Source organism: Rana temporaria, chromosome 13, assembly GCF_905171775.1.
Source record: "Rana temporaria chromosome 13, aRanTem1.1, whole genome shotgun sequence".
NCBI classification, from domain to species: domain Eukaryota; kingdom Metazoa; phylum Chordata; class Amphibia; order Anura; family Ranidae; genus Rana; species Rana temporaria.
The window spans coordinates 47,650,957-47,918,537 of NC_053501.1; the positions used below are offsets into that span (position 1 = coordinate 47,650,957).

General features: G+C 43.3%; 3 protein-coding genes across 5 annotated transcripts; all 3 read right to left on the bottom strand.

The window, feature by feature from the left end:
• Window positions 1-30,402: 30,402 nt before the first annotated feature.
• On the bottom strand, window positions 30,403-145,555 carry LOC120921199 (deubiquitinase DESI2-like). Of its 2 annotated transcripts, none has more exons than XM_040333920.1 (5): window positions 144,671-145,555; window positions 64,544-64,616; window positions 50,420-50,513; window positions 40,936-41,077; window positions 30,403-30,701 (listed from the first exon to the last, which is right to left on the bottom strand). In XM_040333920.1, exons 1-5 carry the CDS (start codon window positions 144,707-144,709, stop codon window positions 30,516-30,518), a joined length of 534 nt encoding a protein of 177 aa, XP_040189854.1. In that variant the 5' UTR covers window positions 144,710-145,555; the 3' UTR covers window positions 30,403-30,515. The 2 variants fall into 2 exon arrangements, with proteins under 2 accessions (XP_040189854.1, XP_040189853.1); XM_040333919.1 differs by having other exon boundaries at window positions 30,403-30,776; window positions 144,671-145,552.
• Window positions 145,556-182,606: 37,051 nt separating this feature from the next.
• On the bottom strand, window positions 182,607-212,897 carry LOC120921200 (synaptojanin 2 binding protein). The gene is made up of 4 exons (XM_040333921.1): window positions 212,706-212,897; window positions 197,025-197,164; window positions 195,104-195,199; window positions 182,607-183,223 (listed from the first exon to the last, which is right to left on the bottom strand). The coding sequence occupies exons 1-4, from the start codon at window positions 212,770-212,772 to the stop codon at window positions 183,080-183,082; spliced, it is 447 nt and encodes a 148-aa protein (XP_040189855.1). The 5' UTR covers window positions 212,773-212,897; the 3' UTR covers window positions 182,607-183,079.
• A 7,738-nt stretch (window positions 212,898-220,635) lies between these two features.
• On the bottom strand, window positions 220,636-234,910 carry MED6 (mediator complex subunit 6). 2 transcript variants are annotated; one of them, XM_040332294.1, is made up of 8 exons: window positions 234,801-234,910; window positions 234,419-234,578; window positions 232,273-232,364; window positions 230,725-230,807; window positions 229,708-229,816; window positions 227,386-227,501; window positions 225,236-225,263; window positions 220,636-221,185 (listed from the first exon to the last, which is right to left on the bottom strand). In XM_040332294.1, exons 1-8 carry the CDS (start codon window positions 234,820-234,822, stop codon window positions 221,055-221,057), a joined length of 741 nt encoding a protein of 246 aa, XP_040188228.1. In that variant the 5' UTR covers window positions 234,823-234,910; the 3' UTR covers window positions 220,636-221,054. The 2 variants fall into 2 exon arrangements, with proteins under 2 accessions (XP_040188228.1, XP_040188227.1); XM_040332293.1 differs by lacking the exon at window positions 234,801-234,910 and adding an exon at window positions 234,643-234,685.
• Between the last annotated feature and the right edge of the window lie 32,671 nt (window positions 234,911-267,581).

Here is a 267,581-nt window from a genome sequence, read left to right on the forward strand (position 1 = left end):
CGGCGATTCCAGACCTCCCTCTCCGTCCTTCCTCATCCCTCCCTTTCCTCCTCCCCTCCCCTCCTTGCCCTGTCTTTCTTTCCCTTCCCTTTTCCCGCCCCCCGGTGACCTCAGACCCGCCCCCGTGATGTCGGCGACTCCTCTCCAGGAGCTGTCACTCACGTGGCATGGGCATGGTGCGGGTCTCCGCCCCCACCATCCTCACACCAACGTACGACACAACGTGCGTTTGCACGTTCACGCCATACCCTGGCCTTACGTTAGTGACGCTGCAGCACGGCGTCCGCATGCCTGCACCAGCGCCACTGTACCTCCGGACACTTTAAAAAGGACCCTGTATTTCCCGGTGACCACCTTCGCCGGACCCCGGGACTGCTGTGGCTCTACCCAGCCAAGTGTAAGTTCTTTGTGTGCCTATGCACTACATTCCATCCTCAGCCAGCCTTAGCCATTGTGTTTCCCCCTTCCCCCCCCCCCCCCTCCTCATTTTATAACCTAGTTTTACATGCATTTTATCCCTTTGCAGGCATTGCTTGTCTCGCAGCATCATTACCCTGATGCTTCGCCTGGACCATGTCTGGTCCCTTCTAACACATACACCTACTAACCTGGCACAGTTGTACCCCAATATGTGCCACTATGGGGCTCCTGTCTCCGGGATCCCCCTATCCACCGTTACCTCGCTTGTCCCAAAGGTATTCACACACTGGACTTATTTTATGTGTTATTTAATTTTCACCCATCCACTCTGTTCACTCCTCATACCTCTCCCCTATCACTTCCTTTCTTGTCCCCTCTTTCCCCCCCCCCACCTTCCTCGTTGCCCTGTCCTCCTCTCCTGTACTCCCCTTCCCAGTCCAGCTTTCCCACCTCAAAACCTCCCCTCTTTTTACCCCCCTCTCCTCTCCCCCCCCCTCCCTCCTTTTGTAGCCCCCCTCTTTCCCTCCCCCCCCCCCTTCCCTGTTTCTCTTCCCATGTCCCCCTGTTCCCCAGGTCCCCCTATTTCCTATCCCACACTCACTCTTTACCTCCCACCTAACATGTTTTTGCAGTGTTCACGCTTGGCACCTATCCTCCACTCCACACCGCGGTCCCCTTTACACACCCCCCCTCCCCCTCTCTTCGGCTGTAGGCTTAGCGTCGTTGATGATCATTTATCCATCTATACCCGATCAACAGGTCCCCCCACATATGTGCCCTTGCTGGCCACCGTGGGGGTTTTTGTTGTCTGGTCCCGCTCGTTGTACCCCTCTGGCAGACCGTCGTAGGTGAGCAATGTAACCTCTTTTTTTCCCCTTGTCTATTTATGTTGTTGTTTTTTAAATCACTGATGTATTGTTGAATCACTTTTAGATCCTCTCCTGATGAAGCGGTTTTTAGTCCGCAAAACTAGTTGAGAACTGTTGCAACCCCCTACCCATCGTTATGTCTTCCCACTTTGGGGACCTCAACTTTGGCGCTGCTGGATGGTTGTTTAATTTTTTATCCTGTAACTGTCTGTATGTCTTTCAATAAAAATTATGAATTTTTTAATTTTTTTCTTATTTCCTTGTGTAATTGTTTATTGGTACCGCTAATAGTCCTATTGGCCCCCTATTCCCTTCTTGACTCTTTGGTTCGGGGACCTTAGACTCAAGTCCTTCATATATTGATCTTAAGGATGAAGGTACCCCTCATTATAATATTAATAAAATCTACCCTTGAGGCTTCTTTTCATAGATGAACTATAAACTGAAGGACTTATGAATAAATGGGTGTGGAACAAATCATTTGAGTTTCCATTATTTCTTATGGGGAATATTGCTTTGCATTACAAGCATGTTTCTGGAACGAATTATGCTTGCAATCCAAGGTTTTACGTTTTTGTGTGTGTGTGTATATATATAATTTTTTTTTTTTTCAAAAGATATGTAGTCTTTTATAATTTCCTAGTGGGCACACTAATCATGACAGCAGCCTCTTCCGTGGAAGTCCAGGTGCAAAGATTGTCTTCCATGGTCCAAGACTTTGATCTCTAGCCTGTTGGCATTTAAATTCCTCCTATCACATAAACCACATTGGGCCAGATCCTCAAACGAATTACGCCGGCGTATGTAGGGATCCACAAAACAAGATACGACGGAATCTGGGCTCGATCCGACAGGCGTACGTCTTAGTACGCCATCGGATCGTAGGTGCATATTTACGCTGCCTGCTAGGTGGCGTTTCCGTCGAATTCCGCGTCGCTAGATACGGCGATCCACGAACGTACGTCCGGCCGGCGCATTTTTATACGTTGTTTGCGTTCGGCTTTTTCCGGTGTATAGTTACCCCTGCTATATGAGGCGTATCCTATGTTAAGTATGGCCGTCGTTCCCGCGTCGAATTTTGAAAATGTTACGTCGTTTGCGAATAGGTATTTGCGTAGAATGACATCACCGTCGTAAGCATTGGCTTGTTCCGTTTTAATCTCGAGCATGCGCACTGGGATACCCCCACGGACGGCGCATGCGCTGTTCAAAACAAACGTAATTTACGTCGGGTCACGCCGTATTAACATAAAACACGCCCCCATCACATAGATTTGAATTGCGCGCCCTTACGCCGGGAGAATTGAGCTACGCCGCCGTAACTTTAGAGGGAAATGCTTTGTGAATACAGCATTTGCCTCTCAAAGTTGCGGCGGCGTAGTGTTACTAGGATACGCTACGCCTGCATAAAAATACGATCCGCTACGTGGATCTGGCCCATACTCTGTAAAATCATCCTGATGTAAAAGAATGATTCACCATTTAAACAGCAGAGGGACCCATCGTCTTATTTCTTTATGGCCTCCTGATAAATTGGCTGAAGCAGTTTGCTAATGAAAATGAATCATTGCATTTTACAAAGGCACTTTGCACTCTTATGGCAGCAGAACCTGGTTCATAATATCAACAATGTTGCTATTTAAACTGTAGTCTATTCTAATTAAATATTTAAATACATTTGGTATATATTTCTATCCTTTGTGAACTCTTTTATGGGTCCTTGCATATATTGGAAATACTGGAAAATGTCTTTGCCGCTGAACCTCAGATAATTAAGTTATTTAGTTAATTAGTATTATAGATCCTCAGCGCTTTTTAAGTTTACCACATTGAGCACAATAAAAATAAAATATTTCCCCAGCAAACAATTGTTGAAAATTCTTACCCTAGTACAGACAGAGCCAAGCAATCTGGATTAGTAGCAAACAGGCCATAGCTAAAAGACCAATGATCTGGCATCATAACACACTCTACATATTGACCACAGAGCAGGCCTCTGGATGTATAGGCATGGGGCCGGATTCAGATACCTGTGCGTATCTCTCCGGCCGACTTAACGTATCCTAGATACGTTACGCCGCTGTAACTTTGGGCGCAAGTTCCGTATTCAGAAAGAACTTGCGCCCTAAGTTACGGCGGCGTAACGTATGTGGGCCGGCGTAAGCCCGCCTAATTAAAATGGGGATGTGGGGGGCGTGTTTTATTAAAATGTTGATTGACCCCGCGTATTTGAGGTTTTTTTTTGTACGGCGCATGCGCCGTTCGTGAAAACATCCCAGTGCGCATGCTCGAAAATCCGCCGCAAAACATCATTGCTTTCGACGTGAACGTAAATTACGTCCAGCCGTATTCGCGAACGACTTACGCAAACAACGTTAAAAATTTAAAACTCGGCGCAGGAACGACGGTCACATAGGATACGCCGCACATACCCCTCATATAACAGGGGTAACTTTACGCCGGAAAAAGCCGAACGCAAACGACGTAAAAAAAAAGCGCCGGGCGGTCGTTTGTTTCTGAATCAACGTAAATAGTAATTTGCATATTCCTCGCGTAAACAAACGGAAGCGCCACCTAGCGGCCAGTGTAAATATGCAGCCTAACATCCGATGGTGTAAGACACTTACACCTGTCGGATCTTAGGGATATCTATGCGTAACTGATTCTATGAATCAGTCGCATAGATACGACCTAGCGCACTCAGAGATATGACGGCGTATCAGGAGATACGCCGTCGTATCTTTCTGAATCCGGCCCAGTGACACTAGAGGTACTCTAACACCTGGGTCATAGTTGCCAACTTTCTCCAAAAATGTATAGGGCCACTTTTTTGTCTGTAGGCAGAGTCTTATTATAATTAGTGGGCAGGGCATTCATTTGTAGGTGTGGTGAGCGGGGGGATGTGATAGAAAAAGAGGCGTGGTCTAAACTAAATATGGGCGTGGTTTAAAGGGGGTGTAGTTAGAGTCTGAGATAAAAGAGGGAGGGAGTAAGAAGCAAAAAAAAAAAGAGAGAGATAGGGAGGGAAGAAGGAGAGAGAAGGAAAGAAAGAAGGTAGAAAAAGCAGATAAAGATGCTTCTATAATCACGGCACCATGGTTGTTATGGTGTCAGAATGATTGAAGAGCATTTTTTCTTAGTAGGGATGAGCCGAACACACCCCCCCCCCCCCCTGAATCGGTTCACAGCAGAACTTGCGAACAGGCAAAAAATTCATTCGAACACGCGAACACCATTAAAGTCTATGGGACACGAACATGAAAAATCAAAAGTGCTCATTTTAAAGGTTAATATGCAAGTTATTAACCTAGTTTGCCTAGTGGTAGCACTGGCCCTGACCACAGATACAGTGCACTTGTCACCACAGATACAGCACATCACTTGTCAACACAGATACAGTGCACTTGTCACCTCACAATTCGAATCGCGTTCTGCGATCCACCGACCAAAATCTGGTCAGGGTACCAAAAACCAAATACAAATCCAAAGGAGAAAAAAGGTTTGCTTTTCAGGGTCCTAGACTATGGAACGCTTTACCAACCAGCATTCGGTTGGAGGAAAACCACCTGACTTTCAGAAGACAGATCAAAACTCTGCTCTTTTGATGTCATGAGACACGAACAACTAGCGCCCAGAAGCGATTCAGTTCGCATGCGCCGCGCTTTATAAGTTTTTCATTCATTCATTCACTACAGATACAGCCTGTCACCACAAATACAGTGGACTTACCACCACAGATACAGTGCACTTCCCGCCACAGATACAGTGCACTTCCCGCCACAGATACAGTGCACTTCCCGCCACAGATACAGTGCACTTCCTGCCACAGATACAGTGGACTTACCACCACAGATACAGTGCACTTCCCGCCACAGATACAGTGCACTTCCCACCACAGATACAGTGCACTTCCCACCACAGATACAGTGCACTTCCCGCCACAGATACAGTGCACTTCCTGCCACAGATACAGTGGACTTACCACCACAGATACAGTGCACTTCCCGCCACAGATACAGTGCACTTCCCGCCACAGATACAGTTCACTTCTCACCACAGATACAGTGCACTTCCCACCACAGATACAGTGCCCTTCCCACCACAGATACAGTGCCCTTCCCACCACAGATACAGTGCCCTTCCCACCACAGATACAGTGCCCTTCCCACCACAGATACAGTGCAGTTCTCACCACAGATACAGTGCCCTTCCCACCACAGATACAGTGCACTTCTCACCACAGATACAGTGCCCTTCTCACCACAAATACAGTGCACTTTTCACCACAGATACAGTGCCCTTCTCACCACAAATACAGTGCACTTTTCACCACAAATACAGTGCACTTCTCACCACAGATACAGCGCACTTGTCACCACAGATACAGCACGTCACTTCTCACCACAGATACAGCTTGTCACCACAGATACAACTCAACTGTAACCAACCAGACCAGCAAGATGAGGACAGACCTTGCTGGTCTGGCTGGTGACAGTCGAGTTGTACTCCAGAATCGAGGATCCTGGATCCTTTTTGATCTTCTGTGGTAATCCATATCCATCCACCTTATAATCAGCTTTCTATATACCTCCTTCCTTACCACCAAGATTTTTCATTGTTCCATGCTCCATCTTCCACCCATTCGAGAAGATTGGCTATCATTACCATTGGAGATTATTTATATGGACCCTCCCTTGTGAACTGTTTCCTTGATTTATGTCAGCATTTATGTTTTGAGTTTTTCCTTGATTCATCAGATATGCACTGATTGGTCACACAGTCAAATATGTCACACATTTATTCACGTTATTCTTGTTACTCATTTTTTGACTATCACTATATCCTGGTCATTTAGGTTATCATTCATTAGCGCAGCACACCTTAACCTTTTCATATCCATCCACCTACAAGTGGGCTTTGGAGGCCATTCTAGGTGGAGTCGCTGCTTGCCAGTCTAGGAGACAAAGGCCCTGGCTGGATATTAGCCACAAGAAATCCAGCTTGTGTTAGCTGGTAACCGTGCACTCTATGTGGTGGCGGATTCACTTTGCATGTTGGTGTGAATTTGTCATCAGCAAGAGGAGGACTCCAAACACTTGGGGGCAGATCCTCAAAGAAATTACGCCGGCGTATCTCTTGATACGCCGCGTAATTTCAAATTTGGCGTGTTGTATCTTTGTTTTGGTATCCACAAAACAAGATACAACGGCATCTGTGTTAGATCCGACAGGCGTACGTACGTCTTCGTACGCCGTCGGATCTTAGATGCAATTTTTCGGCTTCCGCTAGGTGGCGATCCCGTCGTAATCCGCGTCGAGTATGCAAATTAGCTATTTCCAAAGATCCTTGAACGTACGGCCATCGCATTTTTTTACGTCGTTTCCGTTCGGCTTTTTCCGGCGTATAGTTAAAGCTGCTATATATGGCGTACTCAATGTTAAGTATGGCCGTCGTTCCCGCGTCTAATTTTGAAATTTTACGCCGTTTGCGTAAGTCGTCCATGAATGGGGCTGGACGCCATTTTTGTTCACGTTGAAAACAATGACGTCCTTGCGATGTCATTTGGAGCAATGCACCCTGGGAGTTTTTACGGACGGCGCATGCGCAGTTTGTTCGGCGCGGGGACGTGCTTCATTTTAATGAAACACGCCCCCTACCCGCCCAATTTGAATTCCGCCGCGAGAGATACACTACGCTGCCGTAACTTACGGCGCAAATTCGTTGAGGATTCAAACCAACTCAAAGTAAGTTACAGCGGCGTAGCGTATTTGACATCTGCGCCTAGCGCAGCGTATGTATGTGGATCTGTCCCTTGGTCTTTTTCTACTGCCTATTAGCAGGACATTTTTGTTCATGTTGCTGATTTATTTTTTGGGACTCAGCCCTTAGTGTTGACTCATATTGCCACATTTATCACTATTTTTACAATTTGTCACTTATTTGTTTAGTTTCTAGAGTGCAACTCTCATATTTTATTGCCTATTCGTGTCTCACTTAGAGCTGCTGCAATTCTGATGCCGCGTTCACACGACCGTTTTTAATGTCATGGAAAAAAACTAAGTTTTTCTCGACGTGATACTTGTCAAGCCTGCCTTGCATACACAAAAAAATGCTTGAGCAAAGCGCGGTAAAGTACAACACGTACGACGGCACTATAAAGGGGAAGTTCCATTCAGATGGCGCCACCCTTTGGGCTGCTTTTGCTGATATCTTTTTAGTAAAAGTTTGGTGAGAGACCATTCGCGCTTTTCAGTCTTCGTGCTTTTCAGTCTGTTACAGCGTGACGAATGTGCTATCTCCATTACAAACACTAGTTTTACCAGAATGACTGCTCCCATCTCATACCTTGCTTCTGAGCATGCGCGTTTTTTTTCCCCGTCATTAAAGCTTACACACAACCGTTTTTGTCCATTGTCAAGGACCCTTGTTGTGATCTGCAATCTTGGTTGTCCTACATGAATGACATCTCACTCAACTTAAAATTCACAGGCACATTCAATGTCAAAACTAGAGAATTTTTAGATGTGAGACTCTCAAGTGAGGGAAACATCATCACTTCTAATCTCTACAGAAAACCCAGTGCTGGTAACACCCTTCTTAGAGCAGACTCTAGTCATCCTAAGCATACTGTTGACAATATACCAGCAGGTCAGTTTCTCAGACTTAGGAGACTTTGCAGAAAGGATTCCGATTTCACACAAGAAGCAGCAGCTATGTCCATTAAATTTCAGGAGAGTGGTTACCCTAAACCTGTCATTGATAGAGGCTTATGCGTAGCTTCGGGTTCTTCACGTGATATGCTTTTGATGAAGAAATCCAATAACAAAAATAAAAGTAAACGCAGATGGGGTTTTGGTGGCAATACTAATAAACAACACAGAAATAAAGACGAGGGTAATGGGGTTATCAATCCTCTTCCCACTGCATACAGCAAGGAATTTCAGAAAATAAAACGTATTGTCACCAAACATATTGCCATCCTATCTCATGATCCAACGTATGCCGAAATCCTCAAAAGAGGCATACGTACTGTGTCTAGAAGAGCATCATCTCTGGGTGCACTTTTGTCACCCAGTTTCTTTTCAAGTAAGGACACCAATGGCAATTGGTTATCTTTCAAGGGCACCTTTTAATGTGGGGGACGCAACTGCGCTTATTGCCCCTTTATTCAAAGAGGAGACACCATTGTCTCTATGTCCACGAAAAAGACACACAAGCTGCATTCTTTTATCAATTGTAACACACGTTACGTTGTATATGCCATTACATGCAGGTTTTGTTCAGTACAGTATGTAGGTAGAACTACAAGATGTCTTAAAGATCGTCTATATGATCATCTTTATGACATCGAAAAGGATCATATGACTAACGTGGCACGGCATTGGAATGAGATCCATCACAAGGACACATCCAGTTTGGTTATTCAGGGACTATAAAAAATTGTAAAACCACAGAGAGGTGGTGATAAGTTCAATATATCGTGTAAGCAAGAGGCTCAGTGGATATTTTTCTTAAATACTAGATGCCCCTCAGGATTAAATTTTGAGTGGGATGTATCACATTTTTATTAGTAATTTCCACCATTCTCATTCATATATTGATTGTATATTGTTTACACTATACTTTTCTTTGAATGCACACAGGTTTTCTTGTTCCAGGATTAGTTTCAGGACATACATTTGGTTTATATATACTCCCTTGACCGCGTGACTTCCTCAGGGACCAGTGACGCAACGCGTCGGGTGGAGCCTTGTGACATCAGTTCCGGTGGCGTTTTAACAGAAGTACAGTGAGGGGGCCTGTGTGTCACTACTCCCATTGCTTTTTACTGCGGTTTTTATCCTTACTTGATGTAAGCAGTTTTTTTTACTAAATAAATGTACTTTTCATTTGGCAATATTGCACTATGGCTGTTCTTTGTTTCCTTTGAGCGCCATTTATACAAAAAGTGCCATTCCTTGGAGCGAGCTGTTTCCTCTATATGTGGAATTACCCAAGATGTTTTGATGCCAGGTTTTGGACGTAGTTCTTTGTCTTCACCTGGAACCTGGATGCCTTTACAGATCCATCAGCAGGATTCCTTATCTGACTATCTGATGAGCCTTGTTTGACCCTTGGGTCATTTTTGGAGGTGAGCGGCCAATTCATAAATTTAACAGTCGATGCTTGAATAAATGTTTTATCTGTTTTTTTCTTCTATCAAGTTATCTCTATGAGATTTTTGCCTTTATATGAACTAACTCCTACCATTGGACTTTATTCACATTTATTTATTTATTTGTATGCTTGGATACTCAGTATATTTTTTCTTTGAATAAACTACTTTATGGCACATTATTGAATAAGCGCACCATTCTCATTTTTTTCTTTTACATCAATTATGCAGTGTCTTTCGAGTACACTACTAAGTGGTTGCAGCTAATTCACAGTCACTATACAAGTACTATATATAAATTTTTGCTGCATTTATCTTCACTATATTCACTGGAGGTTGATGGTTTATGTTTACCTAAAAAATTTGAACATAGTAGCGTGCAAGTTTTCTCTTATAACACAAATCTAGAGCATGAGTTTCCAGTGACAAAGAGGTAATCAGAGTCTTGTCAATAAAATTCTCAGAGGCTCCAGAATCTACAAAGGCCAGCAGTTCATGAGCCCCTGTCCAAAGTGAATAACAGCGGGTAAAAGTATATGATTGTGTAAAAGATATGAGTCACGGGCGCCAAAAAAAAACAATATTAAAAGATGAAGAAATCATTAGGTTTGCTGCAGTCAAAAAGAATGTCCCATCCAAATTTTTTATAAAAGTATACGCTTGTCCTCCTGGGAAGATGAAAGCAGACCTAAGGTGTCTTTCCCACAATCACCTAGGTCCTGGAGTTTAGAGTAAGAATGAAGCATATGACCCTTGAGGCCACAATATAAGCAGAGTCCCATTTTACGGCAGCGTGTGTGTTCCTGGACAGATAAACGGTGAAGCCTAACTGCATAGGTTCTTCTCAGATCTGGCACTTGAGGTGGAATAATAAAGTGACATGGGAGGTATAAAATCTGCCACAGCGGTAGGGAGTTCTCGCCTCCTCTCCTGCTGGCGGCGGTCAATTCTAATAGCTAGACACATAGCCTCCTCCAGTGACGCTGGGTAGGAAAAGTTGACCAGAACATCCCTAATTGCATCTAAAAAGCCTATCTTAAACTGGCTGTGGAGAGCTGCATCATTCCAGCGATATTCCGGGGCCCACCTGTGAAACTCTGAGCAATACATTTCAACAGTGTTGGTTCCTTACTGTAAGTTACGCAGGGTTGAATCTAGCAGTAGCAGCCCAATCTGGATCATCATATAGCAACCCAAGGGCTTCAAAGAGAAGGCATCTACTGTTAGCAGGGCCGGATGGTTTGGTTCCAGGTTAAAGGCCCAATCCTGACATAATAATCTGAACCCTCTGAGTTTCAGAGCCGGATGAGAATAGCTTTAACTTGAAATATACTTTGCAGCTGTTTTTAAGGTTGCAAAACCCGTTACGGTCACCAGAAAACCAGTCAGGCAAGGGAATTTTCTGTTCAGATGATGGAGTTTTTGTAGCACTGATAGTAGAAGGAGATTGCACCTTGGTGAGCTCTGTGGCCATTTCCTGGACTTGATGGGACAAACAGCGAAGTTCCTGTGCAAACAACTAAGCCTGCTCAGGATCCATGATAGTGTTCCCTTTTTATGTATGGCTTGTGATAATGTCAGGCTAGGAGCAGATAGCAGGTAAAAGTTCAGGTGTGCTGATTATACAAAGAGTTGAAGGAACAAGAGCACATACCATGAGCAGGTCTAAGCAGAGTAGATCAGCTGGGACTTGTAGTTCACCGCTGCAGATGAAGGTAGATGTTGGCTGAAGCTTGTTGTTCAAAATTAGCCGGGTCATACACAAAATATACAGACCAGATATCATCTGGGTCAAGCAGTAGCTCACAAAGGTAACAGTGATGCCTCCAGCCTCAAACTGATCACAGATGCTTGGCCTCAGGTCTTCCCTATCTGTTTTTTTTTCTATTCCCTATCTATGCTGTTTCATGCTAAACTTCAAGGTAAGTGTGATGCTTATTTTAATAAAGTATTATTTTATTTGATACTGACCTCAGCACCCTTCTGTGGGAGCTACAAAGGTTCCAGTCTCGGTCCCTGCTCCTGATCAGTCATCCATCCATTGATTACTCTCTCATCCATCCATCCAGTTGCCTCATCCCTGCCTCTACCCTTGTGATAGTCTACAGATACAGATGAGGGTTCCAATGGACTAAATGACTCTACACTTCTAGGAGCATTGTATGTACTGTGTACTTGTAAACTTTTTCGATATGCAATAATGAATCAGACCTTCCGATTCAGAATGAGTATGTAATCAGCCTGCAGTGCTGATCGAGCAGGGAAAATCAGACAGGACCTTTGTACAGAAGTCAGTCAGTACACTAAACAACCTCCCAGCCCATACATGGATAAAAATTCATCTGGTTCCTGCTGAACTGGACCAATTTTCGATCCATGTATGTCCGGCTTAAATGATTACAAAGATATTGGCCAAGAATTAGCATGTGTTCCCCAACAACCCTGGAGCTGATTTTTCACAAGCAAAAACCACCATCATTGGTCAGGGTAATAGGGATGATCTAAAGTTTTTTTTTCTTTCTTTTAATAATTACATAAATAAGAATATTAAAGATTGTGATTATTATTTTATCATTTTGATCTATTTGCATTGCTCCAGTTTGCTTACATTTGGAAGGAATCCAAACCAATCATATACTGTATATCATGGAACACTCTGTACTGCCATATCCATTGGTACAGTTTCCATCTATAGATCTCTGTGGGTCAAAGTTTAGTGTTTTTCCCTTCCAGTTTTCTGAAAATTCATATTTTACATTCCAGCATGCAAAACACAAACAAAATAGAAGCAAAACTCACACAAATGAGAGGCAAATTGCATACAATTCAGAATTACACACACAATGCATGCGGTTTTTCTTTTTAAATACAGCATTGGACAGAGAGCTTCTGTAGTGGTTTGGCATATGTAGTCAGGAAAAATATGGATGTGACAATGCAAGTTTTAACTTTTCCAGACAACTCAGTTTTACATTCTTTTAAATCAAAATACCGGAGGAAAATCTTTGCTTTGTCGCTCACTGATTTATTTATTTTTTTATAGTGAATGTGGCTGTTTATTTATAACTGTCCATAGTCTGGTATTCCAGTGCTTTTATTGCTGCATCCATTCATTTCATCACAATCAGAATAAACAAGCAGGTCTTTGCATTCATTGTTGGTTGTTGGCAGAAGCCTATTTCTCATTGCCCTGAGGCAGAGCTACAATCTTCTACAGTAGAATATAGTAGAACAGTTGCTGGGTCAAACTCTGTTTAAATAGATCACCATCTGTCTTCAGGAGCCACACTATGTTGTACTAATGGTTCAATTGTCTTCCATATAATAGCACATCTGCATGTCACAGTGGAGGATCAGATTTATATCCACCGCAGCTGCACAATGAAAATACTTAAAGATGAAGTAACAAAAAAAAAAAAACCTGCAAGGCAAAGGCATAATGAGCTAGTATGACTAGCATACTAGTTCATTATGAATTACTTACCTTAGATCGAAGCCCCCGAAGCCATCCTCGTCCCCCCCTCCGGCCGCAGACATCTCTCCCGGAGGTTATTTCCTGGTATCGCGGCTCCAGCGCTGTGATTGGCCGGAGCCACGATGAGGTCACTCCGCGAATGCGCACGGTAACGGCACGCGCTAGGGAAGAAACAGCACCGAAGTTTTGTTTCTTCCCAGCGCATGCGCCGTTTGTATTATTAGGTGAACTACAAGTGAAATATCTCTTAAATGGCGCACGTTTAGGAGATACAGTATTTCCACTACCTATAGGTAAGCCTTATTTTGACTAATGACACCACAAAGCAACGTATTCACTCCTTGATTATTTCCCATCTTGACTACTGCAACTCTCTCCTTAATGGCCTACCCTTACGCAGGCTTTCCCCTCTTCAGTCTACTATGAATTCTGCTGCTAGACTAATACACCTCACTAACCGATTTGTAACTGCTGCTCCTCTCTGCCAATCCCTTCACTGGCTTCCCCTACCCCACCGTGTAAAATTCAAAATGCTAACCACAACATTCACAACATCGCCCCCATCTACATCACCAAACTCATCTGCAGATATCACCCAAATCCTTCCCTCCGTTCCTCCCAAGACCTCCTGCTCTCTAGCTTTAGCTCCCTTGTTACCTCCTCCCATGCTCGTCTTCAAGACTTCTCCAGAGCCTGTCCCATCCTCTAGAACTCCATGCCCTGGTATGTCCAATCAGCCCCTACCCTGTCCACCCTGAAAACTCATTTATTCAGGGAAGCCTATCCCACACCCACCTAACAACTGTCCCCGAGCCAAGCTCTATGAGCAGGGCCCTCCTGTACCTTCTGTATTGAACTGTACTGTAATTGTGCCTCCTTCTAGAGGCCAATAGAAGGAGCAGTAGCTCCGAGCATGTAGCCAGCCTATCCAACCCTTCTCACTTCATGGAGTCCTCACTATGAAGTGTTCCCGGAAGTGATCCCGTGACCCCAAGCCGGCCCCAGCTTCTTCCTGGTGGCCACAGGATCTGCTCCAGGCCGAGCAGCAACAACAACTGCAGCTTCCCATCTCTGCATAGAAAAACGGATCCGGATCTGATGCTTCCATACGGACCACTGACACACAGATGAGCCTTGTAGTTCCTGTTTCCTGTAAGTGTGACTTTATCTGTGCCATTAAAGCTGTCCTAAATACTACACTCAGGTGGCGCTTCCTTCTCTACCTTCTTCTTGCCTATCACAGATCCAGCTCTCTGAGGACAGCAGCTGACATTGATCTGCCATGATTAACCCTTGAACTACTTATGGACTAAGGGGCAAATCCACAAAGCAGATGCGCCGACTTAACTCGAGATTTCTAATTTTACTCCGCGCGTATCTTTGCGCCCGATCCTCAAAACGAAAAATCCGGTTTTTACGTCCTACTTAAAATAATTACTCTGGCGCATCCTCTGACGCAAATTACGCTAGTCACGCCGCTTTATTTGATAGGCAAAGATGCAAATGAGGGAGATAGGGCGATCCTCAAAATTAAGTGTGTGCGCCGTAGATTACGCCCTGTGCGCCGTAGATAACGCCCTGTGCGCACCTGTTAGTTTTCTGGAGCAAAATTAGACTTTATAAAAGCAGCCCTAATTTTCCACCAGCCCTGTAAAGGTCTGCTGAAGCAACACTATTTAGGAAGAGCTGCCAACACTTCATTGTGACTGCCAAAATGCCTGGGCCATCAATGATAATAACGGCACTCGCCACTTTACAGGCGCAGAGAAGGAGGAGGGCACAGAGGAGGAGGAGGAGGGCACAGGAGAGGATCTACCGGCCACGCCAAGATCTCTTTGGCATGACTGCGTCTGAGGTCATTGGCCACTTCAGATTAAACCAGGAAGCCATCCTGGACTTAACCAGGATCCTGCAGGATGATCTGAACACCCCAACCCAACGATCCCATGCCCTGCCAGCTCATATTAAAGTTATGGCCACCCTGCATTTTCTGGCCACTGGGTCTTTTCAGAGAACATGTGGAGGTCTGGCTGGGATGGTACAGTCCTCGATGAGCAGGTGTGTGCACCAGGTTGTCCCTGCAATACTGAGACGCATGGGCAGTCAATTTGAAAAGCCCACCCAGGAGGACCAGCGAATAAAGAGCATGGCTGATTTCTATCAGATTGCACGATTCCCACGGACCATCGGGGCCATTGACTGTACCCATGTGGCACTACAGCCCCCCCATGATACAGAGCACCTGTTCAGGAATCGAAAAAACTGGCATTCCATCAATGTCCAGGTAATCGTGGATGCCCATGGCCTCATCTGGCATGTGTGTGCCAAATTTCCAGGTTCGTGCCATGACATCTACATCTTTAGGCAGACCAACATAGCACGTGAATTGGAGCAGAACGTGTATGGAGACAGCTGGCTGGTTGGTGAGTGACATGTGTGTCAGGTATGTCCCCCCCATGATGTAGACATCACATGGGGCACATGCATGACTAATATCCTCCTGTCTTTTGCCTTCCAGGTGACTCTGGATATGCCCTGGGCCCTCACATGATGACCCCATTCCGGAACCCCCAAACCCCAGGAGAGCAACGCTACAACGAGGCTCATATTCGCACCCGGGCAGTAGTGGAGCGTACTTTTGGCCTGCTGAAGTCCCGCTTCAGATGCCTGGACAAGACTGGGGGTACACTGCTGTATTCCCCAGACTTTGTGTGCCAAATAATAGGGGCTTGTTGCATTCTTCATAACTTTGCAACGAGAAGGGGACTGGAGATTAACTTACGTGCTGACCTGACCCCCCACCCAGGCAATCCCCCCCTAGCCCACTCTACCCGGTCTACTGAGGGCACAGTAGCCAGGAGACGCCTGGCAGAAGGCATATTTTCTCAGTAAATGGCCAGAAAAAATGTCACAATGTTTTTTTTTTTTTCCGATGCAAACGCACATGAATTATGTGACAATGTTATTATTTGTTTTCACTGCAAACGCACATGAATTATGTGACAATGAGAATGTTGCTTTGCACAGTAAACGCACATGTTTAATGACACATTGAGAATGTTTTTGTCTCTGGAAACGCACTTGATTTATGTCACAATGAGAATGCATGAATGCACACCACTGTGGTCCCTAGCACAAACACATCACATGCACATCGAATTGGATTAGATCCAAGTACCCCCCCCCCCCCTTTGGTACTTGGGAGCAGTAACGCCCCGCCACGGCTCCAATTATGTCACTGTGCATTCATACACCATTCAGGAACCTAGGATGACTTTTCCCTGGTCCTGGGGATCCCTTCTCCACCAAAACTGAGGGGGACACCCTTATTTTGTCAGGAATGCCACCCCCCCACATTCACACATCATTCACACACATAAACCAAATCATAAGTACAGTATAATAACCAAAAGTTTTAAATCAAAAAAAAAAAAAAAAAAGTACCCCTGGTATTTAAGTCCGGCGGCGAGTGCTCCGTCTAGGCTGCCCACGGGCAGGGGCACGGGCACGGGCACGGCCACGGGCACGGCCACCTGGAGGATCTTCACGGGGGGGGGAGCAGGGGAGGGAGTATCTTCATTGGGGGGGGAGCAGGGGAGGGAGTATCTTCATTGGGGGGGGGAGCAGGGGAGGGAGTATCTTCATTGGGGGGGTGAGCAGGGGAGGGAGGAGCCTCCCCTGGTGTCTGACCTCCGGCTGGCCTGCCCTCCAAGGCCACTGCTATCCTGGTCAGGCAGGCAGTGATGGCAGCCGTATTGGCCTGGCCAGCCCGGGTGTTCTCCTGCACAGCCCGGGTGTTGTCCTGCACAGCCCGGGTGAGGGCAGTCACCTCCTGGCCCACGCCTGTTGTGGCGGTATGCAGGGACCACAAACAGGTGATGACACCCAATGAATTGGTGGCCACATCACTGAGTGACTCCCTCATTACATCCAGGCTGTGCTCCATCTTGGCCATAGTTTTTTTGATGTCACCCAGACTGCGGGTCTGCTTGGCATTGTCCCTCAGCAGACTGGCCGGCATATGCTCAGACCCCACCCTGGTGTCCTGGGTCGCCATCCTGCCTGCCCCTGAGGCTTGTGGCCAGGTAGGAGGGGATAGAGTGACCCTTGTGGGTTGCGGCATGTTGTGGGAGGAGTGGGAGGGGCTACCCCTGATGGTGGCCTGACTGGTGCCAGCCTCTGGGGGATCCTCTGGGGTAGCCTCAAGGGGATCCTCTGGGGTAGCCTCAAGGGGAGCCTCTGGGGTAGCCTCAAGGGGAGCCTCAAGGCTAGCCTCAAGGGTATCATCAAAGGTCATCAGATCTGTGGCAATAATGATTTCCCGGCCAATCTGGAGATCTTCTTCCTCCTCCCCCTCATCCTCCTCCCCCTCATCCTCCTCCCCCTCAGCCTCCTCATGAGGGGAGGTTTGGCCACTCCCCTCCCCTGGGGACTCCTCAGCAGGCTCCTGTCTTTGGGGTGGTGCAGCAGCCTGGCCTGATGGCCCAGCAATCTCCTGGTCATCTGTGGAAGACACCAAACAATCACAGGTTTGAGGATCCACACACTTGCCACATGTTCCCTTCCCCCACCCACACATGCTAATCACCAAAAAAAACAAAAAAAAAAACTTACCTGGCCTCACAGGAACATCAGACTGATAACCAGGCAGGCCCACCACCTGCTCTGGCTCGAAACACCGGGCCACTGCCCATTCCTCCTCAGTCAGCCGGATGGGGCATGGTCCCCCTCCTCCAGTGCCCCTCCTATGCGCAGTGAGCTTGGCCACCTTATTGCGGACCACGCTCCTCAGATCATTGATCTTTTTCTTAATGCCAGCGGGGGTCCTCGTCTCCCCTCCCCCCGCCGCATTTATGTGAAAATTCAGCTTCCTGCGTTTGGGGGCCATCACAGACACCACCCAGCAACAAGAAGCCAAACAGGACAAACACACAAAAATACACACACAAGCAGACAGCTACTACAAAGTCAAATACAAACACACAAAAATACACACCAAACAAATACACAAAAATACACACAGACAGCTACTACAAAGTCAAATACAAACACACAAAAACCAAACACAAAATCCAAGCAGAAAAAAAACAAACAAAAAAATTACCAAAAACAATCAAACAAAAATTACACTTATCACAAACAAACAACAACTACTATCTACTACTCCTCCAACACTTCTCTATCAAACACAACTTACCAACAAACACTGACAAACTAAGAGCAGAAGCAAATTGCTCATGGAAGGGAACACAGGGAAATACTTTTGCAAATGAAGTGTGTTTGACTGGAGCTAGTTAAGCACAGTGCGATCCTCAAACTAAGTACACTTGGCCTTTTACCTATCTCACTGATTGCGCCAAGCAAAGTTCTGCACATGCGCAGTGAGCAGCAGATTCGTGCGCGCATGCGCAGTACGGCCGGACCTTCATTTGCATGGGGTCACGGCTCATTACAATGAAGCACGCCCACTTCCTTCCCACTTGCCATAACCCCGCCTTACGCCTCCGTATTTACGTTACGGCAGGCGCACTTTTGGGCGCAAATGCGCTGTGGATACGGCAATTACGACACCAACTTAGGGCGCCGTAACTTAAATGACATAAGTTAGGAAAAACTTATTTTGCGCCGCTGGCTGTGGATTTGGCCCTAATTGCTTATTTAGCATAATATTTCAGCCAGTGTGTGCACTTACGTATTTGTGCTTACAGCTACTACCACTTTGAGAAAACTATCCTTGCATGCTCTAAATCATACAACAAGAATTGCTACACAAATGAGGGGAGGAGAGTAAAAAAGTCATCAGGAAGATCTTGGTAAACCAGTTAGGTCTTCAATAAGGCCACGGAGGAACATATGGGCATTAACAGACATAAACAAAGAAAATAAGCTTTGGGTTATGAACATAGTACATCACGAAGACATTATTAACCCTGAGAGGTAGCTGTCAGGACTGTTGCCCTGTATATCAGAATACGAATCAATAAGGGCAGGAAGATCCTGAGGTTGAGACCCTACTCAAATGTAATTACTTTGATTATTCAAAAATAATGAAGAGGGTTCCAGTCCAGTGACCACATTTCTCTAAATACAGTATATTCCCCCGTTTCACCTGTAGGGGGCTCCAATCCCTCAACTATAACAAAAAAAAACTTGGAGTAGGAAGAGAGAAAGGGAAGAAGAAAAAAGGAAACAAAAAGGGGGGCGAAGGAAAGGAAAGAGTAGTTAGAACATAATTTCTAGATCTATTGGAATCAAAGGAACAACAGAAATTATAAAAAGAGAGAAAGAGGAAAGAAGAAGTGAGTTCGTCTGGGGATCCTCCAGTCATTATCGGCTTCATTCTCCTGGGACCTGCAAATAATCCAGCCAAGGAGACCAAATTTTATCAAAGGTTGGTTGCTCATCTTGTAAGATACTCACTACCTTTTCATTCAACATGATCCACGTAAGTTTCCGTTTCATTAAGGCCATATCTATGACAGAGCTTTTCTATGCTGTTTCTATAGTGATTTTAGCAGGTAAGAACATAAAATCAATTAAGGTCTGGGTATGCAGAGGGATATTTTCAACAGGCTTATTAAATAAGGCTATACTCGCATCTTTATGGATATTGACCATCGTGACTGAGAAGATAAGTTGGTGAACCCTTATCCAAAAATGGGAAACGTTAGGGCACACCCACCACACATGTAATGGTGTGCCTTTTTGACCACAACCCCTAAAGCATGTGGCTGAGGTGCCTAGATACATTTTTGATAAATTCTCCGGCACCAAGTACCATCTGGCGTGGACTTTATAGCCTGCTTCTAACAAGGCTACATTCAGAATACCTATATTAATCTGCATGCTCCATTTACGCCAGTTTTCTTCCTCAGGGGTTATGGACAGATCCCTTTCCCACGCCAACTGGTAGGATAATCTATCATTAGTGTTGATAAACAGTTCATATAATAGCGAGATGCTCCCCTGCAGAGCAGTGTCCTGCATGCACCTGTCTTCAAACACAGTACAGACTGCCATGTCAGAGCTGCCCTTCTGTAGGGATTGAAGAAAGTGATACATTTGTTTCCAGTTAAAGCTCTAGGTGGGGGGGGGGGGGCATCTCCAGACTTCCTGTGAAATAAGAGTAGGACTGTATGCCTCTGTGATTAAAATAGTCACCTATAGGGTACATTTCCTTTATTGAGTCACCAACCATACCTGTCAGGTTGCATACCTGGTGGGAACAGGGGGTTGTAGAAAAGAGTAGCTACTGGGGTGTGTGTTGAACGCAGAGGCCATCTCCTGCAGCTTGTGTCCCAAACCTGAAGTGAGTGGGAGAGCGTTGGGCTCAGTTTGTTGTTAAATCTGGAGGTTAGGAGATCCACCTCCAGTGACACAGGTTCTGGAACACCTTCAGATGTAGGGACCTTCCCCCCTGGCCCAGAAACTACCAGCTGAGGTAGTCTACCTGCCAAATGGCTACACCTGGAATGTGAATAGTAAATAAAGCTGGAATGTGATGTTCTGCACAAATACTCTCGTTATGAAAAGATTTCGGATTTTCCCTAGTCGTAGATATATGCCACTGCCTTGGCATTATCCAACTGAATCCTGATCAGAATACTTCCCATTTGGGACGTTGAACTTTTCTAATACATAAAAGAATGGCAAGTGAAAATAGTTAAACTTTTCATATTAGAGAAAAGATGTCCATCTTTCAAGGCTTTCCTAACAAACAACTGAAGCATACTAGGGGTGGGAGGGATTATCAGGCTGGTCACTGTTTGTTTGCCAGTGTCCAAATCCTCCTGTAGGTGGCAGTACAATCCAATTGTCTCTGAATCCTGTGTTTCTTAAAGGGGTTGTAAAGGTTTGTCTTTTATTTTCTAAATAGGTTCCTTTAAGCTAGTGCATTGTTGGTTCACTTACCTTTTCCTTCGATTTCCCTTCTAAATGTTTTTTTTTTCTTTGTTTGAATTTCTCACTTCCTGTTTCTCCTCAGTAAGCTTTCCACCATCATCTGAGTGGTGGAGAGTCATTTAGAACAGCTTACTGAACACCTTACTGAGGAAGAACAGGAAGTGAGAAATTCAGACAAAGAAAAAAAACATTTAGAAGGGAAATAGAAGGAAAAGGTAAGTGAACCAACAAGGCACTAGCTTAAAGTAACCTATTTAGAAAATAGAAAACAAACCTTTACAACTCTTTTAATGAACGAGAAAGAATTTTATTTTAATGATCTTAATAAATGAAGTAAAATCATGTATAAGGAAAATTTAAAAAAAAAAATGCAATTTTTAGCTTGCACAGGAATAAATGATTAAGATCATTACAACTTTACTTAATTGTAAAGACAAAATTTACTAGCCTTCATTTTTTTTAACTAATCAATTTCTACATCAGTACTAACTTTTAGTAGATGGGAGGCACTAATTTCTGTACACCCAAGTCCATGTGCTGATCATCTAAAAAAACTCTCCTAACGTGTGCAAGAACCTTAGGCCTCGTACACGCGGCCGTGTTCCTCCACGAAATCCATCGAGAAAAATGCTGGCAGAGCTTTTTCGCAGAGGAAAACGGTCGTGTGTATGTTTTTCGTCGCGAAAACTGTAGTGAATCTGGACGAGAAAAAAAGAGAACATGTTCTCTTTTTTCTCATCGGGAGTCTCAATTTCCTCGTCGTGTTTCTCGTCGGGCTGGTTTACGACGAGAAACACGTTCGTGTGTATGCTTAGAAACCCGCGCATGCTCAGAATAAAGTATGAGACGGGAGCGCACCTTCGGTAAAAGTAGCGTTCGTAATGGAGATAGCACATTCGTCACGCTGTAACAGACTGAAAAGCGTGAATCGTCTCTCACCAAACTTTTACTTAACACGCAGTAACATGTGTACGCAAAGAAAGCTTGACAAGATTCTCGACGACAAGCCTGGCAAGAAACTCGTCGAGGAAAACGATGTTTCTTTTACGACAAGATTCTCGGTCGTGTGTCTACGAGGCCTCACACTTTCAATATTTTATATGAGACCGAACTTTGGAGAGGCTTACATTTGCACACAGGTTAGACACACAAGTTAAAGGTCAATGTAAACCCATAATCATAATTGCAAAAGATCTTTTTATTATTGAATGATATCAAAAGACATACATTTAGAGCGCTTATATTTCCTTTGTAGACTCACAAATATAAAAATGCTTAAAATTCCTCAGCCGAATATGAGACTAGCACCCAAAGAAACAAACAATAAATTAGGCACAAAAATCAAAAGACATAAAGGAATTCCATAATAATTTCTGTATTTCATGGAATTAGATATCCTGAATCAAAACCCCAGATTCAATCTGCATCTTGAACAACAGATATGTTATGTAATGACTCTTCCTCCCTGAAACCAATCATCAGACCTTTTGTCCTTTGTGTACAAAACCTCAATAAGGGTGTAAGAGTGTCAATGATAGAATGGGTATGAGTATATCCATAGGGCATACAGTGACCCAATTGGATGTATCTTTAAGAGAAATATTTTAAACATATAGTAATCCAGTCCGATAGGTACAGAACCTTCCAAAGACCATCAACAGTCAATAACTGAAACACAAGTTTACAGAATATAAACACTAGACAACTTGGGTGCATACAAGCATAGATTTTGAATATTTTAAGGTGGTCACCCCAATGTCGCAAAAATTCTAAGTACATACTGTACATGAATGGTATAGGGAATGACCTGCAACTCAGTCCAGAGAGTAATGTGTATATGTATATATATATATATATATATATATATATATATATATATATATATATATATGTGTGTATATATATATATATATATATATATATATATATATTCCAGTATAGTTTAAAAAAACTTCCTACTTTCACCCAAATATGTGTTAAGTAATAAATAGTTTAACCTTGTGGTCTGGTTCACCACTTCTAGATTATAGAGGAAGAATTATAGCTAGAAAGAGTAAAACATTGATATTCATGTGTACATTACACGGGTGATACATGCAAGACAGGGAGCACATTCATCCACTTGTAGTTTTTGAATATATGCAAAGAAGGATTTAATAGTGGAATCCCAAGACTAATCAATAGTGGAATCCCAAGGTGATCGAAAAGTTCCAAAGCTAAAAATAATAAAAATTGCTAACGGAACAGGAAGGAACAAAAATAAAGTAAAAAATGTACTTGTACAGCTAGGCGTGTCAACACTTTAGGCTGCAAGGCATTGTATCAGCACTCATGGTGACTTTTGGTGAGCACTAATGGTGACTTCAAGCAATGTTGTAAGGAATAGAGCCTTTACACAGGATATATAAGCGCAAAATGGTGCCAAGGGGGTGAGGATGCCGAATTTGTTACATCCGGGACCGTAACTACGTCACTGGAACCAGAAGTGACATAGGCAGAACAGGAAGTGCATCTATAACAATAATACAACAACACCAGGACCAGATATGGTGTACCCCACCAACCAAGTCTTGTAGTTCTCAGTCTGCTGGAGAAATATGATAGCTGGCACATTAGCATCTTCTACCTCGGGGTATTTTAAGTGTTTTGTCTACTGGTGCTTCATCGATTACTGCTTCATCAACCCAAGATGTCAGACAGATCATTTTTCACCTTGCTCAGCTAGTTGCTGAATCTATATACAACCCTACAAAAGTCAGTATACAAACTCCAGTTCTGATTGCCCTAAAAAAAAAAAAACACTTTGTCATGTGGTTGTTGTTTTTTTGTTTCCTTTTTCACTCCATTTTCATTAGGTACAGAATACTTCTAGTACATCAAAGATACTACACATTTCTCAAAGAATTATTTGTTTCCTCTTATTCTACTCTTTTATTGTTACTGTTTCATTTATTCAACTTTATACAAATCAATTGTCTAAAAGCAATAAACATAGAGAAATAAATGACTGATTTAACTGCATATAAGAATGGATGGTTTTCAGCACCTCTTTACAGAAAACATCTTTCCCAGTCCTTATAAAATTGTTTGGTGTTCATGTGTGGTCAGCACTAAAGAGAATCTGTAAATCAAATCAATGTTATGACATCATCAGAAGTCTTTTAAAAAACGTGAAGTTCAATAACCAATCTGAACAGTCTAGGCTGATGTACACAATTTAAACAGTTAAACATCTGCCTTTTTACCTATACTGTAGATGTCTTGGTGATTTATTATTTTAACATTATGTAGTTATGTTTATGAAAATTAGAATGAATACATAGTTACACATTTGCTCCTGTTAAGCAGATTCTACACTTTTCCTCTGTGTGAGGCCTCGTACACACGACCGAGAAACTCGATGGGCGAAACACATCGTTTTCCTCGTTGAGTTCCTTGTTAGGCTGTCGAGGAACTCGACAAGCCAATTTTCTCCATTCCCGTCAAGGAAATAGAGAACATGCTCTCTTTTTGGCTCGTCGAGTTTCTCAACAGTTTCCCCAACGAAAATGTACACACGACCGGTTTCCTCGGCAAAAAAATATCCCCCAGCAAATTTCTTGCTGGTTTTTGCCGAGAAACTCGGTCGTGTGTACGAGGCCTTAAAGTTTCAAGGAATAAATATCAATCTTTGCCGCTCTCTCTCACTTTGTAGAAGGTGATTGGTCTTGTATTCGCTCCTCGGTCTTGTCCACCAATAGCTCTGCTCTCTGCACAGGCTGTGTGCAACACAGTGTAGATGGAAGTCATTCCTTTAGGCTAAAACCCCGTACACACAATAATTATTTTTTCGTTCAATCCAGCAGGGCTGAAACAAAACAAAAATTCACAGCTTAGAGGAGCCACTGTACCAGCCATGTGATGTTAGTACAGCGATCTCCCATACTGTGTTATTGTGTTGTAATAAGGTGCCAGTACCCTTTCGATCAGTGCTCTCAGCCATTGTCTGAGAACGGTGATCAGATTCCGATCTGCAGACTTTTTACGGTCATGCCCCAATCGACAGAAGCCAGCCAAACGTCCAGCTCCTGTCTGACTGGCTGTAGTACACACAGGCCGAATCTCAGCTGGTTTCTTTAGAGATGGCCGATGCCGCCCAACATTCGGCCCGTGTGTACTAGCACACTTGCATTGAAAGCAGGCATTTGGGGGTGTTTTTTATCGCTCCTCAAATGCCTATGCAAATTTTACTATGGACAGCACACAGTGCTGTTCACATTATCAAAATATGAAGAGTTAGCATTACGTCGCTTTTCTTCAAAATTGAAGCCTCGTGTCTAGAGGAGATTGAAGCCTTTCAACGCCTCCTATTTAGTTCTATAGTAATGCTCTGTAAACACACTGGCAGGCGTTTGTGGCATGGTTGCAGCAGGTTAAAATTAGTTTTAAAAAAATAACGCTGGGGGAATTTAATGTCTCACAATGCCCTGCGGTCACTTTCTTCTATGCACTTCCTGTCTGTGCTGCTTAAAGATGACTGACATCAACTTCTGAAGGTAGGTGTGTATATCATGATGCAGAGCATAAAAGTGCACTTTCTAATATCTCTGAGAGACAATTGGATGTACCCAATACCGCCTGGATGCCCCTCTCCTCTTACTCTGCTAAGCCAATTGCTCATACATCAGCATCATCTGCAGGAGGCCAAACTTGGAATAAAGCAAAGTAAAGGAATCCATGCTGCTGCCTGCCCTGCTGATGGAGTATGAAGAGGAAACATTCGCCATGACAAACCACATTTCAAATTGTTTATTTTCACTTACCTTTAAAAAACAAATTGGCGTTTTGTGAAGCGGTTTTAACGCGTCATTAATGTATATACCGCTCCTCCACCACTCCTGCCCATTGAAATTAATAGGCACCACTGCCGAAGCATCTGCAAAGCAACAGCGGCACTACACACATTTAACCCCTTCATCGGCCATTAGCGGGGTTAAAAGCGCCCTGCTTGCAGTCGAATAGCTTCGCTAAAGTGACAGTAAATCACCGCTAAAACTAGAGGCATTTTATCATCAACGACCACCCTCTCCAGTGTGAAAGCAGCCTAAAGCCCAACATTAACATGCGTTAATGCTATAGGAGCATTTGTTAAGAGTTAGAAATGTATTCAAGTGTGAACAAGCCCTTACACAATAGTATCTGGGTTTGTAAATGCAGTTGGTGCACATTTATGTGTTTTGTGGCTATTTAAGTATTTATTTCAGTTAAAATGTTTGTGCTTAGAGTTCAGCCTAATACTTACCTTTGCTGTCTGATGCAAAGCTAAGCTGGCTAAAAAAATTTACGCACTTCCAATTGTGTTGGATATTTTTTGCCCTTTGTGTTCTCTATGTGGTTCCATCTGCCACATGCTACAGCATATCTGTGTCTTTTAGTGGCATATTATCTGGAAGGAACCACAGTGCAGAGCAAACACGAGGCACCTGGCACTCTCAAATCTGTCAGGTCCAGAATTTTTTTTATACTGCATTCTGCAATAGATTGAATATCAGTGCCTAAGGCAGTGGGGCAGGTAAGAGTTAATTATTTTGTAACTGCAACAGAGTTTATAATGTCCTAATTAAGCCCCGGTTCACACTGCCGCGACTTGTCATGCGACTTGAGAGTTCAAACTTGCCTGACAAGTTGTGACCTCTTAACTGCAATAGAACCGTTCCATCGGTGCGACTCAAGTTGCATCGACTTAAAAAAAGGTTCCTGCACTACTTTTGGTGTGACTTTAAAATGACTTACATCGACTTCTGTTAGAAAAAGTTGTATGCAAGCCATGAAGAAGCCGTGCAGGATGTTGGATTGGAAGTCGCGGCAGTGTGAACCCAGGCTTACCGTTTATGCAAGAATACTTCACGTTCATAAGGATCTAACTACTATTCCAATATATTGTGGGTATTTTTCATGTTTTTTTTAAGAACAGTTGTTATTCGGCATCAGACCTGTCCTAAAAATATTAATTGGTTTGGTGTGGGAAAATAAACAGTTCTTGGTAAGAACACATTCATACATACACATTCATACATAAGTCCCTGTATGTTTCAGTTTCCACACTTGTCTTTGAAACGTCACTTTAGTCTTTATGTATAATCTAAGGCCTCGTACACACGATAGGTTAACCAGAGGACAACGGTCTGATGGACCGTTTTCATCGGTCAAAACCGATCATGTGTGGGCCCCATAGGTTATTTAATCATCGGTTAAAAAAAAGCCAACTTGTTTTAAATTTAACCAATGGATTCCTAACTGATGGGAAAAAAAGGATCATTAGTAGGCACAACCATCGGTTAAAAATCCACACATGCTCAGAATCAAGTCGACGCATGCTTGGAAGCATTGAACTTCATTTTTTCCAGCACGTCGTTGTGTTTTACGTCACCGCGTTGGACTCGAACGGTTATTTAACCGATGGTGTGTAGGCGCGACGGACCATCAGTCAGCTTCATCGGTTAACCGACGTCAACTGTCCATCAGACCGTTCTCATCGGATGGACTGATCGTGTGTACGAGGCTTTAAAGGTCTTAACAGACAGTATATGCCGGCTTTAAATAGTAGCACTTGGTGTATTTTCCTGAGCTCTCAGTGCACCTGGAAATAGTACATTAAACTGAATGGCTTGGTACACTTGAATGCTTGGTGTAAGTTTGACTTTGCGTTGTAGCACGTCAAAATCTGTGTTATTCAGCTCATTCCTCTGTTATCATGTCTCAGTTGTAAATATTCTTTGCTTGAGAAGAGAAAGAAGCCCCTGAAGTCATATGGCCAATATGGGAGAATATACCAAGTAGGAGAATAAACAGTTTATATAAAGACTACGATGATATCTCAGACAGTTGCCCTTTATTTTGTTAGAGACCCAAACTCCCTTCTTATTAACCTAAAATTGAAGTTGCCATTCTTCGACTCACAGGCCAATTTCTAGTTCACTGAAAATGCATGTCCTCTGTCCCTTTGCTAATCTAGGACAAAGTGACAATCTCTTGAAAGTCAACCCAAACCCACTTACACACCTCCCTGCCACTCCACTGAAGCCCTCGTAAATACAAAGTGCCTCTGGGTATAGGGGAGAATGTGACCTCTCCCCAGGATGTAGTACTTGGGCCTTATGTGAGGATAAGGGCAACTCAATCCTTTTCTAAAGATCTGACACTATTCATTATGTTTCCATTAGAGTTTCAGAGACAAACACTTGCTGCTTACTTACCATCAGACTCCAACACCAAGACCCTTAAAAGATTGTGTCCTCCTTACCCACAGCCATTCCTATTGTGTGGCGAAGATGGAGTGGGTACTCTCACTTTAACTACTGCAACCTGAAGTCTCCCTTTATATACAAAATCCAAGGGGTAAACCTGACAATGTGGGTTACTGCATATGAACTCTCTGATTTATCACTGAGCTGGTATCCCAGAGCAAAGGAAGGAACATATTTCAGAAATATTTCAATAACATGATATTACCTTTTAAAAGGTTGGCTTTCTTTAAGTATATATACGTAGCAGTTGCATTTAAAGCAAAAAACACCCAAAAATGAAACCTTCATAAACCTAGCCACTCTGGTACCAGTAACAAGTAAATAGACTTTTGTAGAGCACCATGCAATGAATGGTAAGTTTTGGGGGTTACATAACGTGATGGGGGTACTTTAAAGTGAGACTTCTGCCAAAATGTTTTTATTTGCTTTGGATAGAGCAGGGAAGGATAAGAACCTCTGTTGGGTTATCTTTCTGTATCAGGCCTCATTAGTGATATTTCCCTTTACTTCTCGTCCTGGTAGCTACATGGTCATCCAGTATGGGAAACCTCCAGTGGGAACACAGACAACTATAAAAATCTGTTAGGAGCTTCAGCCCTCCCCTACTTTACAAAAAAAATATGGGCTGGATTCAGCAAAGAATTACGCCGGCGTATCCATAGATACGCTGCGTAAATTCAAAGCTGCACCGGCGTATCTACTTTCTGTATTCAGAAAGCTAGATACGCCGACATTAGCCTAAGATCCGACTGGCGTAATTCTCTTACGCCGTCGTATCTTAGGGTGCATTCTCACGCTGACCGCTAGGTGGCGTTTTCATAGTTTTCGGGGTAGAGTATGCAAATTACTTAGTTACATTGATTCATAAACGTACGTGCGCTCGGCGGTAGTTTTTTCCGTCGTTTGCGTAAGGCTTTTTCGGCGTAACGTTGCTCCTGCTATTAGGTGGCGCAGCCAATGTCAAGTATTGACGTCGTTCCCGCTTCGAAATTTGAATTTTTTACGTTGTTCGCAAATAGGGCTGGACGTAATTTACGGTCACGTCGAAACCAATACGACGTTGCGGCGTACTTGGGAGCAATGCACACTGGTATATGTACACGGACGGCGCATGCGCCGTTCGTAAAAAACACCCCCCCTTCCACATTTGAATTACGCGCGCTTACGCCGGCCCCATTTACGCTACGCCGCCGCAACTTACGGAGCAAGTGCTTTGTGAATACTGCACTTGCTCCTGTAAGTTGCGTCAGCGTAGCGTAAATACGATACGCTGCGCCGCGGTAACTATGCGCACCTGAATCTAGCCCCTGTTTAATGATGTCTGTGTGCCTTTTTTAGATTTCCTCTCACTTGCTATTCTGATGACTCAATGAGAACAATAAATACCTTATCCACTCTATCCAAATCTAAAAAAAAAAATAACATTTTGGCTTAAAGCGGTAGTTCACCCTCAGTGTCAACATTGTACCATAAAATCAGGCATTGTAGCGCGAGCTACAGTATGCCTGTCTCAAATTTTTTTTCCCCGTACTCACAGTGTACTGGTACATTATAGATTCCGACTCCCGCGGGGAATGGGCGTGCCTATGGAGAGGGAGGATGATTGACGGCCGGCTCTGGCACGTCACGCTCCCCGAAGACAGCCGGAGTAGGTCTCAGCTCTTCACGGCGCCTGCGCACAGGCTATGCGCAGGCGCCGTGAAGAGCCAAGCCTATTTCAGCTATTTCCGGAGAAGCGTGACGCGCCAGAGCCGGCCGTCAATCACCTTCCGTCTGGATTGGAACGCCCATTCCCCGTGGGCAGTCGGAATCGTCTATGTACGATTACACAGTGAGTACGGGGATAAAAAATTTGAGACAGGCATACTGTAGCTCGCGCTACAATGCCTGATTTTATGCTAGAAGAATTTTTTTTTTTTTTCTTGTTTATAGGGTGAACCCCCGCTTTAAGAAATGTTTTAAATATCAAATGGAAAAAAACAACACTAAAATTGCAATTCTATTCCTCCACCAATGATTCAACCGAAATTTTGTCAAAATAAGCCCCTTGTACAAATCATTTTTGCAATATACTTATTCTGTCCAAACAGGTTATGCTGTTTAGGCATTGTCCTTTTTTGATGAAGCTCTATCAATTATGGTGTCCGGGAATGAAGATAGTTCAACCAAAGTCAAAAGATACCAATAAAATGTGTTACATTCCTTGGAAATTCAAAGAAATGAAAGAAAATGTAATTTTTGTTTGCATAATTATGATCCAAAGAATCACAATGAAAAGAAAAAACAATAAAAGGATTAAAAAAAAATAATAATTTAATGAGAATGTTGTTGTTTTCTTGAGTTGAAATTTAAGTTATACTCTCCTTTGGAGAATGAAAACTATTAGTCTGTGAAGGTCACAATGTAATTTAAACTCTTGTGTGTCTACAGGTTCGTGAAGCCCCAGTGGAGGCAGTCGATGTTGCTGTTGCGGCAACACCTGATGTGGAAGGAGAGTCTTCATCTGTGATTTCTCCCTGCTCCTCTCTTTGAAGACCAAGGGTGATATGACTCTGTAGGGCTGCTGGTGTTAGCCATTCTTTTGGAAGGCAGCTCTGAAGAAAAGGGATACAGGAGCTAAAATAAGCAAGGCGATTCACCCACCGGGGAATTTCTTTTCCGCACAACATCTAGAATATACAAGAACAACAGTGTTAAAATTGATGAAGGAAACTTAATTGTACTGAGTCAAGCATTTGTATAATGTGCAATGATGTTGATTTACTAAAGGCAAATAGACTTACGAACTTTTGCAAGTTGCTCCAGAGCCTAGTAAATGAGGTAGAGTTCTGCTGACTTACATCATCCAATCACGTGCATGCAAAAAATGATTTTTATATATTTTTTCCTTGCATGTTATTGGGTGTTCTGTGTAAAGTGAAGCTTTACCTAATTTATTACGCCCTGGAGCAACTGCACTTGCAAGGTGCAATTTTACTTTCAAAAGTACATAGGGGTTTATTTTCTAAAGCTGGAGAGTGCAAATCAGGCTCACTTCTGCATAGAAACCAATTAGCTTCCAGGTTTTATTGCCAAAGCTACCGTGCACAGTTGTACCAGATTCTGTGTGCACACGTTTTATTAAATCTGCCCCATAGTCTATTTGCCTATAGTAAATGAACTCCAATGTCTTAGCAGGCCCTATAATTTGGTTCTGGTACAGAAGTATTTTTCTGTAGAGGATTAAAGATGAACTCCAGGCTAAGCAAATATAATTTTATTTTTATATTGTCAAAATACAAGAGACATTTGTGTTGTTTCTTAAATCTTGGTGTGCTTTGTGTATTTTTTTCCAGATTATTGCAGTAAACTGTTTTAAATACTTAGGTGCAGTTCCCTTAAAAAAATAATTAATAGTTCATCATTAACCATAAAGTGCCAGTGCATATGTAAACAATAATATATTCAAGCAATACAAATCAATAAAAACCGTGAACATGCACGTTCATAGTAACAAAAAAATTATATAAGTGCAAATTCCATGCAATTTTCTTCCAGCAGGTGCAAGGAACAAACAGCAGAGTAAGGCCCCTTTCACACAGGGAAGATCAGTAATGATCCGCCCCATGAACCTCCGCTTGCTCAGCAGGGATCGCTCCGTTGATCCCCGCTGAGCCGGCGGACGACAGGGCGGTCCCCGCACACTGTGCAGGGACCGCCCTGTCTTTTCTCCGCTCTTCCCTATGGGGGGATCGGATGAACATGGACCGTCTGTCCGTGTTCACCCGATCCGATCCGCCAGACGGATGGAAAAGTAGGTTTTTCCTCCGTCACACTTTGGCAGATCGGAGCGGGTCGGATGTCAGCGGGCATGTCACCGCTGACATCCGCGGCTCCTATTATGGAGCACGGAGCGCCCATTCAGGTCCGCCTAAAAAACTGGCAGGCGGACCTGAACGGGCCGCCCGTGTGAAAGAGCCCTAAGTGTTTCTCCATGGGACTACTCCAACAAGAAACAATCAGCCTCTTACCAGATGTTATTGATCCCCTATGGCAAGGGAGATCAGTATGCGCTCAATATAGATAAGCTTCTTTAAACTGTCTGCTTCAGCCAGCACACTTCCCCAGATCTCCAAACCAGACTTAAAGAGTTAACAGCACGGCATGTAAAGTAAATATATCCTCATCTATAGAAGCTTACTTTTCCATTACGCAGTAGCTTCCTGTAATCAAGACCAATCACTGCTACTCTCTCTTCTTGTGTATATGCAACCTGTAGTTGGTGTACCTGTTGGGTTTCTCCCACTTCTCTGCCCTCTGTACAGGCTATGTACAGCACGGTGAAGATGCCACTTCCACTTTACAAGGTTATATCTGGGTTTGCAAAGCCATTTGGGACACACAAAGTTGATTTATAACCCTTGTGGATTTAAAGGAAAATATTTCATTACAAATACAACCCTCCCAATCTTTTTTTCAATTGTGGCGAGAAATAGATACGTTGTACCTTTTTTCCTTCATTTAAAGCGGAGGTCCGACTTAAAAATAAACTGTAGCTGCTGATTTTTAATAAGGACACTTACCTGTCCAGGGTGCCAGCGATGCCGAAGCCGAGCAATCGCTCGGGTCTCAGCAGGCCCGCCGCCATCCTTGGTGAGGGAATCGGGCAGTGAAGCCTTGTGGCTTCACTGCCTGATTCCCTACTGTGCATGTGCGATCCGCAGTAGCTTCCTGTAATCAAGACCAATCACTGCTACTCTCTCTTCTTGTGTATGCAACCTGTAGTTGGTGGACCCTAACACTGACCTGCCTCTCAGCCAATCGGGTCTGGTTACCCTCTCACCTGATTGGCCGAAGCGACAGGCGCTGTGATTGGATGCCTATCAGAGGACGGGAGAGACATGAGGACTCGGAGCGTGGAGGACAGTGCCGAGACAGGTAAGTGCCAAACGGGGGGTACACTTGCAGCATTTGATGGGGCACAGTAGCGGCAATTGTTGGGGCACACTGGCAGCAATTGATGGGGCACGCTGGCGGCAATTGATGGGGCACACTGGCGACAATTGATGGGGCACACTGGTGGCAATTTATGGGTCACAGTGGCAGCAATTGATGGGCACAGTGGCAGCAATTGATGGGTACAGTAGCTGCATTTGATGACACAGTGGCAGCAATTTATGGGTACAGTGGCTGCGCTTGATGGGCACAGTGCCTGCGCTTGATGTTTTTTCTTTTTCAGTTTGTTTCCGCCCCCCCCCAAAAATGTTGAGCACCAGTCGCCACTGGTACATATACAGTCCTAACCTAGTGTAGTGCACTAATTGTGCTTCATTGATCCTAATCCGAGCTAATGGATCCTACTGCTAAAGACACTTCTCAAGTTTTCATAAAATATACAGACATGATGAAAGTAAATCATCCAAAAAATCTAATAGCAAGGATGTGAAATGTGAAATTCACAATCAAAATTTATTTTAGGTAACTGTCAAAATAATAAAAGTATCCCTCTTTGAAAGCACACTAAAGATTCTGATAGATTTTGGCTTTTCCTCAGATGTCAGGTGCCCTTTTTTGTCAGCTTGAACTTCAGGCCTTGTATTTTAGCTATAGATGCCTCTCATTAGAAAAATACAAAGTGCATTTACTAAGGCTGTAATGGAATTTTCCTGACAGCATGGTAAGAGGAGGCAGCAATCAGAGAACAACATGTAAAATTGACTTTCCTATTTTTTTCCCATGTTTTGACAGCTGTGGGTGGATCCAGCAAATTGGCCTAACTGAGCAGGCTGGGGGGTGCAGGGACTGCTTAGGGCTCCTGAGCTAGAATGCAGCTGATGGTGTGTGGTACAGTGACATTAGTGCCAATGTGCTGATCCTGGGGCATTATTACTGTTTCCCTTTTTAAGCAAACCTTACATTCTAGTGGCCACAGTGAGATACGAGGTGGTGGATTTCGTTGAAGAAAAGCACTGCATGCCATATTTCTTTCAGCAACCACTGCCACAATGGGGTGGTGTAAATTAGCCCGATAGGAGACAAGGCATTTTTCCTTAGTGTCAGGACTCTATCCACAAAAAATGGTTCACATGCATTGAAACAAAGACCTGGCATTTCTGCCAGTATTCTACATGGTCGCATTAGATTGTGCAAGAATGTACATTGTGGATGCATTGGGAATGCACCAGACCACGGATGTGCACTGGCAATCGGCCATACCCACCCTCACCCAGGATTGGTGCCGAATGGCCTTTATAAGGGTGTTAGCTGCCTTCAGAGATTGCTGGTTGTTCTTAGGCTCTCCAGTCTGCTGCCTAGGGTTTCCGGACACTGGAAAAAAAGAAAACTCCCCCGGGGGGAAATAGGGAAGACACTGCCCCCGGATAAAGAAGCCACGGGCGGACCAAAATTTTACAAAACTGGTGTTCCTACTCTCTGCAGCAAGCAACTAAGTCTCAGCATCAGCAGGCAGCCGCCGCTCTGTTCACTCATAATGTCAGAGATTCAGTGGCGGTGGAGGATTGTGTCTGTGTCTCGACTCCCGAATGAATGGAAGCAAGCAAACATTCATTGATCGGCACTGGTAGGCTGCATTGATGGGCGCTGGTGAGGCTGCATTTGATAGGCACCGGTGAGGCTGCATTTGATGAGCGCTGGTGAGGTTGCATTTGATGGGCGCCAGTAGACTGCATTGATGGACCCTGGTGAGGCTGAATTTGATGGGCACTGGTGAGGCTGAATTTGATAGGCACTGGTGAGGCTGTATTTGATGGGGGCTTCATTAAAAAGGTGGGGCATATATGGGCAGGGCAAATGGGGTGGAGTCAAAATTAGGTTTCGCCTAAGGTGTCAAAAATCCTTACACCAGTCCTGCCTGTATCTGTGGATTCTCTGTTACCAACCTGGCTTGCTCTTGGACCCATATTCTGCCTGCCTCCTGGCTTGAGCCTGGCTTGCTTAACAGACTTGCTTTTTCTACTCACCTGTGTATTACTCTGGCTTACCCTCCTGACCATGCTTTGTCCCAACGTCCTCATCTAGTACTTGACCTTGGCTTTGAACAGTCTACGCTTCTGGCTTCTACTCTACTTGTGACCTGTTTCTTACCATGCCATGTGCCTCCAGTCATTGCATCAATCTTACTTGATCTGCTCCAGTATCTTGGCTGACCAGGGCTTTTTTTCTCACACAATAGTTGCAGGAACTCCCCGCCCTTTCCGAGTCACCCCCTTTCTCCGGCCCCTACCCACCTCCGAGCACTGTCCCTTGGTTCCATCCCCCTACCCATCTCCCAGTACCGCCCCTTTTAGACAATACAGAACCAAGTATCATTTGTATGGAATTTGGTAATGATATCAAGAAAAGTCGGATCCCCTGCAGCCAGCAACAATAGACCCTGCTAACAGCAAAGGATCAACTCACAATAAAATCTCCCCCCCCAGCAACAATACACTGCCGGCAGCATCAACAGATCTCTGCACAGCCAGCATTAACAAAATCTCCGGCAGCCATCAGCCAACAATAGACCCCTCCCCCCAACAGTAGATCTCGTTCAGCAACAACTGACCCCCCCCAGCAACTTAAGATCTCCCACCAGCAACAATAGACCGCCCCCTGCAAAAATAGATGCCTTCCAGCTAGAATAGATGCCCCAGCAGTGATCATCAATACCCTGCAGCACACCACAGCACCCCTTGTCATTACATACAGTCAGTCCAGGAGGTGCCGAAACTGCGTTCCCCCGCGTTCCCGCTGAAAAAAAGCCCTGTGGCTGACTACCTAGATGCCTGATTGACTATTGATAGCAACAGTTTTTATGGCTGCATCTTGAATTGATTGAATGACTTTTAAATTGAGCTTCAGTTGGACCTTAACCACTTCCAGTCTGGGCCAATTCTGACATTACCCTCCTCATGTAAAATTCTGCATTTTTTTGCTAGAAAATTACAAACTACTTAGAACCCCCAAACATTATATATTTTTACGCAGAGGCCCTAGAGAATAAAATGGTGAGTGTTGCATATTTTCATGTCACATTATATTTGTGCAACGTTTTTTCAAATGCAAGATTCTTGGGAAAAAATACATTTGGATGAAATGTAATGCACAAAAAATATATAATACACAATTGTTTGTTAAAATATAAAATATGATGATAAGCTGAGTAAATAGGTACCAAATATGTCACTTTTTAAAATTATGTACGTACGTGAAACCTGTAAAAGGTTACCAGTTTACAGTTACCCTGGCACTAGAATTATTGCTCTTGTTCTGACGTTCACAGCAATACCTCACATGTGTGGTCCTATCGCCATTTACATATACAATGTGTGCATTCACCTTTGCGTGTGAGCATGAGGGGACCAAGGCACTTTAAAAAGAATACATATTTTTTTATTATTTATTTTATTTTAAAAAAGAATAACACTGTACCTTAATTTTTTTAATCAACTTTATTGCTACCACAAGGGATGAACAACATCCCTTGTAATAGCATGGGCTGTGACAGGTCCTCTTTATGGAGAGATCTGGGGTCTATAAGACTCCATATCTTTCCTCTAACCTCAAAAGCATCAGATCAAATGGAGATCGGTTTGATCTGATGCTTTCCCAAGCCAGTAATAGCTGATGCCATCAGTCGCATTCTTACCGGGTTCCGATTGAAAGGGAGAGTCCAGTAAAGGCAGCGGCACAAGGGTGAACCCCCTTCCACCGCCTGTAAAAGTAATCCAGTGGCTGTTTAGCTGCTCGGATTACTTTTAATAAAAAGAGAATCAGCTGCAGAAAACATGATACCGGGATCTCAACTGTAGCTGCAGCCATGATCCTGGTATAACCACTATCCTAGTTTTAGTCCGTAGGGTTTTAATATTGAATTGGCCCACACTTTGCAGCTATAACAGCTTCAACACTTCTTGGAAGGCTGTCCACAAGGTTTAGGAGTGTGTCTATGGAAATGTGTGACCTTTCTTCCATTTGTGAGGTCAGGCACTGATGTAGGACAAGAAGGCCTGGCTCGCAGTATAATTCATTCTCAACCTTTGGGATGAATTAGAGCGGAGACTGCGAGCCAGGCCTTCTTATCCAACATCAGTGTCTGACATCACAAATGCACTTTTGGAACAATGGTCAAACATTCCCATAGACAAACTTCTAAACCTCGTGGATAGCCTTCCCAGAAGAGTTGAAGCTGTTGTAGCTACAAAGGTTGGGCCAACTCAATATTGAACCCTACAAACTAATACTGGGATGCCATTAAAGTTCATATGCGTAGATGAGGGGCGTTCTGCTGGAATGCAAAGAAGAAGGGGATTTGGATTCATTGGGCTCATTGTTTGTATGTGATGGGGGGGGGGGATGTGGGTTCTCCTGTGGGACTAGTGCCTCTGGAATAGTAGCATAAGACACAGATTTGTGAAGGAGACTGTTGTACTGAGCTGTGAATTTGCTGTGATTTTCTTTTCTGTATTGTTTTTTTGTTTTTGTTGTGTTTTTTCTCAGTAAACATCTTTGATTTAAAAAAAAAAAAAGTTCATATGCGTGTAAAGGCAGGCGCCCCAATACTTTGGACAATATAAATATATCAATAAAAATATATTTTTCTGAAATTGTATGCAATTCATTCATGTAATGATATTATATACAATATTCATTCCTGACAGTTCCTGATAGTTTTTCCCAAAAAAGCATCCAAGAGGCACTGGGACTAGGTTAGGTTAGGTTAGGCTGCTCACAAGAGACAGGGCTACCCTTCTCGGGGACCCAGCAGGTTACCAGAAATAAATATGCACCAATGGAAGGAGTGTTAGACCAAATGATACAAGATTTAAAATTAATTTATTGGTTTATACTCAAAAACCTTTCACGTGTTTCAGGGTCTCTTTTACGTACCAGCTATGATTAAGCACTGAAGCTACAGTGCGAAACGTTAGCTTTTGTTCCAATTTTTTTGCTGTGGCATGTTTATTTTGTGATCGATTTTAATTAAAAGAACATTTTTGGAGTGCAGCTATCCAAGTTTCCTTCGTATTTTTGCAGGGTCTCTTTCACATTGACTAAACCCCTGATGAATGGGAAATTTCTTTTGGCCAAGAAAACACGCTATGATATTTTTTAGTGTAAACTGATTAATTAATTTGGACCCTCATCATTTGGTCTGGCACTCCTTCTATTGGTATATACATAGTTAAAACATACCCTTAGGGCCCTTTCACGCGGGGCGGATCAGTAATGATCCGCCTCCGTGTGTCCGTAAGCTGACAGGCGGCTGACAGGGCGGTCCCCGCACACTATGCATGGAGCACCCTGTCTTTTCTCCGCCCTCCCCTATGGGGGATCGGATGAACACGGACCGTGTGTCCGTGTTCATCCGATCCGCAGACAGAAGAAAAAATAGGGTTTTCTTCCGTCCGCAAAATCGGATCTTTGCGGAGGCGGAGGCGGGTGATTACGGGTGACACCCGCAATCACATAGGGACCAATGTATGTCCCGTTTTTATCCGCAAACGGATGGATGAAAATGCGGACATACGGTCCGCACATGTGAAAGGGTCCTTAGGGTACTGACTCCAATGATCCATCTTCACTCTAACAAAATATGCGACTCCTTCCATTGGTGCATGTTTTGTTTGTTTGTTTTTATCTTTATAGTTTGTTCAGTGGTCTCTATGGGGTTGATTTACTAAAACTGGAAAGTGTAAAATCTGATGCAGCTCTGCATAAAAACTAATTCAGGTTTCCACTTCCAGGTTTTTTTTTCAAAGCTTAATTGAACAAGATGAAGTTAGAAGCTGATTGGCTACCATGCATACAGTGCCTTGAAAAAGTATTCATACCAGACTTGGTATTCATATTCATATCAGACATCCATTTAAAGACCTGAGACTGGGGTAGAGGTTCACCTTCCAGTAGGACACCGACCCTAAACATACAGCCAGAGCTACAATAAAATGGTTTAGATCAAAGCATATTCATGTGTGAGGCCCCGTACACACGACCGAGTTTCTCGGCAGAATTCAGCTAGAAACTCAGTTCAGAGCTGAATTCTGCCGAGAAACCCGGCCGTGTGTACACTTTCGGCCGAGGAAGCCGACGAGGACCTCGGCGAGGAAATAGAGAACATGTTCTCTATTTCCTCGTTGTTCAATGGCAAAAGTCGCCCCGCCGAGTTCCTCGGCGGCTTCCACACTGAACTCGACGAGGAACTCGATGTGTTTGGCACGTCGAGTTCCTCGGTCGTGTGTACGGGGCCTAAGAATGGCCCAATCAAAGTCCAGACCTAAATCCAATTGACAATCTGTGACAAGACATGAAAATTGCTGTTCACAAACGCTCTCCACCCAATCTGACAGAGCTTGAGCTATTTTGCTAACAATAGCAAATAGCAATAGTTTTGTTAACTCTCTAGATGTGAAAAACTGGTAGAGACATCCCCAAAAAGACTTGCAGCTGTAATTGCAGAGAAAGGTGGTTCTACAAAGTATTGACTCGGGGGGCTGAATACAAAATGCACCCCACACTTTTCACATATTTATTTATAAAAATTTTGGAAACCATTCATAATTTTTCTTTCACTTCACAATTATGTGCCACTTTGTGTCACATAAAATACCATTAAAATACATTTACGTTTTTTGGTTGTAACATGACAAAATGTGGAAAATTTCAAGGGGTATGAATACTTTTTTAAGGCGCTGTAGCTGCACCAGATTTTGCACTCTTCAGTTCTAATAAATTAACCCCTTTCTGTCACTTACCTTGAACAGCTTGATCTATATGTTGTATACAGTATACCGTATTTATCGGCGTATACTGCGCACTATTTTGCCCTGAAAATCAGGGCAAAATCGTGGGTGCGCGGTATACGCCGATACCCGCTTTCCCGCCACGAGTTTGAACTTGAACTTGAACTTGAACTTGAACACTTGTGTATCTTCGGGCAGTCTCGGCACCTCTCGCACTGACGTCCTGAGCGTACAGGACGTCAGCGCGAGAGCTGCCGAGCCTGCCCGACGATACACGAGTGTACTGCGCTCGGTATATGTCGGCGCAGTATTCAAACTCGGCGCGGGAAACGAGCGGGGAGGACGCGAGGACGCCGCAGAAGGACGCCGGACCCGACGAAGAGGACACCCGAAGCCGCAGACGGACGCCGGACCCGACGAGGCTGCCGATGGACGCCGCGCAAGACACCAAAACTGTAAGTACAAAACATCTTTTTTCCACAGGAATTCGGGCAACTTTAGGGGTGCGCGCTATACGCGGGAGCGCGCTATACCCCGATAAATACGGTATATAATTGTCGATAATATATATATATAACTGCATAGGATGCAAGAAAACCTTTGATATACGAAATTCTACTATTACCAGTATTAATCACATGCGGTTACTGGAATACAATTTTTTTCCAATAGTGGTTCTTTAGTTTGCTATAAATTAAAACAAAACAAACCCTATTTAGATTTCCATTTACAGTTGGTTTAGAAACTAAAAGCAAATAAACATGTGTTTTATGAAGTAGGTAATCATTTCTTTGTTTAATTGTTCCATATTTTCTTGACCAACATCAGCAAGAAGTCAATGTGAATATTCAGAAAATTGGCGCTTGCTGTGTTCAAGTCTTTCCCTTCCCTTCTATCTTTTTTTTACATCAGCAGCTGTCTTTTTATTTGAGATGCTATAATGTAATCATACTCCTCCAGATTTATTAAAATGAGAGAGCAAGCAGGGACATGGCTGCTGTGTAAAACGAGAGAGCAAACAGGGACATGGCTGCTGTATAACAGCACATAAGGGGCATGAATGCAAATCAGCGTGGTACGAGGCAGGTGGGATCACGGTGTCACAGACCTCAGCCAGAGCTGCAGAGAAGTGATTGCAGTTTTTGTGCATTAAATGGTAGGCGTTGCCCTTATACTCCTTCCCTAGCTCCTCCATGATGTTATCAATGTCTTCCTCTGTGAAGTCTGTTGTACCAAGGGCAATGGCTTCCCTGTAGAAGACACAAATGACAGAAATGACAAGGAGACCCTGTGACCACCATTAAAACCAGAACTCTGCAGCACACATATGTCAGCTAGATTAGGTAGAAGTGTCTAATTAAAGGTTCTATGGAAAGAATTGTTATAAAGTTTAGACATTTAATGTTTCTTAAAGTTTAGCAGTGACATTTCAGCATATTATTTCATCAGAAGGATTGGCAAATTACAACTTTAATGTTGTCTAAATATTTCCACCTGAGAATCATGCAATTCAGAAGACTTTACATTTGTGATTAATAAATTGTATGATGCTCTGCGAACTGGACCTGTCTGCAATTATACACTGCTGAAAAAAATTAAAGGAACACTTTTAAAATCAGAACTCCTGGTATATTGATCTGGTCAGTTAAGTAGCAGAGGGGGAGGGGTGTATACAGAGGGGGTTGTTAATCAGTTTCAGCTGCTTTGCTGTTAATTGAAATTAACAACAGGTGCACTAGATGGGCAACAATGAGACAACCTTCAAAACAGGAATGTTTTTTCAGGTGGAGGTGTCTGACATTTTTTTTCCTACTCATCTTTTCTGACTGTTTTTTACTAGTTTTGCATTTGGCTAGGATCAGTGTCACTACTGGTGGCACGAGGTGATATTTGGACCCTATAAAGGTTGCACATGCAGTCCAACTCCTCCAGGATAGCACATCAATACGTGTCATTGCCAGAAGGTTTGCCGTGTCTCCCAGCACAGTCTCAAGAGCATGGAGGAGATTCCAGGAGACAGGCAGTTACTCTAGGAGAGCTGGACAGAGCCGTAGAAGGTCCTTGACCCATCAGCAGGACCGGTATCTGCTCCTTTGTGCAAGGAGGAACAGGATGAGCACTGCCAGAGCCCTACAAAATGGCCTCCAGCAGGCCACTGGTGTGAATGTCTCTGACCAAACAATCAGAAACAGACTTCATGGAGGTGGCCTGAGGGCCCAACGTCCTCTAGTGTTCTCTGTGCTCACTGCTGGACACTGTGGAGCTCGATTGGCATCTTCCATTGAACATCAGAATTGGCAGGTCCGCCACTGGTGCTCCATGCTTTTCACAGATGAGAGCAGGTTCACCCTTAGGATATGTGACAGACATGAAAGGGTCTGGAGAAGCTGCAGAGAACTTTATGCAGCCTGTCAAAAAGAGAAAAGCATCCTCACATGTAGTGCGCATGTGGATGCACAATAGTAATACGTATGCCACGTCCTAAACAGATTTTGTAAAACGAAAGTAGACTATGGGCTAGTCATGGACTTTACAGGCATTGTATGTTGGTAAAGATACAGGTCAACACCAAAAAAGGAATTTATATAAAAATATTATTTATTACAAAAATATATTTTTTAGAGAAATTAAAAAATATATACATTCTCCAAGAGATATGCGACAGATCATAGAACAGCACAGCGTATGACAGGGATTATAGAGGCTAGAGCATAGAAGGTTTACATCGGGTTATAATATAATAACTTTAAACTTAAAGAGACATAGAAAATAAAGAATGATAATCAAAATCAAAACATGTGGTGCGAACACCCGCTTTGAACCATTAGTGTGTAATTTATCTCCTAGAGAGAGCCTGCAAAGTAATCCACTGAAGATCTTAGATGCTGACGCTGGACTGGTAGTGGTCCGACATGTTTCGCGCTTAACAGAAATGCGCTTCTTCAAGGGACCTGTTTAGATCAATGTGCTATAATAATGGAGAAGAGGACATAAATAAATTGTATAATTTGACAAGCATTGGTATATAAACGAATGTGTGAATTTTAGTTGAGTAGTTGAGATCACTGGGAAACATTGGTGCAGGTATAGAGGGACCCGAACACAAGAGATCACCAAAGTGTGCCATAGATGGAAATATGGAGCCCATTAAACCACAGAAAGACTGGTCACCCAAGAACCCGAAAGTCCCACTACAATGGAGACAAAGGGAACGATAGAAAAATATATATAGATAGATATAGCCAGGGGATATTCATATAGAGGCTTACCTGCAAGTTATAGAAGAGTACCAAAGAATATATATATATACTCTTTTGTACTGTGGATCCAGAGCTAGGTAATTAGTATCGTAGGCTATAAGGTAGCTAATAGAAGGGGCCAGCAAAGAGTGACCAATTAGATGGCCTCAGAAGGATGGTCTGGTAGGTCCAAAAAATAACTGCAAAAGATATATATATAAAAAATATATAAATGAGCCAATACCCAGAATAAGGCATTTAAGAATATTGTGAATGATTATTAGAAATAGATGGCTTACCACATTTGTAAACCAGCTGATTGAATCTCAGTGAATATTGAGAGTTATAAGAAAATATTCCCAGAGAGAGATCAAGTAGTTGTGGAGGTAACATCAAAGTGTTAATAGTATATAATCCCAATTTGGGAGAGGACCAGGGATACCAGGGTAATCCAACTGCTAAGACAATATAATATAAAATCAGAGTGAAGTTAGAGAAGGTCTGTCAGGTTAAACAGCTAAGAGATGCAAATAAATAGTAAGTTTACCTGGGACAAGGACTCTGGACGTGCCCGGATAGTACCTAAGCCTCCCGGGAGGCTAGGTTAGTAGGACGTAGGGCCGAACGGCCTATAAATAGTCCCCGAGTCCCGTATCGAATGAGCAATCAACTCGGCGCTGCCGAGTGACGTCATCGAGACTGGCCGCGGTTGATTCCAGAGTACGCGCGCGGCGTGTCAAGAGCGCGCGCGGTATCGGAAAACAGTGTACCACGTAACGATAGCGAAGGTCGCCATCTAGTGGGCACTAAGAGATACAGCCCGGATGGAATAGGCTTTATCTCACGCGGCCACATTGTGTGGAAAGGGGATCAAATAGGGCAGCACAGAGGTTACCGTGGATAATGGGAAAGAGTTGGGGGTCTCCAGGTCTGGTCCAACAGCTAATGCAGCAACTGTTCCCAGTGATCAACCATTATGTACATAAAAGGAAACAATTTTTACTATAACAAATAAATGTAAAATAAAAGTTTGGGTAATAAATCTCTAATAACGAAAAAACGGCAAAAATGGAAGTAAGGAAATACAATAATAATAGAGAAGTAAGGAACATATATTTTTAGAACAGCAAAATATATTAATAGCGTAACATGATTATTATCAAAACCAAAAAATATATGTAAAGGTATTGACTAGCAAATAGAAGGGGGGGCAAAAACCCCCATACTAACTCTAGAGTTGGAAGGGAAAAAGGGCATGAAAGAAGAATGGAAAGGGGAAGGAACTAAAAGGTTAAAAACGGGGGAAAAAAGGGGGGGGGGAAATTTGTATAATTTGATACCAATAAAAAGAAAAGAAAATGACAGATAGTGGCAAATGCCACAGAGTAACTATAAAAAGGACTTATATGATTGTGATTCATTAATACCTGGAGGTTGGAGAGCATTCAGGCGTTCAATCCAGTATGCCTCCTTTTGAAGTACCTGTTTGTCCCAGTCGCCTCCGCGACAATCTTGTGGGACAATGACCAGGACTATAAAGGAGACCACTGAAGTATTGAACTTATGATACAAGTCAAGGTGACGGCTGACTGATGTTATCATTTTCCCTTGGGAAGAATAGTATATATGATCCCGGATTCTATGTTTGAGATGTCTAATTGTCTTCCCCACATAGAACGCTTGACATCTACATGTCATAAGGTAGACAATGCCTTGTGTGTTACAATCCGCATAGAAGTTAGGGATGAAGGTTTCACCATTGGGTAGAGGAAAAGTTTTACCTTCTGAAACCCAGGGGCAGAAGGTACATCTGCCACATCTCATAATACCGTTGCCAAGCCGAGGTTGGCTGGAGTTGGTGCTGTAGTGACTTGAAGTTAGTTTATCTCTCAAAGAACGTGATCTTTTATATGTGATGTCTGGTCTTTGTCCGATGTAGTTACTGAGTATCGAGTCATTAGTAAGGAGTGACCAATGTTTGGTCAGAATGTTTCGTACCTCATTATGATGACCGGAGTATTGTGTGATAAACCTAACCGGTTGAGACCCCGGAGTAGGTTTTTGTTTAAATAGTAGACTAGTGCGGGATTGTGGTGCGGCCTTATTAAAGGCTTTACGTAGTTAAGACTTACTGTAACCCCTGGCTGTCAACCGTTGCTTAAGCAGATTGGCCTGTAGTATAAAATCTTTGGTCATGGTGCAGTTTCTACGTAAGCGGAGGTACTGGGCGTAAGGTAAACTTTTGAGTAGATTGGTTGGGTGTGCACTGGTTGCGTGCAACAGTGTGTTACCGGAGGTTTCTTTCCTGTAAAGGGAAGATCTTATTTTACCTTCAGAGTCTTTGGATATAGTCAGGTCCAGAAACGTGACCTGATCTGTAGAACTAGTGAAAGTGAATTTAAAATTTCGATGGTTCACATTAAGAACATCTATGAATTGGTGAAGTAGGTTACTAGAACCTGACCATATAATGAAAATGTCGTCGATGTATCTTAGCCAATTGATGACATGGCCAGTATACATCGACAACTTCTCATCCGAGAAAATTTCTCGTTCCCACCCCCCCAGGTACAGATTGGCGTAGCCAGGGGCACAACAGGTGCCCATGGCTACGCCCTGCACCTGGAGGAAGTGGGATTCTTTGAAAACAAAATGGTTGCGCATCAATATGAACCGTAAGAGCTCGATCACGAACTCAATGAAGTTCCATTGATAATGGTGTTTCTCACGGAGGAAGGTACGTGTTGTCGAGATGCCCAACTCGTGAGGGATGCTAGAGTATAGCGCCTCAACATCCAGTGTCACGAGGAGGGCATCTCGAGGCACGACCATATCCTCAATCTGTTTGAGAAGGTCCAGGGTATCACGGGTGTATGAAGGTAGGGAAAGTACATGGGGCATAAGTATCGAGTCAACAAACCGACTGGCATTCTCAGTAAGGGAAGCCTGTAACATCGTTCAGCATGACCGGTTTGGTGGTGATGGTCTGGGGAGGCATATCCATGGAGGGACGCACAGACATCTACAGGCTACACAATGGCACCCTGACTGCCATTAGGTATCAGGATGAAATCCTTGGACCCATTGTCAGACCCTACGCTGGTGCAGTGGGTCTTGGGTTCCTCCTGGTGCACCACAATCCCCGTCCTCATGTGACGAGAGCATGCAGCAAGTTCCTGGAGGATGAAGAAATTGATACCATTGAATGGCCCCCACGCCCACCTGACCTAAATCCAAAAGAACACCTCTGGGATATTATGTTTCGGTCCATCTGGTGCCGCCAGGTTGCACCTCAATCTGTTCAGGAGCTCAGTGATGCTCTGGTCCAGATCTGGGAGGAAATACCCCAGGACACCATCCGTCATCTCATTAGGAGCATGTCCTGATGTTGTCAGGCATGCATACAAGCACTTGAGGGCCATACAAACTACTGAGGACCATTTTGAGTTGAATGAAATTTCAGCAAAATGGACTAGCTTGCTGCATAATTTTTTCACTTTGATTTTCGGGGTGTCTTTGAATTCAGCCCTCTGTAGGTGGATAATTTTAATTTCCATCAAATGATGTGCCAACCTTTCATGTGTTAACATTACCCAGTCCATATCAGTATAGATATCCAGCATGACATTTTTGCCCGTTGAAATCTGATATGTTTTCAAAGTGTTCCTTTAATTTTTTTGAGCAGTATATATTTATGCAAATTGAAAAGAAATCATGATTTGCCTAATTTGAAAAGTGACACCTGTTAGGATATACAGGTTGCAATTACAGCAATGGAAGTAAGACATATACTAGGAATCGTTGTTAATATTTTTTTTTTTACCTGCAACTGACTTTATCCAAAAATTAGGATTCTGTTAATATTGAGATTGGCTCCATCCCTCCTCTCCAAGCTTACTTAATAGTGAAGATTTGCATATAACTTCAGCACCAATGTCTCTGGATGTGCACAGCATTTTATTAGGTGTATTTCAAGTAAATTCTAATGATGTTTTTTTTTTTTTTTTTTTATCATGTTTGGTTTGCCAGGTTTAGGAAAGGTTTACTTTAAGCCCATATCTTTTATAGACTATATGCATACTTCTATGACAGTTCTGTTGAAATAAAGTTTGGGGAGAGCTGGATATCAGTTAAAAATATATATCAGATTGAGTTGCTAAAAAAAGAGGCGTACCAATTGCCAAAAGGAAGCAGATCCTGACACACCAAGTGTTTCCTGGAGCTCGTCGTATGTAAATTGCATGGATTTGAATGGCGCAATGCATACATGTGCTGAAGAAAATGTCTTCTTATTCGGTACTGCGTCTGTTTTAGTGTGTAGACTTCTATGTCAGTCTTTTCTGAAAATGTACTCCCAATTATGTTTTCCTACCCTGAGTAGACCCTTTACTTACAAGAGCATCAGTGCTTCAGTGATTTTTTACAGTGATTTTTTTGTCTTGGATACTCCAACAGAAAGATTTCCCTTGAAGCTCAGTTTTTGTATTGTTTTTAATGATCTTGCCCATTTTGGGGGGGTGGGGGGTTCAGCTCCTCATGTTGCATTGACCACATTATAAAAAAAAGTAAGTATAACAATAGGGCGGTCCTTTTACAAGGCCACCCAGGCATCCAAGCCCAGTGATCTCACAGAAATATATACAAATCTGTCAAGCTCTCCAGCATTTGCCAAAAACTGATATATCAAAATGGACTGGACCTTTAATTATGACACTACGGAATCACAATGAAATCCTAATCAATATCAATCGGCCTACAGCAAATGTTTACAATGAGGCCGCGTACACATGATCAGTCCATCCGATGACAACGGTCCGAAGGACCGTTGTCATCGGTTAACCGATGAAGCTGACTGATGGTCTGATGTGCCTACACACCATCAGTTAAAAAACGATCGAGTCCAATGCGGTGACGTAAAACACAACGACCTGCTGAGAAAAATGAAATTCAATGCTTCCAAGCATGCGTCGACTTGATTCTGAGGATGCACAGGTTTTTAACCAATGCTTTTGCATACTAACCGTCGGTTTTGACCTATCGGTTAGGCATCCATCGGTTCAATTTTAAAGCAAGTTCTAAAATTTTTGACCGAAGGATAACTGACCGATGGGGCCCACACATCGGTTTGGACCGATGAAACGGTCCTTCAGTCCGTTTCCATCAGTTTTGACCGACCGTGTGTACGTGCCCTTACAGGTTTGCTTTAAGTCTTGGCATCAAGGCCTTGTGCAATTGTCTCTTTTAAAAACCAGAAAGCTGAACAGGACTGGCCTCTCATATTTATAGAATAGCACAGCTGATACACGGGCAGAACATTACTCAGTAGCAATAAATGTTCCAGTAATTACAATTCACCTTTTGGTATTTATCATTGAATACTAAAAGCAGCTGTACTAACGTCTTCTAGCACAAACTATTTTAATACAATGCATGCCCTGTAAAATAACTGTTGATTAAAGCTGAACTACAGGCAGAGAAAGATCACTATTTAATCCATTTATGAATTCAATAAAAAAAAAAAAATTCATAGATGTTGATGTACCGCTCTATGTGAGTAGGTTTGTCTCTTTAATTGTGTATTTTTATAACTTTTGTTCTATTTCTCCCCCTTTTTTTCATCTTTGGAAGCCGGGAAAGATGACCTATCTACCTTCTACATTTTGGGAACCCAAACTATATGCTTTGGATGGGTGGCTCCCTTTCATTCAGAGGGAGGTAAGCAGCAGCCTAGCAGCCCCACGCCTCCATTCTTTAGTACACCATGGCCTTTCCTATACCCCCAATTTTGAGACTACTTTCCCATGGGCCTTAATTCCCAGATGAAACGGTGTAATGCCTTTCAATATTATCACTCTCAACAGGCAGACATTGTCTTTTTGCAGGAGACCCATTTTACTGCTTCTTTTAAGCCATCTTTTCTTCATAAACACTTTCCTAATTTGTTTACTGCAAATGCAGAAAACAAAACAAAGGGAGTGGCTATTCTCTTTTCCAAGAATCTTCCCTTTACCCTGACTCAAGAAATGAAAGACCCTGATGGTGGCTACCTTTTGCTAAAAGGACCCCTGTTGTATACTCTTCTCTTCTATTATGCCCTATAATACAGTTCAGGTTGCCTTTTTCTCTAGCATGTTTCTCACCCTATCTCTACATTTTGAGGGCTTGGTGGTGTGTGGTGGTGATTTTAATCTAGCTCTGGACGTAATCCTCAATAAATCCAAACCAGTAGGGTCTCAGTTGCGCCGCCCGACATTGTTTGAAACTACTAAGATGTTCAATGTTCATTCTATTTCTCACAATGGAGAGATGCCCATTATTCCCATTATTCATTGTATTTGCAGAGTCTGTACCAGAGTCCTGGCTTTTGTTAGGCGTACAGTTTCTTTGTCTGATCTTTTAAGTTTTCAATAAAAAATATTGAAAGTCAATTTTTTTTTATTGTCAATAAAAGTGTAAGTATCTGAATCTGAAACAGTTGTCAGCAATAGAGCTTATCTGGCTTAGGGCTAGTGTACATGGACATATATGGTCCATGATAATGATCTTAGATATTTTCTCCCTATTTCTGCTAAGCAGGGGACCATACAGTTGGGATTTGATTCTGCCTACTGTGAGTACAGATCTGTGTCTCTGGGGGCCTGTCAAGTGAGGGCCACCCCTTCAGCTAGACGAGTCAGTGGAAGGGTGTCAGTAAAGGGGATGCTAGAGAGTATCCTGAAGATAATGTAGTGCATCAAGTCTGCTGCTAGTGAGAGCAAGAATTAATTTCTCCATACATGTGACAGTATGGTTAAAGCAGTGTTACTGCTTCCATAAATAATACAGTGAGACCAAGCAAGAGTTGTCCTCATCCTCTGTGAATAGTTCCAGATAGAATATCAAACTAATCCCTTCTTCCATCCAAGTTCCAAAATAAAATACAAAAACCCAAATTCCTTGGACTGGTCATTGAGTGGAGAGCAAGCGGGAGTAAGAGTGGGACAACTGGAAACCCCTAGCAACTAAAGTGGAAACCCCTTAGTAACCAGCTTCAGGTAACCAGATAGAGGACTTTTAAGTCAACACACAGCAAGCCCTACAGGGACAGTGCTACACGTGTAAATATTCTCTAGTACTAAACATGAAACTAAAATGCTTATGTTGATGATCATTTTTCAGCATCTACAATATCTTTCATGGACTTTCTGGCCTCTAAATAAAAAAAGATGTGGAGTTTCCATACACTGGTTGAGCTTCACAAATTTCATCAAGATTACTGGCTTAGCATTACCACAATGCTAATTAGGCACATGGTTATATGACATGCTTTGTATCAAGTGCATTAAGTGCATAAATGGTGTAAATTACAATTACTTGAATTTAAATGTTTCTCCAAGTTCCACTGCGCTGCCGGGTGTAATTTCGAAAATGCCACTGAACGGGTAGGGATGTCCTCCATAGGCAAATTCTGTAAATAAACAATTACAGATACTTAAAAAATGTTAACCAATAACCACTGAACAATAAAGGGGTATTTAAAAAGAGGTGTGAATATATATTGACATAGAATGTACTAAGTCACTGTTTCTTTGAAATAACTTTATTCAACTTCTTTGAAATCCAAGTAGATGTGACTGCCTAAAGCATATTTAAACCCAAGAAGTAAAATGTAATATATTGCAGGCAAAAATAAAATGTAAACCCAGACCAATTGTCTTAGGCCCTGTACACACGATCGAACATGTCTGCTGAAACTGGTCCGCAGACCAGTTTCAGCGGACAGATCCGACCGTGTGTACAGCCTAGCAGACAGGTTTCCAGCAGACAAAAGTTTTAAAGCATGCTTAAAACTTATCTGCTGGAAACCCGTCCGTCCGACATGTCCGCTGGTTAGTACGCGTAACCAACGGACCGAAATTTCCCGCATGAGCCGAATGGATTCGACGCATGCGTGGAAGCATTTTACTTCCTGGTTTGCGGACGTGGCGGCGTCAACGTCACCGCCACGTCACCGCGCTGTCTGTCCGCGGGGATTTTGGTTTGATGGTGTGTACAACCATCAGACCAAAATCTCCTAGCAGACATGTCTGATGAAAACGGTCCGTGGAGCATTTTCATCGGACATGTTCGAGCGGGTGTACAGGGCCTTAAAAGTAAATTATACAGGTCAGTCAAACTGTGTCTGCAAACGTTTACTCCCAAAACAGGCAAAAGGTAATGTTTCTACATCGACCTTCTAAAACGTAGTAAATATAAGAACTGACAACCAAGTGGCTACTTACATACCTTAGAAATTACAAACCAAAAACTTAAATGTATTATATTGGGATTTTATGTGATAGACCAACACAAAATGGCACATAATTGTGAAGTGAAAGAAAAATGATAAATGGTTTTCAACATTTTTTACAAATAAATATTTGAAAAGTGTGGCATGCATTTGTATTCAGCCCTCCTGTGTTAATACTTTGTGGGACCACCTTTCGTTGCAATTACAGCTGCAAGTCTTTTTGGGATTTCTTTACCAGCTTTCCCCACCTAGAGAGTAGCATTCTTGCCAATTCTTCTTTGCACAATAGCTCAAGCTCTGCCAGATTGGATGGAGAGTGTCTGTGAACACCAATTTTCAAGTCTTGCCACAGATTCTCAATTGGATTTAGGTCTGGACTTTGACTGGGCCATTCTAAACACATGAATATGCTTTGATCTGAACCATTCCATTGTAGGTCTGGCTGTATGTTTAGGGTCGTTTTCCTGCTGGAAGGTGAACCTCCGCCCCAGTCTCAAGTCTTTTGCAGACTCTAAAAGGTTTTCTTCTAAGATTGCCCTGTGTTTGGCTTCATTCATCTTCCCATCAACTCTGGCCAGCTTCCCTGTCCCTGCTGAAGAAAAGCATCCCCACAACATGATGCTGTCACCACCATGTTTCACGGTGGGGATGGTGTGTTCAGGGTGATGTGCAGTGTCTGTTTTCCCCAACACATAGCGTTTTGTTTTTAAGCCAAAAAGTTACATTTTGGTCTCATCTGACCAGAGCACCTTCTTCCACAAATTTGCAGTGTCCCCCACATAGCTTCTGACAAACTGCAAATGGGACTTCTTATGGCTTTTTTTCATCAATGGTTTTTGTCTTGCCACTCTTCCAAAAAAAACTAATTTGTGGAGTACACGACTAATAGTTGTCCTGTGAGCTGTGGATCTCTTCAATTCCTCCAGAGTTACCATGGGCCTCTTGGCTGCTTCTCTGATGAATGCTCTCCTTGCCCGGCCTGTCAGGTTAGGTGGTCGACCCTGTCTTGGTAGGTTTGCAGTTGTGCCATACTCCATTTTCGGATGACGGATTGAACAGTGCTCTGTGAGATGTTCAAAGCTTGAGAAATATATTTATAACCTAACCCTACTTTAAACTTCTCCACAACATTATCCCTGACCTGTCTGGTGTGTTCCCCCGGGCCTTTGTGATACTGTTTGTTCACTAAGGCTCTCTAACAAACCTCTGAGGGCTTCACAGAACAGCTGTATTTATATTGTAATTAAATTACACACAGGAGAAACCTAATTTACAAATTAGGTGACTTCTGAAGGCAATTGGTTCCACTAGATTTTAGATAGGGGTGTTGGAGTAAAGGGGGCTGAATACAAATGCACATCACACTTTTCACATATTTATTTGTAAAAAAATGTTAAACCATTTATCATTTCCCTTCCACTTCACAATTATGTGCCACTTTGTGTTGGTCTATCACATAAAATCCCAATAAAATACATTTACGTTTTTGGTTGTAACATGACAATATGTGGAAAATTTTAAGGGGTGCGAATACTTTTTCAAGGCACTGTAGGTTGCACTGTAACCAAAATTATGTCCTAGGATTTCCAAACATGATTTTCAAAATACACTTCAGTCGTCCAGACTGCATCCAAAGAATTTAAGGCAAATTCCTTTGGATGGACCGGTATAGGACAAAGAAACAAAAGTGCAATGTTTTTATTCATGTGAAAAGCTGATACCACCTTACCCAGAAAAGAAAGTCTTGTACACAGGTCAACCTTGTAGGCAAGACAACTTTACCATTTCGGAGGCTCTACATGCTGAACTACCTGATTCTTTGTCCAACCCAAGATGTGAGACTTTTCCAGTGCTGCTTGTGGTTCCCCCAATAAATTATATGGACCACCTCTGTGGCATTGTGTGACTGCAACTTTCCTCTATTAGATAAATCCAGCAAATTGGACCCCATCACTTGAAGAAGAAGTTCTACTACATTGGTGGGAAGCAGGGACTCCTCCGGGCTCCAGGAGTGGACTGGAGACCTAGTACTCCCAACTCATTTTTGTCTGACAGAAGTAACAACTTGGCCTGGTTGGTATTCAATACCAGCACAAGATATTGCAGGAGACAGAATAAGCAAAGTTTTCTTGAAATTTAAATTCCACCTGAATTTCTCCAAAGTCCTAAAGATGATAGAAGGGTTGGACTCCAGGTCTGAGTAAGAATCCACACAGAATAGAAGATCGTCCAGGTACCCCACTATGGTTATCTCTGGCAACAACATCTTGGCAAGGTTGCAAACTAATAAAGCTTCTTCTCTACTGCAAAATACCAAAACCTCTGGTGCTCCTGGTAAATGTGTACATGAAGGCATGCTTCCTTGATATCTGTGGCTGCCAGACAATCCCCTGATGCTGGAATGCTATTACCAAACAGGTCAACTCCATTGTGAACTTGTAAATTTTGACAAAAAATCTAATGCTTTAAGACAGGTCATACTCCACCCCTCTTGGTCATCGTGAGGAGGTTTGTGTAAAAATCATGGAATCTTCCTGTAGTTGGAAGTGGACATACCACCCCCTGGTAAAAGAGTCTCTTGATGGTTAGACATAAATTTGATAGCTGGTAAGGATAAAGGCACAGTTTGGAGGTGAAATCCTTTGTTGGGGGGGGGTGTCTGAAACTCTTTTTTTTTAGCCCGAGGCTACCAATTTGCTAACTTATTTGTCTAACATATGCACTAGCCAATAGTACACAAACTTACGCTTAACATGTGGGGGCCAAACCTCATGCACAAGAGGAATGTTTCTTTGACATTGGTAGTTTGGGATGGCCAGAGATGCTTACCCACTGTGAAGGTAGAGGGCATAGAAGACTTAGTCCCCTTGTCTGAATTGCTTGTGAATGAAAGAAAACGCCGCTTCAGTGTAAATATGCGCTGTCGTATCTGTGCCCACAGAACTAAGATACGCCTTAAAACAGGTTTCAGTCCACCGGCGTAACTTGCCTACGCCGGCGTAGAGTGGGCGCATATTTACGCTGGACGCATTTGGCGCTCTCATTCTATTCAAATATGTAAATGAGGGAGATACGGCGATTCACAAACGTACTTGCGCCCGGCGCATAATATACGCGGTTTGCGTAAGTCGTACGTCCATCGTAAAGTTATTCCCCATCTATGAGGCGCAACCCATGCAAAGGTATGGACCAGGGAACACAAGCCATCATATTTTACATCGTTTACATAGTACGTGAATAGGGCTGGGCGTAGGTTACATTCACACCGTAGGCAGTGATTCGAGGTATCCTAGCCAGTTGTTTCGACGTGATTTTGCGCATGCGCACTGGGATACGTCCACGGGATGGTGCATGCGCCGTTTGTTTTAAGTACTTGTCTGGCACTCGGCCCAGCATTTGCATGGGGTCACGCCTCATTAGCATGGCTCACGCCCACTTCCACCTACGCCGGCTTACGCCGAGGAAACCCAGCGCAGTTTGGGAGGCAAGTGATTTGTGAATTCTGTGCTTGCCTCTCTGCGCTGCATCGGCGTAGCGTATATTAGATACGCTACGGCGGCATAAATATGCGCCGATGTATGTGAATCCGGACCATTGTCAGGAAACTACTGGTCTAAGCCAAGGTGCTATGGTTCTGTAAAAGGGATACTGTGACTGACCATTTGGTTTGCTTTTCATATCTGCCTCTTCCAGGGAAAAACCCAACAGGCTGCCCACAGGGAAACTGGGCTGACACATTATTATCATATGACACGAGGCAGACTAAACAATAAAACAAAACAAAAACTCACAAATAATAATGATATATTGATATTGAGATAAATATAGATATATAAACTGTATACCAAAAAAAACACTTATAAACTCATAAATGAAACATATAAAACCTTTCTTTAGGTCTTGCACTTGCAGTGATTCATAGATATTGCTATGTATCACTTGGGAGGTTTTGTTTTGTTGTTGGGTCATGTGATAGTAATAATCAAAGCTACATGACTTGGGTGGTACCAAGCCCATCATAGCAGTGGGAATAGCAAAGGATTATCATGCTATCCTTAGTTAAATATACAATGTCAAGCCATAAGGGTCTAAATTATTTGGCTCTGAGGAAGAGGACACACCTCGATGTGGATGTGGAGAAAGTATTGGAGTCTGACTACCACACTCGTGCGCAGGAGGCGATTTACTGTACAAAGCAAACAGCTTTATGAACATGTCCAAACGTAATATTCCCATCCACATGTTCCTGAAAATAGCTGTAGTAAAGCTGGGTGCTGTAATGACCATTGGCTGGAAACCGTAGGAAATCCAAAGGGTAGAAATTTCATCCGCACACCAAGGATTCCTCAGAAGGATCCAAAGCTTTATTTACATGGTCACACAGTACACATACGGCAAAACAATATGGCTGTTTGTGTACTGTGTGACCTTGTAAATAAAGCTTTGGATCCTTTTGAAGAATCCTTGGTGCGCTGATGACATTTCTACCCTTTAGCTTTATAAACATGTCAAATAAAAGCTTCAGCAGAACCCTGTTCTCACAAATGGCACTAGCTAACTATATAAATGAATCTATATTTAACAAAATGGCAAGCTGTCTGTTTTATACTTTAGGAAAACATACATATTGTTTTATTTGCCAAACGAACTGTTACATTAGTAGTGACATTTTGCTGGAAATAACATGCTTTTGAAATGTATATCACTTAAAAAAAATCTATGCCAAAACAGATGCCAGACTCAAGTTGGCAGGGTATCTTGATACTTATTCAAAGACATTTCTTCCAATGAACCTGTTATTTTCATAAATTGAAAATATAAAAATATCACAGTATTCAAGATAAACCACCCACATCTCAAAAACAAAATGTGTGTCTTTCTTTTCCTCAGATCTTTAAAAAAAAGGAGAAGCATAACTGGAAAGTGATACTAAAATCCAAATGATGTTGTTGTCCTTAACGCGTATCTGTCAAATATTTTAAACAATTTTAATTTAAAGAGAAGTATAGGAATGAAAAAACAAATGTTGCAGCTGCTGTCCCATATCAGTTCTAAGGCCTCGTACACTTGATAGGTTAACCAGAGGACAACGGTCTAAAGGACCGTTGACCTAGTTTAACCTATGAAGCTGACTGATGGTCCGTCGTGCGTACACACCATCAGTTAAAAAAACGATCGTGTCAGAACACGGTGACGTAAAACACAACGATGTGCTAAAAAAAATGAAGTTCAATGCTTTCAAGCATGCGTTGACTTGATTCTGAGCATGCATGGATTTTTAACCGATGGTTGAGCGTACTAACGATCGGTTTTGACCTATCGGTTAGTAATCCATCGGTTAAATTTTAAAGCAAGTTGCCATTTTTTTAACCTAAGGTTAAATAACCTATGGGGCCTACACACGATCGGTTTGGACCGATGAAAATGGTCCTTTAGACCGTTGTCCCCTGGTTAACCTATTGTGTGTATGAGGCCTAAGTCTGCTGAACGCTCAGCTCTTGGCTTTTTCTGAGCAGAGAGAAGTGACTGTTAGTTAACACATTCTGTTCTCAATAGAGATCTATGAAGGGGAGGGGGGCGGGTGCAGCTGACTTTGGTTCTCAGCCATGCGCTGAAAGGTGGAGCCAGTTGTCAGTCATGCAGCTGGGCGGATCCTGATAATATAGTTGGGATCCTTCCAGATCCTGGAGCGGCTCTGTGATGTCAGCTGACAGCAGGCGATTGCTCGCTATAAGCTGACTCTGGGTCACAGTAGTGCAAAAGTAAGTCCTGTGACACAGAAAAGAAGTATGATCAAAAAAGCTTTGGCTATACTTAACCATAACAAGCTGACCTCCACCCCCACCCCCTTGAACTAGTCGCATGATTTCACAATGAAAATAACTACATTACCTACATACCCCAATCAAATCATGTGGGGTCAGCTGTATACAACTGGATACAAACATAAAAAAGGAGAAGAAACTGAGTATTTCAACAGAAAATAACAAATAATCAAAATAATGAGAGATATTTGTAAATGGTTTATCTTGCTATCCGATGTCTTTACGAATCCTATCTTATAATGTTAAGGTTTTACATTCTGTCAGGAGGAGGTGGCTGGCCTTAAAGAATTTCGACAGTGATATCATTTTAATACAGGAAACCCAATTTTGTAAGGGTAGTTCCTTTAAATTTCCATGCAAATACTTCCCTCCTATACACATTGCTTCAGATCCCACTGGGAAAGCTGGAGTGGCAGTGTTAATTTAACGGGCCTGCCCCATTTAGGTCCAATCCCCTAAGTTAGATCCATATGGCCGATTCATTCTCCTTAACTGTCTATATGGGGTACGCCCCTTACAATTATTTCCATATATACCCCAAATGCAGGTCAACTTGGTTTCCTTAACCAAATAATTTCACCTCTGCTGCAATCCTCTCATCCCTATACAGTTATGGGGTGGGGAAGGGCTTTAACTTACTCATGTCCCCCACCAGAGATTGGATATCAGTGCCATTCCGCCAATGGATGAGAGAACATACTGTAGGTTATTTGACTCTTGGCATGTGAAACATCACACTCATAAACAGTACTCTATTTTTTCCCCCTGCTCACTGTGTTTATTCTAGATTAGACTACTTTTTTGTCTCTACCCCGCTTCTAAGGTTATAGTGTCTTCAGACATTGACCTGCGTACCGGGTTGATCTATTCCTCTCTTGTCCTGGATTTTGAACTGGCTCTAGCCAAACCCAGAACCTGCCATTGGCGCTTGAATGACTCTTAACTTCACAATGAGGAAATTACAGCCACTCTTTCCCAGGCACTGGAGGAATTCTTTCTATCAGAAGCTTCTGTTTTATGAGAGGCTCATGAGGCCTTTATTAGAGGGCAATGTATTGCTGCAGCCTAAATTGTAAATGATAGGATCATGTTGTTCCTCACCAGTGGTTTCAACCCTGAAAAGATTGAATTACCATTCTGCAACCGTGTGCATTGCACACGGTTGCAGGGCAGATGCAGTGTGGCTATATACAGTTGAGCGTGTTGCGTTTTGGAACTGTACGTCAAATGCGACATGCCCTTCTTTAGATGGGTGGTCTGGGGAGCAGTAACATTGTGGCTCAACTTTTACTTTTTACCCTACTTTTACTGCTGACCTGGTAGTAGGGGTGGTATCAATTGTAGGTGTTTTTTTTTGGCCAGAGATACTAGAAGGTGCCTACTACTAGTTTATTTGAAAGAAGAACCTATTATGTGTGCCTCCCTGATTTAATTTTGTTACTATGAGCCTAGGTTTACTGATTTCTGTGCTAAATCTTGTCCAATTGCAATTCCCGTCTCCATTACAAGCATTAAAAATAAGTAAGGTAATACCTACCCATTGGTTAACCCCCAACCCCCCTACACAATCCCAATCGATCTTGGCTATAGCACAGATACATAGAATGGAACATATGACAGTGGTGATTCACGACTCTCTGCCTCAATTCTCAAAGATATGGGATCCTTGGGACAACTCCTCCTTCAATCCTGAATCGCTATCCTGAACTACTATCAAAGGTCCCTTAGGCAACTAATCCCTGCATGTTCGAATGATTAGCCTGAATACTATTATTACTATATATACTATTACTACATATATGTTGCGTCAAGATCCATGGTGTACCCTCCCCCCTTGATTTTCTTTTTTCCTTTTTCTTCTGATTATGATATCAGCAGTCTCAGTCTTAGAGCCCATGAGGGATAGCTCGAGCATCACACCAATGCTTCAGGATAGAGGTGAGTATGTAGGTTTATTTTTTTATCAATCCCATACTTCTGTTTTAAAGTGGTTTTTAAGGGGGTGATAGTTGATACCCTTACATATTTCATGTGCTATACCTGGATATTCCCCGTGGTGTTTCAGGGGATGCAATGCTGATAGCACATCTAGACATATTTGGTACAGCTGCCCAAAGAGCCATCATTTTTGGTCCTGCACTTAAAAGTAATTTATACTTTTCTAGATTGACCCTAATGACATGGCAGAGGCCCTCCTAATTAAGAAAACACTTAATTGTGCTAAATAATAATTCCATTAGCTTACTCATAATTTAACGACCACAAAACAGACCATTGCCAGCAATTGGAGAAAACCAAATTTCCTTTTGAGAAGCGTAATGCCGCGTACACACGACGTACACACGACGTACACACGATCGGTTCGTCTGATGAAAATGGTCTGATGGACCGTTTTCATCAGACGAACCGATTGTGTGTGGGCCCCATCGGTTTTTTATCCATCAGTGAAAAAACTAGGAACTTGTTTTAAAATTATCTGATGGTTAAAAAAACGATAGAAAAAAATGACCGTCTGTGGGCAAGTCCATTGGTTAAAAATCCATGCATGCTCAGAAGAAAGTCGACGCATGCTCGGAAGCATTGAACTTCATTTTTCTCAGCACGTAGTTGTGTTTTACGTCACCGCGTTCTGACAAGATCGTTTTTTTAACTGATGGTGTGTAGGCAAGACTGATGAAATTCAGTTTCATTGGATATCTGAGGAAAAAATCCATCAGACCGTTTTCATCGGATAAACCAATCGTGTGTACAGGGCATAAATCTCACATTAATTTGTGCATGGTCTATGAGAAATTGGCGGCCATACTTAATGATAGGCTAGCTAAATTTCATAAAATTTGGTAGACCTGAATTACACACTACTTACCATCAGACTTTGACCATACCTTTCTTATGATCTAAATCTTTTCGTTTCTTGTTTGCCTGCCCACAGAGTTATCTTGCTCCCTAATTAATTTTGTCTCTAATTTAAGTCCAGAGATTACAGAGTTTACTACAGGACTCTGATACTTTGGTTAAACAATATAGGAAGTTGATCCTTTGTCATCTCCTAAATGCAGCAAAAGCATGTATCCCAGTAATGTGGAAGCAGACCCAGCCTCCGTCAGTAGGGATGTGGCTTAAATGAGTAGAACATTTGAATATGATGGAGGATTTGATCTGGACCTCACGGCAGAAACGGGGGGTTACTTGGAGACATGGTCGGCATGGAATCTCTTTAAATATTCTGGGGAGGGAAGAGCCCTTATAGGTGTAGACTGAGCGGATGCTGTTGGGGGACCTGGGGGGTGCGGGGGAGAGAGCAGGTTTCTCTGGGGGGGGCGGGGAAATGGGACAAGTTGAAACAAAGGGAGCTGTAATGAGATAGAAAGAATAGAATGGGGACAGAAAGCCCCCCTCCAGCTTGAGGGCAAGATGTGGGGCCTAGAGGGGAGGAGGATCGGATGCCCAATTGTGTACACATGAAAAATTAAAGGTTCTTGAACTACAGTTACATGAGTAATGTTTGGGGGATAGGTGGGTATTAAGAATATGTAGATTTATGGATATTGTACATTATGGTATATCACATATAGCAGACAAAGGATACTGTGTGATGTAAGAAGTAGATATAATGTACATTGTGTTGCTTGTTTTTGCTGTCTGTTTCAAAGAAAAATTTTAAATACTAAATGTGAAAAAAAAGAAAAAATATCTCTGGAAATGCTCTTTGTATTGCACATTCTGGATGCTGTGACAGATTAATAACTATTGTATTTTCCTAAATGATAGTTTTATGTGGCTTTCTATTTATAATGTTTTTTTTTATATGCAACATAATGACCACATACTATTCTGTTCTACTTTTTCCTTACCTGTAAATTGTTATAAATTCAAGAATAACTGCTGAAAGAGAAAGTGCTTATTGAGGGTATTTCTTATAAATAGGGTGCAGACAAGTAGATGGAGATTAACCAAATGTCACGGAGGTCAAGCTTCTTGAAAGAAATAGCTATAAAGTAAATTTTATTCAGGATTGAAGATTTCAACTTGAAAGTCAACTATTAATATTAAGCTGTAACTGGAAAAAGTATTAAAACTTTTGAATTTTTTTTTAGAAATACATCACCGTGAACATGGGTATCTGAAAGGTTTCTTACAGCTAAAATTTAAAGGACATGACAGGCGGAATTTCCTGCACAGACAATACATTACAGATGGTTTTTTTTTTTGCTTTAGAAAGTTCCATTTCAAATCAAAAGCATACACAAAAAAATATATTTATTTTCATTTATTTCTTACTGAATTTTGTTTGCCTGGAATTCTCCTTTAAGCCACTCATTGGACTTCCAACTGAGATTAGATGGCGTTGTTCAAAATTCATGTTGCATTCATGTACACAACCCTGTGCGACCTTTCACAGCTCTGTGTACAATAAAGAAAGTGAAAGGCACAAACAAATAGCTTTGGATTTAGGACAGTGCAGACAAATTGAGCACAATTTGTTTGTCAGGAACATTGAATACATGACTGGAGAGAGGTGCAATTATTTTACAATGTCACGGACTGACATTTGGAAAGCCGCAGAGAAGGTGAATATAGATTAGTAGAGGGGTAGAGAGACAGTAGACAGCGGAGCCGCTTGATAAAACAAAGCTATCAGTTTAATTTATTTCTCACTTAAAAATAATTAAACTATTACGACGACTAGCATCAGATCTCATGACTAAAATGTGTTTTGATTCGTCTGTGGCTTTTTAGGTCTTTAGATGAAAATTTCAATGCAAGAATTTTGTAATTACATATGTTCCAAATTTCTGAGAACTAGGAGCACCTTGCAGTGTAAAGTATGTAGGCCAAGGACACATTCCTGCGATGCACCAGTTACATGGACAATGAAGAATTGACATGCAAAATATAATTGGTTTAACCCACAAGTGGGTTTTTTTCACCACTACTTTTCCTTTATATTGGCTATTAAAATGAACACATTCAATCATTTAGTGGTCAGTTGTATAGTGTACGGAAATATAACACTTTGAAATAGTACATTTCTCTAGAGAGGTCTTTATAGAGGTTTATACATAAGACTAAAAAGAGGGACAAATGAGGAGGAAAGAGGGACAGGGGAATTTGGTTCCAAAAGAGGGACATTTCCTCAGTTAATAAATGGCTAGTATAAGTATAGGGCAGTGGTCCCATGTGCTAATCTTGTTTTTACAAATAAAGTTTTGTCAAATCTTTTATATTATTTTTATTTTATATCTATGTATATCTTTGCTTATGTTGTCCGTCATGCCAGTCTAGCTAATCCAAGCACATCTATCAGCCAAAAAGGTTGCACTTACCCCCAAATTTATAAAGTAAAAAAATGCTGCAATCAAAAAGTTGTTTAAATTGTGAGGAAAGAGTATGTATGTACAGTATATCGACAAGATGCTAGATATATAGAGAGACAAGAATACTAAACAAAAAGAGAGAGACCGTTAGGAGTGGCAAAATCCTAAATACTAGGACTTTGGAAGCATTGAAAGGTACGTTGCTTTGAAATTTGTGCCATGTGGGCACGAGCTCCGTGCCCACGGGTCCCATGGACTTTATGTCTGCCGGTGTCCCGTGATCGTGACACATCTCCCTGTTTTGCCTAGTGACAGGACATTAATAAATATTTTCTCTTTTGTGACTATTACACTGCTGTGTGGTTCCCTTTGGAGTTAATCTCTCTTGGTATATTTTTATAGCCAAGCCTTCCCCTCCCTTTCAGGTACGACTTCCGCTCAAATTTTGGGCTGAATTCGGACCTGGAACCGACCAAAAGACACACAGGGCTCCTGTGCAATTCGCACCAGAGCCACTGCAGAGATGTGTGAGCCGGCTCTATACAGAGCCGGTCACAATCTCCTGCTAGGCGAATTGGATGCGGGGAAGGCCGCATCCAAATTGCATAAGTGTGAATCCAGCCAAACTCTATAATCTGTGTCTGACAAGCTTGTGTGGCCTTTAGGGTGCAGACTCTACTGGGGTGGATACTTTCTATAGAGCTATGGAATATATGGACATTTGTAAGCATTATATAAATGCATAAAATCATTAAGTTTAGAATGTCTATACTTTTCCCCTCTGGAGCCCCAGGAATAAGAATGAGGTTAGATTTGAACATGAATTTGACCTGAACCCAGTCCATTTGCTGTTTGGTGAACAAATGCATAAACTGGTCATATTTGGCCAGTTCGCCTTCCAAAACACCAGCTGATAATTTAAATCAGATATCCAGATCAACTGGGAAGACCCTATTTGGTCATTGATCTCACCCAGCAAACCCGGCTGTTTTGTTTCCATACAGCAGCTGCCAGAATTCTGGCATTTTGTGGTGGTGGTGTGACAGGTGAACATCATCAGGCAATGGGACATTGTGTCAGTTGGCCAAGATCGTTAGGCAGCAGGTCATCTTGATTCCCAAGGATGATTTTTTCACTGTGTGGTTTTTTTTCTTTTTTTGGGGAATGAGTAACAAGAGTCACTATGTAAAGTTCTAAGTAAAAAATGACATGCCAAATGTGGCAAAGAAAGGGGGAAGGAGGACATAAAGAGGACTTCCCCTTTTGGGTGAAGTTCCGTTTTAACTATTTATCTGCATTGTAGTGAACAGTTATGTGGTAGAAAGGAGCACTTTGCCAGTTCACTGGCCAATGAGCAGCAACTTACCTACCTCTATTACACAATTCTTCTTCCTAATTCCCTGAAGTCCTTCTTTGGCAATGGTTGTGCAGCATCAGCATCACAACCATTGGTTTTGCAGCATCAGCATCACAACAGCCTGGTTTGTAGAGAGGACACCACTTGTCCTTATGTTCTATTATCTGATAAAATTTGAATTGGCTCAATTCACACAGATAAGTTCACCCGGCTCTTAAAAATCATGTTGAAATGCTTACATTTCATGGAGATCAATATAATAAGTAATGTAATCAAACAGACAATGAGGAAGCATAGGGTTTGCCCTGCTGCAGGCATTGGGGTGTAACCTATATCTTCTGAGATATGCTAGAAGCATATTTTCCAGATGACAGCTTCAATTGTGACAGTATTAAGCCTTGCAGCGGTATTAACAACGGAATTATCTATCTAGAATACAGGTCTTTGACCAACACAACAATTGTAATTGTTCAATTAAACGTATTTGTACTCCTCTTAACTTTTAAGTCAAGTGATGAACAAAGACCTAGTGGAAAGGTCGGGTGGACATCACTGGCATAGAATAATTTGTCTTTCAATATCAAAATCAGAACATTTTAAGTCCACCTCTGATCTGCCGACCCCTGTTGAACATATGTGCATATTTGATAACAAAATACAAACATTATAGTTGAGAATAAAAGTCCAGAACACATGATGAAAACTTACCTCTGCCATAGATTTCTATCCCTGAATGAAATACTCCTATGCCCAAGGTTGACGTATATTCGTTTATCCAATACTGAAAGAGAAAAAAATGGATTGTCATTGGATGACAAAGGGAAATATTTCCATTTTGAAACTGGAATAGTCTATTGCATTTTATGGACATTTTATTTGATTACATATAAATTAGTACAACCAATTCTATTTAAATATTTACAATGTTACCCTTCCTATTCAGGGAAAAGTGACAGTGGTTCTGTACAGATCCTTTGCCCCCAACCCACTGATACTTACCTTGGAAGGACTCTCTTTTTTTGTTCAAGAAGTTTTTATTAGAAGGTATTAAGCATTTTACAAGAAAAGAACATTGGAAGAGGTACATCTTCCCCATACGCAGTATACAATGTCCTCAAGGAACTTCGGTATTAAAAGCCGGTCATTACATCAGATCGACTCAAAGTCTATGAACCAGAGATGGAGTCACCATGTGCTCTATGTGTGTCCCCTGGGGCAACATACCTCAACAGTAAAGAACCTTTAAGTAACATACAGTAATTATACTTCTAAGGCCTTGTACACACGACCGGATCTATCCGCTGGGATTTATCCGCAGATCAGTTCCAGCGGATAGATCCGGTCGTGTGTACCTCCGAGCGGACATTAATCAGCGGAAAAAATCCAGCCGACGGATTTCAAGCGGATAAAAATTTCTTAGCATGCTAAGAAATCTATCCGCTTGAATCCTGTCCAGCGGATTGATCCGGTGGTCTGTACAGACTCACCGGATCAATCCGTCCGCTCCCCTCCCTCACATGCGTCGTAATGATTCGACGCATGCGTGGAAGTCTTTACCTTCCAGTGTCGCGCACGTCGCTGCGTCATCGTCGCGGCGACGGCGCGACACGTCACCGCGGATGGATTCCGCGTGGATTTCGATCTGATGGTGAGTACAGCCATCAGATCCAAATCCGCCAGAGGATTTATCCGCTGGAAACGGTCCGGCGGGCCGTTTCCAGCGGATATCCTCTGGTGTGTACGGGGCCTAAGAGAAAAAAGAGGAGAAAAGGTAATGGGGGAGGAAAAGGAAAAGAGCAGAAGGGGGAGGGAAAGGGAAGTTAACCAGCCCTTGCGGGGTGCCATCATAGGAACCTAACCACATTTCCCAACTATCCCTGTTGGGCCATGATTTCTGCATATGCTGCTGAAAACTTAAAGGCGAACCAACAGGACCATATCTTGTTTGCTAGGTCAGATTTATTTCTCAATGTGAGCGTACTTTTTTTAATGTAGTAAATGTGGTCAACCTCCACTAGCCATTGGCGTAACGTGGGGGTTGTCCTTTGTTTCCAGAGTTTTGGGATAAGCGCCTTAGCTGCATGGAAGGACTCTCTTGATACTCCTTCCTTTGTCATAGCCTGCACCAGAATACCCTAATGTTGGCTGGAGAGTATTGGTGGATCAGAGTACGTGTCAATTTTTATTTTTCCGTAAATCACATCAAATTGCAGTGCAAATTATACCAATGTGAGCAGCAACAAAAATGTGCTGTATGTACACAAAGCAATACAGCGTATCCCAAAAGTATTCACAGCACTTGACTTTTTCCACATTTTGTTATGTTACAGCCTTTTTCCAAAATGGATTAAATTCATTATTTTCTTCCAAATTCTACAAACAATACCCCATAGTGACAATGTGAAAGAAGTTTGAAAGTTTCTTTGCAAATTTATAAAAAAAAAATCACATGTACATAAGTATTTACGAACTTTGCTCAACACTTAGTTGAAGCACCTTTGACACCAATTACAGGCTCAAGTCTTTTTGAGTATGATGCTACAAGCTTTGTACATCTATTTTTGGACAATTTCTCGCATTTACCTTTGCAGGGCCTCTCAAGCTCCATCAGTTTGGATGGGGAGAGTCTGTGCACAGCCATTTTCAGATCTCTCAAGAGATGTTCAATCGGGTTCATGTCTGGGCTCTGGCTGGACCACTAAAGAACATTCACAGAGTTGTTCCGTAGCCACTCCTTTGTTATCTTGGCTGTGTGTTTAGGGTTGTTTTCCTGTTGGAAGATGAACCTTCGCTCCAGTCTGAGTTACAGAGCGCTCTGGAGCAGGTATTCATCAAGGATGTCTCTGTACATTGCTGCATTCATCTTTCCCTTGATTCTGACTAGTCTCCCAGTTCCTTCCCGCTGGAAAACCATCCCCACAGCAGGATGCTGCCACCACCATGCTTCACTGTAGGGATGGTATTGGCCAGGCGATGAGAGGTGCCTGGTTTCCTCCAGACACAACACTTGTCATTCAGGCCAAGAGTTCAATATTTGTTTTATCACACCAGAGAATTTTCAGGTACCTTTTGGCAAACTCCAGGGGGGCTGTCATGTGCCTTTTACTGAGGAGTAGCTTCTGTCTGGCCACTCCACCATACATGCCTGATTGGTGAAGTGCTGCAGAGATGGTTGTTCTTCTGGAAGGTTCTCCTCTCTCCAAAGAGAAACACTGGAGCTCTGTCAGAATGACCATTGAGTTATTTTGGTTCTTTTGCATGGGCCCACTCCTGACCTCTCAATATGGGGTCTCCTGCAGTGTCATCTTAAGAGCATTATAGGCCCCCGGGCAATACAGTGCACAGGGGCCCTGTCTACACAATCACGCATGAGAATTTACTGGCAAAAATCATACAATTTACTGGCAGAACCACATTTTTTCAGTGCCGAACAATGCAAATGTCAGTATTTAAACTATAAACATATACAGTAGCTAGTGCTATTAGCAATGTGTTTAAGTTAAACAAAAGTAAACAAAATGTCTTCATTGACATGAAGGTCAGGTTACTATAACCCAGCCAGCACAGAGTTTTCTCTTACATCAGAGTCTGCAGAATTCCCCCTTACAGTGAAAGGGAACTCTTATGTAAAGGGGAACGCTGCAGATCATGATCTAAGGAGGGAACTCTGATGTGGAGGGGGGCTCTGGTGACCAGAGACCACCTTATATCAGAGTCCACTGCTTTCTCTTTCCCACTTACATCAGGGTCCGCAGACTGAGTTCCCCCTTGCATTGTAAGGGGGAATCCTGCAGACTCTGATGTAAAGGGGAACTCTGATGTGGGGGGCACTCTGGTGAGTAAATACACTAAGGTAAGGGGGGTCACTAATATAGGAGGGGGAACCTTTATATCAGTGCCCCCTTACATTTTTTTACATCAGCAACCCCCCGCACTCGTGGAGGACCGGATCTTCTCTGTGATTTCCGCAAACTGGGCATGGGCAGTTCTAACCCGTCACTCTCCACAATTTTTTACTGGAGTTGCTGGGCAGCCGGTGGGGCCCCCCAGGCAAGCGGGGCCCCCGGGCAACTGCCCAGCGTGCCCAATGGAAAATATGGCCCTGGTCTCCTGGCACCCTGGGCTCTCACTACCCTGAGACTTACAGACTCTCTCTATCTCCTGGACCCACAGAGTTACCTCAGCAATCCCAGTCTCCCAGACTCATTCAGTTGTCCAAACTTTCCCAGAATTTCTCCAACATGGAGTGCAGTCTCTCAATATTGTCACCTCTCTTAAAGGGAGCACAACTGGCTGGAGCACACAGCTTTCTCCTGACAGGGACTTTGAGCTATAGCCAGGCCTCACCTATAATGAGTGTGTACACCTTGACACACACACACAAGCAACCTGCAGGTCTCCAGGAAGACCTGGACACAGGATTGAAGGGTTTGTCCAACCCAAGACACTTTGAAGCCTTCAAGACCCTGGTCCGGGATTATAAATGCTAGGGAACACTGACAAGCCAGTCTTCCCTGCTCAGACACAATACTCCGCATTAGTGAAAATCCTTTGAGTATTTTTCCTAAACTCACACAATGGCAGTGCCTAGCACTTTCACAATATATAATTACGTTTGATGAGACTTGGCTTTTTCCATCAAAGGAAGCTTAGAGGACTGTGGAGTTGATTTAATAAAACTGGAGAATACATATTTTGGTGCAGTTCTGCATATAAACAGCTTCCATTTTATTATTTTTTTTGTAAAAGCTTAATTGAACAAGCAGAACGTTAGAAGCTGAATGGTTTTCATGCACTGCTACTCCAGATTTTGCTCTCTCCAGTTTTAATAAATCAACTAGACATGTGCGTTCCAGTTCGTAACGAATGGATTTTCGCACAAATTTGTTAGTATTCGTACATTCGGACCAATTTGAACATCCGAATAGCTGAAAGTACTAAAATATGAAAATTACGGAATTACGAATAAGCAAAATCATGAACAAGCGAAAATACGAACGTACGATTGGACAAACTTACTAAAATACGAAACACCGAAACACCAAAATAACAAAAATTACATTTAAAACAAACAATTTGTATTCCGTGTTTTAAATCCTTTGTTCGTAATTTCGTATATTCATATTTTCATTTGTGTGTTTTGTAAATCAGTTTCTTTGTCTGTTCGTAAATTTGTGTACTCGTATCGTTCTTTCGAATGAGCACTGGGCAGTGTAGTTAGTGAGTGATGTACCTTACTTTATATCTTAGCCAATCAGCTCATCTCTTTTGTGCTGAGTCACATTGGACAATGTAAAGCCTCGTACACACGATCGGGCTTCAAACAAACTTTTCCGTGGATTTTTGTCAGAAGGGAGTTGGCTGGACTTTTGTCCGTTTGCAGAGCGAACTTTTGTCCGATGAAAACCGAAAAAGTTTGTCCGATGGAGCATACACACGCTCTAATTTTTTTTGAAAACGTACTCATTTTGAAGTTTGTTGGCAAAAAGTCAGACCGTGTGTATGGGGCTTTAATATGGATTAGCCGCGTGTTGAAAATTAAACTAAAATACGAGATTGCGAATGACCGCGCCGCGATGTAGTTAGGAAAGTACAAAATTACGAATCCATTAAACGAAAATCATTTTCTAACAAAATTACGAATTTCGAATCAACGAAAATAAATTAGACAGAATTACGAATCATTCAGTATAAACGAAAATAAAACTGTTACGAAAATACGAATGGGTACGAATAGGAAAACTTGCGTCTTACGAAAGACGAAAACGAAACAAAAAAAACTGATAGCTGGATTCAGGTATGCTGGCTTAATTTTGAGGAGGCGTAGCGCATCGCATATACGCTATGCCGCCGTAAGTCAGAGAGGCAAGTACTGTATTCACAAAGCACTTGCCTCCTAAGTTACGGCGGCGTAGCATAAATGGGCCGGCGTAAGCGCGCCTAATTCAAATGATGAACAGGGGGCGTGTTTTATGTTAATGACTAGTGACCCAACGTGATTGACGTTTTTAACGAATGGCGCATGCGTCGTTCGTGGACATATCCCAGTGTGCATTGCTCCAAAGTACGCCGCAAGGACGTATTGGTTTCGACGTGAACGTAAATTACGTCCAGCCCTATTCACGGACAACTTACGCAAACGACGTAAACATTGGCTAGGCCAGCTATTTGTTCGACTAACTTTACGCCGGAAAAAGCCTTACGTAAACAATGTTTAAAAATGCACCGAGCGCACGTACGTTTCTGAATCGGCGTATCTAGCTCATTTGCATATTCTACGCCGAACTCAATGGAAGCGCCACCTAGCGGCCAGCGTTAATATGCACCCTAAGATACGACGGCGTAGGAGACTTACGCCGCTCGTATCTTAGCCTAATTTAAGCGTATCTGGTTTCCAGAATACGCTTAAATTTACGACGGCGTAGATTCAGAGTTACGACGGTAACTGGTAACTGTCTCTGAATCTACCTATACGTTTTTTGTTGTGCACAATCAACCCCTGTATTTCCCAGGGAAATAAATTAAATAATGAGGAACACCGCACCAGCTCCTGCATGTGGGTGTTTTTAACATACCAGGGAAATGTTGTATTTGCATTCAGCAAGCACAAGTGGCAAGACAGGGCTCTGTTGAACACTGCGAAAGACATACTCAAACCCTATGGAGCCTTTGATAGGAGATGTCAACAAAAGCAAACACAGCATGTACTATATTCCTCTTCTAGTTTAAGCTTACACAAGGTTCATTTGAACCCTATCTTTGTACTACAACTGCAGCACCAATCATAGCTCACTCTTTCTCAATAAAAATGTCCCATGACTAATATTCCTTTAAAAGAAACCTGCACTGAGAGATAAATGAGGGCTGCCAACACTGACCTCCTTCTGCAAATACTAATTTTCTGTCTGCCTCTGATATTAAAACTCAGATATGCAAATCCAGGAAAAAAGGAGGCAACAAGTAATTTCTGGACACTGGACAACAGAGTGTTTCAACCTCCGTAACCGAATTGTGCTCCTTATTACCTGTTTTGCCCATTACACAGGTGGACTTCCGCTGTACCTTGTTGCAGTGCATCTAATTTCTAGATTTGTATTTGTAATATCTGACATATTTTAGTTTTCTTCTACGTCAGACTTCATTCTAGACAGGGTGTGTGTGCTAACTAAGACAGTCAAGTCAATCACAGTAAAGTACGAATTACAAAATTTCGACGAGTAGTGTGTCGAATAAACGTAAAATGTATTCTAACAGAATTACGAATGCAATAAAATCTACAAAAGTAAGTTTTTACAATGAAAGGAAATTAGACACAAAAATACGAATGATCATAAAGCAACGAAGATATTTTTCTTACGAAAATACGAATGCGGCATGATGGAAAATATAATGTAAATGCGAATAGCAAAACAACGAAAATTAAACCAACGTAAAAACGAAGGAACTAATAAAATCATTTTAAAAATACGAGCGCGGCAGAATACAAAATCCTAATCTCGATTCAAGGAAAAATAAACTAACAGAAAAAAACGGAAACGGAAAAAAAAGTGTTACAAAAAATACTAAAGAGTACGAATAAGATAACTAACGTCTTACGAAATTACGACTCTTTACGAATCACGATAAACGAATAGAAACTAAACAGAAATAAACGGAAATTTTTGCTGTGCACATGTCTAATCATCAAACAATAAAAAATAAAAAACTTTTTTCAATGAAGAGATAGAAAATATGAAGGACCCTTTGCCAACTTCAGTGTGTATGGAAAAGCACACCACACCCAAGTGAATCCAATCTGCTTACCAGAAGGTAATGATAAATGAGAATGTAATCATTAATCACAGGAAATCGGGGTGTCACGCTCCAAATACTGCAGATAAACCGTAAGAGATCCAATCATCGAATAACATATAGCCACCAATTCATCGAACTCCAAAACCAGAGTGGATATGATATCCGTTCACCAAATTAGTATTACCCAAAATGGAAAGAAATGAGGCAACAATAGTGAAGCCCGTAAGGTAAAAAACAAAAGATAAGCCTCTGATGATATCCTGTCGGTTGAAACATGTCAGGCTGGCCGATGCAAGCAAGCTGAGAGCCGCGGATTTTACCACTGTAGCGGATGGTTGCTACTAGTTACTAACATCCACCATATCACTCTGCTGCCAGACCTCCATCTATCACTCTCAGAGAAAATGAACAGTCATTTGCATTGTTTAGTTTTTTTGTTTATCGGGGGATATAACTTGGTTGGGGAAAGGGAATATGGGATGCCCATAGAACGGTTTACTTTGCCATCATATTAAAGAAATTGGTAGAATAGGTTGAGCCTTGAAGAACTGATGGACTCTATCATTTACAATAATTTCCCCTTCATAACCCATGCAGACTATTGCTCCTCCTCAGCATCAACAGACTGTTGCTCCCAGGACTTCTCTCTTCCTGCACAAAACTTCCATTTCCGCCTGTCCCATCATCTTCACTCGATGGCCTAGTTTAGCAGCTTGTATTAGTTGGTGGACTACTGATCCCAGCTTGACCGACTTGTAGATCCTGCGCCCACTAGACATGCGTTCCTATAGCTATTTCAGTCCCTCTGTTCCAGGACACCTCCTCCATGACCGTGTAGGGATGAGGCTCCCTCCCAGCTCTCCCGGGCTCCTCCACTGAGCCGCGCACCCCCCAGATGGGGATGGGCCCCTGCTGCTATCTAGCACTCCATTCTCCACATCTCCCAGCCGAAAAACTCCCCTCCAGTTGGATGGACCTGAGCTTATATGGGAGGCCTGCCCCCTGCTAATTCCAGTTGGGGATTGGTCAGGGCTCCTCACATGAGCTCCCTGTCACTCCAGTCCTGTGCCCTGACCCTCTTCCAGAACATTCTCCCTGGAAGCAGGAGAGGCGCCCCAGAACTAAAGCACTGGTGGTTACACCCACTGCTACACTAACCACTCCCTGCCCCCAGATCAAAATAAATAGGCCTAGCATGCAGCATAGGCCTGCCTAAATTTACCTGCCTGGCAGCTTCCGCACAAAAAATCCTCACTCTAGCACCTACCTATGGTAGATGGTGCTACACCACACATCATTGTAGTCTACAATTACCTATAAGTGGATTACAATAAATTATCGTTTTTCACTTTACGGGTTTCACTATTGCTGCCTCATTTCTTTCCATTTTGGGTGATACTAATTTGGTGAACGGATATCATATCCACTCTGGTTCTGGATCTCTTGCGGTTTATCTGCAGTATTTGGAGCGTGACCCCCCCCCCGATTTCCTGTGATTAATGATTACATTCTCATTTATCATTACCTTCTGGTAAGCAGATTGGATTCACTTGGGTGTGGTGTGCCTTTCCATACACACTGAAGCTGATGAAGGGTCCTTTATATTTTCTATCTCTTCATTGAAAGAAGTTTCATGTGAATTCAAGCGCTGCATTTTGGACTTTTAAATATATATGATTGTTATTTTCGATTCTATTCTGTTACAGCCAGCCATTGTTCATAAATCCCAGAGCTAGACTGTCGGGTCACATCTATTTATCACAACAGTTTGGAATGTGACATCGTACACAGCCTTCTGTTACTAATGTACATCTCCATTTGTCTTTGTGTGATGTGACCTTATAAACAATGGGAGAACTAAGATACATTACAGAGATCGGCTCCTGAAGGGATGGCAAAAAAAACAAAAAAAAACAGCCTAAAATAAATATCCCCAAACTGAGATAGAAGGTGTAAAGTCATTTATCAAAGTTTCTCAAGTGCAAACGGGAGCTGTGAATCTATACACGTGGGTGAGAATGAGCTCGTAATGGTTTCCATGGCAATATATTTTCTTATCACATGATCCACTGCTATTGGACCATTTTACATGCTTCTGATTTATTTCAGGATATGGATTGTGTTATTATTGGCATCCTTCCTATCCTCGCTGTTCACAGTTGTCTTTTTTTTAAATCTCTGTTTTTCTTACTAACTGAGCATGCATGTAAAAGATACACACAAAGGTTTATTTTAAGGGTCAGGCTACCCAAAAATGGCATTTAACATATATCTAAATCCATGATTAAACATGTAATATATTAAATCATACAAGTCCTTTCTAGAGTCCCTGTTAGAAGTCTTGTGATAAGTCCTGTGTACTAAACTAAAATCTCATACACTTTCAGGTTTCCTAGCTATCTTTTGTGAACTACAAAACAACTCCCCTCTATGTAAGAGAGATGAGAAGGCAAATATGTTTGTAGCCCATATAGGGAGAACAGCTTGGGGTGACAACAAGTGTTGGGTGAACAGTTCAAGCCAAGCAAAAGTTAGGACCCACGTTCACCCATTCAGGGAACACCTGAATTTGTGGGGCACTCGGTGGGATTTTCGCCCCGCAATGCATAGTGCATAGCTGTTTTTAAGGAGCGAGCCGGGAAGCCGGCTGCTGTGTCCTTAACAACAGATGAGTCATCAGCTGTCAACAGGCTTCCCCGCTGACAGCTGAATGAAAAGGTAAACATTGCTGGCAATAGCAGAAAGTGAATTAAAACAGTGTGGGGGTCCCCCCAATCCATTCCAGGCCCTTTGGGTCTTATATGGATTTTAAGGGGGACCCCACGCCATAAACTTGGAGTAGGGTCCCCCCCAGAACCCAGAATCCATACCAGGCCCTTATCCGAGCATGCAGCCCGGCAGATCAGGAAAAGGCGAGCACCCCCCCTTTCCTGACCCATACCAGGCTCCATGCTCCCAACACCCCAAAACACACTGTCCCCATATTGATGGGAACAAAGGCCTCTTCCAGACAACCCTGAGCGGTGGTTCTGGGGGTCTACGGGCAGAAAGCTTATTGGAATCTGGAAGCCTCTTTTAACAAGGGGGCCCCCAGATCCTGCCCCCCAATGTGAATGACTATGGGGTACATTGTAGCCCTACTCCTTCCCCCCAAAAAGTGTCAAAATAAAGACAGGAGGCAGTCTTTGACAATTCCTTTATTAAAAAAAAAAAAAAAAACAATTAGCCGGATTCACGTAGAGCGGCGCATCTTTTGGCCGGCGTAGCGCATCTCATATGCGCTACGCTGACGTAACTCTGAGAGGCAAGAGCAGTATTCACAAGGCACTCGCTTCCTACGTTGCGCCACCGTAGCGTAAATTCGTCGGCGTAAGGCCGCCAAATTCAAAGTAGGTTGAAGGTGGGCGTGATCTATTAAAATGAAGCGTGACCCCATGTAAATAAACGGCCGACCGAACGGCGCATGTGCGCGCATGCTTAGAATCACGTCGCATGTACTCCCTAAGATACGACGGCTCAATGCCTACGACGTGAACGTAACCTATGCCCAGCCCCATTCACGTACGACTTACGTAAACAACGTAAAATACGACGGCTGTTCCCTGGTCCATACCCTAACATGACTTACACCTGCTTTAGGTGGAATAACTTTACACCGGACATACGCCTTATGTAAACGGCGTAGATTACAGCGACGGGCGCAAGTACGTTCGTGAATCGGCGTATCTCGGTCATTTGCATATTCGACGTGTAAATCAATGGAAGCGCCCCTTGCGGCCAGCGTAAATATGCGCCCAAGATACGACGGTGTAGGAGACTTACGTCGGTAGGATGGAGCCAAAATTAAGGCGTATCTTATTTCAAGCATCAGGGGAATAGATACGACGGCGCATCAGTGCACTTACGCTGCGTATCAGAAGATACGTCGGCGTAAGTGCTTTCTGAATCCGGCTAAATGTGCCTAGATGTAGATCCATCGTTAATCACTACTCTTGCTGCACCTCCATACCCGGAAAAAAAATGCTCCGCCTGCAACGAAGGCTAACCGCCAAATGCCTGCTCCGCTGTTTGACAGTTCTTAAAGTGGTGGCTCACCCTTTAAATTTTTTTTAACACTGCATCCAGCACCGTGCTGCATATAAAATGTCACTGACCTTTATTTTTTTTCCCCCGTAGATATCGTTTAGCCGTGGAATTCACCGCGGCTTCCGGGTAGGGAATCCCGCGGGAGTGGGCGTTCCTATTGACATGCCAATCAATTGGCATGCTAAACGACGGCGCACACAGCGCGTCACGACTTCCCGAAAGAAGCTCGGGTTGGCTCAGCTCTATTCGGCGCTGGTGCGCAGGCTTCCGCGCAATTGTCAGTTAAAGCGACGCAGTGCCAAATCGCAAAAAGTGCTCTGGTCTTTGACCAGCAATATGGTCCGGGGGTTAAGTGGTTAAATAACTATTTCAGCCACCACAATTGAGGATTGGTTAGTTGCAATGTAAAACCTAAATAGATAGGCTCTGAATTCAAGTAACACTCGGAATAGCATTCAGCTCCATCCACACTGTTCCATTGCTGAATTTAGCTTGAAATGTGTCAGTAGATGCAGTTAGCTAGCCTGCCACTAGATGGCTCTGTTCCTAATATGGTCTGGTACTGTATACGAAAAGTGGTAATTGGGTTTTAGGCCCCTTTTACAGAAAACCTGCCTCTAGTGATGCTGCTGCCAAGGAGAGAGGAGGTACAGGGGGGAGATGGCTTACAGACTTTGGTGTTCCGTACTTAAATGACAACTACAGAATATCTGCTCCTGTGTATGGCGTTCCGCATCGGAGAATGCTGTCACTTAATCAATGTGATGTCATGGCCATCTTTGAGAAGTTCTAGTAAAATGCAGAAAATCTATTTCATGTGTGGACATTCCTTTATTCAAGAATATTAAGGCCTATGGGCAGGGATGTCGTGAGCAGGCCTAGAGCCAGAAGTTTGACACAACATGGCAGAGGACTACAACTACCAGCAGGTGGGTAGCTGTCCTATCAAAGAAGATTTAGCATGGAGGCTTGCACTGTTTGGTCCATTACCCAGCCAATTCTATTCCCCGTTACAAAGGTCCAATAGTGGACAGAAGGGAAAAAGAAAACAGCACAATTTGCACATTTTAAATTGATCTCTGTTTTGCCCATGCAGAGGGCACTTTCATCCCCTTCATGCCCAGGCCATTTTTCAGCTTTCATCACTGTCACACTGTGAATGACAATTGCGTGGTCGTGTAACACTGTACTTTTTAATCATTTTCTTCACACAATTAGAGATTTCTTTTGTTGGTATTTACTCACTGCTGGGATTTTTATTTTTTACACACAAAAAAAGGCCGAAAATTTTGAAAGATAACGTTTTTCTTACTTTCTGTCAGTAGATTTTGTAAATAAGTAATTTTTCTCCTTCACTGATGGGCGCTGATGGGCACTGATAGGCTGCACTGAAAGGCTGCACTGATGGGCACTGATGAGAAGACACTAATATTCCGCACTGATAGGCGGGACTGTTAGGTGGCATTGATAGGTGTCACTGATGAGCACTGATAGGCAGCACTAATGAATGAATGAATGACTTGTATAGCGCTACACATGCGAACTGAATCGCCTCTGGGCGCTTTTTCCAGCCAGTGTCTGCTTGGCTGGTGCGGTCATTTTACCCAGTAGGATCACGACGCGCTTCGGATACGCAATCATACACAGATATACATATATATACTGGGCCAATTTGGACAAAATCCAATTTACCTACCAGCATGTCTTTGGAGTGTGGGAGGAAACCGGAGTACCCGGAGGAACCCACGCAGGCACAGGGAGAAGCACAGGGAGAACATGCAAACTCCAGGCAGATGGTGTTGTGGTCGGGATTCGAACCAGCAACCCTTTTGCTGCTAGGCGAAAGTGCTACTCACTACACCACTGTGCTGCCCTGCTAATGGGAGGCACTGATGGGCATTGATGGGCAGCACTGATGAGCAAGCACTGATGGGGACTGAAAGGCAGCAGTGACTGGCATCACTAATGGGCACTGATTGGTGTAACTGATGGGCACTGATGAGCACTGATTGGTGGCACTGGGGGGCTTTACTTTAATCAGGGCACTAATGATCAGTTTCCTGATTATCTGTCCGGGTCTCCCCTGCGGCGATGAGAGCCCATCACCGTCACTTCCACATATACATGTGACTGGCTGTGATTGGACACAGCCAATCACAAGGTTAAAGAAACGCGCGATGTGCTCTTTACAGATATCGCAGGGGCGCGAGAGAGGTCGTTCGACGTCCACCCAGAGCAGCACTGTCCCTCCGTCATTTGACTGTGGGCTGGCGAGAAGTGGTTTGAAGAGTATGTAACCCAGTATGTAACATTTCATATTCCTTATACATGCCTGTTGTACCATGTACTTGTATGAACAACATTCTGTTCTCTTTGTAGTGCTTCTTTTGTGTCAAATCCCTACTGTTTCTGCCAGTCCCTCTACTATCCTGGTAAAAATGTACCACACTAGACATGAGAACACAGCATGGTCAGGTTTCTAGCTGGGCTGGGAACTCTGGGTGCTCACATGCCTGCCCCTACCACCTTCATGGCCATTCACTGGGAATTTCAGTGTGCTGCTGTTTCTCCTCCCCCAGCTCTCTGTTCTGAGCTGCATAAGGAGCTTAGAGGGTATGTGATCATTTAAAAAAATTGGAAAATAAGGTATTTATAATGTTTTTTACATCCATACTGAAATGTTTTGCCTTTAATTTCTGTTTTAAACCGAATGGGTTGTTTTACAAGGAAGGGGTTTACAGTACATATACTTTAATGCAGTTAATAATATTTTTACTCTCCTGCTGCTCAGAGTGTAAGAAAAGTCCTGTCTAGGATACAAGTAGCTGGAGTCATAACATACAGGGAGTTATGGATTTGCCCATGTGGCATTGCTGCTTGACCCAGGAGTGCTACGTGGCCAACAAAATCAGATTTGTCTTTTACCGACTTGCAGATCTTGTCCCTCCTCCAGCCTGTGACTGGAAGGTAAGAGGAAAAGCAGAAGACTGATGAGCTCATCTCTCTGTTACCCTTTACTTTCCTCCTATCAGCATGTTCCTTGTTAGCACTTAAAGAGGAGTTCCAGTTTGTAAAAATAAATACATTTAAAGTCAGCAGCTACAAATGCTGTGGCTGCTGACATTTAATATAAAGGCACTTACCTGTCCAGGGATCCCACGAGGTCGGTACCCCTTTCCTGATTCGTCAATCAGCTTTGGGTGCAGACGCTGGCATCTGTAGTAAGGTAGGGAGACCAGACATCCCCAGTTTCAGGGGACAGTCCCCTGATTGAGGGCACTGTCCCCGGACCAAGTCTGTCCCCAGATTTTGTCCCTGGATTGGATTTGAACAGGGGCTGGGGCAATTTCAAAGACCGTGGGGCAGATTCATCAAGAGATACGATGGCGGATCTCCTGATCCGCCGTCGTATCTGTGAGAGCCGCCGGTCGGATCTATGAGGCTGATTCATAGAATCAGATTCCTCATAGATCTCCCTTAGATCCGACTGGTGTAAGTGACTTACACCAGTCGAATCTTAGGCTGCAATCTACCGCCGGCCGCTAGGTGTCGTCGCTTTTTTTTACGCGTTGGATATGCAAATGAGTAGAACCGCCGATTCAAGTCCGTACGCCCGCCCGTCGCTTTTTTTTAACGTCGTTTGCGTTCGGCTTTTTCCGGCGGATAGCTACCCCTGCTATATGAGGGGTAGCTAATGTTAAGTATGGCCGTCGTTCCCGCGCGAGATTCAAATTTTTACGTCGTTTGCGTAAGTCGATCCGGAATACGGATGGCCGCAATTGACATACCCGCCGCTAGCAATGACGTCCTAGCGATGTCATTTGGCGCATGCGCACTGGGAAATTTCGCCGGCGGCGCATGCGCAGTTAAATCGGCGCAGGAACACGCCTGATTTAAATTGTACACTCCCCCTAGCCGCGGAATTTGCCTTCCCGCCGGGGGAGTTACGATCCGACGATGCAATTTTCGAGGTAAGTGCTTGATGAATACTGCACTAGCCTCGCTAAATTGCACCGGCGGATCGTAAAACACGTAGATCGAGCGGATCTAAAGATCCACTGATCTACATGAATCTGGCCCCGTCAGTGCAGGATTAAAATAAAAAAATTTGAATTACACCCCCCGCTCCGCCGTGCCTACTAGCTTGGGGGGTGTATTTTTCCCTTTATCTGTGCCCCTTTCTGATGATCATGTGCTGGTCGGAGTGGAGGGAATATTTCTTCAGTTTCGGGTGCCCATCCATCTCCGCTCGCATGTTCTTCTGCCTTGGCTCAAATCCTGGCCGGCCACCTGCCTATCTCCTTGCCTTCCCTGGTGGAGTGATGTTCCTCCGCTCCCCACCCAGTAGTAGCCGGGGCCCGAAGAGTAAGACTTGAGAGGCTGTGAGACAGGTGGCGACGGGCAAAGAGTGCTGATTGCTGCTATTACTAGTAAACAAAAAATATGTCCCCGGATTTAATTTAAAAAATCTGGTCACCTTATAGTAAGGGAAACAGTAAGTGAAGCCTTTGCGACTCCTATTGCGCTACGCTTTCTGAATGGTCTTGCCATCTTCTGGGACCTGTGTGTCTCCCAGAAGGCAGCAGGGGGAAGGAGGAGGGGACGGAAATGTCGTAGATCGCTGTTCGGCAATCTTACCACAAAGTGGGAGCGGTACCCACTCCCCCCTCCTCCCCGAAAAAGTAGCAGTGGAGGGTGCGAACAGGCACAGCTGAATGTCTCCTAGTGCTGTTTCCCCTTCTCCCTGTTCAAGCTCTACTGCATAGGGAGTGCAAGAAGGTGATAGCAGATCAAAATCAGGTACTTATTCCTGCATTTACAAAGAGGCATTTTATTATATATTAATGAATACAGAGCTGCATTATTTTATGTTTTTTTATCTGCTTGGAGTTTGGATTGAAATATGAAAGAGCTGATCAATACAAAATGGTAGAAAAGGTAAAAGGTAGACAAGACCTATAGTAACTAGTGTTGAGCAGAATATGCCATATTCGATTTCGCGATATATCTCGAATATATATTCGAATATTCGAGATATATTCGCTAAATTCGAATATTCGTGATATTTTATCGAAATTAAATGATTGCGATTTTTCGCTATTGCGAATGCGAAAATAATTGCGATTTTTTGATAACTGCGGTAGGAGCACTCTGATTGGCTCAGAATATTCGTGATATTTTATCGAAATATCGCAACATGCGAATGCGATATTTATTGCGCAATTTCGAGAAATGCTGGAGGAGCGCTCTGATTGGCTCAGAATATTCGTGATATTTTATCGAAATATCGCAACATGCGAATGCGATATTTACTGCGCAATTTCGACAAATGCTGTAGGAGCACTCTGATTGGCTCAGAATATTCGTGATATTTTATCGAAATATCGCAACATGCGAATGCGATATTTACTGCGCAATTTCGACAAATGCTGTAGGAGCACTCTGATTGGCTCAGAATATTCGTGATATTTTACAATACAAAATAATTGCGAATATTCGGCAAATGCGGAAGGAGCACTCTGATTGGCTCAGAATATTCTTGATATTTTACAATACAAAATAATTGCGAATATTCGGCAAATGCGGAAGGAGCACTCTGATTGGCTCAGAATATTCTTGATATTTTACAATACAAAATAATTGCGAATATTCGGCAAATGCGGAAGGAGCACTCTGATTGGCTCAGAATATTCTTGATATTTTACAATACAAAATAATTGCGAATATTCGGCAAATGCAGAAGGAGCACTCTGATTGGCTCAGAATATTCTTGATATTTTACAATAGAAAATAAAAAGTGTTTTGCATTGGTGGTGATTCTTTACTCTATCCATCTGTCACAGCCGTTTGTCAATCAAACACCTTGAAGATTGAACACGTTCATGCTGCATGCTTTGGACTTTTTTTCACTTCACATATCAAAGACATTTTTATGAAAGATTATTTTTCTATTATTGGGACTATATTTCTTTATATATTTGTTTCACTGTGTATTTCACAAGTTATTTGCGCTTGCTTATTTTATAATTTGCCCACATGTCTTGTCACTAGACATATTTTTTATTCTTGTAGAGCGACTCCATTTTCTGTCTTGTATTAAATTATGTTGTATAACATTTTTGAGTTGCTGCTGTATTCTCCCCTTTTTTAAGGTATGCGCAATTTTTTCCTTCTTACAAAAAATAATAATATCAAACATACAAATATTCATAACAGAAACATACACAAAGCCCCCCCCTTTTGCATCAGAGACAATCAGAGTTCTCCTACCACAGTTATCGAAAATTCGCAATAATTTTCGCATTCGCAATAGCGAAAAATCGCAATGGTTTTTTTTTCAATTTGGCAACATAAAAGGATCGCCTCAGCTTAGCTACTCGGCCCAGGGTCTCTAATCATACCAGCAATGCTTTTAGACGTCGATAGGATGTGATCTGTTTTAAAAATCAAATTGAAAAATGCGAATATTCGGAATTGTGAATATTCACCGCGAAATTCGAAATATAGCGCGATTTCTCGAATATGCTATATTCGAGTCGAATATTCGCAATGCGAATATTCGTGAGCAACACTAATAGTAACCAATGACATTTACTGGCTTCAGTACTTTTATAGTAACCTGGACCAATTGTTTAATTTAGAAACTTAGGCCCAGATTCTCTAAAAAACGCCTATCTTTAGGCGGGCGTAGCGTATTTCAGATACACTACGCCGCCGTAGCTTAGAGCGGCAGGTCACGTATTCAGAAACATCTTCCGCTCTAAGTTACGGCAGCGTAGTGTATCTGATACGGCGTAAGCCCGCCTAATTCAAACTAGGCTGGTAGGGGGCGTGTTGCATGTAAATGTTATGTGACCCCACGTAAATAACGCTTTTATCGAACGGCGCATTGCGCACGCATGCTCAGTATCACGTCGAATTTTCAAATTAAATTGCGCCCGCTCAATGCCTAGTCGACGTGAACGTAACTTACGTCCAGCCCCATTCACGGACGACTTACGCAAACGACGTAAAATGTGAAAAATTTTACGCTGTTCCAACGTCCATACCTAACATTGGTACGCCTCATAGAACAGGGGTAACTTTATGCCCAAAAAAGCCTTACGTAAACAACGTAAAAAAATGCGCCGGGCGCACGTACGTTTGAGAATCGCCGTATCTAGCTCATTACCATATTCGACGCGTAAATCGACGGAAGCGCCACCTAGCGGCCACCGTAAATATGCAACTTAGATATGACGGCGTAAGACTTACGCCGGTCAGATCTAAGACAAATCTATACGTAACTGATTCTAAGAATCAGGCGCATAGATACGACTCCAGGTTTGTATGCTTGTTCCAGGTCAATGACCAGGGATGGACTGGCCATCTGGACTACAGGGAGTTTCCTGGTGGGCCGATGGCTCAGTGGGCCGGCTTCAGTGACAGCGGACCGCCGCCCCTCCGCTCCTCTGTCTCCCCCTCTCCACATCTTTCACCTCCTCTCCCTCCCCGCAGCGTTCACCTCCTCTCCCCCCTGCAGGGTTCACCTCCTCTACCTCCCTGCAGGGTTCACCTCCTCTCCCTCCCCGCAGCGTTCACCTCCTCTCCCTCCCCGCAGCGTTCACCTCCTCTCCCTCCCCGCAGCGTTCACCATCTCTCCCTCCCCGCAGTGTTCACCTTCTCTCCCTCCCCGCAGCGCTCACCTCCTCTCCCTCCCGCCGGTTCACCTTCTCTCCCTCCCCGCAGGGTTCACCTCCTCTCCCTCCCCGCAGGGTTCACCATCTCTCCCTCCCCGCAGGGTTCACCTCCTCTCCCTCCCCGCAGGGTTCACCATCTCTCCCTCCCCTTGGCGTTCACCTCCTCTCCCTCCCCGCAGCGTTCACCTCCTCTCCCTCCCCGCAGCATCATGTAATAAGGTAGAATGGCTAATGGCTAGTGAAGGGGGAGGGGGGCTTGGGGGGCCATCAGGGTTGGCCAACCAGGGGGGGGGGGCGGGTTTGTCTGGCTGCCCACATTAGAGAAACCTGTCAGTGGGCCGGACTGGATGAAGTCCAGGGCCAAATTTTTGTCCCAGTCCAGCCCTGTCAATGACTCAGAAAGCGCTGAAGCCGTCACCATGAAAGCCAGGCGAGTAGCATTTACAAAAAAAGAGGTCAATAAGGTCCACTTTCTCCTGTAAACTCCTTTATGTAAATCAGAGATAAAATGAGTTGTAAATAAAAACAGAACACTTGTGCTGATACCTCCTAACCCCCTAAACTCTGTTTGCCCCAGGTCATCATAGATCTTCCGTGCTGCTCAGCTGTCTTTTATATAATGTAATGTCAGACGGTATTGATTGTACAGTGTGTGCTACAGCCATTGCATTAAATAGTTTGCAGCAGAAAATGTCTTGCCAACGCATGGATCGGCCTCGTCTGAAAAGGTCAATACAGTTAGCATTACTGTTAGCAATTTGCTGAAAAAGAAACTCCTTCATGTGTGTCTGGTCTTAGTCAGCACTCTCCATGGATTGGCAAAAACAGGCCGTGTTTACAGCTCTATTCTCCTGGCTCTGGAAGGTGTTTTCATGTAGCCTGCCTTTTCCGCTGTTATTATCAAATGCCATGCGGGTTGTGTTTTTTAGTGCACTGCAGAACACAGTCAGGCTTTTTTAACCATCATTTTTCAGATAACCATGTAAGAAAGATCAGCTTGTTAAAAAATAGTGTAGGACCCCGATGTTTAGGCAGGTTTGCCCTTAAATTTATCTGCCAAGTGATAGTTATTGCCTTGGAAAATTGCTAGGAGGTCAATTGATTTCCCTCTTTGATGAATTGACCATTATCACATTATAAATTATTTTATTTGATGTATTAGTCTTAGCAATTAACATAACGGGCCGGATTCAGATACAATGGCGTATCTGTCCGGCCCGCGTAACGTATCTCCGATACGTTACGCCGCTCTAGCTTTGGGCGCGAGTTCTTTGTTCAGAAAGAACTTGCGCCCTTAGTTACGGCAGCGTAACGCATGTGTTGCGGCGTAAGGCCGTGCAATTCAAATGTGGAAGGGGGGGGCGTGTTTTATGTTAATGTGTGATGACCTGATGTGATTGACGTTTTTTACGAACGGCGCATGCGCCGTCTGTGTACATATCCCAGTGTGCATTGCTCTAAATGACGTCGCAAGGACGTCATTGGTTTCGACGTGAATGTAAATTACGTCCAGCCGTATTCGCGAACGACTTACGCAAACGACGTAAAATTTCAAAACTCGGTGCGGGAACGACGGCCATACTTAACGTTAGCTACCCCTCATATAGCAGGGGTAACTATACGCCGAAAAAAGCCGAACGTAAATCCTCATTTGCATATTCCTCGCGTAAAAATACGGAAGCGCCACCTAGCGGCCAGCCTGGAATTGCAGCCTAAGATCCGACGGTGTAAAACACTTACACCTGGCGGATCTTAGGGATATCTATGCGTAACTGATTCTCTGAATCAGTCGCATTGATACGACCGTCGGAACTCAGAGATACGACGGCGTATCAGGAGATACGCCGTCATATCTCTTTCTGAATCCGGCCTAACGTATCTGGGCCTGATTAAATCCAGACCCTTTTTTACATAAGTTCAGTGCAAGGTTGTTTTCATACCTCTGTGCATAGGTTTGTGTGAATTACACTGAGCTGCGCATTCAGGATCAAGACAGTCCTTAAAGGGTTACTAAAGAAAAAAAAAAATTCTTTAAAATAACAAACATGTTATACTTACCTCCACTCTGCAGTTTGTTTTGCACAGAGTGGCCCCGATCCACGTCTTCTGGGGTCCCTCAGCGGCTGTCTCTGCTCCTCCCCGCAAGAACTCACCACATTCATGCGAGAGAGCTCGCATGGTGATGAGTCCTTGCGGGCGCGCTCCTGTGCTACAGCGAGCGGCCATAGCCGCTCACTGTATCACTCGGCCCCGCCCCTCGGCGTGCTGTGTCACTGGATGTGATTGACAATCCATCCGCTCTAGGCAATCAGCGGCCAGGCTGAGCGGCGAAGAGGATCTCGGGACCGAGCGCGGGACTTTCGAGGGGTCATGTAAGTAACGGGGGCTCGGGGGGGGCCGGCATCATCAGATGTTTTTTCACCTTAATGCATAGATTGCATTAAGGTGAAAAAGATTTTTGCTTTACAACTCCTTTAAAGCGAAGTTCCACCCATTTAAAAGTCAGCAGCTACAAAAAGACTTTAAATAATTGGACACTCACCCCTGACGGGAATCACGACGGGAAAAAAGAGAGCTGGTTCTAATTTTTTTGCGGGCAGTTTTCTCGTCGGGAAAACTGCTATGGAGCATACACACGGCCGGTTTTCCCGCTAAAAAGCAAACCTTCGAGAAAACCGGTCGTGTGTACGAGGCACAAGCCTTTTTCTGAAACTTGTTGCTTACAAGTTAAAATCAGTATTTTTTGCTAGAAAATTACTTAGGACCCGCAAACATTATATATATTTTTTAAGCAGAGACCCTAAAGAATAAAATGGTGGTCGTTGCAATATTTTATGTCACACTATATTTGCGCAACGGTCTTTCAAGCACAATTTTTGGGGAAAAAATACACTGTAATGAATTGCAAAAGAAAATAAACAGTAATTAGCCCAATTTTTTTGTATAATGTAAAAGATGATGTTACCCAGAGAATCGTGATCTTTGTTCTAAGCAAATAAAAAAAAATCATGATTCTCATTTTTATAAATTCTTTATTTAGGAAGGAAGAACATACAGAAATACAGAGACACCTCTGAATAATTTTACAGTGAGTTTAGCATTCCCCCAACTATCATACATGTATGAAACTTCTTATAATAGAAACATGCTAGCCGAGGGAGCTCACAGCGCTTTTCCAAGGAGCGGGAGTCTTCTGCACTCCGCATGGCCAATTTTGTGGCTTCTGCCCTTTTTTTTAAAGAAAAAAAGAGAAATGGAATTTGAGCCCGGTGACAAACCGGCTCTAAAATACTGACATAGTAACGAGAAGGGAGATAAGAGTGGGAAACAAAAAGGTAGAGGGAGAAAAGAGAAAGGGAGAGAGGAGAAGAAAGTAAAAAAAAAAAAGGGGGGGTAGAGGGTAATACCACCATCCAGTCGCAATCACCCCAGCTGGGGAGCATTTAGAGTCCACCCCTTTCAGGGGGACCGGGCCATCAACTGTCCGTATTCCTCTGAATAAATAAATTTGTGCCAGTGGAACCATGTTTTTGAAAAATTTTCATTCAGGCCTTTTTCCGTGGCCACCATGTCCTCCGCTACTCTTCTCAACCAACCGGCCACCGATGGAGGCTGGGTCTGCTTCCAGTTCAGGGGAATGCAGCCTTTTGCTGCTGTGAGCAGGTGCGGCAGTATGGATCCTCTATAGGCCTTACCCTGGATCTCGTGGTGATGCAGAAGGAAGAACTCAGGGGATAAAAGTAGCACCCGATCTGTGAACTTCTGCGTGATCCGATGAACCTCTGTCCAGAAGGACTGTAGGAGGCGACACGACCAGAAGACATGAAGGAGCGTTCCAACCTCCTCCCCGCACCTCCAACATAAGTCTCTGCTCTGGGGGAACATCCTGTGTATCTTTTCCGGCGTATAATACCATCGGGACAGGACCTTATACCCTGTCTCTTGGAGCCTTGCACAAATAGAGGTCTTATGAGTGAAAAGGATGATCCGATCAACTTGTTTTTCCATAAGTTGTAGGCCCAACTCGCGCTCCCACCTGGAGATATAAGAAGGTCTATGTTCCGGGGGCGGAGACACCAGTAATTGGTAAGTTAGGGAGATCGCATGTCTCAGCGGGGATCGGTCTAAACATAGTAGTTCAAAGGAGGTTAATTGTCTCCCGAAGGCCTCTGAAGGGGGCAGCGAGCTAATGTAGTGGGAAAGCTATACCTTTTTCAAAAAAGATAGCCCCGCCAGGGCTAGATCTTCCAATATTTGCTGCCTGCTTTTCCACTGGCCATTGGAAAGGAACTGTTGTGCCTGGGATTTCTCAGCACGTTTCAAGTCTAGGAATCTAGGGTCGTTGAGTCCCGGGCTGAAGGCCGGGTTGCCAACCACCGGGGTGAGTGGGAGCGGTGCGACTGACAGTTCACGAAACACCTTCAAAGCTGTCCAGACTGTCACCCCCACCGTGGGATGATTAGAGACCTGCTTTGGTAGGGGCAGTTGGCACCAGGGCAGCGAGTCCAGCTGCATTCCCGTCAGGGATTGCTCTATTAGCACCCACTGTTTCAAGGCGCTATGGCGGTTCCAGTCCAAAATACGGGTAAGATGACATGCTGTGTGATAGAGACTGGCATCTGGCAGGGCCATACCTCCCTTCAGCTTTGGGAGTTGAAGATGATTCTCATTTTATCCAAATAAGTGCAACTCTAGTAAATATGGAAGTGAAATAGTTTAAAAACAAGCTTGATTTGTTCAACATTTACTTTAAATTCATCTAAAACTGCATGCCCTATCTACAGGGTGACAATGCTGTTGTCATTTTACTACATCACAAAAAGCACTGTCACTGATATAGAAAGTGAAATATAAACTTAAAATTATACTAAATCATTATTATTTTTTAAGAACAAGCATTTTATACTTACCTGCTCTGTGCAGTGGTTTTGCACAGAGCAGCCCCGATCCTCCTCTTCACAGGCCTCCGCCAGCGCTCCTGGCTCCTCCCCCTGCCCAGTTTCCCCATAGCAAACCAGCTTGCTTTAGGGCACTCGTGTGTGCTTTCTCTCCAAGCTGTGTTTCCATAAGACACATAGAACAGGGTTCGCCGACCACCCCCCCCCTTTTTAATGGCTTTGATTGACAGCAGCAGGAGCCAATGGCTCATGATGTTGCCTGTCAGCGAATGAGGAGGCAGAGACCTGGGAAAGCAGCCACTCTTGTGCACATCGCTGGATCTGGTAAGTACTGAGGGTGCTGCTTACTGAAAGTTTGAATAGAATGCTTAAAGGCAAAAAAACTTCAGGCTTTACAACCGGACACTTTAAGTACTGGCAGGATCAACAAAGTAAAAAAATCAAAAACTGCTGTGTTAATATAGCTGATAAAATTCAGCAAACATCATTTTTGCTTTTGACAAAAGTCCTTCTTGAATTTTTAACACTGCTAAAATGACCTTTGGGAAATTATTGGTTGCTTAGGACAACATTAACGCTTGATTCAATCAGGTTTTAATCTTGCCAAAAATACCTACAAGTACTAATGTGTCTTTCCTGTATATATTCTGAGGCTTAGGTTTAGCGCCCTAAATTTCTGTTTATCCCACATCCAATGCCACCCGTCCATCAATCACTGGGATATTTTCTTTTATCATGCAGCTGCAGCCAGCAGCTCATCGTCTCGAGCCCATCAATCAACGCGTCCAAACCACAACAGCTCTGTAAAATGCTGAAACTGCTGTATCTAAGGTGCTTTTATATTAGAATGTGTTTTCATGACTTGCCAGGACTGGAAAAGGAAACTACAAACACACATCTGTGACCTCAGCTTCAGCCATTATTCACTTGTTTTCATCCCATGATAGATTATGCAGGACAGCTGTTTTTTCCATCCATCTATAGCAAAATGCATGGCCTAATCTCACACCTACAGTATGTTCTATGCCAGGTTTGACTACCTCTGATGTCTGGAAATACTGATTCAGAACAATGATGCTCAGGCGTTCTCAAGATAAAAGTACCCAGGCTAGGGCAATACAAGTGTAGCGTCCCCTTTACTTTCACTAAGGGCACTACGCTATAGTTAGTGGGAGAATGAGAGAGGTAAGTTGCTCTCATTCTAAATTTTGTTAAATTTGGCTGTCGCCAAATTCTGGATTGTCCTGTGGGTCGGTCTGTGCGTCCAGGGATACGGTCTCGTCTCTGGACGGCAGATGGCGCCAGAGGGATCCAGGCGGAGCCGCTTCTTCCCAGCAGCTAACGAGAGGAGTTGAGCCTGGCTGTGCATGCTGGGAGGGGGTATTTCTGTGGCGGAGGCCATTGTTGTTGGTTCTTCGCGGGTTCCTGGTTCCAGGTGCAGCACCGACCTTTAGGGTGTGCGCACATCGCGGACCCCACCACTATGGCCTACCTGGCCTGGGGTCGCGCGCAACGCGGAGTTCCTGGCTCTGGGCCCTCCTGGCCTGGAGCAACTGATGCCACAAAGGGGCCCCAGTGACTTACTGGGTCCCCAATTCTACTGAGGAGATCCCAGGCTGTATGCCGTTCGGTGGGGGATCGGCTTGAGGAAAACCCGGAGGCAAGTTATCCAAAAGGGCTTGAATGAACCATCGCGGATCTGGTGACCGGACATTGACAGGTACACTTGCACTGTCAACCGGTGACCCTGACGTGATCTATTGGGAGGATTCGCTCTGCTGTTCACATTGTCAACATTGAGCCTGTATGGTATAAACAGTGCAGCGCAACAGTGAAAAATCAAACTAAATAAATACATATATAATCACAAGTTCATGAGAGAACATGTGAAAAAGAAAGAAAATGTGTCCATGTGAATAAAAGTCCATATAATTATATATCCAAAGATCCAACTCAAAAGAATCCAAATAGAGTGTAAGTGAAGAGATGACACCATAGAACATCCACCACCAGTGCAAGATGGCCTCTCACCTTACAGCTTCGACCCTACCGGGTCACAAAGCATATCAGTTTAAACCAAGGATCAGATTGGAACCTCCATAGAAAACGAATGGCTGAAGATGGCACCACGGATCCAAACCAGATCACTTTCCAGCAATATTACCACCATGTTATAGGGAAGAAAAATCTAGTGCTCTCTGGTAAACTTCATTTATTTAGGACAAAGTAAGTAAAAAAGATACACTCACATGTTTAGACACTCTATACGCCGGGTGTCAGCTGTAACAGTGTGTATGCATAACAGTCTGCGGTGGTCGTGGGTGACGTCCTGCGTGCCTCCTCCCCCCTGTACGCGTTACGTCCCGTGGGCGGGACTTCTTCAGCGTGGGTTAAGGGAAAACACAGGTCTGCAACTGTCTTCAGTTCCTGCTTATTCTTGGGGCATTTTCCCTTAAGTTTTGTCTTCAGCAAGTGAAATGTATGCTCAATCGGATTCAGGTCAGGTGATTGACTTGGCCATTGCATAACATTCCACTTCTTTCCCTTAAAAAACACTTTGGGTGCTTTCGCAGTATGCTTCGGGTCATTGTCCATCTGCACTGTGAATCGCCATCCAATGAGTTCTGAAGCATTTGGCTGAATATGAGCAGATAATAATATTGCCCGAAACACTTCAGAATTCATCCTGCTTGTCAGCAGTCACATCATCAATAAATACAAGAGAACCAGTTTCATTGGCAGCCATTAGGGATGAGCTTCGAGTTCGAGTCAAACTCAAACATTGCCTGTTCGACGAACAATTAGGGGTGTTCGCGGCAAATTCGAAAAGCCGCGGAACACCCTGTTAAAGTCAATGGGAGAAATCTAAAGTGTTAATTTTAAAGGCTAATATGCAAGTTATTGTCCTAAAAAGTGTTTGGGGACCTGGGTTCTGTCCCAGGAAACATGTATCAATGCAAAAAAAAGTTTTAAAAACGTCCGTTTTTTCAGGAGCAGTGAATTTAATAATGCTAAAAGTGAAACAGTAAAAGTGTAATATTACTTTTCGTACCTGGGGGGGGTGTAAAGTCAGCATGTGAAAAAGCGCATGTTTCCCGTACATAGAACTGTCCCTGCACAAAGTGTCATTTCTGAAAGAAAAAAAGGCATTTAAAACCGGCTTTGCGGCTCTAATGAATTGTCGGCTCTGGCAATTCAGAGATGATTCATTCATAAAAAATGTTAAAAAAAAGCTTGGGGGTCCCCCCAAATTCCATTAACAGGCCCTTCAGGTCTGATATGGATATTAAGGGGAACCCTTCCAGAGGTTCTAACTCTTCCCCCTTTGTTTTTACTGCTGTCTATGTCCCCATTTGTGATTCCCCTTACTTCCCATCCTTAAACAGAATCCAAAAATAAGTAAAAGCCTGAGAGTCTAACACATACTGTGCAAAATAACAAGAAAGTGACTGGTCTTCTACTCCAAATGTTGCTTATAGGTTGGAGCATGTAGAGGATCTCTATTATTATATGTCTAAGCAAAATAACTGAGCCGTGTGTGCCAAGTGGATCAAGATATGCACAAGAGGAAAGCCCTGCATTGCTTTGGCACACTGAATTATTTATTTCATCCTTGTGTTCTCACCTGAGGAACATTATCCCCTTGTTATTGCTTAAGTAAAAGTAACTTATCCAGAAACAGAACATTACATGTTCCCTGTCACCTTCTTGTCTGCGCAGTGTACAAATCCTAGGCTGTTCTCATTTACATAAACAAGCCATCATATTACATTGCCAGAACAAGACACGAGGAAGAGCACAGATCCTAAGTTGATGTGTTGGCATTGTACACTACTTGTTCACTACTGTACCAGGAAAGACGCAATAGTAGTATTAAAATAAGATGGCTGATTGGCTGACAGCCGCGGGAGCCAATGGTACCACTGCTGTGTCTCAGACAATGAGGAGGAGTGTCCTGGACAGCTTAGACATTTGTGGACATCGTTGGAGAGAGATGGGGCTCAGGTAAATAATTAGGTGCTGGGATGGCTGCTACACACAAAATGTTTTTTTTTATCTGAATGCATAGAATGCATTCAGATAAAAACAATCTTCTGCCTTTACAACTCCTTTAAACATTTGTGCAACCTTCTCAAATAATCCTTGTAATTTGTGTGATATGTTTACTTCCTATGATTGTCAGCTCCATCTAGTGCCCATAATGTGGTATTTTCCTAAAATACCCCAATCAGAAAAATACTGTACTATGCCACTAGATGTAGCTCATGATTACAGATAGTAAACATATTATATTCTGACTCAGATTGTTGTGAAGCGATTTATCCCTTGTGAGACCTCTATGCCTGACCTGTATAAGCAGATATAATCACTTAGGACAATCCTCATCAGATAGCTCGAGCTCATCAAGTACCGATTCTATTCGCAGACGTGCGAATAGATGAATAGGTTGTGGTACTTATGCTGTCAAAAGATGATATTGTCTGTAGCTAATATACAGCAGAACAACGCATGTTACAAAAAAAAAAAAAAAAAAGAGACAATAAAGTTTCAATGTCACATAAAACTGGATAAAATAAAAGTGTACATAAAACACAGTTGAAGTTGCACATTGTCAATAACCTTGTCGTAAAAGAGAAGTTGTCCAATCCGCATATAGCAAGTTTTTTTTTATGACTTAACTGTTCAAAAATAACTATACTAATAAACATAAAATAAAAAGCAAACATGTCGGAGTGGGTTATAGTCTTTCTTAGTCCAGTCCAATGACCTTGATAGCATTTCACTGTTGCAAAACCTCAATTTAAATCACCTAAACTGTTTGATCTACCATCACCCGACCCCTAAAATCATATGGTAAAATTACTGTTTTATCCCTCCTTTAGGACATATCCACCACAGTTTCACTAGAATTTTCCCACTTTAGACCATATTTTTCAGGCACCCTCTAGCTTTCTATGTCATCCTATACAGTCAGGTCCATAAATATTGGGACATCAACACAATTCTAACCTTTTTGGCTCTATACACCACCACAATGGATTTGAAATGAAACGAACAAGATGTGCTTTAACTGCAGACTTTTAACTTTAATTTGATAGTATTTACATCCAAATCAGGTGAACGGTGTAGGAATTACAACAGTTTGTATATGTGCCTCCCATTTTTTAAGGGACCAAAAGTAATGGGACAGTTGGCTGCTCAGCTGTTCCATGGCCAGGTGTGCGTTATTCCCTCATTATCCCATTTACAAGGAGCAGATAAAAGGTCCAGAGTTAATTTCAAGTGTGCTATTTGCATTTTGAATCTGTTGCTGTCAACACGCGATCAGAAATTACGACAAGAAAAGTCAGATGTGAGCTTTTGGATGGAAATTCCGACTGTGTGTATGCTCCATCTGACTTTTGCTGTTGGAATTTCAGCCAACAAAAGATTGAGAGCAGGTTCTCTATTTTTCCGAAAAAAAGTTCCTATCGGAAAATCCGCTCGTCTGTATGCAACTCCGACACGCAAAAAAACATGCATGCTCAGAATCAATCAGAAGAGCCTAACTGCCTATTGAACTTAATTGATCTCAACTTGTTGTACATCTTGTATGCCACCATGTTCTTGACGGTCGGAATTTCCGACAAGATTTGTGTGACCGTGTGTATGCAACACAAGTTTGAGCCAACATTCCGTCAGAAAAAAATCCACGGTTTTCTTGTCTAAATTTCCGATCGTGTGTACGCAACATTAGTCCCTTTTTGGTGAATATTGAAGTCCAAAAGGCTGCTGCACAGGCTTTCTTTCACACAGGCCAAGTGTTGTTTGCCAGGGTGGCTTTAAACAAGCCTAGCCTAGGCTGGTAAAAAAGGGGAAAAGGGGTGAAACTTCCAACTGTACCTTCTCTCTTCCATCTGCTCTCTCCTTTGCCAGTCTTTTCTTCTCCTGCCTATGTGCAGAGCCCCCCTCTAGTCCTCTCTAGGCATCTGGACCCTGGACTCTGGTCCTTCACTGCCAGGCTCCTGAACATGTATGGCCAATTTCCCTATCTTACCTCCCCAGGGATTTAGGCTTCAGTCCCTATTCCTCCCCCCTCTATATTCTAGAACTATCCTGAAAGTTCTAGAAGCTAGGGGGAGGTAACAGAGGCACATCCTTTATAAGTCTCCCCAGCTAAGCAGAATCAAATTAACCCCAACTCCTCTGCCAACAGAGGAGCCATACTAAATTTACCTACTCTGTACACTGAGGGTGCTACACAAGTACTCTGTTGGACTTGGACATCTACAGTATTTTGTAACCCAATAAATGGTACTTTCTGGAAAGAAGTTGCTACTGAAATTTGTTTTGGGTTGCAGGAGTTTATCTTATATACCTGTCTCTGCATTCCTGTTTCTACAATACAAATGATTACATTAAATATTAGTTCTTCATTATTATTTACAACAAAAATCACATTGAAAGAATTATTTACATCAAGCTGACCCCATTTACATGTAGAATAAGATTGAAATGGAAATTAGCAGCTGGCTTACTAAAACTTCCAGCTATCCTAAATTAATCTTGACGTTACCTGGATGCTTAAAATTCATTAGTTGAGCATTTTAGAAAAGCTTTGCCAAAAATTTTGATCTGAACAGTAATTTCTTATGAAAATTAAGCACATTTTAAAAATCCTATTTATTTTCAGCTCATTGAAACTATAACTCTATGCTAGGTTCTTGGAGCGCGAATCTTGCCCAAATCTCACCATTAGGATTTGTCTGAATCCTGGATTATGTTCATCCTTAATTGTTATTTCACACACTGCTTCTCTCTCCATGTTCCTGTGAAGATTATCAGGCTCGCTCTAAGGAATCGCTGTCTTGGAGAAGCTTTAATATATATACTGTGTACATATCTCACCAAAGCCTCCGCAATCTCCCTTTATTAATTTCCTCTGCTAAAGCCGGCAGCATGCGATTGATTTTTCATGCCGTTATTATTTTATAATAACGTAACTCTGTGATTTTTCTTTGTGAAAGGAGAAGAAAATGGCAAAAATGGCAAATAATCAATGTCTTACTGTAGCAGAAAAGCATTGTGCAACCTGGCCAGACAATGTTAGAGTTTTGCTTAGCACGGAAAATAACGTTTTAGATTCAGGATTTTCAGCAAAAGCTGAGTTTTATTAGGATATTTGTGGCTACAACAATCCAATCTCCCATCATTACAGTCTTTCTATAAAAAATTTCCCAAGGCATTTACGCAAGCTTTAACAAGGATATATATATATATTTTTTTAGATTCATAGAACTACAATGAGAATTGCTTATTGCCCCTGATGTTAAATATGAATTTTTCATGAACTGAGCTGGAAAAAAACGAACAAAAGCATATGATTGAATCAAGATCATATTAGCATACTCTTCCCAGTATACAGAGAGGTGCCTGTGTCAAAGACCTGTGCTGGATGGACTAGTTGCATAATGACAACTATTGGCAGATAATCAGTTTATGTGTTGTATTTCTGAAGGCTCTGTGTACTGTATGCAGGAAAATTCAGCAAAATTATTGCTAAAGCATGTGAAAAAGCCCATAAGAAAAACATGTGTCATAACACTCATTTAGCAATGTAAGAAATTGCAATCCCAGCCTAAAAGGGTCTCCTAAGGATGAATTCATGTTTGGAAAGTTACACGCCCACTGTGCTGCAAACACAGAAAGAAATTGTGTAAGTATAAAAAATTGCTCTAAACATTTGTGCAGCAGGAAATAGTCTTCCACAAAAAAATAAAATAAAACCTCCGGAAACTATTTCCTATTTTAAGCCTTAACAGGATATGCTTTCTTATCTGGGGTGGAATAACTTTCGCCTGCTCTATAACATATACAACAGATAATTCTTGAACTTTCAGTTGAAGATGATGGCATTTTTCAAACTTAAATATGCGCAGATAGGTTTCCCTGTGATGAAAAGATATTATACTTACCTGTTCCTAGTGGCGTAGTGTGGGGAGGCAGGGGGAGAAGTGGCCCCGGGCGCAACATTTAAGGGGGCGAATCCCATGCCAGTGTGTGTCACTTTGTCCTATTCCTATTATTTGTATTTACTGTCTCACTGCACTCTGGCCACCATGTTCAGTTTTAGCAATGGGCGGCCGGCACCCTGTGATTGGGTGAATGGGGTCATGTGCGGTGGCGGGACTGGCCTATCCGTGATCACAGGTGGTGCATGTGCAAAGGTTGCTCCTGGAGTCCCGCCTCTGCCTTGCTGTCAGTCTCAGCCGCCGCCAACATGTTAGACATAGTGCCTTACAACACTGATACATGCCCACTAGGGCATTCTTAGTAAACCCAAATTTTCAGACAGAAAAGCTAGAAATGTCAAAAACTCAGTGGCCCCCAGCAAGTATAAATCATATTCCACTTCCCCCACACAAACCCTATACCCCATTCCCCTAGTGGGCATGTGTCAGTGTTGTAAGACACTATGTCTAACATGCAAACATGTAACACATGGCCAAAAGGATTTTAAGGTCAAAAGGTAAAACTTATCAAATCCCTATTTTTTTTTTTTTATTGTTCCACAGAATTTGTGGTATATTATCTCATTTGTCCTTGTGGTCTACATTATTTTGGAAGAACCATCCGTACGTTGAGGAAAATATTTGAGGAGCACTGTGGTTTTGTAGAGGGTTGAGGAGATAAAAACAGTGTGCCCCAACATCTTTTGAAATATCATGACCAATCCTCTACAGGCCACAGGGTGTGGGTTATAGACTCCATTCCCAGCACATTTCCAATGGCGGTGCGTTTTAAAGGTCTCTGTCAGACAGAAACAATTTGGATTTATACCTTGGATTCTCTCACGCCCGGAGGCCTTAATGAGGAAATAGAGGTCAACGGTCTCATCTGATCCGTAATCTGGTCCAATCCTCTATTGCACTTTACTTTGGTTCTTTTTATACATTCCCCGTTCTTCCCCCTTTTTTGGCATTTTCTTCTCCCCACCCCTTCTTTCCTTTTCTTTCAAATTTTTTTCCCCCATTCGAGTGTGTATAGGTACATGTGTGTATTTCATCTCACACATGTAGTTTGGGTATGTATGTACACACGTGTATATATATATTTTCATATTTAAAAAGAAATCAATTACATTTTTGATACAACCTGCTGACACAAGTTCAGCATGTGTGTGTATATGTATGTATATGTATATATTTTTAATTCTAATTATGATTACGCCAAAATAACTCTAATTTATAATTTTTTATTCAGGATTCATTTGTTCAGTTTTTACATAAGAGTTTGGACCCTTAATGTCTTCACCAACCAAAGTGAGTACCCATATAGTATAAAATTGTTCTCAATGCCTTGTGTTATTTTATCCTTGTGAGTACCTTTATCCACATTTTCTAATAAATGATCTTACTCTCTAAACTTAAATTGGCGCCTGTGTTTTCTTCTCTGTTCTACAATGTATATCACTGCTCTTCTGTAATTTGATTCCATCTGTGTAATCTTAAATTGGCATTACACCGATTGATTTCTTTTAATCAGCATGCAAAGCAAAGTTAGCCCGAAGCATGACGATAGCATGAAGCTAAATTTAGCCTGAATGTCACACCACTTCTTAAAACTCAATCTATCCAAAACCGATTTCTCTGTCAAGATCGATGGCACAACGATCAACCAGTCCCCGCATGCCAAGGTTTTAGGTGTACTCCTGGACAGACCTTTTGGTCCCACGTCCAATCACTGTCCAAATCTTACCTCCACAAGATCTCTAAAATACCACCCCTTCCTAATCAATGATACAGCAAAGCTCCTAGTTCACTCCCTGGTCATCTCCCACCTTGACTCCTGCAACTCCCTCCTCATGGGATTACCTTTACATAGTCTATCCCCCCTTCAGTCCATCATGAATGCTGCTGTCAGACTCATGCACCTGACCAACTGCTCAGTGTCTGCTACTCCTCTCTGTCAATCTCTCCACTGGCTTCTGCCAAACCAACTAATTCAATTCAAAATACCAACAACAACTTACAAAGCCATCCCCAATTTGTCCCCCAACTACATCACTAACCCAGTCTCAAAATACCAACCTAATCGTTCTCTTGATTCCTCTCAAGACCTCCTGCTCTCTAGCTCCCTTGTTACCTCCTCCCATGCTCGCCTCCAGGACTTTTCCCAAGGCTCTCCTATCTTATGGTACTCTCTACCCAAATCTGTCTGACTATTTTCGATTCTGTTTGCTTTTAGACGATCCCTGAAAACCCCCCTCTTCAGAGAAGCCTATTCTGCCCCTACCTACCAACTGTACTTTTATTTTCTCCATCGACTCATCCCCCACAGCTATTACCTTTTGTATCAAATGACCCTCCCTCCTAGATTGCAAGCTCTAATGAGCAGGGCCCTCTGATTCCTCCTGTACTGAATTGTATTGTAACTGTACTGTCTGCCCTCATGTTGTAAAGTGCTGCACAAACAATTGGCGCTATATAAATTCTGTATAATAATAATAATAATAATAATTTAAAGAAACCTCACAGACTCCTTCATCCAAATCAGGGGTGTCAAACTTAATATCATTGTGGGCCACATCAGCATTATGATTGCCCTCAAAAGGGCCGGTTGTATCTGTAATATTAGATGTCCAGCGCATCCCCTCCCCTTACATTAGAAGCCAAGAGCCACCCCACCATCAGAAGTTGAGTCCCCCGCTCTCCCTTACATCACAGTGCACCCCCCTTTCCTTATGCTGCTGCTGGGAAGAAGATGGATGCATTGTTTGAAAGCACAAAGTACCGGGTCAGAAGGAGGACCAGAGAAGGGCTGGAGCTCTCTTGCAGCTGCAGGAGAGGTGTGAGGGCCACATGAAATGGCCTGGAGGGCCGGAATCAGCCCGCGGGCCTTGTGTTTGACACCTGTGATCTAAACAGTACATGGACAAATCCCCCGCTATTAAAATACCCGAACAGTGGCTGAATCTTAATGGACCGGAGCACCGTTTGGCTGGCAATTTCCCCCCCGGCCTCTTCAGTTGTTCAATTGAAAGATGTTGGGCAGAGTGGCGCCAACAGGGCCACCCACTGATTGAACTGCAACTAATTCACCAGGAAAATTTGCTCAGTGTCGCATATGGCCAGTTTACCAGAGAAAGATTATTTTATTCCGATTTATTTATTTAGGGACCTATTGTGCAAAAATTATGGCAGCTACCGTAACTGATTTCTTTCTTAAAATGCTAGGTGCCTCACTGTCATGCTGATCTCAGCCTCAGAGCTTTCTGGGTTACTGACCTGGAACAAGTATACTGTACAGATTGGGATATCTTTGCTTATTGGGTGTCTTTACCAGGTCTGTGCCTCAGAAAGTACTAATGCCCGAGACAGCCAGGCAACTAACATCTTTAGAGGGAGGTCAGTAGTAGAAGCGTTCAACTTCCTCTAACAGCAAATTTCCTTTAATGTATTTTCCAGATCAGATTATATTTATATAGCAGAGATCAGCAGCCAAGGGCCACTGAACCAGGGTGCCTCTCTCGCTGTCATCTCCTATATAATCAAATTCCACTTTGCCAGCTCTATTGACTGGAACTACAATGCTGCAGCAGCATCCTATTAATCTTATTTAGCTGTATCTCCCAGCATGCGCACACATCCAGGAAAGATAGATATGCAAAACACCATAATGCATATATTACCTATCAAAAAGTCAAGCAAGAGTGAGTGGAAAATGACAAGTCCTATGTCATAATCGACCAGTGCTGTTATTATAAATAATCTCTCTCCTTTCCTTTTTCACTAATGTGTTCTTGGTTTCTTGTTTTCATTCACAGGTAACATTTACACAGCTGAAAAATCTATGCACATTATCTTCAAGGCAATACAGTTATTTAAAATGTTCAGCTGATGGGTTGAGAAAAAAGGCAATAATAACCGATGAAAGGTACAAGTTGCATCAATGGGGGTTATATACTAAAGGCCAATCCACTTTGCACTACAAGTGAAAACTATGGGCCAGATTCTCAAAAGAGATACCAGAGATCTCCAGATACGCCGTCGTATCTCTGAGTCGCGCCGTCGTATCTATGCGCCTGATTCTTAGAATCAGTTACGCATAGATTTCCCTTAGATCCGACAGGCGTAAGTCTCTTACGCCGTCGGATCGTAACTGCATTTTTACGCTGACCGCTAGGGGCGTGTATGCTGATTTACGCATCGAAATATGTAAATCAGCAAGATACGCAAATTCACGAACGTACGCCCGGCCGACGCAGTACATTTACGCCGTTTACGTTAGGCTTACCCCTGTTATATGGTGGCGTATGTGCGGCGCATCAATGTTAAGTATGGCCGTCGTTCCCGCAACGAAATTTGAAAATTTGAAATTTTCTCATGATCATCCTTACCCGTGAGGCAAAATCTTGCATGAAGCTCCAGACCCAGGGCAAATGATGGTTCTTTTTTTTCTTAAACCTCCAACAGTTGTCTCCTTCTGACCAAGCTTCTTGCTGATGGTCTTGTAGCTTATTTCAGTCTTCTGTAGGTCGACAGTCTTGTTCCTGGTGTCCTTTGACAGCTCTTTGGTCTTGCCCACTATAGTGGGTTTGAATGGAAGAAAGAGATTCTGTGGACAGTCTTTTATACACATAAGGAGTTGTCCTTAGGAGCACCTTCTTAACTACTTAAAACCCGGGCCTTCAGGCAGCTAAAGGATCTGGCCAGTTTTTGCGATTCGGCACTGCGTCGCTTTAACTGACAATTGCACGGTCCTGCCACGTGGCTCCCAAACAAAATTGGCGTCCTTTTTTCCCCACAAATAGAGCTTTCTTTTGGTGGTATTTGATCACCTCTGCGGTTTCTATTTTTTGCGCTATAAACAAAAATAGAGCGACAATTTTAAAAAAAATTCAATATTTTTTACTTTTTGCTATAATAAATATCCCCCAAAAATATATAAAAAAAAATTTCCCTCAGTTTAGTCCGATACGTATTCTTCTACCTATTTTTGTAAAAAAAAATCACAATAAGCGTTTATCGATTGGTTTGCGCAAAATTTATAGCGTTTACAAAATAGGGGATAGTTTTATTGCATTTTTATAAAACAAAAATTTTTTTACTACTAATGGCGGCGATCAGCGATTTTTTTTGTGACTGCGACATTATGGCGGACACTTCGGACAATTTTGACACATTTTTGGAACCATTGTCATTTTCACAGCAAAAAATGCATTAAAAATGCATTGTTTACTGTGAAAATGACAATTGCAGTTTGGGAGTTAACCACAAGGGGGCGCTAAAGGGGTTATGTGTGACCTAATTTGTGTTTCTAACTGTAGGGGGGTGTGGCTGTAGGTGTGACGTCATCGATTGTGTTTCCCTATAAAAGGGAACACACGATCGATGACGGCGCCACAGTGAAGAACGGGGAAGCTGTGTTTACACACAGCTCTCCCCGTTCTTCAGCTCCGGGGACCGATCGCGGGACTCCAGCAGTGATCGGGTCCGCGGGTCCCGCGGTCACGGAGCTTCGGACCGGGGCGAGTGCACGCGCCCGCGGCGCGCGCGCAACCCCACGGCTGGGCTTAAAGGGCAACGTACAGGTACGTTGATGTGCCCAGCCATGCCATTCTGCCAAGGTATATCGGCGTGAAGGGGTCCTTAAGTGGTTAAATTGACAGGACTAATCTGTGTACATACTGTAGTCAGACTGTGGGAGCCAGATCTATTGTTAGTTGGTAGGGGATCAAATACTTATTTTTACTCACTGAACTGCAACTCAATTTATAATATTTGTATTGTGTTTTTTCTTGATTTTTGGTTGATATTCTGTCTCTATTATTTAAAATACACCTATGGTAACAATTATTGCTGCATTCACACCTGAACGCGGCGTATTGTACCGTGATTTGCCGCGACAAATTGCAGCGTTTTGTCCCGCGACTTGCCGCGACAAGACGCTGCGTTTTTTAGCCTACAATATGCCGGAGGGGTGATTAACATTGTCGGCTATGCCGAACACCGAAAGCCGACCTGAAAAAAGGGTCCGGGACTTGTTTTGAGCTTCAGGCGTTCGGCGTTTCGGCGTTCGGCGTGGAGATGTGAACCATCTCCATAGCCGACAATGTTAAATCACCCCTCCAGCGTATTGCAGGCTGCAATAGCGTGGGGCGTCGGGCGTAAAAACGCCTAAGTGTGAATGGACACTTATAGATCATTTATTTTTTTGTAAGTGGGCAAACATACAAATACTGCAGGGGATCAAATAATTATTTTCCCGACTGTATATTTCACATGTGTATTTAGCTCATGTACTATTTGCTTGAAAACTATTACCAAAGGATAAACAGGGGCTGCCATTGCCGACCTTCTTCCAAGAATAGCGGCTTCCTGGCTGCCTTTGGCTTTAATACTTTTGACTCATTGACCTGGAACATGTATGCATAATACAAAGTAAGAGTGAAGTCAAATCTCCTTATCTGCATACTTGTTCTAGATCCGTGACTGTGCCATTATATCATCATGACAGCTATTTTCAGAAGGAGAAGTTGACAATGGCAGTCTACATAATTGCTCAATACAAGTTTCCTTTCGGTCCTAAATTGTGAGCACTCTGAAACCATTAAAAACCAAACCCTTTGCACCTTTCAGAGTTAATGAGAGCAAGCAATTATATTCTATTTGGATCTGTATAATACATCGATCAGTGTGAAGCTCCACTGGAACAATGCCATACAGAAGCATAAAGTATACAGGGGTTCCTATTTTCATCCACTCTTACACCATCAGACCAATTTTTAGATTTCTAATTATTGGGCTGGCACCAAAATTGGCGCTTTTATTATTTCCCTAATGCCTTAGCTGCGGGCTTCCTATGGGTTGATGCCTTAATTGTGTTTTCTAATTTTCCCCTTAAACCAGCTAAATGACATCCATTAATAATCTCTTGCTGATCACCACATGTGCGCTACTTAACCACCATGCAGCTACTTTACAAGAAGGCAGTGAGGATGGGACGAGACTTAATAATACATTGCTAGAATGTATCAGCGGTGTGCTAGAATAGTCCAATAAGATCTGTCCGTGTCATTGGAAAGGTTGTTTTATCTATACTTCTTTTATTTCCAGCACGGCTACTATACATTTATCTGCTGGTTGGCAACATAGGGTCAGATTCACAAACTAGATACGACGGCGTATCTACTGATACGCCGTCGTATCTCTGTTTCTAACTATGCGACTGATTCATAGAATCAGTTACGCATAGCTAGCCCTAAGATCCGACTGGTGTAATTGAATTACACTGTCGGATCTTAATGATGCAATTCTAGGCCGGCCGCTAGGTGGCGAGGCCATTGCGGCCGGCGTAGAATATGCAAATGAAGACTTACGGCGATCCCCGAATGTCCCGAACGGCCCGTCGATCTAAATCTACGTCGTTTCCGTCGAGTTACACCGCGTAAAACTAGGGCTGAGCCCTAGTTGTCTTAAGCCATGGTAAGTATGGGTGTCGTTCCCGCGTCGAAATTTAAACATCAACGTCGTTTGCGTAAGACGCCATTTACGTTAACGTCTAAGCAAATGACGTCGGTGCGACGTCAGTTAGCGCAATGCACGTCGGGTAATTTACCCGACGGAGCATGCGCAGTACGTCCGGCGCGGGAGCACGCCTAATTTAAATGGGACTCGCCCCATTCGATTGGGCCCGCTTTGCGCCGGACAGATTTAAGTTACACCGCTGCAAATTTTCAGGTAAGTGCTTTGTGGATCGGGCACTTAGGCAGAAAATTTGCGGCGGTGTAACTTAAATCAGAAAAGTTACGTTGCGCCCGCTGGCTGTGAATCTGGCCCTGAATTCTTTCTCATAGCTTCTTTTACGAACAGTGGAAGCATGATAGAGTTTTAAGGCTTGAGGTTAACTGGCCATACACCAAGAGAACTCATCTATTAGGTGGATTCAGAAAGACTTAGGCTGGCGTATCAGTAGATACGCCAGCCTAAGTCTGAATGTGCGCCGACGCTAATTTAAGCGTATGCTGGTAAACAGATACGCTTAAATTAGGCTCAGATACGAGCGGCGTAAGTGTCTTACACCGTCGTATCCTAAAGTGTAATTTTTAGGCTGACCGCTAGGTGGCGCTTCCATTGCGGTCGGCGTAGAATATGTAAATCACTAGATACGCCTATTCACGAATGTACGCCCGGCCGACGCAGTACAGATACGCCATTTACGTAACGCAATATCAGGCCTAAAGTTATTCCATCAAATAGCTGGAATAGTGTTTCTGGTTCATCCAGCCTGGTACATTCGTGTCACTTTATGTTCACATTATATGTTGTTTATTCACCTTTCTTTCCCTGTAATAGTCACCTAGTATTTATTTATTTATTTATGTATTTCACTTTAGGGTTACCTACTTGTTAGGTATTGAGATCCCCCTTCTATTATTAGTTCACAGCGCTTCACCATCACTTTCCATAGCTGGAATAGTAATGTTAAGTATGGCCGTCGTTCCCGCGTCGAAATTTGAAAATTTTACGTTGTTTGCGTAAGTCGTCCGTGAATAGGGATTTACGTCATTTACGTCCACGTCAAAACCAATAGGACCATGCGGCGTACTTAGCCGCAATGCATACTGGGATAGTACATGGACGGCGCATGCGCCGTTCCAAAAACCATCAATCACGTCAGGTCAACCCAAATTAACATAAAACACTCCCCCTCAGCCTATTTTGAATTAGGCGCGCTTACGCCCGCCGTATTTACGATATGCCGCCGTAACTTAGCAGGCAAGTACTTTGTGAATCATGTACTTGCCTCGCTAACTTACGGCGGCGTAGTGTAAACACGATACACTACGCCGCCACTTCTTTTCAGCCTGCACATGTATGGGCAGCTTTATATCATTTTATCATGTAATTCAAGAGGTTCCCAATCTTTCCAGGTCATAAAGCACTGCAGCATGATCCATGATACGTGATACTAAGGCCCCTTTCACACATGCAGACTGTTTGTCCGTTTTTTATCCACCCGTTGACGGATGAAAAACGGACATCAATGCATCTCAATAGAAAAATAGATGTCAATGGATGTTCATCTATTGACATCCGTTTATGTCCACTTCCACCAAAATCTGTTTTTCGGAATGGATCAAAGCCCTATTTTTATTTTTATTTTTTTCGTAAAAAAAAACAGATCTGACAAAAAAGAATTTTAACGGACAAATGTTTTTTTGCATGAAAGAGCGGCTCAGGAACTCAAGTAGTTAAAGTAATTGTATAAAGTCTCATTTTTTTTTTTCAATTAAAATATCAAACATGATACACTTGCCTGCTCTGTGCAGGGGTTTTGCTCAGAGCAGCCCAGATCCTTCTCTTCTACGGTCCCTGGCTGGAGCTCCTGCCCCCCCCCCTTCCTGTCGAGCGCCCCCACAGCAAGCAGCTGTGCTGTTTCTCCTTCCCTCATTTTGAGCTATTCTCTACAGGGACTAGAAGAGGCAGTGTCAGATTAAGGCTGGCCATATATTTTACAATTTTCTCATAGAACTTTCCTTTAGATTTACCAAAACCATATATTATGAGGTCAAACCTGAACACTTTTAATGTGTATGCAATCAGGCAGGCCCTTGCACTACATAGTTGAAGGTAAAGCTAAAGTAAATGGAACAATAACATTGTATAATGTATGGCCGGCCTTAGACCTTGGGGGGGGGGGGGCCTGGGGCATTTCAAGTTCGGGGCCCCTCAACATAGAAAATGTATTATATGACAAACAGTGGCGGCTGGTGGGTTCTTCTTTTGGGGGGGGTGGCAAACAAAAAACACCAGCTGGCAGCATGGTACAGCACTGAAACACAACCCCCCAGGCAGTCCAGCCCTTACCCGCGGGGCTGTGGTGTCCTACCCTCCTTCCCTGGATTGTGGGCAGCGACAGCTCCGGCGTGCGCTCCTCCAGCTTTCTCTGCCGTGTGTCTCCTCTTCCACCAAAGCGCTAGACATCCAATAGGATCGCCTGACACTTTGGCCAATCGGGTCAGGTCTCACAGACCTGCCTCCTGATTGGCAGGGAGGAAAGTTAGTGTGAAAATAGCAAAAAATTATTTTTTATGGTTACACAACACCGTTGTATCTCTGAGTCTGAGCCGTCGTATCTTTGCGCCTGATTCAAAGAATCAGATACGCCAGAATTTGTATAAGATACGACCAGCGTAAGTCTCCTACGCCGTCGTATCTTAACTGCATATTTACGCTAGCCGCTAGGGGTTTGTATGCTGATTTACGCCTAGAAATATGTAAATCAGCTAGATACGCCAATTCACAAACGTACGCCTGGCCGACGCAGTACATATACGCCGTTTACGTTAGGCTTTTCCCGGCGTAAAGTTACCCCTGCTATATGAGGCGTAGATGAGGCGTAACAATGTTAAGTATGGACGTCGGAACAGCGTAAAATTTTTCACGTTTTACGCCGTTTGCGTAAGTAGTTCGCGAATAGAGCTGTGCGTCATTTACGTTCACGTCGAAAGCATTGGCTTCTTGCGGGTTAATTTGGAGCATGCGCCGTATACGTGGGGTCACATTAAATTTACATAACACACGCCCACATCTTCCACATTTGAATTAGGCGGGCTTACGCCGGCCTATTTACGCTACGCGCCGCAACTTTGGTTTGAGAATACTGCACTTGCCTGACAAAGTTGCGGAGGCGTAACGTAAATAGGATAAGTTACGCCCGCAAAAAGATGCGCGCTTCTACGTGAATCCGGGCCTTAGTGATGTATTAAACAAAGCTACATTAGTTTGTGTTTTATTACTACATGGAGATCGGTTTAAATGAATCAGCTGAGGATTAATTCACATTCATCATTCATACAGTTACAAAGGTACTGCTTTTTACAATTATTCTTGCATGTATTTGGGTAATTAAGGTGAATATAACTATAGTGTATTAACTAAATTAACATTCTGTACTACTTTAATAAATCAGCCCAATAGTAATATATATTATGCATGATACACAATTTTCACAATAAACATTATTTAATTAGTATGATTACATAAACTGCACCAACAGCCTAATATCCCTATCACCAAGATAAATATGCACCACAACAGCATAATATTCCTATAACTAGGATGAAATATCTCCTATCTACACCCAAGACTAATATAACTGCTGAGGAAGCACTGTGGGTGCCAGCCTTTCTCATTGGGAACAATAACTGGCTGGGAAAATACTTCAGCTTTCCCTCAACGGGGCAGTTTTAGTCAGATATGTGGTGGTGACTATAAAAAATATGGACATTTCTCATTACAAAAATAAATGGCTGAAATAAACAAACAAACTCTAATTGCTATAGCCCCCTTAAAGTGGACCTCACCTAAAAAATAAAAAAAATGTTTTTGGTTACACCCAATCAGTACATTAAAATTCTACCTTCTGCTCCATTCATTCTTTGGATCTGTGCTTCCTCCACATCTTCAGCTGCTTCATGATCAATCCCCTACCAGCCAGAAGGACAGCTCTGGTTTGAGGTAGCAAACAACGGCCTGTAGCAAGATGGCTGCCTCCACAAAGTAAACCAGTTGAGCATGAGACGTCAGTAAAAGTTGCAGGCAGGGGTCAAGTCCTGGGGAAAAAAGTGTGGGAACTCCCACCCAAGATCCACTTCCCCACCAAAAAAAAAAATGATACGCTTATATGCATAATTACTAAACCGCAAGTTCTTTCTAAATCCCGCGATAACTCGCGGCAGACCTCCGCAATGTCTCCTGGGAACGATGACAAAAGCTCCCAGGAGACATTGCGGCATCGAGGAAGTGACGGAATATCTGCACACTACCTGATGAATCCATATACAGGAAGTGGCCAGTAACATAAAGGATTACTAAGGTTCGCCTGCCCCTGACAGTGACTCGAGCTGGGCATTGCCGCTTAGTGAAGTATTGGCTCGGCCGGCTCGGCTGCTCTAGTCCTGCAAAGGGAACTGAGTTCCTGCTGTGAAAAAAGTGCAGGAACTCCGTTCCCACGCGTTCCGGCAAGACTTTAGCCCTGGTTGCAGGGAGCCTAAAGACAATCCTCATGAATACTCGTTTGAACCCTCAGGTTGACTTGTTTGGGCAAAGCCACAGTACAAGGTCCTCTTTAAAGCAATTTTTGTTATTAAAATAGCAAGCATGTTATACTTGCAGCAAAAGTCAGCAAAGACTTGTGTTGCTGACTTTTGCACAGCATTTATATTGTTTACAATATTTATGTACTATATTGCACAGTGATTGTTATAGTTGAAATATTGTGTGTTATTGATTTATGCACTTTACTTATACATGCAGTTTACACTGATACACGCACTTTACTTAATTAAGGATGCAACTGAGGGAGGTGCGTTGTACAGTCCCATGTGTATGGTGTCACTGAAGGGAATATTGTATTTACCTACCTTGGTTACATCCTATTCATAAGCATGGTGGGGGCAGCTGCACTTGGTAACAGACCCATAGCATTGAATTGATTGATAAAAGTAACAATGTTTCTTTGTATCTTTCTATGTCCATTTGAATAATGTTGAGTCAAACGGTTCTTTTTCTGACAGCAACAGTTGTTAGAGCTGCTGTTTTTAAACAGTGACTCCTAGCTTTATTTTCAGGGACCAGAATTGCTGGGAAGTGGGGGGGGGGCAGCCGAAGGGCAGAAGGACTGGATGTGTTACACATGTATTATGTGTTTTGATGGTGTGTTTGAGTGTGTGTGGCATGTCCAGTGTCCTCAAATAAGTAAAAATGTTTTAGTCATGCTGTGTGCATGGAAACACATAACAAACATATAGTGGAGGTTTCTCAAAATTTGACTGTGAAAGTGGAACTACACTTTGAGGTCTGAATCAGGCAAACATTCGCACTGGACCTCTGTCGTCAGCCGCATCCATTTCAAGTGTGAACCCGGCTTACCCATAACTGTTCTTTAAAAAAATAACATACATTCCACAATAATAATTATACTACCAAATAAGTGTGTGCTGTAAATTGTCTCCAGTATTGCTTGTGTTTATTTTTGCTGGGGGCTGCCAGAGCACTTCTTTTTTGGAAACTCCCCTCCTTGGTCTCAAAAACGATATGTTACTTTCTTCAAATAAAATATGTACATTTTTCCAGCCTTGATTGTATGTCTTGGCTCAGAAAGAGAGGAAGGCTGACAGAAGCTTTACAGTGCTGAAATTTACAGGCTGCCATATGGAAGAACGCAGTGAATAACAGGGAGATAAGACATGATTCTTTTAGGTTTAACTCTTTTGTGTCTTCTTGGCAGCAGAGTTTGTCCTTTCACCTCTCGAGCTTTTCTTTTCTCTGTCCCTAATCAGTCTTTCATTGGCACAGTTTGTGTCATTTGTATTGCTTTGTTCTCCCTTCAGAAACAGTAAATCCTAAAGCTGTCTGCAGATCTTGGGCCGGATTCACGTAACACTTACGCCGACGTATCTACAGATATGGCGCGTAAGTGTAAATGTGCGCCGTCGTATCTGTGCGCCGTGCCCATAGAACTAGATACGCCTGAAAATAGTCTTCCTCCGACCGACGTAACTTTCCTACGCTGGCCGCAAGGGGCGCTCCCATTGATTTACGTGTCGAATATGTAAATGACTGAGATACGCCGATTCACGAACGTACTTGAGCCCGTCAAAGTAATATACGCCGTTTACGTAAGGCGTACATCCGGCGTAAAGTTATTCCACATATAGGAGGCGCATCCCATGCAAAGGTATGGACCACGGAACAGCCGTCGTATTTTATGTTGTTTACGTGAATAGGGCTGGGCGTAGGTTACGTTCAGTGATTCGACAGATCTTAGGCGTTCGTTCCGACGTGATTCTGAGCATGCGCACTGGGATGCGTCCATGGGACGGCGCATGCGCCGTTCGTTCGGCCCATCATTTGCATGGGGTCACGGTTCATTTAAATGGATCACGCCTACTTCCACCTACTTTGAATTAGGCCGGCTTACGCCTAGGAATTTACGTTACGCCGGCACAACGTTGGGAGCAAGTGCTTTGTGAATACTGTGCTTGCCTCTCTGTGTTACGTCGGCGTAGCGCATATGAGATGCGCTACGCCAGCATAAAGATGCGCTCAGGTATCTGAATCTGGCCCCTTGTCTCTATAGGCTCTGATTTTAGGCACAATGCTAAGAATAGAGAGCAACTGAGTATGTGCAGAGCAGGGGGTGACACAGCGCCATACTGAGTTTTAAACTATATAGGCACTTTTTTTTAGTTTTACATAGCTATACCTGCAAAAGGACCAGCATGTGATCTATTAGGACCTAATTTTTGGACTAAAGTTCCACTTTCATTTTGAAAACTTACAATTTTTTTTATTCTAGTGACTGCTATTTAAAAGATCAAACCTTTATGGCTATAACATAGGCAGCAAAAAATTCTAACCTCTGCGGTGGCCTTAGTATAGGACTTGCCAGAGAAAGGGCTGGTTCATTTAGGTCCTAAAAGGTCTTTGCATCCTCCTAAATTTTAGGAGGATGCAAAGATTAATATCACCCTCCCAAAATACATTTGTAACTGAAATAAGAACTCTAATTTCTGCTTTTTCATCAGATCAATATATTGAATAAAGTTCCCCAATAAACCAAGTAATTGTATTCACTTAGGTATTTTTTTGCAGTTATAATAATAGTATAGGACAGTATATTAACTGTTGTCACCAGCAATGAATCAAACAACAGACACACACAGATATTACAGAAATGTTTCTTTAAAGGAGATATACAACGCGGAATCTAATCAGATGAAAAATCTTCCCCTCACAGAATTTTAATATTCTCCCTGTGAGATTGAATCTTGTGCAGCCTGCATCAATATTGCCAGCAGAAAGCCAGGCGGAGATGTTATAAAGCTGATTTGTCATACACAGAGATGACTTGGAGTGACAGGGACAAATGTATCATGTGACAACTCCCATCAAACCCTTTTACTGATTGACTGGTTTGCTATTACAGAATGCATATCGGTTATGGGGTCTTTCCATAAACCATTTAGTCAGAAGCACCAAACACAGTAAAGACAAAAAAAACATTATATGGAGAAGGTCATCAGTCGGATGCTCCAGGTACAAACCAGAGGGGATATGTGGGGGAAAACAGTCCCTTGTAACCCATGTCTTCAATATATCATATCCATTGTCAAGTCTTCTTGGACCATTAGTTACTAGTTTTACTGATTAGTACCTTTGCCCTCTTAATCTGGGCATAAACTAGTCACAATTAGACCGATCAATGCTGAATCGGCCAAAACTCAGCCATGGGTGGAATTGTTTTCAGGCAGCCATGGGTGTCACAGGTGCTTAAGTAAAGTGAAGATTCCTTCATCAATGCTGTTAGGAGAATAGAGGAATCAAGTAATCTTCTGTCTGACTCTCTTGCAAGCTGAACGGCCAAACTTTAAGCTGTCTATTTCTAGCCTTATTACCTTGCGTCTCTCTGTGATGATGTCATCTCCCTTCCCCGCCGCCGCACCACTGACATTACTTCTCTCCTCCGTGGCCTGGCAGAAAAGGTGCGACGGCCCGGAAGACTGTCGGAAGACTGTCAATCAAAATAGGAATGCCCAGTCCCGCAGCCCATACCCGGAAGCGGCGGAGAAGATGCATCTCTAAAACGGGAAGTACAGCTTAGATTTAAAAAAAAAACAGCAGATTCCCCTAGACAAAATGAGCAGGAATCTAAGGTTAAAAAATGTTATTTCCGGGTGAACCTCCACTTTAAAAAGCATTATGCTGAATTGATGAATGGTTTAGATCAGAAATTAAAGAATGCCTGCTGATAGAAGGGCTACAGAATTTTAAAACTCTGTTACATCCCTGTCTGGACTTGGCAGCGAGTGTCAATGACATATCTCTAAGGTCAGTTTTGCTGCAGCTGATGCTGTGAACAATGCATGTTTCCAATTAAAACACATGGTGGTGGCAACTTTTTGTGTGTGTAAAAGGTTAACTGTTCCATTAAAGTGATATTTAAGCTTTAAGCTTTTTTTTTTATTAAAACAAATAACATGTTATATTTACCTGCTCTGTTTAATGGTTTTGAACAGTCCCGATCATCTTCTGGAGTCCCCGGCCAGCACTCCTGTCTCCTCTTCTTCGGCAAGTGCCCCCATGGAAAGCTGCTTTCTATGGGGGCACTCATGTGGGCTTGCTCCCGAGCAACTCTGTGTTTATTGACACAGAAAGGGCAGCTCAGCCCTACCCCCAATCCTTCATCACAGAATTTGATTTACAGCATAGGGAGCTAATGGCTATCAACCTGCCAAGTGAGGAGGCAGAGAGCCAGGAGAGCCGCTGCTTTCTTGCACATTGCTGGATTGAGATCGAGCTTAGGTATGTATAAGGTTGGGGGGTTTCTGCAGCACAGAATATTTTTTTACCTTAATGCACAGGAAGCATTATGGTAAAAAAAAAAGCATGAACCATTTTAATATACTGTACCTCAGTGATGATCATTCTCAGTCTACTGGTGCTTAGGTTGTTGTCTGGCAAACTGGGAAATCTCTTCACAGGTTGAGTGTGCAATGTTACACTGTTCACCTACCAAAATGATTATTAAAAAAAAAAAGTGTAGCTGTGTTCACTTTTTGATCTGGAATCATATATTTTTTTCTCTTGCACATATATGGGTATTCCAAGTAAATGAAGATTCATCTTATTTGCTAACATTCAATTTAGTAGTAAACAGCCTTTTCTTTAGCAAGTCAAGCCCAATGATAGACACAAAACAAATGAGTAAAAAAAAAAAAGACTTTTGTGTTGTACCAAAAAACTACAATAAGCAACCAATCAGATTCTTTCAAGACAACAAATTTCTGATTAAAACGCTATTTAATTTTGCACCATAATCACTGCCTTTTTGTAATGGGACACCTTTCCGGTTTCATCTTCCAGCTGTGATACGGTGTATGGAAAACTTTAGCTGTGGTTTCTGATTACTGATGGTGGGATAGGATTCCATTATCAAATTATTCCTGGCACAATTCTAAGAGCTCTGTATTTTTCTCTAGGCAATCTGATCCTTCAGTACAGATAAGTAGTCAAATTGTGTCTGCTTTTCTTTTATATAACGATACATGCATGCATCAGCTAATGCACTGAACTGAAGGGTACATTTAAAAGGATTCATAAATATAAAATAGAATTATAAAACGGTGAGTGATTTTCAAGAATGAATCTAATTCTCATTGATTATTTACACTTAATGGTCAGGTATGGTTGTGAATGGACACCATTAAAGAAAGGAGTAACTATAAAAAAAAAAAAAAAAAAACACTTATATAATCTTCTGGGAGTCGTGCTTGCAGTGTCCTTACATTATATCATACTGCTAGAATCAAGAGGAAAAGTACATTGGCATGACATGTCATGGAGTGAAAACAATTGGAACAGACCACCTTCAAACTTTGGAAGTTTATTCAGACGGTCTGGAACATTTCATCTAGTCCCCTGTATTGTTTGAAAGAGATTAAACTGTGCCAAGAGTCTGTGGGCCAGATTCACATACAATTGCGTTACGCTGCGGTGGCGTAATGTATCCCATTTACGTTACACCGCCGCAAGTTTACAGCGTAAGTGCTTGATTCACAAAGCCCTTACCTGTAAACTTGCGGCGGCGTATCGTAAATCCGCCTGGTGCAAGCCCGCCTAATTCAAATGGGGCGGGGACCATTTAAATTAGGCGCGTTCCCGCGCCAAACGTACTGCGCATGCTCCGTCCCTAAAATTTCCCGACGTGCATTGCGCTAAATGACGTCGCAAGGACGTCATTGGTTTCGACGTTAACGTAAATGGCGTCCAGCGACATTCACGGACGACTTACGCAAACGACGTGAAACTTAAAAATTCGACGCGGGAACGATGGCCATACTTAACATTGGTTAGACCACCTAGAGGGCATGCTTAGTTTTACGCGACGCATCTCTACGGAAATGACGTAAATTTAGATCGACGGGCAAAGCGGACGTTCGTGAATCGCCATAACTAGTCATTTGCATATTCTACGCCGACCGCAATGGAATCGCCACCTAGCGGCCGGCCTAGAATTGCAGCCTAAGATCCGACGGTGTAACACAGTTACACCTGTCGGATCTTAGGGCTATTTATGCGTAACCTGATTCTATGAATCAGGCGCATAGATACGACAATCGTATCTCAGAGATACGACGGCGTATCAGGAGATACGCCGTTGTATCTCTTTTGTGAATCTGGCCCTGTGTCTCTGCCTTAGGCTTTGAAGAATGCAGGCCCTGTCCTGTGAAACAACTATTGCTGTCTTTGCTGTCCTAGTCACACAATGGGGGTTGATTTACTAAAGGCAAATAGACTGTGCACTTTGCAGTTGCTCCAGAGCTCAGTAAATGAGGTAAGGCCCCTTTCACATGTGCGGACGTATGTCCGCATTTTCATCCATCCGTTGCGGATGAAAACGGGACATACATTGGTCCCTATGTGATTGCGGGTGTCAGCGGATTACCATCCGCTGACACCCGTAATCACCCGCCTCCGCAAAGCTCCGCTTTTTCAGACGGAAGAAAATCTTATAGGATTTTCTTCTGTCTGGCGGATCGGATCGGGTGAACACGGACATACGGTCCGTGTTCATCCGATCCCCCCATAGGGGAGAGCGGAGGAAAGACAGGGCGGTCCATGCACAGTGTGCGGGGTCCGCCTTGTCAGCCGACGACTCAGCAGGGATTTCACGGAGGATCCCTGCTGAGCAAAGCGGACACACGGAGGCGGATCATTACTGATCCGCCCGTGTGAAAGGGCCCTAAAGCTTAAAGTGTTTGTTAACCCAACAAAAACAATAGAGATCCTGGTTCCTTAAAGCATATTAAACGGCACAGTGCTTGTGCTGTGTAATCTGCCCCTCTCTAAACTGTAAAAAACCTGTCTGATCCTGCCACGTCCTGTATCTCTCTCTCTGCACTGAGCCCTGACCACCGTGATCAGTTTATGTCCCTCCGTCATCTGCAGCTCTGCTCTGCTCTCCTCTCTCTCCCCTCACCCCCTCCTCCCTGCCTGTCAGCCCTTTGTTCTGTGTCTCTGTGAAATAAAAAATTATAAATGCTCACTGCTAGCCCCTCTATCATAGCCTGGTATAGCACACTTTATTATTCTTTTATAAAAAATGAGGCTTGTAAATATCTGTTTAGAGCTATCCTCAGACCGGTCACATGCCTCTCAGCCGGTTTCCAGGGCTACTACGGCCATGTGACCTCCCCGGCTGACGTCAAAGGGAGACCTTGGCCCCTCCTGCAGAAGTCATCCATCGGAGCTGTACAAGGGCCACGAGTCACATGACTGGCCTGAAGATCGCTCTTAACTGGTATTTACATGCCTAGTTTTTATAAAAGAATAATACAATGTGCTATGTCAGGCTCTAATAGAGGGTCTGGCATAGACTTAAAGTGGTTGAAAACCCTTATAGACCACTTAGACCTACAGGTAAGCCTAGATTAAGGCTTACCTGTAGGTGCAAGAAATATCTTCCAAACCTACACAGTTTAGGAGATATTTCCAAAAGACATGCAACGATGTCTACGGCGCATGCGCCATAGACAACGGCGCGCACGCCCACTGAGTGTGTCGTTACTAACGGCGATCATGCCGTAAGCATATGCGCGGGAGTGACGTCATTGCGGCTCCTGCCAGTCACAGCATCGGTGCCGCTATAAGAGGAAGACACTCAGGGAAAGATGGCAGCAATGGAGGAGAGGAACGAGCACCGCTGTGGGGGCTTTGATCTCAGGTAAGTAACACATAATGAGCTAGTATGCTATGCATACTAGCTCATTATGCCTTTTTCTTGCAGGGTTTTTTTTCAGATTTTGTTTAAGAGGGTTTACTTCCTCTTTAAGGGCCAGATTCTGGTAGAAGTGCGGCGGCGTAACGTATCAAAGCGGCGTAACGTATCAAAGATACGTATCAAAGATACGTATCAAAGATACGTTACACCGCCGCAAGTTTTCATCGCAAGTGCCTGATTCACAAAGCACTTGCGATAAAAACTACGCCGGCGGCCTCCGGCGCAAGGCGGCCCAATTCAAATGGGCGTGTGGCATTTAAATTAGGCGCGCTCCCGCGCCAGACCTACTGCGCATGCTCCGTTTCTTAACTCCCGCCGTGCTTTGCGCGCCGTGTCGTCATTTTTTCGAACGGCGACGTGGGTAGCGTAATTCCGTATTCCCGGACGGCTTACGCAAATGACGTTATTTTTCAAATTTCGACGCGGGAACGACGGCCATACTTTAGACAGCAATACGTTTGCTGACTAAAGTTAGGGCACCAAAAACGACGACTAACTTTGCGACGGGAAACTAGACTAGCGGCGACGTAGCGAACGCGAAAATCTGTCGTGGATCCGCCGTAACTCCTAATTTGCATGCCCGACGCTGGTTTACGACGCAAACTCCCCCCAGCGGCGGCCGCGGTACTGCATCCTAAGATCCGACAGTGTAAAACAATTACACCTGTCGGATCTTATGGATATCTATGCGTAACTGATTCTATGAATCAGTCGCATAGATAGAAACAGGGATACGACGGCGTATCAGCAGATACGCCGTCGTATCTCTTTGGTGAATCTGGCCCATAATGAATTGGTTAACAAACATTTTAACTTTGCAAAGAATACCTAACCACATGCAAGGAAAATTAAAATAAACAGCATATTTGCTTGCACATGATTGGATGATGGAAGTCAGCAGAGCTTCTGCTCATTTACCAAGCTCTGGAGCAACTGCACTTTGCAATGTGCACAGTCTATTTGCCCTCAGTAAATCAACCCCAATGTATTTCCTAGCCAATTCTAAAGTCAAAGAACAAAAAATACATACAGTATATATTCAATTATCAATTGTTTCATCCTGTTTCTTTAAGATGTTGTGTTCATTTTGTCCCCATAAATGTCCTTCTAGAATCTCTCCAGAGAGCCCTGTCTGTATTCATTCCCTTTATGCCTGCATCTGCAATTCTTTCTGCTCTCTCAATATCTCCCTTTCTAGACACCCATTCCGAGAGTGTTAGTGATGATGAATGATAAGTTGAAGTAAAAGTACACGTCCCCAGCAAACTTTTACACAAGGCAGGATACAAAAAATGGAGACGAATGGACAGCCGCACTCCAGGGAAACTTTAAAAAAAGTAGTCTTTATTTCATAAAAAGCGGAACATACAGATCCAAAAAATGCAATCACAGGAAGGGACAGCCGACGCGTTTCGCACACAGTTAGTGCTTAGTCATGGCTAACTTTTACACAAGCATGTTCTTTCCTGCTGTCCAATGGATGCTTCTATGCTGATCAGTTTCTTATTTATTGTTCCAGAAGCAAGTCTGAGAATGTAATCAAACAACTAATGGGCAGACTGCATAGCTAAAGGGGAGTTCCACCCAAAAGTGGAACTTCCGCTTATCTGCCCCCCCCCCCTCTGTTGCCACATTTGGCACCTTTTGGGGGGGGGGGGGCTGGTACCTGTATTGACAGGTACCCTGTCTCCACTTCTGTCGGACCTCACTGCGGTGAGGTCCGTCAGAAGTCCATCCCCCTCCTCCTCTTCTCTCCTCTACTGTCAGGCCAGTAGGAAAGCGCAGCTGCACTTCGTGCATGCGCAGTAGAGACCCTTTACGGCCAATGCGGCAGCAGAACCCAACAGCCGATGGAAACCTCAGCTGCAGTGCCAACAACGCTGGGCTCCAGAATAGGTAAGTGTCCTAATATTAACCACTTCGTTACTGAGCCTGTTTTTCAGATTCAGTGTTTACGAGACTAAAACAGTTTTTTTTGCTAGAATATTACTTAAAACCCCCAAACATTATATATATATTTTTTTCTAACACCCTAGAGAATAAAATGGCAGTCATTGCAATGCTTTTTGTCACACCGTATTTGCGCAGCGGTCTTACAAGCGCACTTTTTTTGGAAAAAATTCACTTTTTTAAATTAAAAAATAAGACAACAATAAATTTGGCCCAATTTTTTTATATATTGTAAAAGATAATGTTACGCCGAGTAAAATGATACCCAACATGTCACGCTTAAAAATTGCGCCCGCTCGTGGCATGGCGTCAAACTTTTACCCTTAAAAATCTTGATAGGCGACGTTTAAAAAATTCTACAGGTTGCATTTTTTGAGTTACAGAGTAGGCCTAAGGCTAAAATGATTGCTCTCGCTCTAACGATCGCGGCGATACCTCACTTGTGTGGTTTGAATATCGTTTTCATATGTCGGCGCTACTCGCGTATACGTTCGCTTCTACGCGCGAGCTCATCGGGACGGGGCGCTTTAAAAAAAATTTTTTTTGCTTTTCGCATTTATTTTTAGTTATTTTACAATTTTTAACACTGAAATAAAAAAAATTATCACTTTTATTCCTATTACAAGGAATGTAAACATCCCTTGTAATAGAAAAAACCTGTTTCCTACCTCAGTTGTGGCAGCAGCTGCTGCCGTTACTGAGATATCCATCTTTAAAAACAGGACGTATTTTGACTATGGGCTGGAAACCAAGTGGTTAAAAGTCAGCAGCTACAGTATGTGTATCTGCTGACTTTACATTTTTTGAGGGGAAGGCTAAACTCCAAGTTAAGGGTCTCTCTCAACCCTTTTAATGTAGAGGAACCCTTGAAATTATTTACAGGTCCCAAGGAAAAATGCCCTTACATTGGTGTATATTGGTAAGAATGCCCCCCTTACAGACAGCCGAAAAAGATCATTGGGTTCCTGCAGCTGGCTCTGCCAAGTGGCGTTGACCCGAGAACTATGCAGACACAGTCATGTTTCCAAAGCGAGCAAAGTCCTTTCTTGTATTAAGAGAGGTATGGACTCCAGAGACAGAGATATAATTTTGCCCCTGTACAAATCATTAGTAAGACCTCATCTGGAATATGCAGTTCAGTTTTGGGCACCAGTTCTCAAAAAGGATATCGGAGAACTGGAGAAAGTGCAGAGAAGAGCAACCAAACTGATAAGAGGCATGGAGGAGCTCAGCTATGAGGAAAGATTAGAAGAACTAAATCTATTCACTCTTGAGAAGAGGAGAATTAGGGGGGATATGATCAACATGTACAAATATATAAGAGGTCCATACAGTGTACTTGGTGTTGAGTTATTCACTTTACGGTCAACACTGAGGACAAGGGGGCACTCTTTACGTCTAGAGGAAAAGAGATTTCACCTCCAAATACGGAAAGGTTTTTTCACAGTAAGAGCTGTGAAAATGTGGAACAGACTCCCTCCAGAGGTGGTTCTGGCCAGCTCAGTAGATTGCTTTAAGAAAGGCCTGGATTCTTTCCTAAATGTACATAAAATAACTGAGTACTAAGATTTGTAGGTAAAGTTGATCCAGGGTAAATCCGATTGCCTCTCGGGGGATCAGGAAGGAATTTTTTCCCCTGCTGTAGCAAATTGGATCATGCTCTGCTGGGGTTTTTTGCCTTCCTCTGGATCAACTGTGGGTATGGAGTTGAGTGTATGGGATTGTATTGTGTTTTTTATTTTGTTTGTTTATTTTTTTGAGGTTGAAATGGATGGACTTGTGTCTTTTTTTAACCTGACTAACTATGTAACTATGTAACTATGTAACTATATGGGAGGTCTGTCTGCCACAGCTCAATGAACCCTTAGCAACCTGGAGGAACCCTAGAGTTCCCTGGAACCCTGCTTCAGACAGGCTGGTCTATATCCTCCAGTGGCCAGCTCCTTTCTTAGGAAATTCACAAGTGTGCCCAGGGGTGTGTTTCTTAACTCCACTAATATATCGCCACCTGCTGGCTGTGAAGAGCTGATAATATAAAAAAAAACAGCAGCTGCATCTACAAGGATGAGCTGAGGATAAGTACACATTTTAAAAGTAAGAAAAAAGATTTTAACAATACTAATACAGCATTTCGAGTCAATGATTAATGGTCTTACTCCTTAAAGGCAGCAGTAGTTTGACATGAACTCAATGATTTGATAAGGAAATATAATGTTCCCTGTATTAAAATCAAGATATGTCACACACCATAAATAAAAGATATGTCACACACCACAATAAAATGTTGGGCCCTTTATGGATTTCCCAGGAGTGCTGGTGACATATCCATTGTCTGAGAAATTATGGTTTCCATCCAGCTGTTTCTACAGTACAGCCATTCGCAGGAACACATGCGTTGAGAATATTGTTCTGTATTCAAAGCAGTCATCCAATCATATACAAGGAATATTTGCTATTTTTTAAACACACTAACAGTACCAGCTTCTGCCCCTCTCCCACCTTTCCCCTCTCCCAGAAGTCCCCCTCCAACAATCTATTAAAAAAAGCACTCTACAAGTACCATTTTTTGCTGCAGTATTCAGATCTGGGGGAGTGGCACTTCCAGTCTTTTCTCAGCAGTGGAGAGGAGTGACCCTTTCTCTTGGATGGGTCAGTCCTCATTAAATGATGTGCGAGCACTACCGAGTCCACGAGTACCATGATTCCAGGCTGCAGGATGACATCCCCTCAGGGGGTGTGTCTCGACAGTCTGAGATCACTTTAAATGAGTTGGATGATGCTGGCCATCAGTCAACCTGGAAAATGAGAATGATGGATATCAGAGTCGGGCCCAGTACCAGGGATAAGGTAAGTATTGTAGTAAAGTTGTTGTTTTATAGGGTAAAAACTTGAGGTTTTCCAATTTATTTGGGTATTTCAAATCTGGGGTGATCTTTTTTCCACTCCTTTAGTAAATCATCCTCAGTATATTTATGCTAATTACATGCTGCCACTGTAAAGCCTTGGATGGATCTAAATTCTAAATCGAAATCTAAATACATGGATCTAAATTCAGCCGGTTCAGCGGGGACCCTCATATTTTGATGCATGTATGGGCAGGTTGGTTGTACAAAAGTCAATCTACCAAGCAAATTCTGTCCAACTGCCCTATTGGGTTTTCCTGATTGATCAGTGCTTTTGTTAAAGCTGGCAGCACTGATCAGTATATTCTAATGGCGGGGAGGTCTCCTCACTGTCAGAATACAATAGCTCAGTGGGATGGATTCCCCCTCCCACATATCAAGTGTGTGAATGGGGGAATTGGATCCTTTTTTTTTCAACCCTCTGGTATAATGGTATGTAAATCCAAAGCTGATTTTAATCCTGAATAGATGCTTGCTGGCTGAATCATCTCCTCCTTATACCTTTTATAAACTTAATTTGAGAATTTTCTCTACTAAACAGAAATTTCTATCCACTGTTATAAAGAATTATTCAGGACTACATGATGGAATCTTTTAGATTGACTTACTCTTTGGAAGACTATGAAACCTAAAATGCTGCCAGTAGCGTCTATGTAATATTATCAATTTGTTGACATACCAGTAATTTCGTAATTTTCATGTTGTGTTGATTTGCTGTGTAGGGGTTTGAACCTTCTGTTTTCATTTATTTGCGGTTTCGTACTTTAGTGAGTATACAACCAATCATGTATTGTGCAAGCAAAGGGAATGATGACTGCAAGGCTAGTAATAATCTCGCAGAGTACTGGGTCAGATGAAACAATCTCACAAATTCCAGTTGTGCAATAAAAGAAAAAAAATCCAGGATGAACTCTGCAGCAAAGTAGAGAACACTAATGAGAACAGACAGTGTTTGAATACCCTGTCCATAAAGTTTGTGGGGAATTTTTGGATCTTACATCACATCTAATTAAAGATCTGGCATTATATGGTCAGAAAAGGTTGGGGGGAAAAAGCCGGCCCTGAATAGAAGGGATCACAGTCACTTACATTTTCAATTATTCACTATTGGAGAGTACAGTACTAAAAACCACACTAACAACCTCTGAGCCAGTGTTAATTTAGACATTTTTACATTTTGATTTAGTTTTAGTCATAGTCTTTGGACTAATGTGCCATTTTAGGTTTATTTGTATTTTAGTTATCTAAATTGCTTTTGTTTTAGTCTAATGGCTTTAGTTAAATTGTAATGCATTATGTAAGCATTTCTCTATAATTTTCAAAGTCATTATAGACTCCTGGAGTTAAAATCTAATAACATGTTATTATTTATGGTATTAAGGTTTGAACATGCACTACAGACACAGATTTAGCCATTGTGATATATAACGTCTTTATAAATAAATAAAAACAATAAAATCAAGTTGACAAACAGAAGTGCAACTTTAAAATATAAAAAAAATCCTAAAAACTGTCAACTCTATTGGCTGTAATGCCATTACACATATTACCAGAATAAATTACAACAATAAATATTAGGAAAAGCCTTTTTCTAAAAAAATAAATAAATTCTATTCAGTTTTAGTCATAGTACTTTTTCTAAAATGCCATTTTAGTTTTAGTCGTATTTTAGTCATCTGAATTGTTTTAGTTTTAGTTGTATTTCAGTCTACTAAAATAGTGTTTCATCAACTAAAATATTTTCAGTAATGAAATTACCTTGCTCTGAGCTGCTGCTTTACAGGCATAAAACAGATGACCACTGGGGGGGATTAAATGGTTCACTGGGGGCTGAGGGAGTCACTGGGGCACTGAGTAATTCACTGGGGCACTGAGTGATTTGCTGGGGCACTGAGTGATTCACTGGGGCACTGAGTGATTTGCTGGGGCACTGAGTGATCCACTGGGGAATTGAATGATGCACTGGGGGACTGAGTAATTTGCTGGGGGATTGAGTGATTAACTGTGAAACGGAGGGATTTGTTGGGGGATTGAGTGATTACCTGGTGGATTGAGTGATCTACTGGGGAATTGAGTGATGCACTGGGGAACTGAGTGATTCACTGGGGAACTAAGTGATTCACTGGGGGATTAAGTGATTCACTGGGGAACTGAGGGATTTGCTGGGGGATTGAGTGATTCGCTGGGGGATTGAGTTTTTTTGCTGAGGGATTGAGTGATTCACTGAGAGATTGAGTGATTCGTTGGAGGATTAAGTGATTCACTGAGGGGTTTAGGGGTTCACTGTGTTTTTCATTTCTTTCTGAAAGTGAAAGAAAAATCAACTTTTGCAAAAGGAGAAAATAGTTTTTGGGTAAAGCCCCATTTTATATGCAAGGTCTGTAAGAGAATGCCCCACGTATTGAATTTTTAAAGGATCACGTGAACTTTGCTGAACAAGAACATGTACTTGAGAATATACTCTATCAGCATTTGGGGCCTCTTCAAAAGCTTGGAGCTCAAATTTCTGATGGGTGTGTTGGAGATGCCGTGACAGTAACCACATTTGTGTACTTAGACTACAGAAAATGACTTCTAGAAAACATGTAGTAACATAGTAACATGTGTTACTAAGACAAAATGGGCTGAGTGCAATTTTTACATAGCAGAGATGAAGGTTAATGGCCTACAAGTGGTACTTTTACCCTAGACAATTCTGGGAGTATGTCTACTAACTAACGTTGATTAATCACATCAGTGGAGTGCTTTAGCAATTAAAAATTAGACATAAAACAGACCCGATAAAGTATTCAGATTTACTGAAAGACCAACTCCAGGCAAAATGTTTTATTTTGTTTTGGCTATAGCAGGGAAGAGTTAGATCTTCTGTAAGATATGTCTGCGCAAAGGTTTCTTCAAACGTGTGGCAGCTGTTGCTGAACCTCTGAAAAAGCGTTCTGTGGTGGATTGATTTTCAGAGGCATTTAACAGATGGTGAGGAGGTGATATGTTCCCTCCTTAATGCCTGATTTAACCCTTTAAATGGCACACTGACAATGCATGCATTGCACATGGTTACAGGGTGGTTGTGGCACAGCCCAACTGACCTGTATGAGTCATGCTCAGTGGCAGTAAGGCCCACCGAATCCAACATGCTCTTTCATTTTTGACATGACATGGGTACAGTCCTGAGCAGTTGTGTGTCTGTGTTCAGGTGTATGGACAGGTGGTGGTAAAGAACTGCAACTCAACTGCCTGGTTTTACTACCCCCTAGCTAACATGTGCATGACTCGCAACACATTTTAGTAGCATGGGGAAAGTTAGAAACTCTGATAACATTTTTATGGCTGTCTGTGCCTTTCTCTAACAGATGTAAATAAAAATTTGCCAATTTGAATTCTTTTCTACTGTATCCAAAACTAAGACAAAATATGTGGCTGGCGTTAGGTTTGAAAACTCAGGGAAATGTTTGGGAAAAAATGGAAATAAATGTGCAGCTGATAAAAAAACATTACAGTAAAACCTTGGTTTGAGAGTAACTTGGTTTGAGAGCGTTTTGCAAGACAAGCAAAATGTTTTAATAAACTTTGCCTTGATATACAAGCGATGACTTCATATAAGAGTACCGTCACAACTGAGTATAAAAAAGAAGAGAGAAGCCTCTAAGTGTAGCAAAATGGTTACATTTAATGACGGTACAACATTTAGCAATTTATTGCTACACTTAGAGGTGCCTCTCTTCTCTTTTATACCTTGTAAAAATGCTTTGATATACAAGTGCTTTGGATTACAAGCATGTTTCTGGAACTAATTATGCTCGCAAACCAAGGTTTTACTGTATTTCATTTTGAAATAGGCTTTTTTGTGTTCAAAAATGGGTGCCAAATTTTATCTTATGACATTTTTGTTGGTGAAGTACCCAAAATATTCAAGGCAGAGACAACTGGGCATTTCAAGAAGATATGCAGTGGCATCCTACCTGTTTCATTCCATACAGGTGTCTTTTTTTTCTTTCTTTTCTTGTTTCATTTATAAGAAAATCAACATATTGTACAGTCAATAAATATTCATTATACTTGTAAAATATAACTTAGGTAGCTACAAAACCACATTCTATATGCAATCATTTTAATAGTTATAGAATTACCTTCAGGGTAAACATAGTACCCTGACCCAATAGCTATAACACTGGAAATGTATCCCTATATTTCAGCCAACATTCAAAATGACCTTTCTTCCCTACAACCGGTTCTCCTTCCCTTAAGAAAATTCCACTGTCGAAAATCAATGATTTTATTTATTCAGGTTAATATTTTCTCCATCCACTTTCTGGGTAATTTGTTTAATGTAATCAGCATAACCACAGGGTATGTGTTATTTAAACCTGTGTACAGAATGAGTGACCTGAAGGTGATTGGATTGTGCCAGATCATCAGACCACCTCTGATGTCTACGGGAAATTGGTTGATTTGTGATTGAGGTTTACGGGTCCTTTAAACTAGGCCTATGGGTAGAATAAGAGACAACTCTTTGCTTTAGATTGCAGTGATTTCCATTGTGTATGTGATTATTTGAAGAGCCCTGAATAGCGGATAGCTTTGATATGCAAAATGTTCAGCTTCCATAGTCGCTGCCTGTGTGCCGCTCCCTCCACACCTTTCTGTTGGCCTATCACTGTTACAGCATCACTAGCCAATTGCAAGCTTCAGAAGGAACAGGCCAAGCTTGTGACCACATAAATAATTTCTATTAGCATATTGCAGTGTCCCAGCATGCTGGGATCCTAGAGTGCTCTATACAAAATCTGAAATAACTGAAAGGCACCACATGCTTCCACTACACAAAAAGGGCAACAGTTTGATATATTTTACTTTTCTATCCATGGGGACACTTTAATTTACAATTTCTACTCCGGATCAGAAATGCAATTTCAATCAGCAAACTAATTTTAAATTGCCTACAGAAATCTGAGTGTTAGCCATCAATAGACTACTTTGTTGCTATGAAAATCCTACATATTATATTCATTGTGCACAATGTAGATGAATGTGTTATTGAACTGAGCCTCCACCTACATGATGCATAATCTAAATAAAGGAGTGAGCGCAGAAAAGCAACAATGATTCTGAATAGAGGCATTCTCCTGGGAGTGCATTATTATAGAATGCAGCCACTTTGCTTGTGGTGCAGCTTTTCATACTAATATGTAGTTGCTCAGATACATACTGTATGTCCTCATTTGATGCTGCCTCCTGGACTGTAGGCCAGCTTACAGCCTGTAGTTTTTTACAAATAATATCAAGTGCCTAAGAATAGACACAGCATTAATTAATGACGCATCATAAGTACCATCCATGGCAACCAACGTTCACATATAAAAATAATTCTTTATTTGTAGCAGTAAAATATGAAGTATGCTCATGCCCCTCTGACTCATACAATAACTACAACTGTTTAGAATGATTAAGACAAATCCATTTTTTTTAAATACCAAGTGACAGAACACATGGTGACCGTATACTTATTCGGAAATTTGAATTGAATTTTTATTTCATTTTGGAGAGAGTAAAAAATGTCTAAAACCACTGTCAGGTTTTTTGTTTTGCCATCAATGTCCTATCAGAGCAATACCTTTACCCCCTGTCTTGTGGACAAAACATGGAAGTAAGAGGAAATCTATGTAAAGTAATATAAATTCCTTATTGATAATTACCACCTGAACAAATACCTTTTGGGAGACTCTGGGGAATCCATTCCTGTTTAGGTAACAACTCAGAATTTTGGATTTATCCTTGCTTCCAGTCTTGGTGACAGCAGTTAGCAGGAAAGAATGGATCTAATAGAGACACTAACAGCAATAAATAACCCTGACTCTAATGCCGCATATACACACGATGAGAAATTCCGACAAGAAAAACAGGGATTTTTTTCCGACTGAATTATGGCTTAAACTTGTGTTGCATACACAAAATTCCGACTGTCAAGAACATGTGACTTACAACACTACAACGAGCCGAGAAAAATTAAGTTCAATGATTTCAAGCATGCGTCAAATTGATTCCGAGCATGTTTTTTTGCACGCCGGAATTGCATACAGACGATCAAAATTTCCGACAAGAACTTTTCCCATCGGAAAATTTGAGAATCAGCTCTCACATTTTTGCTGTCAGAAATTCCGATGGGGCCTATACAAGGTCGGAATTTCTGACCAAAAGCTCACATCAAACTTTTCTTGTCGGAAATTCCGAAGGGATGTACGCGGCATAACCCTTTACCAATATATCCCAATCGAAAATAAAAATAAAACAGTTGTCATTACAAGTGTCCTCATTGGAAGATGTCCCCTTCCTGTTCTAGTGGCAACTCAAAGTTTTCGATTTTCACATTACTTTTCCTGTGATAATAGTAATCAGGACAAAAAAACGATAATCCTTACCTACTCCAAACCAGAACTGGGGGTAGATGTACTTTAAGCTTCTGTGTACATCCGCTTCTCTTGCTCATAGCTGGGTAGAGATAAACCAGGGTAAAAAAAAGACTGTATGATAGTTCTTTTTCTCCTCTATGTAATCTGATTTGTCACTTTCAATGATATAGAAGAGGGATGACGCAAACACAATCATTTTTAGTTCCGCAGTCCTGGTTCTCATATTACCTATTTGCATTTTTAACAAAATAGACGTAAGGTTGCTGCCACATAAAACAGCCTTTTTGTGCTGAAGGGTGTCCTGTCATCCCTTAACCCAGTAGCTTTAGAGTCGTGATGATCAGTGGAGAGAGGAAGTGTCAGGCAACTAACAGAACTCACTTTTCTACATTGAACGCAACAAGAAGAGCATAACCAGCAACATTCTAGAGAGAGAGGGACTACCAGGGTGTGAATCCTTTATCAGATACCGAGGTGTCTGTGATGGACCAAAGTACTCAAGAGGTGTATGTACATCATATAAGCTTTTCTTGCTCAGTAACAGAACAATCCAAGATCCCGTAGCTCACTTGTTGGGACACAGCATAGGGTGGCACAAAACATCAACTGTTTATTGAAACACAGGCACAAAGAGATATACACTCTTGAACAATCCCTCCTTCTTTGCATAATGACACAGGCAGCGTAAACTGTACATTCAGTAACATGAGAATACAGATATATTCAAAATCTTCAACAAATAATTTGATCAGTAACTGGGCATGCAAACAGCCTTATCAGCAGGAAGATAGTTGGAGAAATACCCCTCTAGCAACTAATAGCTGACAGTGATATCATTAACCCGTAAACAAATCCACATAACCATATAACATCCCACAATAGTTTTATAACAAGTTAAAAAGTTCACAAGAATAATAATCTCATCTACAAGAGATGCTCAAACAGACAGAAACAATAGGGAACCCAATTAGCAATGGGAGAAAGACACTTAACAATAAACACATAACAAACCCCACCTCACCTCAGACAAATTGGTAAAAAGTCTACAGCAGTCTATAGCCTCGTACACATGTTTAGATTTTTAGACTAACGGACGTCTGTTTTTTTGTGGCATTCTAGTCTCATGTCGAAAGTGAAGAGATTACTCACAATACAAAAAATTTCGTACGACACAATAAAACGTCAGAAGTGAAGTAATGTGTTATATAGTTTTGTATGTATTCTTTCGTTTCTGATCATGAGTAGTCTTGCTCTTACGATTTTATTTTTTGTACAAAAACCATACTAATGAAATGAACATCCGACAAACATTTTATAGTCTGCACATCCAACTTTTGTCTGGCGAAAAAGCGAAATTGGCTGTCGAAAGCACCGTACTAAAGATCCGAAAATTGGCAGACAGCTCGTTGTACAAATTTTTCCATCCAATTTTTGTATCGTGTGCATGGGCCTTAGGATACAAACTCTACAATATTCCAGCAGTCTGAAAAGGTGGAATTAATTTATCTTCATAGATTTCTTAAGGGATATTGTTGATAAATATTTCTGTCCCAAGTGAAAATGCCTCTCCAACCCAGTCTGCAGGAGGGCCACCATATTCCCTTTGATCATGAACCTAAACCTGAACAAGATTAATATTACCTCTTTCCATCCACTCCAGAAGGGAAGCTTTATTGTCCTTTTTTAGAGAATTAATCCAAACCGCGCACTCAGTGTCCATTAAGTAGTTGTCCATCATTTTCACCCTGTGTGTGTAATAGAAACAGGGTAACTTACACATAAGGGGGGCCTGGGGAGCTGACAAATTAGTTTCCCAACCTCTCGAAGGTAATCTGGGTTATACAAGCCCCCCATCCAAAGTGACTCCTGTTACAATGTCCATCCTCAGTCAGCTATTAGTAGCCCTAAGAGCTTCTGATATGTCTCCTCCTTGCTAGTCATCAGCAGGGTGGAGCAGGACTGCCACTTCAAAACCTCATCTATACAGAGATGCATCCTGCTTCCAAGACAAATCTAAGCACCCCTACGGAGATGATAGAGCCCGGGCCTCAGTAGGGTGAATGAATGAATGAATGAAAAACTTATATAGCGCGGCACATGCGAACTGAATCGCCTCTGGGCGCTTGTTGTTTGTGTCTCATGCCTTTCCGAAAAGCAGGGTTTTGATCTGCCTTCTGAAAGACAGGTGGTCTTGCTCCAACCGAATGCTGGTTGGTAAAGCATTCCAAAGCCTGGGGCCCTGGAAAGCAAACCTTCTTTCTCCTTTGGACTTGCATTTGGTTTTAGGAACCTTGACCAGATTTTGGTCGGTGGATCGCAGCATGCGATTGCAATTGTGCGGTTTGATCTTGTCGCATAGATATCTAGGAGCCTTCCCTTGGATGCACTTATGTGTCAGGCAGAGTGCTTTGAATGCAATTCTGTCTTTCACTGGCAGCCAGTGAAGGGATCTCAGTGAAGGTGAGATTGATTCCCAAGATTTTTTCCCAGTCACCAGTCTAGCGGCCGTATTCTGTACGACTTGAAGACGAGCGATTTGGTACTTGGGTAGCCCGAGGTAAAGGGCATTTGCATAGTCCAGTCTGGAATTCACGATAGTTCCCACCACGACTGCTACGTCTTCTTTGGGGATAAATGGAATTAGTCTGCGTAGAAGGCGCATCAAATGGTGCGCCCCGCTGACTACTGACCCTATTTGTGCGTCCATTGTCATGAAGGTGTCAAACGTGACTCCCAGACTTTTGACTTTGGAGCTAGGGGCGATGATTTGTCCCAGGATGGGAGATGGTGTCCAGTTTGTTGTCGGTGGTTTCTTCCGACTGGCATCGAAGATAAAGAGTTCTGTTTTAGCACTATTGAGTTTGAGATAACTTTTAGTCATCCAGTTTTCTATTGAAGAGAGACATTTCTCTAATCTGAGATGATGATCCTTTTTATGGCAGATGCGAAAATACAACTGCGTGTCGTCTGCATAAGAGTGATAAAGTAGTTCATGGCTACTGATAATATCAAAGAGAGGACGAAGATAGATATTAAACAGCACTGGTGATAGGGGGGATCCTTGGGGGACCCCACATGGCACCGTGCGTTTTTCTGACGTGAAGGATCCCAGTTTCACTGTTTGTGATCGGTTTCCAAGAAAAGAGGAGAACCATGGTAAGGTATCTTCTGAGACTCCGGCGACTTCTGTTAGTCGTCTCAGTAGCAATTTATGGTCTACTGTGTCAAAAGCTGCGCTTAGGTCCAGCAGAACCAGGAGACAGGATTCTCCTTCGTCTGCGGCCTCGAGTGCATCGTCCCATATTTTCAGTAAGGCCGTTTCTGTCCCGTGTCCGGGACGGAACCCGGATTGAAATGGATCGAGTAGGTTGTGGGTGTCCAGATGCTGTTGCAGCTGATTTACCACCACTTTCTCCATTATCTTGGACAGAGCATTTAGACCTGTTATGGGACGGCGGTGAGTTGGGTCCATAGGATCCAAATTAGGTTTTTTCAAGATCGGCAAGATTGTGCCCTCTTTCAACAGGGAAGGCACTATGCCTTCCTTAAATGACTGATTTATAAGCTGCGTGATCGGAGGCGCCAGGATGTCGGCACATTCCTTCAGTAGCTTAGTGGGAATGATGTCATTTGGTGCTGTGCTGTTGCGCAGCACACCAATGAATTTTTTTGTTGTATCAATGGAGATGGGTTCCAAAGTGAACTTAGTTGATTGTAGAGGCGTTCTGTCGTTGTTTTGATTGAAGACGGGGCTGAGTGGAGTATTGTTTTGCCGAATACTTACCCGAATTTTTTCAATTTTGTTGATGAAGAAATCCGATAGTTCGTTGCAGAACTCTTGGGTGTCTGAAGTGGGGACTTCTAGACATCCAGGGTTCATGGTCTGGGTGACCATCCTGAAGAGTTCGCGTGGGCGATTCATTGCGCTGTTAATCACCCTGGAGAAGTGAAGTTTTTTGGTTTTGAAAATTTCCTTGTGGTAACGCGTTGTTACTGCTTTGTAGAAGTTGAGGTGCTCTTCTGACGGACTTCTTTTCCAGGCGGCTTCCGCCCTCCTGCGCTCTTGCTTCAATAGCGACAGCTCGTTATTGAACCAGCTGGACTTTTTTTTCCGGCTGCGGAGTTTGCGCTTTGGTGCTGCTAAGTCGGCTGACTGTAGCAGAGCTGCATTAATGGCATCCAAAGTATCTGAGGCTGCTAGCTGGGGAGGAATAGCCCCAATTCGGTTTCCCAGGGTAGATCTGAAGAGTTCCGAGTGGAGCTTCTTGTGAGATCTAGCCCAGTGTATTGTCACCGGCTTGGGTACTTTCATGACTAAAGGAGTTCTGGGGATTATGAAGCTAATTGCATGGTGGTCTGTCCATGGCAAAGGTTCATTTCCCAAAATGTTTATTTTCAGATTTTGTCTGAAAATTAGGTCGAGTGTGTGACCTGAAGCATGAGTTGGTCCGCGTATAAGTTGTTGAAGTCCTAATCCTTCCAGGTGGTCGATGCAGGCATCCGCGATGGGATCCTGTGAGGAGTTAGCCCACAAATTGAAATCCCCGAGCAGCAAAAGATGATTGCTGCTAAGGGAGTAAGTGGAAATGAACTCCGTTAATGCTGAAATCAACTGCGATTTGGGCCCAGGGGGCCTATAGCAGAGGAGAATGTGAACGGTCTCCTGAGAATGAGCTTGAAGTTGAAGCGTAAGGGTTTCCATAAAAGGTAGAGGATTTTGAAGGACCGGTTTAGTGATTGCAATATGCGACTTATGAATCACCGCCAGGCCTCCTCCCCCCCTTTGCCCTATTCTATTTTCCGTTAAGATACGATAGTTTGCTGGCACCAATTCTCCAAGAATGGTGTTGCAATCGTCCGACAGCCAACTTTCCGTAATAAAGAGGCAGTCTAGATCGTTTTGTAGTAAGAAATCATGGATTCCTGATCGGTGTTTAACTGCTGATCTAGTATTAAGCAAGGCACAAGATATGTGCCTGAGCTGTATTGAATGATTGAAATTTTTGATGATCGATCGGTGATCGAACCTCAAAAGTTGATCTGATTTTAAGGCTATTGTGGTGGCGGCAGGTATTGTAGTTGCGAATTGTCTCAGACCCCAAATGGTTTCTGCAGAGTATCGCAACTTAACCATTGTTGCTCGTCACCGAGGGCTGGAGTGCGGGCGTAAGGTGAGAGAGGATTCGAGAATCCTAGCTCAAGGGGAGTTTAGGTTTTTTGGTCCAGAGGAAGGCAAAAAAACCCTTGGCAAGCTGGCCAATGTGCTGCGGCAGGGAAAAAAATTCCTTCCTGATCCCTGAAGGCGATCGGCTCAAAACCCTGGATCAAAAGACAGACGGCTAAGGAGGGGAAAAAAAAAGGGGGGGGATGCTGGGTGTCACTGCTGCTGGGGTAAACCAAAATACTGGCCGCCAGGCAAAGTACAGGACCCGGGCTGGGGGGGGGCTGTCAGCTTGGTAAAAATAATATTTACCGATGAAGTTGCTGAACAGGGGGCCTCTGGGGGTGTGGGGGTTGAAAAACTAGAGCAATCTATACTTAGGAAGTTAATAAAGAGAGCAATGAACGGCGCGCCGGTAGGCCGCGGCTGAAGCCGCGGACTTTCCTAAGGTGCGGCGGCCGCGAGAAGGAGCAGGCTGGCGCGGGGGTGAAAAAGCACCAGAAAACGCCGGAAATACACCCAGGGGGGGTGACTTGGGATCACCACAAGAGCGGGTGGCCGTGCGGGCGATGATGCCGGCGAGAGATTGTATAGAGAGCCGCAGTGTGGGGTCAGAGTGACGGCTGCCCTGATAAGGACGGCCGTCCGTGGATCCCCAGGATGTCGGGCCCTGAGAGACAGGGTCTTACCTGCGGAGGTAAAGAGGAGTCCTTGTGGAGAGCGAGGTGCTGTTTCCTGGTTCCAGGGAGCTGTTTCAAGGAGCGTCTAGCCTAGCAGCTGCCTAGCCTCTGACTGCCAGGTCTGGGTGGAAGCAGGCTCGTATGCGGAAGGTCCGAAGCGCCCTACTCCACCGCTGAGAACAGGACTGTCACTACAAGACCTTATCTACGTAGGGACTCATTCTGCTTCCAAGCCAAACCTAGGTGCCTTTGCTGAGGTGACAGGGCCCAAAGCTCCTCGCCAGTCATCAGTATGGTGAGAACAGGACTGTCACTCCCAGACCTCATCTACATGGACACTAATTGTGCTTCCAAGCCTAACCCAAGCCCTCCTACTGAAGAGCCTGGGTTCATAAGCTCCTTCTTTCCAGTCATCAGGATGAGAACAAGACTGCAATTTCCAGACCTCATCTACAAAGGGCCCATTCTGTTTTCAAGCTGACCCTGTCACCTTGGTGACGCACAGGCTCATAAGCTCCTCCTCACCAGTCAGCAGTAGGGTGTGAACAGGAGTTCCACCCCCAGACTTCATCCATTTAGGGATTCATTCTGTTTCCAATCTGAACCTGGGCTCTCCTGCTGACCCTTTACCCCTTATAAGTGGTCCAGACCCTACATTTTCCGATGGTATGTTTTTTTCTCAAAGTGGATTTAGCCAAGCAGAATCAAAATGATTTAGAACAAGAGATTCAGTGCACTAAACTATGAGCCATTTTCATTAACATGCATTAACATTATTTGCTATTTTTTTTTTATGACTGAAAATCATGTTTTAATTCCTTCCAGCTTCCTCAGGACACAGTCTAGTGAGTGAGAAGACACGTCTCAGGACCAGATCCCTTGTTGTGTGATTCTGAAATCAGAGTAAAGTCCATTAAAGCCCTCAGTCCTAGCACCTGTGAGGTCTCTAGAGAAGGGGTTGGCAACCTTGAAAAGTTAACTTGGCCAGCTCCGCTCCAGCCTTCTGTCCTGGGCTGTGCTGCCTCCCTCTCTCCGCTTTGACATGAGGGTGAGAGCAGTTGAGGAGGCTGGGGGGAGCGCTGGTTTGCAAAACAGGGATGTGGTCACATTCTACCCATCACCTGCCAGCGGTCGATGGGTAAATCACGATTGACAGGTTGCCAAGCCCTCCACTCTACAGCATTTGTACAGTTCATGAGCTGTCTGAGAGCAGGAGCCCCTGCACCTCTGGAACCCTTCGGGAAAGGAGGAACCCTTCTCTCCAGTGTCTCAGACAATTTATCACCATTTCAGCCTCCTACTGGACACTCCACCCCAGGGATTAGCTGGAACCTGATAATTTTTTAGGCTGGTTGTTTTGAGTCTCCCACCCTAAGCTCTGGAAGCTTCTTTCAGAGACAGGGGGAAGCAATCAAACTCCCAGCAAGTGAGACCCTAAACAGGCCAGAATAACAATTACTGTTCCCTTGATTGCAGAAGGAGCCAAAGTTAAATAAGCCTAGCAACCTACATTAGGACGGTGCTATATTCATATAAGCTTATTGTTACTAATTAATACAGGCAGGTTGTTTTGATATACACTTGAGCGTGAGCAGCATATAAATACTTTTACCAATGTGCATTATTGTTCTTAAAACCTTGTGGTAATGTAAAGTTGGTAAATGTATATGTACCTGGGCCAGCTGTATATGCTAATTATACACACAGACTTTGCCTCCTGCTTAGTAGTGCTATTCAGTGATTTTTGTTTTTTTTGTGCCTTTGTCTCAGTGCAAGTCAATCATACTGCTCAGGCTGAATAAGAACAATCAACTCTCTATAGGCCTTATGTATCAACATGTTCTTGCTGAGAACTGGAGTTCTTTAGCCGCAACAACCAATCCACGTCAGCCTTGAACATTACCATCCGCAATTGCCAGCTGTGGGGGGAAAAACACATTGATACATCAGGCCCTATATGGCACATCCTGTGAACTCAGTGGTTGTTTTGTTGGAAAATTGATGACTGCCTAAAATAACAGACGGAATAAAAGAAAAATGTAAGAAATGAAATTGTAAATATATGGAACATTAGCATGTAAAATGCAAAGATTGCATCACAATTCTTTTTATATGCTTAGGATGTGCATTGATCATATAGTTTCATTGTGTCATTTGTTGCTCTGTTCACACAGCCTATAGTAGAGTAAATCAATGTTCAAACTTGAGGCATGCTGTATGACACTGCACAGGTAATGCATGACCTCTGGCTGTAGTCTAGGAACTAACACTCCTTGTGAAGAACTGCATATCCCATAATCTCTCAACCTGGGGCTCTGCAGGTGAACGCTGCATAGTAATTAGATCTAAAACAGGCACAGACAGGCAGAGTAAAAAGGGAAAGATTGCTCCATCACATTAACACTTCCACATTTGTGATGCAGCACAGAAGAACTGGCAAATCACATATGGGGCATTGTGTAGCTAAGAACAGGAAGTTGCTTGTCTTCTTAGCGAATAGGGACATGCTCGGTGAAATAATACAAGGACATAGGGGATTAGCCATGCCATTACAACTGCAGCCACAAAATGTGAGCCCTACATTACAAGGTAAAGAAAGATAATGACACGAGAATAAAACGACACTCACACATTTTTTTTAATGGATTGGATTGGTCGTTTTTTTTATGTATTGGTAAGGGGGTTAGACCCTCTGCTTGGCTTTTTTCTTTTGCACTGACTCAGGACGACCGCCTTCAGCAGATATACCATTCTCCCTCCCAGTTAATCCACCATAACTGGCATTCACCAGGGACCCATGCCTCAGATGTGTCCCAATCATCAAATTCCAGCAGTTTATTTACAAATGCCTCCAAAGACCCAACCACAAACCTCGAAAGAGGAAAACATACAGATAAAGACTACAACCACATACCCTTAACCAAAAACATGTATGGCGAGCGGGCACGTTTCCTCTCCTCGTGTGCTGACCGGAAGTCTGCTCCCCGTGACCTCTCCACTGCACTGCCTCCCCCTTCACTTCCAGACAATCCCTTTCCTCCTGCCTTTTCCTGCTAATATTTCTTTAACCCCCACTAGCCCAGCCTACCTGTGCACCTCATGAAGCCCTGCGCCTATTTTTTTTTTGCTTTCTTTGTGGAGATTCCCTCATTTCCTTTTGCATCTCCAGGACAGGAAGTGAGGGGAAATCTCTACAGCAGAAGAAGTCTGACGGTGGCTTTAACCCTTCCCTATGCTATCCAAATATCAAAAATGTTTTGGCTGTACATACACTTTAACAATATTTATTAATGTCATTTTACAGAAAGTACATTGTACAGTAGTTTCTCTTTAAAGTATAAGTGCGGGTAGATAAAAAGGCCACACATTAAATTCAGTTATGTACAAATGTCCTTAAAGAAATTTCAAATTGCTGACGCAAAATACACATACTAAACTGTATAAGGTTATAAGAGTCTCACACTTTCACCAAGCACAGTGGAAACCTCTTAGGCCCCATACTCACGAGCAAACATGTCTGCTGAAACTGGCCCGCAGGCCAGTTTCAGCAGACATGTTTGGTCGTGTGTGGGCGCGAGCGGGCCGAATTCCAGCAAACATTTGCCCGCCGGGCCTTTTCCCAGCAGACAAATATTCCTGGACTTGTTTTAAAACAGTCCGCTGGAATTCTGCCCGCTCGGACATGTACGGTCGTCAGTACAGACCTACCGTACATGTCCAGGCGCCCGCCGTCCCTCGCATGCGTCGAATGACTTCGACGCATGCGTGGAAGCATTTTAAAGGCGGGCCGCCCACGTCGCCGCGTCATTGTCGCGGCGACACCGCGTCATCGACGCGGCGACACCGCGGACACGCCCCGCGTATTGTTTACGCGCGGACTTCTGTACGATGGTGTGTACAACCATCGTACAGAAGCCCTCTGGCAGACATGTATGGTGGAAACGGTCCGACGGACCGCTTTCACCATACATGTTTGGTCGTGAGTACCCGGCCTCAGCTCCAGGACTTTTGAAAAGAAGCAGTGATTTTTATTCTCCAACCCCTGTGAATCAATTGTTTCATGGAGGCTTTAGAACAGAGCTTAGCCTGCCAGTGGCCTCAGAACAACTGGGCTTAGTCCAAGATTGCACCTTGAAAACCGCTCATTTTTTGAAGAAAGTAGAACATCGCTTTAAGATGAAAGAAACGTAAAATCTTCCATAACAAAATGTAATACCCCATAGAAATACATTTTTTTTACCAATTCCAGGCTTATTTTCAGATAGATTAAATGTTTTCTTCAGTTGGTTGATCCTTGCAGAGACTGAAATTGCTTTGCTTGTTAGGTAGCAGGGGAGGAATTGTGTTGTTCGCGACAAATAAAATCCAAGGCGTTAGGTGCCCATACTGGAAGCTATGGGGAAGGCAGTTTACTATGTGGGTGAGATTGCAGATGGCTGTTCATTGAATAGAAGGGAGTGAACACCCTATTGGTGGAAAAACTAAGCTCTGGAGGAAAATACAGGCTCCTGTTGTGATGACGCAATGCTTAAATATAGCCTAAGCGCAGAATATACAGGATGACACTGAGGTTGTTAAAGACAGTGTTTAGTGTTTTCCATGTTTGTTCAAATAAACACATAGAAGACATCAGCTTGATGTATATAATCTCATCAACATTTTATCAAAGTAACTCTGTCGGGGTGAAACAAAAAATCATCACAAATGTCTTGTAAGGTAAGAGACTTTATACTAACCTGGTCTGACTCCTGTTCTTTGAACCTTTCCTGTCTTAAACTATGCTTCCCCTAAGAATCTTTACATCTGATACACTTCTGGAAGTGTTGGATACCTGTCTGATGGGGGGGAGGGGGAGAAACGAAAGAGCATGGTGGGGGCAACCAGGAATCAAACATACCTGAAAGTGATCCTTCTAGGAGGCAAAGCTCTGCAGCAAAGGAAAGATTCAACCAACAAGTTATAGTCCAAGTCTCTTCCTTTATAGGACATTTTTATTATTTGTTTCTCTGTGACAGGGTCACTTACGGTATATAACAATTTTAACACAGCTTTTTTTAATATAGAGTTTGTGCATATATACTGTATGTATATGTGGGCAGGCATATTTACTCATTATAATTAGCACCTAGAAAGTAAGGTCTCATGTCCTATGAGAAAGCGTGTGTGGTCTGGAATTTGGGATAAACGGTGATCCTAAGCCTCCCATTTACACTTGAGCGTTCTTCTGCTCCTTTTCCTATGCTTGACTATGCTCAACATGCAGAACGGCATTATTTCTAATTGTCCTTGTTCACACTTGTATGTTCAGTCTACGCTCTACGCCCTATGCTCTTTTTGAGCATATTCAGTTATTTTTGGTCCCATAGACTTCAATGGTAGTGCGTGTAAATGTGCACCACGCATGTTTTTGAGAATATTATGCTTGAAGAAAACAAATGTCACCAGCACACTAAGGATCTTCAGAGTGGGTCCAGAGCATTAATCAGTGATAACATCGTTACAGCAGATTGCAACGTTTCAGAGCCACGCAGAACCCCTTCATCAGGCTCGAAGAACTCCTCTCCTCCTACATAACTGTTCTCCTTCCCTTACCCAGCCAGTGAAAATAAATCTCGAAGATTGATGCTTGATACACATGCAAAATTGCTTAAAAGGTTACAAACGGTCGGCCCCTTTTATATGGGCAGACCAATCAGGTCCTTCTGTCAGTTATTTAGACGGACCCAGACAGACCATCTATTGCCCTCTATGGAGTGGCAGATGTAAAAAAACATGTGTCTGTTGACACCTGTCGACATCCAATCATATCCGCTATTAGTTTTTTTCCATCTGACTGCCCATACAGGAAAATGGAGTGGCCACAGACCTGTCATACACCTACCCAGTGGGAAACAGCAGACAGATTCCTCACTGAGTAGGCGGATTCACTGTTAGAGTCTGCCCGTCTGAAAGAGTCTTAAATAAGGTGTGAATGGGGGCTAACTGCAAGCTGGTGTAAGGTGTGAATGCGAGCTAACTGCAACGTGGTGTAAGGTGTGACTTCAGGCTAACTGCAAGGTGGTTTAAGGTGTATATGTGGGCTAACTGAAAGGTAGTGTAAGGTGTGAATGCGGGCTAACTGCAAGGTTCTTTATGGTACCATAGTTACTTTTTAAGCACTAACAAATATGGACTCCTTGCTTGAATGAAGATGCTCACAGCACTCATTAGTAAACAGGAATTGTATATAGGAAGAGCAGCAGGTAACATTTGATCACTTTAACCTTCAGTGCTCCAAGACTCATGCCGCGTACACACGACCATTTTTAATGGTCTAGAAAAAATGAAGTTTTTTTCAACCCGATTATTGTTAGGCCTGCCTTGCCTACACGCGATCGTGAAAAAAAAATGCTCGAGCAAAGCACGGTGACGTACAAAACGTACAACGGCATTATAAAGGGGAAGTTCCATTCGGATGGCGCCACCCTTTGGGCTGCTTTTGCTGATTTGTTAGTAAAAGTTTAGTGAGAGACGATTCGTGCTTTTCAGTGTTCGTGCTTTTCAGTCTGTTACAGTGTGACGAATGTGCTATCTCCATTACGAACGCTAGTTTTACCAGAACGAGCGCTCCCGTCTCATAACTTGCTTCTGAGCATGCACGGTTTTTTCACGTCGTTAAAGCCTACACACGACCATTTTTAACGACGTGAAAAACGACAATTCGAAAAAATAGAGCATGTTCTAAATTTTTATTGCCCATTTTTCACATCATGAAAAATGCTCTGGAGCCCACGCACGATCATTTTTAATGACATTAAAAAAAAATGTAATTTTTCACATCATGAAAAACGGTCGTGTGTACGCGGCATAAGAGTGAGTGCACTCCAAATTCTATATTCTAGAGGCTCAGTATTTGTTCATAACATTATATATACTCTAAGAAAAAGCACTTATAAGCTTTAAATATATAGTAGCTGTATTCTTTGCTGTTTAACAAGCTAGGATATTAGACATTTTCCACAATTTGGTTGTATGACAGATCATTTTTATTGGCAATATATACTTTGCACATTGTTGACACTTATTGCAACCTGTTAGACAAACCCAATAGGATGACAAGAGCATTGACAACATGCAAGGCATACACTGTCAATGAAAAGAACTGGCCATAAAACCAGATTGTGGAAAATGTGGGCACAAGACACAGCTCCTAAACATTTCACATTGTATAAGCAGTTTTTCAAAGAGTACACAATGTCTTATAACCAAATATTGAATGTCTAGAATATAGAATTTGCAGTTGGTATTGTAACACTAACTACAGAATGGCTTCTGCCTTCTGTACTTTTCATATGCTTTCCAAATGCTTGTTTAGTGATATTTTTTTTTTTTTTTTTTTTTATATATATATGATGTAAGTGCCATACCAAGGGCTGCATTTAAATGCACGTGACAGAAGGAAAAGTACGCAGTGCACATAATTACAGTTGAAAAAATATACAAAAAAATAAAACTTAACAATTATTTGGGAACGGCTCAAGTTCATCAGAAGGGGATTTAAAGTAGTAAAGTACCTCAGTGATTTTCATTGGCAGCTTCCATCCACTTCTATGGAGCCTGCATACTATAAGTACCCAACGCTGTGGGGGTCCTCATCTACTAGCAAGTCTTACACTGATTTTTTCTGATTACACATATACTATCTGTATTTTTATATATGAACGCTCTTAGAAAGCTTGATTAGGATTGTAAACTTGCCTGATTCATCTTAATTAGTGCCACCATCCCACTAGGCCTCCACTCATCACCTAACAGCCAAAAGAGTGGCTTTGTATAGCATAGGAATGGAACTTGTAAGTATATCTACTGTCTCCACTGTCACATGGGATTACAGCACCGTCCTTGTTTCTCTGAATATGATTCTCCTGGGAAGAAAGGTGTGTAGTTACTTTTGTAATATAGGCAAGGTCTGCAACCCTTGTTGTCCAGTAATACAACAGACACTATGGTCTGACACAAGAAGCACACATGCTTCATACCAAAGCACCAATCCCAGTAGAGAACCACACATCTTATTACAACTGAACAGGAAATGTCTGTGCCCAGGAAATCACATTTCTAAAAGGTGTTTATAAAAGGGACCATGCACCCTAATGTACAGTGCTTCATATGTAAGATAGGTGACCCTGCCCATTGTCTGCATTGTAGGAAACAATGGAACATGCCCTGCTGCATTTTATGTTGGGGGGGAATATAATTTAACTATATTGCTGCTCGTAGACTGCCATATTGTTCTAGACCAGGGGTCTCCAAACTGCGGCCCGAGGGCCAGATGTGGCCCTTTGCTAGCCTTCATCCAGCCCTTGGGGCAGTATTGCTCCCAATGATATGAGGCACTATTCCTCCCAATGGTACCAACAATGGGGCACTATTTCTTAGACAAATAGCAATGATGGAGCACTGTTCCTCCTCCTACTGCCCACCAACACTGGGGCCATGTTTATACTCACTGATGCTCGGCCCCTGGGGCATTTTCTACCCCAACTGGTCAGAATCCGGCCCCGCTGAAGTCTGAAAGACTGTAAACTGGCCCTTTGCTTGAAAAGTATGGAGACCCCTGTTCTAGACAACCAGTGATGGCAGTTGTCACCTGCTATGAGAACAGTTCACCAATCCTGACCACAGCAAGACAAAGTGGCTTCAGAATTTTAGGACTTAACTTATTATGATACTATGCTATAATATTAAACTTGGAAGATCATCAGTGCTCTTTGTACTGACTTAACAAATATATTACATAATTCTGAAGCAGTCGCCTGTATTACCGATCTGCTACAAATTTCCTAACATTCAACACATCCCAGGTGATTTTACATCAGTAGCACCTGCTAAGCGATAAAAGTGAGTCCTCAACAAATGTGCGACAATTCCTCTAATCTAAGTGAATCCTATTATCCTGTGGACAATTTTCATAGGAAATAATATGACTCACATATTAAGGTGATTACAATAGGTGAACACAAATCAGTAGATATGAGTGATGAAGGATGAATATAATTGGATCTGTCTGAAAGTAAGCATCAAACAAGTAGCTACTAATAAAGAGCAAATTATCACATTTACTTGTCTATAATTAAACCCCTTTTGCTTATTGTTATTAACATTTTTGTGTTTTATATATATATATATATATATATATATATATATATATATATATATATATATATACAATTAGCCCAGTACTATTAGCATTATTATAGTTGTAGGGTTAAAAATGTCAAGGCAGTGATGGCAAAGCTCCAGTAAAAATTAGCATCAAATGGAGGCTGCCAAATCTATTGGTATTTACATTAATTTAATTTGCTATCCATTAAATCAATATTGTGTTGTGACAGCATACAGGCCATTGGCTGCTTGTGCATCCATTCAAATTTTTCTACTAAATTGTCTCATATGTCCTTTTTTTTCACGCCTCATTCATGAAACATAAGCACGTGATTTTTTGCTGTCTGTGTCTCAAACACACTTAAAATTGTCTATGTCTACCACAATTAAGAACTGTTTTGCATAGAACTGCAATGCTGCAAGAGAGCAAATCAGACATTCTGGCTGTATAGTTGTAAATAGGTAGGGGAGGGGACTGTGAACTCCCATGCTTTTATCTATTCTAAGTGAAATCATACAAGATGAAATTAACTCCGGTGTAGACAGAATACTAAATACAGATTACAGAAGACAGATAAAAAAAACACATAAAAAAAAAAAAAAGATGGTTATTGTACAGCAGGCAGAGAACTTCATTAATGCTAGACCTGATAAAGCGCGAGAAGTGAAGAACACTGTCAGTATCTGTAAAGAACGACTTCTTACTTGCTTTTCAACCAATCATATTACTGAAAACCAAGAAATGAAAAGCAATCTTTATATGTATCATCAATCAACAACATTTGTCAAATGTTTCATGTTATGGTCCACCAAGCTAGGTATCATCAGAATAGACTGTTTAGGGAAGTCTTCACACTACATAATTTTTGATGAATTTTACTGGTTTTCGATCAGATCTGAAACCAAATTTGACTGTTTGGCAGGCGTAAAACTAAGTCCGCCCAACTGCAAGAATTTAGTAAAGAGACAAAAATTGCATGGTAAAGCACCCACTGGCTGCTTACTTATGCTCGGGCTGCATCCACTTAAGTGGCCTTCATCCACTGAAGTTCTGGTCTGTTGCCTAAACATGGCCATTCACTAACTAAAGCTATAGGACTTACTTATGCTTGCCTCCAAATGGTCTGCCTAGGTGTGATAGTAATTTCTACAATAGTAGTGGTGGGGGTAGCAAATCACATGGCAGCTGGCACTTGCCTTTGGATGTTTGCCATGCAACAATGATTTATGGACATGCTAGGTCTTTAAACCGATACATCAATATAAATATGAATAACTCATTTCTCAATTTCTGCTGACCTGAGTTCAGTGGAAATTATTACCAAGTAAGAGATATGGCCATAGATTGGCCTTTAGATCTCCCATGTTATCTCATTTTGAAAGACTGCAAACAATTATTGTAATTGGTTTTACATAGAGGAAATGTTGAAATCATCATTTGTTCTGATATACAAACTTGGGGCCAGATTCACAAAGGAGATACGACGGAGTATCTCAGATACTCCGTCGTATCTCTCAGAGTATCTATGCGACTGATTCATAGAATCAGTTACGCATAGATAGCCAGAAGATCCGACAGGTGTAATGGACTTACCCTGTCGGATCTTAGGATGCAATCCCGCGGCCGCTGCTGGGGGGAGTTCGCGTCGTAAACCAGCGTCGGGTATGCAAATTAGGAGTTACGGCGATCCACAAAGATTTTTCCCGTCGTCGCAAGTGTTAGATTTCCGTCGCAAAGATAGGGCACCTTTAATATGGTGTAAAAGTACTCCACCATGTTAAAGTATGCCCGTCTTTCCCGCGTCGCTTTTGAATTTTTTTTTATTTTTTATTTTTCCCGGCGTAAGTGCTTTGTTGACGTCGCGATTCTCAAAACGTCGGCGCGTCGTAATTTCACGCAAAGCCCGTCGGGAAATTTGCGACAGGAGCATGCGCAGTACATCCGGCGCGGGAGAGCGCCTAATTTAAATGGTACCCGCCCCATTTGAATTGGACCGCCTTGCGCCGGACGTGTTTACGATACACCGCCGCAAATTTCCAGGTAAGTGCTTTGTGGATCGGGCACTAAATCTGAAAAATTGCGGCGGTGTAATGTAAACGGGTTACGTTACGCTGCGCTGTGTAAAATACTATTTATTACTATTAATGAGTCTAGCTGAGAATACAGGGTTTCTGAGACAGTAGGCAAAGGCTTGCTCTCTAAGAACCAGCTGCAGCATTACATGAGCAACTCCAACCACCCCACATAGGTTGTCTATTTAACGCTTAAAGATCAAAATATAAGCAAGCAAAACTATCTTACCATATCGTAAACATTGAGTATAACTGGTTCATTGGCCATTGCGAGTCCTTTTCTTATGACTCTCCAAGGTGTGTAAGATCCCTCTGGTCAATACTGCAACTGCTTACAGAAGGAAGAGATGTTTTCATTCTAGGTCCTCCAAACAAACCGCTCGGGGGCTCTTTTCGGTCAAAGTTAAGGTAAAAATAGGTTTCTTTCTGACACCACAGCTCATGGATAGAGCTAGAGGTGACCACCGGGTCTGGTGAGAACCCCCAAGTTCTATATTCCACAATCCAAAACCCAAGGGGGCAACATTGAGAAATTAAGCAGTGTACTAAAGAATCTGCTGCAGTGAATTTCCAATCTGTACGCCAGTGACCTTTACAGTGCTTAAGGTTAGCTCCGCGTTTAAAAACATGCTGTTCTTCTCTGCATCATCCAATCCACTCAGCTGTGCAAGATAGAGACCTCTGTCTATCCTTCTCAGTCTGGCGGCTAGCACTGCACAGATTGCAGGGAGACGCTTTCATGCATAAGGCAAGGATGGCTTTAAATCTGAGATTTGTATCCTGTGTTTATCTCTGCTCGTGGGAATATTGACTGTTCACAGAGCCCATGATGATGCTGCTGATGCTGTTTCCAGGATAATAAGGGGGGGAGACAAGTCATGGCTTATGATGTAAGGAGCTGAGACAAGAAGGAGCTGTGCCATCCATAGGTTTGTTTTAGCTTAGAAGAGGAATGACCCTGGTGCTGCCACAGTGCAGGCTATATAGTACCCATAGAAAAATAGGGACAGGATGACCTAATCTAAATAGGAGGAGGAGTCCTGGCTGGACGCCTAATAGATGTGAATGGGAGTTGCAGGGAGGCCAGTTACATCATACAGCATCCCCGGTCCTCTGGAGACGGAATCATGAATACTGCATGTGAGCCATTCATGAAGCAGGACTCAGAGTTCCCCTCGTTATTTTACATCCAGCATGTGGAATTCCCTAATGAGATACTTAGCGAGCTCCTTTCTGGCAAGACTTACAGACAAGCGTTCTGTTAACCATGTCAGTACAGGAAAATGCTGCAGCTCCATGGAAGCTTCATCCAATCACTTATCAAAATAGGAAATGGTATACTTTTTTATATAAATAATTTTGTTTCCCAAATAGTAATGATAAAAATGTCTCTTTAACCACTTAAGGACCGGACCAATATGCTGCTAAATGACCCAAGGGGTTTTTACAATTCGGCACTGCGTCGCTTTAACAGACAATTGCGCGGTTGTGCGACGTGGCTCCTAAACAAAATTGGCGTCCTTTTTTCCCCACAAATAGAGCTTTCTTTTGGTGGTATTTGATCACCTCTGCGGTTTTTATTTTTTGCGCTATAAACAAAAATAGAGCGACAATTTTGAAAAAAAATCAATATTTTTTACTTTTTGCTATAATAAATATCCCACAAAAATATATATAAAAAAAAAAATTTCCTCAGTTTAGGCCGATACGTATTCTTCTACCTATTTTTGGTAAAAAAAATCGCAATAAGTATTTATCGATTGGTTTGCGCAAAATTTATAGCGTTTACAAAATAGGGGATAGTTTTTTTGCATTTTTATTAATTTTTTATTTTTTTACTACTATTGGCGGCGATCAGCGATTTTTTTCGTGACTGCGACATTATGGCGGACACTTCAGACAATTTTGACACATTTTTGGGACCATTGTCATTTTCACAGCAAAAAATGCATTTAAATTGCATTCTTTATTGTGAAAATGAATGTTGCAGTTTGGGAGTTAACCACAGGGGGCGCTGTAGGAGTTAGGGTTCACCTAGTGTGTGTTTACAACTGTAGGGGGATGTGGCTGTAGGACTGACGTCATCGATCGAGTCTCCCTATAAAAGGGATCACCCGATCGATACGCCGCCACAGTGAAGCACGGGAAAGCCGTGTTTACACACGGCTCTCCCCGTTCTTCAGCTCCAGGGAGCGATCGCGATGGGGCGGCTATAAACTAAAAGCCGTGCCGTCGTCCCGGAACGCTCCCCGCGGGAATCCGACCGCCGCATGTAGCGGGGGGGGGGTCCCGAACGGACCCCCGACCCACGTCTAGGCAGGGACGTACAGGTATGCCAATGTGCCTGTACGTGCCATTCTGCCGACGTACATATACATGCGGCAGTCTGGAAGTGGTTAAAGTTTAAATAAGGATTGTTCATTATTGGGAATGGTTTTCAAAAAAATCTAAAAATTTAAAATGTAAGGAATATGATTAATGAGACTTATGCCGTGTACACACGATCGGTTTATCCGATGAAAACAGTTCGATGGACTTTTTTCATCGGACAAACCGATCGTGTGTGGGTACCATCGGTCTTTTTTCCATCGATGTAAAAAAATAGAACATGTTTTAAATTAATTAATTTAAATTTAATAGTAAATTCCGATCGTCTGTGTGGAACTCCATCGGAGAAAAATCCACGCATGCTAAGAATCAAGTCGACGCATGCTCGGATGCATTGAACTTAATTTTTTTGGCTCCTCGTAGTGTTTTACGTCATTGCATTTTGGCACGGTCGGAATTTAGTCTGATAGGCCCGGATTCACGTAGGAGAGCGCATCTTTGTGCGGGCGTAATGTATCCTATTTACATTACGCCTCCGCAACTTTGACAGGCAAGTGCAGTATTCACAAAGCAAAGTTGCGGCGGCGTAGCGTAAATAGGCCGGCGTAAGCCCGCCTAATTCAAATGTTGAAGATGTGGGCGTGTGTTATGTAAATTTATTGCGGCCCCACGTAAATGACGCTTTTTACGAATGGCGCCGTCCGTGAAAGTATCCCAGTGCGCATGCTCCAAATTAACCCGCAAAAAGCCAATGCTTTCGACGTGAACGTAAATGACGCCCAGCCGTATTTGCGAACGACTTACGCAAACGACGTAAAACGTGAAAAATTCAACGCTGTTCCGACGTCCATACCTAACATTGGTATGCCTCATCTTCGCCTCATAGAGCAGGGGTAACTTTACGCCGGAAAAAGCCTAACGTAAACGGCGTATCTGTACTGCGTCGGCCGGGCGTACGTTCGTGAATAGGTGTATCTAGCTGATTTACATATTTCTAGGCGTAAATCAGCGTACACGCCCCTAGCGGCCAGCGTAAATATGCAGTTAAGATACGACAGCGTAGGAGACTTACGCTGGTCGTATCTTATACAAATTCTGGCGTTTCTGATTCTTTGAATCAGGCGCCAAGATACGACGCCTCAGACTCAGAGATACGACAGCGTATCTGGAGATACGCCGTCGTATCTCCTACGTGAATCTGGGCCATCGTGTGTATGCAAGACTGATGAAAGTCAGCTTCATCGGATTTCCGACGAAAAAATCCATCGGATTCTATACCATCAGAAATCTGATCGTGTGTACACGGCATTAGAGGGACAATTGACGTAAATAGGAGGAAGGTATAGAATCTGGTTGGCCTGTAGTGGAGGATATAGGTAGGACCGGACTATGTAATGGAAAACGATGTAATGGATTATCTGTATACCCTTTTTCTTTTGAAATATATATAAAGAATAAAAAAATACATAAAAAATCCACCCAAATATATTAAAGTGTTACTAAACCCAGGAGCCTGCATTCACTATATCTGGTCTCCCACAGTACACAGAACATGGAAATGCAAATATTTTAGTAAATATAAACAGCTAAATACCTTTTCTGATCAGCAGTATATAGTCTTATTACTTAAAGCTTGCAGGAGGAGTTTTCATTATACTCTGACTGTCCTATGAGGCTGCATGAGCCCTGACCCTCTGTCTGGACATTGCTAATTGCCCCTGTGCTGATCACATGCACTCTCCAAGGAGAAAAACAACTCTCTAACAATACACACCAAACTGAGCATGTGCAGAGTGACTCCAAAGGCTCTTATCAGAAGATAGATTCGGGACAGTGGAAGAGACGACAGGATTAAACAGCCTTTTTACACAATGAAGAGGATTACCCCCTTAGGTTCCACAATGAGTATAACAAGCATGCTTTAGTGCTGATTTTAGTGTTATGGGTTTAGCAACACTTTAAGGCAGATATTCGCTGCAACTGAGCACCATAAACCAAAAACACAATTTGATTAATTTGATTAATTTTTACACAGATATCAAAGATCTAATATGATGAAAATATTTGGCCAAACCACCCAAGTGCTATTTTTTACCTCTATTTTTCCTTTATATTGTTTTTTTTCTAAATAACAAATGCAGTAGCATAGAAGTTGGATAAACCTGTAATGCCTCGTACACACGATCGGTTCATCCAATGAAAACGGACCGATGGATTTTTTCATCAGATATCCGATGAAGCTGACTTTCATCAGTTTTGCCTACACACCATCAGTTAAAAATCCGACCGTGTCCAACGCGGTGACTTAAAACACAACGACGTGCAGAGAAACATGAAGTTTAATGCTTCCGAGCATGTGTCGACTTGATTCTGAGCATGCGTGGATTTTTGACCGATGGATTTCCCCAAAGACGATCGTTTTTTTCTATCGGTTTTTTAACCATCAGAAAATTTTAAAACAGGTTCTATTTTTTTCCACCAATAGGAAAAAAAACGATGGGGCCCACGCACGATCGGTTTGTCGGATGAAAACGGTCCATCGGACCGTTTTCATCCAACGAACCTATCGTGTGTACAGGGCATAATGCCTTGTACACACAATAGGAATTTCTGAAGAAAAAAGTCTGATGGAATGTTTTCATCAGAAATTCCTATTGTGTGTGGGCCCCATAGGATTTTTTTCTGTCGGAGTTTGGAAATAGAACATGATTTATTTTTTTCTGATGGAAAGAAATCCTATAGGAAATTCAGATCGTCTGTGTGGAACTCCGACGGAGAAAAAAACACGCATACTCAGAATCAAGTCGACGCATGCTCGGAAGCATTGAACTTTATTTTTCTCGGCTCATCGTAGTGTTTTACGTCACCGCGTTTTGGACGGTCGGAATTTAGTTTGACAGTGTGTATGCAAGACTGATGGAAGACAGCTTCAACGGAATTCTGACAGAAAATTCCATCAGATTTTAGCCCATAGGAAATTCCTATTGTGTGTACAGGGCAGTAGTGCAGCATAACACTTTGGGAAGAAAAATAGTACATTATATTTTGAGATGTACACATCAGATCAAAGAGAGGAACAACAAGAGGGTCAGAGAGATTTGGTCTCAAAAAAGAGACATTCCCTCCAAATGAGGGACAGTTGGAAGCAATGGTGGCAGGGACAGTTTTTGTACTAATTTCTGATACTAATCCAAAGCTGTGAATTTATTAAGCAAGATCCTCTTTTCTTTGCTCCTGCAGTTCCCATTGTTCTGCTGTCAAATTCAGTATTGATGTCTGTGTGGTTTGACTAGGTGACAACGTGTCCCGGATTCCCCGGGACAGTCCCACAATTTTAGGTCTGTCTCGGGTCCCGAGCGCCTTCAATACAGTGTCCCAGAATTAAACTGACACTGGGAGCAGTCCAGAATGCAGGGGACAGACTAAGCCGCGGTAGTGCTGGCTCTGGCTCAGCCTTACTCTACTCCTGGTCACTGATTGCTAAAGCCACCTGCAGGGGCAGACTGACAACTCATGTGGCCCCCAGGTTTAAAGATGGCTGCCGCATTTTATGATGCAACATTAATGCATTAGGCCTGTATGGAGGAGCACCAAGCTCAACAACGTGCAGACAGGCAGAAGACTTAAAGCTGGCGACCCAATAAAGAAACCAAGAGCCTTTCATGGGCAGTGTCACCTTGACAGCATCATGGGCCCCTGGGCAAAGTATTGCACTGGGACCCTTAGCAGGGAGATGGTGACCTGCGGAAGGAGATGTCGGCTTTCAGCTGCTGCAGTGAGAACCACAAAAGATAATTTAAAAAAAAAAATGTATCCACCCGCTGCACGGATCACACAAAATTCCCCCTGTTGGGGGAAACTGCAGGGGCCCCCATGCACCTGGGACCCCCGGCTGTACTTAGGGCTGCCAGTGCAAAAAAACAGCCCTGCTCATGCATAGTAGCCAACATAAAAAAAAGGAAAATTAGGGACACCTTTTTTTTGCTGCGCATTCAGCAAGACATTCTAGCGGGGGGAATGTGCTTTAATTAGGGGCAGGGGATTCATTTAGTATGGTCATGGTTCTACAAAAGGCTCGGGTGTGTTTGGATCAAACCTGTCAGGAAGCTCCGCCAATCATAGGCAATGAGGCTTTTCCCGACTGGCAGCTGCACATACACACGCTGTCTATGATTGGCAGTGTGCAGTGCCGGCTTCCTGGCGGGTTCGATCCGAACACACCCAAGCCCATTCTTAGCTCTCACCCACCCACCCTCACCCCCTCTCTCTCACCGATACTCACCCCCTCTCTCTCTCTCTCCCACCCCCCTCTCTCTCACCTTCCCTAACCCCCTCTCACCCCCTTTTTCTCTAACTCCCTTTCTCTCACTCTCTCTCATCCTCCCTCTCTCTCACCCTCTTTCTCTGAACCCCCCATCTCTCTCTCTCACCCCCTCTCTCTCACCCCTACCCCCCTTACTCTCTCTCCCCCTCTTCAACCCCCTGCTCTCCCTCAACCCCTTCTTTCTCTCCTCCCCTCTCTCGCATGCAGGCAGGGGGAACCAAGTGGACACTGACTGCCAGGTGACAGCAAATGAGAGTTGCTGATCCCATCCCCCCAACACTTCTACTGAACCCATCACCCCAGCACTGCCATTAATCCCACTCCCCCACCACTGCCACTGATCCCATCGTCCTAATGAAGGACTACATGTTCCAGCATGAACCCGTGAGATATAAGAGGTTACATCCTTAGATCTTAGGGGTCATGCCGGGACTTGAAGTCCTTCAATTTTGGGCGGAGTCACATTCTTAGATCTAATGAGTTCATGTTGGAACTTGTAGTTCTTCACTTTTGGGGGATGTAACAAAAAGGTTCCAGCATGAACCTGTGAGATCTAGGGATGGGACCCTCCAAAAGTGAAGGACTGCAGGTCCCAGCATGAACCCCTCAGAGCTGAGGATATGACACCACCCCCCCCCCCCCCCCTTCCTACCTAGTAAACTAGTGAAGCTGTAAAGGTCGTCCCAGCATGAACCTGTGAGATCTCAGGGGTTCATACTCAGACTTATAGTGCATCAATTTTGGAAGGAGTCAAAGCCATTAAACAGGAAGGGTTGGGTCAAATTTACATATGGAGGGGTCGCCTGATTTTAGTCTTGCCTAGAGCAGCACAAAACCAAAATACACCACTAGACACAGCCATCCTAAAGACAAGTCAACAATGGAATCTGTCACTCCTTTCCCTCCTGCGTGGCTATCTTTACCATAGAGGGTTAGGAGGAAGTGACATCACTTTCTCCTAGCACTCTATGATAGAGATAGCTGCGCAGGAAGGAAAAAAGTGATAGATTCCATCATCGTTGATGGTTTTGAAATCCTCTTTTTTTTTGGAAGGGGGTGTCCCTGAATGGCAGTTCGGAAATGTGGTCACCCTAGTTTGCCACCCAAATTCAGACATTTGGGACTTCCATAAATACTAATGTGAGATTACTGCAGGAGACATTTCATGGTGCCACTCCTGTCCCTATCACCCTCCATGGGTGCAGTGAAATGAGAACTTTAGTGCACACTTACCTGCAGGCCTATGTTTAGACAACAACACTGCAAGGGGGCAGTGTGGCAGGGGGCAGTGTGGTGCATGATTTATGGTGTGGTGCCCCCAGGGCTGAGCTAGCAGGTAGTGGCGTGGTACAGTGTCATCTTAAGAGCATTATAGGCCCCCGGGCAATACAGTGCACTGGGGCCCTGTCTACACAATCACGCACGAGAATTTACTGACAAAAATCATAACATTTACAGGCAGAACCACATCTTTTACTGCCAGTGCAAAAAAAGTACCTAAAATTACAGTTTTCAGTGCCGAACAATGCAAATGTCAGTATTTAAACTATAAACATATACAGTAGCTAGTGCTATTAGCAATGTGTTTAAGTTAAACAAAAGTAAAAAAAAAATGTCTTCATTGACATGAAGGTCAGGTTACTATAACCCAGCCAGCACAGAGTTTCCTCTTACATCAGAGTCTGCAGGATTCCCCCTTACAGTGAAAGAGAACTCTTATGTAAAGGGGAACGCTGCAGATCATGATCTAAGGAGGGAACTCTGATGTGGAGGGGGGCTCTGGTGACCAGAGACCACCTTATATCAGAGTCCACTGCTTTCTCTTTCCCACTTACATCAGGGTCCGCAGACTGAGTTCCCCCTTGCATTGTAAGGGGGAATCCTGCAGACTCTGATGTAAAGGGGTACTCTGATGTGGGGGGCACTCTAGTGAGTAAATACACTAAGGTAAGGGGGGGTCACTAATATAGGAGGGGGAACCTTTATATCAGTGCCCCCTTACATTTTTTTACATCAGCAACCCCCCGCACTCGTGGAGGACCGGATCTTCTCTGTAATTTCCGCAAACTGGGCATGGGCAGTTCTAACCCGTCACTCTCCACAATTTTTTACTGGAGTTGCTGGGCAGCCGGTGGGGCCCCCCAGGCAAGCGGGGCCCCCGGGCAACTGCCCGGCGTGCCCAATGGAAAAGATGGCCCTGGCGTGGTAGTGCTGCAGCGGGTCCGAGCTCCGGGCTCCATGAACCTCCCCAGGGTTCGCGGTTAAAAGGTTCCTGAAGGATTTTTACGGCATAAACTCTAAAAAGTCTAACCTGGGGTAAGGAGAGGTGGCTGGCGTGAGACTGTTTTTTCCCCGTCTCTGGATGAGCCCTGAGTGCTGGTGTCGGTAGGCTGAGACCTCCGTGGGAAAGCCTTGAGGGCGGGACGCTGGGCTCCTGTGTGGCGCGATCACGTCCGGCTTGGAGCGGAGATCGGGGGTCAGACGACTCGGCTCCGGCGGTAAAGGAAAGCCGGGGATCTGCAAAGGAGACTAGCAGCCGGGACGGGAGAGAACCGAAGATTGTGGCTGGTGACCAGCGGATGTAAGGAGCGTCAGCTCCCTCGGCAAGACGTGGAAGAACCCAGCAGCGGTCCCCACATTCCTCCCCCACTCTCCCGTCCAACCTCAGTCCGAGCAGGACTTGTAAAAAGCATCAAAGAAAAGGAGATCACAGTGGCTCATGAACAAGTCAGTAGACAGCAGTGGATACTAAAAGCAGCAGGTGGGTCATTTTCTCTTTGTTTTGGCTATAAAGTTAAGGTTTTCTGAAGGACTAAGGTGGAATGCTGGGCTATTGATCTTTGCACCTAAGTAAATGCTGTAAGGACAGAGAGGACGTGTAAAAAGATTAATAGCCCACTGGAAACACAACGTATTACAGCCATAACACTATAATACAGTTTACTCCCGTTAAATCAAAGGCACCTGCTGCACTGCTGCACTGAACAGCTGTATTAGTTGTAAAATATAATTCGGGACTAACCAATTGTAATGGATAGACTGTACCTGGCTTTTTTGGTGTAAGCTACAAGGAGTGAAATACAAGGAGGGATACAACAGAAGAACTGCTGTGCAATAATTAACGGCCAGACCCTCCGGCCATACATATTCAGCCACCAGCCATAAACATCATCAGAAAACTTTTTGGAAATTGCCTTAGGGCACAAAGCAAGTTAGAACCTGAAAAGAACCAGAATCTGAAAAGAAGTTTCTGCCCTATTGTTTTTTTTTTTTTGGAAGATATTGACGGTCTCAAACAGGGAATATGGTAAAGAAGGTTTCTAAAAACCAGGGGGAGGTACTCAGCAAAAAAAACAATTAAAGCTTATCTTATCATGCATAAGATACGAAGAAAGAGGATGGATAGCCGCACTCCAATGACCAAACGGTTGTCTTTTATTCAAAAAAACACAGCAAGTACATCACTTCACAAGGTGCAACAAAGGAACAGGTAGATAGCCGACGCGTTTCACACTGAACTAGTGCTTAATCATGGCTTATCTTATCGCTGAGGGGGAGGCACAATTGGGGTGTCCCAGCGCAACAGGAATCATTTCTGCTCCATCTACCCCGATAAAGGGAAAGTATTCCCCCGAGAAGGATATGAGTAAAAACGGGGGGTAATGATAGCTGGACTGTCTCCTGGAAAATTTACGCCGGGAAAAGATAAAAGTAAAACCCCAAAAGATAAAACCCCAGAAGCAAGAAGTAAAGCAAAAACCTTGAATACCCCTGAAAGACAACAACAAAGGTCAACACCCCTAGAAGATCTACTACTTCCCCCTACAAAGCAGGATATGGCAGATATGATTGATATGATCTTCTGCCTGGAACGGACTATTAAAGGCGAGATGGGAGCAACTAGGAAAGATATTCATAGCGTCCTACAAAGAGTTGAAGGGATGGAAGAACAATTAGAAGTACATAAAAATGCAATCTGAATTAAGAGAAAGAGCAGATATGGATTGGATAGAGATAAGAAATGCCCGCTATAAACTTGAGGACCAAGAAAATCGCAGTAGGAGGAGAAACCTCATGATAAAGGGGCTCCCCGAGGAAGTTAAGGGCGATGTACTCCGTGAATTATTTAATTTTGCTTTGAAACGTGACTCAACTATGCCAATGCAGTTTGAGTCCACAGGATTCAGAGGTCCTATAATGCCCACAGGGATGCTCCAAGGGACATAGTAGCAAGATTTCAGGACTATGGCCATAAGGAACAAGTATCTCAAAGCACTAGAAATTCCATACCTTTGGAGTATAAGGGAAGTAAGATCTAAGGGCCAGATTCACGTAGAGCGGCGCAAATTAAGTTACTCCAAACGTATGTCATTTAAGTTACGGCACCCTAATTTTGTGTTGTAAGTGCCGGATCCACAGCGCATTTGCGCCCAAATTTGCGCCAGCGTAACTTAAATCCCGAGGCGTAAGGCGGGGTTATTGCAAGTGGGAAGGAAGTGGGCGTGCTCCATGGAAATGAGCCGTGACCCCATGCAAATGAAGGGCCGGCCGTACTGCGCATGTGCACACGAATCTGCACCTCACTGGGCATGCTCAGAACTTGGCTCGGCGCAATCAGTGAGATAGGTAAAAGGCCAAGCGTACTTAGTTTGAGAATCGCCCTGTGTATAAATAGCCCCAGACAAACACACTTCCCTTGCAAAAGTACATCCCTGTTTTCCCCTTCCTCAAGCAAGTTGCTTTTGCTCTGTCGTCTGTTGGTGTGTGTTGGTGAGTTTAGTGTTAGTTAAAAGATTTGGAGGAGTAGTAGAGTGTAGTAGCTGTGTTTTTTTTCTGAGTGGTTTCTGATTCACGCACGCCTTGTCAGTACACCGGGAAAATCTTGGTAAATTCCAAGCGGCGTAGCTGTAATTGCGCGGGTTGACGCGGTGCACATGAATGAGTGCACTTTATGCAGTATGTCAAAGTTTCTGGTAACTTTATGCAGTATATGTCACAGTTTCTGGTAACTTTATGCAGTATATGTCACAGTTTCTGGTAACTTTATGCAGTATATGTCACAGTCTCTGGTAACTTCATGCAGTATGTCACAGTCTCTGGTAATCTTGTGCAGTATGTCTGCACTCTCTGACCCTCTCCTGTAGTATGTGTATTAATGTGCCGCTTTACTTGCTCAATTATTTGGGATTGTGCCACTGATCAGTGAGTGGTAATGATGTGCATTAACCTATAGCAACCAATCAGTGAGCAGAAATTGTGTTGTAACCTCTAGCAACCAGCCAGTGCGCGGCAAGGATAGGCTGTAACCTCTGGCAAACGATTGCAATTACTACGTGATCTGCTGCAGTAAACTGATTTTGCGTCCATCTGCTATTTTTTTGTATGTCTCAGAATGGAAGGGGGGCCCCAAGAAAATGTTTGCCCAGGGCCCAATCAAAATTAAAGACGACCCTGAGCCCGTGGCACAGGGAACATTTCATGAGTAGAAGGAAAAATGGATTCAATAAAATTTCAGCAAATTTTGGCTGGTAACTAGTGTTGAGCGGAATACGCCATATTCGATTTCGCGATATATCACGAATATATAGACGAATATTCGTGAAATATTCGCTAAAATCGAATATTCGTGATATTTTATAAAAAAAAAATTTTTGCGAAATTTCGCTAATGCGAATGCGAAATTGATTGCGAAATTCTGAAACATTCAATTTCACCTGCCCTTTGGAAAAAGTGTGGTTTTACGTAATGGACCCTGCAACTAACAACAAGGTATTAATAAAATAAATACATTATTATATAGATTTGAGGGTTTACTTTGACCAATTTGTATATTGATTAGTTTAATAAATATTGAATAACCATAGATTTGGAAAATACAGATCTCTCCTCTAGACTGACCTTTATTGAGTTAGGTAAAGATCAACCGCACACTGGGGCCCCTGATTCTGTTGAGTTAAAAAAAAGCCAAGTAAACTGTTTACGTTGACATCTCTTAAATGTCTTTATGTTAAACAGTTATTATTCTCATTAAAGAGGTGAAATGCAAATGATGACACGGGACAAAAGATGGAAAATTCTTTGAAGATGTGATACACACGAACAGAAACACTCCACTCTCTCTAGCCACCTTGTGAATCTGCACTGAAATACTGCTGGGAGTGATCTTATATACTGGTCGTGCAGGCAGGTTCCTATTGGTTGCTATGGAGGTTGCTAACCTCTGACAACTGTGGTAGGAGAACTCTGATTGGCTCTGATGCAAAAGAAGGGCGGAAAAAGTATTCGCGAATATTCGTAATACGAATATTCGCGATAGCGAATATTCGTCAACATAAAAGGATCGCCTTAGCTTAGCTACTCGGCCCAGGGTCTCTAATCATACCAGCAATGCTCTTAGACATCAATGGAGATCACTAGGATGTGATCTGTTTTAAAAATAAATTTGAAAAAATGCGAATATTCGTAATAGCGAATTTTGGCCGCGATATTTGAGTTATTCGCGAATAATCGAATAAGCAATATTCGTAACGAATATTCGCAATACGAATATTCGTGAGCAACACTAATGGTAACTTGATGCCATCTGTGAAAAAGCTGAAGTTAAAGAGAGGATGGCTTCTACAAATGGATAATGATCCTAAACACACCTCTTTTCAATTTGTTTTTATTAGATTTTTAATACATACAAAAATAAGACAAAAGGTACAACATTGGTCTACATATACCGGTAGTTGATCCTAAACACACCTCAAAATCCACGGGGGATTACATCATGCGGCGTAAACTGAAGGTTTTGCCATGGCCTTCACAATCTCCTGACCTCAACATAATTGAAAATCTATGGATAGACCTTAAAAGAGCAGTGTGTGACAGACAGCCCAGAAATCTCAAAGAACTGGAAGACTTTTGTAAGGAAGAATGGGCAAAGATACCTCAAACAAGAATTGAAAGACTCTTGGCTGGCTACAAAAAGCGTTTACAAGCTGTGATACTTGCCAAAGGGGGCAGTACAAGATATTAACTCTGCAGGGTGCCCAAACTTTTGCAGATGCCATTTTTTGGTTTTCTGCAATTTTGAAAGTGTAAATGATGGAAATAAAATCTAACTTTTTTTTGACATATTATAAGAATGTCTAATCTGTAATTTGATGCCTTTTGGAGATTTTTCCATCTTACCTTGGCTTCGTTATGCACATTAATACAAATGTTTACCTGGGGTGCCCAAACTTTCGATCCCCACTATATATATACTGTATAAATAAAATGGTGATCGTTGCAATATTTTATGTCACACGGTCTTTGAAACACATTTTGCAGGGAAAAAGAAGAAACACATTAAAGTGGAGGTTGACCCAAAAAATCATTTTTTAACATTAGATTGAGGCTAATTATGCGAAGCAGAATCGGGTGTTTATTTTAAAATCAATGCAGTACTTACCGTTTTAGAGATAGATGTTCTCCGCCGCTTCCGGGTATAGGCTGCGGGACTGGGCGTTCCTATTTGATTGACAGCCTTCCGACGGTCGCATACAGCGCGTCACGAGTTCCCGAAAGTAGCCGAACGTCGGTGCGCAGGCGCCGTATAGAGCTGCACCGACGTTCGGCTTCTTTCGGCAACTGGTGACGCGCTGTATGCGACCGTCGGAAGGCTGTCAATCAAGTAGGAACGCCCAGTCCCGAAGATCATACCCGGAAGCCACGGAGAACATCTATCTCTAAAACGATAAGTACTGCATTGATTTTAAAATAAACACCCGATTCTGCTTCGCATAATTAGCCTCAATCTAATGTTAAAAATTTTTTTCGGGTGAACTCCCGCTTTAAGGTCCTGGAGTGGCCTAGCCTTTCTACAGACCTTAATCCCAAAGAAAATATGTGGAGGGAGCTGAAGGTTCGAGTTACCAAACATCAGTCTCAAAACCTTAACCTTAATACAAAATCACCAGGGCATCAAATTATTTTTTCCATACTGTACAAGTTTTAACCAGTGCTTGGCTGGACATTGACAGAAGTCACAAGACTGCTATATACTGCTCATGAGAAAAGGTATTTAGCAGTTTGTATTTCCATGTTCTGTGTACTGTGAGAGATATAGTGATTGCAGGGTCCTGGGTTTAGTAACATGTTAACTGCTTGCAATGGGAGCACCTTCTGGGGAATCTGGTTTATCCTCAAAATACTAACCTCGCAGTAAATCAGAAAAACACTACTGAGAGCCTGTATATTAAGCAGGCTCACCATTAATTAGAAGTAAAAATAGATGTGTTCTCACCAACCGAATCCAGCTGAGCTGGCTGAGGTTTTAAATTACCACTGCTTTGCAATCTGTTACTTCCATGGCTGCTTATTGTGCAGGGATATGGGAATGCAATAGCACTTTGCTTTCTTATAAGGAAGACAAAAAGCTTTGCTCCCACATCAAATAGAATAGAAAATTATGTTTTTGCTGGGACTATGAGCCAGCAAGTGGATTGTCTTTCTTACAAAGCCATTTTCCATTTATATGTAGCTTATTATTTTTTTTACATTTATAATGTCAAGGCTGGAATAGAGGGTAGGCTGATGGGGCAGCTGTCTAGGGTTCAGATAAAATAGGGAGGACTTATTTAATAAATTAGCATTTTTCACAAAAGAACGATCAACCGAAAGGAAAGGACTACGTTTAAAGAATTTAAAGAGTCCTGAGGTAACCCAGGAGGAGCTGCAGAGTTCCACAGCAGAGACTGGAGTATCTGTACATAGGACAACAATAAACCGCACGCTCCATAGAGTTGGGCTTTATGGCAGAGTGGCCAGAAGAAAGCCATTACTTTCAGCAAAAAACAAAATGGCACGTTTTGAGTTTGCGAAAAAGTAATGTGGGAGACTCCCAAATTGTATGGCGGAAGGTGCTCTGATCTGAATAGAATAAAATGTAACTTTTTGGCCATCAAAGAAAACGCTATGTCTGGCGCAAACCCAACACATCACCCAAAAAACACCATCCCCACTGTGAAACATGGTGGTTGTAGCATCATGCCGTGGGGATGTTTTTCATCAGTCGGGACTGTGAAACTGGTCAGAGTTGAGGGAATGATGGATGGTGCTAAATACAGGGATATTCTTGAGCAAAACCTGTACCACTCTGTGTGTGATTTGAGGCTAGGACATAGGTGTACTTTCCAGCAGGACAATGACCCCAAACCCCCTGCTAAAGCAACACTTCAAGTGGATATACACCCTCCATACACCCAGTGAAGTGAACAGCGTCAGATGATATACAGAGATTAACCAATTCTCACTACATAGGTTTTATATGTGTTCACATTTATATACTGTTTAGAAAGTTCAGATTTTGTTAGGAGATTTTCTCTTCCTGGTTAACACAGAGTGTGATGTCTGGGCATACAGTCAAGAGCGCTAACATTGCTGATTGGAGGAAAGGCACACACCCCCTCTCATCATAGGCAGAGACTCTCAGAGCTGTTTTGTAATAGGAGCTGCCCTCTGCTAATCTATTTAAGCAACCTCCTTTGACAAAAGATTCTGTCTGCTTTTGTTTAAAAAGTCAAATATGTCAGGACTTCTCAGGCTGATAACAGAGGAACCGTTAAGAAGAGAGCTATAAGACTTGGCTCATTGAAAAGAGATAACAAAATACTGCAGATATATGTGCCCAGCACAAATTTCATGAATTGGGTTTACATCCACTTTAAGTGGTTTAAGGGGAAACAAGTAAATGTGTTCGAATGGCCTAGTCAAAGCCCAGATCTCAATCCAATAGAAAATCTGTGGTCAGACTTAAAGATTGCTGTTCACAAGCACAAACCATCCAACTTGAAGGAGGTGGAGCAGTTATGCAAGGAGGAATGGGCAAAAATCGCAGTGGTAAGATGTGGCAAGTCTCTAGACTTATCCAAAGCGACTTGGAGCTGTGATTGCCGCAAAAGGTGGCTCTACATAAGGTTTAGTTAAGTAGTTACTGAACACCTGCAGTTGTTTTAGTGTGTTAATTGCTATGCACCACAGCCTGGGAATGCCCCAAGGCTATGTTTTGTAATTACTTTTAATAAACTCTTAAATAAACAGAATAAATAGAATTTTGTATATCTATTTGGTAAAAATGTTATTTGAAATTTTTTAATACAAACCTGTGTTACTCTTTTATGCCTTTAAAGTCCCATTGTAGAGAGGGGAAACCATTATTTCTATATATCCTAGGGATGTGGCTATATTTAGAAGGTATATTAATGCCCCAATATGCGTGATCCAGCTCTTCCGGGTAGGGGGGCACGCATGCATGTGATGTTCACAGCTGGAGCCCAGCAGTGGGTACTGTGGACTCAATGTCCCCCAGCACCCGCCGATGATTAAGCAGAGAGGCAGAATGTCTGTCTGCCTATGTAAACAAGGCAGATTACCATTCTGACAGGAGGGAAGGCATGGATCCTGTGTCTGCAAAGCAAGGACTAGGATCCATGTCTTCCCCTAGTAAAAGCACCTCCCACAGTTTAGTAAACCACTGGCTAGGCACACAGTTAACCCTTTGATCGCCCTGATGTTAACCCCTTACCAGCCAGTGTCATTAGTACAGTGACAGTGTATATTTTTAGCACTGATCACTGTATTAGTGTCACTGGTCCCCAAAAGTGTCAGTTAGTGTCTGAATCTTCTCTGCAACATCACAGTGTCATGGAAGCATGAATCAGACGTACAAAACAGATAAATGAATAAGAAGATTTTATTGGAAACCAAACTGCAAGGTCAAAGTCCACACAGACAATCGAAACAGCCAGAAGAGTCGTCCAACGGTGCCAGGGTCGATAGCCAGGGATGAGAGTCAGCCAAGCCGGAGTCTGTAGCCAGAGACGGGGTGAAACGAAGCCAGGAACCAGGAGGAACGTCCAAGGCCGGGTAGGAAAACCAGGAGCAGGCAGCACGATCACAGGAGGGGTGTCAGACGAAAGGCCCAAGCAAGGAAATGCTGCAGCTGCCGTGTGGCAGGTTACAAGAACCCCATGAAGCAAGATGGCTGCTCGCACATGTCAGTGATGAGGAGCCAGCAAAGAGGTAAGACCATGACACACAGTCCTTCTATAAGTCGCTGATCGTCGCCATTAATAGTAAAAAAAATAATACAAATATGTCATAATTTGTAGATGCTATAACTTTTGCACAAACCAATCAATATATACGCTTAGTGGGATTTTTTTTTTTTTTTTACCAAAAATATGTAGCAGAATAAGTGCATAAATTCATGAAGAAATGTATTTACTTTTAAAAATTATTGGATGTGTTTTATACCAGAAAGTAAAAAATATTGTTGTTTTTTTTTTTACAATTGTCAGTCTTTTTTTGTTTATGGCGCAAAAAATAAAAAGGTGACCAAATACCACCAAAAGAAAGCTCTATATGTGGGAAAAATGGCACAATTTTTATTTGTGTACAGCTTTGCATGGCCACGCAATTGTCAGTTAAAGTAACACAGTGCCATTGTGCAAAAAATGGCCTGGTCATGAAGGGGGTAAATCTTCCAAAGGTCAAGTAGATCTTTCAGTTTTATATATTAGTAAGGGATTGGACGTGCACCTGTGCCCAGTCTATAGACATTAAAGTGGAAGTCCATGCAAAAACTAAAATCCCTGTATCTATATCCCCCAACATTCTAACGCCTCGTACACACAATCAGATTTTTCGACAACAGCCTGTCATCACACAATTCCCGTCAGAAAATCTGATCGTGTGTACGATGCTTAACCACTTAAGGACCGGACCAATATGCTGCTAAATGACCCAAGGGGTTTTTACAATTCGGCACTGCGTCGCTTTAACAGACAATTGCACGGTCGTGCGACGTGGCTCCCAAACAAAATTTGCGTCCACTTTCGATCAGCAGAGCAATCCCCGCTGAGCAAGCGGAATCCGTTCCAGAAGAATAGGGCATATGGTTGCACTATTCTGCTAGGAGTTTAGTGTATACATCCAAAATCTGAACTATAAGTACATAATACACTGTTCCAGCAACATAATTGCCCAAACTCTACAGGGACAACAAGAAAGGGGAACCAGTCTAATTGCACTAATATGCCAGCAGAAGATTGAAACTATTATTAGTAACACTATCTAATGATAAGCCTATCAGCTAGAAACATGAAGCCCAGGTGGTGTGCGATTCCTGAAAGTCCTGTTAGGCTGGATTCACACCTATGGCATTTTTAGTGCTTTTTGCATTTTGCAGATTTGCTCTATAGAACGTGTTCCATAGCAAACCATGTTAAATGGACTGCAGTGCAAATCTGCAAAATGTAAAAAGCACTAAAAAAGCATAGGTGTGAATCCAGCCTTACCCTATGCCATGGTCTGTGTTGACTAAGCAGAAATCCAGCCCTAACACTCAATTAAAATGTAAGTATAGCCAAATCTTTGTATAGCCAGTTTCGCATTGAGGGATGCATTATTAGCCTTGTCAAATATGTTTGTGTTATCTGTGTTTCCAAATGGAGAGGTTCACCCTCCATTTGTCCCGGTGACCATAGTGATGAAAATAATGCTAAACACTGGTTTTGATGTCAACTGTCTGAGGGGTTAATTTAAATTTAACCTCTGAATTTAAAAAATAAATACTTAAAGGGGGCGTACCATCATCCAGAATATATATATATATATATATTTTGGCTCTAAGGTCCCCAAACCAAAGAGCCAAATAGGGGAATTGGGGTCAAAGTTGGACTATCATGGTACTGATAACATAGGTGTAGAGTATGAAAAAGAACAGGTAAGTAATAAAAAAACATATTTTATTGAATACAATATCAATAGGGATACAGAATTAAAAAACAAAAAGACCAACATAACACCAGTGTAGTGATCCCCAGAGGGGGGAGGAACAGTGGGTTGAAAGTCATATCGAGCATCTTGACTAGTTTCACGGCTTCTGCCGCTTCATCAGAAGAGGGTCTAAAAGCCCCCCCACACAGAAGACGGGGGGGGGTAGCTGCCACCACAAGGGGTACCAGATGGCGACAGAGGGGTACGTGTGTGGACGATTGGACCTTATGTACAAGGAGGTGTATAACATGTAGGGGGCCCCAATAAGGAGAGCCCAGATTAGGATTCCTTGGTGTAGCCACGTTGGACCTCCGCTGAAGGGTAACCATGGTAATGGACCCCGGGAGGAGGGGGACCACATAGGATCCCATGGTGGCATCGGGGTAATGACGCCAACCAGTGGCACTTGGGTCAGGATGGGGCCACAGAGAGCCCGGGGTCCGTCGTAGTAGGGGTACTACATCAATCGTGATTACTGAACCATAAACCAACGCGGTGTGTCAAACATACTGTATAGACCGGGGGTCAGCAACCAGTAGATCACGATCTAGTTGACTGGTAGATCGCGGTCTGGTCTTGCTGATCCGCCATCCCAGAGCATCAAACAGAGTGCAATGCAGAGGGACTACATGTAAAGTTGGAGCTGTAGTAGGAAGCAAGAGCTCCTGTCCCTTGCACAGTGATACCAACCGCACTCCACCTCTCATCCTGCTAGTAAAGCGATCCGAGTGTGTATGACTGGTGGTGAGGAGGGGATATGTTGCCTCCTCACTACCTGATTTAAACCCACAATTTCCATGAAATGCACGTGATTACTACACAGTAGTATGGCAATTAGAGGTTTAAATCAGGTGTGAGGAGGCGACACTATGCCCGGTGATCTTTGACTTTTCCTGTGTTGTTCAGGTAGATCTCCACCTCTTTAAGGATGCCTACCCCTATAGACCAGGATTATGCAATTACCGGACCTCCAGTTGTTGCAGAACTACAGCTCCCATGAGGCATAGCAAGACTCTGACAGCCACAAGCATGACACCCGGAGGCCGAGGCATGATGGGACTTGTAGTTTTGCAACAGCTGGAGGTCCGCTAATTGCTTATCCCTGCTATAGACCAACTGTTCAATTATTCTTGGGCAAGTAAGGAGTAGATCTGCTGGGAAAAAATAAGCACCTGAACCACTATGCGTATGATCTATCTCACCACCATTATGTGGTTTTAACTTGCCAACATCTACACCAAACATAAATGCTCAGTTTTCAGAGGAGTTGGTCTTTAAAGCGGGGGTTCACCCGTACATAACACTTTTTCCCCTTAGATGGATGCTCATTTTGTCTAGGGGAATCGGCTAGTTGTTTTAATATATGAGCTGTACTTACTGTTTACGAGATGCATCTTCTCCGCCTCTTCCGGGTATGGGCTGCGGGACTGGGCGTTCCTATTTTGATTGACAGTCTTCCGAGAGGCTTCCGACGGTCGCATCCATCGCGTCACAATTTTCCGAAAGAAGCCGAACGTCGGTGCGCAGGCGCAGTATAGAGCCGCACCGACGTTCGGCTTCTTTCGGCTACTAGTGACGCGATGGATGCGACCGTCGGAAGCCTCTCGGAAGACTGTCAATCAAGAAGGAACGCCCACTCCCGAAGACCCATACGCAGAAGCGACGGAGAAGATGCATCTCGAAAACGGTAAGTACGGCTCATATTTTAAAACAACTAGCCGATTCCCCTAGACAAAACGAGCATCCATCTAAGGGGAAAAATTGTTTTATGGGTGAACTCCCGCTTTAAGGGCAGCTGCTGTTACTGAACTGTGGTTATTAAAAAGAAATGACAAATTAAACTGGCCATTGTGTAAATTCCCACTGCAGATCATTACAAAGAAAGCTGAGCAAACCACAATGCATCATTTAACTGTGGCCCTCATCCAAATCACAGGCACTAGCAGATGGTTTTAAAGACTTGGACAGTTTATCATACAATGAACATTCCCTAGTCTTTGCAACTGACTCCATATTTAGCCTGAAAATTACTTAAAATTGGGTTACTGAGTAAAAGAACCTCAAAATGTTGCTTTATTCGACTTAAATTGTCCAAAAAGTGAAACAAACATATGGATTCATGATTAGGCCTGCATGTGACTTTTTTTTATGCTTAGCTGAGGATAAAGGAAATGTGATGTCTTGGGGCAACGCAAGAATTTGTCCTGAGGGAAAATAATTCCTCAAGCTCTCATTTATAATCCGTCAACATGAAGAGATGGAATGGATTTGCAAAGCCATCAAGTAACAATGTCATTTGTGAAACCCAGGCACCTGCTCCCCATCTCAGCTCTATTAACAGGAGAGGATCTGATCTTCTATTTACCACTTCAGTATGGAAGGATGGTAGCTGAATGATAAGGAAGAAAGCGAATAAAATGTCAGAGACGACTACACATTATGGGTTCACTTATTATATTTACCTACAGCTTTCTCTTTTAAAGCAATTGTCTGTTACACCAGTGCTGGAAACCCAACTATGTTAAATTATATTCTGAAAGCCCTGTGTTCTAAAAGGAACTAGAGTCTTCATTTATTTATTTTTGGACTATCGCAAAAAAAAGAATTTAACCACTTGACCTCCAGAAGGTTTTACCCCCTTTATGACCAGGCTGTTTTTTGCTGTATACAAATAAAGTTTATATAATTTTTTTCACATTAATAGAGCTTTCTTTTGGTGGTATTTGATCACCACTGGATTATTAACTTTTTGCTATATATATATATATATATATATATATATATATAAAAAAAGAGAAACTTTTGAAAAAAAAAACACATAATTTTCTACTCTGTTATAAAACATACAATAATACCAAATTTCTTCATAAATTTAGGCCAAAATGTAATCTGCTACATGTTTTTGGTAAAAAAAAAAAAAAATCCCAATAAGTGTATATTAATTGGTTTGTGTGAAAGTTAGAGCATCTACAATTTATAGTATATATATTTGAAAATTGAATCAATCCTGATGTACTGATGGCCTATCTAATTTCTTAAGGCCCTTAACCACTTAAGGACCCCCCACTGTATATATACGTCCTCTTTTTAAACATGGATATCTCAGTAACGGCAGCAGCTGCTGCCACAACTGAGATATCCATGTTTTCAGCGGGCGGATTCGCCGCGAGATCGCCGTTATCGGTGGCGGGAGAGGGGCCCCCCCCTCCCGCCGCTTTTCCGCGCCCTCCGCCGCTTACCGGAGCCGTCGGTAGCGGCGGAGGACATCCGATGCTGCCGCCTGGAGAGTGAGGACTGTAGTGAGGGCAAGATGGCCCCCACCCGTCCTCATAGCTCTGCTGGGCGGAAGTGACGTCAAAACGTCAGTCCCGCCCAGCCTCTTAAAGAGACAATTTTTTTTCTGTCATTTTTTTAAATGACAAATTTTCCTTTTTTTTTTTTTTTTTTGCATTTAAGCCTAAATATGAGATCTGAGGTCTTTTTGACCCCAGATCTCATATTTAAGAGGACCTGTCATGCTTTTTTCTATTACAAGGGATGTTTACATTCCTTGTAATAGGAATAAAAGTGATCATTTTTTTTTTTTTATATTTTAGTGTAAAAAATAATAAAATCAATAAAATTAAATAAGAAAACAAAAAAATTTTTTTTTTAAAGCGCCCCGTCCTGACGAGCTCGCGCGCAGAAGCGAACGCATACGCGAGTAGCGCCCGCATATGAAAACGGTGTTCAAATCACACAAGTGAGGTATCGCCGCGATCGTTAGAGCGAGAGCAATAATTATAGCCCTAGAGCTACTCTGTAGCTCAAAAAATGCAACTTATAGAATTTTTTAAACGTCGCCTATCTAGATTTTTAAGGGTAAAAGTTTGACGCCATGCCACGAGCGGGCGCAATTTTAAAGCGTGACATGTTGGGTATCATTTTACTCGGCGTAACATTATCTTTCACAATATATAAAAAAATTGGGCCAAATTTATTGTTGTCTTATTTTTTAATTCAAAAAAGTGATTTTTTTCCAAAAAAAGTGCGCTTGTAAGACTGCTGCGCAAATACGGTGTGACAAAAAGTATTGCGATGACCGCCATTTTATTCTCTAGGGTGTTAGAAAAAAAAATATATAATGTTTGGGGGTTTTAAGTAATTTTCTAGCAGAAAAAAACTGTTTTAGTCTTGCAAACACCAAATCTGAAAAACACCTGAGGTCTTTAAGTGGTTAAAATGCCAGGACAGTACGAATTCCACCTAAATGACCCCTTGTTGGAAAGTAGACATTCTGATGTATTTAGTAAGAGACATGGCAATTTTTTTGAAAAACTAAATTATATATATATATATATATATATATATTTATATATATATATTATATATATATATTTATATATATATATATTATATATATATATTTATATATATATTTTTTTTACATGTTATCACCAAGTATTTTATCGAAAGCTGCAGAATTTTTTAAATTAGATGACATTAACAGGTTAAAGCTTATATGAGATTTTAGAGATTGGGTTTGCATAAACTAACTTTTTATTTTGTTTAACTGAGCACTGGGGAGGTAAAACTAAGATTTCCAAACTATGCCATTGCATACAGAATATTCTGGGCTCAGAGGCTCTCGGGTCACTTTGAAGGGCAAAATGATGTGCAGGAGCCTGTAGACAGCTTTTCTCAAGTAAAAGTTAAGTGGAAGATCGCTTCCCAGCCTTTTATAGCTATGAACACATGCCATGGCAAATGGTCACATGACCAGCCATCCTGAGAGACCAAAACAGAATTTTCTGCAGCACAGGGCTTTAAAAAAAATATTTTATAGTAGACTGTCAGGATAAGGGTTCTGTTATCTTAAAGCATTTGTTGCCCCAACACTTCCCGATATGTGTCTGCAGTGGCATGTACTTGTATGAGAAAGTATCCTGTTCTCTTAGTATTACTTCCTTTATTATTATTATACAGGATTTATATAGCGCCAACAGTTTGCGCAGAGCTTAACAAAATGAGACAGACATTGCAGTTACATTACAATTTGAATCTGAGGGCCCTGCTCATTAGAGTTTACAATCTAAAGGGGAGCGTCAATTGATACAAAAGGTAATAGCTGTGGGGGATAAGCTGATGGAGAAAGTAAAAAAGTGTAATTCCTGCCAACACACGACCGTTTTTCATGACGAGAAAAATGCAATTTTTAATTGGTCGTTAAAAATGGTCGTGTGTAGGCTGCAGAGCATTTTTCTCGACGAGAAAAATGTGAATTAAAAATTTAGAACATGCTCTATTTCTTCTCATAGTTTTTCTCGTCGTGAAAAACGGTCGTGTGTACGCTTTAACGGGGAAAAAAAACGCTCATGCTCAGAAGCAAGTTATGAAAAGAGAAATATGCATAATCAGCCCAAAGGGTGGCGCCATTCAAATGGAACTTCCCCTTTATAGTGCCGTCATACGTGTTTTGTACGTCACTGCGCTTTGCTCGAGCATTTTTTTTCACGATCGTGTGTATGCAAGGCAGGCTTGACAAGAATCACGTCATGTTTTTCCATGACATGAAAAATGGTCGTGTGTACGCGGCTTATTAGTTAGAAGCAGGATAGGCTTCTTTAACCACCTGCCGGCCAGCCGCTATAGGTGTACTTCAGCTCCTTTAAGAAGCTGTAGCAGGCACATACCCGATACACGTGGCCTGCGGCCGCGATGTTCGCCAGCCACCCGCGATCGTGGGAACAAGGGCCAGAACGGGATCTGTCAATGTAAACAGGCAGATCCCTATTCTGACAGGGGAGTTAGAGAGATCTGCTGTTCTCTCTCCTCCTCCAGTCAGCCCAGCCCCTATACAGTTAGAAACACTCCCTGGGAACACACTTAACCCCTTGATCACCCCCTAGTGTTAACCCCTTCCCTGCCAGTGACATTCATACAGTAATCAGTGGCTATTTTTAGCTCTGATCGCCGTATAAATGTTACTGGTCCCAAAAAAAATTCAAAATCTGTCCGCCGCAAGGTCCCAGTCCCAAAAAAAGTCGCAGATCACGGGATTATCAAAAATATGTAGAAGAATACATATTGGCCTAAACTGATGAAGATATTGTTTTCGTTTTGGGATATTTATTATAGCAAAAAGTTAAAAAAGTAACAGAAGGAAAACAGAGCCAGTGTAAAGGACAGGAGAGCGCTGATAACCGGGGATGTGAGGCGATACCTTGTATCAGCACTTGTGGATACATATACCAAGGCTTGGCTTTTATTTGAAACATGTGAGTTGAACTTATTTTATGCTTTCTATAAATAAATTATTTTAAAATGGTAAAGCACTATTGTAAGATTTGTACCTTTCATGTGGGCGATGTGAGTGAATGCCAATGGTAAACAATAAGGAAGAAGTACACTTTATGATGTGAGATGCCTAAGTAAAAAGGATGAGCTATATGGAGGAGGAAAATCCAAGAAGGCCAATCAGAGGAGCCATTGTGATCTAAGGCACTATTAATAAGCTTATAAATTGAGGGCACAACCGGTGACGATGACACAAGCATATTTGTAAATGCACAGAGATGGATAAATGTGAAGATATTATCTCCATTTATAATGATATCACAAATCAACAAAAGGACGGTTTGTTTTTTTGCACCATCTATTGGAATTTATAAAGGACACTGAGTGGAATATGGAGCACATTACTCTTATTGTAATTTTTTGGGGGGGATTATTGAATTATATAGAGGATTGCACTTTACATTACGTATGTATTTTTTATGCACTTTTTGATATTTGTAATAGCGCTGCACTTATTTTAAATACTCTAAATTGGTGAAGACATTTTTTTTTTAATTAGGTATGTTTTAACAGAAAGTAAAAAAATATTGTTTGTTTTTTCAAAACTGTTTGTCTTTTTTTTGTTAATAACGCAAAAATTAAAAACCGCAGAAGTGATCAAATGCCACCAAAATAAAGCTCTATTTGTGTGTAGGGGGGGGGGGGGGGATTACATACATTTTATTTGGGTACAGCGGTGGACGACCGTGGGGAAACCCACATCCAATTTGCACTAGTGGGAACCCAGCCTTAAAGGAGTTGTAAAGGCAGAAGGTTTTTTATCTTAATGCATTCTATGAATTAGGATAAAAAAACATGTGTGTAGCAGCCTCCAGCCTCCCCAGCACCCCCCCCCCCCTCAATTACCTACCCAACCTCCTCTCTCCAGCGGTGTTCTCAATCCCCTCAGCCCTCCAGTACACTCCTCCTGATTGGCTGAGACAGAGCAGCAGTGCTATTGGCTCCCGCGGCTGGCCAAGTCAGTCAGCCAATGAGGGGGCCAGGTCAGGGCTCCATCTCTAAATGGAAACACAGAGCTCTGACTCGGCTTGGGTGACCCCTGTAACAAGCTGCTGGCTGGGGGGCACTCAAAGGAGGGACTAGGAGCAGCAAAGATGGAGGATCAGGGCTGCTCTGTGCAAAATCACCTGCACAGAGGAGGCAAGAATAAAAAAAAAATTTAATTTTTTATTTTCAAAGCTAGCCTTTGCAATAATTTTAAACTCCTGGTCTGTAAACTCGCTCTGCTCAACAACTCAAATTGAATGCAGCAAAAATGTTACTATGTGTCAGGGCTAGGCTCAGCCCTTCCTTCTCTGAGTTGGCCACTCAGCTGTCGGCTAGCTGCCAGCTCCTATTTCTCCACAGTGACTCACCTGTTGATGATCCTGCTCGTCAGTCCTGCCTACTTAAAGCGGAGCTCCACCCTAAAGTGTAACTCCCACTGATCGAATCCCTCCTCCCCTCCGGTGTCACATTTGACACCTTTCAGGGGGAGGGGGGTGCAGATACCTGTCTAAAGACAGGTATTTGCACCCACTTCCGGCCACACAGTCTCAGGTAAACTGCGGGCATGACTTCACCTCCCGTCACCCTCCGTTGTGTTGAGGATGGCGGGGGGCAGCAGAGTGATGAGCGATCGCTCGTCCTCTGCTGCGGACATCGCTGGACTCCAGGACAGGTAAGTGTCCTAATAATAAAAGTCAGCAGCTGCAGTATTTGTAACTGCTGGCTTTTAATATATTTTTTTTCAGCGGACATCCGCTTTAAGCCTTCCAGCTCAGTTGCTCTCTGCCTTGGTCAACATCACAGAGACTATCTCCTGCGTTCCTGTCCTGTTGAAGACTTGCTTGGTTGACGTTCCTTCTGGCTCCTGATCCCACTTGCTGTTCTACATGTTCTTCTCTGGCTCTCTGACATTTGGCTTGGCTGACTATCCAATTCCTGAACTCTGGCTATGTTTTCACTATGCTTACTCTGTTTCTTTTTATATTTGTAGCGCTACCCCCGCAGGAGCCGCCGATTTGTTATTGGGATCGGCTTATTGAGTCGGAGAACAAAGCAGTGAGCGAAGGTCCAGACAGCGAATAAAGGGTTTTCCAATGCTTTATTCCAGGCCAACATCAACATTAAATGGGAAGAGCAGGTTGATGAAGAAAAGGGAGAACCTTGCAGTGTCAGGCCCGGATATTAATTGAGCAGTACTTGCTCAATAGAGTACCAAATTGTTATTCGTCGCCACTCTAGTTGGAGTGGGTAAAGTGCCCCCGGACAGACCCTTCTCACAAGCCAGGCTGACGAAGTGTCACTTAGGATTTGCTGGGAGGAACAGATCTCTCTCACAGACTTGGCTCTAGGGCCTCTGCCACAGGCCAATCACTTTAGGTGAGCTAGATGGATAAATAGAGCAAATCCTCCCAGTAGGTTTTAGCATAGGTCACCAGATGACAGCAAAACGTACCTGTCAACATTCTGGTCACCAGAACCACAATTGGTTCATTCCAGCCCTGTTGGACAACCTGCCACCGGGTTCTCCTCAAGCCGACCCCCCAATCGAACGGCACCCAGCCTGGGATCCTTTCAATAGAACTGGGGACTCAGTAAGTCACTGGAGTCCCCTTTTATCTCCGGATGAGGGTTTGTGTAGACTGAAATTATGGCCTGGCGGGCCTCGCTGGCGGGGTCCATGGATGCGCGCACCCTGAAGGTGGATGCCGCACCTGGAACCGGGACCCTGCGAAACTTGCTTAGCACATGACACCTGTCACAGATATACCCTTCCCCAGCATGCCTTGCGAGGGAGAAACTTCTCTGAATGGTTGCTGGGGAAAGTTGCTCTGCCAGAACCCCTCTGGTACCAACTGCAAATTGTGAATGGGAGCAAAGTAACTCTCCCATTCCCCACTAACTTTAGCGTAGTGCCCATACTGAAAGTAAGGGGGCGCTACATATTATTAAACAAGTGTGATTTAACTGTACTTCTGTCTCGGTCTGATTCATGGTTTCTGACACTATGACAGCCAGGAAACTAGTATTTTAAGAAGACATAACAATGGCTGCCTCCAGATTTCTCTCCAATAGGTTTAGTTTCAGATACCATGACATTAACTGAAGGTTTCAGATCTATAAACTAAGCAAGTGGCTTACTAAAGAAACTATTTCCACTCCATGAAATGACCGTGATGCTTGAAACCACTTATCAAAAATAAAGGAATAAAAATCCAATCGTTCAGAATGTTTTCTTTTCCAATTAACCTTAAAAAAATTAACTAGAAAATGATTGAATAGTGCCGACATGTACTTTGATTTATAGCAGGATGTGATTAGAATATTAAACGATAATAAATTAGCTTGTGCACGTTTCCTTATATACCCGGATTATTCATGCAATGCCAGATTTAACCACTTGCTTAATGGGCACATATACCCCCTTCCTGCCCAGGCGAAATTTCAGCTTTCAGCACTGCGTCGATTTGAATGACAATTGCGTGGTCGTGCAACGTGGCTCCCAAACAAAACACAATATTTTTTACTTGCACTTGTAGTGCAAAGTGGATTTGCCTTTCGTAAATAACCCCTACGGTGTGTCCCACTCTAATCAGCTAGTTAACTCCAAATGCCTATAAAGTTTTCCTGAGCCTTTAAATGGTCTCTTAAAGCCCGTACACAATAATCGGATCGTTAGTACAGAACTTTCGAGAGACGATCGTGACAATTCATCCGATATTATCTGAAGAGACAAACATATTTTTCTTGTACGATGCCAGATCGTACGATTTTCATTAATAGCAATAGTAACCTATTTTCGATATGCGACTATCATGCAAAAAAAAGTACGAATGATTTTTGGACCATGTGTACGGGCTATTAGTCTGGTTTAGTAGGTTACACAATCATAGGGAAGATTGCCGACATGTCCGGAAGACAGTCATTGATACCCTCCACCAGGAGCGTGTCACAAAAGGTTATTGCTAAAGAAACTGGCGGTTCCAAGCATATTGATGAAAAGTTGAGTGGAAGGAAAAAGCGTATTAGAAAAAGGTGCACAAGCAACAGGGATAACCGCAGCCTTGAGAGGATTGTGAAGCAAAGACCATTCAAGAATTTAGGGGAGATTTACAAGGAGTGAACTACAGCTTGTATCATTGCTTCAAGAGCCACCACACACGGATGTATCCAGGACAAAAGCTACTGTTACATCACTTATGTCAAGCCACTCCTGAACCAGAGACGTCATAAGTGTCTTAACTGGGCTAAGAAGAAAAAGGACTGTAAATTTGGCTTCATTAGGCCGAAGTCCTATTTCAAATAAAAAGTAAAATGTTGCATTTCATTTCAAAATCAAGGTCCCAGAGACTGAAGAAGAGTGGAGAGGCACAGAATCCAAGTTGCACACAGTCTAGTGTGAAGTTTCTACAGTCAGTGATGATTTGGGAGCCATGTCATCTGCTGGTGTTGATCTACTGCATGGGTCTTCAAACTATGGCCCTCCAGTTGTTCAGGAACTACAATTCCCATCATGCCTAGTCATGTCTGTGTTACAATGTCTCATGGGATGTGTAGTTCTACAACAGCTGGAAGGCCGTAGTTTGAGAATGCCTGGTCTACTGTGTTTTATCAAGTCCAAAGACAGCCCTCGGAACAGGAAAATCTAGAGCACTTCATGCTTCCCTCTGACCAGCTTTATGGAGATGCCGATTTCATTTTCCAGCAGGACTTGGCACCTGCCCACACTGCCAAAAGTACCAATACTTGATTTAATGGTCATGGTATCACTGTGCTTGATTGGCCAGCAAACTTCCCTGACCTAAACCTCAGAGAATCGGTGGGATATTGTCAAGAGGAAAATGAGACACCAGACCCAACATTGCAGAAGAGCTGAAGGCCAATATCAAAGCAACCTGGGCTACCATAACACCTCAGCCATGCCACAGGCTGATTGCCTCTGCAATTTCAAGTGCAGAGTGGATTTGCCGAGACAGACAGAGAAGAGGGAAAGAACCACTCCTTTGTTGTCTTGGCTGAGTGTTTTGGGTCATTGTCATGCTGGAAGACCCATCCACGACCCTTTCAATGCCCTGGCTGAAGGTTCTCACCCAAGATTTGACGGTACATGGTCCCGTTCTTTGTCCCTTTGATGCAGTGACGTTGTCCTGTCTCCTTAGCTGAAACACACCCCCAAAGCATAATGTATCTTCCTTTGTGTTTGAAGGGGGTTTTTGGGGTCATAGGCAGCATTCCTCCTCCTCCTCACATGTTGCGTTGAGGCCAAAGAGCTCGATTTTTATCTCATTCGACCACAACACTTTCAACCAGTTCTCCTCTGAATCTTTCAGATGTTCATTAGCAAAATTCAGACGGGCCTGTACATGTGCTTTCATTTATCCACCGTTTGAACAATCCTTCTTTGCAATCTTTGATCAATTTTTGTCTTTCGTTTACGTCCAGGGAGATCAGCCACAATGCTATGGGCTGTAAACTTCTTGACAATGTTGCACACAGGAATATTAAGCTCTCTGTAGATGGACTTACCCGTGAGATTGTTCATGTTTTTCCACAATTTTTGTTCTCAAATCCTTAAACGATTCTTTGCTTGCTTTTGCCCTTCTCTATGCTTCATGTGGCCCACAGAGACAAATACAATTGTTCACAATTTTAACTGGTTGCCATTGCGATTTCTATTTTGTCAGCACCTGTTAACTGATACAGGCGAGTTTAAATACAAATTACATGATCACCACAAAATTTGCAGTGCAATTATTTCTTACAATTTTGAGAAGGTGCCAATAAAAGTTGTCCAGTCCATTTTTGGAGTATTGAGTGAAATGTGTCGCATTTGGCTTTTTGTTTCTCCACTTTGTCATACCGATACAGACACAAGAAATAAACATGAGTGCCTAAACATTAGTAATTGCAACAATTTTCTTTGTTTTTCGTTATCTGACAGAAAGGCAGGGGTGGCAATATTTTTGACCATGACCGTTTGTATGTAATTTATATATATATATATATATATATATATATATATATATATATATATATATATATATATATATATATATATATATATATATATATATATATATAAACACTTAGCTTTTTCTCTTCTATTGCTTATTTCTTAGTAGCTATTGAGCATATACTGTATATCAGAGGTGGCAAACACAAGGCCTGCGGGCCGAATCCGGTCCGCCTGGCTTTGTCATGTGGCCCACGCAGCGGCACCCCAGCCTCCACTTCCTCTTTTCACAGCCGCTTTCTGCTGCTAACACGAAACAGGTCTCCTTGGCAACCGGAGTAAACCCTTCCTCCCTCTCCTCCTCAGTACTGTGTGTAGCTGAGCGCATGCAATGTGGATCCACTATGTACCTCCCCAGCAGTTTTCCAGCCTATCTCCTGCAGGCTGCTGCTTGAGTGGGAGGGAAAGGGATGTGCCTGACCCCTGAGACCGTGCCTGCCTGGAAGAGGGAGGTGTGAGCAGCTAAGCAGAGGGAGCCGAGTGACTGAACTTCCTGGAAGATAAGCTCAGCAAGCAGTACATAGTGGATTAGTTTACAGGCACCTCTATGCCGAGTCTGCTGAGTTACTGCAGTTTAGCATAGAGGAGCTGTTAGTTGACAAATCAGATTGAATCTTCATGTGGCACAGTGAGAAATTGGGCTCATTAAAGCATTGTACCCCCCCAGGGTGTGCTCTCCTCACCTGCCTGGGGAGTGCTCTCGTCACCTGCCTGGGGCGTGCTCTCGTCACCTGCCTGGGGCGTGCTCTCGTCACCTGCCTGGGGCGTGCTCACCTGGTTTGCTTTGGGAGGTGGAGGGGGACTGTGGAGGTGTGTAGGAAGATGCGTTTAGAGGTGGGGGTTGGGGACAGAGTGCTGGGTGCAGGGGTCGGAACCCAGAAGGAGGGGTGGAAGTGAAATGTTGCACATTGGACGTAGCGCACCCCTGAATTTCTGCACGTCGCACACCCCTGAATTCCTACCCTCTGTACGTAACGCACTGCTGAACCCTGCACATAGCATAATCCTGAACTCTGCACTCCGTATGTAGTGTGACCCAGATACAACTGGCCCTTTGAGGGCAATCACACTGCTGATGTGGCCCTCGACGAAATTGAGTTGGACACCCCTGCTGTATATCTTACACACACATTTTGCAGCTAAAATAACTACTGGCAAATGATGTGCATTTGGAAAAGATCAGGCAGACTATAAACAGGACAGCATGTCATCTTTTCAGTACACCGCTGTAATCATAATACAATATAAACTGCAGCAGTTAATTTTGTTAAAAATACCAAAAATAAGGGAGAAATTCAGATGTAATGACTTTATTTTCATATGTTATGTACACTAATGTTAAACTTTCCAAAAGAGAAAAAAAAAAAAAGAAGATTTACATCAGAGGTAAACATTTGCCATAGTGTATAGTTGTAGTCTGTAAAAAGAAAAAAATGTAATACTTGACAAGGGAAATACTCATTTGCTGGGATTCCCTTTTCTGGAATTGCTATAAGAAAAGGCATTAGTGTATCTTAAGTTAAAATTATATGTTCCTTGAAGTGTTAAACCCTAAGCATTTTTTTTTTTTAAGCATAACGTACTTAACGCAATAGAATAAACATCCCCAGAAAATTATTTGTTAAAACCCTTAAGCTGGCCAAAGATGGTTTGAACCGGCCGAGATTCAAACCATGTATGGACAGGCTGAATGTACTCAAGTTGATTGAGCGAACTTGGGAACAACGAGCTTGCCGAATTTTATGAGATTATGGCTGTTATAGCCTCTAGCAATAATCCGTGTTCTCCCAGTGGGGATGGCTTCCCCAGCCCTCCACTGGGAAAACAATGGCTCCACGGGAAGGATTCCCCTGTCAACATTGTCTGCGGTGATGGAAGATTTGTGCGATTTCAATTATTGCAACCACGGGTTGCAGAAAAATTGTTCCATCTATGGCTGGCCTTCCCCAAGCACTTGCAGTTTAAACTTTCAATGCTGTTGGCTCCTGCTCTCTCAGTACTGCGTCCATGAACTTCTGATTTTCCCCAGGAAAGAGTTTACAGTGGACAGTGTAGTCTCCAGTCAATTAGTTTTGAAAAGGGAGGACCGGGGGAGTACTCTGCCAACCTTGGCCTTTTCCCAACAAAAAAAACAACAAAAAACAGACGCCCACCCACAAATTCTCCAATTAACAGTTGACAATGGAGTGCAGTTATTACTTCTCAACTTGCATCATCCCCAGCACCCTGGTTCTAGACCCTAGAAAAAGGTATCTTTGGATTTAAGACAGGAGTGAATGTATCTTGGGTAGATTCCTAATTTACACCAACTTTCCTAAGGGAATAGAGATAAAGATTACCTTTGCTGACCTCCTGAAAAGCTAGCTGCTTGGCTGTTCTGCTGAACTTCTGGCTTCAGTGCTTTCTGAACCGTCCAAGTAATTTAGCGTATCAAGAAAAGCACAATGGAGTGATAAAGTCTTTAAGTTCATAATTGCCCTGTCTCTATGACTCCAAGTACTGGCAAGTGGTCATGACAGCCGAGCAATCCACATTTCCAATGGCAATCTCCATGTTTCGCTCAATATTTACTTTAAAAACATGACTTTAACACGTACATATACAGACCCCCGATTCCTTAAAGCGGGGGTTCACCCTAAAAACGATTTTCTAACATTACATCCAGCTCACTCTCTACATTGACAGTATGCCGTTAGTTTTTTTGTTTTTGCTGTAATACCTCGTACAGCTATTTTCTTCCCCGGCTTCCGGGTCGGGACTCCCGCGGGAGTGGGCGTTCCTATCCAGCAGGTGATTGACGTGATGACAAAAACGACCTCCCCCGTCGCATAAGGAGCGTCACGAGTTGCCGAAAGAAGCCGAACGTCAGTGCGCAGGCGCCGACTCGCCGTTCAGCTTCTTTTGGCAACTCGTGACGCTCCTTATGCGACGGGGTGAGGTCGTTTTTGTCATCACGTCAATCACCTGCTGGATAGGAACGCCCACTCCCGCGGGAGTCCCGACCCGGAAGCCGGGGAAGAAAATAGCTGTACGAGGTATGTACAGCAAAAAAACAAACGGCATACTGTGAATGTAGAGAGTGAGCTGGATGTAATGTTAGAAAATCGTTTTTAGGGTGAACCCCCGCTTTAAGCTGCATTAATATTGAAGGCACCTCAAATTAAAAGAAAGACATGCTAAAGTAGTCTCAGCCATTAGTTTTACCTTAAGTGTTACCTGGCATACCTTTAGGTTTCATTCACATGTGCCGGAAGGAGGCAGGAAAAAAAGGTAGTTTAGCCACAATTTTACCATCCCCCTACTACTGCCTTAAGCCGCATGATACATTTGGAGGGCATTACTGCCCCCGAATGGGACCAATGCAAGTGAATGGGGCTGCAGCACGATTGCGGTTTGGTAATGCAGCATTTACAGGGTAAATCAGGCAGTGAAGAGGTGACATAATGCCTCCTCACCACTAGTCACATGCAGGTGGTCCAACACATATTTCTCATCAGAAGGCACAGTGCATGTGAATGAACCCTTAGTGATATTGTAGATCTGTGTGTTAAAGTGCATCAGCGTTACCAGGATCTGTGTATAAACTTTTAGCACCATTCTATACAATATATTTTCTTCTCTAGTAGTCACACAGATGTGCTTTTTCATGTTTTTGCGCAAAGCAATATATACAGACAATGGTGCAGTTCACAACAGTATTATATATATATATATATATATATATATATAAATAAATAAAAAAGGGAGGAGTGCAGATTATGGATAGTCACTCTCCTTCAAAGATTGTCAGCTATCCATGGCTTGCCAACAATAGCAGAACTACAAGCAGCAGCCTCACTAGTACATTATGCTAGAACTTGGAGCTCTATTATGACTAATGGGAAGCCGATTAGTAAAGCTTCAATTAAAATATACAGTAGAATTATTGCATTAACAAAACAAAATGGTATAACAATAGTATAACTATGGAGAGGTGTTACACACTTGTCCATTGTACACACATGAAAATTCATGTTACAATAACTCGCTCCTAAATTGCAGGATTTTACTCTACAGCACTCTTTGGGATTTAGCATGATTTTTAGCACATCTAAAAATTAACCTCTACACTCAATTTCTTATTTTTTTTTTTTTTAATAGCGTGGTGTAGTACCTCCATCAGGTTTTTACTAATGTCTTTGTCCAACAGGAATTCTCTCTCTCACTTCCTATCCCAATGATGGTGGTCACACTAACAGGAAGTGAGGGACATTTTAGACATTTCATAATACGATGGGGAAGGCAACAACCTCTTAATTTAATGGCATCACCTTAAATAATAATAAAAAAAAAAACACATGTTACTTGAGACACTGGAGGTCAAAGCTAGGCAGGAAATTTGGCAAAAATGTAAGGCACGTCCACCAAGTTGATATGAGGCACATGTTGCATAGGTAAGCTTGAGGAACAAACAGGTTTTAAAAATTAACCATAGTGTTTTCATGGGAACAAATCCACCAGTTAAGGAACCAAATTTTCCTCCAACTTTATTGTTATGAACCTACTAAGTTCCAGAAGAGACTTTTAGGATATTAGGACAGTATAAAATGTGTCTGCTGAAGCTCAATATAATCCAGGCCTATTGTAGATACAAGGTGGTACAGGGGGGCCTTTGTTAAAGAAGTACTCTTTCACCCACTGTCCCTCTCCAGCTGTATAATAAATAGGCTTATGCTGCGTACACACGATCGGCATTTCCGACAACAAAACTGGATTTTTTTTTTACAACGGAATTCTGGCTCAAACTTGTGTTGCATACACACGGACAAATGTTGTCAGAAATTACGAAAACACGGTGATGTACAACATGACAACGAGCCGAGAAAAATTACGTTCAAAGATTCCGATCATGCGTAGGATTTTTGTATTTTGGAATTGCATACAGACGATCGGAATTTCCGACAACAACTTTTCCCGTTGGAAAATTTGAGAACCAACTGTCAGATTTTTGCTGTCGGAAATTCCGACAGAAAATGTCCGATGGGGCCTACACACGGTTGGATTTTCCGACTATAAGCTCACATCGAACATTTCTTGTCGGAAATTCTGATCGTGTGTATGCGGCGTAATTCTTATTTCAATGTTGATACTACTGAATAGAAATGGGTTAATCCATTTAAATGTAATGCATAATAAAAGCAATTTTATTTGAAGGAACTGACCATCATAATACTAACCAGCAGGTAGAAAATGAAGACCAGGCTTCCAATAAAATGTGAAGATTGCAGGAAGGAGTATATACATTGGATGCCTCAGAAGTAACCAACATGTACATTTAACTAGGATTCTTACAGGAATCATAAAAACTGAACTCTGAAATGACAAAAGGGGAATTAAAATGAAACTTCCCTTATGCCGCATACACACGGTCGTTTTTTGTGATGAAAAAAAAACGGCGTTTTTCAAACTTCATTTTAAAAAACGACGTTGCCTACACACCATCGTTTTTTCAAAATGCTCTAGCAAACCGCGGTTACGTACAACAGCACTCTGTTCCATTCAAGCTCCTGTCTCATAACTTGCTTCTGAGCATGCGCAGGTTTAAAACGTTTTAGCCCACACGCGATCATTTTTTATGACAAAAAACGTCATTTTGAAAAACGACATAAAAAATTTAAGAATGTTTGAATTTTTTTTTGGTCATTTTAAATGACGTTTTTAAAAACGTTTTATTTCATCACAAAAAACGACTGTGTGTACGCGGCATTAGGTCTAACCTTGTAAGAGTTCATCTATAAAGGGACCTATAAAAGTGACAGAATGCGTAGTGCACGTTGTAAAGCCAAGACCAACACCTCACCATGAACCAGAGTTTACCCGATTATGTGAATTTGTCAAAACCAGATTTTGTGATATCGGGTTTATAATAAAAGGGACATTGCCACCTTGTTCCATTCTCTGTTGTAGCCACCAGGAAAATACCCAGTGAGGACATGTCCCCGCGTCTCAGTCATCATGTGTACTCCAGCTTAGCAATTGGTGTCTGGGTCCAAGTACTGCATCAAAGAAGGAGGCCATATGGTCCTCCATACCCAGAAGTACTGGGTACTTTTTGGTGAAGCCACAGTGGAAGAACAGAGTGTGAAGAGGATGGAAGATGGGCTTAGTGCAGACACCAACACATTGCCCAGTAGTACAGTATATTTTCTTGTTGAATACAAAATTGCACACAAGCAATATAGCCTTACTATTCCTTCTGGTTCCAATCGGTTTTTAACATCATTCCTATTCACTCTTATGATAATCTCTTTCCCCAAGTAAAAAAAAAAAAAAAGTCCCTCTTTCTCAAATCCCCCAAAAGTCAGCTAATGAAATAAGCCCACTGAAAACCACTTGGCTCTGTGTGGTTTTATTATCAAATGTAGCAAGCTCCCATCAGCTCATCAGGTGTATTTCATTGGACCTCACCCCAAGGAAAATTACTTTCCACTATATGTGGAATGTCTAATTAAATATTTATACATTCCTCTTCTTCCGACAACATACATGTGAAGACACAGTACCGCAAGTTAAATTATTTAAAATATTTAGGGACAGAAAACATTGATAAGAATAACTTACTTCAAGAGAATTAAGTTCAGATTAAACATAGCAGAGCTAAAGATTTTAGCGCAACTTCTAAGGCTAGATAGCGCATATTGTCAGAAAGGTGGTACTGAAACATTCCTGTGGTCAGTACCATTCCAAGCTAGTGAATATATTTACAGGCAGTACATAGAATGTAGGGCTCTTACATAATAGCATTCAAAAGGACTGGCGTACAGCTGTATTTTCCTGTGTTCTTTGCGTTTGCATGGTTTGGCAGTCTAATATTTTGTTATGCGTTGCCGATATTTTACAAAGGCGTAGACAGCCACGGCAGCTAATATTACAGGCACCAATATCATGACTATTGATGTTCCATCAGAGTCTGTGTCGCTTCTGCCTCCAAGAGGTCCATTTAGATGATTCTGTAAGGTAAAAAAAAAGGCAAGGGCAGGGATTAGCAAAGTGTGAAGAGAACAAAACAAAGAAAACAATTGGATTTGTTTCAGAAATACTTAAGACCCCCTCCCCCCCCCAAAAAGGCTCTGGTAGTTTTGTTATGACTACCAGGATCAGTCACAGATTCCTGGAACCCAACTGCCAGAAATGCGAAAAATATTCCTTGCAGTGAGAAATTTATTGTAGGAGAGAGGTGAAGCACTTTAACTTACCTGATCCACTAAGCCCCCCGCACTCACAGCAGTTCAAGGCTCTAGACCAGTGATGGCAAACCTTGGCACCCCAGATGCTTTGGAACTACACTACACTTCAGAGATCCCTAGGTACCGTGAGGGACCATATATATTGAATGCAGGGTCCTGGATTTATTAACACTTTGTAAATAAACTTTATTGCAGTTTATTTTCTTATTAGCTTTCATTTTTTCTTACTGTGCAGAACAAGAACACGAGAATACGTTTGTGTGCATGTTAGCCAAAATGCACGCAAATAAATCCAAAACAAAGTCTGAAAAAGTACATGCTAAAACATGAGTAGTATTGTATTGTGTGCAAGAGGCCTTAACAACTGCACATTTAGATTTGTATGCCTTTTAAAGCATTTTCCATGGTAGTTTAGAAGGCTGTTCTCCCTAGAGAGAGATCCATGGAATGTCAGTGACAAAAATACCAGTAAAAAGGAATGAATGGAAACACTATGGGAAGCCAAAAAATGACAAAAAAAAATGGTAACTTGCAACAACGTGAAAAATGGCCAAAAAAAAAACGCTTCCTACTGAAAGCCAAAGTATTTAATATTAAAAACAGTGAGAGTGTGTGTGTGTATGCATGTGTGTGTGTGTATATATATATATATATATATATATATATATATATACACACATATACATACACACACACACACACACACACACACACATACATACATATACACACACACATACACACACAATGCCCCCAACAAATAAACCGTCTTGCCTTATAGCTGAAAAATTAAACTGAGTGTAACAAAATTTGAACAGAACTAATTGGTTAATTGGGTGCTTTGGACATTTTACTGAGAACTGATAACTAATCTGCTATTTTTATCGTCCTCTTGATGTACCAATCATCATATCTGGGAACTTTTGGAAGTCAGCAGCATGAGAATAGAGGTTGGGAACGGAAAACCTTGGCGTGCGCGCAAAGCACCGTGACAAAACATTTGTATTAGTCATGCTGCATGGGCTGCGCCAAAATAGAGATAATTGATGCAAGGTGCCTAGGGGGGCTGGGGTTAAGTGAAAGAGTTACAAGTCAGGCAAAATTGAATTCTGGCAGATCAAGGGGTGTCTTTTGCACTTGTCTAACCGATATAACAAAATGCTTTTAGTTATATAATTTAACAGACCAAAAGGGAGCAAATGAGAGCAGTTTCCTGTTAGGATTTTCATATACTTTAATATGCCTTTACATATCAGAGCAGCCAGAGGTAACACACAAAAACACTGTAGGTGCCCGGGCAGTATTGAACCCAGGACGTCAAGGGCTTGGTTTTCCCATACAGAGTGAAAATTATGCTGGACCATGAAATTGGTGCTGCCACTAATCAAGCAGACTGAAAAACTTAATTCGGTCCTGGTTCTAAAATATTGTATTGTGTCAGGAAAAAACAAAAAATTGTAAATGAATTATCCATTAGGCCGGGTTCACACTTTTGCGAATCAAAAAGCTCAGCAGCGAATCTGGTCACCCTACTGACAGCAAAATGTGTGGACTGCCTGGCAGTATCACTATGTGACGTTTCCAGACCCTTTTAGGTGAACTGCACAGAAAAGCTAGCCAAGTATCACGGTCAAGATTATCAGACAGAGTGATGGCTCAGCCCCACATGTCACTGACGCATCCTGCCACCCAACCTTATATATGCAAAAAGCAGTAGAAGAAAAAAAACACGGGAAAGGGAAATGGCTTACCTCCTGCTGTGAAGCTTCAAGTCCTCCCAAATACTAAAAGCAGGGACAAGACAAAATTTCCACCCATCTATGGCCGCTCCCATTCGAGAAGAGTCGATCTAATAACTCGATGACTCCTGAACAGGACTGTTACATTTTTATTTAAACGAGCAGCGCAGGCAGCCAATTGGTTGCATCAGTGTATTCTAAAAGCGGAGACCCATTCCTTCAATGTGTGGATGGGGCAATCCCCACCTTTTGCCCATTTTTCTTAGCAAAATAGCTCAAGCTTCAGATTGTCAGATTGGATGTAGAGCATCTGTGAACAGAAATTTTCAAGTCTTGCCACAGATTCTCAACTGAATTTAGGTCTGGACTTCGACCAGGCCATTCTAAAACATGAATATGATTTGATCTAAATCAGGGGTGTCCAAACTTTTTTCAGAGGGCAAGATTTGCAGAAGTGAACCATGCACGAGGGCAAAACATTTTGCCCGACATTCTTAGAACCATTAAAATTCGGTCTAAGATCCCTTTCACACTGGGGCATTTTTCAGGCCTGAAAGAAGCCACATCTGCAATCCCAATGTGAAAGCCCTAATGCTTTCACACCGAGGCGCTGCACTAGCTGGGCGTCAAAAAAAGTTCTGCAAGCAGCTTCTTTGCAGCGGTGAATACACCGCTCCTAAAGCGGCCATTCCCATTGAAATCAATGGGAAGCGCCTGCAAAGCGCCTCAGCAGCGGCGCTTTTTAGTGCTCGAAAAGTACCGGTAAAGCACCGCTAGTTTTAGCGGCGCTTCACCAGCATTTTTAGGGCTCTGGCAGTGTGAAAGGGCTCCAAGTGTGTTCGTCCGAGCACTTATACACTGCCCAACAAGAATTCTCTTGCCTTTGTGGCTGTGTCTGGTGAAGAGATAAGCTCAGGCATGTTATCTGGATGTATATCTTTTGTGGCCAAACAACGAATAGCGCCGCTCAGGACCAAGGATGATCTTGGGCTTGTTATTTGGATATACCGTATTTATCGGCTTACAACATGCACCTTCTCTTTAAAAGAACTGTGAAGCAAAATTAGGGTCAGTGCCCATCAATGCAGCCTAATCAGTGTCCATCTGGAAGCCTCACTAGTGCCATGAATGCAGCCTCATCGATACCCATCTGCAGCCTAGGAGGGGTCAGGGAGGGGGGTGGGACGAGTGCCGACAGATTACATTCAGGCGAATCTCCTGTTTACTGTCTAGTTAATATTCCAATCGCACACCTTCCTGGAGAAACGGCTCATAAATACGAAAATGGGTGCTGAAGCGATCACCAGCTGGGTACTGGAGCAATCAACCACATGAACATATTCGCCAGCACACCACGGATCGTATATAACGTCCAAAAAGTTTTAATGCAAGGAAAGCATCACAAGAAGTGCAACGTTTCGAGGCGTGGTGTGCTGGCGAATATGTTCATGTCTCCTGTTTACTGGGCGGCCTCTTTTATACAAAGTCCCGCCTCCTACGATAGACAAGAGAGTCAATGCCAGCCCAGGAGATGGTACCTCCTATTAGAGGCCACCGTGTAAACAGGAGATCCTCCTGTATGTAATCTGTTGGTGCTTGTCCAGCCCCCTCCAGGGCACCAATGGCGGGTATATATCTTTTGTGGCCCCTGCATCGCTCGGAGATTCGTTGGGGGGGGGGGGGGGGGCACAAAAGATATATCTAATAATTACCAGTGGGGCCGGTTGAAACATGCCTGATCTAAATCATTCCATTGTAGCTCTGGCTGTATGTTTAGGGTCATTGTCCTGCTGGAAGCAGAACCTCCACCCCAGTCACAAGTCTTTTGCAGACACAGCGGTCCTCAAACTATGATAAAATGGGGGATGAGGTGGCGCTTGCAACAAAAAATCACTAAAATATTATATGTAATAAACTCCGCCTCCTGGTAATGATTAGCAGTGTATCACTCTAGACCGAAATACCATCCAACAAAAATGACCATAAAGTGGAGGATATTGAGAGTGAAAAATAATGAAATATATGTGACCAATGTGCCAGTGACAGCACAGTAGTCTAAATAAAGTAGCAAACTTCAAACTGTGCATACAACATATCCTTCAAATAATAATAATCCAAACAGTGCTTCATCCATAAATAGTGCAATGTGCAAACTATGCAAATAAATAAATAAATATCCAATCTTTAACTGTCCACAAAATGATGCAAATAAATAAATAAAGGTGAATAAATCCGATGATAAAAAACAATCCAAAAATTGCAAAAAGTGAAAAAATATAAATATACAGATATAAAATCCACACGAGAATCCCTGTGTAAAAAAGGTCCCAATAAGACTATGAAATAAAAATCAATATCCAGTGCACAAATCGTGCAAAAGTGAAAAGTAAAAATCCAGTGGCTACTAAATTGAGTTCATAAAGTGCATCTGTGCTCAGGTTTGCTGTGACATGCAGAGAAATTGTGATTGCAGTCAGCCCGATTCTCCACGGTGACCAGAAATATAAGTGCTAGCCCCTTACCTCAAGGAGGCTAATAAATAGCCTATAGGAATAGTTTCCCAATGATATCTCCCACAATCAACAGATCGATCCACTCCAATGTATTCACAGGCTCAGCGCGATGACTTGGTCAGGGAGCCTGATAGATCCGGCTGCTATGCAATAGACCAAAACCAAATCCAAAGCGTATGTGTTCGCTTCTGTGCGCGAGCTCGGCGCACGTTTTCTGGCTCCTAAAGCGGGGGTTCACCCTCCTCTGCTGCCACTTCCAGCTGGAAGCAGAACCTCCACCCCAGTCACAAGTCTTTTGCAGACACAGCGGTCCTCAAACTATGGCCCTACAGTTCAGGAACTACAATTACCATCATGCCTAGTCATGTCTGTACATTTCAGTTTTTTACAATGCCTCATGGGATGTGTAGTTTCGCAACAGCTGGAGGCCATAGTTTGAAGATCCCTGCTTTCTTCTAAGATTGCCCTGTGTTTGGCTCCATCCATCTTCCCATCAACTCTGACCAGCTTTGTGTCCTTGCTGAAGAAAAGCATCCCCACAACATGATGCTGCCATCACCAAGCTTCACAGTGGGAATAGTGTGTTCAGGGTGATAGTGTTCCTTTTCCGCCCCACACGTAGCGTTTTCCTTTTAGGCCAAAAAAGTTCAATTTTGGTCTTATCTGACCAGAGCACCTTCTTCCACGTGGCTTCTCGCAAACTACAAAGGGACTTATTTTGGCTTTCTTTCAACAATGGCTTTCTTTTTGCCGCTCTTCCAAAAAAGACTTGTGGAGGGCATGACTAAGTTGTCCTGTGGACAGATTCTCCCACCTGAGCTCCCCCAGTTACCATGGGCCTCTTTGGCTGCTTCTCCGATTAATGCTCTCCTTGCCTGGCCTGTCAGTTTAGGTGGACAGCCATGTCTTGCTAGGTTTGCAGTTGTGTCATACTTTTCATTTTCGGATGATGGATTGAACAGTGTTCTGTGAGATGTTGAAAGCTTGGGATTTTTAAATTTATTTTTTATAACCTAACCCTGCTTTAAAACTTCTCTACAACTTTATCCCTGACCTGTCTGGTGTGTTCCTTGGCCTTCATGATGCCGTTTGTTCACGGATGTTCTCTAACAAACCTCTGAGGGCTTCACAGAAAAGCTGTATTTATACGGAGATTAAATAACACACAGGTGAACTCCATTTACAAATTAGGTGACTTCTGAAGGCAATTGGATCCACTAGATTTTAGTTAGGGGTATCAGAGTAAAGGGGGCTCAATACAAAGGCACGCCACACTTAATATATTTGTTAAAAAAAAATGAAACCATTTATCATTTTCCTTCCAATTCACAATTATGTGCCACTTTGTGTTGGTCCATAAGACAAAAAAACAATAAAATACATTTGTTTGTAGCACAATTTGAAAAATTTCAAGGGGTATGAATACTTTATTAAGGCACTGTATGTTCGCCTTAAGCAGTCAGAAAATGATGCGGGGTACAAGTTGGTCTTGTAGAATCTGGGCTGCATTTAAGCATGGCACAAGGAGTTACAGTGCAGGCGCTACACAATTGGCTGAGCCAGAGGGAGGCGAGGCACATTCCTTCACACTCCATGCTGGCTATGGACACTCAACATTGGCTGGTCCAGGGGATAAAAAAAAAAAAAAAAATATAGGAGAAATCTTGCTACGCTTGCCAACAGTATCCAAGCATGTATTTTTATGGATAGCTTCTCCTGACTATGGACTGGAGGAAACAGCCTGTTTAAAAACCTCTCTGTAGAAGTACCAACATCTGGCAACCCTAACTGTGGATAACCATGTGACTATAGCAGGACTCAAATATTGAGTGGAATTTATGTGTGGGTTTCAATTCAAACAGCAGCATGTAGGCTTAACCGCTTAAGGACCGCTGCATGACTATTTATGTCGGCAAAATAGCACGGCTGGGCATATGGACGTACAGGTATGTCCCCTTTAAGATGCACAGCTGTGGGTTGTGAGCGCGCTGCGCTCGCGATCCGGTCCTGTCCTCCGTGACCGCGGGACCTGATCGCCGCCGGTGTCCTGCGATCGGGTCACAGAGAGGAAGAACGGGGAGATGTAAGTGTAAACAAACCTTTCCCCGTGCTTCCTAGTGTGGGGGTAACTGATCGTTTGTTCCCTGTGTTAGGGAATCACAATCAGTGGCGTCACACGCACAGCCACACCCCCCACAGTAAGAACACTCCCTTAGGGCACACTTAACCCCTACAGTGCCCCCTCTTGGTTAACCCCTTCACTGCCAGTGTCATTTTCACAGTAATCAGTGCATTTTTATAGCACTTTTCGCTGTGAAAATGACAATAGTCCCAAAAATGTGTCAAAAGTGTTCGATGTATCCGCCATAATGCCGCAGTCATATTTTGAGGCTACAATGCTATACCTTTACACATGAACTGTCAATATGGGAACGGTGGCATACAGATTCCTCCCCTTTGTCCACAGGGGAGGTGGTGCCTATGTGGATGGGCGCGGCAGTAAGAAGCCAGTCATTCATCGCTTTGGCTCTGAAAAAGAGGGTCCTCCCTCGAAACGCGCTAGCCACCCTGAAATACCATCTGGTCCTCCTTAGAGAAACCGTTTGCTATTGCTGTTGCCTTGATATGCTTGTATACCACGTTTTCATGCAAGTATAACCATTGCAGGTTTTACATTTATTAAAATTATTTTTGTTAATGCACAAGGTTGATGCGCCCTCCCTTCTTTCTTATATGTACATAGCTCACCCAGAGAGGAATGTCTTTCTCTCAACATAAGTTGAGTTACTCCAAGTTTCATATTGTCTGTCTGTACAATTGGTACGGCAACAAATTCACCTTTGTTTAATTCCCCCCCAAAAAAAGGAAGGTTTACAAAAACAATTCTCCCCTGGCATTACATAGAGCAGACAGAGTCTCCGGAGTGGAACCAACTTCCTGCTCTGCTGCTCAGACAAATTCATGGAGGATGATACGAATGTACAAGCTCGGGAAGACATTAGTGGCGGGGGTAAGAAACGAAACCTGATGGTTTCCAGAACTTATTAAAAGCCATGAGCGATTATACCAGGCATCACACGTCTGCTGCTCCCCATTATAAAACATAGAGGTCAGTTTCTACGACTACAGCTGCAACCCCGAATGTATTTTCTGGTGAAGACTGGTAAAAACGAACGCTTACATCATTATATTTTGAGGAAGAGCTCACTGGTGAACACACTAGAAAAGAAAAATGAATCATTGATCTACAGGACCAAAAAGTGCACTCTCCCTGGAGAAAATCGAACTTCTAAAACCGGACATGATGGGAACCTTGGTTAGATTTGCCTACTTTTCTCATGAGCGAACAAGTTCCACCATAAGGTTGTTTCATCCAAAATGGACATTAAACTTTAGGTGCAAGGTGGTCAAATCCCTTTCTATTTTTAAACAGCACACTTTGATAACAAGAGCACTACATTACGTAAAGCGTGAAGGTCGCACCAGCCTAGTGCATTCCGGAAAAAAAGTATATAGTGACAGTATTTTAATGTAAAAAGAAGATTTTTAAGCTGTAGTCAGATTAACGATTTTCATATTACTGAGTTTAGTAACACTTTAACCTCTTCTGGACCAAGCCCAATTATGACACTTGTTTTTACAAGTTAAAAATCTGTATTTTTTCTTGAAAATTCTCTGGAGAACAAAATGGCGGCCATTGTAATATTTAATGCCACACGGTATTTGCGCAGCGGCCTTTTAAACGCAATATTTGGAGAAAAAATACACTCCACCGAATTAAAAAAAAAAAAAAAAACAGTAAAGTTAGCCCAATTTTTATATATTGTGTAAGATGATGTTACACTGAGTAAATAGATATCCAGCATGTTACGGTTTAAAATTGCGCACACTCATGGAATGGCGACAAACTACGGTACTAATAAGATCTTTGCAGGCTTCACCCCGGTACAACCCCTTCCTCAAAACAACGTACAGGTACGTCATTTCATGGGAGGTCTTTAAAGAATAACTCCCACCACTATGCTTGACTGCAAGCAAGACAAACTTGTCTTTGTACTCCTCACCTGGTTGCCACCACACACACTTGACACCATATGAACCAAATAAGCTTATCTTGGTCTCATCAGACCACAGGACATGGTTCCAGTGATCCATGTCCTTAGTCGGCTTGTTTTCAGCAAAATGTTTGTGGGTTTTCTTGTGCATCATCTTTAGATGAGGTGTGAAGGTCTGGGGAGTAGGCGTGTTAAATTTGGTGTCATCGCTCTTACTCTGATACTGTTTACTGGAAGTTCAACATGGCATGGGCAAAGAACTCTGAGGATCTGAAAAAAGAATGGTTGCTCTACATAAAGATGGTTTAGGCTATAAGAAGATTGCCAAGACCCTGAAACTGAGCTGCAGCATGGTGGCCAAGACCATACAGCGGTTTAACAGGATAGGTTACCATAAACACTACATTTGGAGAGGAGTCGACAAAGCCTATGATGAAAGGACACCATTCCTACTGTGAAACACGGAGGTGGATCACTGATGTTTGGGGATGTGTGCGCTACAAAGGCACAGGAAATTTGGTCAAAATTGATGGCAAGATGAATGCAGTATGCTAGCAAAAAATACTGGAGGAACATTTGCATTCATTAGGCTGGAAGCTGTGCATGGGACGTACTTTGACATTCCAACATGGCAATGATCCAAAACACAAGTCCAAGGCGACCCGTCATTGGCTACAGCAGAATAAAGTGATGGTTCTGGAGAGGCCCACAGTCTCCTGATCTTAATATCATTGAGTCACTCTGGGGAGATCTCAAAATGTGCAGTTCATGCAAGACAACCCAAGAATTTACAGGAACTGGAGGCTTTTTGCCAAGAGGAATGGGCAGCTTTATCATCTGAGAAGATGAGCCTCATCCACAAATTCCACAAAAGACTCCAAGCTGTCATTGATGTTAAAGGGGACAATACACAGTGTTAAGAACTGGGGTATGTAAACTTTTGCTCAGGGTCATTTGGGTAGTTTCTGTTGCGATTATGATTCAAAAAGAGTAAACAAAGTTGACTGATAAGGCTCCTTTAACACTAGGTGGACTCCGTCGCTACGGAGTCCGCCTGCTCCCGCCAGCTCAGTGGGAGATCTATCCGCAGATCTCCGCTGAGCCGACGGATGACAAGCTCCTTTCTGTTCACTGAGCGGGGAGGGGCTTGTCGGGCACCGCTGTCTCCTATGGAGCGATCTGATGAAAACGGACAGCGTGTCAGTTTTCATCAGATCTTACCTGATCCGATCCGCATAGACCGATGGGGACATATCCCCATACGTCTGTTTTTAGCAGATCAGATCGGGTCGGATGTCAGTGGACAAGTCTTCGTTGACATCTGACGCTCCATAGAGATGCATGGAGCGGCGGTTCAGGTCCCCCGTCAAAACTGACAGGCAGACCTGAACGGTCCCTCCGTGTGAAAGGGGCCTAAATGGCTTCAACCAAACACTAACCATGAGTGAAAAAAGTTTTTGCGTTATTCATATTCTTTGAAAATTGGGGAAGAAATTATAAAATTCTGCCGGGGTATGTAAATTAATGAGTACAACTGCATACAGCTATAATGTGGTATACACTATATACCATCACCCAACACTAGTTAGTTTCCACAATCCATGACTTAACTTCACAGTTCACACAAATACGTTTTAAATTTAATATGTAGCACTGATGTAAGTGATTTTTTCTTATTAAACTTTAAGAAAAATGAAGAAAAGGTAGTTTAACTTTAATTATAAAACTTATCTAGTATATTGACTGTCAGTCACTTTATAGTAGGCAAGTAGGCATCATTTTAGCCAGTCACACAGACATACCAGTGTTTACATTCTCTGGAAGCAGACATGATCGCATTTTATTGACAATATACCCTGAAGAACTGAACAGTCTTTCGCACAGAACAGATGTTGCCGATACAAAGAATTGTCTGCACAAAACTGCTTAGGACAGGAAAACTGGTTATTTACGCCCCATACCCCTGATGGAGCCTGATGCATCCTCCTGCTCCACAGATGCAAAGGTACCTTTAATCCAATGGGTGCAGTTGGCTCGCATCCAGCAGGGTAAGTCTCACTGTCCAGGCTTAGTATATGTGAGGGGGGAAACTTTTCAAGATGGGTGGTGACCATGGCGGCCATTTTGAATCCAACTTTTGTTTTTTCAATAGGAAGAGGGTCATGTGACACAAACTTATTGGGAATTTCACAAGAAAACCAATGGTGTGCTTGGTTTTAACGTAAATTTATTCTTTCATTAGTTATTTACAAGTTTCTCTTTGGTTACAGCCATTGACATGTCGCCGAGGTTAACACGTGCAGAGCGAATAGAAATTGTGTTGATGTCTGGTGAACGCAGTAACCGGGTCATTGCAGCAGATTTCAATGCAAGACAGCCTACGAGACCACCCATCTCCCATGCTACAGTTAGCAAACAGCTAAGTTTCGTGAAACTGGTTCAGTGTTGGATTTGCCAAAATGTGGACGCATGAAATCTGTCACTAATGAAGAAACATCAGTGGCTGTCCTAGTTTCATTCAGCAAGAGCCCACAGCGTAGCACTCGCCGCATGTCACTGGAGAGCACATTGAACACATGTTATAAGTGGTCAGAAACTTGTAAACTCATGAAAGAATAAAGTTACGCTAAAACCAAGCACACCATTGTTTTTCTTGTGAAATTCCCAATAAGTTTGTGTCACATGACCCTCTTGCTATTGAAAAAACAATAGTTGGATTCAAAATGGCTGACTTCAAAATGGCCGCCATGGTCACCACCTATCTTGAAAAGTTTCCCCCCTCACATATACTAATGTGCCACAAACAGGAAGTTAATATCACCAGCCATTCCCATTTTATTAAGGTGTATCCATATAAATGGCCCAATATATATATATATATATATATATATATATATATATATATATATATATATATATATATATATATATATATATATATATATATATATATATATATATATATATATATATCTTAGATTTGGTCGGATTTAAAAGATAACTTCCGTCTCACCTCCCCTTCCCTCTTGTTACCCTTGTATGTTTGTTCTTGTTCTATAATATATTATAGAGTCATTATCCCTTGTTTACAGTATGATCCCGTTGGGGTAAACAGGGTTTGTAGTTACTTGATTAGGCAATTGAATATTGTCTAATCGGACAAGTGTCCTATAACATTGTCATTAAGTATGTTCATAGTATGTTGCCTACCCAGACATATATGTGATAACGGTGTATGACTGAGAAACTGAATTTTTTTGAAATATACAATAAGATATTTTTTTTTCCAAAATATTTTTTATTTCAAATACAGTACATAGATCCAGTTTAACATACCTGGTGCTGAACCTTTAAGAGCACATTTTCACCAGCATTCCTGAAGAGTTCCACTGCATTTTTGTGCAAAAGTTTTTCTAGCTTAATACCATTCACCTAAATGGACAAGAAAAAAAAATTGATAAGTTGCTACTATACATATTATAAACACCAGCTTGAATATATAGAATGTGTAGACATTCGAGTGATAAAGTTAGAGAAAATTCAATGTTCTACACTGTTGCAGTACACATTCTGTATTACAGAAACCTTTATATTTAGCCCCTTTTCACTAGTCACACTGAGGTGCTTTTCAGGCATTTTAGCCCTAAAAACAGCACCTGTAAAGCGCCTCTCAGGCCACCCCAGCGTGATCGAAATGCAAGCGGTCCCTGGTGAACCAGACAAATTTCAATCCATCTATGGCCAGCAGAGGGAGCCATGGTTGTCATCCATGTCTCCCTTCCATGATAGGACTAGTAGTTTACAAAAAAAAAAAACATTTATGCTCGTTATTTCATCCCACAGGAGGTGATGAGGACACTGCATGTCAATATTTTCTGTACTTGATAAAAAAAAAAAAAAAACAGTGTTCAACTAAAAAAATAAAAAAAAAATTACATTTAAGGGCTGGTATGTTGTAGGGCCGAAACAACTAATCGATTATGAAATTAAATCGATTCCAATTTTCATAATAGATCAGCCAGTAACATAATGGGGTTAAAAAAAAAAAAAAATTAGCCCTTTATAGTACAAAAAAGCAGTCCTACTGCGGTATCCAAGCAGGAGGGGTTGTGGGGTGCATAAGGTTCCGAATATTGCTGGGGAGGGAGTGCTGAGCGGCGGGGGAGTGTTCTTGTTTTGTTAAATTGTTAGTCTATGTTAGATAGAGATCATGGTTTGTACCTGTGTAATGGGCCATGTTGGCCCTTGTTCGGCTCAGTAAATACTGGCCGGCTGCTGTTTTGTTTTATGTCTCTTGTAGAACTAATTAAAATAATTTTTCAAAAAAAAAATAGTACAAAAAGCAAAATCGCTACTGTAAATATTACTGTCCCACGGTAAAAAAATGAACCCCTTACAGTAGCGATTATTTGATCTTTTTGTACTTATTTTTTTTTTTTTAACCCCATTATGTTACTAAACATCTCAGGCCGGGGTCACACCTCTGTTTTTTTGCATAAACACACTACAGTTCATTTACAGGTTTTCCTATGGGACACGTTCACATACATTTTTTTTTGGTTCAATATACTTCAATGAAGAAGCTGCAGAAAAGCATGTAATGTGTTTTTGCGGCAATTCGCGTTTTGTAATCTGCCCAACAATTTTTTTTTTTTTTAAGGCTATTATCCGATTAATCGAAACAATAAATCGGCCAACTAATCGGTTATGAAAATAATCGTTAGTTGCATCCCTAGTATGCTGCATGTTTTTGGGAATACGACGCACAATATTTCTATACATATTTGCAGAGAACACGTGCAGCTTCTACTTTATGCTCTGTAGTGCTGCGTCCTGCTGATCCTCCATCCTTGCTGCAAGTCTATCAGAATAGGTAAGACTGAGTACATAAAAGGCGAAAGCAAGCAAAGCAAATATTTAATGCTGTAAACTATTGGTAGATATGCAACATGAAGAACAAAAAGATTGAACACTTCCATATCCTTAAAAATAACCTTGTTACTTGACCCTGCAACACACCCAGGTGTTGTCTTCAATAACACAAAGCTAGTCATCCATGAGAATACAGGCCAGAGTCAGAGGCGTGCAACTGCACAAGTCTCCTCTTTGAATGGGAGTAGGCTGAATTAAGTAAACAGTTTAAATGATCACAGATAGGACAATTGTACAGGAGCTCACACTACAAGAAAATCCAGACAGACAGTTTACACTACAAGCAATCCCAGACAAACAGAAGAACAATACAATGGTGTCTTACCTCCAGTATTCGGTCTCCCTCCTGCAGCCTTCCATCCACAGCGGCAGCTCCATTCTCCTTGATGCTACTAACGTATATTCCACTGTCATTATGAGACACGTATTGCTGGTCTGTGCCGCCCACAATGTTGAACCCTAGGCCTGAACCAACAAAAAAAGCATTACAGATGAGACAAGTGGTAATAGCTAAAAGCACATGTTGGGGGGGGGGGGGGGGGGGGGGAGACATTTTTACATGCAACATTTCACCAGATTTTATGCCTTTAGGCTCAGTTCACATATACAGGTGATACTCGAAAAATTTGAATATAGATCATTCCCCAGGGGATAGCGGGGGAAGGGGTCGCTTTGTACCCAACCTCACATCTGCACTGCGCTCCCACCCTGGCAATAAAGGATTCCAGGAATACTGACAAAGTGTCTGTGGGAATCCCAGGTGCAGGAGCACCAGCTGCCACCTCAGGCATGATTGGGGAATAGACTAGGGTGACCAGACATCCCCAGTTTCAGGGGACAGTCCCCTGATTGAGGACACTGTCCCCGGACCAAGTCTGTTTCTGGTTTTGTCCCCAGATTGGATTTAATAGGGGGCAGGAGCAATTTCAAAGACAGTCAGTGCAGAATTAAAATAAAAAAAAATTGAATTTCACACCCCCGCTCCACCGTGCCGACTAGCATAGGGGGGGGTTGTATTTTTCCCATCATCTGTGCCCCTTTCTGATGATCATGTGCTGGTCGGAGCGGAGGGAATATTTCTTCAGTTTCAGGCGCATGTTCTACCTTGGCTCAAATTCTAGCCAGCCGCCTGCCTGCTTATCTCCTTGCCTTCCCTGGTGAAGTGATCTTCCTCCGCTCCCCATCCAGTAGTAGCCGGGGCCTGAAGAGTAAGACTTGAGAGGCTGTGAGGCGGGCGGCGACGGGCAGAGAGTCGCTGATTGCGAGTCTCTTTTTTTTTTTTTTAAAAACATTCAAAAGCCTGTTATATTGCGTAGACAAATAGGGAGCAAATGGTTTACATACAATTTAAAATTATGACAAAGGTAACATTGAATGCAACCACAGTCAACATTTGTGATCACAGAACTCAACAAAAATAAAGTACAGATGCACCGAAATTTTGATGGGCGAAAAAGGTGTTTTTTCGGCATTTTACCAAGTAAAAAAAACGCACACAATTTTACTGTGCTTATGGTGTCTTATTCATAGGTCATGTGACTCAAAACCATATCAAAACCGTAACAAGTGCGTTTTGATGAGTTCTTGCTGCGTATTTTTTTTAAACAAAAATGCAGCAAGCAAGATTTTTAACACCACAAAGGAAGTGCAACGGACCTGTGTGAATACACAGAAACCAAAGGAATGCATTTTTCTAGAGCTTTTCTTGACACAGACAGGCAGTGAGCTTTTTTTGAGTTGACAGGCAGGGTGGGAAGGGGCGAGTAGGACAGAGGAGAGCTGCGGATGAAGGAGGGATCACTGCAGACAGGGCTTAGCAGCCATGATTATCATGGTCAGCTCACAGAGGAGGACACAGGAAGTGGCAGGATCAGCCAGGTTTTTTACAGCTCAGAGAGGGGAAGATTAGACAGCACAAGCACTGTGCTGTTTAATCTGCTTTAAGGGATCAGGTTTTTTTTTTTTCTTTTTTAGGGTTACAAACACTTTAATTAAAGGGTTTGTAAACCCTCATGCTTTTTCACCATAATGCATCCTATGCATTAAGGAAAAAAAAAAAAAAAAAAAAAAAAAAAAAAAAACTTCTCTCTGTTACCCCCGAGCCCCCATTTTACTTACCTCTTCCTCATCCCAGGGTCCTCGGCTCGTGATTGGATAGATTGATTGCAGCGCAGCCATTGGCTCCCGTTGCTGTCAATTAAATCCAATGACGCAGGCGACGGGGCGGAGTCATACATTTGGCGGCCATGGACACCGAATGAATGACTTGGGAGCGCGCCCACAAGGTAACCCCCCCCCCCCCGGAAGAGCACTTCTCCTAGGGAGTTACCCAATGAGAGGGGGAGAGCTGCTGAGGGACCCCAGATGAATCGGGGCTAAACTGTGCAAAACGAACTACACAGTGGAGGCAAGTATGATGTTTGTCATTTAAAAAAATAAAATACGAAGCTGTACAACCACTTTAAAACATAAAATATATATACAGGCGGTCCTCGGGTTACAAACATTGGACAAACAAACTGAGGGAGAAAACGGGAAGCGAGAAGAAATCTACCCCTAGGAAGGGAAAATCATTCCTGTAAGCGTTATCGTGGGGAAAAGGGCGTCTCCACTGAAGCTTTATCACCAATCCTTTTCCACGACACAAAATTTTCAAAATCCAATTGTCACGGGGACAGAAAATGAGGTGAAGTTTTCTGAACAGGGGCACAGACAGCAAAGCAAACATTACAGAGGTGTTTTATGCTATCCAAAAAAAAGAAAATGTACTTGTTCCAACTCAACTTAAAGAGGTGTTCCAGCCTTGGGAAAAAATAAATAAAAAATTACTGAGTTGCAACGGCGTTTCAGAGCATGCACACTGGTAGATGCTCCTAAACGCCGTTGCAACCCACCAGTGAGGTCATCGCGCCAGACACTGCATTCCAGCCCTCACCGTCGGCCTGATCCAAGCCTTGGTTTCATCGCCTTGGTCCCAGAGATCCTGCTGGCTAGGATTTCTCCCCCACAGGCAGAAAAATCAGCTGTTCAGAATGCCGCTCTGCAGTGAACGCCATGCCAGTGTGGATGAACTTGTGCCTTACTTCCTTAACCTCCATGTAAGTAGATAATGCACCTGTATCTCATTAAAGTGGGGTTACACCCTAAAAATGAACTATTAACAGCTTGCCTTTAATGTAAATAATTTTTTACTCACTTCTATCTGGCTGTTACTAGGCAGATTTCGTAATCTGCCTAGTTCCTGGTCCTAGGTGGTTCAACTTCCTGTCCTAAGACCCCATTGCCTCTGGGCATTACTGTGCCTAAAAAAAAAAAATCACCCAGCATGCACCTCTCCCTGAAAACCCGGAAGAAAAAGGTAATTGGGCTTCACATGCCCACACATGTGATGGATACGGCCACAACATGAGCTTCAAGATATAAGGCAAGTGTTTGCAATGATTTCTGGAACGTTTGGGGAGCTATTAATATGTTTTAGGGATTATTTAAATGTGATTAATTTTAGCTTGCAAAAAATAAATTATTATGCCCGGAACCCTGCTTTAAAATGTATACAGTTCTAACCTAAAGGTGCCTGTTTTTCTCTTCTCATAGAAATAATTGAAACACATGGTGGAAATTTATTTTGACCGTAGATACGACTTTAAATACGTTAAGTCACTGACCCAAAACAAGTATGCAAACAATTGTTTTCAGGTCAGTAAATCAAAGTCCTAAAGGCAAGTGGGTAAGCAGAAAAGCCAGACTGCAGAAGGTCGGCAGATTTCTATTTTAGGAAAGGTTCAAGAATAGAGCTGGAAGGAGCTGTCCTTGGAAAAAAATACACCAACTTCCAAACATGTAATGCTTTTAAAAGGGAAAAGTGGCAGTTAGAATGTAGGGAGGAGGGAAGGTCACATGACTCAGGGAAGGGAAGTTGCGCTGCAACAATATGTTGGTAAGTGAGGCATTGCTAGGTTTGCTTTTTCCTAGTTTTAGAGGCGTTATTATACAGCACCTTATGTTCTACCTTTAACCCAAATGTTCCATCTCTATCCTACACAAGGCCACAGTTACTGTAAGCCATTATCTTATTACCAAGTACATTTAGTATGTGTGGAGTCAATGATGTGGGTTTCTGGATCTCAGCAGACACCATTAGATCTGCTGCCAGAACGTCTCTATGTGGAATCAATGAAGCCTAGAGGAGAGAGTTTTATTCCAACTTTCACTAAGTGCATTCTCCCTCCTATCCCAGAGATCAGGTTACTGGTGCCCAGCAGGTGGATACAATATGAAGCAACATCGTTTGTTCTCAATGTGTCTGGGCATATTGTATTTATTTTTTAAATAAAAAAAGTTCAGTGAAACTGCAAATGCATCAGCCAACAATATGCTGAAGAAAGAAAAACGGCAGCCAAGAAAAAATGGAAAATAGTGAGAGTGCCAAAATCTAGGCCAAACGCACCAAGACGTAGGTAGTGTGCAAGTCCCAGCCATTAGTCCTCTTCAAATTAAAGTAAAACTATAGGTAAACCTTTATTTTTTCCATTTTGGACAGAGCCAGGGAGGGTTATAACTGCAGTTACATTTTTTTTTTTTTTTCCCATCTGTGTGGCATTGCATAGATTTTCCTTCACTTCCTGTCCCATAGCCAAACAGGAAGTGAGAGAAAATCCATATAAAATTAAAGGGAATTTTTTTTTGTTTTTAAATAACAAACATGGTATACTTACCTCCACTGTGCAGCTTGTTTTGCACAGAGTGGCCCTGATCCTCGTCTTCTGGGGTCCCTCGACGGCTGTCTCGGCTCCTCCCTGCATCAGCTAACCCCCTTCATGGGAAGCTCCCGCCCAAGGGGTTTAGCTTGCGGGCGCGCTATAGCGGGCGTGCCGACTGGATCACTCGGCCCTGCCGCCCGGCGTGCCATGTCATTGGTTCGATTGACAGCAGCGGAAGCCAATGGCTGCACTATCATCCAATGAATGAGCCAAAAAGCCTGATCGAGAAGCCTGCTTGTTTACGACGCAGGACTTTAGAGTGCTCAGGTAAGTGTGGGGGGGGGGGGGGGGCGAGGCAAACATCAGATGTTTTTTCATCTTAATGCATAGAATGCATTAAGGTGAAAAAACATGAACCTTTACAACCCCTTTAAAGCCTTGTACACAAGATCAGATTATTAGACAAATTTTCGCCCGTTTTTTTGTTGCATGCTAGTCTCATGTCGAAAGCGAGGTTACTTTCATACAAAAATTCTCATACGACTGAATTCATCATGTGTTGAATTGTTTTGTATGTATTCTTTAGTTTCTGAGCATGCATAGTCTTGCTCTTTATGAAAATCAGACGCTGTGTTTGCATACAATAAAAATTTCACAGCCTGTACATTGTCGTCTGAAAACCCATAATTGGCTGTCAAATGCACCATACTAACGATCTGAAAATCGTCAGATCATTCGTCAGACTAAATTTTACTTCCAATTTTCTCATCGTGGGTACGGCCTTTAGTTATACTTTTTTTCGCTGCTGTGATCTGACTTCCTTAGAAGGTGTCTACATTATTTTTGGAGACTATAGATATTATTTAACCCCCCTTGGTGTGGACAGTACACATACAGTAGTGCTCATAAGTTTACATACCCTGGCAGAATTTATGATTTCTTGGCCATTTTTCAGAGAATATGAATGATAACACAAAAACATTTATTTCACTCATGGGTTAGTGTTTGGCTAAAGCCATTTATTATCAATCAACTGTGCTTACTATTTAAAATCATAATGACAACAGAAACTGCCCAAATGACCCTGATCAAAAGTTTACATACCCTGGTGGTTTTGGCCCGATAACATGCACACAAGTTGACACAAATGGGGTTTGAATAGCTATTAAAAAAGGTAACTATCCTCACCTGTGATTTGTTTGCTTGTAGTGTGTGTGTGTGAGTTTATGGACTCCTGACAGACCCTTGCATCTTTCATTCAGTGCTGCACTGACGTTTCTGGATTCTGAGTCATCGGGAAAGCAAAAGAATTGTCAAAGGATTTGCGGGAAAGGGTAGTTGAACTGTATAAAACAGGAAAGGGATATAAAAAGATATCCAAGGAATTGAGAATGCCAATCAGCAGTGTTCAAACTCTAATCAAGAAGTGGGAAATGGGGGGGGGGGGGGGTTCTGTTGAAACCAAACCACGGTCAGGTAGACCAACTAAAAGATCAGCCAAAACAGTCAGGAAAATTGTTATGCATGCAAAAAAAAACAAAAAAAACACAAAATAACTTCAGATGAAATACAATACTCTCTGAAAAAATGTGGTGTGGCCGTTTCAAGATGCATTTGAAGAAAGATGGGCTGCATGGTCGAGTCACCAGAAGAAAGTCATTACTACACAAATTCCACAAAGTATCCAGCTTACAATACGCCAAACAGCACAGAGACAAGCCTCAAACCTTCTGGCACAAAGTCTTTTGGAGTGATGAGACCAAAATTTAGCTTTTTGGCCACAACCATAAACGCTACATTTAAACAGGAGTCAATAAGGCCTATTATGAAATGTACACCATTCCTACTGTGAAACACGGAGGTGGATCGCTGATGTTTTAGGGATGTGTGAGCTACAAAAGGCACAGGAAATTTGGTCAGAATTGATGGAAAGATGTTATCAAAAAATACTGGAGGAACATTTGCATTCATCAGCCAGGAAAGCATGGGACGTGGACATTCCAACATGACAATGATCCAAAACACAATCCCAAGTCGACCTGTCATTGGCTACAGCATAATAAAATAAAGGTTCTAGAGTGGCCATCTCAGTCTCCTGACCTCAATATCATTGAGTCACTCTGGGGATATTTCAAACATGCTGTTCATGCAAGATAGACCAAGAATTTACAGGAACTGGAGGCTTCTTGCCAAGAGGAATGGGCAGCTTTACCATCTGAGAAGATAAAAGCCTCATCCACAAATACCACAAAAGACTTCAAGCTGCCATTGATGTTAAAGGGGGCAATACACGGTATTAAGAACTGGGGTATGTAAATTTTTGATCAGGGTCATTTGGGTAGTTTGTTGTGATTATGATATGAAGAGTAAACACCGTTGATTGATAATGGCTTCAGCCAAACACACAATCCGAAAATCGTATGAAAAATGTCACCCGAGGAAGAATCGTACGATAATCGGATCGTTCGTACAGAGCTTTCAAGAGCCGGTCATGACAGTTCATCCGATATTTTATCGGACATGCACGAAAAAAATTCTCGGACGGTACCAGATCCTACGATTTTTGTTTAGTAAGTACAGTTGTCGTCCGAAAATACAATACAAATACATTACAACTCATGAAATCACTTCTGATTTTTTTCTGTCATACGAGAATTTGTGACTTTAATAGCCTATTTAATTTCTACCTGCGACTATTAAGTGAAAAAGTCGTACGATATTCAGATCATGTGTACGGGGCAAAACACTAACCATGAGTGAAAAATTTGTGTTATTCATATTGTTTGAAAATGGCCAAGAAATCCAATTCTGCCGGGGTATGTAAACTTATGAGCACAACTGTATATACGGCCTCATTGGACTTTGCTTTTTTCCCGTGGGGCCACATATATGCGCATCTGTCTTTGTGCTGGGAGCACGACGCACAGCGCACTCCCAGCATAGAGCAGGGCTTCCAATTTGGGGGAGCGGTAGACAGGCAGTCCTCCCAGTCATGAGCCTGAGCCCCATCAAGTTCTCAGGGGGGCCCGGCAGAGGTTGCCTGTAACCGGAAGTGTCCATGCTGCCGCAAATGCTTGGCCCTGACGACAGCACCCCTGTAAATTCTGTGAGAACCAAAGAGTGCAAAGAAATGTTTGGAGGAGCATAGAGAAGGCAATTGGATTTCTTGTGGGGCCTATTATCAAGGAAATCTGTTCTTCCACCTAATCCAAGCATGTTTGTATTCACTTTAAAGCGGAGGTTCACCCTCAAAATTAACTTTTTTGCTAACCTATCTCCAGCCTTAATAAAGGCTTGTAGCGGTGTCATTTTTTTTTTATGTGTACACTTACCTGTCTTCAGCCGCACTTCCGGGTCTTTTTCCTAGCGGGGAGTGGGCGTGTCGCTCCTTTTCCCCCGACGGGGAGCTCTGCATAAATGATTGACGTGCGCGTCATCGCCTTCCGAAAATATCCGACGGGGACTCAGCTCTTTACGGCGCCTGCCTGTAGAGCTGACTGCGAAGGCGCCATTAAGTGCCGAGTCTCCCTCGGATATTTTCGGAAGGCGATGACGTGCACGTCAATCATCTATGCAGAGCTTAGGAACGCCTACTCTGCGGGGGAGCGAGAACCCAGAAGCCGGGTGAAAACGACGGAAAAAGTAAGTACAGACCAAAAAAAAATAAAAAATCCAGCATACTGTTGATGTCAGCAGTATGCTGGATAAAAAAGTCTATAGATATTTTAGAGCTAACCCCCCGCTTTAAGTTAGATAATTTCATCATATTCAGTTTGTTATTTCGTTATTAATTTCAACAGTATTACAAAGCTAAATAGAACACTGTACTTGCAGGGTGGAGTATTTCCAACAAAACCGTCTATAAGGTGCCAATAAAAACATACCTGGGTATGAATTGAACTCTATACAGATACTATAATGATGGTGAGCTCATAATTAGACACACAGCATGCAAACAGATCATGAAAATCCTAATGTCGCTTAGGTAGTGACAAGAAATTCAGATGTTTCCCAGATTACTGTATATCGTCTGCCACATCAAGTTGGGGTTAACAAGCAACTCACCCTGGTGGACTACGGCCCCTTTCACCCAGGCATTTCATCTTTCCAGGCATTCCTACGGGCATACGGATGCAAATTAGAGTCCGCTCATTTACATCAGTTTTTAGCCTGCTTCCGTTCAGTTCCGTAAAAAAAAAAAACGGAACTGCATTTTTGTTCCGTTGTAAAAAGAAAAAGAAGCGGATGACCATTCGTTTTTCGGCTTTTTTTATGTTTTGACTTACAGTTTTGCAGGCCCGGGAGACCTACATGTACAAAGACTGTCCAATCACACACACAGAGTTCTGTCTACAGGGAACAGTGATCTGGCTGTTTCTTCTCTCTGAAAAGCTTCACTTTCTGTCCCATAGTCAAAACAAGTAGTGAGAGGAAATCCCCGCAAATTAAAAGAATCTCTTGAGGATCCTAGATTCCAAGCACATTTGTCAAACCCTGCATTACTGTGTGTAGTTACAGACAGAAGAACAGGAAGTGAGGATTTCTCAGAAGAAATAAGGACATTTAAAAGCAAAATGGAAGGATGAGGCAAGTGAAGGAGGACTGCACTAAGGTAAAGGAAACTATTTAGGGGGGAAAAAAAATTACCTTTACATTCCCTTTAACGCAAAACGGTGCCATTTTGTTTTTTTGGTTCAATACACTTCAATGGAGAAGCTGCAGAAAAAGCATGTAATGGGTTTTTGCGGCAATTTGTGTTTTGTAATCTGCCCAACAACAAATTGGCCCAAAAAAAATATATATTTTTTTTTAAGGCTATTATCCGATTAATCGAAACAATAACAATAATCGAAACAATAATCGGCCAACTAATCGATTATGAAAATTATTGTTAGTTGCAGCCCTAATCCTGGCACACACTCTTTTTTTTGGCCAACAATCGTACTGTGTGTACGAGGCTTTAACCTCCACTAAACACAGAAGCTCCTAAACTCTGCTAAAAGCACCAGATTATGCACCTAGTACATGATAGGACGCTCCCAGGTAGGGATGCAACGGATGGAAAAATCTCACGGTTCGGAACGTTCCTCGGAGCAGAGTCACGGCTCAGATCACTGTAATTTCCACATCATCTCCGTCAGTGCGCCACTCTGGGGAGCTCACCTAGGCCACCGCCGGGTGTACAGAGATGGCCGCCGCTCCGGAGCTAGGCCAAAGCCACGGCCTTTCCTATGGCCACAATCCGCGGATCACGTGGTGTGCCGATCCGAATGCGGTGACCCGTTCGGATCACGGATCAATGATGATCTGTTGCACCCCTACTCCCAGGCCTGGGTCGGGCATGTGAGCTGCTAGCAGCCTGCTCCCGGCTCTGGTTATACACAGTGGGAGCTGATCTGCGGGGACCACGCACTCAATGTCCACCGGCACCCGCCGATCATCCAGCACAGAGGGAGAATGGCCGTCTGCCAATGTAAACAAGGCAGATCACTTTCTGTCAGTAGGGAAGGCATGGATGCAGTGACAAGATCTATGCCTTCCCCAAGTAGAGGCACCTCCCACAGTACAGTAAAACACTGGTAAGGCACACGGTTAACCCTTTAAATGCCCCATTAACCAGTTTCATTAGTACAGTGAAACATTTCTAGCACTGATTATTAGTGTCACTGGTCCCCAAAAAGTGTCAGTTACTGTCTGAATGTCCACGGCAATATTGCAGTCCCGTTATAAGTGTCTGACATACATCCCAGGAGGGTAGAAAGGGTTTTCTCACCTGCATCCGTCCAGCCCCAGCATCCCAATTGACATGAATGGGACTGCCCTCACATGGGTGTATGCTTAAGTATGCCTGTGTAAACAAGGCGTTAAAGCTAGCCATACACTGCTCTTTTATTTTAATTTTCTTCATTCAGCCAACAGGCAAATGAGGTGGATGGAAGAATATCTCCCTCCTGCCAGGAAATTTTATTCTGACAGAAATCTTATTGATTTCAGCAGAATTTCAGTGTATGGGCAGCCTATGACGGCAATCAGGGCTGTCCAATACGAAAAATATTAAAAAAACAAATTGTGCCACTTCGATACAAACCAGGAATCAAAAGTAAATGGTTTTAGATTCATTATACATAAAGTTTCAAAATACAAGATGCTGGAAAAAGAAAATGATCGATGACTGTAAAGTAGTCCTATACTAAGGCTGCCCATAAACGAGTCATTTTAGAAAGTGACTCAAGGAAAATGACTCGATTTGATGTGGACGGAGCAATCCCTCTCGCTGCACAATTGTATTCTGACAGTGGGGAGACATCCCTGCCATCAGAATATACTGATCAGCACCACCAGCACTGATCGAGCAAAGAATTTCCACAAGACTGGTGGTACACAAGTCAATCAATAGATCAACTTGTATACCGCAAGTCTGCCTATACATGGATTGAAATTCAAGCGGATTTCTGCAGAACCGGACAAATTTCAACTGGTTTTAAAGCCTTAAAGTGTTACTAAACTCACAACAGTAAAATCAGTCTGTATATGCAGTAAAGCATGCTTGTTATACTCACTGTGGAACCTAAGGGGTTAATCCTCTGCTTTGTGTAAAAAGGCTGTTTGATCCTGTATGCATAGATCCTCCCCTTCTTGCATCGCCCCCAAAACATGTCTGGATAAGACAGAGTTAGTGGAGTCAGGCTGCACATGCTCAGTTTGGTGTGTATTACTAGAGTTTTTTTCTTTCTTTGGAAAGTGCATGTGATTAGCACAGGGCCAATCAGCACTGTCCAGTGTCAGGGGTCCTGCATCTTAATTGGACAGCCAGTGCATTGTGAAAACTCCTACAAGCTTTAACCAGGCACTGATAGAAGTCATGAGACCGCTATATACTGCTGATGAAAAAAGGTATTTAGTGGTTTATAGTTACTAAAATAATTGCATTCTGTGTACTGTGGGAGACCAGATATAGTGAATGCATGGTTTAGTAAGGTTTTTTACCTTAATGAATTCAATGCTAGAGCTGAAACAACTGATCGACAATCGATTACGAAAATAGCTGTCAACCATTTCATTCCTCCCTACACACATCAGAATTATTCTGAGTGTCACGTGTACATCAAAAAGGTATGGGGGATAGTAAAAAAAAAAAACTCAAGTCACCTAGGTGAATGCAGCATTGAGCTAATGCTGCATCTGTCCCCCACCATCTCAAAACTGCTGATCGCTCAGTTTTCCCTTCTCTGAGCAGAGAGCCGGGACCGTCAGTAACCGACTCTCTGCTCTGTCCCTCCAGTACTCACTGAAGTGCTAGGCTGTGGAGGGAGTGGCTGGCTCAGTCTTCCAGCACCGCAGCCAAGAGGCTGAGCCAGCTATCTTTACCCAACCTGGACCAGCTGAGTGACGTCAGCCAACAACGGGCTTTAGCCAGCTGTCGGCTGAAAATGGATCACTGGACTGACGAACTAACTGCACTCCTTAGAAGTATAGCCAAAAACGCTTTAGCCATACTTTAATAAGAAGGTGAAGAGTAGAGGTCGACCGATATGGGTTTTTCTCTGGCTGATGTCGATATTTAGAAATCGGGGTGGCCGATGGCCGATATATGATGCCGATTTTTGCGGCCGATTTTTTTATTTTTTTGGTGGCACTAATTGGCCCTGGAAGATGGCACTAGCGGAAGGCACTGATTGGCAGGTGGCATTTATTGGCACTGGCAGGTTGCACTGAAAGATGGTACTAGCAGATGGCACTTATTGGCACGTGGCACTAACAGGTGACACTGGCAAGTGGCACTGACTGGCAGGTGGCACTAATTGGCACTGGATGGCAATAGTTAGCACTGGAAGGTGGCACTGATGGCTTTAGTTGGCACCGGTAGGTGGCATTGGCAGATGGCACTGGATGGAAGGTGGAACTAATTGGCACTGGATGGTGGCACTGTTATTGGCACTGGCAGGTGGCATTGGCAGATGGCACTGGACGGCAAGTGGCACTAATTGGCACTGGTGCAAAAAAAAATAGTCACCCCTCTCAGTACAGACCCCCTCTCCCTCCAGTATAGACGCCCCCCCTCCTCAGTACATGCCCCCCCTCCCCCTGCAGTACAGACACCAGAGAGAGGTGTGTGTCCCACGAGCGCGGGCCCCTCCTCCTCTGTGGGTGTAAACAGAGAGGAGGGCCGCCGCGCTAGGTGTACCAAGATGGCCGCGGCTCCGGATCTAGGCCGAAGCCGCTGCCTTTCCTGATGCTGTGACCGCGGCGGCAATCCACGGATTGCGGTCACAGCATCAGGAAAGGCCATGGCTTTGGCCTAGCTCCGGATCCATGGCACCGCTAGCGGCCATGTTAAATATCGGCCTAATTTGGATAAAAATCGTCCGATGCCGATTTCTCCAAAACAGCCACATATCGGCCGACCTCTAGTGAAGAGACAGGTAAGAATCCTTTCTTACAGATGAGGCACCGTATGCGTCTTCTGAAACAAAAGTCACCTAGGTGAATGCAGCATTGAGCTAATGCTGCATCTGTCCCCCACCATCTCAAAACTGCTGATCGCTCAGTTTTCCCTTCTCTGAGCAGAGAGCCGGGACTGTCAGTAACCGACTCTCTGCTCTGTCCCTCCAGTACTCACTGAAGTGCTAGGCTTTGGAGGGAGTGGCTGGCTCAGTCTTCCAGCACCGCAGCCAAGAGGCTGAGCCAGCTATCTTTACCCAACCTGGACTGGCTGAGTGACGTCAGCCAACAACGGTCTTTAGCCAGCTGTCGGCTGAGAATGGATCACTGGACTGACGAACTAACTGCACTCCTTAGAAGTATAGCCAAAAACGCTTTAGCCATACTTTAATAAGAAGGTGAAGAGTAGAGGTCGACCGATATGGGTTTTTCTCTGGCTGATGCCGATATTTAGAAATCAGGGTGGCCGATATATGATGCCGATTTTTGTGGCTGATTTTTTTATTTTTTTGGTGGCACTGGCTCGTGGCACTAATTGGCCCTGGAAGATGGCACTAGCAGAAGGCACCGATTGGCAGGTGGCACTTATTGGCACTGGCAGGTTGCACTGGATGGCACTGAAAGATGGTACTAGCAGATGGCACTTATTGGCACTGGCAGGTGGCACTGATTGGCACGTGGCACTAAGGTGACACTGGCAAGTGGCACTGACTGGCAGGTGGCACTAATTGGCACTGGATGGCAATAGTTAGCACTGATGGCTTTAGTTGGCACCGGTAGGTGGCATTGGCAGATGGCACTGGATGGAAGGTGGAACCAATTGGCACTGGATGGTGGCACTGGCAGGTGGCATTGGCAGATGGCACTGGACGGCAAGTGGCACTAATTGGCACTGGTGCAAAAAAAAATTAGTCACCCCCCTCAGTACAGACCCCCTCTCCCTCCAGTATAGACACCCCCCCCTCCTTAGTACATACCCCCCCTCCCCCTGCAGTACAGACACCAGAGAGGTGTGTGTCCCACGAGCGCGGGCCCCTCCTCCTCTGTGGGTGTAAACAGAGTGGAGGGCCGCCGCGCTAGGTGTACCAAGATGGCCACGGCTCCGGATCTAGGCCGAAGCCGCGGCCTTTCCTGATGCTGTGACCGCGGCGGCAATCCACGGATTGCGGTCACAGCATCAGGAAAGGCCACGGCTTTGACCTAGCTCCGGATCCATGGCACCGCTAGCGGCCATGTTAAATATCGGCCTAATTTGGATAAAAATCGTCCGATGCCGATTTCTCCAAAACAGCCACATATCGGCTGACCTCTAATGAAGAAACAGGTAAGAATCCTTTCTTACAGATGAGGCACCGTATGCGTCTTCTGAAACAAAAGGTTTGACAATTTCCCTGCAGGGATGTCCGGTCCTCTTCCTGGCTATCAACGTCTGGTAACAGTTTTGGATCTCTGGGCTGAGCTGCGCTAAAGATGGTCTGATGAGGACCGCCCCTCTACTGCCCTCTCCTCCAATGAGAAAAGTTCATTGATTACACTGCCTGTAACTTGTTCTGTGAACGAGAGGGAGAATCCTGTGATTGGTCAGACTTCTCCCATTCACAAACAGTGAAATCAATGATCTTTCCTCATTGGAGTAGAGGGCAGGCCCTCATCCAATCATCTTCAGTGCTGGTCAGCCCAGAGACCCAAAGCTGTTGACCCAACCCCCACAATGCCAGGGTTCTGGCAAAAAAAGCGAGCATCAGATTAGGCAACGGAAGTGACGTTGCGTCATCTGCGCATGCCTTCCAGCTACCAGGTTTGCTAATCTGACAGAACACCTGAAGTCAGACGAGGACAGCAGACATCTTACTACACCTAGCTAGGTCTTGAATTTCACAGTCATTTTAGCAATAAAGGGAGCGTATATAAATAAATACAGTATATTGATATCTGTGATGCTGTTGGTTATATTTTGAAAGAAGCTGGACACCAGTTTTAGGAAGGTGGCAGAAGCCATGTTGGTACACCTCGCACTTAGGCTGCATTCACACCTGAACGCGGCGTATTTTACTGCGATTTGCCGCGACAAATTGCAGCGTTTTGTCCCGCGATTTGCCAAGACAAAACACGGTAAAATACGCCACGGTAACATACACAGGAGGGGTGATCAACATTGACGGCTATGCCGAACGCCGCCTGAAAAAAAGGTCCGGGACTTGTTTTGCGCTTCAGGCGTTCGGTGTGGAGATGTGAACCATCTCCATAGCTGACAATGTAAAATCACCCCTCCAACGTATTGCAGGCTGCAATAGCATCGCGCTACAGGCGACAATACGCCTAGGTGTGAATGCAGCCTTATCAGCGCTAAACCTTTAGGCTTTCAAAATGTAACAAGCAAACGGCATCACAGATGTCAATATACTATATGTATTTATATACGCTCACTATTGCTAAAATGACTGTGAAATTAAAGCTGTAGCTGGGTGTAGCAAGATGTCCGCTGCCTTCTTACTGCAGGTGTTCTGTCAGATTATCAAACCTGGTAGCGTTGGAATGCATGCGCAGTTGGTGGAACGTCACTTCCGTTACCTAACCTGACGGGTTTGCCAATTGTGACAGAACACTAGAAGTACAGACCCAGGAAAGACAGGACATCCCTCCAGGGGAGACTTCTACGGGACCCAACAGTCTGAACCTGTCTTACAATAAATAATATGTCCATGTGTAGGGGAGGACATGGTCACAGTCAGGGGAAGGTCACTCTATAAAGTGACAGTGTAGCCATGAAGGCGTTTCCAGCCTGCTGCCCACCATCCTTCCCACCCAGGACAGTCCGTCCTCTCCAGGCCCCGTCCTCCGCCCGCGCCCCTCTCTGTCCTTACCGGACGGCCCTCTAGTCAGCTGGATCTCCTCCTCCTCGGCGGCGGCGGCCCGGGCTCCGGCACTCATGTCTTCTTCCTCTCCCCCCTCCCCGGATGATGAGACAAGCCGATAAGGGTGAAGGTGAACCCTGGCCGCACACTTTCTGTTTCAGTAAGCAGCCGGCCCCCACGTGGGGGGAGGAAGCGGCGCGCTGCATCATGGGACTTGTAGTTCTCCGCCGACGTCACGCCTCCTGTCCCCGCCCTGCCCTGGGATAGGAGGAGGGCTGAGCTCAGTGCTAATGTAACTACAAGTTTATAGAAATGACAGAGATGAAGGCAGCTCTGTATCTGGAAAGGATGCAATATAAATCACACGTGAAAGAAAAATGGATGGCGTTCCCTGCATTGGTGTAATACACACCCCATACTAATCCCAACACCTACCTGAGCCTGTCAGTGTCCCCCTTCTCTCCCCTCACAGGGACTCGGGAGGATCAGGGCACATTTCAGGCTGCAGACAAGTGACAAATCGCAGCCCATTCTTTTCAATGACATCCCTTCAAATCAGTGCAAAATAAAGTCACAGGAACTTGGATAGGTGCCTGTAGTACTTTGGTCCAGAGAGAATGTAAAGTCACTTGTAATCATGTGACTTTGGGGACGTGTTCATGTGAATGGAGCCTTAAGTCCCTTTCACACTTGTGCGACTTTTCCTGCGACTAGTCACATGACAAGTTCCCCATGATTTCCAATGAGTATCGTTCATATCTTTGCGACTTCAAGTCACACCGACTTCAAAGTACTCCCTGTACTACTTTGGTTCTGACTTTGATGCAAGGTGACGCATTCAGGCAACCCCTGAAATCGCGGTGGAAAAATTGCGCGACTTTCAAGTCACTGCAGTATGAAAGGGGCCTTACACAGAGTAGGGAAGTGTAACATGTTTGTTATCTTTATTAAAAAATGGACTTTAGTAACACTTTCTGCTCTTACCACCCTAGTAATGCATATGTGTGGTGGTGAAGAGAGTGAGCTTTACCCCCACACACCGTGTATGTGTCCATGGGCAGATGCCAGGAGAGGGACCTACCTGTCATAGACACCTACAGGTCTCCAGTAATGATTAGAAGACTGGATCCAGATCATGTGACCACTGTGATAACAAATCAGAATAGTCATGGGAGTGAGCTGTCCTTCCTGTCACTCTGTTACCTTTTCCTATCTGTCACCCCATTATCTTATCCTTCCTATTACCTTGTCCTTCCTGTCCTTCATGTCCCCGTGTTACCTTGTCCTTCCTGTCACCTTGTCCTTCCTGTCCCCCTGTCCTTCCCGTCCCGTGTTATCTTGTCCTTCCTGACACTCTGTTACCTTTTCCTACCTGTCCTTCCTGTTACCCTGTCCCCCCATTATCTTATCCTTCCTGTTACCCTGTCCCCCCCATTATCTTATCCTTCCTGTTACCTTGTCCTTCCTGTCCCCCTGTCCTTCAAGTCCCCGTGTTACCTTGTCCTTCATGTCACCTTGTTCTTCCGGTAACCTTGTCCTTCCTGTTCCCCTGTCCTTCCCGTCCCGTGTTACCTTATCCTTCCTGCCACTCTGTTACCTTTTCCTACCTGTCCTCCCTGTTACCCCATTATCTTATCCTTCCTGTTACCTTGTCCTTCCTGTCACTCCATCCGTCATGTCACCCTGTGCTTCAAGTCCCCGTGTTACCTTGTACTTTCTGTAACCTTGTCCTTCCCGTCCCCGTGTTACCTTGTACTTCCTGTAACCTTGTCCTTCCCGTCCCTGTGTTACCTTGTACTTCCTGTAACCTTGTCCTTCCCGTCCCCGTGTTACCCTGTACTTCCTGTAACCTTGTCCTTCCCGTCCCCGTGTTACCTTGTACTTCCTGTAACCTTGTCCTTCCCATCCCCGTGTTACCTTGTACTTCCTGTAACCTTGTCCTTCCCGTCCCCGTGTTACCTTGTACTTCCTGTAACCTTGTCCTTCCCGTCCCCGTGTTACCTTGTACTTCCTGTAACCTTGTCCTTCCCGTCCCCGTGTTACCTTGTACTTCCTGTAACCTTGTCCTTCCCGTCCCCGTGTTACCTTGTACTTCCTGTAACCTTGTCCTTCCCGTCCCCGTGTTACCTTGTACTTCCTGTAACCTTGTCCTTCCCGTGTTACCTTGTACTTTCTGTCACTCTGTTAGCTTTTCCTTCCTGTCCTCCCCATTACCCTGTCCTTCCTGTTACCCTGTCCTTCCCGTTCCCCTGTAACCTTGTCCTTCCCGTCATCCTGTCACTCTGTTACCATGCCCTTCCTGTCCCCGTTACCTGGTCTTTCCTGTAACCCTGTCATTCCCTTTCCCCCGTTACCTTTTCCTTTCTTTCCCTCTGTTATCTTGTCCTTTTCGTCCCCCTGTTACCCTGTACTCTGTTACCTTGTCTTTCTTGTACCCCTGTTGTCTTGTTCTTTCAATCCCCCTATTATCTTGTCCTTCCTGTCCCCATGTCCCTCTCTTACCTTGTTGTTATTATGTGCTGTTACCCTGTCCTTTCAACCCCCATATTATCTTGTCCTTCCCTTTCCCCTGTCACGCTATCTTCCTTTTGCCCCATGTCTGACCCAAATTTACAAACTTCTACTCCACTGAAGCATACTTACCTCAATCCAATGACCATGGCCTCTGGTGATTGTTTACATCCTGGCTGTGCCTAGACACAGGTGAACTCTACAGACATCTATAGGGGCATCTTCAGCTTTCTCCCACCATCTCAAGACCAGTGTTAATTTTGACATCAAATTTTGATTTAGTCTTTTGACAAAAATGCCATTTTAGTTTTAGTCCTCTTTTAGTCATCCGAGTTGTTTTAGTTTTAGTGTTAGTCGTATTTTAGTCGACTAAAAATCTAATTGGTTTAATTAAAATTTCATAGATTATTTCTTTAGAACTTCCAAACATTATATTCCTGGAGCAAAAATCTAATAACATTAGTTGAACATGTACTACAGACACAGATTTAGCAGTTGTGATATACATTTTATTTAGTTTTAGTTATATAGCTGGATTCAGGTAGGGTGGCTCACTTTTGAGGCGGCGTAGCGTATCGCATATACGCTACGCCGCCGTAAGTCAGAGAGGCAAGTGCTGTATTCACAAAGCACTTGCCTCCTAAGTTACGGCGGCGTAGCGTAAATGGGCCGGCGTAAGCGCGCCTAATTCAAATGAGGATGGGGGGAGCGTGTTTTATGTAAATTACTCGTGACCCGACGTGATTGAAGTTTTTTACAAATGGCGCATGCGCCGTCCGTGGACATATCCCAGTGTGCATTGCTCCAAAGTATGCCGCAAGGACGTCTTGGTTTCGACGTGAACGTAAATTACGTCCAGCCCCATTCACGGACGACTTACGCAAACAACGTACATTTTTCAAATTTTGACGCGGGAACGACGGCCATACTTAACATTGGCTAGGCCAGCTATTTGTTCGACTAACTTTACGCCGGAAAACGCCTTACGTAAACGCCGTATCTTTACTGCGACGGGCAAGCGTACGCTCATTAATCGGCGTAAATCAGCGTTCACGCCACTAGCGGCCGGCGGAACGAGACAGCTAAGATACGACGGCGCAGGCCGTCGTATCTTAGCTAGGTTTAAGTGTATCTCAGTTTGAGAATACACTTAAACATACGACGGCTTAGATTCCGAGTATCTACTGATACGCCGGCGTAACTCTTTGTGAATCTAGTTAACAGTCTTTTGACTAAAATGCCATTTTAGTTTTAGTCGACTAAAATAGTATGAATTTAGTCAACTAAAATATTTTAGTAGACAAAATTAACACTGCTCAAGACACAGCCCCATTGAAGTGCATGAATTTATAATTGCAGGGGAGCATTTTCGTGCTGTACAAACTGTTCACCACCCCATCTGCCAAACTCTTCTTTCAACTGGCGTGGGAGAAGGATTTGGACATGACACCAGAGGCGGAGGATTGGCGGTCCTGGAACTCGTGCATTCACAAAGGCATTATGAATGTATCCCTGATTGAAGCAGGGTATAACGTTTATGCTAGGTGGTATTTGGTACCAAAACGCCTTTTGAAGATGTATCCAGGCTCGTCAGCCTCCTCTAGGGAAAGGGAGTCACCGCTCCAGGTGGGTCTACTAAGCAATCAAGAACCTCTCAGGAAACCAAGGATGCCGGCAATGCAGTAGGCAAATGGTAGAAACTTCAAAAGAATGGACAGCCGCACTCCAAAAAAACTCTTGAGTTGTCTTTATTTGTAAAATCAATAGAAAATGCACCACAGAAAAGCAGCAAAAAATAGGAAAAGAACAGCCTACGCGTTCCACACTGTCTCAGTGCTTATTCATTGGAGTGCGGCTGTGCGTCCTTTTGAAGTTTCTCCTCCTTCAGGGGTTGTGGTAATGTAGGCACAGCTTTACACACATGGTGGGCTTGGCCTAAGTATTCACTCCCTCATATATTCAGTTACCAATGTTAATATCATTAAAGATGTCTGCACTGCTTTGTTGAACAAACCGGTTGAGAATGTCCCGAGACACACGCAAACTTTAATTCACTTCATGTTCTTAGCAGCTAAAATTGTTTATCATAAGTAATTATTTATGCTGGTTTTACACTGCTGCACCACTGTTGCAGTTTTAATGTCTTTAACCCTTTGTTAGAATGGACAATCTTATCTAGTAGCAATTTGGCCAGGCTGAATTTCGATCCATCTAAGGAGTTCTTGATCAACTTCTGTCAAACGGGAATGTTGGAAAACCTTTGTTGATCAGCAGCTGTAACCAATCAGCTGAAGCTGCTGATCAGTGTATGCCGACAGTGGAGCAGTCCCTGTTGTCACAATACAATGATACCCTGCATGTTTGGCTCACTTGCTAAATAAAAACAAAAAGTTAATCTATGGGCAGCTTTAGATGTGGTGACTGCTGCATTCATTCCCCCCCCCCTTTTTTTTTTTCTTTTAAGTCTTTTCTCCCTTTATTTTACCTGGTTATCCAGCCAGTAACACACTCCCCATCTTAGACTGGCCATAAGGGGGAACTTGTTCTGGCACTGGGCTCCAGGATTTAGCCGGATTTCAATGAAACCTCGCAAATGGTCCTGCCCATTCCAGTACTGTTGGGAGGTATGCTTTAACCACTTAAGCCCCGGACCATATTGCTGCCTAAAGACCCAAGGGGTTTTTACAGTTCGGGACTGTGTCGCTTTAACAGACAATTGCGCGGTCGTGCGACGTGGCTCCCAAACAAAATTGGCGTCCTTTTTTCCCCACAAATAGAGCTTTCTTTTGGTGGTATTTGATCACCTCTGCGGTTTTGATTTTTTGCGCTATAAACAAAAATAGAGCGACAATTTTGAAAAAAATGCAATATTTTTTACTTTTTGCTGTAATAAATATCCCCCAAAAACATATATAAAAACATTTTTTTTCCTCAGTTTAGGCCGATACGTATTCTTCTACCTATTTTTAGTAAAAAAAAATCGCAATAAGCGTTTATCGATTGGTTTGCGCAAAATTTATAGCGTTTACAAAATAGGGGATAGTTTTATTGCATTTTTATTAATTTTTTTTTTTTTTACTACTAATGGCGGCGATCAGCGATTTTTTTCGTGACTGCGACATTATGGCGGACACTTCGGACAATTTTGACACATTTTTGGGACCATTGTCATTTTCACAGCAAAAAATGCATTTAAATTGCATTCTTTATTGTGAAAATGACAGTTGCAGTTTGGGAGTTAACCACAGGGGGCGCTGTAGGAGTTAGGGTGCACCTAGTATGTATTTACAACTGTTGGGGGGTGTGGCTGTAGGAATGACGTCATCGATCGTGTCTTCCCTATAAAGGGAATGACGCGATCGATGCGCCGACACAGTGAAGCACGGGGAAGCCGTGTTTACACACGGCTCTCCCCGTTCTTCAGCTCCGGGGAGCGATCGCGACGGAGCGGCTATAAACAAATAGCCGCGCCGTGGTCCCGGATCGCTCCTCCAGCGGACCCGACCTCCGCATGTAGCGGGGGGGGTCCCGATCGGACCCCCCACCCGCTAATAGGCGAGGACGTACCTGTACGCCCATGTGCCTGTACGTGCCATATTGTGGACGTATATGTACATGCGGGGGTCGGGAACTGGTTAAAGGGTTTGGTAAAGGTATTATTTTTTTTATATATATATATATATATATATATATATATATATATATATATATATATATATCATACTTACCTCCACTGTGCAGTTGTTTTGCACAGAGTGGCCCCGATCCTGCTGTTCTGGGGTCCCTTGGCGGCTGTCTCGGCTCCTCCCCACAAGAGCTAACCCCCTTCTTCGGAAGCGCTCTCCCAAGGGGTTTCGCTTGCGGGCACGGTCCCGTGATACAGCCACCCCGCAGCTTTAGCCGCTGACTGTATCACTCGGCCCCGCCCCCCCCCCGGCGCTCTGCATCATTGATTTGATTGACAGCTGCGGGAGCCAATGGCTGCGTTGCTATCAATTTCCAATGACAAGCTGCCTCAAGCTGGGGAAAACCATCGTGGGAACAAACCCACCGAGTTTCGTGGCTTAGGTAAGTAAAAACAGGGGGGGGGGCACGAGATTGCAAGGTGTTTTTTCAAGGTGAAAAAACACGAACCTTTACAACCCCTTTAGCTCCCTAACCCCCTTGCATTCCACCTGGAAATTGAGTTCAGGCGTAAAGTGGAAGAGCAAGTAAAAAAAACTAAGGAGCAATTTATATGTTATGTGAATGAGATCACGTAACAAAATGTTTTTCCAAATGCAAAAGTAGAAATACTGATGCATTGCCACATGACTGTCACAGAAAGGGTCGAGGTGACTGATGTGCAGTCTGTGATTGACAGTCTGGCTTCACCTTCTTGCTATGCGAGAGGTAAGATGGCAGAGTTCAATGAGAAAATAAATCGATCGGGGGGGTTTAAGATGGAACAGAGTCTTTGTTCACTGGTTATGCACCAGAGACTTTTCTACAAGCTGAGCAGCTCATATTTGGCAGCAGCTTCTGTAAGAATTGGCAACAGAAAGGGTTGTGTGGCTATTTTCCCTACCCTCCTGTGCAATATATTGTTTACTAAAACAGAGGTGTACTTCAGCTGCTGACACCCATTCAAGTCCTATTCTGTTGCATAAATTATATATAAGTTAAAACTAAAAGGCAAAACATTTTTTTCCATTTTGGAAAGAGTAAGGGAGAGTATTACCTGTGAGTATTTTAGGCCACTGGGGAAATTTCCCTTTGCCTCCTGTCCCATAGCCACATCGGGAAATCCCTCCAAAGTGAAGGAAATGCCAGCTTGTCACCAGACTCAGATTTATTGTCCCCCATTTGAAGATTTCCCCAATTTTCCTGTTCGGGTGACTCAAACATATGTAATTTTCTTTCACTACGGCGATAATGGTCACCAGCACAAATAGTGTTTTCTCCATTAGGAAGATTTGCACTAAAAACCTGTCAGGTGTTCTGAACCCTCTGCATTCTAAAATGCAAGCACTTTAACTTGAAATCAGCCTCCTGCAGTGCCTGTACAGCAGAACTCTAACATGGGAAGAGGAAGCAGCACAAGGAGCCATTAAGTTGTACAACAGTGCAAAGTGCATGCTTAGGAGAGGAGAGAGCAGAGTGACAGAGAGGTAAGGTCCCCAGGGTGACGCTTCTCCTTTTGCTGCTCAGTCACAGGCTGGAGGAGGAGACCTGGAATTGTAACTGAACGACAGAAGAGAAAAATCAGGTCAGGATGTACCGTGAGTAAATCTCAGAACTGGGTGGAAAAATATTAATAGATAGATGCAAGTACTGTAAAATCAGATCTAGCTGTATTTGCGCTTGCATGGCTCACAATACTCTGTTTATATAAATTGTCTTTTGTTCTTCCGAAGACGTGGACTAATATCGCTGATTCAAAAGGAAATGCCACAAAATAAAATAACTTTACTATGGTATTATTAAGCAACGTATAAAGTTATAAATGACTTGTTTATAGTTTGCCACATACAAAAACAAAACCCACTTGATGAACTCTGCCCCCTCGCCCTCTTAAAAAAAGATGCAGAGAAGACATTTATCCATAAGTAACACTGACAATATACACATCTATTTACATTTTTTTTTTCTTCTCGCATTCTGCCGCAGCTGATCCCACAGGATATGAAAAAAATGTCCTCCTTGACAGAGTGCGGTCAGTCCATAAGTCACTGGACGTGGTTATTTGTGATATATCATCAGCTAGTTTCTTCAGAACTCCTTTGCGGCCCTTCAAAATATGCTTCATATGCCCATGAAGACAACCTATATATAAGGGGAGTTCTTTAAGAAGTCTGAAGTCAGCTTCTATTGTAACCTCATTCTCTTCTCCGGTGGACCTTTGGGGGTAGTTCCTTGAGAAGGCTTAACCGGTTCTTTTTCTTCTTGTTTTACCACAACCTCAGCTGGTGGCTCTTGTTCTTTCTTTATCTGTTCAACTAGAAACGAAAAAATACTAGTATAAAATATCTTTATGTAGAAGCATGTGAAAAACATACAAAGTAAAAGTCTAGTTAGCAATAGTACAAGTGTTTTAACTTTCTCATGTACATCAGTTAGAACATAGAGAGGATGTTGTGACCAGCAGCATAGTTATATAGTTTGGTTGAAAAAAAAAAAAAAGTCCATCTAGTTTAACCAATAAAAGAGAATTTTTTTTTTTTTTTTTTTTTTATCACACAATCCATATACCCACAGTTGATCCAGAGGAAGTCGATAAACCCCAGCAAAGCCTGATTTGCTACAGCAGTGGAATTTTTTTTTTCTTTTATGTACATTTAGGAAAGAATCCAGGCCTTTTTTTAAAGCAATCTACTGAGTTGGCCATAATCAGTTCTTGAGGGAGTCTATTCCACATTTTCACAGCTCTAACTGAAGAAACCTTTCCGTATTCAGAGATTGGATCTCTTTTCCTCTAGATGCAAATAGTGCCCCCTTGTCCTCTGATGACCTTAAAATTAATAACTCATCACCAAGTTCACTATATGTACCTCTTATATATTTGTACATGTTGATCACATCCTCCCTTAATCTCTTCTCGAGAGAAGAAATTCAAATCCTCTAATCTTTCCTCATCACCAAGCTCCTCCATGCCTCTTATTAGTATGGTTGCCCTTCTCTGCACTTTCTCCAGTTCCTGATATCCTTTTTGATGCCCAAAACTGAACTGTATATTCCAGATGAGGTCTTACTAATGATATATTTCTCTGGAGTCCATACCTCTTTTAAAGAGGAAGTAAACCAAGTTAAAAAAAAAAAAAAAACACCCCACCTGCAAGACAAAGGCATAATGAGCTAGTATGCATAGCATACTAGCTCATTATGTAATACTCACCTCCGATTGAAGCCCCCGCAGCCATCCTCTTCCAACGCTGGGGCAGCCGACATCTTGCCTGGGGGTTACTTCCAGGTATCACCGCTCCGGCACTGTGATTGGAAGTGAATGCGCCGTAGACAGCGGTGCCCGTGATTTTGGTAAATATCTCCTAAACTGTGAAGGTTTAGAAGATATTTCAAGCACCTACAGGTAAGCCTTAATCTAGGCTTACATGTAGGTTAAAGTGGTTGTAAAGGGTTTACAAACACTTTAATACAAGAAAGGACTTTGCTCGCTCTGGAAACTGCAGCTTGGCATTGCATGCCATTATTGAGCTTATGATCTGCCAAAACCCCCAGATCCTTCTCCACCATTAATACCCCTCCCAGTTGTACTCCCCCCTAATATGTATGATGCATGCATATTCTTAGCCCCCAAGTGCATAAATTGACATTTATCAACATTAAACCTCATCTGACACCTAGAATCCCAGCAGAGGACTAGAAGCTTCTCCTGACACCGCCCCCCCCCCCCCAGACAGGCTGGGAAAGAGCTGGGTCATGTGACAGCTGTATATTGATAAGGAGAGGAAAGAAAAAAAAAAAAAAAAAAAAAGGTACTTGGATGTTTTTTTAATAATTACAGTACCATCATCCATATACAGAAAAATAAGGGACAGTGTAAATTAAACAGTGTGTATTTAGCATCACTTTAAGCGCTAGCAATATATTCTAGTTGATCTTTATTCAGACTGTATGTCTCTGTCCCTGATGTAAATAAAGACACAAGAAATTCTTGTATGACTTACAGAACTCCTTCCACAATCGGATTTTTTTTTTTTTTCCCAGAAAGCAAAACTGTACTTTAGCATCCTGCAGAAAAATCATAATCCCAGATATGTCTCCATTAGTACAGACATTATATACACATATTGGTGAAGTTTGATGGTGGTGCCATGGATATTTGTTTATCTCTTTGAGATCCCAGAACTGTCACAGATCACATCCTGTCTGAGTAAATACATTGCCTTGAAAAAGTTTTCACACCCCTTGAAAATGTTCCACATTTTGTCATATTACCACAAAACCGTAAATGCATTTTATTGGGATTTTATGTTATAGACCAAAACAAAATGCCATATAATTGTGAAGTGCAGGGCTCAAAATGTCAAGTCCTGAGCTACTAGCCAGGCCTCAAGGGTTACTCGCCGCCAGTTGTCCCACCCAGTCCACCCGCCCCCAATTCCGCACCTAAACACGCTCTCATAAAATTACACTCAAATGTATTATGCAGAATTAAGTTATTAAAATAAATATTAACAACAACTGTATCCGTGCCCACCAATACAGGCTGCGTGTCCACCATGCAGCCTTGTGCCCACCAATGCAGCCGAGTGCTCAGTGCCCACCAATGCAGTCTTGTGTCCACCATGCAGCCTTGTGCCCACCAATGCAGCCTTGTGCCCACCAATGCAGCCTACCTGTGCAGCCAAGGAGAGGAACAGGAGAGCCGCCCAGGTGTTCAGAGCGCAGCAGGGGTGGGGGGGGGGGGGGGGGAGGACACAGTGATAACAGCTTTCATTTCAATAGCCGTGTTCCCGCCGCACAACGTCATATACAGCCCCGCCCTCTGGTCCGTGGGAACTTTGATAGACAGATCACCCATCCAATCCCAGTGATGGGTGATCTGTCAAAGTCCCGGGAACCAGGGGGCGGGGCTGTATCTGACAGCGAGCGGCGGGGGAACAAGTGATCGCTGGGAGAAGGACTGCCATTTGACACAGGCTGACGGGTTGCTCAACCCCCCCCGACTCCCAGGCAGCCCTTCCTCACCAGCCCTCAAAACCCACTCGCAAAATGTGAGCAGGCGACTGGATTTTTTGAGGGCTGGTGAAGTGGAAGGAAAATGATAAATGTTTTCAAAATTCTTTACAAATAAATCTGAAAAAAGTGTGGCGTGCATTTGTATTCAGCCCCCCGGAGTCAATACTTTGTAGAACCACCTTTTACTGCAATTACAGCTGCAAGTCTTTTTGGGGATGTCTCTACCAGCTTTCCACATCTAAAGAGAGTGACATTTTGCAAAATAGCTTGAGCTCTGCGATACTGGATGGAGAACGTCTGAACAGCAATTTTCAAGTCTTGCCACAGATTCTCAATTGGATTACGTCTGGACTTTGACTGGGCCATTCAACACATGAATATGCTTTGATCTAAAACATTCCACTGTAGCTCTGGCTGTATGTCTAGGGTCATTGTCCTGCTGGAAGGTGAACCCCCCGCTCCAGTCTCAAGTCTTTTGTAGACTGTAACAGGTTTTCTTCTAGGATTGCCCTGTACTTGGCCTTGCTTTTAGGCCAAAAATTTCAAATTTGGTTTCAACAATATCTTTCTTCTTGCCAGTCTTCCATAAAGGCCAGATTTGTGGAGTGCACGACTAATAGTTGTCCTGTGGTCAGATTCTCCCACCTGAGCTGTGGATCTCTGCAGCTCCTCCAGGGTTACTATGGTCCTTATTGTCTGCTTCTCCGATTAACGCTCTCCTTGCCCAGCCTGTCAGTCTAGGTGGATGGCCATGTCTTGGTAGGTTTGCAGTTGTGCCATACTCTGCATTTTCCGATAATGGATTGAACAGTGCTCCAAGAGATGTTCAAAGCTTGGGTTAAATTTCTTTATTTTTTTTTATATAGCCTAACCCTGCTTTTAACTTCTCCACAACTTTATCCCTGACCTGTCTGGTGTGTTTGTTGGCCTTCATAATGTTGTTTGTTCACTAAGGTTCTCTAACAGCTATATTTATACTGAGATTAAATTACACACAGGTGGACTCAATTTACTCCAATTTATGCTAATTAACACCACGCTATTCAGATATTTATATGTAAAAAAAATTAAAAATCATTTTCCTTCCACTTCACAATTATGTGCCACTTTGTGTTGGTCCATCACATAAAATCCCAATAAAATACATTTAGGATTTTGGTTGTAATAGGACAAAATGTGGAAAATTTCAAGGGGTATGAATACTTTTTCAAGGCACGGTAAACTTTTGCAACAGTGCTGGCGCACCTCAACTAATTCTCCCACTTGCACATCTTAGTTCCAAATGGGACAATGTCCACGGACTCAGATTTGAGAAGCCACATAATATGCTATGTTAGGTTTTCACTTACCTGGGACTGGTTTCTCGCCAGGTTTTTGCTGCAATATGGAAAGAAAAAAATAAAGTTAAAGAATAAATCAGTATTTTCCAAGTTTTTCCTTGCAATACTACGATAATAAAACTCTTGTCTTCACTGTTATTAACCCTTTCACGACTAAGCCTATTTCTGACATTTGTTGCTTGCAAGTTAAAAATCTGTATTTTTTTGCTAGAAAATTACTTAGAACCCCCAACATATTATATATATTTTTTTTTTCTTAAGCAGAGAATCTAGAGAATAAAAATGGTGATTGTTGCAATATTTTATGTCACACTGTATTTGCGCAGCGGTATTTCAAATGCAATTTTTTTTTTTAAATACACTTTCATAAATGGGAAAAAAAAAAAACTAAACAGTAAAGTTAGTCCAACACTGAAAAAGACAAGGAGCCTCTGGGTGTAGATTTGTGACAACTTTAATTGCACTTCAATAAATGGGAACTCACATTTGAGAAGTAATATATAGGCACATAAACAAAGGTCCTAGTAGGGGAGGGGGGCATCGGTAGACGATCCAGTCCTATTACTCCATCATGGGAGAGCGCTGTGCTCACTGTAACACCGTTAGATGAGAAGCCAGCCAGGGTGGAGGAATCTCAAAGTAAAGCTCGGAGTGCAGATGGTCAGAAGACGAGGAAGACAATGCAACGCGTTTCACAAGCATGCAGGCGATGGATGAGAAAGCAGCCACGCTTCTTTGTCAAGATGACTGGTAGTACCATAGGCATCATTATAAAGTGTATACAAGGGAAGGTGGAGGGGCAAAGAGCCAGTCACTGACAGCCACCAGCTCTCTGCAGCCTGAAGACCGAGAGCGGAGTGATCAGTGGTGTTTGATCACTCAGTTCTAGGTCTTAAAGACGTCAGGGGAGAGATTCTGCTTAATTAGTGTCTATACGGTTTAAAATCAAGTAACAAACATCCTCTTCCTGCTCTGCACAACCTCAGTTTCCTGTATTCTCAGCACTGTGCCGTTAATCGGAGAGTCACTAAAGGCCAATCATTTGACTGCCAAAAAGTGTAATGCTGCTGGAGTGGGGGATGGGAATGACAGACTGGGCTGAGAAAATAAAAAAAAGATTAGGGAGAGAGAAAAGAGAAAAGCAGGAAAAGTGACACAGCAAACTCTGCTGCCAAGGAGACACAAAAGCATTAAACTTACAAGAATAGTGCCTTCTTTCCCTGATAATTCCTCCCCTTTGCTATGAGCAAGCACTGTCAGCTATTGGTCGGCCTTCCCCTCAAGCTGAATCAAGACATACGATCAAGGCTGGAAATACACACATTTTAACTGCAAAAAGTGACAGTTTTGGGGCTGATGCCGCATACACACACACACACACACAGTTTTTCACGATGTGAAAAATGTAAAAAAAAAATTGGATGTCATTAAAAAACAATCCAGAGCATTTTTCACAACGTTAAAAATGGCCATTAAAAATTTAGAACATGCTTAACGTTGTCGTTTTTAACGTCGTAAAAAATGGTCGTGTGTGGGCTTTAACGACGTGAAGCAAGTTATGAGACGGGAGCACTCGTTCTGGTAAAACTATCGTTCGTAATGGAGATAGCACATTCGTCACACTGTAACAGACTGAAAAGCACGAATCAGAAAAAGCAGCCCCAAGGGTGGCGCCATCCGAATGGAACTTCCCCTTTATAGTGCCGTCGTATGTGTTGTACGTCACCGCGCTTTGCTAGAGCATTTTTTTTTCACGATCGTATGTAGGCAAGGCAGGCTTAACAATTACTGGGTTGAAAAAACATTGGTTTTTTTCTAGACCATTAAAAATGGTCGTATCTACGCGGCATAAGGATAGAAAGAGTTTAATACAGAAGTTACTGCTCTGGACTTCAACAAAATGGCAGCCTCCAGCAAGAGGAAATCGGAGCAATGCTGGAGGCAATTTACAGCTCACACTAATTTTAGTAGCATAATGATTAAAGTGTAATGTATGTTTTTTTGTTTAATTCATTGATTAATTGTTATCAAATTTTTATGGGTAAAGATCTGCTTTAAGTTATAGCCACCACTGTTTCAAAATAACTTACGGAGTGCAAATGAGATTCTGTAGGAATCATGGTAACAAAAATGTGCACTGCCCAACTATTTTCATTTACCTGGACAACCTTTGGTGGAAACTTTTGCCTGAGTTCCAGTAACAATGCATCTACCCTCTGTCTCTGGAAGAAGGAGCTGGCTTCTTCTTTCTTTTTAGCTTTTGGTTTGGTCTTGTCTGCAAATACAAGAAAGGAAAATTAGCCATTCTCTTAGCACAGACTACATTCTTCACAGGCAAATAAAAACGTAGTTCAGAGTCCGAAAAAAAAAAAACACACGACATCTATTAAAAGGATCAGTCCACAAAGTTATTAGCATTTTTGGATGATGCTGAAGGGTTGAGTCAGCCTGCATTTTTTATTAGGGTTGTCCCGATACCGATACTAGTATCGGTACCGATACTGAGCATTTGCCCGAGTACTTGTACTCGGGCAAATGCTCCGATGCTTCACCCGATACTGGACAATCAGGGTGATCAGTGCGGTGGGGGAGTTACAAGTACCGATCATCGCTGACTGTCCCCATATCCTCCTCCAGCCCCCCTCTGTTCTGCTGCTGTCCCCCTCCATGCTGCTCTCTCCCTTCGTGTCCCCCCTCCATGCTGCCGCGTCCCCCACCGTGCTGCCGCGTCCCCCACCCCCTCGATGTGTCAGGATGGAGAGCATAGGTAGGAACCGGTAAATCCGGCTCCTACCTTTTCCGAATGTACAGAGTCAGTCAGTGATCACTGACTCTGTCCATTCACATAACTGAAACAGCCGTTTTTTTCTCCATTCATTTTCAGCACAGCTGAAGCTGCAGAGAAAGGGACTGGGGAATCTGTGTCCCTAGTCCCTTTCCCTGTCTCAAAGGGGAGATGTCAGAGGTCTGTTAAGACCCCTGATATCTCACCAAAGCCCCCCAACAAGGCTGATAAAAAAAAAATAATTGCAATAAATACAAAAATGAATTGTATTAAAAAAAAAAAAAAAAAAAAAAACACACTGACACTGTTCCCCCCCCCCCTTTAAAAAAAAAAGAAAGCACTGAAAAAAAAAAAAAAAAAATTGTAAATAAAAAAAAAAAAAACTACTGACACATGTGCCGCTGTCACATGAGATTAATAAAAAAAGGAAACGGTATCGGCGAGTACTTGAAAAAAAAAAAGTATCGGTACCTGTACTCGGTCTTAAAAAAAAAAAGTGGTATCGGGACAACCCTATTTTTTTATATACACTAAATATCTCTCTCTTTTATGTAGTTGAGTGGCAACAATAGAAGGTTTACAGATCCACCCACATGCGAAAAAAATGGATAGATATATACATATATATGTAAACGGGGGGAACTAATGCGCAAAACCAAAACTAACCAAAGGCACTAAAACTCTAAAAATGAATAATAGGATGATAAAGTTAAATAAAACACTAAGTAAAATACTATAAAGAGCAGCAGCCACTACTAAAAGGTGCTCACACCGAAGATCAATTGTAAAATAGGGGGTGTAATGGCGCTTACCAATAGGAATAAACGATAAAATATATTACACATAAACGCACAGCAATGTGTGAAGTAAGACCAGTGTATCCAATTAAACGTGTTCCACTCCTATTTCCTTATATCCCACCATACATCAACCATGATGTGTGGGATGGAGATTGTGAATATAATGGAATCCAAAAATAGATGACTAAAAATAAATTTTTCAGTCAATGACCAAATAATATATGTGAAAAAATATTGACAATAATAACGTGATAAAATCCAGCGCAAACAATAAATAATTAATACGTGAAAAAAGTACCATCAATTAGATGAATAAAAAACACCTTAAAAATTAAATTAATAGAAAAAATATCAATATGTGCACTATATTGTGTTGAGAAAAAGAATAGTGTTCAAACAATTAGTGTTCACAACCATATATAGTATGTGCTTCAATAAAATCTCCAAAGTGCACGGTGCTCCATAAAAGTCCAAACTTTGGTGGATCCATGAGATTTTGTTTCACTATTGTTTTATCACTTTAAGTTGGACTGTATTACCATATTGATTTGCATATGTTGTAGCATATGTTTTTGAGATATGCTATATGGACACGTTTTATATATTTTTTTATGTTCATTATGTCACAATGTTAATATTTAGGAAATTTGTAGATTAATTAGTATGCTACTGTGGAATTATTTGTCTTTTTCACATTGACAGTTGTTTCACCTCATTTGCATGTTTATTGAATATTAAGTGGCAGCACAAACAGACGTTTTTCATTAGCGCAGTGCGCACACATATATATGAATGTTATTACTGAAAGGCAACAAGGTGTTCCATTTCTACATATTTGTAAGAAACAAACTTTCTGGTATCACAAGGCATATAAATGGATAGGAATAGTAGCGTACCTCGCTCTTCCTGGTCTTTGAAATGCCACCAGTAGCCTTTAGAAGGATGGTAGCGGCAGTAAGACATGGCTTCATCAAATGCAGACTGGATCCCATGAACTGCAGTCAGCTGAAAGATCAACGTAGACTTTACTTTACAGATTAAATACTAAATTTACAATCATAGATTAAATAACATCATACACGACACAAAGTTATACTTTTAATCTTAAGCCCCAAGTCACGCTACTGAAATCACTTAAAGCCTTGGTTCACCTTTGTAACATTTTATGATGAATCTGCTGTACATTTTTAATCTTCCCAAATATATTTAAAAAAAAGTGTGCCATTGTGGGCCTCCTTTAGAAAGGCTACATGTATGTAGATTGGACAGTCTGAGGTGTATATTTGTTCAGGCTCAGAGACTCAAAGTAATAAAGCCACTTGTACACCACTTGTCAAATATCACTGACTGCCACAAGTGATCTGTAGAGAAAGCAGCCCTGATTGTGCCTGCCATTGGTGCTAAAATATCCTAAAGCAGCCTTTGGGGGGGGGGGGGAACCCTGTATGCAGAAAAGTCTGAAGATATTATTCTTTTTATAACTGTGCAGAAACATACAGATAACCACAGCTCCTGTCCTACTGTTTTTGCTTTGTACATTGTCTGTTTGCATATATATTACACACATACATATATATATATATAATATATATATATATATATACACACACATACATATACACACATTATATATATATAATATATATATATATATATATATATATATATATATACACACACACACACACACACACACACACACACACACACACACACACACAATGTACAAAGCAAAAACAGTAGGACAGGAGCTGTGGTTGTCTGCATTTTTCTGCACAGTTAGGCACAGATATCCAACACTTTTTATTAACAATTAAATGCTCAAATAAGTTTCATAGCAGCTTTTGTTTTTAGATCTATAATCTATGAGGAGCATGAGGGCTATAAATAATGAAATATAAGATAGATCTTACCAATCTGGAATTGATAACAGATCCCAAATCTGGAGCCTGGTAGATTACTCCTGCGATGATGTAATAATCAGCCAGCGGTATAGCTGCAAACAGAATGATAGATTATCTTTATAATACAGGAAACAAATAAAACAAAATCATGCATTAGCACACATGCATAAATCTACTGCTGCTGTAATTTTAATATTAGTGGATAACGCCCTACAGCAAAGACTCCCAGTGTTCGATTAGTAATGCCATCATGACAACCAGTGAACTGTCAGATTATCATCTATACAATTAAAACCCTGGCTACACTACTACATTACTGTGTTAGGGCCGGTTCACACCACAACTCCTGCATACACTTTTTTAAATGCGTTTTTTGCCCTCTTTTTCCTTATCTCAATTCAGGACATGTGCGTTCCAGTGCATTTTTTATGCATTTTGCAGCGTTCCCCTTTTTTTTCTACTTTTGTTGACTGCACTGCGTTGGTGTGAACCAAGGTCATTCGAATTTGTAATGCAGATTAAAAATGCACCGGACTTTATCTGATGTGAACCAGCCCTTAGCTGTAATGGATATCAATTACATCAGGGGTCCCCAACTCCCGGGCCATAGACCGGTGCTGATGCCCAGTTCGCACAGCAAGAGATGAGCGGCACACAGCGTTTTCACAGACTGCGGTCGTCGCTCACCTCCTAATTGTGCAGCCATGCCTATTTGTCCTCATCCGACTCCTCCACCCACCCGGCCAACAACGTGATCCAATCAGCAGGACAGGGAAAGGCAGGAGCTTCAGATCAGAATGGAGAGCTCCTCCTGCCCCCTGCCCTGCTGATAGGATGACATTGTGAGGGCAGGCGGGGGAGCTGGGAGACGACACACGGAATGATCACAGCCTCTGCCCTGCCAAAAAGGTACGAGTCATGTGTGGGGGAGGCAGACATTAGAATGGGAAAGTCTCATGGGGGAGGGGCAGACTGCAGAGGCACTGTGATGGAGGAAGCTGTACTTGCTAGGGGCACTGTAATATAAAAGGGGGCTGCATTGTAATCGGGTACTTTAATCATTACAGTGCAGTCCCCTTTATATCACAGCCCCTTTGCATTACAGTGCCTCCTGTGCATCATAGCTCCCCATTACATTGCCCCCTTTACAAAGCAGTCCCTGTTACATTAATGTAAAGGGGGGCTGTGATGAAAAGGGAAACTGAGAACACTGGTATAAAGGAGGTACTGTGTTGTAAAGGGGGGCTGAGGACCAACTCCGTGAATACCCCCCCCGGAGAATTGGCTGCCATGAAACCGGTCCCTGGTGCCAAAAAGGTTGGGGACTGCTGACTAACATGAATCGCATGCCCACAAAAATCACACTTCATCCCGCCCAAACAAGGATTCCTCGTGTCATGAACCCAGAGTTGGGCTGCAACACCTTCACCTTTCTTCTCTCTTCCCGGTTTTACAGATTAGCCATTTAAAAGTATAAATTTGGCCTTCCTAAAATGACGAAGTAACATTAAATGAATGGTATAAGAAGCCAACACACACAGACCATGCTGTACTCACCCTGTGTGGGAGACTGCCTCTGTTGTTTTCTGATGATGAACAATATAGGCTCTTGTGCGTGTAACAAAATATATTCCACACCAGTCATCTGACTAAAACACAGAAAAATTATTAGAAACAGAAGCAACATGGATCAAATATATATATGCAACTTCATCAGAGGCATTTAACACTCAAAAACTGTATGCTAACACTAAGTATTTTGGGGGCCCCATTGTAGAAACCACCCCAACACAAACCCTGCATTGCGGTGCGCTGAGGTGTGAATTTTTAGACCTCTTGCTGCGTTTTTACAGGCCATATATAAATGAATGGACAATGCATGCAAATACAGCAGTAGTCTAAATGGGGCATCACAACTCAACAAATGGGATTTGCATTTCTCAGTTTGCAACTGTCGACATCATAACATCATCATAAAATAAATTAAAGTCAAACTCTAGAGCAGGGGCCTTAAACTGGCGGCCCTCCAGCTGCTGCAGAACTACAAGTCCCATCATGCCTCTGCTTGAAGGAGTCATGCTTGTGAGTGTCAGCCTTGCAATGTCTCATGTAATTTCACAACAACTGGAGGACCGCCAGTTTGAGATCCCTGCTATAGAGAATACCTAATTTCATCTTAAATATAGGATAAATATTGCAGGCCGTGTCCCTATTGGGGAGATTTCCTTTCACTCTTCTTCAGGACTGGAAGAGACGGGAAAAACTCCATAATGGGGACAAAGACAAAACATATGTTTAGTATAGTTACAACTGCATTCTTTTTTTTTATTATTATTATTATTTAAACTGCTGTTCTTGCCTTCCTGTGCCAATTAAATGGGCATCATGGTACCAGAAGTGAGGCAAACTTTCTCTAACAGGTCACATAACCAGATATTCAGAAAAGGCAGTGTGTATTCCACTATGCAGCGATTACTGTAGTGGTGCTGACTACTAAGGATGAGCTCTGGCGTGTTCGCATAGAACACGTGCAGAGCCCACCAGGAAGTGAGCACGGCGCTGCGCTAATAACAGCCAGGGAGACATTTCACGATCCCTGCAGCCGAGCATCGGGACAATGTCTCCCTGACTGTGATTAGCACAGCGCCATGCACACTTCCTGGCGGGCTCTGCACGTGTTCTATGCGAACACGCCGGAGCTCATCCTTACTGACTACTACATTGATTCTCAGCTTCCCTAATGGTCCCGCAGGTATATTTTCATTAGTCCAAGCAGGAGCAATGCAACTATGCAATAGAAATCATACCTGGAGTTCAGGTTTAAAGTTGAATTTAATCCATTATAACAGCTTATGCCCTTCCGATTCCATCCCCCTCACTCTTACAGAACTGGGAAAAAGATTATATATTTCTGTATGGTACATCGCTCTTTGTGCTGCAAAGCACACTTCCTCCTTCTAACCTTGTGTCCTCACCCCTCCCTCCCCCTTCCCTTCACTGCATTGTCACATATCCAAAGAGGCAGCATTTTATCAAGGACATTGGACAAGACACATGTATAACCAGGCCCTTGCACGTGGCAAGATCCAGGCAGATGCCATGGATCTCTACAATGCCCACTATGTCTAAACTGTGTGCATGCACCAAGATCACCAGTGTGTCCACCATGCCAGAGGTCGCTGATAAACACAAAACACCTGGAGAACCCTGCGGCACATCTTCACACACACGTGATGGTGTGTGCAGACCAGGGGTGGAGAGGGGTGCAGACTGGGGGAGGGGAGTGATGCTGCAGTGAAGATCTGGCCTAAAGCAGTATAAAACCCAAAAGAACAAAAATGATTATATTGCAGCTTACCATTTATTTTATACAGGTGTTTTCTTTTTTTATGCATGCTTTCCTTTATTTGCACCTGGTGATCTGACCAGCAAGTCTGCTGTACAAGCTGCCCTGCAGATGTAGCAGTTTGAGGATGGAGACCAGGGATTTGCTTTGAATCTAGGAGCCAGCTTCTGCGTGGCGATATGCAAGATGTATCGCACTTAATGTTTTAATGCGTAGGCGACCCAACGCATTTGTTTACATTTGTACATGTATATATGTGGGGGTGGGGCCCTTAAAAAAGGTGACCAGGTTATAATATATAGGGCATTGTATACACATCTGACACCAAATCCTCCAAATCCTACACAGCCAGCTTACTTCAGATGGTCCAGGGTCAGCCTCTGCATCTTCACCACCTCATTGTTACACGTCCGGTCATAGAAGGGGTTGCTTCTTTCGGAGAAGTAATCCAAGACAGTGACATTGTTCAGTATGGGGATCCAGGCGCTGTCCACCCAGGAGATGCCCAGCAAATTATCTACAAACAGAAATCACAAATATCAGAGTTTACATCAGACAGAATGTGGAAGTTCAGTCATTACCTGTGTATTCCTTATGGGGGCTTTCCATCACAGGCAGTGTGGGGGGGCTCACTGCTCCCCGCACAGCACACACACCATGCCTCCCCAAACCTGTACTCCGCTAATAACAGAACTATACAATGTATTATATGCTCTATTATCAGAAACACAATACCCACCTCTTATGTCCACAGCCGCCATGCTGAAACACACAGATAATACAACTTCCGGATACCGGACCGCAACAGAAACCTACAGAGTAGTCTATTTCCGGTGAGTATGCGTTCATTTTGTCGGCGATCGTTTGTCATTGGCTAGTAAACGTCAATCTCCTTCCTCATTTGCTGGCTGAGTAACACGTAGCAGACGGAAACTAGAGCAGTGCTACACCTCTAGTGTTTGAGTGCGCGCCAATCACACAGGCCCCGCCAGTTTAGGATAACAAGATGATAAAAGTTGAGCGCCCTCTGCAGGGCGGAGGATGAATTGGTAGCAAGGTAAATGGTGATAATAGAAAGCAAATCTTTCCAGCTCACAGTTGTTCCCAGCGATGCTGTGCACGTGGTCTTCTATGTGTTTTAGAACAGGAGTAATCTAGACTTTGTTTGGAAAATCAAAGGAGGTTCTAACAAAGTTACACTCTGCTGGACATAAAAAAATGTTTTAGATGAAAATGGGCTTTATATTAAAGCGGAGCTCCACCCTAAAGTGGAACTCACGCTGATTGGCACCCGCCCCCCCTCACATTTGACACCTTTCAGGGGGGAGGGGGGTGCAGATACCTGTCTAAAGACAGGTATTTGCACCCACTTCCGGCCACACGTCTCGGGCAAAAGACGGGTTTTTCTGACTTCCCGTCTGTCGCCCGTTGTGTGCTGGGAACACTCGGCTCCCAGCACACAGCGTGTGAGCCAATCGGCGGGCGCAGCGCGACTCGCGCATGCGCCGTAGGGAACCGGGTAGTGAAGCCGGAGCGCTTCACTTCCTGGTTCCTTCACTGAGGATGGCGGGGGGAGCAGCAGAGAGACGAGCGATCGCTCGTCCCCTGCTGCTGACGGCGCTGGACTCCAGGACAGGTAAGTGTCCTAATATTAAAAGTCAGCAGCTGCCGTATTTGTAGCTGCTGGCTTTTAATATTTTTTTATACTGGCACATCCGCTTTAAAGTGGTTGTAAACTTTTTTTTTTTAGTAAAATAACAAACATGTTATATACTTACTTCCTATGTGTAATAGTTTTGCACAAAGAAGCCCATATCCTCCTCTTCTGGGGTCCCCCACTGGCACTCCAGACCCCTCCTCTTTGGGGGTGCCCCAGGGAAAGCAGTGTGCTCTCTCCCGAGTCCCGCTGCTGCATCCATTGATACAAACAGTGAGACTCAACCCCCTGGCTCCTGTGTCACAAAATTTGATTGACAGCAGTTATCAAGCTGTGCAATGAGGAGCTGATGTCTTGCAGATCTCTGGATCCGATTGCGCTCAGGTAAGAAATGGGAGGGCTGCAGCACAGAAGGTTTTGACCCTAATGCATAGAATGCATTAGGTTAAAAACCTTAAGACCACTTAAAATCTTTATTGTTCTTTTTTTTAACACACTGAGCACAAGAATATAAACACTTCCCAGTAAACTGACCACTTGAAACCCGCGCTATAGACGAAAGACGTCCACAGCGCGGCTCTCAAATCCCGGATGGACGTCCCTGGACGTCCTGCTATTTACATTTCCTCCGCACACAGTGCTCGGCGCATCGCTGGGAAGCCGATGCGCGTGCCTGGTGGCCGCGATTGTCCGCCAGGTACCCGCGATCGGCGGTGACAGCAGGGACGTGGAGCTCTGTGTGTAAACACAGAGCTCCACGTCCTGTCAGGGAGAGAGGAGACCGATCTGTGTCCCTTGTACGTAGGGACACAGCATCGGTCACCTCCCCCAGTCAGTCCCCCTCCACACACAGTTTGAACACACCCAGGGAATACATTTAACCCCTTCCTCACCCCCTAGTGTTAACCCCTTCCCTGCCAGTCACATTTATACAGTAATTAGTGCATTTTTATAGCACTGATCGCTGTATAAATGTGAATGGTCCCAAAATTGTGTCAAAAGTGTCCGATATGTCTGCCGCAGTATCGCAGGCCTGACAAAAAAATCGCAGATCGCCGCCATTACTAGTAAAAAAAAAAAATAATAATAATAAATCTATCCCCTATTTTGTAGGCGCTATAACTTTTGCGCAAACCAATCAATATACGCTTATTGCGATTTTTTTTAACAAAAATATGTAGAAAAATACGTTTTGGCCTAAACCGAGGAAAAAAATATATTTAAAAAAAAATTGGGATATTATTATAACAAAAAGTAAAAAATTGGGGGTTTTTTTCAAAATTTTCTGTCTTTTTTTGTATATAGCGCAAAAAATAAAAACCGCAGAGGTGATCAAATGCCACCAAAAGAAAGCTCTATTTGTGGGAAAAAAATGATAAAAATATAATTTGGGTACAGCATTGTATGACCGCGCAATTGTCATTCAAAATGCGTCAGCGCTGAAAGCTGAAAATTGGTCTGGGCAGGAAGGGGGTTTAAGTGCCCAGTAATGAAGTGGTTAAATTCTTCCCCCGGCTTGTAGTGAGCGCTGTGTCTTTCAGAGCTCACTGAAGAGTGTCTGGTGGAGGGCTGGACAGTGGACAGTGAGTACTGACCTGAGCTAGGGATCCTAGTGATTGTGGGCAATTTTACTTTTGGGGTGCCAACGGTATCTCTCTCTGAGACACATCATACAGGGTCCCAGTTCTGGCCTTCTCCTTTATTTCTGGCTTAAAGACTGTTTAAAGAAGTGTAAGTGAAGTGTGTCTTACTGTCAGCATTTTTGGAGTATCCCATACCACCCCCAACCCCTCTGTTACAAGTTCTACAAGCAATAAATCTTAAAGTGGAGTTCCACCCATTAATATAACATTACATCAGTAGTTTTAAAAAAATGTCATTAGTCCTTTACGAATTTTTTTTTTTTTTTTAGATGCCTTTAAAGTTTTGTTGCTAGGCAGAATAGTTAATCTTCCCACTTCCTGCACCTAGGTGCTTAATGCTTCCTGACCTACACCGCACAGACTCCTGGGAATGTAGTGGGTGTAACTTTCCAGGAGTCTGTGCATTCCCCAGTCTCAAAGAATCATGTGACTTGGACAGCACAGGTGCTGAAACCTGATCTGACACTGCTTGTGCAGCACTGAGCATGTGCGAGATCTGCAAGGCTGAAATCCAGGAAGTCATACAGTCTGGCTTCATGATGCACACACTTAAGATGGTCCCAGTCAATTTCTATTTTATAAAGTGTCTAAATGCTGTAACAACCTAACAAAACGGACCTTAGTTTACTGACTAACTTTACTAGAATACATTAAGCTTGTGTATTACAGGGGTATTTATATTTAAAAAGTGAAATTGTGGCCGGAACTCTGCTTTAAAAAGACATCCCTTAGATTTGTTAATGGAGCCGGAGTGAATGGACTGTTGCCTGTGTGATTGGTAGCCTCTGCACTCTTTGGGGAAGAACTAGTTAAAATCAGTGGCCCCCTACGCACAACAAGCACTACAATAGAAATCTTCCAAAGAAGCGAGGGGGAAGAAATTATTATTATTATTATACAGGATTTATATAGCGCCGACAGTTTGCGCAGCGCTTTAGATCAGGGAAGACAGTACAATCACAATACAATTCAATACAGGAGGAATCAGAGGACCCTGCTCGTTAGAGCTTACAATCTAGAAGAAGTCAGTGCAGAACAAAAAAATAATAATTCTGAATTGCACCCCCCCACGCTCCATCGCACCTACTAGCTTGGGGGGTGTATTTTTTCCATTATCTGTGCCCCTTTCTGATGATCATGTGCTGGTCGGAGCAGAGGGACCATTTCTTCCGTTTTGGGCGCATGCCCATTCAGCTTCGCTTGCATGTTCTTCTGCCTTGGCTCCAGTCCCAGCCAGCCACCTGTCTGTTTATCTCCTTGCCTTCCCTGGTGGAGTGATCTTCCTCTGCTCCCCACCCATTAGTAGCCGGGGCCCAGAGAGTGAGACTTGAGAGCCCAGCCAGTGTCATTAATACAGTGACAGTGCATATTTTTAGCGCTGATCACTGTATTAGTGTCACCGGTTCCCACAAAGTTTCACTAGTTGTCTAATTTGTCCGCCGCAATATCGCAGTCCCGCTATGAGTCGCTGATCGCTGCCATTACTACTAAAAAAAAATATGCCCACAGATTTCATTTTAAAAATCTAGTCACTTTAAACTAAACTCTAAGGGCCAGATTCATAGACAGCGGCGTATGTTTGAGCGGGCGTAGCGCATGTCATATGCGCTACGCCAACGTAACATAGAGAGGCAAGACCAGTATTCACAAAGCACTTGCTCCCTAATTTACGGCGGCGTAGCGTAAATGGGCCGGCGTATGCTCAGAATCACGTCGCATATACTCCCTAAGATACGACGGCTCAATGCGTACGACGTGAACGTAACCTACGCCCAGCCCCATTCACGTACGACTTACGCAAACGACGTAAAATCCGACGGCTGTTCCGACGTCCATACCTTAACATGACTTACCCCTGCTTTATGAGGGATAACTTTACGCCAGACGTACGCCTTACGTTAACGGCGTAGCTTACTGCAACGGGCGCAAGTACGTTTGTGAATTGGCGTATCTAGGTCATTTACATATTCAACGCGTAAATCAATGGAAGCGCCCCTAGCGGCCAGCGTAAATATGCACCCAAGATACGACGGCGTAGGAGACTTACGTCGGTCGGATGGAGCCAGAATTCAGGCGTATCTGGTTTTAAGAATACGGCGCATAGATACAACGGCGCATCCAAGAACTTACGCGGCGTATAAGAAGATACGTCGGTGTAAGTCGTTCGTGAATCTGGGCCTAACAGAGGCCGAAAGCTGCTGCGGGTGGAGGGGCTCGAGGGTGCACCGAGTGGTACTAACATTTAGGGTAGTATGCACCCAGGGACAAGCGCCTAGAATGCAGACTAAAATATGTTTTGTTCTTTTTTACCTGTGCCAAGCCATTTATAATGCAGCAAAGGTAAAAGCATTACAGTTTGTCCTTATTTGCTGTGTTTGCCACATGTCAAGTTTGTTCTAAGCAGAGTCGCTATTATGCGTCAGTGAAGCTCTCTGATTATATGCTCTCTGACATTCACTGTCACTTTGATAAACATGTCAAATGGGAAGATGGAGATAAAAAAAAAAGCGTCAGCAAAATAATCGAGATTACCGGCTGGCAGAGTATAAATTTGTCATAGTATGTAACTGAGAAAAACTTTACGAAATGTAACAACGGAAGCGGTTACCTCACACCGACAGATGTTATCACACCAAAGCATTATGGGGGGAAGATTTCAGACAGATGTTACATTTTTGTCATTTCTACATTATAACAACTCTGCTAGACACTAATATAAAGAAAACATTGTATTCTGATAATTGTACAGTAATTACCCATAATTATTGTATTTATTGGTATCACTGGCCTTTATTTATATGTGTAGCAAAGTCCCGGGACCCAAGAGGCATAATGGTGATCTCCAGAGTTAGGGACAGCTGACGTCCTTCTGTGTAGAGTGGGTTACAAGGCACGGTGGGTGTAATGCAGTGCTTCTCAATTATTTTTTGCCATGCCCCCCCTAGGAAGAAGAAAACATTTTGCGCCCCCCGCGCGACTGTAAATGGTATCATTTGTCTATAAAATTGTTATAAGTACACCTCTGCATAACACTGTATCCACATATCCCCCCCCCACACAGCATTGCCCTTCTTCACATATCCCCCCACACACAGTATTGCCCTTCTTCACATATCCCCCCACACACAGTATTGCCCTTCTTCACATATCCCCCCACACAGTATTGCCCCATCACATATCCCCCCCACACAGTATTGCCCCATCACATATCCCCCCACACAGTATTGCCCCCTTTACATGACCCCATCACATACCCCCCCCCCACAAAGTATTGCCCCCTTTACATGACCCCCATCACATATCCTGCACACAGTTTCCCCCATCACATAACCCCCCTTTTCCCCCCACAGCACAGCCCCCACTCCTCGTCCTTAACATTTCCATATATTTTTCCTTCCTTCCTCCCTCTCCACTCCTACCTGTAACTTTTCAGCGCGGAGAGCAGGAGGCGGGACATTCGTCAAGTGAAGCCGCAGCAGCACTGGGCGGGGCGGGGAGACTTTTGTGCGACCTGGTGATTGGCTGCTAGGACCGCCTCCTAGCAGCCAATCACCTGCCGTCCAACATGACAGGCTGCTACCTCTCTGGTCCCGTCCCTCAGTTAAAAAATGTCCCGCCTCCCGCCGTCTGCTCCTCTAACTAGCGGAGGAGGCTGGGGACAGAAGCGGATACTAAATGGCGCGATCGCCGTGGTCCGGAACGAGCCCCCCTTTATGGAGCCTCGGGCCCCCCCTGGGGGGCGCGCCCCACTATTTGAGAAGCACTGGTGTAATGCAAGGTGGATTGATGGGCACCAGACACTTATTGAATGCAAAGAGATTTATTGTCCCTTAAACAGAACTGTGGGAGAGAGGGTTGGGGCCAGGACACCCTTAAATAGATACAATGTTAACTGGCAGACTCTGAGACTTCTATAGGCAGACAGCCATGCAGGAAAGGCATCCAGCAAGACACTACATCTGCATGAGTAGGACCGCTGTCTCCTATGGCAACAATCTTGTAACATTTTCTAACACGTTGCAATGAACTCCTTCACTTCTTCTACAATCTTCTATTGTAGAACTTCACCCTACTGAGCTCCCAGTCTTTCACTAGACTTCTTGATCCACTTGCCACTGGATCCCCTGAGCTCTTCCAATCTTCTCATCAAGTATCTTCCTCAAGCATCATCCCCACGTCTCTGCTGGGTCCCTAGCTTGGCACTCACAGCCTGCTCGGTCCCTGGCTTGGCACACAATAATGCTCTGCAAGCGTCACCTCTACTGGCTGGGTCCCTGACTTGCTGAAGTTTTCCCACTTCTTCACCATCCCCATGTAACGCCTGTTTACTTATCAGTACAGGTGCTATGTTAAATAGAGTAGGATGTGTTTGACTTATTTAAATTTGGCTGTCGCCAGCCCCGAACTGTCCTGTGGGTCACTCTGTTCTCCGGAGATGCCGTTTCATCTCTGGACGGTGGGTGGCGCCAGAGGCGTTCGGGCGGAGCCGCTTCTTCTCAGCAGCCAATTAGAGGAGTTTTCCCTCGCGGAGCATGCTGGGGAGGGGTATTTCTGTGGCAGAAGCTATTGCTCGTGGTTCTTCGCGGGTTCCTGGTTCCAGGTGCGGCACCCACCTTTAGGGTGTCCACACATCACGGGCCCCAGCGATATGGCCTACCAGGCCAGGGCGCACGTGCTACGTGGAGTTCCTGACTCTGGGCCCTTATGGCCTGGAGCAACTGATGCTGCTAAGGGGCCCCAGTGACTTACTGGGTTCCCCATCTCTACTGAGAAGATCCCAAGCGAGTTGTGCTGTTCGGTGGGGGGTCGGTCTGAGGAGAACCCGGAGGCAGGTGATCCAATAGGGCTTGAACGAACCATGACTTGTTCCTCCCCAGCAAAACTAAGTGGCGCTCTGGCTGCCTGGCCTGTGAGAGGGACCTGTCCAGGGGCACTTTACCCACTTCGGCTGAAGTGGCGACGAGAAAAGAGTTACTACTGGAGGCAGGACTGCTTCTGTTCATCCATTGCCTGTATCTGCAAGGTTATTCTTTCTTTCACCAATCTGTCCTATCCACCTCAAGTTGACTGTTGGTCGTGTTGGGCCAGAAATAAAGCATTGAAAACGTCAACCAATGGTCTGGACATTCCGTTACTGCTCTCGTCACTACCATCACTTCGGCTGCCAGGCCTATCATAGGGGTCTGTCCAGGGGCACTTTACCCACTCCAAGTAGAGTGGCGACGAGTTACAGTAGTTGGTACTATACAGAGCAGTACTGACTGCTCCATTGATATCCAGGCCTGATACTACAAAGTTCTCTCCTTCTATCTTTTCATCAACCTTGCCCTTCCAAACTGATGTTGATGTCAGCCGTGTTGGCCTGGAAATAAAGCATTGAAAACCTTTCAATCACTGTCTAGACCTTGGCTAACTATTTGTTCTACCACCGCACCCCCCTGGAGCCATGTCAGGGTAACTTAATTTGCCGATCCCAAATCAATCAGCGGCTCCTTCGGGGGTGAGTGCTACACCAATAAATTTCGTTCCACTTCATGATTGTGTCCCACTTGTTGTTGATTCTTCAAAAAAAATTCCAGTTTTATATCTTTATGTTTGAAGCCTGAAATGTGGCAAAAGGTCGCAAAGTTCAAGGGGGCCGAATACTTTCGCAAGGCACTGTAAGCCTAACCTATCTAGCCCGGTAAAGAAAAAATCAATATACGGTACATACATTTTTTGAAGCCAGTCCGGTCTTCAGCAGCAGAAGCTCTGGAGAGGACACAGCTGACAACGGCTGTGAAATGAATGGGAAGTGACATCACCCATAGACTTACTATGGGGCTTTCGTTGTTGGCTGTGTCTTTTGCACCCGCCTCTACAGAGAAGCCGCAGCTGACAGCTCAGCGTGGGATCAGGTCAGATCAGCTTCAAAAATGGTATGTATACAATTCTTTTTTTACAGGGTTAGATACAGTAGTTTATTGTTAGATTGTAAATGTCTGTAGAGATTTTAGTGTTAGGGTGGACTTATCCTTTAATCATTGGGCACACAAACACGTAGGCGCACCTGATGCGTGCCTTTATGTTTATACATGCGTATATGTGGGGGTTACTAACAAAGGGGATTTTCTCGCGCTAAAGAATTATGTGATTGATTATGTGCATAAATCAAATTGAAATAATAAGTGAATAAATATATAAATTAATAAATCTAGCAGCAACACTAAACATGTGATATACACGCAAAGCAAATAGAAGGAAAAAAGGTAGGTTGCGCTCAGTCACAACAATTGTGTGAAAAATACAATAAACAAATAAATATAAATGAAATAAATATGTGCAAGTGTATCAATTGAATTAGAAATCCATGAAATACCCAATAGGTATAAACAACATTGGAGGCATTCAGAATACCATGTGGAACAAGCACTAAATGTCTCTAATATTCTATTAGGAATAGCGCTAATCGCAGAAAGCGCAAATGAACAGTCCCAATATGAACAGAGCAATGTCCAAATAGTAAGGGCAATTGAAATAACAGTAAGATCCAAGAATCGATCCACCATCAGATTCTAATTGATGAAGAAGAGTACTGCAATCACATCAAGGCAAGTAAGGGTATGCTCTTACCAGATCCAGGATTTTAACAGGCATGTCAATCCACTGAAGCCATGGAGTAGAGGCACGAACTCGACCACTTCCGGTGTGTTGGGATCTCCACTGGGATATCTTCCGTTGCACTCGAGACTTCCCATCCCATGCAGGGAACCGTGGAAGAAATAAGGCTCAGATGGTGAAGTACTGACAAGTACGTTTTATTAAAAAAATGTGCAGCATATACAGCAATAAAAATAGCCGGCTAACCAGGCTTAAAAACAACAGGGTTGCAAAAAACTACGTGCGCCCGTGCTTCCGGGGTCACGTGAAAGCGGTGACGTTGGTGCGTGGCTCCGCCATGACCGGTTTCGTCATAAATGACGTTGTCAAAGGGCACGAAGTTGTTTTTAAGCCTGGTTAGCCGGCTATTTTTATTGCTGTATATGCTGCACATTTTTTTAATAAAACGTACTTGTCAGTACTTCACCATCTGAGCCTTATTTCTTCCACGGTTCCCTGCATGGGATGGGGAGTCTCGAGTGCAACGGAAGATATCCCAGTGGAGATCCCAACACACCGGAAGTGGTCAAATTCGTGCCTCTACTCCATGGCTTCAGTGGATTGACATGACTGTTAAAATCCTGGATCTGGTAAGAGCATACCCTTACTTGCCTTGATGTGATTGCAGTACTCTTCTTCATCAATTAGAATCTGATGGTGGATCGATTCTTGGATCTTACTGTTATTTCAATTGCCCTTACTATTTGGACATTGCTCTGTTCATATTGGGACTGTTCATTTGCGCTTTCTGCGATTAGCGCTATTCCTAATAGAATATTAGAGACATTTAGTGCTTGTTCCACATGGTATATGTGGGGGGCCTTTAAAAAAATGTAGGGGGGATTTTTTAATGCCCTTGGGTGTATGTTTAATTTTTTACAATTTAAAAAAGTTTAAGGGCCTGTTAACACTTGTTAACACTTGCAGCAAGGACTGCCTGTGAAAAGTAGATCACTTTTCAGTGGCGTTTGACAGGTGGCGAGGATGCAATATGTCAGCTCTCTATTGCCTGTTTTAACCCCCTAATTGCTGTTTTGCTGTCCTGAAACTGCACGCGTTTGTGGGGTGGTCGCAGAGTAACCTGAATGGGTCACATTCGGAGGCCTGTAGTGCCTGTGAAAAACAACAGAGGATATAATTGTTGCTGCAGCCTAAGGGGGGGAGCAGTTGGGGCTGTTAAAACGCAGCTCAGCAGAATTCTTGCTGCTCCCCCCCCCCAACCTAAAGTGTAAATGCTTTTTTAAGATGTATCAAAACAGAGCTGTGTTTATTTTGTGTTTTATACCTTCCTTATTTACAATGAACCTACACTTCTCATTACACGTAAGCCACGCTAGCGAGCCAAAGATCAAAGTCATACTTTTTTAAATAGCCCAAAGTTTCATTGACTGCAGCTGAATTGAAATCAATAATTATTTTCTATTGAAATAAATATTTATAAAAACATACATTTTCATAAAAAATAAAATAAAAATTAATAGAGATAGTGTTTATTCACTATTTATGGGCTGGCTTGTCCCCTTTAAATGTCATGCCTGTAGTAGTAGATACCTACTGTAACACCTTGGTGATTAATCCAATTTCAGCACAATAGAGCGGCGTGAACTCTTCCAGGTATGAATTTATTCAATGTACGTCACCGCCGCTGCATCACGGAGCAGGTGTGGATGAGACAGCTTCCTGAGGACACAGCTATTCCATTGTTCAACGCTGCGAGTGTCAGACTGCTGGAAGAGCTGACAGATCATGGGAGGAGATTTTTGCATTTGACTCACGTTATAAGGCCTAATTTACTAAGGAGACTATTACTACTGCCATTTCCTTCAGAATTGTGTGTGCTTGCTGGTATTTTTAACAGAAGGAATGTTTATTGATGGATAAGAACAACTTACACATGTACATTTATATAAAGATTATTATATCCAATAAAGATCAATTATATAATAATAACAGAGAGATGACTGTATGGTCAATATAAGTACGACGGCATACAACTGACAAAAGATGATTGCAATTTCAACAAATCCACTTGTTTCAGTGAGAAGGGAACTTCCCCCCTACTGCAGTCCGCCTCACAAGGAAGAACCCTATTGCCCACCCTTGGAAAGCGGGGGGGGGGGGAGACAGAGGATCTACAAAGAAAAAGGGGGGGGAGAAGGAAGCAGATCCAAATTACCATTAAAAAAAATGCTCAAAAACAACCCCAAATGGTATTATAAGGCCCAGATGAAAAACAGACATTCATGTATCACTATGGGATTGCGGATGAACATCCAATCTCATCTGTGTCCGCCATGCTCTGATTCTGCAGACGGAGGAAAATACTATTTTTACATCTGTCATCGGATGAACATGGACAGGCGGTCCATGTTCATCCGATCCCCTAATAGAGAAGAGCGGAGATCTGACAGGGCGGTCCCTGCACATTGTGCAGGGACCGGCCTGTCATCTGCCAGCTCAGCCTGGATCAACGGAGCGATCCTCGCTGAGCAAGCGGGTGTTAAAGGTACAGATCCTCACGGGATCCGTACGTGTTAAAGGGCCCGAATCCCCCTAGCTCAGATTGTGATATGCCTATTTTGGACCCATGCAGACCATATCTTGTTCGCTTTGCTAACACTGAATCCGCCTCACAACCAGTCAGGTTGCAGGGTCTGATACCAGTCACCTGATTGGACGCCTGAGAGAGGATGGAAGAAGACATGGAGGATGTGCAAAAGACCGCCGCTGACCCGCTCCGAGACAGGTAAGTTCCGGGCAACATCTGATGGGGCAGATGGGCGGCATCTGATGGGGCACACTGGCAGCATCTGATAGGGCACACTGGCGGCATCTGATGGGGTACACTGGCAACATCTGATTGGGGGGAACAGTAGCGGCAATTGATGGGCACACTGGCAGCATCTGATGGGGCACAGTAGCAGCAATTGATGGGCACACTGGCAGCATCTGATGGGGCACAGTAGCAGCAATTGATGGGCACACTGGCAGCATTTTATGTGGCACAGTAGCGGCAATTGATGGGCACACTGGCAGCATTTGTTGGGGCACAGTAGCGGCAATTGATGGGGACACTGGCAGCATTTGATGGGGCACAGTAGTGGTAATTGATGGGCACAGTGTCAGCAATTGATGGGCACAGTGACTGTGTTTGATGGGCACAGTGGCTGCTTTTGATGGGCACAGTGGTGGCAGTTTATGGGTACAGTGGCTGCGTTTGGCACAGTGGCTGCATTTGATGGCACAGTGGCTACATTTGATGGACACAGTGGCTGCGTTTGATGGGCACAGTGGCTGCGTTTGGGCACAGTGGCTGCGTTTGATGGGACAGTAGCTGCAATTGATGTGTTTTTTTTTTCAGTTTGTTTGTGCCCCCCAAAAATATTGAGCACCAGCCACCACTGAACCTGGGGACACAACTACAAAACACACAAGGGGAGGGATGATAAAAAACACAAAACCCGGGAAGGGTGGTCGGACAGTTGGAGAAAAATGCGCCAGCAGGAAAGATGCGAGTGTGACCGTGGTGTGCCATGCAGTTGTGGACCGCGTCGGGGTGCATTCTACAGGGCTGAGGAGCAGACTGTTGTGCTGAGAGCCTGTGAGATAACCCTAGGGGGACCTGCTATCTTACAGGTTTTCTGCCTGACCTGTATTCTTCTAGATCTACGCAGCTGCATCGCTACTTAAGGGGGCATCCTGCTGCACAGACGACTCACTGTCTTCTAAGAGGTGCAGCATAAGGACTGGGTGAGAGGGTCTCTGACCCATGCAGTTGCTATAATCAACCACTAGTTCTTGTTTCCCCTGAAGGCTTAGCAGGGCCTTTACCCTCCAGTGACACTGTTCCCCAATAGAAGCCAAATACATTTGCTGCCATCTACTTATGAAAGCTGTAGCTATCAATGCCAAAGACAGTATTTAAGACTCCTGACTTTGATTAATTCTTGTGCAATTGATGTGTTTTTTTTTTCAGTTTGTTTGTGCCCCCCAAAAATATTGAGCACCAGCCACCACTGAACCTGGGGACACAACTACAAAACACACAAGGGGAGGGATGATAAAAAACACAAAACCCGGGAAGGGTGTTGCAGACTATCTCAACCTTAGCCCCTTCTAATCCTCTCTCCATAGTACACTCCTCTTTCTTCAAACATGTTTGTTTTTGCCTAGCCACTTTAAAGAGGCCTACCCACTAACTGAGTCTGACCATTCTAACTGTTCCTGAGCTCTATGCCCAAGAAACATCACACAGCTTTAGTGCACCAACATTAAGTGGCCCCAACTGAGCCGGCAGACATTAATATCAAGGAACTGTTAGATCTTTTGGTCTACCGGGGGGCAGTACTAGTTGGTTTGTCAAACTCTTAAGCCTAGACCCTCTTGACTGGGATCCCTCAAGTGAATCAACCTGCCATACTTATTGTTAGATCTCCCCAGTCACTTGGGGTGTAATCTCCTAGTCGGAGAGCTGTTGTTTATTCTCTTTTTTTATACAGTCTTTATTTATACAAAACAAAGGAACATGTCACACTAAACATTGCCATAAATGTGAGAAAGATAGACCCAAAACATGAGAAATATTTAAACAAGTATGTTCCAGAACCGATCCTAGATTGTCAACAGTTTGAGTGCTACATTTGGTAACAATGTGGCCCAGCTTGTTCCCGGTGCGGGAAAGACAGGGTTCAGGTATGTAAAACGTAGGGCACTGGGGGGCTGCTACACTAAAGGAGGCTTTTCATCCTAATGCATAGAATGCATTAAAGCGTTTGTTAACTCCCCCAAAAAATATATAGATTTTGGCCCCTTAAAGCAGATGACACAGCACAGTGTTTGGGCTATGTAATCTGCCCCCCTCTAAACTGTAAAGAAAAAACCCTGAGCATTGTACTTTCTGTATGGCCTCTCGATAACCAGGGCTGCTCCGCCCTGATCACTATGGTCAAAGTGCCTCCCTCTGTGATAGGCTGCCCTGTTCTTCTCTTCTCTCCTCCCTCCTTCTTGCCTGTCATCTCCCCCTCTGTCTGTCTCCGGCCCCCCTGACGATATTTTGTAATGATAAAATCTTAAATTTGTCACTGCCAGTCTCTCTATTAAAGGTTGACATAGCACACTTTGTATGTTGTTTTTAAAAATGAGAGCTGTAAATACTGAATACGTGACTTGTGGCCGCTTTCCAGCTCCAAAAGATGGCTCCTGCGAAGGAGATGAGCGGCCATGTGATCTCCCCGGCTGGCGTCAGAGGGAGATCACGGCCCCTCTCGCAGAAGACATCCATCAGAGCTGGAAAGTGTCCGTGAGTAATGTGACCGGCCTGAAGACAGCTGAAATTCAGTATTTACAGCGCTCATTTTTAAAAACAACATACACAGTGTGCTATGCCTGATCCAATAGAGGGGCTGGCATAGACTTATATTATTGCCTTAACAACCAATTTAAAGCGGAGTTCTGCCCAATTTTTTTTTCAAGTCAGCAGCTACAAATCCTGCAGCTGCTGACTTTTAAAATATGGACACTTACCTGTCCAGGGCGCCCACAATGTCAGCAACCGAAGCTGATCTGTCCCTCGGGTGGAGGCATCGCCATCTTCAGTAAGGGAATCAGGAAGTGAAGCCTTGCGGCTTCACAGCCTGGTTCCCTACTGCGCATGCGCGAGTCACGCTGCGTGTCCTCACTGGTCCCTGCTGTCTTCTGGGACCTGTGTGTCTCTCAGAAGACAGCGAAAATTAGGGGCATGGTGGAAAACTTTTGCAAGCGTGCTCCCGTGATACAGCAGCGGCCATAGCCGCCGACTGTATCACTCGGCCCCGCCCCCCGGCGTGCCGCGTCATCCGCTGTGATTGACAGCAGCGCCAGCCAATGGCTGCGCTGCTATCAATCCGCCCAGCCTAGCCAATCAACGGCCAGGCTGGGAACCGAGCAAGATGACAAGCACGCGCCCGGGACTTTCGAACGGTGAGGTAAGTAAAACGGGGGCTTGGGGGGGGGGGGGGGGCTGTGCTGTCAGATGTTTTTTTACCTTAATGCATAGGATGCATTAAGGTAAAAAAACTTTTACCTTTACAACCCCTTTAAGCTTCAAGATTTTACTTGGGGGTCCTAGATTCTTCAATTTGTACTTAAAGGGGTTGTAAAGTTAAATGTTTTTTCACCTTAATGCATCCTATGCATTAAGGTGAAAAAACATCCGACGGTACCGCCCCCCCCGAACCCCCGTTTTACTTACCTCACCCCCCGAAAGTCCTGCGCGCGTCCTCGTGATCCTCTTCGGTTCCCAGCCTGGCCGTTGATTGGCTAGGCTGGACGGATTGATAGCAGCGCAGCCATTGGCTGCCACTGCTGTCAATCACATCCGATGACGCGTCGCGCCGGGGGCGGGGCCGAGTGATACAGTCGGCGGCTATGCCCGCCGCTGTATCTCAGGAGCGCGCCCAGCAAAAGCTTTCCACCATGCAAGCTCGCTTGCATGAAGGTGAAAAGCTTTTGCAAGGAGGAGCCGAGACAGCCGCGGAGGGACCCCAGAAGACCGGGTTCAGGGACACTCTGTGCAAAACGAGCTGCACAGTGGAGGTAAGTATAACATGTTTGTTATTTATGTAGCGCTACCCCCGGAGGAGCCGCTAGTTAGATTTGGGATCGGCATAATTATGTTACCTCTACGATGTGTCTAGGGATGATGATGATGGTGTGAAGCAATGACGGAATGTCCAGATAGTAGGGTGACGTTTTCAATGCTTTAGTACTGGTCCAACATGACCAACAATCCAACTGAGGTAGATAGAAGTAGGTTGGTGAAAGGAGAAACATGCAGATTCAGGCCTATGGATAGATTGAAGCAGTCCTGCTTCTAGTAGCAGCTTTTACTTCGTCGCCAATTCAGCCAAAGTGGGTATAGTGCCCCCGGACAGGTCTCTCTCACTGGCCTGGCAGCCGGAGCGTCACTAGAACTTCTGGGAAAGGACAAGTCTCTGCCACAGACTTGGCTCTAATAGGATTAGGGTTTAGTGATGAGACCTCTGCCACAGGCCTAGTACTTGAAAGCATGGATAGTAGAGCGAATCCTCCCAGTAACACAATATTGCCTGAATCTTCCCCAGGTAGACTTGATAGTTTGGGGTCACCGACTGACAGTTTGCATCATACAACCTGTCAATGTCCAGTCACCCAGATCCCCGATGGTTCGTCTAAGCCCTATTGGATCATCTGCCTCCGGGCTCACCTCAGACCGACTCCCCACCGAACAACACAACTCGCTTGGGATCTTCTTAATAGAGTTGGGGGACCCAGTAAGTCACTGGGGCCCCTTTGTCAGCATCAGTTGCTCCGGGTCATGAGGGCCCAGAGTCAGGAACTCCACGTAGCATGTGCGCCCCGGCCTGGAAGGCCATATCGCCGGGGCCCGTGATGTGCACACACCCTAAAGGTGGATGCCGCACCTGGAACCAGGAACCCGCGAAGAAACCACAAAGATGGCGTCTGCCACATAAATACCCTCCCCCAGCATGCCCCGCGAGGGAAACACTCCTCTAATTGGCTGCTGGGGAAAAGCGGCTCCGCCTGGACCCCTCTGATGCCACCTGCCATCCAGAGATGGAACTACATCTCTGGAGCACAGAATGACCCACAGGACAGTCCACAGCACGGATGAGAGCAAGGTAACTCTCTCGTCTCCCACTAAATTTGACTTAGCACCTGTACTGAAAAGTACATAGGCGATACATTTAAAAAAAAAAAAAATTGCCTTTAGTGTTCCTTTAAGCTTAGGTTGAAATTCAACATCCTTTAGGCATGTCCTTGATCTTTCACAGATAATGGAGATAAATAGCTGTGAAGCCCTACTGAGCTAGGAGCAGGGTCAGCAAATGCTGTACAAAGGTAATATATTCTGCTAGACGTTTATTGTATGTTTTAGGCGTGTTATTCAAAAAGGTTTTGCAGTTGGATGATTCCGTCTCTTCTTACCACATGCCCCCACCCATTTGTGTTATTGATCTCTTTCTCACAGTGTTTTGTGATGGAATGCAAAACTGCTATTGAAGTAAGAACAAAACGCAGAAACAGATGGCCTCATTTATCAAAGTGTATGAAACGTATGTTGTCAATAGAAACTCTGATTTTTAGGTTATGGTTAGAAATTGAAAGGAAAAGTTTGACTGGTTGTGATGGCCCAGGGGCAACATGGACGATTCTTCATCTAGATACAAAAAGTCACAAGCCTATTGATCTATTCAGTCCTCCAAATCAAAGCGATCCTCTTCCTAGGATTACAAAATGCCCTGTATAAGATAACATTTGAAATACTTATATTTCTATTCTTTGCTGTCCAGCAGCACAGCTGCTATTGGATAAGTGTGCCTATAGGAGAGGTTTGCCTATAGATACAAAAAAATATATATTTGCCCCTGCAGGATAACCTGACCAATATGGAGTTATCCATAGGCAGCGCTTGCATTATTGTGCAGTAAATCAAAAGTGTATCATGATGACTTATACCAAACTATAAATGCAAATATGAGAATATATATATATATATATATATATATATATACTGTATAAAAGTAAAACAAATCCTTAGTGAACTAGTGCAAATGTCTTTCTAGACTGTGAAATCTTGAGTGCTTGAGTGCCAGGTTTCCAGTGTGCCCCGAGTAGTGAATATTCCACCTCGTGCTGGGTAATACACACCGCACTCACCAGATGTCAATGACCCCCTTACTTTACAGCAAGATAAGTCCTTAATGCTTGTAGGTCATTTAGGAGACCTATCCCGATCTTCCTGGCATGGATCCTTTCTCCTCCTCAATACGGTCCTGCTATTGCTCCAGTGAGATTAATTGCCAGGCAGTATGATAAACATAAAAACGAATAGGGAGCTTCCCATAGTATAAAATCTCTTGATAGATTTATTAAAAAAGGTTAAAAAGCACTACAACATCCATTAGACATCATACAAAACGATCCGCTGTTACAATCAAAAAAGATGGATGCCTCCTGTAGCCTGGCGTGGGTTCCACCTGCGAACCAGAAATGACGCAAAGGAACAACTGCTTAATGCGTTTCGTCATCAAACAGCGACGTCTTCAGAAGCAGGAGGTTCCCTTGTGATATGTTGGATCCATCAAAAGGAAAAATCTGAGGACTTTCAATAAAGTTTAGTGTAGAACCTTTAAATAAAGGCTTCTATAAAATATACAAATAATAACATAAACTCGGCATATAAAAATGACCAGTTCTTCATTTTTTTGTGGCAGGTTTGATGAGGAGCTTTATAAACTGTAGAGTCAGTATTGTGTAAATCTCAGGACATCTCGGGGACAATGTTAGCGTTTTTTTTCTGCTGAATATGTTTTTAGGTCGTCCTTCTTGTATAGTTTATATACTGTTTATATTCAGTATGAGTGATAGTGTCATGAAGATCCTGCCAGAAACAGGCGCCTCAGACTCTGCGGTTCCCGATCGCGGCTGCAACCGCGCATGCGTGTGCACACCCCTGTTGGAGCCAGGTGGGTTATTTAAGCCGGCCTCTCACACACCATCCCTGCTGTCTGCTCTACAGCGTTTGTGTATCTTAAACCTGATCTGTGACTTGACCTGTGAAAGACCCCGGCTTACCTGCGACTATTCCAGCCATCCGCCTGCACCTGATCCTTGGCCTGTTCTGACTATTCTTCTGTCTGCACCTCTGTACCTTGCCGACCGCCTGATAACCGACCCGGCCTGTCTGACCATCCTGCTGAACGGTTCCTGACTGTTCCTAGTTCCAGTCCAGCTGAACGGTTCCAGTCTGTTCCTAGTTCCAGTCCAGTCTGCTGAACGGTTCCAGCCTGTTCCTAGTTCCAGTCCAGCTGAACGGTTCCAGTCTGTTCCTAGTTCCAGTCCAGCTGAACAGTTCCAGTCTGTTCCTAGTTCCAGTCCAGCTGAACGGTTCCAATCTGTTCCTAGTTCCAGTCCAGTCTGCTGAACGGTTCCAGTCTGTTCCTAGTTCCAGTCCAGTCTGCTGAACGGTTCCAGTCTGTTCCTAGTTCCAGTCCAGCTGAACGGTTCCAGTCTGTTCCTAGTTCCAGTCCAGCTGAACGGTTCCAGTCTGTTCCTAGTTCCAGTCCAGCTGAACGGTTCCAGTCTGTTCCGAGTTCCAGTCCAGTCTGCTGAACGGTTCCAGTCCAGTCTACTGAACAGTTCCAGTCTATTCCTATTTCCAGTCCAGTCTGCTGAACGGTTCCAGTCTATTCCTAGTTCCAGTCCAGTCTGCTGAACGGTTCCAGTCTGTTCCTAGTTCCAGTCCAGTCTGCTGAACGGTTCCAGTCTATTCCTAGTTCCAGTCCAGCTGAACGGTTCCAGTCTGTTCCTAGTTCCAGTCCAGCTGAACGGTTCCCGTCTGTTCCTAGTTCCAGTCCAGCTGAACAGTTCCAGTCTGTTCCTAGTTCCAGTCCAGCTGAACGGTTCCAGTCTGTTCCTAGTTCCAGTCCAGCTGAACGGTTCCAGTCTGTTCCTATTTCCAGTCCAGCTGAACGGTTCCAGTCTGTTCCTAGTTCCAGTCCAGTCTGCTGAACGGTTCCAGTCTATTCCTAGTTCCAGTCCAGTCTGCTGAACAGTTCCAGTCCCCGTTTGGCGAGAATGCTGCTCTGATACTTGCTTCAGCTACTCACAGTGGTCCCTGATAACAAGGTGGATGGTCCAACAGCTTCCCCTCTACCTCAGACTATGACAGAACCCTGATCACCTGACCACACCCAAATAAATAGGCTCTCCCAGCAGGCCAAGGGACCCAAGAAAATCCCTGCCCATTGGCTGAGATACTCCATCTATACCTAATCTGTCCTTGCAGTGCCCTTGTCTTATCTAATGTCACCAGATACCTGCTACATTATTATATTTGTGCATAGCATTGCAACCCTGATCAGTACATCACAGGTGCAATGCACAAGCTTTTGCATTGTTTACCCCCAGTCCTATTGATTATTTCATCCGACCTGGTAACAGAAGATCTGTACCTCCATGTGGACCTTCTGGTATGGGGCTGGAGGAAATAATCAGTGTTTTACAATGGCAGTGATGCTACCGCCCTGATGCCAGTATGATCTGCTTAGTCCCCCTACGGTGACAGGTGAGACTTGTAGTACTTTTGTTCACAGATCCATGAATGAATATTGTGGCTGTATGGGCAAAGCCATGCTCAGCGGTGTTGCATTTAAATACCGTATTTATCGGCGTATAACGCCGATAAAATAGGGGGGAAATCAGGGGTGCGCGTTATACGCCGATTCCTGCCGTCTCCGAGGGAAGAGGAGGAACGAGTGCCGTTGAATTATAGAGCCGCGATCTACTGTGTACTGGGCGCTCCGTCACTCACAGCCACGCCTCCTGGCCCCGCATTGGGCAACTGTCTATCATATGAGCAGGGCCAGAAGGCGCGGCTGTGAGTGACTGAGCGCCCAGTACACAGAAGATCGCGGCTCTGTAATTCAGCGCCCCAAGCGCCCGGTAGACAGAAGATCGCGGATCTGTAATTCAGCGGCACGGAGCGCCCGGTACACAGAAGATCGCGGCTCTGTAATTCAGCGGCACTTGTTCCTCCTCTTCCCTCAGAGACAGCAGGGATCTGACACTGGGGAGGCTGCAATGATGGCAGTGTTTCCAAGGTCAGTGTTTACGGAGCAGTGAGGGGGGTTATATATCACTTGTGGTCTAATTCAGCGGCACTCGTTCCTCCTCTTGCCTCGGAGAGAGCAGGGATCTGACACTGGCGAGGCTGCAATGATGGGGGTTTCAAAGTTCAAAGTTCTTTATTTAAAATGTTTTTTTTCCCTTAAACTTCCCTCCTAAAATTTAAGCAGCACCCAGAGAAGGGGGGGGGGGTTTGGGTTTAGGAGGTTGGCGTAACCCTTGGTTGGTGCAACCATGCTTTTTTTTATACCCCAGATGTGGGTATACCACAAAACCATTATTTAAAAAGACGACTATTCATTTAAAATCTACATGCCCAGCTAAGACCTTCCTATCCACAGCGTGATAAACGCTGCTGTGTGATTTCTCTGAAGAAAGAAAAGCATTGAAAAAATAAAATATCTACTGGCAGGATCCACAAATAAAGCTAAGGGGACTCAGAAAAAACATAAACTGTTGTATTAATGTTAGTGAGTAGTGCCAGACTGTACAAGACTTCTCATTTTTTATTTTTCACATTTAAGGTAGTGGCAGCTTTTAAGTTATTGATTTTTCATTTAGAAAAAAAAAATAGCATGCAGCATACTTCAATTATATCCGACACACATACTTGACTGCACCGCCAGTAAATTTGTCAATAGAAATGCCTTCACTGTGCTTGCCAAGAAAGCTGAAATTTGTTAGACTGCTGATTTTTTTTCACTGTGAGAATAAAACCTAGTGGCCATCTTTAAAAGTATCTCACTTACACATAAAACCACGCCATCCAAATTGCCAACCGAGGAGATTTCAAGTGCAATCTTTGGTAAAGGGTCTTCTAGCATTAAATTGTATCCCGAACATCTCTTCTACACCTTAGGGCACACATCATTTTCTCAAGTCTGTATGTCAATAAAAAGTAAGGTAGAGTATTATTCGCTCCATAAGACGCACCTGATCATAAGACGCACCTGATCATAAGACACACCTGATCATAAGACGCGCACAGGTTTTAGAGGAGGGAAAAAGAAAAAAAATATTCTGAACCAAATGGTCTCAATGTAGATATGGGGGAAAAATGATCTTGCCGATTGTTTAATGGTTAACAGCCTCTAAAAGTTCCATGTAAAAAAAGGTAGTTTAATAATGTGGTGAACTTATATAGGATCTGCAACCCCAGTGAAAAAAAAACAACACAAGGAGCAGTGTTCTGACAATAAACCAAAACATTCCTAATAAAAAGTAACAAGCTTTAATGACAAATGTATCCTTCCCTAAACATTATAATCAAATGGTCTTAGCTGGGCATGTAGATTTTAAATGAATAGTCGCCTTTTTGAATAATGTTTTGTGGTATACCCACATCTGGGGTATAATAAAAAACATGGTTGCACCAACCAAGGGTTACGCCAACCTCCTAAACCCAACCCCCCCCCCTCTCTGGGTGCTGCTAGTAACTCACGACTAGCATATCAGCCTCTGTAGTCCCGAGGGGGATGGATGGATGGCTGGCTGTCATAGGTGTGCGCAGCCTCTTGCATTAGGGTGTGCACCCCAAAGCTCCAACACATATGCATTTGACATAGTTACCAGCCTCTTCCCCGCTCTCCATCCTAAAACAACGCTAGAAAGGGGGAGCAAGGGAGCACATGGGGGACCTAGGCAATAGAAGGAAGAGTAACAGGGAAAGGAGGGGTGGCATATATTAGTAATGATCCCCTATATTTTCCTCCTATGGCAGCTGAATGTTGACAAAAGGGAGATGAGGAGAAGCCTACTTTCAGCTGCTGCAGGAGGAAAATACAGTCCGTTTCCACTAAATTGCACCCCCCGCCGCCTATCCTGTCCAAGTTCTGAGGACCGGCAAGGAAAGATTGAGGTTTACCTGTCACCTGCCCACCATTGACAGGTTGCCAACCCCAGGATTAGGGTGTGCCCAGGCACACCTGGCACACCCCTTGCGCACACCTGTGCTGGCTGTCACCGACCCTGATCCTGTGTAGAGACCGTGAGATATTCATGGAGGGTGTGTGAGGAGGTTCCCACTCTCAAACTGTGATGTTAAATAGCCACATTCCTTTCCTGATGGTCGGGGAGGAGAGGGGGGAAGAGGGACAGTGCTATGCAGTCCGGAGTGGAGGAACAGAGCCAGACAGGTGGCTGATGTCCGTGTCTATACAAGCAGCTGTGTGCAGCGGCAATCACAGGCAGGCTTCACACACTCCGTTCCCGGTGGTCAGAGAGGAGAGGGAAGACAGAGCCGTGCAGTCACAGACAGAGGCACAGAGCCAGGAAGATAGCTTGTATCTGGGTCGGGTCTGGTCAATATTCGCTCCATAAGACGCACAGACATTTCTCCCCATTTTTTTGGGGAGGGAAAGTGCGTCTTATGGAGCGAAAAATACGGTAAGTTATATGAAAACCTTGGTAACCATACAACAAGAAAACAAGCCCTAAAGCCTTGTACACGCGGCCAAATGGCAGGCAGCATCAGCTGGTTCAATAGAAACCCCCTGACATTCGACCCTTGTGTACTGAAGCCAGTCTGACAGGAGGGGCATGACCAAAAAAGATCTGCCAATCGGCTCCCGACCAATGGCCGAGAGCGCGGAGTGCAGTAGTGTATTTAGGTTTTGTGCTGCCCTAGGCCTGACTAAACTTGTGCACCCCTAATTTAAATATGATGTACCCCTTCCTGCCAAGGCCACACCCCTTTCTGTTTAAGACCCGCCCTGAAATTTTCAAGCAGGTACACTAGTTCTGAGAGCCTGAGGCAATGGATTCCCTTAATTTGCATAGATTTCCTCTCACTTGCTGTTTGGCTATGGGGCAGGAAGTGGGGGGAAATCTCAATGGGACAGGGATGGTAAAAAATGAACTGACAGGGGTTATAACCCTCCCTTACTTATCCAAAATGAAACAAAAAACTTTAAGCACAAATTTCAGAAAGATGTGGAATGCCGGCCACATACCGGAAGCAGTGTGGCCGCTTTATGGGGATACTAGACTAATTTGCCTCTCAGCCCAGTCCGCTCCATCAGACTGGCGCTACACCAAGGCCTCGTACACACGACCGAACATGTCCGCTGAAACTGGTCCGGCGGACCAGTTTCCGCGGACATGTTCGGTCGTGTGTACGGCCGACCGGACAATTTTCCGGCGGATCGGACAGGTTTCCAGTGGACAAATGTTTCTTAGCATGCTAAGAAACATGTCCGCTGGAAGCCTGTCCGTCGGACATGTTCGGTCGTCTGTACGACTCACCGGACATGTCCGCTCGGCCGAAAGCCCTTGCATGCGTCGAAGTGATTCGACGCATGCGTGGAAGCATTGACCTTCCAGGGTCGCACACGTCGCCGCGTCATCGTCGCGGTCACGGCGCAGCCACGTCACCGTGTATCCTGTCCGCGGGAAATTTGGTCTGATGGTGTGTACAGCCATCAGACCAAATGATCCCAGCGGACATGTCCGATGAAAACGGTCCGCGGACTGTTTTCATCGGACAGATCCGGTCGTGTGTATGAGGCCTTACAGTGTAGCGCAGGCCTGTGTGGACTCTTTCTGTGCTGCCCCCCTGCACAGTGCTTCCCTAGGCCTGGGCCTTGTTGGCCTAGGCTAGCATACAGCGTTGCCAGAGTGTTCTGGTAGGGTGTTCCCCTGTCAGAACACAATAGCACATCACAATAGCTCCTCCTGAGCTCTCAACAACTAGTGCGTATGAGGCTTTACACATAAAATATATGTAACACATTTGCTGTTTGCACTGGGCACTGGGAGTTAATATTTTTTGGGGGGGTAAGTACTGCCAGAAATTGTGTTTGTGTTCCAGTAGGTCGTACTGTCCTGTAGGCCATCATTCAGAACCGAGTCCTGAGAACACATTCGGTTTTACTGTTTTATTTTGTTTTGGAAACTGCTGTGCAATAACCTTTTTCTTCCAATTTAGCTGAGCCAATTGTTTGGCACATGGAAAGTCACACTGTACAACAGTCTAATGTCTTATGTGAACGCCACGGATGCAGTACAGATTGAATTTGAACGTTTTTTTACTGGATACAGTTAATAAAATAATAATACTAGTTTAGATCAGCCCTAAACATTCAAAATCTCTCAATGTACTACAGCATTTTTTTGAAAACATTTTTAAAAAATGATTTGCTATTTACAAAGATAAAAGTATAACCTGTGATCAGAGTGGACCTGGCAATTGAGAGATCACCAGTCACTTAGGCCCAGATTCTCAAAGGAGATACGACAGCGTATCTTCAGATACGCCGTCGTATCTCTGAGTCTGAGCCGTCGTATCTATGCGCCTGATTCTTAGAATCAGTTACGCATAGATTTCTATTAGATCCGACCGGCGTAAGTCTCTTACGCCGTCGGATCTTAACTGCATATTTACGCTGCCCGCTAGGGGCGTGTACGCTGATTCACGCCTAGAAATATGTAAATCAGCTAGATACGCAAATTCACAAACGTACGCCCGGCCGACGCAGTACAGATACGCGGTTTACGTTAGGCTTTTCCCGGCGTAAAGTTACCCCTGCTATATGGTGGCGTACATGCGGCGTACCAATGTTAAGTATGGACGTCGTTCCTGCGTCGAATTTTGAAAAAATTACGTTGTTTGCGTAAGTCGTCCGTGAATGGGGCTGGACGTAATTTACATTCACGTCGAAACCAATACGTCCTTGCGTATTTGGAGCAATGCACACTGGGATATGTCCACAGATGGCGCATGCGCCGTTCGTTAAAAATGTCAATCACGTCGGGTCATGGTTAATTTACATAACACACGCCCACCTCTTCAGAATTTGAATTAGGCGGGCTTACGCCGGCCTATTTATGATACGCCGCCGCAACTTTCTTTTGAGAATACGGCACTTGCCTGTAAAAGTTGCGGGGGCGTAACGTAAATAGGATACGTTACGCCCGCACAAAGTTACGCGCATCTACGTGAATCCGGGCCTTAGTTCTCTATGTAGAGCTGGCAATGAACAGCTGCAGTATTGGATTGATTCTGAAGCCATCTAGGTGAGTGTTTTTTTTATTTTTATTTTACTCCCGTACTTCTCTTTCACAATCACAATCTTCTCTGTCACAATCAGGGATCAGGCTCGAGGACCAGTAGCTATAGCAGTAGCGAAACTTCCACCGACCAGTGGGATAGGTATACAAGCGGGTCACCCTACTGGATAATGCGGATTCACCTGAAGTGTAGGGTCTAAGTACTAACCAGTGTTCACCAGAGCTCCTAATGGTGGAGATTGATTTAACTGATTGTTAGTACCAGGCCACGGTCCTCAGAATTGCCCCACGTGGAGGTGAGCAACCCGGGGTCCGGAAGCGGATATAGCGGGTAAGGATCAAACAGAAGCTTAGTCAGTAAACAAGCCAAAGATCAGTAATGAGTAGTTGCAGGTTGGAATTAGGCAGAAGCATAGTCGAGGAACAAGCCACGGGTCATTAATGAGCAGTATCAAAAATAGGGACAGCAACAGGGAAGACAGCAAGATACTGGATGGAGAGAGCACAATAATCTGGCAAATAGGAAGTGCAAAGACATGGCTTAAAGTGTTACTAAACCCACAACAACCCTCTGCATTGTGTAAAAAAGCTGTTTGATCCTGTCTTCTCTGATTCTGCTTCCACTGATACATGTGATCAGCTCAGGGCCAAGCACTGTCCAGACAGAGGTCAGGGGTCTTGCAGTCTCATAGGTCTTTCAGAAAACTCCTCCTACAAGATTTAACCAATGCTTGGCTGGACACTGATAGAAGTCACAAGACTGCTATATACTGCTGATGAGAAAAGGTATTTAGCAGTTTATATTTACTAAAATAATTGCATTCCCATGTTCTGTGGAAAACCAGACATAGTGAATGCAGGGTCCTGGGTTTAGTAACACTTTAAGGCTGGGTTCACACTTATGCCGGATGGGTCCCGCAGCAGGGGTCTGGGGTGTCCCTGTTCTCCGTTGAGGTTGTGAATGATTCCCTTTTGTTGAACAAGCCTTTTGAAATGTGATAGATGCTAAACATAGGTTTATAGAGGAGACATGAATAGTGCATTAGAGTACGGCTCATGTTTGTAATATATTATATTGCACTGGCTCTCTAATGCCCAATGCATTTTTCATATGGTCTATGTGCAGCTCCCATTTCCAGATTGGGTGGCTTTTAGTGACGTTCTGTAGGAATCAACCATTATTTGCAGGTGTTGCAGCATTAAAAATACTTTTTTTTTTCATCATTTGGCAAACCCCCCAGAAAAATAAAAAACGGTTACAAAATGACCAAAAAAAATTTGAAGCAATGTGATATTTGTTTCAAATGCATTTTTATATCTATATGAATAAGGTATATAATGTATAAAGCCAAACTTTATAATAGTTTTGGATAAAGTGATAAGGGGTGGGTACCTAAGTCAAGTTTTCATTGTTGTCTGTGTCCCTCTTAGGGAGATTTGCTTTCTCTTTTTATCCTGGTGATGACCACTGATAAACCACACATAAATGTTTTATATATATTGTAGCTATCCAGTTTTTAGATGTGGTGGCTGCATTGGTTTTCTTATTTTAGTCTTTTTTCCTTTATTGTCACCTGGTAATCTGGCCAGTAAGTCTTCTATTTTTCAACTTCCTTTAACAGAGGGTTGAGACAAACCATATGTAGCTGTAAGTGATACAAAACCCACACTGTTTAATTTACAGGGTCCCTTCTATTTCTGTATGTGGATGATGGCAATGCTAGAATTATTTATCTCGCTCTGACGATACCTCACATGTGTGATTTGAACACCGTTTTCATATGCGGGCGCGACTTCTGTATGCGTTTTCTTTGTTGCACAAGCTCGCGGGGAGGGGGGCGCTTTAAAAAAATGTTTTTCTTATTTATTTTATTTATTTTTATAATATTAAATAGTTTTTTTTTTTTTTTTTACATTTTGATCAGTTTTATTGCTGTCACAAGGAATGTAAACATCCCTTGTGACAGTAATAGGTGGTGACAGGTACTCTTTGTGGAGGGAACGGGGGTCTTAAAGACCCCGATCCCTCCTTTGCACTTCAAAGTATTCAGATCGCCAAAAACAGCGATTCTGTATACTGTGTACTTTTTTAAATCCGGCGCCATTGGTAGCTGAGAAACCCAGAAGTGACGTCATCACGTGGCTTCCGTGTTTCCATTGCGGAGACTGAATCAAAGCTGTTTACGGCTTAGTTTTAGTCTGTGCCTGGACACTGGAGGCGCCGGATGGAGGATCGGGTCTCCCGGTGGGACGGTAGGCCCGGTCAGAGCGGCGGGAGGGGGGTATGTCCCCTCCCGCTCCTCCGGCATAACAACCAAGCGGCTTTTAGCCACATCGGTTGTTATGTCTGGATAGCCAATCGCCCGCTCTAAACAACGGTACCGGGATGATGCCTGCAGCTGCAGGCATCATCCCGGTATAACCCCCGAAAGCCGAGGACGCATATATGCGTACGCTCGGCCTGAAAGTGTTAAAAAAGTGTTAAAAAAAATACCTTTTTCCTAATCAATATACATCTGTCACATGACCCAGCTCTTTTCCAGCCTGTCTGCAGGAAACATAACAAGGAGGAGCTTCTAGTCCTCTACTGCTGGTCACATGTTAAAAAAAAAAAACAGCCTTTGGAATACAGAGTAAAATGAATCATTAATATCAATAAACTGTTTTAAATCATCATACAAATATATATTTGAAATAAAATATTTATTATTTTTTGGCAATAACATGGTGTGGGTAGATTTCTGCCAGTCACAGATTTTGTCACGCCCCTCCAGCCTGTGTCTTAGAACAAGAGGAAGATGAAGCCTCCATTAATCTACATGTAATATCCCACCCCCATTGTATTTAGGTGGTTAGTGGGCATAAAGGAGGAGGGAATGACTGGGCTGTCTTTTACCACTGTGCATACGCCCACATGTGTGACTCTGCAGTCACATGGGCTGCTCAGATGTGATAGGGTGAAAATTCTCAGTATAGAAGCTCACTAAAAGCTGAGCATGTGCAGAGTTGCCACCACAGCTAAAACCTACCTAGCTGAATTAGAGACATGGACAGAAGGGGGAGATAGAGAGCAGCAGGATCAACTAGGTTTTTTGAAGAATACAGAAAATAAAGCTCATAGTGACTGACTCTGTATGAACGGCTAGAGCGGATGGATTGAGAGCAGCGCAGCCATTGGCTGGCGCTGCTGTCAATCACATCCAGTGACGTGGTGCGCCGAGGGGCGGGGCCAAGTGATACAGTGAGCGGCTATGGCCGCTCGCTGTATCACGGGAGCGTGCCCGCAATTACTCACCACCATGCGAGCTCTCGCATGACTGTGGTCAGTACTTGCGGGCAGGAGCCGAGACAGCCGCCGAGGGACCCCAGAAGACGTGGATCGGGGCCACTCTGTGCAAAACGAACTGCACAGTGGAGGTAAGTATAACATGTTTGTTATTTTAACCACTTAACGACCGCCGCATGTACATATACGTCCACAGAATGGCACGTACCGGCAGATGGGCGTACATGTACGTCCCTGCCTAACCGCGGGTCAGGGGTCCGATCGGGACCCCCCCAGTACATGCGGCGGTCGGTTCTTCCGTGGGAGTGATCCGGGATGAGGGGGCGGCTATTCGTTTCTAGCCACCCCTTCGCGATCGCTCCCCGGAGCTGAAGAACGGGGAGAGCCGTATGTAAACACGGCTTCCCCGTGCTTCACTGTGGCGGCATCATCGATCGTGTCATCCCTTTTATAGGGAGACACAATCGATGACGTCAGACCTACAGCCACACCCCCCTACAGTTGTAAACACACACTAGGTGAAACATAACTCCTTCGGCGCCCCCTGTGGTTAACTCCCAAACTGCAACTGTCATTTTCACAATAAACAATGCAATTTAAATGCATTTTTTGCTGTGAAAATGACAATGGTCCCAAAAATGTGTCAAAATTGTCCGAAGAGTCCGCCATAATGTCGCAGTCATGAAAAAAATCGCTGATCGCCGCCATTAGTAATAAAAAAAAAAAAATCATAAAAATGCAATAAAACTATCCCCTATTTTGTAAACGCTATAAATTTTGCGCAAACCAACCGATAAACGCTGCGATTTTTTTTTTACCAAAAATATGTAGAAGAATACGTATCGGCCTAAACTGAGGGAAAAAAAATGTTTTTTTTATATATTTTTGGGGGATATTTATTATAGAAAAAAGTAAAAAATATTGCATTTTTTTCAAAACTGTCGCTCTATTTTTGTTTATAGCGCAAAAAATAAAAACCGCAGAGGTGATCAAATACCACCAAAAGAAAGCTCTATTTGTGGGGAAAAAAAAGGACATCATTTTTTATGGGAGCCACGTTGCACGACCGCGCAATTGTCTGTTAAAGCGACGCAGTGCCGATTCGCAAAACCTGGCCTGGGCCTTTAGCTGCATTTTGGTCCGGGGCTCAAGTGGTTAAAGGAAAAACATTTTTTCCTTTAGTGACCCTTTAAATACATATAAGGGAGTTTGTTTACTTTTAATGTATTTTTATTTCTCTTCACCAGGTTATTTGCAGCCCCTTCACACAGCACAGCCAGGCCGATGACACCTATCTGTTACAGCTAAGACATATATTGGTGTCCTCTCTTCACCCCAGTCTGATAACTGGACAGGGAAAGAGCAGCAGAAGGCTGCTCTCTTCCCTTCTCTGCATCTTTTTTTGTCAACACATTTGCAGGCTGTTTGGTTCCCAGACTTGCCCGTTATACATGGGATAAGAAAATGCAATTACTAAATTCAATTCAGGTTTTTACACTAATATACAATACATTTCGTGATGTAATAATGAATACAGAACGGCATTCATTTGCGTCTTTTCTATGTCTGGGGTTCAGCTATAAAGGTCTTGGCTGAGGACCTCAAAAACAAGTAAGTGCCCATTCACACCTAGGCGTATATACGCCTGAAGCACGACGCCGCAGCAGCCCCTGATACGCTGGAGGGGTGATTTTACATTGTCGGCTATGGAGATGGTTCACATCTCCACGCCGAACGCCGAAACACCTGAAGCTCAAAACAAGTCCCGGACCCTTTTTTTCGGGCGGCTTCGGCGTTCGGCCATAGCCGACAATGTAGATCATCCCTTCTGTGTATGTTACCGCGGCGTATTTTACCGCGTTTTGTCGCGGCAAATCGCGGGACAAAACGCCGCAATTTGTCGTGGTAATTTGCGGTAAAATACGCCGCGTTGTAGTGTGAATGCAGCCTAAGAAAACTGCATGTGACCCTGAAAATTCCGCTCTGATATATCCATTGATGTTGTTACTTTTCTGTACTTTTATGACTTGTGATGATTCTGTTGACTTCAAATCATTGAAAATGTTTGAACTGCTGTCAGATGTCACACTTCAAATATTTACATCTTAAGATTATGCCTGATTTATGCAACATTTATCTGCGATATCTAGAACAAATAATTCAAGTAAACTATTGAGGAACTGGAGTTCTGGTGACCAGAAAAAAACTGCTATAAAGACCCTACTGAAAGACATCTCATATAACAAACAGGTAACTGCAACATACAATTTCTAATATGTCCAAAATTCCACATCCAAGTTATAAAGAGCCAGTCCATCTAAAAGCCTAAAGTGTTACTAAACCACAACAGTAAAATCAGTCTGTATATACAGTAAAGCATGCTTGTTACACACACCGTGGACCTAAGGGGTTAATCCTCTGCATTGTGTAGAAAGGCTGTTTGATCCTGTCTTCTCTGATCCCCCCCTTCTTCCAGTATCCCCAACTCATCTCCTGATAGTACAGAGCCTACATGCTGAGTTTGGTATGTATTGCTTTTTTTTTTGGGGGGGGGGGGGCAGTGCTTGTGATCAACACAGGGCCAATCAGCACTGTCCAGACCGAGGGTCAGGGGTCCTGCATCCTCATATGACAATCAGAGTAGATTAAAAACTCCTCCTACAAGCTTTTAACCAGACATTGACAGAAGTCACAAGACTGCTATATACTTTGTGTGCACGACTAATAGTTGTCCTGTGGACAGATTCTCCCACCTGAGCTGTGGATATCGGCAGCTCCTCCAGAGTTACCATGGGCCTCTTGGCTGCTTCTCTGATTAATGTTCTCCTTGCCCAGCCTGTCAGTTTAGGTGGACGGCCATGTCTTGGTAGGATTGCAGTTGTGCCACTAAGGGTCCTTTCACACGTGCAGACAAACGGACCGTTTATTACAAGTCCATTTACGGACTTGTAATGTATCCCTATGGGATTGCAGACGTTAGCGGATGATGCATCCGCTAACGTCAGTAACGATCCGAGTCCGCAAAGTTCCGCTTTTTCAGACGGAAGAAAACCCTATTTTTCTTCCGTCTGGAGGAACGGATCGGATGAATACGGACACACGATCCGTATTCATCCGATTCCCCATAGGGGAGAGCAGAGCAAAGACAGGGTGGTCTCTGCACAGTGTGCGGGGACTGCCCTGTCCACAGGGGATTTATGGAGGATCCCCGCTGAGCCGACGGACACACACGGGGCGGATCAATACGGATCCGCTCCGTGTGAAAGGGCCCTAAGGTTCTCTAAAAAAAAACTCTGAGGGCTTCACAGAACAGCTGTATTTATACTGAGATTAAATTACACACAGGTGGACTCTATTTACCAATTAGGTGACTTCTAAAGGCAATTGGTTGCACTAGATTTTAGTTAGGAGTATCAGAGGGGGGGCTGAATACAAATGCACGCCACACTTTTCTAATATTTATTTATAAAAAAACATGTATAATTTAATTTCCTTCCACTTCACAATTATGTGCCCTTTGTGTTGGTCTGTCATATAAAATCTCAATAAAATACATTTACGTTTTTGGTTGTAACATGACAAAATGTGGAAAATTTCGAGGGGTATTAATACTTTTCCAAG

Bases quoted from the DNA above. Each gene is read 5' to 3' on its own strand.
- LOC120921199 (XM_040333919.1), bottom strand. From the start codon at position 144,709: ATGGCCAATGAACCAGTTATACTCAATGTTTACGATATG. The intron at 50,514-64,543 runs GTAAGTTTTCAT...GTTTATTTACAG, and splicing joins GATAGAAATCTATGGCAGAG to AATTTGCCTATGGAGGACAT. The intron at 30,777-40,935 runs GTCTGTGACACC...TGTATATTCTAG, and splicing joins TCTCTGCAGCTCTGGCTGAG to ATGTTGTGCGGAAAAGAAAT.
- LOC120921200 (XM_040333921.1), bottom strand. From the start codon at position 212,772: ATGAGTGCCGGAGCCCGGGCCGCCGCCGCCGAGGAGGAGGAGATCCAG. The intron at 195,200-197,024 runs GTAAGACACCAT...TTGTCCATTTAG, and splicing joins AGGGAGACCGAATACTGGAG to GTGAATGGTATTAAGCTAGA. The intron at 183,224-195,103 runs GTATGTTAAACT...TTTACCTTACAG, and splicing joins TCTTAAAGGTTCAGCACCAG to AATCATCTAAATGGACCTCT.
- MED6 (XM_040332293.1), bottom strand. From the start codon at position 234,670: ATGGAAAGCCCCCATAAGGAATACACAG. The intron at 234,579-234,642 runs GTAATGACTGAA...TTCTGTTTGTAG, and splicing joins CCCCCATAAGGAATACACAG to ATAATTTGCTGGGCATCTCC. The intron at 230,808-232,272 runs GTGAGTACAGCA...TTCTGTTTGCAG, and splicing joins GAGGCAGTCTCCCACACAGG to CTATACCGCTGGCTGATTAT.